Below are 288,358 nucleotides of genomic sequence, written 5' to 3'. Positions count from 1 at the left end.
TACCTCCGCACTGTGAGGTCGACGCGCTAACCACTGGACCACCGGGCCGCCCATGTTTTATTTTATTGTTATATAATACAGAGTTTGAATTCATTTCACCAGGGAACGTTTATTTCATGCTGACAGAACACGTTAAAAAGTAATTCCAGGTCCCACTGTAATGAAAAAAGTACTGTGGACTGACTTTGTTTTTCAAATTTCAAGTTGCACACAAAGATTTTTGGGGAGAAAAGCTGCCTCTACTAATGCGCATGTTTCATTAGGCGAAAAGTCAGCATGGCTGGGCAGACGGATCTGTCAGGCTTCTCACGCGATGTAACCATCAGTTCTTTTCGACCTCAGACACTGATGGTGTAGTGGTACACTTGCCTGACTTGTATCAGAGCAGCGTGGGATCGGTTCCCACTCACTGATGGTGTGGACGTGGGTTGGTTGTTCATCTCTGTGTATGCCCTGCGACTGACTGGCGACCAGTAGCCCGCCTTTCGTCCGAAGTCAGCTGGGATGGGCTCCAGCTCCCCGCGGCGCTATACAGGATAAGCGCTGTCGAAAATGAATGAATCAGACCTCAGAATGACGGGTCATTCTCGGCTGTCAACCCCCTCAAAAAAACCTTACAGTACTCCAAATTCATTTGTGAACCAAAACCGAAAAATATTTTTATTTGAAAAGAAAACTCTTGACGCATATCCACTCAATATGCAGTGAGCGGCTGATGAGTCAATGAAGTCTTCAGAACTGGTTTGTCAAAATATTAGTGCCATCAACCTTGGTGATGCTGTCAATATCGTTAGGGGGGGGGTGGAACACCAACAGTTTACAAACGGGCTCACGGAACAAATTGATTCTATAACTCGAGGTACCACGATGTAATCAATGAACAATTTGGATAATTTTATCTGCTCTGTGTCTGCAGATTTTGTTTACCGCGTGGATGTGGACTCCTTGACAGAGAAAGGGAATCCGGCAAAGCGAGACTGTGAAGAACACAACGCGTTCATTTTGGACTGATGTGGTCAGATTCTTCAGTTGGGACCAGTATGCAATCAACTCTCTTCCAGCACCACCCGCAATGAAACGTCTTGATGTAGCTGTTTGTTTTCCTCCTTCCGGGCCCGTTTGTTTTCTTTTTCATTGCGATGCAGCGAGTAGTAGCAGAGGTAAGCTAACCTACCTTTTATGGGATGACCCTTGTCCTGAGGTGGCTGCGTCACTTCTTTCCTCTGAACAGGCGTTGCTATCAGTTTCCCCACACGGTGCCTTAAACAGGGTCTACACTGAAAAATGTAGTCAAACCCATGAGTTTTCTTCACCCGGCCTTCCGACGTGGATCAAGGGGGGAATAGAGGGCAGGTGATTGAATGGAACCAAAAGCGCGTAGATTAGCGTACGAAGACTGCGGAGGATTTTCCAAACGATTTGGTTTGTTAACACAGGGAGCTTCTTTCTTCATTGCGTATCGGACCAAAGCATGATGTAGCATTTCATTTCAGTCATTCCGCACTCGTGGTGGACTTCGAGGTATCCCCCCCCCCGCCCCCATGTGGTGTGGAGCGACCTCATTAGCGACACGCTTTCCCTTTACACGCTCAGGTTCTTGGCGACCACTTCACTACTAAACAAGTGTGTGACTAGTTTTCTTGTGGAGTTTGGGCTTAGACATAAGTTAGCGCTCACCAACATTTTTCTTGCCCTCAACACTGTCACCCGGTGTAGTTCTTAGGAGGTGGTGTTATTGTACAGTTAACCCAATGTTAAGACAATCTCCAAAACGAAATGTAAATGTATGATGTTTTCTCTTTGCGACCGTTTTACAAATGTAGTTCACGCGCAGTTTGTAACGTGTGATCATGCTCCATTGCTTTACAATGGACTCAAAATCAATATCACCGAACTCATAAAACTCCTTTTTTTTCTTTTCCAAAATTTAAATCTTCCAAATCCACAGGGAAAAAAAATCCTTGAAATTCGCCTGTTGCTCTTTTTAATAAAAATGTAGATTGAGACTTTGGTTCTATCTAAAACGGTATAAAAAGTCAAAATATTACTCTTATTGCTGTACAGCAATGCTGAGAAATGTAGGGGTTTAAACTACAATACGTACCTGTTATGCCACCAGGCTTTTAGTTTGCTGTGGTGGATGCAGTGCTCAAGGGTCATCAAGGTTGCCATTATTTTTCTTTCAAATTCAACATTCAGACATCGTTCCACTTGAAAAACAAAAACAACTTCACGCTATGCAAAATGTTTCACTGAGAACAATTTAAAAACACAGTGTCGTGTGTAACAAATATGTTTTGAACTCTATGATTTTTTTTCCCACTTGTACTGAAATGTACTGTATGTTTATTTGATGTACATCAACAAATGTTTTTGTTACTGAAGTTGACAGGAGCCAGTAAAATATATATTTTTGGTGGGTTTTTTTTCCTGTAAATATATTTGACGACATTTCTTGAAATAAAAATTACAAATTGAGTCAAAGTCTATTTTATATTCCTATAAAATACTACTCCACCTTTGTAATGAATTGGACAGCAATAGTTGCGACTGGTTCAACTTCAAACCCTTCCAAAAAAATCCATCAAGCAGAAGACGGTTTGAGGAGCTTTTGAGCTAAACGCCAAACCTTTGGTAACTCCTGTTGAGCTACTCCAACGTGTACTGGACGAGTAATTCAACACACTGTCTGGCCTGGCCTCTTCCATTCACCATCATGGTGTTGAAGGTAGCATCGGTATACATAGACGAGACTAATCCTAATCCACAAGACTTTAATCCACTGTGAGAATATACTGTGGGAAGTAAGTGCGTCATTGTGACCTGTCCCGGATCATGAGCTCAGTCATGACGTTTACCAGTCTGAGCTCGTACATATTAGGACCATGACAAAGCACGGACTCGAGGTCAGGAGGTTTTGGCCCGAGGGCAGCGATGTCTGTCCTCACCACTGATTCTGAATCAGGCGACACAGATTTGAATTCAACAGAATTAATGCACAACTGTTTCACGTTGAAACATGCATTATAATTCCTTCTCTACTTCATAAACAGAAATTCAAGAAATCAATTTTTTTTTCTGACACAACAACACTACGATAGACATATAACTGCATGCACTCCTGAATAAAATCAATGATCAGCATCATTTTAATAAAAAGGTTAATAAGAAAACAATGTCCCAAGAATTTGCACGCTGGGAAACACTTACTTTTTAAAATGAGGCAAAACAAAAGGTTTTTCTATCGAGAAAATGCATACCTGCACAATAACAACATTGCCCTTATGTAACTGCTTTTACGCACTGAGCGACTCATGAATTTTTCAAATGTAGATCTTCCTAAAATTCACAAATCCAACCGTATTGTATTCTATGATATTGTTTCCAAAAGAGATTTCAACATAAAAGTGAAGAAAAGGACATGGGAAGTGAAAAATTTGCACTGCTGTGCCTGGTGCAGCACATGCACAACACTGGGAACATCATGTCCCATGCTGCCAGCTGTTTGCAGGTTGGCATGAAAGCTCAGTTTATTGGATGGAGCAGTGCTGCCCCCTACCGATCACATTAGCTTTGTTATTATTATCATCATCATCATCATCACCATTACCTTTACTGCACATCCGACCATTTTCTCTGATAATCAAGGCTGGGTCAGGACCCGGGGGTCGGCAAACCGCTGGTCCATAGCCGCATGCGCCTCTTTAGCGCCGCCCTAGTGGCTCCCTTAAAAACCTTACCAACCTTAAAAACAAAAACCGAAAATGTTTCAAAAACCTGATGTGCTCGAAAAAAGGTAAGACGTTTTGTGGACATCAGTGTCAACATACTTTTCGTGACACACTAATCCATTTCTAATTGAAAATTTCTGTTGACCAATTTCAAACAATGGACCCTTCATATGTGCAGATCAACAAGGCCGAAATGAAAGATAACGATACTTTCCTCCCTGAATCAACCACATATTAACCTTCATCTCTGAGCAATTGAAACAATATGTTAGATCCACCTGGAGAGATGGTGAGTCCTTTTGATTTAGGACGTAGCTAATCTCTGCAGCGCTCAAACAGTTCCCAGTGCAGCCTCTGCATTTCTTTTCGACTGAAGGGATAGATCACACAAACTGGAGTGAACATGTGGCTTTTGAATGGATTAGATCCAAATGGATGTTGTCATCCAGGAATCTCATTTCTGATCCTGCAGACCAAGCAAGTATCATATTTGGACTGGTGGAACAGCACTTAAATCATGGATGCTAAGCCTTTCTTTAGACCCTTCCGAGTACGAAGGAGCAGAGGTGGATGAAGACCGTAAAACCTCACTGGAGTTGTTGGCATTTGAGATCAAGACACAACACCACAAGCGATTGATGACTCCTCTGCATTGCTCATGAAATTGATTATTTGAATGATGCTGCTTAGAACAAACACTGGCTGGATCGATACCAAACTGGGTGTGGCGTTGCTGTGTGTTGTCCCGATGGTTTATACCAGTGGTTCTTAACCTTGTTGGAGATACCGAACCCAACCAGTTCATATGCACATTCACCGAACCCTTCATTAGTGAAAAACAAAAATCGGATTCAAGAAGTGTTCCTCCAGTTTTGCCGGTGCAAGACGAGAGTTGCTCAACTTGGCATGACAAATCATGCAGATAGGACGCTGAGTCCCATCACGTTCCATGATGCATGTGAATCCATGTTGTACATATTCGTCGGACCACTTTCTTTTTTTTTTGCTCAACGTAGTTAGCATGGATTAAAAAAAAATCAAAATAAATAAATAAAATCACACGTTGACGACTGAGCAAATTAAATTTCCCAGCACCAGTGGTTGGACAAGCAATGTAATGTGATCATCTGCAGCGGGCGTGTCATAATTAATTGGCATATTGAGTCGGGTGTGTCTTGACCTCCAAGGCAGAGGCTCCGTCGAACCCCCGAAACCGATTCACCAAACCCTTAGGGTTCGATCGAACCCAGGTTGAGAACCACTGGTTTATACATTTGTAACTCCACAAAGACGAGGGCACCTTGACAAACCGACGTCCTGCGGCGCGTGTGGCGCTCTTGATTGCAAACCACCAGAAGCAGAGCCTCATCAGAGGCAGACATAAGATGGACATTTGAAAACATCTGATAAGAAGACGTAATTGCAACACAAGCATTGAAAAGATGATTGCAGCTCAGATGATGAAATGAGACATCCAAGCTTATGAGTGATTGAGTGACTGATTACAGAAGCACATTTCAAGATGTTTAATCTATTCTGCGCTTTACAATGTGGGCACATGGGATTTGAATAACGAAGTGATCTCAGTAGCACCGGACATTTGGCTGATTGATGGTATTGATGGAGTCTGTGTCCTTGGGATGGACAGAGACTATTTGTGGTGATTGTGATGGACGTCCATCCATTCATTTTCTGATCCGCTTTATCCTCACAAGGGTCGCGGGGCGTGCTGGAGCTGATCCCAGCCGTCTTCGGGCAGTAGGCAGGGGACACCCTGAACCGGTCGCCAGACAATCGCAGGGCACACAGAGACGAACAACCAACCGCGCTCACACACACCTAGGGACAATTTTGAGTGTTCAATCAGCCTGCCATGCATGTTTTTGGAATGTGGGAGGAAACCGTAGTACCCGGAGAAAACCCACGCTGGCACAGGTGGAACATGCAAACTCCACACAGGAAGGCCGGAGCTGGAATCGAACCGGGTACGTCTGCACTGTGAGGTTGACGCACTACCCATTCGACCACCGGGCCACCCTGTGATGAACGTGTGATCCAAAATGACACACACCATCGAATACCATAAAAAAGACCTTTTAAAGATGACACCTACCTACTTCTTGCCTACTGATTAGTGCAAAGGGTCCGTTTGATACAGACTTCAGAAATGTAAAAAAAGCTCAAATTACAATTAATCACGTTATCATTGGTTAAAAACAAATAAATAAAGAAATCATATAACCTGCCTAAAAAGTGCACGGCACAAAAATTGGGGCCTCAAAAATGGAGGTCAAGGCCATCTAGCAAGCGGGAGTGATGTCATGCACATGCTTAATGGAGATTTCAATCTTGCCTCTCTGTCATCAACTTCCCAGAGCTTCCCACAACATCTGCAACAAGGGGGAATAAAACTCAGCACATTCTCTCTCCTAAGTGCCAATTTAAAGAGTGCGTGCACATTTTAATTTGAGAATACTTTATTTCATTATTTATGATTGCATTATTAATTATCATCTCATATGTTTTATGTCCGCCTCTTTGTTGCGGCTGCAGTTGTTGTGTACATGCTGCATAAAGAAAGTTGAGTTGAGAATATGAAATACTTTCATGAAATACTATAAATCTCTCCTTTGTTTACATTTTCAAATGGTAATTTATACGACGTTCCAAGAAAATCACATTGCTCCATCCCCCGGTGTGGTATTTTTTTTTTTTTGGAACAGGGCTGTGGGCTGCTCATGTGGTCTTTGTTGGTGACCCCTGCCATAAAAGATGTCATGCATGTAAGATGAAATATTTCACATTTCTTCAGTGAAGCTATGGCTATTTTCTTGTGTACGCTGGGTGAAGCATTCCTATCTCCTCCATTTTTTTCTTGTCCATTCATGTGAAATAGATGTCCTCAACAAAGCAGTCAAAGGCAAACATTTTGTGTAGGACTTTACAGTGGATATAAAAAGTCTGCACACCCCTCTTCAACTGACTGTTTTCGTGATAGAAAAAAATGACACCAAGAATTAAAAAAAAGAAAAACTGCAAAACTTTTTCCGTCATAAATATGATCTATAATCTGTACAACTCAAGTGAAAAGGAAAATCAAGGAGGAAGGAGAAGTAAAACTCGACCGTGGCAATAAAATGATTGCCAAAATGAGTGTGCACACCCAGCTCATGCAACTGCGTTCAGAATGAACAAATGATAATTAAACTCACGTAAAAATGGGAGTCAGCACAGACCCAAATGGACAAATAGGTCAAATGGAAAGCATGAAAATGCGAGCAGAATCTGCACAGCCCGCAGACATAAACATGAGCAGTTTAGACGCAAATAACTAGCCGGCAGCCACCGGATGAAAGCGACTATCGGTCGTGTCGTCTTTTGATCACATTTTCAAGTAGCAATGGTGCTAACACTATAGGTAAGATCGTAACTAAAATTATTATGTTTATATTTTAAGCCATATTTATTATTCCTGACTGGTCCATTTCTTTGTTGTTCACAGTGTTTTTTTTTTAATTCTACATTTGTTGTACGATAGAATAACACCATTTGAAATGAATGAAAAAAAATCAATGCGAGTAAAATGCTTATTCAGTCTATAATTATAATTTTTGGCAGTACCAGCGCTGATTATTATTTATTTTTTAATGGTTTCTGTGAGCAGCCTGTACAGTACTTGTCTCAACCGGTCCGTGACACAAAAAAGGTTAAGGACCACTGATTTAAATTTAAAGTACTGTACTCCTGATCAATCCCGAATAAATTTCTGATGTTCTAGTAGGCTTTTGTAAAAGTTAACACCAAACCTTAACACACGTTACTACAATAAAGCTTCTGTCACTGCCCAAATACTTCTGGATGTAACTGTAGTGTACATCAGTCAAGGGTGTCCTAATCCAAAAGTGAATCCCTTTGATAACTTCTAATCATCTCATTTGCTGCTTCTTCACAAGTGTGAATTCGTGTGCTGGTGCTGAGAACTCTTCTCCTTCCAATAGTCACTGTAATTGGACCATGCGCTTTGAATTGGGCTCATCAGTTCCGCATTACATGTGAAGAGAGAGGCAGGAGGGCGACATGGAGGTGAATTTAATCTGCTGTGAATCATTTGCTGATATGCACACAAACAATAACATGATAATCAGTGTTTTGACATTTCCACCGCTTGGTGGATGAATGGTCCAATCCCAGAGTGAATCGGGGTTATTCTTCAAATCAAAATCAGTCAAATGTCCGTCAGATCCATATACGGCATTATCGGTCCTTAAGGCAATTATCTTTTGTGCTCGATGCGGCTTTTAATCAGAACAAAGTATAACCTGCATATACATGAACATGTATTCTACTATTCATGTTTTTAATAGGATAGGATGTGATAAATAATCTCGTTTGTCTTGAATGAAATGAACAATTTGAAGTCAAAATGCTTTGAATTGGTCAAGAAAATATGGAAGGGGGGAGTAAATATGTAAAATATTTATATTGGAATTTTAATGTGAAAGATGTGCACATCGCAGAATATGGGAATTATCAGAAAATGAAAAATGCTCCCAAGACAGAATTTTGGTAATGTGGAAAACAGTCCTTGAATGTCGTCAGTATGGGGAAGTTGGAATGGTTTGAATTATGTGCAAGGAGTAGAAGGGTGAAAGTTGGCTGAATGTAATACTACTACTACTACTAATAATAATGATAACTTTCTGTGTTCGGTCAACACAATAAATAATAATAATAATAATAATACATTTTATTTATAAGCGCCTTTCAAGACACCCAAGGACACTTTACAAGAACAAAAAACACAAAACAATACGGGTTGAGCAGCGGCAGCCAAAACGCGCCAGCGTTCACTCAACCCGAAGGTCAGAAAGAAACCACAGGGGAGGGAGAGAGGGAGAAAAAAACCCACGCTCGAACTACCACAGGGGAGGGAGAGAGGGAGAAAAAAACCCACGCTCGAACTACCCTCATTTTGAGGATAATTAAGGTGGTTTCAGGAGCGCGGAACGGTGTTCGGGTGTACTCCGCCTAGTGACGGAAGACAGCTGGGATGGGCTCCAGCACTCCCGCGATCCTCATAATCTTGGATCACGATGCAAGGATATTGTTCACCGAATTATTTTTGAACAGTCAAAGCGGAAGTGATTTCCAGAACGTATCTACTTCCGTCCACTCCCGTGCCGGGCAAGCGAGCTAACGATGCTTCCGCAAGGGAGCATTTCCACGCAGACAAGCGATGTGGAAGAGGACGTCACCCCGACTCGCGCGGATATGGATGCCGCAGTTCTTCTGCTGGGAGCTGGGATGACGGCCGCCACACATCCGCTGCTTTATGTGAAGCTGCTCATACAGGTATCGTTAGCCCAAGGAGCTATGCTAGCGAGGCAGTCACGTGATGAGCTGGACTTCCAGCTGCCGGTTTATTCAAATGGCAACCCATTTTTAATTCCACACAGAATTTGACTTTCCTTGTGTTTCATGTGCTTTCAGTATCTTGCAATTGTACTTGAAGCATTCTTTGATTCATTCATGTTGTCTGTTTGTGTGCGCGTGTGCATTTTTAAATGTTATGTTACATTTTGTGTGGTTGCTGCTGATTGAATGTTGTGTTTTTTTATGTGGGGGGGGGGGCGTGTGCAATTTCATTGTGTTTTTATGCAATGACAAACGAAACGAACGATAATCAATTCATCCTTGCACCTCTCGTCCATACAGCATTACATACATTGAGGAGAGGACACTGTCGGGATTAACCTGTACTTGCTTCACATTAGCGCTACAACATTTTTAGGTTAAATAACTCGGTTGTGGTTATCTTATTAATATTGCCTACTGTTCGTAAAAATGAGGCTGAAGTGCAGAACAGATTTGCTCACTGACACATGTATCTATGTGTGTATGCATGTATGTCTGTACAGTATTTATGAAATGGTCAGATAACTAATGTTTTACTTGTTTGTTTGATTTGACACTGAAGGACCGAACGGAAATGTGCTACTTACGGGATTAACATCTACGCTGTTTCTGTTATGTACAATGCAATAGCAAACAGCTTTTACTCACACTTATCATCTGTATTGTTTCTTTTGTTTCTTTTCAGGTGGGACATGAACCTCTTCCACCAACTGTAGGCACAACTATGTTTGGAAGGAGAGTTTTATATCTCCCTGGATTCTTCTCCTATGGTGAGTGAATTTACTGTATCCATCAGTATGTACTATACAGTGATGCAAGTAACATTTTAGAAAGTAACACGTTACTCAACAATACCGATTTTTTTGTTTACAGTAATGACTAATTCAATCATGACAAAGAGACAACTCCCTCTCAACTCTCTCAACTCAAATGTATTTATAGAGCACTTTCAAACAGCCATCACTGTTTTTGATTCAACCTGATTCAAAATGGTGACTATGCCACCTGAGTGCAGCAGTGAGTGACAGTTTGCTTTCAAAACTTAGCTTGTAGCAGACGTGTGCACATTTTCAGCATGATGTCTCTGATCCACTGGTGAAAGGACACTTTGATCCTCTCCTCTTTCATCTATAACTGCTTCAGACAACAAAGTGTATGCAGAAAAGTGGTGAAGATTGCAGGACTGTCTGTGTCCTATGTGTTGTGTTGTGTTATTTTTGTTATTTTGACTTCAAAATGGCGCCGCGAGAGTGGCTGCCTTTCCAGCAGCTCCTATATTTTGTTGTTCTACTTCTTCCTTTCATAACTTTGCTGCTGTGAATTGGGAATTTCTCCACTGCGAGACTAATAAAGGTTTTCTTATCTTATCTTATTTGAATATGAATCACAAATTTTCCAATCAATTTTAACTCAAGCAAGCATGTGGAACAAAACTAACAATTAACAAAGAATAAAATAAAAGAGTAGACCCCAGTCCAAGATGAACTAACACAGCAAACTGTACATTATAGAACACATAAGAAAGGGGAACTATTGTCTTTATATGGCACTTCACAATTTACATTCCCATCTGTGTAAGTGACATCATGCATGTTTATATGTTATGTCAAGTGAAGCCTAGAAATACAAATTTTTATACGTTAAAAAAATTAAATCAAGTAGCTGTTTATGTTAAGTGAAATCCATATAGACTTGTTTTTTGTTTTGAGTAAAATGCTTTAATTATTTAGATGAAGCGTAAAAATGTCATCTTCATTTTGTTTTTACTTTAAGAAGAAACTATTCTTCGACATCACTGTTAAAATTGTACTTCCAATGAAGTATTGACAAAATTGGTTGTTGGGTTGTCCTCATCTGTTGAATTGAACTCTTAAAGTAACTTGTAATCAAACTTAATACTCAGTCACTTCACCACGTTTCTTTTAACGTCAAGTAATCAGTAAAAGATAAATGTGGCAACACTGGCGCTTTAAGTACATCGCGGCGTGGCGTGCAATGAATGCGTGATGTGTTTGCAGCACAGCACATTGTTAAGGTTGATGGAAAGAGGGGACTCTTTCGAGGCCTGTCACCTCGTATTGCGTCTGTTGTCATCTCCACTGTAATCCGGACCAAAGCTAAAAAGGTAAAGGAGAACCTAGATCCCCTCTTTTGTCAGCGCAGTCCCTAGAATATGCTCTGTTAAAGTGCACATTGTCTTTTTTTTTTCTTGTTCTTCTTGAGCAGACGGAGCGTGTATCCAAGAAGGACGACAACAAGCAAACCCCTCTTAGGAAATTAATGAAAGAGGTAAGGTCAGCTTTGGTGTGCTTTGACGTCTGCTTTGAGACAATGTGACAATAGGTTTCCAATTACTGAAGCCAATTAAGTACACAAAGTCAATCACTTGTATCAGTGGATTATTTATTAATTTGATCATTACCATATCTCAGCACTTCATTCTTGTGCAAATAAATTGGTTGTCATGTGACTGACTGTTTACCGTCCATTGTTTCTTTGCTGAGTATTTGACTGAACGTTTGGTTAACAAGTGCTCTCTTCCTGCTGTTTTTCTGTGATGAATTGGTTCAAATCTTACTTGCCAGAGAGGAACTACTTTTTCTCAATTGGTATTCATAAGTCTCAGCAAATGAAGATCAGATGTGGGGTTCCCCACGGTTCCATTCTTTGTCCACTTCTGTTTAATATCTGTTTAATGTGGCGCCCCTTGCTCAGGTTATGGCGCACCACAACATCTCATCATACTTGTGCAGCTTTACATTTTAGTGTCATCGTGTGACTTATAATCCCTTGCTTTCCTCAAGTAATAGTATTTATCAAATCAATGATTGGACGGGGCAGAATTTTTCTTCAGATAAATCTAGACAAGACAGAAGGGATTGTTTTTGGCCCCGAGATTGTTTTGGCCCAAGATCAGTGCTCACCTTGACTCTATGTCCCTGAAAGCTACAAATCAAGCAAGAAATCGGCGCGTAATTATTGATTCAGACCTGAATTTTGACAACCACTAAAAAGCTATTACTAAATCTGCCAAATGTCACCGGACGAAATATCCTTCGGATTATGTCTTCACAGATCTTGATTAAAAAATAAAATAAAAATCAGGTAGATGTATCTGATCCAAAATGCTTCCGCCAGAGTCCTTAAAAACACCAGGAAGCTGAACCACATCACACCTGTCCTCAAATCATTACACTGGCTTACTGTGCGTCAAAAAATTGATTAAAAAAATCTTAGTGTTGGTCTATAAGTCTCTAGATGTTCTTGGATCAAAATACATGCACAATGTATCCCTTATGACACATCCAGACCTCTAGTCATCTGGGACATATTAACTGTGTGTTTCCGGAACCATAATCAAACAGATTGAAGCCGTTGTTATAATTCTCCTCACCTATGGAACGAACTCCCCGAAAAACGGAGACCTGCTCAAATCGTCTGTTCATTTGAATTGGGCCTGAAAACATTGTTTACTGCGGCATTCTCATGCATCTGTCCTTTTTTGTCTTAGGTGAATTCATTTATACGCTATATTTTAGTCTAGACTGATGTTTGTTTTTAATAATTTCAATTGAATTATTGCAAATGATTTTATGATGATTTTTGATCTGTTATGATTCTAATGTTTGATGTAAAGCACATTTAATAGTATTTTGTCCATGAAGTGCGCTATAAAAATAAACTTGCCTTGCCATGTGTAGACCTCTCACGAGATGTTCATCCAGTGCCTGTCCAGAATAGCCGTGCATCCGTTTCACGGTAAGACAACATGTTGAGTGCTTATGCTATTTCTTAATGGTGAAACAAAGTATTTCAAGGCTCAAAGAGAATGCAAAGTATTCAAGTGACTTGACAGTCAGGTGTGAGTACAGTATTTTCCAAGTCTACTTTTCAAAGCAACCCCATTGGGTCTGTGAGCCGCATTGTGTTTCCGTGACATTATGGCAAAGGTATCTGCCCCCCACAATGCCTATACTGTGTTTCAACCATTCAAACATGTATAATTTTCTTTTTTTTTTTTTTGGTAAAAAGTCATATGATTAAAAATGCTATACAGTATCTCACAACTGGGTTCACCCCTCACATTTTTATTTCTAATTTTATGATATCTGCTTGGGACAACACTGAAGAAATGACATTTTGCTACAATGTTAAGTGGTCAATGTACAGCTTGTACAACTCTATAATTTAACTCCCTCAAAAAAAAAAATCAACACACAGCCATTAATGTCTAAACCGCTTGCAACAAAATTGTGTACACCCATAAGTGAAAATATTTCTTATATATGCATGTTCCTCTTAAGTATTGTGAAATGGCGAGCCTTATGTGGATGTGTTGCTTGAAGACTCTCTTTTCCTTTGCCAGTCATGTCAGTGCGTTGTATGGCCCAGTTTGTTGGCAGAGAGGTCAAGTACAGGTAGGCCTTTCTACAGTGTATCCACAAATTATCCTCTGGAATTTCAGTTCAACGTGCACGGCGTCCCATATGTCGGCTACAAGCTGAGCTTGAAAGTAAACAAGAAGCTGTAGCATCCATTGACGAAAAAAGACACTCCTCTTGTCCCATGTAAAAATCCGCTTCAATTCCAAGCGCCGACTCTCAGTCCCAAATATGCATCCGCGCTCCTCGTCGACTCTCCTCTCTCCTCATTCTCAGCTCCAGCAGCTGTCCATCCAGCTGCACCAACGCAAAAAAACAAAACACACGGGAAGAGGTCCTTGGAAAAAATAATTGCACAATAACTCACAATCGCAATGTTGAGGAAAACTAATATCAAAATGTTCAAAATCATTCAGCTACCATTTGGCTAACACATTAGTAGCTAGAGTAAGCTATAAGTAGCACTTAATTTCGAAGCCATTTGACTGATGAGTGTGAATTTTCTGTTGTGTTCACAGTGGAATTCTCAGTAGTATCAGCAGGATCTTTCAAGAAGAAGGAGTCGCCGGATTCTACGTGTAAGACATCCTTTGCAGATTTCCCTGCAAGAATGCGCGTGGCTTAGCTAGCGAGCGCCGTGAATTAACCGCTGTGCCGATTGTTCTATCTGCAGTGGTTTAATGCCTCACGTGCTGGGCGAGGTCCTCTTCTTGTGGTGTTGCAATCTGCTGGTGCACTTTATTAACACCTACGCTCTCGATGACACGGTAAATTCATCATCCACGAACAGCCGTCCTTCCGGATTGGCTTTCATTTAAATGGGAACAATGAATGTCCAAGTGTGTGTATATCGCAGCCCACGCAAGTGATCTTAAAGTGATTCTGGGGGCAAAAGTAAGAAGGCCACATGGGACAGTTTCTTGCTGTTTTATCACAATAAGAGTGGAGGATGACATGTTTTAGTAGTCTGTGCTGGGTTTTATAGCACCACTGAACCTGTAAATGTTTCAGTCTCATTTTCTGTCGGAGACACACAACACATGAAAATATCAAATTCCTCTTTAATACATTCTACAATATATTATATTTAAAAAAAGGGTACATATACTACTATTCCCTTGAGTTGTGGTTTTGTTGTCTGTCTGCAGTTAAGCCAGACCTCAGCAGTGAGAGGTTACACAAAGTTTGTGTTGGATGTAAGTTCGACATTCCCGCGCAGCACACCAAGTGTTTCCCTTGTGATGCAAAGTCAACAGCTTCTTTCTTTCCTCAAGTTTGCAGTGAGCATCCTAACGTATCCGTTTATGCTGGTGGCTGACGTTATGGCCGTCAACAACTGCGGGTGAGTCACTCAAGTCAGACGTGGATTTATTGAACTATCCACACAAACAAATGTGACGTCTACGAAATGAAGGCAGTCTGACTTTTGCTGTTAACGGTGTAATGGTAAAACACTATCGATAACACGGAGACTACACCCGTCCATCTATCTGTCCATTTTCTGATCCGCTTCTCCTCACAAGGGTCACGGGGCGTGCCGGAGTCTATCCCAGCCGTCTTTGAGCAGTAGGTGGGGTACACCCTGAACTGGTTGCCAGCCAATCACAGGGCACCAATAGACAAATAACCATCCGCGCTCAGACTCACACCGAGGGACAATTTAGAGCAGGGATGTCAAACTCATTTTTGTCACGGGCCACAATGTACCAGTAGTAAGTTTCCCTCGGAGGGCCATTATGATTGTGAAACCGTATCAGTGTTTAATCACCTCCTCGTATTATTACATATAGAGTACACAATTAATAGATAACTAATTTTGAAATCAAAAGTCAAGGAGACTTCCACTGTTGTTCAAGTTTCTGTAATGTGAAACAAAAAAATGCCTGCAGTAGCTCAACACGATGATTTATTGCATATGACAATTTGAAATTTGGTATAGATTTTAGCATACGTCATGGAAGTTGACCTGGTTGAATTGCTTTCGCGGGCCACATAAAATGATGTGGCGGGCCAGATCGGGCCCCGTGGCCTTGCGTTTGACACCAGTGATTTAGTGTTCCATTAAGCTTCCACTCGTTTTTCGAATGTGGGAGGAAACCGGAGTACCTGGAGAAACACCACACAGGCACGGGGAGACCAAACTCACACAGGAAGGCCGGAGCCGGAATCGAACCCTGCACCTCTGCACTGTGAGGCCGACGCTCTAATCGGAGACTTCACCCAACCTTAATATTTTCATCTGTAGCTGACACAAATGCAACACGGCTTGAAAATGCGAACAGCGTCTCTACTTACACGTGACCGGCATCAATGTGTGTAGACACGAAGGCGAAATGACGTTGCATCAAGCGGATGTCTGCCAATTGTACGCAGAGCGAAATGAATGAATGAAAGTATGTTATTTTGATGGCCGTTTTGTTGTCAGTTTGACTGCAGGTCTTCCTCCGCACTCGCCCATCTTCACGTCCTGGCTGCACTGCTGGAATTACCTCAGCCGCAGGGTATTCTGTTCTTGTCATCTTGAGGGGATCGATACTGTCCATAGTGAGTCGGTCGCATTTGAAGCCAAGCTCTTTGTCTTCAGGGTCTCCTGTTCAGAGGATCCAGCTACTTCTCTCGCCGCGCGCCCGTCACCTCGATCCACGACTGACGTCATCATCATCATCATCATCACCACCACCACCACAATGAAGTGGACCGTCGTGATTGTAACTACTCAAGTGACATTCAAAACATTTACTGGTTGTACATCAACAGAATGTGGAAATGTCGCAAAGAATAGAACAGGATGACACCATTGAATATGCATCGCTGCTTTGTCTTTCCTTTTTAAGGAAGGACGGACGAGTGGCTGGCACATGAGCCTTGCAGTTCTGAGCTTGGGAGGTTGAACACGGGTCTTGCCTTCCAGTGTTTGCATGTAGTCCCCGTGCTTGTGTGGGTTTTCTCCAGGTACTCGAGATTCCTCCCACATTCCCGAAACAGACATGCATTGTATTTCTTTTTTCAGTTTTGTCAGTTTCAACCAGTTTGTTAAGACAAGCATCCAATGAGCCCATCCAATTCCAATTGGGTGGAATGCTTAAGGCCACTCCCACCAGTCCTCAGGAAGTAGAAAGCCATCCCCCGAGAACCATTCTCCATTTCCATATTTTCTATAAGAACAGATATGAAATGTGATTTAATTTCGTGACTTTTGTACAAAATGTGCTTTATATGGCAAACAATAACGAAAACAAAAATATTTGGCAATTGTTTGAGAAGATGGACCCTTGTTAGCTCAAACCATCAAATCGAGCCTGTTGGACTGTTGTGTCTCATCTAACAACACTGATCAACAACAAATTTTAATCGGAGATGGCTTTGTGTGTCCCGAAACGTATTTTCATGCCGATTAAAAAAAATGTATTGACTTTCTTTCCATCAAGTTTTTGAGATTTTTTTTTTGTTTTTAGGTTTGACCCATAGACGCTTGCGCAATGTGGCTTACACCATGCGTTGTAATTGATAGCTATGACCTTGCGTTGAAAAAAAATTACCTGTTTCTGAACCTAACCCTTAAATCATAAGTCTTACGAAATATGTATACTGTATTCTTATAATGTTATTGTATTATATTTTTATGTTATTGTTTTTATTTTTGTGTTTTATCATTACCAAACCTGATTTGCTAGAGAAAATCTAGAAAAGGTCACATGTATCCGATTAAAAACCTTCGTAAAAATATGTTGACTACTGTCGTGAAGATTTGAACGGGTTGTGTGAGATTGTTGGTTTTGAATAAAGGCCAGACTTTGTCAGAATGTCGACGTAATTCTGACAGTTGAGTCAGAGATGTAATAAGGGCTCCTTGCCAAAAGTCCAACTTTCTCCTCCTCCACTCATCGACATGTTCTGACAATGAAAATGAAAAATGTTATTTCGCAATGCCCAACTGTGGCTTCTGCTGTGATACGCTACTGTCACCTAGCGGTAATTCAACTGGACTGCAGTTGTCGGTAGAACACGCCCTAATGTCATTTATTACTACGCAATGTGAATATGAAATGTTTGAATTAGGGTTTCAAATTGGGATTAATTAAACTAGGATTAGGATTCGAAGTAGTTTTTCAGAATAGGGTACAGATTTTAAATTGGGGTTTTGAAACTAGGCTTAGGGTTTCAAAGTACGGTGTTAGCCTACAGTGAAACCATAACCGGAGTGTTTCAAAATAGGGTTTTAAAGTTGGGTTTTAACCTCGCTGAGGTTCGGTTAGCGTTTCTCACTACAGTTTTGGCTTCAAACTAGGATCGGGGGTTCAAAGGAGGTTAAACTAGTGTTGGGGTTCAAACTAAGGGTAAATTTCAAGTAGGGTTAAGTTCTTAAATTGTGGTTTTTTTGGGGGGGGGGGGGTTGTCTTAATTTTGTTTCATATTCATTGAAATCTGTGTGCCCATTACTCTCAACATTTGAGGAGTGAATGCAGTTACGGAGACAACACAGTCAAGTGCAGAGTAATTCATTGTCACATAGCAAAGAAAATAAAACAGCACCGAGTGGTTTAAATAATTATAATGTACATCCACCTCCCCAAATCCCCTCACTCACACTTCCAGATGACTACAAAGCAAACACACAAGAGCATCATTTGCAACACACAGATCTTATCACATCAACATGGACTCTATTGCTCTGAAAAGCGAGTAAGCACAATTACTCCAGTAACACATCACCCCCCCCCCAAAAAAAAATACCCTGCCGAAAAGTAAAATGTCCACTGAAAGTTCTTCTAAAATACAATGTGCTCATTGTCTTCTTCATATATTACAGGCGCTAAACGTGGACACAACTTGATGTGGAAGCCAATTCGCTTTCATTAAAAACATTAAATGTCGCACGGATGATGTAATAAGGCAATACGATGATAGTCAGAAAAGACTTAGCAATGCTAAAAAGTCATACAAGCAAACTGGGCTCGGAAGTGTGACAATGTGCTGATGTCATAGGAATCAATGTAGAGGCTTTGGATAGCAGAATTTGCATACGGTGGAACCTGACTTGTGTGTGCATTCATCAAACAATTCTCATTTCCATTGGTAAAATTGATGACATCAGTTATTTGAAAGACAGAAGGCCGTGTTAAAAACCAAAGAAAACTTGTAGATGTCAATTCAACGGCTTTGGGTTTGATTGATTATAGTTACAATTCCTTCCATAGTCAATTATTGTAGATTCAAACAATGAGCATTTGGAATTATTGTCGGAAATCAAACCTTAAGACTTACATTCGTTTTGGAAGACAGCAGAATGGATATTGTGGACGTTGGAGCTGTTTAGCCCTCTTCATTACAGATCCAAAGTGAACATTATGCGTGTGCGCACGCCCTGGGCGTGAGCATGTTTCAAAATAAAACATGGCGCAGACTCCAGTTTTCAACTAAACATACAAAAGACTCGCGTATGTCAAGAGCAAAGGGGAGTAAGATTGGTTGAGTTTGGACAAGAAACCTTGATGGATGTGCTTCTGTCAACCTTACGGGGAACTTTGAGGAGACTTTTGAATTCGCTTCCATGGGAATGATTTTCATTTCACTAGGATTTTTTTTTTAGGGGGTGGGGGTGCAGCCCCCTCCCAAAAAGACATCAAATAAGGTGCTATCATGCTGGACTAAGTATGTAGCGTGTTAAATTCCCTCGTCATCATCAAGCAAATCGTGTATAAAAATGACTATTTGCAATTATTACGCAGGGACACGAAGAAGAGGTTCTTCATAGTCTTTGGTTGGACCTCATTCAGCACTCGCAGCCAACATATTTGGACAAAATCCCTGAAGAGAGCACTCGACGCCTGTCAAGTGTCTACTAAACACGTACAAAGCGGTGAGAAACAACAGAGCCTGATGGTTGGAAAGAGGAAGAACGATGCTGGCTTTGAAAGGAGGGAATGCGACGGAGCTGGTGTTGCGGTTCAAAACAAACATTCCACTGGCGGAAAAGTCAAGAGAAGAGAATCCTTGAAAAGCAGGAATGCGGCCCTGGAAGCATCAGATAGAGTCAATACGGAGAGACACGAAGGCAGCGGTTTCCACGGTGCAAAGCGATCGGCGGGAGCCCTTTTCCAAACAAATTGAAGCGTCTCCCGGTCCGGTGGTGCATGCCGGGACAAGTGTTAGGACAAGGACTTGTTTGCTGAGGCGGCTTCATCTCTTGGTGGACTTCATGTATGATGGGATGGCTCCTCGGGCGGTGAGGCCTTCGAAGCGCTTGTAGGTGTAGTTGATGAACACCCAATCTTTGTTCTTCAGGCCGGCATCCGAGTGGTTGGACACCTGAGTGGCTGCAGGAAGACACGCGCTTACGTCAAGCCAACACACGGCCAACACACGACTGCAATCATACCTGTTGGTGTGAGGATGTCTGAATCGGGGAATTCGTCAAAGTTTGAGGTGTCGTCGATGCTTTTGATCTCAATGGGGATGGCGGCAGGCCTTTCTCTGCAGAACCAAGCAGGTTGTCATGTTCGGTCATTTTGCGTCATCTCAAAACTCCCGGACTGTGTGATGTACAACTACACGAGACTCAAATCACAAGACAGTTGTGGGTCTTAGCTAGTTCCTGTGTCCATTCATCCATTTTCCGATCCACTTATCCTCACAAGGGCCTCAGGGGGTGCTGGAGCCTATCCCAGCTGTCTTCGGGCAGTAGGCGGGGGACACCCTGAACCGGTTGCCAGCCAATCGCAGGGCACACAGAGACAAACAACTATCCGCGCTCACGCTCACACCTAGGGACAATTTGAGTGTTCAATCAGCCTTGCCACGCATGTTTTTGGAATGTGGGAGGAAACCGGAGTACCCGGAGAAAACCCACGTAGGCCCGGGGAGAACATGCAAACTCCACACAGGGAGTCCGGAGCCGGGAGCCGGGATCGAACCCACGACCTCTGTACTGTGAGGTCGACGCGCTAACCACCTTTGTGGAGTCTTTGCTCCCAAATAGCAGGAAGTTGCTTTCCACCCTGCTCTGTGTCCAAGTCATCATTTGGGGCGCAGTCAGCCACTTTGCTGGCACATTCTCATCTTGACGAAGATAAAAAATCACTAACTTGTATTATATGAATGTGTATAAATGACGTGTGAATGCAAGATGCAAATTACTGCTCAAATTTGAAAAGAATCTGAAAAGAAGTCACACCTGATATGGTCGTAGTCCACGCCTTCAAAGAACGGATTGGACTTGATTTCCTCCACACCAGCAGCACCGGTTCTGTGCTCCTCTTCGCAGCAGAACCTGTGTGTGTGTGTGTGTGGGGTTGGAATAAAAAAATCACACACGCATACAAAAGAGTCAACCCATTATGTGTTCACTGAGGTGGCACCATGACAAAGGCAGAGCGGGTTGACGAAAAGTAAGCGAAGTGAAGATGTGATCCAAGCGGTCCTACCTGAGAATGAGGTCTTTGGCCTTTTCTGAAATAGGCACTTCTGGAGGAAAGGTGAGCGTCTCCCGCCAGTTCATCACTTTCCTGTACGTCTCCTGAGGCGTCTCCGAGCAGAATGGTGGATAACCTGAACACAGCGTAGTCCACACACAGCATGCAGCTTTGTCATCTTATCTGGCCTGGTCTCCAACTTGCCACCTGAATGTCAGCACTTACCTATAAGCATCTCATACATGATGACTCCAAGACTCCACCAGTCACAGAGTTTATTGTATCCATTTTGCATAAAAACCTCAGGAGCAATGTAGTCCGGTGTTCCCACAGTGGAGAAGGCCTGAACGACAAGCACAAGCACGGGTAAGTACAAAATAACGACAGGAGCTGTTGTTCAAGTTCTGTCTTCTACAATTAGGTTCCAATGTGGAGGACTAACAATGGAAGATGATGCTGTTTTTTTTTAAATCCCAATGACCGCTTTTCAATATGAGTAATACAATAAAGAATCACTTAAATGTCGTTATGATTCAAGGTGGCCAGTACTTGAAGAGTGAAGTTCAATCAGGTTAAGTTGTGACTGCTTCATGCCACAATTTTGCGCTATGGTGCAACTGCATCATATTTATACCTGAAAGCTTGAGAACACTTTCACCGGAAGTAATGGTTAAATTTGCCAGCGGTGCCTTCACAAAAGGTAAGCACATCTTAATCGCATTTTCAGGTTAGCATCGGATAGACAGCATACATTTGATTGCTTGGTAAAGTTGTTGGACGTGCAGGAGAGGTCACTGGCAATACGTCTATGTGCCACAAAAAAAGCTTGGATTGATTTGGGCGCTCCACACACTGGGCCCTTCGACGAGTAAAAGCCAAAACGCACACGCGTTCGCTTGGACAGAACCAGCCCCCTGGTCATCATTAAAAAAAAACCCAAAACAAACAAAAGCGAGACAATATAATTTGCCAGGCCATAAATGGGAAGGGACGCACAAGATGCAGGCCTGGCTTGATTTTGGCAAAGCAAGAAAAACGCTGAATAACAGCCAAAGTTATTCTTAATGTTTGGGGTTGGTTGACAAAAACATGTTTCCTTCAAGACTAACAGCACCCAAGGTTGGGTAAATTTACAGCCGTTTTGTGCCATTTACATTCAACGTCATTTTGCAGATTGAATAAAAAAATCAAGATATTGTGTGTGGTGTGCATGGAGTGAAAATGTGTTTCCTTGCTCCTACCAACTGCCTCCTATTTCTCTTCCAGGTCTCTGCTTTTCTCTTGGAGTTCATGTTCTGAAATGCTGTGAAGGGACAATCTGTCAGTTTTGCAATGCTTTCAACCAAACAAACAAACCATGCTGATATGGGTCCCTGACTAATTTGAGTACTTGAATAAAAAGAATACTCGGGGTATACGCACTTCTTTAGGTGTTCACTGTCAGGAAGAAAAAGTCAAGCTAACCGCAGCAAAAATTGTCCATACTATTCATGACAATAACACGCCGCCAACGTGCTAAGAAGGCCAACTTCAAAATAGCAGGAAACTTTACCTGACCATTTCATATATACAGTACATAATCTATGTACTTCAACATCTTTGGTACACTTTTACTTTGAAGTTGTTCACGGCAATGTGTCGCGTCTAGCAGCTGACTTGTTTCCGAGTGACGACAACAAAACGTTGCCCTGAAATAATGTTCAATAACTAATTAAGGGCACTAAAAAACAAAAAACAAACAAAAAAAACCTTAATTACGCTGATATTTTATTGTACATCGTCTATTGCCAGTGTTTAGCACTAGCAGCGCTCAAGTGAATAAACGTTAATGACGCTACATATTTTCATACTGACACCCTGACACATTTGCTGTTGCTACTGATCACTTTTTAACAAAGACTTACTCAAGTGTGTCGTTTTAGCCAGCGGAATTTTTATAGTTTTTGTGACGTCACTTTGGCTACCAGACCAAAATCTAAGGGAAGAGATTGATCTAAATTCTTACTTAGGAAAATAGTGTGCTGCTATTCAGTTTAAATTGATTGTGTAAAAAGTTGATTGCAGTATCTAAAAATGAAAAACAATTGTCCAGAGTGCATTTTTTTTGTCTTCTGTATCTTTAACCAAGAGCGCGTTCTCTCTCACTCTCTCGTTTTTTTAAAAAATCAGAAATCCCAATTATTCTCCAGAATTTTCAGTAGGACATCCGAATATCTAAAAATTTGATAGCTGCACCCCTATAGCAAACATTTGATAAACTATGTTCATTCAAACCTAGAGTGGAAACGTGTAGTAAAATGTTCATAAACTTCATCAAAACCTTATGAAAAAAAAATGGCATTACAAAATTGAAGTTACACTTATTGGTTTTGAGAATGGTTTCCAATACCTTACACACCATTTCAATCTATTTTGAATAAAACTGTCCTGAACAGCATCAAGAAAACGATGTCACTGATTATGGAAAGGGACGAGATTTCCCAACGTCACTTACTGAGGTCACTGGGCAAGCTATGATTCAGGTTCTTGTAGAAATCTGTACGATGTGCTCTCTTCAGGCCCGTGCACAGTCCAAAGTCGGACAGCTTTACATGACCCTGAAAAATCAACACAGAAAACCCTCAGCACATAAGAACCTTTCATGCATTCATGTTAGGGCTGATCCATGAATCAATTAATTTACGTTATTGCAAAGAATGATTTTTTTTTACATTAATTTCTAGCCGCTTCCATAGTTCCGACTGCATCCTCGCCGACATTCCTTGCTTGCACTAACAACCTGATTGCAAAGACTTTACAAAATCAAGCAATGTTGCCAAGTTAGTCACTATTCAGACCTCTCTCCGTCAACCTTTTTTTTAAAGCCACTAGGGAACTTATTCCAGCTAAGAAACTGAAACGTACATAATCATTGCCAATATAGCAAGAAAGCAGCTCCGTGAAAGGCAGTCACGGAATAACGTATGATGAACATTTCCCAAGACACGATGCTCACTTATTTGTTGTAAAAGCAGTGATTTATTGATGTGGTGGTTGACCCCAAGATATGTGCTTCCAAGGTGCAAATATTTTGCAGAGGTTACCTTGTCTCACCTATATAGCTCTACAGAGAAAATAATGTGAGGAGGTGCTGCATTAGTCTTCCGACAACAGATATGAATCGGCTAAACTATGCAATTTATGTTAAATTGATGAACATTTTCAAGTTAAGGACGGTGTTAAAGTACATTTATTTTGACAAAAAGGATCACCCCCCCCCCCGCCCCCCCATAAAAAGGAAGCATCTTCTTATTTTTGTGAAGTCGAGGCAAGTTGATGCCGGGGCAAAACATGCTGGTGAAAAAAACATTTCAAAGCTTGTTTGCTATCGTCAGAAATTAAGTAAATCCCAGAAGGTGGGAAAATAAAAGAAAAACAGAAATATTATCCAGCCCTAGAGCTCACGTTATGATATCTCACATGGTTGCAATATGTAGCAAAAATCACTATTCTGAATGTGGGTTTAAATGGGCGAATTATAAGCAGAACCGTCTCGTAACTTAACCTTGGAATCCAGCAAGAGGTTGTCTGGCTTAATGTCTCTGTGGATGAAGCCCAGCTGGTGGATGGAGTCGATGGCCAGGACAGTCTCTGCGATGTAGAACTGAGTGGCCTCCTCTGTCAGGGTGTCCTTCTTCATCAGCAGGGTCATCATGTCTCCTGAAAGGAAAACATCAACACCACACACGTCCACACTCTTACTTTCTTCCCATTTATTTGCGGTCATTGCTTCTGCGGCATTAGCGGAAACACGCATACCGCCAGGTAGGAACTCCATGATGAGGTAGAGGTTCATCTTATCCTGAAAGCTGTAGAACATCTTGACCACCCACAGGCTGTCTGCTTCCACCAGGATGTCCCGCTCAGCACGTATGTGACCCACCTAATCATCATCGAACCGACCATTAGAGTGACTAACACCAGATTAGGAGCAGCGCCGCTTCACCACCGGCACCGTGGCCTCACCTGTTCTTTCTCCAGCATGTCGGCTTTGCGAAGGATCTTCATGGCGTAGACGTGGCCAGTGTCCTTCTTCTGCACCAGACGCACCTGCAGGAAAGCGAGACAAAACACTGCTGATACAAGCCTGATGAACACTTGAGCTGATATCGTGTGGCCTCAGTGACTTTGACCGTGACGTGCTTGCACATGTCACTGACAATTTGTTTTCTTTGTCAATGCTTATCCAAATAGAGAAGGCCGAGGACGCATTAGTCACGATGTAGGCATCCAAAATTCAGTACTCATGAATGTTGGTTTTACCTCTCCAAATGCTCCACGGCCAATCACCTTCAGGGAATCAAAATCTTCCAAACCTAGGCGTGTACGCTTCAGACGAAGAAAGTCAGTCTCTTTCCTTGCATGCTCAGTACGCCGACGACTTTTCTGCAGACACAAGATTGTCATTATTATCAAGAAAACATGATCCCCCCCCCCATTACTTCCAAGTCTAACAATTCAAATTACTCACTTCTTCATCAGCCAAGCCTTCTTGATCCATGACCTTCTCCAGTTTCTTCTGCCTGAGCAACAATTTTAACAGTTTATGACAGTTTTTGACCTTAGTCATTTCTCGTGGATAAAATATTTGACACAGAATGCTTAGTCCATGCATTACAAAGAGACAGATTAATCTGTTGCTGTTACCTCATCTCTCTCTCCTCATGCTGGGCAATTAGGTTGCTGTAGAAATTCTCCAGGGTCACCTTGGCCATGGTGACACGTTCCTTGGTGTGGTTACTCATGGAAGAGCATGAGCTTTGGCCCGTCATTGCCATGCTTTACCTAAAGCAAGACAAGTGACACACACACAGACAAGGTGAAGGTGATCTGCATCCGGTGTTGTGAACGCCAAAGCCCAAGACTAGTTCAGTTCTAACCGCACTGGGTCTGAGAAAACTCAAGACGATGATATAATGCGCAGTCCAATGCATAAAAAGAGGAAGGAAAGAGTGTGGCATTGTGACAGCTGAGTTATGAAGAAACAAAAAGGAAATGTGCAAGAACAAGGTGGAGTCACTCTGTCTCCGTAATTAAAGAACACAAAAACACGTTCATGAAAATGTTTAAAAATATACAGTACATATACTGTACAGCCTTTAGTTATGTGATCAAAATTGATTCTTATTACTCCTGCTCAATATGGTCTGTTCACAATACATTTGTGGCGGGTGCAGTGTTTTTGAGCAATCGTATCCATCATTTTCGACACTGCTTATCCCGAGCAGGGTTGCAGCGGTGGGGGTGGGGGGTGTGCTGGAGCCGATCCGACCTGATTTTGGACAGAAGGCGGACTACATCCTGAAGTGGTCACCAATCAGTCACAGGGCACGTAAAGAGATCAACAATGATTCACACAGTCACTGAGTGGCAACCGATCCCATGTGCAAGCCAGACTAGTGTACCATCAGTGACTTTTGAGTGATTGTCCACATGAGAAATAAAAGGCCAGGTATATAGTCAAACAGGCTGCCTCAATAAGATTTTCACAAACGACGGCAGTCATTAACACGTAAGGCTAGATGAAATGCATATTATTTCCAGTGGAGAGTGCAGTATGTTATGTGACAATAGAATGGTTTACTCTTGCATGATGGTGTATTACTTCCTTTGTTGAAATAGATAACCTAGACTCTGTGTAAAATAGCTCTCTTCTGTTACTGGTTTATGACTGAATCAATTTATATTCTATTCAATGACGCGGGGAGCTGGAGCCTACCCCAGCCCACTTTGGGCAACGGGACAAACAATTATGCACGCCTACGGGCAATTTAAATGATCCAATTAACCTAGCAAGCATGTTTCTTGAATACTACAGGAAATGCCGGGAGCATTAGCTTTTCTGTAACATTGACGGCAGCAAAACAGTAAACGAATGAGTTTAAGACAAAACATAAAAACCAACTGCAAATAGATTTTGACATCGATTTTGTCCTTTTTGAAAATTTGATTAACAAGTCATCTCGCAGTCTGGATACAGTTGGACCACAAGAATAAATCTTTTGAAGTCTTAACCGGTTCATGTGAGAAACATTTCAAGTCATTCGAATTTATCTTTAGAATGACTAAGTAGTACGCATGTAAGCTTCTGTCACGTAAAAATAAGATGTGCTTGGGAGGCATTTGGATAGGGTCACGCATGACTAAAGCAACACGACCGAAATAAAGAGTACGTCGACACGTAGCGTCTGTAACTTCGAGGCTGTGGGTACTGGGAAGCAAAACGAGCATGTAAAACGCTCACGTAAACACATTTCAACTTGTAAGCAATCAGATATTTTGATCGAGTCGATGCCCTTGAGGTAACCGTTCCAGAGAGAAATGTTACCTGCTAGCCTTAGCTCTTAGCTTTCAAAGTTCCAGACTGAGTCAACTTTTGAAGAGTAACACACGACGGTCCATAAAATACAGTTCAGACATTTTATATCGTACTTGGTTTTACTTTCCCTTCAGCGACGGAGCATTTACTTTCGGAAAAGTTTCGGAAACACTTCATTTCCATGTTAAGAGAAAAAAAAAACACCTTGATGGCAGTTAGTTGGCTAACCCTCGTTAGCCACTTATTTGCTAAAGTAGATCCGAGGCGTTTGGCGCACGGAAACACTTAAAACAACTATCTTAATATGTCAGAGGGCAATAGTTTTGACGTATAATCAAAATACGAATGTTTGTCTTTGATCAAAAGTTGAAAGGTCGTTCTTTGAACGTCTATTACCTTTATCGAAGGTGTTGTGGTTGCCGCTTCTTCCTCTACTAAAGAGTCCCCAATGAAACGTCCAGTGTGGAGTCCGTGGGACACCTAGTGGTCAAAACCTGAAAGCGCTGCGCAGCCTTAAAAATACGTACATTTTTCTCTCAAACGTCATTTCGTTGCTACAGTATGCTGTCAATTTGAAATCCGTTCAAACACTCACAGATTCGTCTTTAGGTTTCAAATATAAATGAACTATTATCCCGGTTTCTTATTCTGACCAACATGATAGCGGTAGCTGGTTAGTGACATTGGCAAAATCTTTCATTTTATGGATTTTTAGGAGCTGTTTAAAAAAAAAAAAAAAAAATCTGATTTGGATGCGTTTTGGGTACATTTGATCAAAAAAACTCAACAGTCCGCCATTCCATCTTCTATTGAGCCAATTGTTTGACATAATCACATTATAGTATTTTGTTCCGTTTTTTTCACTTTAATTGACCCACTTTTCCAGTTTGTGGCCCATTCCAGAATTGGTACTGTATTTCAATTACAAAATAGCTGTTGAGCACTGCCTTAAAATTTTTCCCCCTTCTTGTTACTCACTCTTGATGACCAGCGTAAATATCAAAAACAGATTACCGGTAAATAAGTTTCAAGCCAACATTTAATTTTATGTGTTAATTATGCATTGAAAGTCTCTCAGCATATACACAGCACTGTGAATAAAACCGTTTTAGCATATAGAGGAAAAAATATATTGAGCTACGTGCTACATGATTCAGCGGAAATTACATCAAGCGAAAGGATGTCAGCGTTTCAAAGTCTGAAGCTCTTACAAACTCATGGATTCTACACCTAAATGTCAGAGAATTCAGTCGTACTTATTTATCTGCCAAATATGGAGTCTAAAATATGACATACAGTATTCCATCTTGCGCATGCAGAAATGTAATATTGAATATCGAGAGGCAGCGCATGCAAGAATTCAGCATCTGAGGGTCCCAGACTCAACTCCCCATGACCTTCACAGACGTGCAGGTGGTGGGAGAGAAAGAGCAGCAAGAATTGCTCGTGCTTGTTGTGCAACTGTGCATCAATGGCGGTGTTTCAGCCACATCCTGTGCACATGGTACAGTATTTATTTTTCAGATGTGTGGTTGCGTGCCTGCAAGTAGCACTGCTCTTGTTTCTCACGCCTGATGCTTTGTGCCTGTGCTCTCTGCTGTGTATTTGTAATGTTTTTCTTAACTGAGGCCCTGTCTTCACTTTGACATCATCTGGATGGGGTTGCATGATGAACCTCTCGTGTCACTCGTCACAGTCACTCAACCCCTAACTTGCTGGTTGAAAATGTAATCTGCCTCAGGCTTGTGGACATGTAGCGTTTTGTCATTCCATCAAATCCAAATTTAGGTTCTGACGAAAACATATTTGTTGAGAAAGTGAACAACAAAAGATAAAAGGAATGACAGACAAAAATGAAACATTGAAGGTTGCATACTAATAGATTACAATACAATACATCCAGATTTATATAGCGCTTTCACAACAGCTGCAGCTGTAACAAAGCGCTGAACAAAACAGTTAACATAAAGTAAAATAATAAACACAACACATAACATAAAACATGCAGATGGACTTGAAAAACTAGTCTTTATTTGATTGAAATGATTTCCTGCTCACCAGCAATAGACTGTAAACCAGTGTTTTGACAAAGTAGCAGCAATAAAATTTGTCACTTTGCAAAATAAAATATTTAACAGAAAATGACAAGTAAAAACAACAGTGCAACATTCGTGATCTAGGTATTCTATTACAGTACAGTATATACACTCAATGCAACAAACTAGTGTTTCTTGCTCTTTTCCTTTTTCTTCTTTTCCTGGTATTCCACAATCTTTTTGTGAAATATTCCTACAGGGGAAAAAACTGCAAGTTAACATAATACACACACACAGTTTTTCCTCACCAGGAAATGTACATTAATTGGATTAGAAGTTACCATCTGTAGTTTACTGGATCATTTATGAATTTATATGTAATTGGAATGAAGTAAATAGGAGAGTGCACGCTTTGTTAAGAGTCTCACCCTGCTGTGGTCCAGTCTGCTGTTGCTCCACCTCCTGGATGAAGAGATCAAACATCTGAGTCTGGATGAACTTTTTGACAAAGTGTCGTGTGGTTTTTGACTCGATGGCTTTGTAGAAGCTCCTTTTCTCAAACACCCTCTGCTCTCCGCTTTGACTGCAATTCACGTAGGACATATAATGACCGACTGTTTTCACAAAGAACAGCAGGAAGGCCTCCGACACGACACGGTTCAGATCTTCTGTCGCTGAAAGAGAAGACAGAAACGTTACGATGAATGAACGACGAGATCTATTTAACACTTGCAAACACAGCAGTTGACCTACATGAGGCTTTCTTTCTCTGACCGAGTGCCTCTCGGATTTCACTGAGCAGTTTTGGGGGAAGAATACAGCGCTCATCGCCGATCTGCAGCAGGGTCATTTTCAATTTTTAATTTCATTTTTTGGAAAGTTGAGCACAATAATTACATGCAACTGACAAAAAAAATCTTGTGTCTTACAGAAACAATGAAGGTTTCCTTTTTGTTCTCTGATAAATCCACAATCAGTAGCTGTGAAAAATAAGAGAAAAGTATAGAGAAATGTCACTGTGGTGTTATATTGCACTGATGCCATTTTACAACAAGAAAAGCATGTGTGTAAATGTGTTCTATCAGTCGAAGAAAACTTAACTCACATCGCTTTGGTCGGTGACAAGGTCAAGCAGGTGTTTCTGTACTCCGAGCAGGTATGGAGTGGGTGCCATCACCACGTCGATTAAAATCTCTGGAACGATGGAGATAAAAGTGTGCTGCCAGGTAAAAGGATAAAGAAGGGCTGCTACCGCATGTATGACCTGGGATAATGTGCTGCAGGGAAAAAAAGAGGAAAGAAAAATGTTTATCCACCCACCAATGTTAGGAGAACGGATGTCATACACATTTATAATGTCTTTTATTTATTTTAGTAATGAACACACCAAATTACAATAGAAAATGCAACAACGTGTCGTCATAAAATTTGTATGCGCACAGCTTCGATGTGGAGAAAATACATGAAATTCAAATAAGATTAAGCAAATGCTAATTTAAATTCTAACATAGCTATACAACCGTTGAGATATTGACCAATGAATTATCTGTTGCAGTATACACTGTGTATACCGGGAGCAAGCGTTTGCTTCGCACCACTTTAGTCGTTTATTTTATGAGTGCCCTTCATGAATGTTGGGGGCTGTTTCCTTATGTTTCCCCACTTGGTTTTTTTTCTGATGAACAGCAAGCAAAATTAGTTTTTCTGGTTTGTGTTACTCCAACACAACAAGGCAAAGTAGTGGTTTTGATATATCTATATATATACTGTATATATATATATATATATATATATATATATATATATATATATATATATACAGTATATATATATATCAGGCAGTTCAGTTAAAATATAAAACGTAGCTAACCTGACGGATGACATACTGTATCAGTGTTGAAATGACAATCTTCAACCTACAGCACTGAACACATTTATGACATCACCATGACATACAGTATTTGTCTGAGAGACCATCCAGCATCGTTAAGTGCTCTAATGCGGACTTTTTCATTTTTAGTATGCTTTCGACTTTTTACTATTTTTCACAGGAATGAGGAATTTCACATAGAATTCACTGTTTAGGACGCAAATCAAAGCCGATTCACTGGACTTCTTTGAAAGGTCAGAAATTAAGTAGGCATATTGACATCTACCAGCTCCGGCCTCCCTGTGTGGAGTTTGCATGTTCTCCCCGGGCCTGCGTGGGTTTTCTCCGGGTGCTCCGGTTTCCTCCCACATTCCAAAAACATGCATGTCAGGCTGATTGGACGCTCTAAAATTGTCCCTAGGTGTGAGTGTGGGCGTGGATGGTTGTTCGTCTCTGTGTGCCCTGCGATTGGCTGGCAACTGATTCAGGGTGTCCCCCGCCTACTGCCCGGAGATGGCTGGGATAGGCTCCAGCACCCCCCGCGACCCTAGTGAGGATCAAGCGGTTCGGAAAATGGATGGATGGATATTGACATCTATATCATTTTTCCAGTTGAAAAAAAAAACACAGAAATGCAATTTGAAAAGGTAATTATTTTGCACTAAAAATATTTGGATTAAAGCGCGACTACACACTGGTACTGGTGTAGTAAACATAATGTATGCATACAATTATTGAAGTAATTAGCACTTCTTTTAATTTAGGGCAGCTTTAAATTTTTGGCATTATTAAGCAATGCGGGTGTGAAAAATCTTAATACAAAAGACACAAGAACAAAGAATTCTATGCTATTGGGGTTATGGCTTTTATTAGTTAATTACTTGACAGACCAGATTTAAAGAAACCATTCATTTTTTGGTGTACATTACAACTTACAACTACTGCGACTTGTAATAAATTGCATTGTTTTGTCTGAGCAACAAACAACAAACAGGTTGTTATCCTGTTTATAATTATACTTGTAAAAATAACATGGCTTATTGAATGGGATGGGCTAATATCAAAGTTTGCTTGTAATATCTTAAGTATAATTTAAAGTCAGGTGAACACCAACGGTTTTACCAAATAAGCCACTATATTCAGTACCAGTACCAATTTCAAGAATGAGTTCGTGTATAGTTCTCTATATGAATGGTAGTGTGTGGTTGAGTACAGGGCGAGTGCGCATTACCCCAACTCATCGGCAATGAAAATGATCCGTCTCTCAAGGACTGCGGCCGCAAACACCAGTAGCACCTCGTCATCTGTTAGGCAGCGGAACAGCACTTCAAAGTTGACGTGTTCCAGCCAGGAATCTAATGGCCGCGTCAGTCTTATAATCTGGGAAGAAAGAGAGTTACCACTGTCACTAATATGGCGCACAGCGAATAGCAGGTCGTCACCCACTTGGCGTTTCAATTATCATGCGGCCACTGTGCGATTTCCAATAATTGTGTTTACTCTCAGGACAGTTGCAGGTTATTTCACTATTTTGATCACGTTATCAACAACACATGCAAGGTGCATAATTGAGTTGTTTTTAGGACTTCTACCGCTCAGTACTGACTGCAGTAATAATAGCACAGACATTGGCAAGCATCACTGAATAAGCGTAGTGAGTGAGAGCTGTTGAAACATGGTACGTGGCCTCATGCTCGGAGGTGTAAGTTGAGCAATGTGGGACAGGTTGAGACATACCTCCAAACAAACACACCCACCTTGAAGGATGAGTCTGTTCAAGCCATTACAACAACGTGGCCTCTCTTTTAATGTAGAAGTATGGCGTTGTCAGACTTACCACAAATTGCCATAAGACAGTAATTTTGAGACACCGTTTATTATTATTTTTTTTTTTGTGAGCCTAACTTCAAATACTTCAGGGGTAGGGTCGGCAGAATGTTCACTGAATAAGAAAATATAATATGGTATATACATATACACGGTACATAATTAATATATAAATATACACATCCCCGTTCAAACGCTCGGTTTTTGTGACAGGAATGAATTAATGATGACTCATTAAAAGAAAACCTTTTTCCTAACATGAATATAATCTGCACAAGTCAACTGAAAAAACATGAAAGCTTTTCGAGAGGGAAAGTAAAAACAAACAACGAAGATAATGTGATTGCAGCAGAGTCCAGACCCTCATGTAACCGGAGGTGTGGCTGTATTTAGAATGAATCAATCATATTCAAACACACTTAAACTGGAGTCATTCTATCCCTGTCAGAATTTTAAAGCCCAAATAGAGTTCAGATGTTTCAGTAGTCTTTTCTGCTATTTTTATAGTCCCATCTTAAAGCGCAAGTGCAAGAGTTTCCACAGCATCAGAAGCATGAAAGGGTTAAATAAATTGTTTGCGTGCCTGTGTGCTAACAATGATCTTTCATTGATCAAAGGTAGTAGTCAGGAGAAGAGTAATGCAGTAAATGTGGAACAACAGTGACGTGACTTAGTGTTAAAAGTTCCTCCAAAATTGATGAAAAGACGAGAAGAAAACTGATCAGGGAAGCGGGCCAAGAGGCTGACAGCTAGACTGAAGGAGTTGCAGGAATTTCTGGCAGCCTAGCTAAACATCTGAACTATATTTGGGGTTAATCAAAAGCACTTTAAAAGGCAGGTGAATGCTGACTCCCATTTAACAAGTTTAAATGTGAGTGGTTAATTCTGAACACTGCCACATTGCCAGTAATAAGAGGATGTGCACACTTGCGCAACCACATGATTGTTGTTGTACTTCCCCTCTTGAAAAGATTTTTTTTTTTCAATTGAATTGGATGGGTTGGAGGTCACATTAATGGTGGAAAAAGGTTGGAAAAGATTTTGATTGGTCTCACTGATGGCATCACTCATTCCGGCATTTGAACAGGGATGTGTTGACTTTTTATATCCACCATATAATAAATGGATTTTTAACATGAAGGAAAATTTCAGATTCACACTTCATATACGCAAGTCCACAGACTTCTGATAATGCTAAGTGGAGGTGTGGTATTGCTCTGACCTCAGTGCCCGACTCGGGAATGAAGCTTTTAATCTCCACAGTGTTTCCTGGAGCTGGGAATGGAGCCTCCCGCAATTTCTGCATGAATGGGTAAATCATAGCCATGGAGATCTGCCGCCTCTTCTCAACCTCATCAAATATCTGCCCGCAAAGAAAAAGACGAGTCATAAGACAATGCACCAATAGACATGAGAAGAAAAGTTGGAAAGACAGACGCTGTACTGGACTTGACATTTCATCATGAGGTCTGTGCTATAACTTTGGCTGAAGGCACACCAATATCCCGGTTTGGTCTCTAGTTCAAGTATTAAGTGGAGATTCAAGACACTTGCATGCCACTTGCAACAGAAAATTGAACTATGTTTGATAAAGAATTAGTAGTTTGTTTTTTTTATTTCCACTTACAAAAAAAAAAAAAAAAAGTCTTGACACACATTTGTATAAATCACCTTTGAAAACAGGCCAAAACAAGCCAAGCTGCTGATGATACAGTACGCCTCAGGTGGACGAGCCCCCTTCCCACCAGGCTGCAGGTTGGAGAGCAAAGTGGTTAGGATACATTACGACTATTTCCAGTTCACACAGTCGACATGCTAACCAGAAGACGCCTGCAGTATCCATTTCTTCGGCTGCCGTCAATCTCCGTCAACACAAAGGAGAAGGTCTCACTGTCAACACGAGGGGAATACGATGATTGAGAGATGTTACATCGCAACGAACCATGCGTTAAATGTGATCAAATTATTTCCAGAATGCATGTGTTTTTCAGTTGTACCTGTGGTATTCGGTCAAGGGGGCCCATTTGATACCTTCTGGGAAGCAGAAGAGCGTGATCGCCTTTAGTGTTCGCTCCTCTTCCTCCTTTTGAAATTTGGCCATTCCATCCCTCTGAATGTACGCACATACACAAAAGCACACAAGTCAACAAGGACGCACACAGGCATGCAAATAATTTATTTAAACCTTTCATGCACCTTGTAACCTGATAACATGATAAGCTGTCCACTGTAGTAACCATTGTCGCTGAAAGGGTTAACGTGGCCATCGTCAGTGTGGACCTCAGTATTAGGAATGGGGAAACAGAGCCCCACCACATTCAGCCGTCTGTGCTGTTTATTTGTCTCTCTAATACACATTTTATATGTAACAGATCATCTTGATTGGCCCGTGGCGTTTTATAATACAGCCCTAAGAATTCTGCTTGGCAACAGGTGGACGCGTGGCCACCATAAGAGTCAATGAAGAAAAAGGATACATTTTATTAAGTTACAGTACGTTGTAAGACAGCTAAAATTTGAGTTTCTAAATGGAAAGGTTTTTCTTTTTACAATGAATCACATGATTTGTTTGTAGTCGCTGTTAGACAGCAACAATGACGTTAACGCTACGGTATGTTAGGATAAACTGGAATGACTAAAGAAGGTCAGGCACCCTCAAAATGAGGAAACAAGGACATTACTTGTCCTTGCATGTCAATGTGTTATCCATATTTTTAATTTTTGATGAAATACAAAAGTTGTTAATGTTACCGCGCCGCCGACTCAAAATGAGCTTATCCATGTTTTCATCACAAAAAATATAATTACATGGACCAAGTTGACATGCATCAACATGCTTCTAATTTGATAAAATGGACACAGAATCGGTGAAAAATTAACATAATACGGAGAAGAGATTTCATTAGTCTATACTTCTTTGTACTCCTTTTTGAATATGAAATATGGAAAACAATATCTCATTTATGTTATTTTTAACATTGTTTTTCTGTTCAAAAGTTGAATCTATTTAATTAATTGAATCCAATGGTATGATATTGTACAAGCCAACCTTAGGGAACTGGTAGGTGATCTGAGGCTCATAGCTGTTGCCATCTTTGTTCTTCTTGAGGCTGACCACCACCAGGTACTCAAAAAAGTACTGGCCACTGACAAAACGTCGTTGCCTAGTAGATTTGTCTTCCCCTGTCGGGCCCAGTGGCTCTGGAGGATCTTGCTCTTTCACTCCTTCAAAGATATTTGAAAAAAATGACACGTTTTGTTCACTGTGGTGAACTGCTCGAGCAGTTATCATAGAGGCATCATAGTTTGAATCAAATCTATTTCAAATTCAATATCATCTGAAGATGAACAAGAGCATGGATTTGCACACCGTTTAAAAGGCATTCATCCAAAGTAAATTACAAAGGTCGCATTGCAAAATGAGCAGCAAGCCCCACCACCGCAATGACTAATAGCTCACAAACACCAACAGTCTTACATTCTTTTGAAAGTAAAAGTAAAAATCAGGCCCAGGGGTCAAATTGCTTGTGGGAAGGGACTACTGCAGATACAAATTTAGAATTGAAGTTTAGCCACTCATCGATATTGTCATCATCGACAAATTAAAAAGCAAAAAACAAACAAAAAAAAGTATTGCTTTTTTAAAACAATATGAAAGGCGTCTTAGCTGATGAAGAAGTATTATACTCCAGAAAATAAATGCTTTTTTTTTTTAAACCAGTTATAGTTAAATAGAACCGGTAAAGATTGAAGCATGTGCAAGAGTTTGTGTCTACATTTTACTGCTTGAACAAAGTTAAATTCCAACTGTGATTTCAAGACCAATGTCCATCGCAAATTACGGTATTCAATGTTAACTGTGTTATTATAGATTACATATAGATAAGAGGAAGACAAAAAAAAAAAGGAGACGGAATATGTTGTACAGGTGTGTTTACACATCAAGACCTTGTTTTTTGACAAAGTAGTTCCCACCGAGGTTCTTCATGCAAGATGGCAATGCCATATGACACATCGCTCATCGGGTAACACACCAACAAATTCAAAGGTGAATGTGTTAGAAGATGCAATAAAAGGAAGAAGCTCCAAAACAAAATATTTTTAGAGATGTGATTCTAGAAAGTAACACTTACTATCTCTTTTGCCTTTGCGGAAAGAAGACCACATAGCACTTAGCCTCTTGAGTGCTTTGGGTCGTCCACTCCCATCTTCACTTGGGATGGTGCCTGTTAGGGAAGTAATGGTAGTTTAATTCATAATAAAATATTTACACATCAGTATACATTTATTCAACCTTTTGACTGTGGAAATGCTATTGGTTTTGCAGTAGACACTGATGCATCAAGCAGAAGCCCATCCATCACAACAAGAACGTACGACGTACGATTTACAGCACCAAAGCCACAATAACCTAACAGGATTGCACCAGTGGCCACAATGCAACGCAGGATTCTAGTTAAAGTAAGCCCTTTTAAACTAAAAAGAATAACTTTCCTCTCAGTTTGAAGCGGGGATTTTGGGAACGGAGATTTTAGGTGCCAGTCTGAGCTCCACTGTTCTTGGTCTCATTTTTGGAAAATATATTTTCCAAAAATATGCAACGTATAGTCCAATGCAACTTCGATATTTAATGTTTTTTTTTTTTCTTATGATCTCGAGTCAAGCCTGTTTGTCTATACAGTATGGGGTCTGCGAATGGCTGACAACTAGTCGATGGTGCATCCCGCCTCTTGTCCAAAGTCAGTTGTAGTAGGTCACAATATATAAAATGGTTAAATGGATGATTGGCTTACCAGCAACATCCGAGATCAAGTTACTTTTGGGCTGTTCACCTAGAAAACACAGAAACTTTAGGTGAGTTTATAGATTTTAAAATAAGTTGTTTCATTCATTCATTCATTCATCTTCCGAACTGCTGTATCCTCACTAGGGTCGCAGGGGGTGCTGGAGCCTATCCCAGCTGTCTTCGGGCAGTAGGCGGGGGACACCCCGAATCAGTTGCCAGCCAATCGCAGGGCACAGAGAGACGAACAACCACGCACGCCCACACTCACACCTAGGGACAATTTAGAGTGTTCAATCAGCATGCCATGCATGTTTTTGGAATGTGGGAGGAAACCAGAGTACCCGGAGAAAACCCACGCAGGCCCGGGGAGAACATGCAAACTCCACACAGGGAGGAATTGAACCCGGTACCACTGCACTGTGGAGTCGACGTGCTAACCACTCAACTACCGGGTCGAACTAAGTTGTTTCAACGGACCCTTAATTGTCAGAGTACAGAAATGCATCAAATGGAATTACTAAGACACACATAAATTAGTGGACGACAGAGCAGTAGTTTGTCTCCAGGGAGACCTCTCCTAGCAAAAAGCTTCCACCTGTGTTCTTATTATTTTATCTACATGGCACCAAAAGCAGAACATTAGACTTTCAACACATAAATGAGATGCAATGGAACCAAAACTCACTGTGAGGTTGATTTGGCTTGATTCCAGCTACTTTTAACTGCTGACTGCGGGTCAGCCAACACCGTCCATAATATTGATAATGCCGAGCCAAAAAGTATGAGAAGTTTGTCCTGAGAGATTAATGGCATAAAAGCACAGGAGCTTTCTCAGAGGGGTTTTTTGTTTTGTTTTGGGTTTTTTTTTAGAACACCGTGACAAGACAGCAGCAGGAGGTGATTAATTTTCTCACTGACAATAAAATCTTCTGTTAGAATGTAGCATTGAATCAATCACAAATGCGCAGGATATTAACTTTACTGCCAGGCTTATTCAACCAAGATTTGCGGTGACTTTGAGGGGATCGAGCCTTTTCTGTTGCTGGTCCCTCTCTCTGGAATGACCTCCCACTAAACATTCGGCAAGCCTCCTCGCTGCCCATCTTCAAAACCCTCCTCAAAACTCACTTGTATTCTTTGGCATTCGACTCAGCATGACTTAGATTTGTTCTTGGTTTTACTGTTTGGTGCTTTCTACCGCCTTTATTACCGATTTGTCTTACTGTTTATTGTGCATGTTAAATTGCTCCATGTACAGCACTTTGTATGCAGCGATGGCTGTTTGAAAGTGCTCTATAAATACTGTTGACTTGACTTGACTTGACTTGACTTGTTGTATGTAGAATGTAGTAGTTCACTAGTCTGTCCGAATAATTCTTAGAGCGTGCTAAAGCGCTGGCAGGCTGCTGAAACATTTGTTTACTTCAGACTGCAGGGAAAGAATTTTCATACTTGTGCTGCTAGGATTACATCTCCTAGGATTACAAACAACCTCCAAAGAACTCTCAAACTCATCCTTTAAATGGCAAAAAGGCAACAGCCAATATTATTTGAAAGAAAAGAAAAACAATTCACTGAGCTTGAGAGCGAGCTACAACCTAAGAGTCTTCAATTACAGTACCCCAAGAAGCATATTTGTTTGAATTGTGGCAAGAAGCCAGAGTACCTCGAAAGAAACCACGCAAGCACGACAAGTACATACAAACCCCACACAGGACAAACGTGTTGGAATATATTACAAAAAAAAAAAAAAAAGTGGAGTAGTCGCCCCCCACTGGCAAGAATGTTTAAATCCTCCATTGGTACTGGGAACCTAAAGGTTGTCACATGCAGAAACATGAGCCTGTCCCACAAAACAAGATCAAGAGTATTAGAATATCCGCAAGTCAACCAGCAAGGACTCGTCATTTACAAATTGTTAATGTTGACAGTGTGCTGATTCAGTGCAGCCCTCTCTATTACATTAACGGTAAGTGAACCAGTTCGCATGAAGTGGGTCATGATGGCAAAAGATGACTCATTCCAAACAAGCGTCATCAAGAGAAAACTACCAAACTAAACAAATGTTTGCGCTAGGGAAAAAGTCTCGGTTGCCACAGCTAGAACCATAGTAGTTTGTTAATAATTAACCATTTTGAATCGATATATTGGCATACTAACCGTAATTTAATAAATGACCGTCTATAAACACACACACACACACAGACACACACACACACACACACGCACGCACAGACAAATACACAATTGTGTCAATCTTTTTTGAAAGTATAACAAAGTTAAAGAGTATGAAGCACTATAACTGGAAAACAGGGGTATTCCAATACAATGGTGATGTCTGATATTGGTCCTATATCAGCCCCCGTGTGTCCTCCATTTAAAAAAAACAAAAAAAAAACAAACAAACACAGTATCGGACTACACTATATAATACGATATATAATCATATATAATATTATATTGGCACTTATACACAAGCAGTCTATTCCAGATTCCGTTTCCAACGCATACTGAATGTAAAAAATTGATTCTGAAAGTACCAAAGTCAACTTAAATGATGCACTTCAAACAGTATAATTTATTTTCATTCCCTTGAATAGGGTTATCTCTCAGGGTCCTTTAATTAATTTGGGATTTACAGCATTTTATTCAAGTAAAGTACATTTTCATGTTTGGGGATGAATTTATGTAACACAAATTGTTTGGAATACGTGAGTCATATTTTCCTCAAACCTACTCTTGATGACTATTGTTCGTTGTTTGATTTGTATCACTCGATCAAAGCTTTTTTAATGTTAACTTTTCTTTTGATGGCAGCAGCGGCTCCTCTTGTTGCTTGTTGCAATAAATAAAAGCTTGTATTATTCTTGCCGATATCGGATCGGATCGATATCACACAGCACATTAGGCTGCAATATCGGTATCATACCGGGACACCCCGACTGGAAAATGACATGTTTACACTCTGAGGGGTCTTCATTATATCCAAGGGGCCCTTTTGTTTATTTTGTATCTTGTATCCAAAAAAAATAAATAAATCATATATATATATATATGAGAGAGAGAGAGAGAGAGAGAGAAAGAGAGAGAGAGAGAGAGAGAGAGAGAGAGATTCAGTTAGGACTGAACTAATGCATCGTTGTGTTATTTCTCTATACAGTGTTCCTTGCACAGTTGAGTGCCAATTGTTCTTCTATTTTTCTACAGTATACTCTGGAACTCACGTCCACCCAATATTCGTAATATAGACTCTCTTTCCACATTCGAAACCCAGCTCAAAACCCACCTATTCAGACTTGCATATCCACCTTTAATCTTTCTCATCCATCCATCCATCCATTGTCCGAACCGCTTAATCCTCACTAGGGTCGCGGGGGGAGCTGGAGCCTATCCCAGCCGTCTTCGGGCAGTAGGCGGGGGAAACCCTGAACCGGTTGCCAGCCAATTGCAGGGCATAATCTTTCTCTTCTTTGTTTATAATTTTATCTGTGGTTTTATTATTTGCTCTTGGTTGTAAAGTGTCCTTGAGTGTTGTGAAAGGCGCTTACAAATTAAATGTATTATTATTATTATTATACAGTATTTTTTTTCCATTGCATATTTATTTCCTGTTTATGTTTTTGACAATTTTTTTGTGCTCCACACCACAGAGTGAAAAGGAGTGTCGGGAATATTTATATCCTTTCTGAATTCTGATTGTAATTCCCCCATTGCAGGACAAATAAAGGATATCTTAATCTTAATTTTTACAGCGTGCCTTTCTAACTTTTCTACTTGCGCCGCTAAAATGTCACTGTGCTCTGAGTTAAAAAAAAAAATGTAAAAGTTAGTTTGAGGTCCTGATTGTGTTATGTTAACATATTACCACATACTGCATATAACATATATGAACTTGAAACTGGGTCATCTGTATTGTTATTAAAGAGGATGCACATTTCCAAGCAGCAGTGATGTCAACAAAACACTGTAAATAACATCATAAATTGAAAATCATAATGTTTGCATTTTAATCACTGAAACAAAGAAGCATTGTCAAGTCTGAACTAACTGGGTTACAGCCATTTTGGAAAAAAAAAGAAGTCCTGTTCAACAAGCCTAACACCCGGGGGCTCCTGAACAAGTCACAACAGCATACTGTCAATTCGAAAGGAAAGAGAATGGTATGATCCAGGGAAAATCTGTCATAAAGAGACCCAAGTACGTTGATAATGATATTACTTCATTACCAGTTAACCATGTAATCAATGCAAATATCAAAACTGCACTTGCAGCTTTTCATAATTTTGATTCGTCACATTCCCTTTTCTATGGCAACAACCACATTCCACAGTTTAGATGGAGTCAGACATTAAGAATTTTCACCGGGTTTTGCTGAGTTAAAAAAAAAAGCAACATAAAGAACTAATGAATAACTCAAGCCCAAGCCGAACTCACCCACACTCCGTTTAAAGCAGCAATGTTAGTGAAATGGAAACAAAAATGTACAAGTCCACTTAAAAACCCAAAAAGAAGTCCAGGTTTTCATATGAAGCTCTGCGTAATGACATTGTATTGTCGTACTGTAGGTCTATTGCTTTACAGTTCAACAATTTAAACAAAGACTACAACTGAGCGATTTATACAGTGACTATTTTCTAAACCCACTTTCTGATTCGGAAATATTAAAATAATTTTAAAAATGTGAAGCGAGATCATGAACAAAAAAGCAGTGACACGGCATTGTTTTCATTACATGACCTAAAAGATCTTAGCACTTACAAAGTGTCCAATTAGATTGCTGTGATGTCAAACCATTGCTGCTGATATTTGTGTTAGGTGTTCTAAGTACAATGTTTAGATCTTGAAGTCAGTGAGCCGCTAACCATGCGTATTTGCCCAGCTTGCAGAGGGCACAGAGCCGCTTTTAGCAACAGATGAGTATGAGGAGTGAAATGACTCAGTTGCCTTAATTGATTTGAATTGTCTTCTATTTCTCAATGCGCAGCTTTGGAAAGCACCACAAATTTCAACAATGTAGAACCCGCTGCTGTATCAGGGCCAAATTGAGGACAGGTTTCCTTGTTTGGCAAAGTTGTGCAAATATTTTTGGCTCTCCGTGTGACAACCACACCGAGCGAGAGGATTTTTTTTCTTTTACAGATGTTATTCATACAAATATTTACCTTAATTGTGACTTAAACGACTGCGTTTTGACGTTGCGAGTGACTCGGGCTCCCCCGCTTGCGTATGCGCCATTTAAAACAGAATTCCGTCGTAAAACGAGGAGCACTATGTCATGCGGTTTGTTAATTTACGGTTTCTGGTTTGATGGCACTCATCAATAATACACACATTGGAGACCATGGTTCAGAATTTAAATGGGTAAAAGATATCGGAAAACTCCAAAAGGAGTTTCGCTAAGACACCTGACGGCAACATAAATGGACACGGTGAACACGTCAACAGCTTTCTGTCGATGAACATAGTGGAGATCACCTCCATTACTAGCAATTTCTCTTTCTGTCAAACAAGAGCAGGTATAGCGACAGGATCAGTTGTCAACAACTTACTCCATCTACTTCTGAAGTCCATCGAGCGGCGTCCAGCGCGTCTTCTCTTTACCGTTTCACTCATCGCTGCCTTACTTACTCCTTTACGTCAACTTTTGAGTTGTATTTAGCAGGGAAGGGACTAAACCAACAGCGGTAGCGCATGTCGTCCATTCCGCTTCACGTCTAAGCCCACCATCATCGCGTGTGTGAATGTGTGACTGGCAGTCCGCCCCTCGTGCTGCACAGTCTCAAGCAGCGCTGCCTTCACGTCCAACCTGTTGCGGTGGGATTTCTCACCTTCAGACACCAAACGACCTCCGCGACATTAGTGCTGTTTGAAAGTGACTGCACCGCTAAAGTTGCTTACGTTTTTTTTTCAGTTCCCACACCCACAGCAAAACACTGAAGTGAAAGATGCTACACCGCAACTGCTGATTTCCAAAACGCTGTACTTTTTTCTGACTTTTTACTTAACTCTTTCCTTTTGAAACTAGATATCTACGTTCGACTCCTTTATTTGTGAACTCGTTCTACACCTTTATTTGCGAAAATACTTTTTGAACCTTGTGAATGACAGGGGCGAAGATACAGGGTGGCCCAGGAGGGCCACGGCCATCTCTTGTCACTCTTGAATCACCCCCTTGGCCAACTCCTTGCCTTATGGAATATTTTGATATATGCGTCTTTTCTGTTATGATCATATAAACACAGTATTTCTAGACCCCTTGATACTCTGCCACATTACAGAAAAAAATATTGACTGCATACTTAAGGAATACATGTCCAATTGATCTGAGTGAAAACTCAAACAACATTGCTCAGAAGTCATTGTTTACCACACCACCCATAGTCATGGTATAATTAAATAAAATGCACACTTTGTATACCAGCCTTGCACACACACTCATAATACAAGCAGGAACAAACTGGCATCAGCCGTCTGTGACAATTGATCACTCTGTTTAGATGTAAGCCAGTGAATAAGTGCATGAGATAGAAGTAAACTATGAGATAGTACTCAAAAACAAAGGACTGCAAAGAAAATAGCATCATCTAATAAATTAAGCGCAGCAAATTTTTGTTTTTTACTTAGATTTGTTCCTACGTGATTATGAGAGCGATGGGCATTGTACTGCACTTGCACATCATTGTATTGTGTTTTTATTGATGTTTAACACAACATCCCAGCTTCATTCTAATTGAGTTTGCAAAATACTGTATGTGCCTTTGCGCAATGCATGTTAGGGAACACTACTGTACCCAGTGTAATCCAAACCATGACCTTAAAACTCAGGTACATACCAAACAGTGATTTTTTTTTTGCATACCGTTACACTCTTAGTGATTACACATTCATGTGGTTTGAACCGTTATAATTGTTCCCCTGAGGGCAGTCATAACAATGTGACCAGCAATGAAAACAAGTTTGACACCCCTTCTCTAAATTGTCTGCATAGGTGTCAACGTGTGTGTCAGTGGTTGCCTGGGTATCTACCCTGAGATGGACTGGTTATCAGTCCGATGTGTACCCTACTTCTCACCCTAAATCAGCAACAGTAGTCTCCTCTTCCCAGTGAGAGTGAACAGGATTATCAATCCATCCATCCATTTTCTGATCCGCTTATCCTCATAAGGGTCGTGGGGAGTGCTGGAGCCTAGCTGCCTTTGGGCAGTAGGGGGGGTACACCCTGCACTGTTTGCCAGCCAATTGCAGGGCACACATACAAACAACGATCCACACTCACACTCACACCAATATAGAGTGTTCCATTAACCTGCCATGCATGTTGTTGGAATGTGGGAGGAAACCGGAGTATCCAGAGAAGACCCACGCAGGCAGGGTGAGAACATGCAAACTCCACACAGGAAGGCCAGAGCCGGAATCGAACCCTGCACCTCTGCACTGTGAGGCTGATGCGCTAACCAGTTGACCACCAGGCCAGCTGAACAGGATTCGTGGTGGATAATATGGATGGACATTGAATGTTCCATCCATCCATCCATTTTCCGAACCGCTTGATCCTCACTAGGGTCGCGGGGGGTGCTGGAGCCTATCCCAGCCGTCTCCGGGCAGTAGGCGGGGGGACACCCTGAATCAGTTGCCAGCCAATCGCAGGGCATACAGAGACGAACAACCATCCACGCCCACACACACACCTAGGGACAATTTAGAGCGTCCAATCAGCCTGCCATGCATGTTTTTGGAATGTGGGAGGAAACCGGAGCACCCGGAGAAAACCCACGCAGGCCCGGGGAGAACATGCAAACTCCACACAGGGAGGCCGGAGCTGGAATCGAACCCGGTACCTCTGCACTGTGAAGCCGACGTGCTAACCACTGGACTACCGGGCCGCCCATTGAATGTTCCATTGTGGGTCAATTGAAAGAAACTCTGACTCCAAATGTGTGTTTCATAAGATAGGATGATATCTTTTTTTGATACCCAAAGGGGATATTCAAGTGCTACAGAAGTAAAAATAAAATAAATAACATAATAAATCATTATTATCCTTGCAATACATTGTATTATTGTTTTTATCTCAGGTGTTCAACATGACTTTCCTTCTTCTAGAATGTTAGGTACACCCTGCACCAACAAGCATACACACTCACATTCACACCTATGGTCAGTTGAGATTATTCACTTAACCTAGCATGGATGTTTTGAGAATGTTGTAGGAAGTTGGAGTTCCTATGAAAAGCACCCGTTACAGTAAGGCCCAAGTCAAGATTTATGCTGGGACTCTTGATTGTGAGGAGACGCATAAACTCTCACTGTGCTGCTGTTTTCAGATATCAGACTGCATAAGACATGCGTAGAAACAAAACATGACTTCAGTTGTCTGTCTAAAACAGCAGCAGATGATTTTGGTTTACCTGTTTTATTCATTTGGACCGGAATGCTGTGCAACTGTGAGGCAGCAGCTCCATCTGAGAATTTCTCTGTTAAAAAAAAAAATAAAGTCATGCAGTGAATATTAATGTACTTGATGTTGACAGACCCGCGGCCCTCGTGAGGATAAGCAGCTCGGATAACAGGTGGATGGATGTTGATGGATGCAATTAATACTTCATCCTATTGGAGGTCATAATGAAGATCTTATTATTTTATGTTGTGGAAAAAAAGACAATTATGGCATTTACCTTTTCTTGAGAACTCTCTAGCTGATGAAAAGGACCATGCACCTCTCTGCTGTGAGACTCCACCTTCTTCGATACTGTTGTTCCTTTCTGTAGAAAGAGTGACCATCAGACGACAACATGTTTTCTAGATCCACTTTGTGTTCAATGGCCTTAAAAGCTCACTTTTAATGCGTAACGATGACATGCTGAAGCTCCTCCTCCAATTTCGGGACAGCGGCTGCACTGTGCTCTATTAGAACATGAAACAAAGAAAATAGTGTATATGTACTGTATACGTATATATGTACAGTATGTGTGTATTTTACACCCACACCCACAGATATATATTTTCTCCGGGTACTCCGGTTTCCTCCCACATTCCAAAAACATGCATGGTAGGCTGATTGAACACTCAAAATTGTCCCTAGGTGTGAATGGGAGAGCGGATGATTGTTCATCTCTGTGTGCCCTGCAATTGGTTGCCAACCGGTTCAGGGTGTCACCCGCCTACTGCCTGAAGACAGCTGGGATAGGCTCCAGCATGCGACCCTTGTCACACACATGCACAAACAGCATACTTAATATTTGTTTTCTTATTTTAAAACAAAAAAAACACCATATCGCCACTTGCGTTGATACCCCTAATGGGCCTTTTTTAAATACCGGTACATGATTTCATTTAATCTGTTGAGGGGATTTCTATGTATTTTCCAGGAGGACAAAAGCAGTTCATTTTCCTGACTTGATGTTGTCATAATGTTGTCTACATTAAACCCACTAGTGAAGATCAGTGAGCAGCAGCAACTGTGTTGCGCCCTGGGACCTAATTTGTTTTTGGCTGTGGAGGCAACTGTCTGGAGCTCCCGCTGAAAACCCACAGGGAGAACATTCAAACACCACACAGACTCAGGTGATAATTGTGGTCTTTCCACCATATCAAAAAGAGATGACGGAGGCAGGGGCTGTACTTAGTGCTGTTAGGGCTCAGTGCCAACCCCAATTTTATCCACAGTGGGTCATGAACTGGTAACCCTCTGCTACAAAAACTGCTGCCCTGTTCTTGCAAGCTTTTTTTTTTTTACAGGCTTGTATCGTGTGAAAGCTGGGTTGGAAGTAACAAGCATTTACATGGCTAATAAACCGTAACAACAAGAGTTGTTTTATATTGTGGTAATTTTCTTATAATCCAAGCACACATCCATCCACGCTTTTCAAATGTGGAAGTCAGAGTTGAACAAGAAACGACTTCACAGGGGTCACCACAGTGACTACATGATACAGTAATCTATGAACAAGTTACGCTTTTCAATGAATCTAACATGCCTGTTTTTGAAAGAGGAGAGCATGAAAACTCCACAGTGAATTAATTTTATTCAGTTTAATTTAACGATGCCTTGAGGAGAAATTCACCCACATTCTGTCACATATTTTTGTTGTTTTGCACACTACATCCCGTGGAAAAAAACATTCATTTGCAAAAGAAAATAAAGAACACAATGTAAAGCAACATCTTTTTTTTCTCTCACATTGTTGGTTTGGTATGGCACAGACCTTCCTCACAGTCGCAACACGGCAAATTTAATGTGTTCAAATGTTAATACCAAATCACTGCAATCGTAAAATTTGCCCCATAACAGTTTCAATTTATGACATCTGAGACAAAGATAAACTACAATCCAAAGATCAATATTTGTGAAGGATTAACACTTACCTCCTGTGCGTGCTGTGATGTTGCATCCATGTCTGAGCTGCTCAAAGTTATTATTCATCAAATGGATCCAAACGTACCGTAATGTCATCTGCTTGAATGTGTTCTTTGCTAAAACACAGATTACATTGTTCTTTCGCACGCAGTTTGGGCAACGGCGTGCCTGCTGTGAAACACACACATATGAGGAAGTGCACTTGTTAAAGTGTTGTCAGACTTCAGCCTCAAACTGGGATTTCCTCTTTCACTGTGAAGTCAAAGTACAGCGATACCATGATGTGGCTGTTTTCTGAGATGTGCTTGTTATGTATCATTTATGACTCCTGATAAACTTTCTTCAGAGGTCTGATAACTGACGCACAGCAGATTCGGAAAGTACGTTTTTATTTGAGTCATATACTGGGGAGAAAGTGGCGAGTCCGTTGAGGCAGGGCCAGTCACGGGAGGAACGGTATTGTCGTCCAACTGGTTTGACTGACTGAGGCGTCATCATGAACTGGCCACGTTGACATACAATACATAAAAGGTCTTAGACACAGTAGGTGGTTCCTTGCTACATTGGGCACACCTGTAGAGTTACACCTAAAGAATGGGAAGTTGTCTGTGTCTAGGACACCAACCACCGTTATTGTAGTGTGTTTTGCCTCTCTACTTTTGTTGCTAACTGCAGTTAAATCATCCATCTAAGAAGCCATAAGTACGCTTTGCAAGCGTCTGTGCGTGTCTCTTGGTGGTTCGTGCAAATGTCTTCTGTCACCACAATATCTGATCGGCTAGTTTTATCGCACCGTGACAATTTTTAAAAGAAAAAAAAACATTACATATAAAAGTATAATGCGGGGCAGAGAGGGATGATTTTTCAAAAGATGACTTAAATAATATTTTGTGTTTATGTCCTTGATGTATAGATTGTACAGTAGTTGCCACATCTACCATAGACAAATTGCTTGTGTTTTTAACATTCTGATGAAAATCCTTCTCCAGTTAAAAACAGCAACAACAACAAAAGTCACATGTTTGTTGTTGTGCTGATATCTCTTCAAAGCAAATTAAGTGGAGGGTTTTTGCATGTCAGTTTTGTCCAGCATAGGGCAGCATGGAGCTGCATTTTACAGCATTGGGCTTTCATCACTCTTCAACTTGAAGTAATGAACATCTGCAGCCTTTTAAGATCTGATTTATCCACCTGTCTGTCCGCAATTCATCCATCTACCCATCCATCCATCCATCCATCCAACCAGCCATAGTAATATATATATTCAGTAAAATTAATGAATGCATGCCTAGGTTCAGCAGCAGTTGGATTTTCATTTTCTCAAAAATCATGGCAATAAATTCCAAAGCATGGCAACGTTTTGTGCGAGCATTTACAGGGTAAACGTAAAAACAAAAAAAAAAAGGAAAACATCTCAAAAAAACGATGTGCTAGAAAAAAGAGTAAGGACTTATTTTTTATTCTGTCAAAAATACAAATAGGGACACACAAAGACTTCTTTAATTAAAATTTGCTCTTGACCAGTGTAATATAACAAAGATTACAAATAATATAACCAGAATCAAACACTACACATTTGTGATTTCCATAGTGTTCCCTTACACGGGATTGTACAGACAATCACTTGGGTTTGGAAGATATTTTAGACAATTCTATGCGTGTGAGAATAGTTTGGGGAAGGTCCTTTTCTGTTCTAGCATGACAACATGCCCTACAAAGTAAGGTCCCCAAAAGAGTGCTTAGGTGAGTTTGGTTCGACAATGCTTGCCTGACTCTGACCTCATCGCCATCAGACACATTTGCAACAAATGCTGTTGTCTGATGCTTAGTCTGTTTAATCATACGGCATCATGGTCAGACCTATTGAGTGGAGTCATCCGAGTGGGAGCCACATAATCTGGGCAGCCGAGAAACAGGTCGCAAACAACACGCAACAGAAACTGGCATCTAATCACAAAGTCCTTGCCCCACATGTTCAAATTTATCCATGACGTACAATTGTTGTTGTGATTTTAGACAGATAATGAAACACTGTTTGTTACATCATGTTAAAGTTCAAACATGGCAATGCAGATAGCTCATTGACAGACACATTCAGCTGCTAACACGATACGGGAAGAGTAACCCCGATGCAAACGTCTTAAGATGGCAAAATGTAGTTTGCACCTTTTGTCTGAAGTAAAGGAGGTTTAACTGGGCCTCAGCTATATCGGATGTTTCAAAAGGACGCAGCAACAAATGTTTAGAACAATTTAAACTTGCTTGAAGTCAGTCATGGTCCAATGGTGCAAAACCCACATGAACAAGCCTTACAATTTGGAGGTAGATCCTGGAGAGATGCAGTTTACTTCTTGAGCAAGGCAAGAAACCCTCAACCGCTGGCACGGTGTTCCTGACATACTCACTATTTTCATTTCATACATCAGTTATGTATTCGGAAGCATATTTGAGTCCCCTGGCAGGATGTAAATCTGAATTATTACTCCAGTATCCTGATGCTTATTATTATTATTATTATTAGGGTGCAACAAAGTTTGTCCCTCATTCTCCAACACTATTAGTATGTACCGGTAGTTTCCTTTATGGGTTAACATGCCAGCTTCACTCTGAAATGATTGAGTGAAGATTGAAACCTAGATTCATACGACTGTGATACGAGTGCACTGACAAAGTGCTCTGCTGTATTTTAATTTATGACTTGTTTGTTTTTAGGAAAACGACACACTCGGTGAAGTCAAATAAACGATCAACAGTGCTTTTATCGATTAGTGGTATTCACAAGTCATTGATAACCCTTTTAAAAAAAACAACCCCCCCCAAAAAAAAACAACAACAACAACAAAAATTGGTGTTCGTTCGGCGCCATGGCTGTGCACAGTTAGTGCTTAACATGTTATTACGAAGAACATGTTGCGTTTTCCACCTTGCAAAGAAGCGTCAAAACGTCACTGCTTACGTCGACGTTTAGCCAAGAGCGCCTGCGCTATTAATAATAATAATAATAATAATAGTAATAATAATAATAATGATAATAGTAATAATGCACTGTAAGCATCTGCTAGGCAATTTAGCATAGCGTCGATTATACTTATATGTAGTAGATAACGTCAGGGACATGCAATGAGCAAACGCTTATATCTTTCAAATAACACACACGCACACACACACGCACACACTCCCATTATATTCCAATGAGAAGCCTAGCAGGATTGACCCCCTTTTTTTTTTTTTTATCATGAAACAAGTTTTCCTCAACTGCTTCCTTCATTTGTGTGTGTGTGTGTGAGAACATGGACAAGATGAAAAGATTAGAAACTCACAAACTGACAAGAGGATACCCTGAAATGAAGATTTTATTAAGATTTTGTATAGGCTGGTCTCTTTTCATGGCTTAAGGAACCAACACAATGAAAACTCAAGCCACACAACAGGTGCAGTGAATCAGTTGAAACAAACACAAACTGTTCCCTGATATTACAGTGGCATGAAGACTCATAGACATCATGTCCCGCCGAACAAATTCCTCAGTGTCTTTTTGTGTTTGGTGGCTTCATCTCATCTGTTGTTACATTGTTGAACCAAACGTGAGCAGATGGTTGGAGGATGGTTTTTCCCACTGGCTGAATCATTTGTGTATCCTGCAGATAAGAAATTTCTGTGCTACACCACAGACACGACAGAACTGGACGAGTACACTCTTGTCTTACTGCGAGGGACGAAATGTGAACGCATGAATGTTAAATTGCTGGCTTTGTGAATGTTACTAACGCGCATCAGAATCTGTCCTTGAAGCTATGCTGATACTATAGACCGCCACAAGGCACCTGTTCTAAAATACAGAACTGCTCACTGTTATGGCTGATTTTATCAACTTTACTTTATCATATCCTTCTACAGTTCTGAGTCTCATGCGGATTGTGGATGCGGCGTTAACTGTATATCATTTAGTGCAAGGCATATAGTGTGCATACACTGTTTATTTATTATCAGCATCACTTAGTATACACTGAGTATACACAGGTGGCTACTCTGTTTGGTGGAATTCACACCTCGTAGGTCCAACGCATACAGCTGCATTTTCAATTAAAATACATGCAACCCAGAATCACTTCTTTTATCATCAGCCCAACATAATGCAAAAAAAAAAAACCAGTGAGAAACACCAACAAAAAATGCACTGCAGTGGTCATTGTAAGTGTTTTTATTAATGACAATTGACATACATCCAACAATAGTCACATGCCGATATTTTTCCTGTTCTGTAAAAAAAAAAAAAAAAAAAAGAACTGCTTTAGTTTGATGAATGTCTGCTGCTTTCAGACATCGTCAGTCATCTTAACTCATGTCACACTCCTGCCACCATCAAGGTTTGCAGAGCAGAAAGCAAAATCACAGCCTGTGTAAAAAACTTCACTTTGTGTGATTTATAAATGTGTGTGTTATCTTATGGCGGCCTGGTTAGCGCGTCAACCTCACAGTGCAGAGGTACCGGGTTCAATCCCAGCTCCAGACTCTCTAAGTGGAGTTTGCATGTTCCCCCCGTGACTGTGTGGGTTTTCTCCGGGTTTCCTCCCACATTTCAAAAACATGCATGACAGCCTGATTGAATGCTCTAAATTGTTCCGAGGTGTGAGTGTGAGCACGGATGGTTGTTCGTCTCTGAGTGTCCTGCGATTGGCTGGCAACCGGTTCAGGGTGTCCTCCGCCTATTGCCCGAAGACAGCTGGGAGATCGGCTCCAGCGCGCCCCATTCCCTTGTGAGGATAAAGCGGATCGGAAAATGGATAGATGGATGGATGTTATCTTATGATCTACGTAGCCTAGCTACATAAGTCCACAGAAGGCCCCCAAGTCAGGTCCAAGCTTGAATCTAATTGCTGTGAGGAAATATATTATTATATATTGATATAAAAATGATTTATTAGATATAAACACATAACGGGGTAGGACTAGATACGTTTTCTACTTCTTCCTACTCCCTTGAACATAATAACTGTGTTGAATGAAGACTGATTTCTTTCTTTTTACTATTTTATCTACCTTATTTTCTGTCAAATTATTACTGTATATGTTTTATGTTCAATAAACAACAACAACAAAAAAAAGGCAGCAGTGCTAACCACTGTATACCCACACTGCCGGATTCGTGATTATGTACAGCGAGATTTAAAAAAAACAACAACAACAACACGACACATTTTTGCAAGTAGATATGACATATCGTGTAGATGTTAATTGCACATATTTATTCAGAACATCATTTGGGAGCAATTTAATTGCTCAAGCAAGAGAATGAAATGGAGGAGCGGTATAAAGTTGAATACATTATCCATCCATCCATCCATCCATCTTCTACCGCTTATCCGGGGCCGGGTCGCGGGGGCAACAGCTTTAGCAGGGAAGCCCAGACTTCCCTCTCCCTAGCTACTTCTTCCAGCTCTCCCCGGGGGATCCCGAGGCGTTCCCAGGCCAGCTGGGTGACATAGTCACTCCAGCGTGTCCTGGGTCTTCCTCGGGGTCTCCTCCCGGTGGGACATGCCTGGAACACCTCACCAGGGAGGCGTTCAGGAGGCATCCGAATCAGATGCCCAAGCCACCTCATCTGGCTCCTCTCGATGTGGAGGAGAAGCGGCTCGACTCTGAGCCCCTCCCGGATGACCGAGCTTCTCACCTTATCTCTAAGGGAGAGCCCGGACACCCTGCGGAGAAAACTCATTTCGGCCGCTTGTATCCGGGATCTCGTTCTTTCGGTCACGACCCATAGCTCGTGACCATAGATGAGGGTTGGAACGTAGATCGACCGGTAAATTGAGAGCTTCGCCCTTTGGCTCAGCTCCTTCTTCACCACGACAGACCGATACAACGTCCGCATCACAGCAGACGCTGCACCGATCCGCCTGTCGATCTCTCGCTCCCTCCTGCCCTCACTCGTGAACAAGACCCCAAGATACTTAAACTCCTCCACTTGGGGCAAGATCTCTCCCCCGACCCGGAGGGGGCACTCCACCCTTTTCCGACTGAGGACCATGGTTTCAGATTTGGAGGTGCTGATTTTCATCCCAACCGCTTCACACTCAGCTGCGAAACGCTCCAGTGAGAGTTGGAGAGCCCCGTTTGAAGGAGCCAACAGCACCACATCATCTGCAAAAAGCAGGGATGCAATACTGAGGCCACCAAAACGGACGCCCTCAACGCTTCGGCTGCGCCTAGAAATTCTGTCCATAAAGATTATGAACAGAATCGGCGACAAAGGGCAGCCTTGGCGGAGTCCTACCCTCACTGGAAACGATTCCGACTTACTGCCGGCAATGCGAACCAAACTCTGACATCGGTGGTATAGTGACCGAATAGCCCGTATCAGGGGGTTCGGTACCCCATACCCACGAAGCACCCCCCACAGAACTCCCCGAGGGACACGGTCAAACGCCTTCTCCAAGTCCACAAAACACATGTAGACTGGTTGGGCGAATTCCCACATACCCTCGAGGACCCTGCTAAGGGTGTAGAGCTGGTCCACTGTTCCACGGCCGGGACGAAAACCACACTGCTCCTCCTCAATCTGAGGCTCGACTTCCTGACGGACCCTCCTCTCCAGCACCCCTGAATAGACCTTACCAGGGAGGCTGAGGAGTGTGATCCCTCTGTAGTTGGAACACACCCTCCGGTCCCCCTTTTTAAAAAGAGGGACTACCACCCCGGTCTGCCAATCCAGAGGCACTCTCCCCGTTGACCACGCGATGTTGCAGAGGCGTGTCAACCAGGACAGCCCCACAACATCCAGAGCCTTGAGGAACTCCGGGCGGATCTCATCCACCCCCGGGGCCTTGCCACCGAGGAGCTTTTTAACCACATCGGTGACTTCAACCACAGAGATAGGAGAGCCCACCTCAGAGTCCCCAGGCTCTGCTTCCTCCAAGGAAGGCGTGTTGGTGGAGTTGAGGAGGTCTTCGAAGTACTCTGCCCACCGATTCACAACGTCCCGAGTCGAAGTCAGCAGCGCCCCATCCCCACTGTACACAGTGTTAGTGGTGCACTGCTTCCCCCTCCTGAGACGTCGGATGGTGGACCAGAATTTCCTCGAAGCCGTCCGGAAGTCGGCTTCCATGGCCTCACCGAACTCTTCCCACGCTCGGGTTTTTGCCTCGGCGACCACCGAAGCTGCGTTCCGCTTGGCCAGTCGATACCCGTCAGCTGCCTCTGGGGTCCCACAGGCCATAAAGGCTCGATAGGACTCCTTCTTCAGCTTGACGGCATCCCTTACTGCTGGTGTCCACCAGCGAGTACGAGGGTTGCCGCCACGACAGGCACCAACCACCTTACGGCCACAACTCAGATTGGCCGCCTCAACAATAGAGGCACGGAACATGGTCCACTCGGACTCAATGTCCCCCGTCTCCCCCGGAACATGGGAAAAGCTCTGTCGGAGGTGGGAGTTGAAACTCCTTCTGACAGGGGATTCTGCCAGACGCTCCCAACAAACCCTCACAATACGTTTGGGTCTGCCAGGACGGACCGGCATCTTCCCCCACCATCGGAGCCTACTCACCACCAGGTGGTGATCAGTTGACAGCTCCGCCCCTCTCTTCACCCGAGTGTCCAAAACATGCGGCCGCAAATCCGATGATACAACCACAAGGTCGATCATCGAACTACGGCCTAGGGTGTCCTGGTGCCAAGTGCACATATGGACACCCTTATGTTTGAACAAGGTGTTCGTTATGGACAATCCGTGGCGAGCACAGAAGTCCAATAACAAAACACCACTCGAGTTCTGATCGGGGGGGCCGTTCCTCCCAATCACGCCCCTCCAGGTCTCACTGTCATTGCCCACGTGAGCATTGAAGTCCCCCAGCAGAACAAGGGAGTCCCCAGCAGGAGTACTCTCCAGCACACCCTCCAAGGACTCCAAAAAGGGTGGGTATGCTGAGCTGCCGTTTGGTGCATATGCACAAACAACAGTCAGGACCCGTCCCCCCACCCGAAGGCGGAGGGAAGCAACCCTCTCGTCTACCGGTGTGAACCCCAATGTACAGGCACTGAGCCGGGGGGCAATGAGTATGCCCACACCTGCTCTGCGCCTCTCACCATGAGCAACTCCAGAGTGGAAGAGAGTCCAACCCCTCTCGAGAGAACTAGTACCAGAACCCAGGCTGTGTGTGGAGGCAAGTCCGACTATATCCAGTCGGAGCTTCTCTACCTCACACACCAGCTCGGGCTCCTTCCCTGCCAGAGAGGTGACATTCCATGTCCCAAGAGCTAGCTTCTGCAGCCGAGGATCGGACCGCCAGGGTCCCCGCCTTTGGCTGCCGCCCAGCTCGCATTGCACCCGACCCCTTTGACCCCTCCCACGGGTGGTGAGACCATGAGAAGGGGGACCCACGTTGCCTCTTCGGGCTGAGCCCGGCCGGGCCCCATGGGTGTAGGCCCGGCCACCAGGCGCTCGCCAACGAGCCCCACCTCCAGGCCTGGCTCCAGAGGGGGGCCCCGGTGACCCGCGTCCGGGCAAGGGAAACTGAGATCCTTTAATTTTTTTTTCATCATAAGGGGTCTTGGAGCCGTGCTTTGTCTGGTCCCTCACCTAGAACCTGTTTGCCATGGGTGACCCTGCCAGGGGCATAAAGCCCCAGACAACTTAGCTCCTAGGATCATTGGGACACACAAACCCCTCCACCACGGTAAGGTGACGGCTCACGGAGAGGTGAATACATTATCTCACTGTGATAAATAAAAAATAAATAAAACCTCTCCTCTCACATGAACACTTTGAGATGGTAATTCATGCCTTTGTCACATCCCGGCTCGATTACTGCAATGCCCTTTACTTTGGAGTCAGCCAGTCCTCCATTAAGCGCCTTCAGCTGGTCCAGAATGCCGCCGCTCGCCTCTTGACTGGTACTCGTAAGAGGGAGCACATAACTCCTACTCTGGCATCCCTTCACTGGCTCCCCATTCATTTTAGAGTTATTTTCAAGATCCTCTTATTTGTTTTCAAATCTCTGAATAATCTCGCGCCACCTTACCTCTCTGAGCTCATCCGCCCCTACACACCTGCCCGGCGCCTCAGGTCTGTGGACCAGACTTTATTAGAAGTACCAAGAACTAAACTGAGGCTCAGAGGGGATCGAGCCTTTTCTGTTGCTGGTCCCTCTCTCTGGAATGACCTCCCACTAAACATTCGGCAAGCCTCCTCGCTGCCCATCTTCAAAACCCTCCTCAAAACTCACTTGTATTCTTTGGCATTCGACTCAGCATGACTTAGATTTGTTCTTGGTTTTACTGTTTGGTGCTTTCTACCGTCTTTATTACCGATTTGTCTTACTGTTTATTGTGCATGTTAAATTGCTCCATGTACAGCACTTTGTATGCAGCGATGGCTGTTTGAAAGTGCTCTATAAATACTGTTGACTTGACTTGACTTGACTTGATGAAAGCAACCTACAGGAGACAGAGCTCCCTTATGGTCTTATCAGACCAACAGTGAACATTTGTTACTTTGTTGTACACTCGTGGGGGCCAGAAATTGGATCTTGCTTGAATGGAGTCGCTTCTTATCCAACATTGAAATCTGACCACTCGTTTTATGATGCACACATTTATGTTATTTGCATGTATTGTATGTGAAGTGAAAATATCTTTATACGCATACAGTTTGTGGGAAAGATGTCGTTCCATCATGTTCTAAAACTCTGAACCAAGCAGTCAGATTAAAGATTTTAGGGGCAATTAAAGTTACATTATTAAATATTTGACACAAGTGCTGAGCATGAAGAAAACGATTTTGGATGTCTCTCGAGACAAGGCCAAGGACTGCAGAGAAGGCCGCCATGCCTGCTCAAGAATTGGCCTTAGGCAGCCTTGGTATGTCATTTTTCCCTGTTGCTAAAATGTGATTTTTTTTTTCACGGTATGTACAAGCTGGAAAACTGTACACGGTTGGAATGGCAGTACTTGGTTGAAATACAATAAAAGCTCCTCAGCTTTAAAAAAAAAAAAAATTCCCTCCGGCCTCTCCCCCATTGGCCTATGTGCTAGCTGCATAGGGTAATATGCTACAAGGTATGTATTATGTATAAATTGAATACGGAGAAGGGGATCACAATTACATAATTTTGATAATATCACCGCTTTCTAAACAATGCGAGCCCTGCTTGGTACTTTGCTACGATGGCCTTCTGAACTCTAGGAAAGGGACTAGATAACTTCAGTCTCGTTATAAAATGATCAGTTGTTTTCCATGTCACCGAGACTCAAAGTCAAAACATAAGGTCATGTTGTGGTAAACAACATATTGTTATGAATTGTCGGCCAAGTAAAAAACGTAACCCGTAACGCTTGAAGTTGCTCAGAAAGAAACCACTCAATCATGTTGTTTTCCTTCAGATATTCATTCTTTTGATGATAACAATTCGATCAATACATAAGCAACATCAACATCTTTTATGCTCAACAGTCATACCATGTTGTCTAAGAAAAATAAATATTTTTTAAAACATATATAACCCAGATATGCAATGTTTGATAAGGTATAAGAACAGAAAAAAGGCCTCCATACACATTAAAATAAGATAAAAACATTTGAGATAATGTACAAAAAAAATGTTATCAAAGTGCATGTCATAATAACTAACAAATGTTTGAGAGACAGAAATAAATGTGCCATAAATACAGGGATATGCCTACAGGGGATATGCATTGAAAAATTTGAACGTGCTTAAGATTTAAAGACATTTAAAAGCAAAGTAAAGAAATAAAAAAGTAGCTTTCTAAAATTACTGGACAGTGAAACTGAGTTTGAATGCTTAAAAGATCTTAATCAAAGCAATGGGGAGAAAAACATTGTATCAAATCTGGATCTTGATTTAATTTTGGTTGGCATTTTAGTCCACTAACATGCAGCATAACAGCTGAGTGCCCCTTCACCGTATTTGGTGTGAAACCTGGCCTCCACTAATTGACGCGATTCCCCAGACCTCAGAGCCCGACTGAGTTTATGCTCAATTAGCATTTCTTTAGTGTATTCAGGACACAAATCGTTCAGTGATTTATAGACCAATAGCCAAATTTTAAAATCTATTCTACAGCGGATTGGGAGCCAGTGTAAAGCCATTTGAACTGGATTAATGTGTTCTGATCTCTTTTAGTCAGGATTTGATTCAAACTTTTCCCCTTCAATAATTATCTTCCCTATTTTAAGTCAGCCTCAACGTTGAAAATTCCTGCTTTCTTCCCTTTTATTTCCACAAATTCCCCTCAGTTCCCCCAAATTCTCATTAATTCCCATGGAAAGTTTTCAACCCGAATGAGCGGAATATCTTTGATCGTAAAGCAACCTGAGCATGCCGCTTTGAAGTCACCCGTGTGGTTTACTGCAACGGTGACGTACGTCGATGTAACAACGACTAACTTAACCGAAGTACTGTATGCAAAGTATGAAACAAACAGCAGCATTTCCCCAAAGTACAAAACAGTCACATGACATAAACCACCCGATGGTGAGAGTCAGGCCAGTCCTACAAGGCGAGTCCATGAGACAGACTCGCTCAAATGGTGACAGAAGAGGTCAGCCGGTTAAAAGGATGTCTGTCCTTGTCGTGGCCATCAAGGGGGCCTCCCTTGTCGTCGTGTGCTGTCGGGTGATCTTCCTGCGTGATGAGGCGTTTATTCTGTTCCTATAAGTCTCTCGCTCTGGACTATCAGGTGGCCCCAGGTGCTGTAAAAGTCTTTTCTGAAAAACTGCTTGGAACTGATAGGCCTGCAAGAAAACGATAAGGAACAACAAAGCGTTTCAAGGCCTTGGAAAGCAGCGGCTTCTCGGCATCAGATGACCTTGGGCCTTTGTTTGACCTGAACTGGTTTGATGGGTTGGCACGGACTTGTTATGGTTCATGCTTAATTTGGCGCATGCGTTTATTTACATTCTCTTATCAGGTAAATGATTATTTTCCTTCAAAGTGATCATTTCAACATACAGACGTAATTAGCACATGTTTTCCTCACCTATTTAGGAGGACATTTTTGATCAGTGAGTGGAAACAATCACCATTTTTACTTTCTTTGTTACTACAATGTTGCTTAAGTGCTTCAACAAATGTGCTTAGCTGGTGAGTAAATCACATTTACAAAACTTATCAACTAATTCAACAGCTGAGGCATACCAACATTCTGATTTAAGACCAGGAAAGAAATCCCTCACAATAGTAGTTCAGTGTAAACTTAACTTCACTTTGGAGGTGCATTATTGGACGACTCTTGATATCAAATAAATTGAGGATTATTTTTCTCATCGATTAATAATTTAGAGACCTTTTTTTAATTGATTATTTTCTAAATCCGGGGGATTCCAGCCTCTCAGCAATAGACGATGATCAATATTTTGGCCTATTTTCTTACATGATATAAACCAAACCACGAACTGCATCATAATTAATTTTTGTTTGTGCCTTTGCTGTACTGTCCATTTCAATTAATGTCCTGTTTTCAAATGAAGGGATGGAAATGATGTTTTTTCGGGGAACCGGCCCCCGAGGGGGTTCGATCAGGCCCGCGGGATAATTTAAAAATGAAAAAAAAAGCATAAAAGACACAAAATGAATATTTTTATTAAGATGCAATTCATGTATTAACCGCTAGTCATTGTTTTCTCTTTCGTTTGTAAAGTGTAGGTGGGGGTTACATTTAGATTTCATATGCACATGTGTAAATGGTTTAAAAAAATCCTTTCTTTATAAATCTTGTTTAATCTTAAAATGCATGACTATATTTTTAAATACTAATTGTTCAAGTTTTGTGCCTTTGTACAATCAGTGGGATCAGTTGCACTGCATATATGTGAATGATAAAATGAAATTGCACATTTGTCGAAGGAAATCTAAGGTGTTTTATGAAATGTTAGGTAAATGAAATGTAGGTACATTTCAACATTTTCCTCATGTACTTGTGCGTCGCTATATCAAAACAAAGGAGAGACATATTTTGGTTATTTATAGCAGAGTATGGTATCATTTTAATGGTCTGGCCCACTTGACATCGACCGAGGCCGTATGCGGCCCACAATATGAAATGAGTTTGACACCCCTGCTTCACAGGCTTACACCACGCGACACTTAAATAAGGTTATTGATTGCACATTCGTCCACTCATTCTCAATGACAATATTGGTGGACATTGACAGGAATTGAAACCTTGAATTGTGCACATTCATACCGTCATAATCAGCTTTCACCGGTCTGTCATTAATGTCAGCCGATAGCATCAATACTCGTGGCGGTGAAATGAACATTCAGGCACAACGAATGTAAATGGTACTCTCCAATAGAAAAAATGAAGTTGCGTTAAAGAACGGCACGTAATAGAGTTGAATGTTATTTTGATTATTTTAATCATATTTATTTCTCACGTTTGATATGTCTCACTTGACAGGTGGACCAACTTCTGTACTCTGGTTTTGCATCAAGCGGCAACAAGCAATCGTTTCTAGTTTTATGGATTCACCCAGATTTGCGTTCATTTTCGATGGCACTCATTCGGATCGCGGGTGAGCTGGAGCCTATCACGACTGACTTTGGGCTTTGTATCGACTTGCTGATACATGGATCCTCACTCGCTAAGCAAGAAGCATGCTTATATAGTCAATAAATGCAGTTCTTACCACTTGCGTTTGCCGTGTGGTGAGGCTTTCAATACTTGTACTTGTACTTGGCCATGCCGTAGTCGGCTGTTGCTTCTTTGCCTTAGCACAATACATCTCCAAATGATGCAGGTCACAGCCATTTGAGCGGCAGCATTTGTCCACAATCCCCTTCCCTCTGGGCCGAGAACCATAACCAGACCATGTACCTTTCCCTGTCAAAAGACAAACACAATCCATTAGGGTCTGGTTTTAAAGTCGGCATACTATCAATATCGTGGCAGTCTTGGCTGCAAATGTTCTGGACAGCGCTTTGTGACTGCTGCAGCTCTTGTGAAAGCACGATATCAATAAAAATGCATTAGGTGATATTGTCTAAGGTGCAAGATAAGGACAAGGTTTACTGACATGCGCATTTTATTTTCTTATACTAATCCAATACAGAGACAATGACAATGCCAAGCAAAAAAATGGCCAATCCGAAATCAAGTAACGAGCAATAAAATGAGTTGAATGGGGTTAGATTATTGTATTGATTGATTATGCTTTCCGCACCAATACAATGTTGACTCTGAAGCAACCAATTCCAAACATGGTACTATTTAAAAAGGCAGTGTTAGTGTTAGCCGGCGCTGTTCTCTTTCTCTCTCTTTTTTTCCCCTCCTGTACCTTTGTCTGAAAACAAAGCTGCTCTCAGATAGCAAGTGCTGCAACAATCATACTATCACACTATGTGGCACGGTGTACTGGTGGGTTTGCTCCCATTTTGAAGTATTGCCACCACTTTGATACCAGATGGAGACCGCGGCCTCGGTCAGAAGAGGGGAAAGGTAATCGGGTGAAAGGGCCCGCGGGTGACGTTTGGTGTGCAAACGTGCAATGAATGAATCCTCATTGCGACATTTGGTAAGAATAAATATGTACTTGGGACTGACAATGCATGTGTGCCTTGTAACTTGCTGACCATATATATACAGTAGTGGACAACTGCCAAGTATACAATCAAAGAATGCTCGAACATGTTGTTATCCTCTTTACAATCATAATCATGAACACAATGTGTGGAAAGAAATTGACACCTCACTGCGGTGTCTCAAAAAATAAAATCGGAATTATGTAACACGGAGCACTTTTTGTCAAGTGTTTGTAGACGTGCATCAAAAATGTGCCACAAGACGAGTGGTTTTGTTTTTCGGTAGATGTAAATATGAAATATATTTGGGTCAGCATTAGTAAAACTCTTTGCGTCGTTTCAAAACAGACCCCCGGAAAGGATTAAATATCAAATTCCGCAACATAAATCATGAAGGCGCACGTACCTAAGTAGAGTCCACGATCACCACACACAAACAGGAGGTCATTGAGGAGTTCTGAGCCGCAACGAAGCGCGGCTCCCTCGCAGCAAAGAGGCCCGCCGACCAGGCACATGGTGGAGCAGAACATGCACAACACCTGAGGACAACAGGGGAAAAAGTGTTGAAATGACACCCCGTTTTCGCTATTTAAACATGTAGATGTTTGATTTCAGTACAAAGTTTGGGGCTTTTATTTTTTTGGATTTCGACAAAATAATTTAAAAGTGGCAATTCAAATAAAGTTACGTCGAAACGTTTGACTTTGAACTCTTTTCATTTCAACAAGATATTGTCACTTTAGATTCTAAGGTAAAACGGCACCAAAAAGATTTGATCCGAATGCAAAGCAACAACTACAAAATACTGTTTAGACATTGACGTTTATATTTCACAAACAAACAAAAATTCTTACCTTCAATGGCAGTGGTCTCCCTAAAGGACAACGTAAGGAGTTCATCCTGCCTGTGCAGAGTGACCTGAGCGCACGTTGAGTATTATAGTCTGACTGGAGGAGTGGAGGAAGGACCGCGGCACACAGAGAGATGGCCTTCCTCCGTTCCTTTGCACATTTGTTTTCAAATCTCATCTGATTCTCCTATCAGATGATTCAACATTCGGTTACAGGGACTGAACTTGTTCTAAAATGTTCTTTTTTTATCATTTGTCATAACATGATACAGTGGATTCAAAAAGTTAACAAGCCTCTGTTAAATTGGTTTTGAGACGTCGGCGAAACCAACACGAATCATGCTGAAGTTGTTTCGAAAATGGGATTTGTACAACTCGAGGGATTTTGGAGTGAAGACGTTTCACTCCAATATTGATCACATTGACTGAAACCCCTCACAGTGATTCTGACCTTCACCTTGGGTATGGTGTTGTTTAGGTGATGTGCTGTTATTCTTGTGCCAAACAAACTGAAGCATTTGGAATGTGCAGCTCTTCAATGTCACTTCAAGCCCTTTGGCAGCCTCCCTCACCTGTTACCTTCTTATTGTTCAACCATTTGTCGATGGACGTCATCCACTGTATCTGTCCATCCATTTTCTACATTGTTTACCCTGTTGAGGGTCGCACGGGAACGGAGCCTATTCCAGGAGTGTGAAAGGCAGACGATACCTCGAACTGGTTGCCTGTCCGTTGCTGGGCAAGTACAGTATCTCATTAACATGAACGCACTTCCGATTTTTGTAAATATATTCTTACATGTTTTTATGTGTTTTCTCTTTAGACATTTTCACTATGGGGTGTACTCGCTTTTGTTGCTCGTTAATGGCTGCGCGCTGACTTTTGTCGAGGGGAAAGTAAGTTTACGCAGCCTTGGAGCTGGACACAGACTACATTTTTGCAAAGTGTCATTCCTTCAAATTCAAGTCCAGTGTATGAACCGTTGCGCTGTAAGTGACCTGATGCAACTAGATAAATGTCATAATAAACATTATATCAGCTCAGGATTCGCAAGTTAAGTGTCTGTTTTTCAAGTGGCAAACAATTACATGTCATGTTTCGATGTTCTAATGTCTGCGGCCTTTTTCTATGTGGGGAAAGAATAAACATGTAGTGATTGTGAATTAATATCACACCAACCATTAAGCGACACTCGTTCCATAGCGAGTTCCAAAGGTTTCGGTACAAGTATGGACACAGTTTGAACACTCACAGGTGTGGAATGCACAAAGAACCCATGTTCGCCTATATGCAACACAACACATCCGCAACTGTACTGACCTCCAATCCTTCAAATCATCTCTTAAAACTCATCTGTTCCGCAATACTTTCAAAACCTTTGAATGTCTTTTACCCATTTTTGCTTTATTGTTCATCTAAATGTGCTTTTGTAAATTACGTATGCTTGTTTTAAGTGCACATTTTTATCCAGTGTTTTAAGCTCTTGTAAAATGTCTTTGAGTGTGATGAAAAGCGCTTTCAAATAAAATGTATTATTATTTATTATTATTATTATTATTATATGTTGACCGTAAGCCTAGCTTGAGGTTTGCTCTGGGTTTACACTATCGTGTTCATTCTAAAGCTTTGAAAAATAAAAATAAAAATCAAGCAGACTTGAAACAAAACTCCAGACAAAGAGTGACAGGCCATCACCGCTGCAGAGCGCAGAAGAGAAAATATTTAAATTAAATTAGATTAGAAGAAGAGGCTCGGTGCTTTTGTAAATTTGGAGAAAAGGGCACGCTCATATTGTATTGTTATTTGATTGTTTGGGTTCTTAGCAGCATGATATCTGCACTAGAATGTTGCTTAGATTTGATCAAATGTATTTTATCTAACTATAAAAACAGTCACAGCTAATGTGCGCACTTACATAAAAAAAAGTTTCACTGTTTTGAAAGCCATTAAAACAACGTGAAAGGTACTGCATTTTCCCCCAATTAAAATGAAGTTGGATGTATATGGAACAGTTTATTACGATAAAAGGAGGTCCCAGTGCCTCATAGTATGGAGGCTAATACTAAATGTTTATTATCTATATTATCGATAGCATTGTCACTTTCTCTGCCATTTAGCAAATACATTTTGAGTTGTAATGCAAAATTACGATTACAGTGAATTTAGACGACAGTACACGCTGAACGGACATACTGTATTTAAATCTTTGACTTTCGAGTACAAAGGATGTCAAATCTAAAACAGATTCTCGAGTACATCTTAACCAAGGAACAGTGCAGTGGGGAATGAAGTTGTTTCAAAACAAACCAATGAGCACTGAAGACTTGAACGCAGTATTGTCATTGTTGACGTTTTACAGCACAAACGCGGAGTTCACCCACTCCCCCACCCAACTAACTTTATCACCAACTATCAAGCGTTGTAGATTGGGTCAATTCCTTCCAGATTCCACCGACGAACAGTCTCGCTCTGTACTGTATTTGATTTATGCACTTGAGAATTTTTTTTTTTAAATTGAACTGCTCTGTGAGTAACCTTCACCAGCATGTGGAATATTTAGGTACTTCATCTGTTTCCAAGCCCTGGGCTTGCACTTGGAAGCTTTCATTAGTGTGGCCTTCAAATATTTATGCTTATCCCTTCACTGTACAAGCCCCACCGCCCTTAGATAATTTAGTTTCCCTATCAGACATAGGATAGGCCAAAAATACAAGAACATATTGTCACGGGCTGCGGATTACTCTACTTTATTATGATTCAGAAACTGTTTTTTTCCCCCCCCTGTGGAAATAACTCCATCTTGACACACAAATGTGTCAGTGAGAAACGAGTTACCACTCCGGTTCACAATGAATAACACAAAACAAAACCAGATCCGGAGCGTAAAACTTCATACGAGTGTCATGAAGGACACACATTGACATTATAGTGTCAGTCACCAAGCACTAAGCCTCAAGTAGCACGGTGGTATAGCGATGAACACATCTCTCCTGCAGTCGAGAGATTCAGGGTTCTAGTTTAACGTTTAAACAACGGCAACGATCATAATTCCATTTTTTATTTCAAACTGAAAGTTCATATAAGATCACAACATGAAATTTACAATAGCTATACATTGAACACAAATTGTGAAATAATTGCATTATAAAATGTAAACTTATCAATCTGAAGAATGTTCAGGAGACACCCATCCTTTTTCTAATCCGCTTATCCTCACCAGGCTCGCGGGTGTGCTGGAGCCTATCCGACCCAGCTGTCTTCGGGCAGAAGGAGGGGTACACCCTGAACTGGCTGCGAGTCAATCTGGTTTGACACTGGTCAACAGCAAATTTGTTCGTCTATGTGTGCCCAGCGTTATTTGCCGTTTGTAACTTTGAAACCTTGCATGTTAGGATGACAGGCGCCCTGTAATCAAAAAGGTGACAAAATTGTTTTATCATATCTTCACAATCCATCCATCCATCCATTTTCCGAACCGCTTGATCCTCACTAGGGTCGCGGGGGGTGCTGGAGCCTATCCCAGCCGTCTTCGGGCAGTAGGCGGGGGACACCCTGAATCAGTTGCCAGCCAATCGCAGGGCACACAGAGACGAACAACCATCCACGCCCACACTCACACCTAGGGACAATTTAGAGCGTCCAATCAACCTGCCATGCACGTTTTTGGAATGTGGGAGGAAACCGGAGCACCCGGAGAAAACCCACGCAGGCCCGGGGAGAACATGCAAACTCCACACAGGGAGGCCGGAGCTGGAATCGAACCCGGTACCTCTGCACTGTGAAGCCGACGTGCTAACCTTTCGTCAAAAGTTGTATCCAAGCATCTGGCGAGCAAATATGTTAACAGTAAACTTGTTGAAGAGTGAAAATATTTGTTTTGTTTCAGACATTATTTCGAGTTTGCTGTTGACTGCTTCATACCCAAACGCTTGCAGTTGTCATATACAACAACAACAAAAAAGAGCCATTGAAACAATGACAAAAAGGCATCTACAGTACATGAGCTATTGTCACAATTCTTGCTCAATGCAAAAAGGCAACAGTCATATTTGATATTCGTACATGTATTTCATTTAAGTAATTGTTCTGGTAGGCAATCCGAGATCCAATACATTTAATTAAATCAACCCACTGGAGGTTAATGTTAAACAATAACATAACATCTAAGTTATTGCATTGTCTTCAAATATAGAAACAAGTCAACACAATTTTCTTATGATAACAAAGTTATTTCATGAAAATGCTATCATCAAACTCAAGATGACAAAAACTTTCGAAAATACACTTTTATAAACATAGTCATAATGAAATCAAAATAGACCTTGGTGCAAATATTGAATGACATCCCTTTTGAGTAGCTGCATAAGAATGTCCCAATTGAAAATGATGGAAAAATGAGAAGGAGATTAAGGGCTATGCTCGAAGGTATTAAATCTGTATATTCAAAGAAAAATATTTTTATTGTGGTCCACTATTAGGACAACGACTACAACTCCTCCTAGGTCGGTTCTGTTTAACTGCCTGCTTAAATAAGCACCACCTTCGGTGCAAGTGCTGCTGCATTTTTGATCAACATCAAATGTTTTGTTATTAGCTCATAAACATTCGACTGGCTTGTTCTCTGCTGGCTCCTTTGTGTGCGTGCAGTCAGGTTGGTCCCGCTAAAGTCAAGTGTTTCTTTCTTTCATTTGACCTTTGGCCATCGTCTACTCCTTTTACTCGTGTGGTCTCTTGTCCATGTTAACCTCTGTGACTCTTCGACGCCGGTGCTTGTCTTCGCAGGGAGGCCCAGCGTACCAGGGACACAACATGAACACATCGTGCGCTTCCTTGCCCTTCCCAATCGACTTGTATTTGAATGAGCACCATTCGTGTTCTGGGCAGCTGAGTCCTGGGCTTCAGGCGTGTCATTTTCATCGGAGTTGGGGATATCGTCATCGATTGGCTCCACGTAGCCAACCATTACCCCTGTGTCCAAATCACAGAATATTGTTTTAGGAGAACTTCTGCCAGAATGACATTTTGCTTTCTTAGCTTTTCTCTTACAATTCAAAAGACAACACTTGAATGAGCGGTCACCTGCAGGGGGACTTGAAGCGACAATGTCTCCTGATAGTTTTGTTCTTCTGACATCAAGTGGACGACTGCTGCGGTGATGCTCTTTTAGATTGTAACGGTACTGCATGAAAAGGTCACTTTCTTTCAAGAGGTTTGTGGTTTCTTGAATGTCCTGTCTTGGCCCCTTCTGTGCAGGCTCGTTGAGTCCAAGACCAGATGACCCGAGATTAATTCTCTGCAGGCGAATTCTCACATCAGCTGTAACCCCAAACATTTGCCGTAGAAGGTGGTCAGATGATCTGCAAACTAGTAGTGCATTTGAGGAACCCTAGAAGTTAAAAAACAAACAAACAAAAACGCCCACACAATAATTATAACATGTCATCTTGGTTGCATATTCCATCATAAATAACTGACCAAAACCATCAATAGAAAAAGGAAAATAGAATCTTTTACCATTTAACTTAAACTGAATCTTTCATGGACAATACTTTTTGCACAGCTTTTGATATTTCCAGTAACAATTGAAACTCAACTTTATTTGTTATAGCACTTTACATCGCGCCCTCAACAAGCATTTTCTTTCGTCTCATCCAAACCAGGTCCTTGAGCGTGTTTTATACGCCTAACCTATTTCACACAACTGATTTAAGTGATCAGGATTGTGATCAGGCTTCTTCAGAGCTTGCTGATGAGTTGATCGTTTGAATCAGGTATGTTGGATTGGATTGGATCAACTTTATTGTCAAATGGACTGTATGTGTAACATACTGCACAGATGAAATTTCTTCTCTGTCAACATAAAACAAGAGGAGCCGCTGCGGGTGTCCGCGCCGCTATCAAAAGTTAACCAAAAAAAATGACAAAATAATACAAAACAACACATGAGACACAGACAATCATGCACTCTTAACCACTTTCCTGCATACACTTTGCTGTCTGAAGCAGTTATAGATGAAAGCGGAGCGAATCAAAGTGTCCTTTTCGCCAGTGGATCAAAGACGTCATGCTGCAATGTGCACACGTCTGCTACAAGCTAAGCTTGAAAGCAACAAGAAGCTGTAGCATCCATTAACGAAAAAGAGAGATTGGCTCTCTTCTCCTGTCCCATGTAAGTCCACTTCAATTCCAAGCCGCGACTCCCAGTTCCACATACGCATCGGCGCTCTGTGAGTGCTACTGTGGAGTAGGGAAACGTTAAACATGCTGCACAGTGGCCCTGGAGGACCGTAGCAGGACATGCTAGCTTTGAAACAACCATTGTTGCATCCAAAAAGCTGCACGCGGAGTAAAAATCAGTCATACAATAACAAGAACAGTGAAAACAGTAAATTAATAACACAAATCAAAAATGTGTGCAAAAATTGTGCATAAATCATTTGTGATTTGAAAATCCCTAACATATTTGTGGATCTGAAACCCACGTCTGTACTTGTGTGAATAATAAAAAAAAAAAATCCCTCCCCAATGTTTGTGGATGTTATACTGACTGCTTATGACGGAGTCCCGGTCATAATAAGCAAGTGTGCTTACCGTCTTGCTCTGATCGGGTTTCTGGCTTCGGCCAATGGAGCTTTCACATGTCAGTTGATCATGGGTTGTGTCAGAGCAAGTGAAGGTTGTCCTCTTATGTTCAGTGTCTTGGTCCAAGGTCCGTGTGCTTGTTTCCTTCTCCAGTGTTTTATCTACCAGCCTTTCAATTGGCACATTTTCAGACTTGGGTGGAATATATGATACAAATATGACATTATCTTCATCCAAACAAGTGTCTGACTGCAGTGTTTGACTCAAGTCATCTGGATGATCATCAGTGCAAAGATCAATCACTTCATTTGGCTCCTTTGGAGTGATAATACTCGAGTGTTGCAAGAGTGCAAATGAGGATGCCGGAACTACGGGATTTTTTAGCTGCCAACTTATTTCCTTGCTCTCCATTGGTGATGAAGGGTCGTCCTTTTTGGCTGCGAAAAACATCCTGCCATCGCACATGACCAGTGCTTGCTGCTGATGCCTTTCACTTGTAGTTAAGCCTGGCGGAGAAACGGGTGCCACTTGTTCAAGCACTCCAAACTTGTTGCTTCGTTTCATGGTTTGAAAGGTTTTTGATGGAATGGAAGGAGAAGGTGAAAGGTCAACAGCTGACTCATTAGAGTTGATTTCTTCAATTACCCACTTCATAGGGCTATCGGGCCTCTGGGAAACCTTAGGAATTAATTTCAAGTGTGATTTGGGTGATCCCAGTGAAAGTTCTGAAACATATGACGAAACATTGCTTTGACGGACAGTTTTCTTAGATGATACAGTGGGCACAATGGTCAAATCTGAACTTGAAAAGGAGTTTGATGAGGACAGCAGAAGCTGTTTCTTAATACCTGCGTGAACTTCAGAAGCGGAAACTGATCGCACCTGACTTTTGGGAGCTCTGAGGAATGTTTGTGGTTCTTCAGTCCGAAGCGGACATGTATTTAATGAAATACCAAGCTCCAGTGCTTGATCAGCTACACCAAGTTGACAAGGCAAGCCATTCGCAAGGGAAACCCGATTGCCCGGAGTTTGTTTCGTAGCTAATGGCGTCACGGCCGTCTTTATTCCAAAGGGGGCTGGTGCTGAAACATTTTCCCGTGTTTTATGTTTGATGACTTGTCTTTGGACACATTTCCCATTGACCATCTGAACTGGAATCAATGTCATGATATTTCTTCCATCAGCACCAATGGCAGGCAAGGCCTGGTAGAAAACACCAGTCCCTCTGAGAAAAGTAAAACGAGCAAAGAAAAAGTTGATCAGTTACAGTGACATGTTGTTGAAACATGTACGATGCAATATTGATGACTTTGGCATATGATTTGCATCGAACGCATGTGTTTTGAGTCAGTCAACACAAACGTAAAGAAATAAACGGAAGAAAATGCTTGTTAACAGCGCAGTCTTTTCGTGTCTCCCACGCAGCACACGTCATAATGCCTATCTTTCAAGTTGGTTACTTTACCTTTGCGCTACATTGTCTTGCTGAGGTGCGGAATACATGACTCGGTCAAATAAATGTGGAGAGCGGCATGCTAACTCCAGGAACAAGCTAACGATTGCAGGCAGGCAAAATAAATTAGTTCAGCATCCACGTTTGCCTATCGTTGTTCTGCCATTGGATCTGTAAAGCTCCTCCAGATTCAATGACAATTTGGATAAGCCAATAAATAAATACATCACTGCCTTCGTTCACAACATGAGCCACTCTGTCGTTGTTGTGTTTTTCTTCTAAATCTAGTTTTATTGGTGAGCAAACAACCTCTGGTGTGTATTAGCGCCACCTTCTGTCTTGGAGACCTGACTGCATCAATTTTGAGCAAAGGATGATTCCGGGGCCGCGCACAGCCGCCCGTTATTTTATTTGGCCACCCAGCATTTACAGTTACATATTTGTTACATGAATGCATCCGTTTCCCCCAGCCCCTAAAGTTGGTTCATTTTTAATTAATATATCTAATAGTAAATAACAAAACCACAATATAAATACAGTATAATGTTTTTTTCATAATTGGTAAAATATTTACAATTTAAATATTTGTGTAGCCACTCCATGATTTTATTTGATATTCTAAAATACATTTATAAATAATTTTCTCATCCTTCATTTTTGCGCATGTAGACATAGCACCGATGTGACCTGCACGCAACAATTTCCCATTGTGGCTCATCTGTCCAAAAGACAGTCTAACCGGTTTCAAGTTATGTCAGGGTCCATTCTGGTTTATTTTTTCTTCTTGACACAGTCGAGCATGTAGTCAGTTCAGTTCTACGCCTTTCTCTCTGTAAACTTGCTATTTTTTATTTAACATGCATGTTAGGATAATTAAATCCCAAATTGCACCCCGTCGTAAGTGTAAATAGTTTTCTGTCTCGATGTCCACTGCATTTAACTTGTGACCGTTGCAGGCTGTACCCTGCCTTTTGGCCGAAGTCAGCTGGGACAGGCTGCAGCTCGCAACAACCCCGAACAAGATATGCAAGGTAATCCAAGGTATCTAAAGTGGGTAGATGGACAGACTCGTCAGGGGAGTGTTTTATTTCTTAAGTCATTGCAGCTGAAGTTATGTGAAAATAAGTAACATTAAAAAAGCTTAATGCTTGAAAAATACATTCATTATATTTTGATTTGCAACAGTTTAAAAAGATGTGTCTTTCCCAATTAAACACAATGGAGAACACGTTCACGCCGAGTTATTCAAAAGATCATCCAGAATTCGCTCACACATATACAGGCAGCGTGGTACATGGAAGAACCCTGCAGAGAAAAAGCGATACAATTAACTCAAGGCATTTTATTTAATTGACAACAAATAGGAAAATCATACCACCATGGTGCAGGGCAAGGTTATTCTCACCTTTATAGGGGCCTCCTTTAAAATCCAGAACTACTTTTCCATCTTGTGACAGATAGCCAAACCATTCTCCATGTTGGGCATCAGAAAACTGCACACATACAACCACGCGCTAATAAAAGAAATGTAAATCTAAACAATTTTTGACAGTGTGTATAAAAACTCCACATTACCCCATTAAAATGCGACATCCCTATGATGTGACTGTGCTATTTTGCGAATTAGTCAACACGATTCTAGTCTAAACAAAGGTCAGCTTGGCAGTTTTCACACTTTGCTAACTGCATCGGTACTTAACACATTGATCACCCTTAGGGGAAAAAAAAGATGAATTGGTGTGGCGTGATGTGGAAAGTTTGAGATTTAGTGCAATTCTCACATGGGTAAATGTGTAGTCGTAAACTTGAGAAAACCTCTCCAGCAGTCCGGGCCTTTTGGTTTGGCTATAGGCCATGAGGAAGGCAATGAGAGCTTCACAGTGAGGCCACCAAAGTTTCATACTCCACTCCAACTGCTCAAACACACGAAAAGATCAGATGTATTACCACATAACAATATTTCAAGGTAGTGATGACTGAATTACCTGTGTGGGACAGTGGCCATCCACATCCAGAAAGTAGAAGAGGCCACCGTTCTCTTTATCCCAGCCATATTGAAAGGGTAACTCCACAAAGTTATTGATGGCTTTCTCCTGCAGGTCCTTATCCCCCCATTGAGTAGCGTATTGAAGAAGGAACCAGCCTGCTTCCAAGGCATGGCCTACATCGGCATTGTGAGCATGAAGAGGAATAAAACAGGAAACGTTCAGTTATTGGTAAGGAGGAAAAAAAAAAAAAAAAGAAGCGCCTTGCTGGAGATGCGCCAAAGAGCTAACAATGTTTAATCTGCGACTTGTATGACTGCTGAGCAAACAGCGGGTTATTCACCTGGATTCTGCAGTCGGCCTTGACAACCTGGCAGCTCCGCCCCCTCCAACGAGACATTCTCTAAGATAGCTGTGCCATTTCTCTGTACAAAGAGAAGAAATATGGGATTTATTTCGCAGATTGGAAACAAATTCTATACAGACATTTCTAAATCAATAATACTTTCGACTGCCCTCTTCTCAAATTCTTATTTTTGTGCATGGTTCTCCGACTTTGTTGAAAATGATTAAACAAATGCAACCCAAGCTAACATTGAACATTAAACAGTTTGATAACATTTGATTTTTTTTAGTTGTTGGACAATGACATGTTTATTCAGGAACGTGTAATGATTCGATTCCATTCTAAAGTCATTTGTAACAGTCAACACAACTAGCAAATTAGGATTTTAAAACAACTTGCATGATACGAGAGTATACGCGACACAACATGCAATTAAATGAGATCTTATTCAAACCTGCACATGCCGGAGAATCTGCTGCACACACCAGCTGCTCAACTTTTTGTATTTCAGGACTGCTTCCTGACCCCGGCCTTCAGTGAGTTGTTGCACGAGACACATCAGCATCATTGGAACTGCCATGCTGTTAGTGAGTTTGTCACCGGGGAGCACGGGTCGGCCCAAACCTGTTGGGTCGACCTGAACCCAGAATATGAGTTGCGCCATCATCTTTTCAGCCTCGAGCTGGGAACAAGAGAAGCAGTCAGATGTGAGGTCAGTTATCATTTACGACAATCTTAAAATATATTGTTTGAATGAAAACTGGGATAACATTATTAGTTTCCTAATATTCAGTTGCAAGTAAGCACGGCAATGTAAAATACACCTCTAAAGTTATTTTTCCACCGAGCTTAGTTCATAATGGAACGGTCAACACTGATGTTCATTTATATTTCCATGACATGATGTATAGGCTAATAGAATGGTAGACTCTATACACACCTCTGGCTAAAGCTTTGAGAAAGAAGGAATAATGATCTCAAACACAGAGAAAGTGATGTTATAACTGGTTTGCATGGCTTCTTAAGGGACATATTTATTCATCTTAATTGATGATGGCAGCAGCAAGATGTATGCAGAGGTACACACACATTTGGTCTTACAGTATCCCTGCTATAAAACACAGCAAAACAAAGCAACCCCCCCCCCCCCCAGCAAGACCAGCATGGTTTCACACAGTGAAATCCCTAGTTGAATTCATTCCATTAAAAAGACCGTTATTTGAACTCATGTTAAAGAAAAATGTTGCCAACGTTTATCAGCGGGGTGCATGAGCATGGAGAATACATGTGCACAGTATACAGAAAAATAGAAATGAATGAAAGATCAAAATAATTACAATATTATACTCTTCATGGTCATGTGCAATTTGTTGACTTTGTACCTGAGTGTCCTTGTCACCGGTGACTCTGCTCAGCTCATCCAAGGCCATGATATAGAAACACTCACTGAATATGGTCCTCTGTACTTTCACTGCTTTACCATCTCGTGTTAAACAGAATGCACACTTCATCTGACCATTGTCGTTGGAAACACGAGCAAACTTCCGAAGGAAAGTCCCTCCTGAAACGTAAGAGACAATAGGAATCGATGACTGAACACATCAGCTTAAATGGAGCTTCATCAGCCCAAACACTTGCATCCTAACTCGCTCTCATACTGTAACACGGTGGTGTGAGGTGAGGAGGTAACTAGCCCTTGGACATATGTTGTTGTTCTGGTAGGCTTTCCCTGACATTTTTTGTCGTCACATTTTACAACACAAGCTACGATCTGCTGCAGAGAACTTCAAAAGCATCAGCTAGATCTTACTGTTCAAAAGTAACGGTCGGGAGAAAGGTAAAAAACTATTTCCAAGGCATTAACCACAGTAACACATTGGAAGACAGGAAAGACAGTCATCAAATGTGGCACAACACTGACATTACCAAAGATTGGACATCCCTCCACAATATGAAAAGATTTATTTTGGGTTCATGTTTTTATAGGGGCGGCCCGGTAGTCCAGTGGTTAGCACGTCGGCTTCACAGTGCAGAGGTACCGGGTTCGATTCCAGCTCCGGCCTCCCTGTGTGGAGTTTGCATGTTCTCCCCGGGCCTGCGTGGGTTTTCTCCGGGTGCTCCGGTTTCCTCCCACATTCCAAAAACATGCATGGCAGGCTGATTGGACGCTCTAAATTGTCCCTAGGTGTGGGTGTGGGCGTGGATGGTTGTTTGTCTCTGTGTGCCCTGCGATTGGCTGGCAACTGATTCAGGGTGTCCCCCGCCTACTGCCCGGAGACGGCTGGGATAGGCTCCAGCACCCCCCGCGACCCTAGTGAGGATCAGGCGGTTCGGAAAATGGATGGATGGATGGCTGTTTTTATATCACAAAACCTGACATTATAACATGGGTGTAGAGATGTATTTTCTGTGTGTGTGTGTGTAAAAAGGCTGACTCGCTGATATGCTTTGTAACATTTTGTACTTAGGCCACACGAAATGCCAGGCAAACAAGTGACAGCTTTCTTTTGGGCTAAAAACAGTTTGAGTGCAGATATGGCAAGTGTAAATTGCGCAATCAGTATTCTGGACAGTACAAACGGAAGTGTGATTTTTACATTGTTCAAAAGGGATCTTGCAGCGATGTCGCATTGACAATTTGCTTGTTTCGATTCCAGCAAGCAACACTTGCACAATGCATCAGCAGATACTCAATTCAACTTTATTGATAGAACGCTTTCACAACAGCGGCAGCTAGAACAAAAAGCACTCGATACTGTACTGACAATCAGTAATCAGCAGCATGATGAGGCATGTTCCACAACATGAAGGGTAAATACGTGCCTAGTCTGCAAGGGCGACCTTTGCCAAGAATATTCACGACTTACTGCCTATATTGACCAAACGAGAACGTCAGATTGTAGATTCCCCTTTTGAGCATCTTCAGCAACCGTAACATTTTTTTTTCCAAACTATGTTGCAGGACCACTTCCACTGCACTGAGTGAATCACAACCAATCAATGGTACTCAAGACTATCAATAATTGCACCGTGACTATGCCAGATTGTGCAAGTGTAAGAAACAAACCTAAGTCACAAGATAGTGGAAGAATACATGTAGTTGTGAAGTTTTGCAATTCCAGATGATTACAAAACAAATGGTCAGACAATTTTTGTACGTCCATATAAGTGCACATACCAGCTTTGGCTGCTTCAAGTATTTCAGGCCGGTGGAATCTCTCCATTGTTCTGTACAAGCGGCAGTACATCCACACCTGGGTAAGAACAACATTATTCAAGGCGACAATGGAAATGTGTGGACTACATGCTTGACAAATCCACGACGAAGGCTTACCTGTCTTCCCTGCAACCAGACATATTTAAGCTCATCGTAAACCGTCCCGTTCTTTCCAATACAATTGAAAAAGCCTCTGAAATGGAAAGCGGGCTGCGATCAAAAGGACTGGGCATAGTTTCCTGATATTTATTTTTTCATCAATACTATTTTCAGGTTAATTCTTTTCAGTAGCAAGCAGGGGTGAGCACAGTACCCATAAACAGTGTCATGGGAGTATTTCAGCCAAAAGTCCACGACGTTGTTCAGCTCTTTGCGAATCTTCTCTCGACATTCGTCCAGTTTCACCACAGACATGGCGCTCTACTAAAGGGAATGGGAAAAATTATATATATATTATAAAAGAATAACCAATGACTGAACTGACTGTAATCCAAAAATGTATTACAAATTATCTGTAGCTACAATGAGTCTGAGTTTGCACCTTCCAATGAGCAGAATGTGTGACATAACCATGTAGTTTGGCGCTGCAAGCCTAAATATGTATTGTAAAAGTATACAACATCCTGCAAACATGAGGAATCTCTACTTAACAGTGAAGCAGAGATCGTACCCAAAAACTACTCAATTGTGAAGTTGAAAATATTCACAGATTTTCTTGTATGTTTTAAATAAAAGACAGGACGTTAACTGCGCCATTAAATTGAAGATAACTCGGCACACCACAATGCTAAAGCTTCGTCACATTTAGAGTTTATTGACATTTAATGCAGAACTGCTTAAGATTTCTTTAATAGTTGGTGGACCAGCATATGTTTTCACTTTTATTTGGGAAAGAAGAAGGCTGGGCAGAAAAATAATTTGTTTTTTATAAATCTATGAAATACGATACAGTATATGATCAAATTAGTACTTCCTGTATAGGAGGAAAAAAAGCTACTAAGCTTTTATAAGGGCTGGCCACAGAGTGGGAAGGAAGGAAGGAAGGAAGGAAGGAAGTGTAAATTTCGTGATTTTAAGTTCATAATGTGATTGAAGTGATGTATCGTTCCACAGTGGTACAATGACAATGTGTGTAGAGTACTGGGGACTCCACATTTGTTTGGGTTGTTGTGCCCCCTGTCGTTGTATTTAGGGGTTGCATTGGGTGGCGGGAGGTGCTTGCTTTCGATTGGGAGTTGCATCAGATAGTTTGAGGAAGGAGACACGGGCGTGAGGAGTGTACGTCAGGATCTTCGATTTGCTTTAGTTGCTCCTAAATTCCAGTTTGCAGGGCGAAACGACGTGTGGCCATTTCTGATGTGTGTTTTGTGATTTTGGGATGCATGTAGATGTGTTGTACGTTTTGTAATTGGACATTTTTGTCACAGGTTTTCACTAAAAATGGTGTGGATCAGCGATGGACGTCTGAAAAAAATACAGGCTGTTGAACATTGGTCGACTCATCAAGTCTTCTCGACTAGAAGAATACCTTTAGGAGCAGTTAAGGAATGAAAGAAGGAAGGAAGGAAGGAACACTCTCTCTCTCTGGAACAGTAACGGAATTTTAACATGGATTAAAAGTTACACCCCCCCCCCCCCCCCACACACTAAATGTAAATGTACATATGAACATTGCACTTGAAACACAACACTCTATCAAATATAAATTATTTTACAATAAAAAAACGGCATCATCCGATCGGCCACTGAAACAAGCCATCCACTATGACTGTGAAATTGTAATTACATTTTTGGCCATTAAACCAAAGTTCTCAAAATGAAACGAGTCCAACCCAACACATTTGGTAGAACCCCATGAGTGATGTCATACTATATTATCAAATATTCTCAACAATGTGGGCTTTTGATTGCAAATTAGATTTGTCAATATGCATCACACGTCAACGCAAAAAAATCGTTTACAATTGAATTTAGTGTTGCAAAAATAAGTAAGTGCTAATCATGCCAGTGAATGTATAGCAAACAGGTTGAAGCCCGGCCAATTGGCCCCGCCCCCTGCACGTCACATGTAATACGCTACCTTACTTTAAATTTATATTTCGACGATTTATGCACACATATTTTTGATGGGGTAAATGTTACTAAACCATCCCTGCACTTAAATCCCGCTGTAATCTGCCATTATTATGTCGTTGGCGTCTCTGCATTCAGAGTTGGCGAAGTTCCCGTGACTCGGCTGGATATCCGGATTTATTATTTTTTGTTTGTTTATAAACAATAACCACAGGTAAGCGATCTGCGTTTGAGCATGACGCGCACTCTTAAGAACTAGCGTGACAACTCGCTGCTCGACGCGTTATTTACCGCTAAACCGACGTGCTTCCGCTTGAGTTCGACCTTACGCTAGAATCAAACACAAAACGTACAATTGAGATCCGAATCTTTACCTGCTGCCGAGATCGCAGGAGTCAGTATGGAGTGGAGCTCAGCAGGGGGAACCAGCCTTCCCACTGTCACGTGATGACGCAAAACAACCAGAAGCTGAAGACGTCCCTGTAACATGAGGATCGAAACAAGGCGATTCAAAGCAGAAATGGACATACAGGAAAACAAGTAAAGGGAAGCATATCGTGGCTTTTTTCCCCCTGGCAGATGTGTGAAGTACAGAATCGAAGAATTGTATTTCACTCTTCTTAACAGCAGATACGCAGCATTCCATGGGCGCAGATGCCACCTCTTTTACGAGTAGGACACTACTGTACATTGTATCTCAAATGAGGTATGCAGCCATAGACTTGTGCCACGAGCACGATCACGACAGTAAACATTGAGCTCATTTGCAGTTCTGGTGAGTTAGAGCTTTACTTCAAGGAGACGAGCTGATCGTTTACTCACTTCAAACACAATACTGTATTTTATCATGGTGCTGAGTTAAACACTTCCAACAGTGAGTCAACAATATTTCGATGAACGGGGTGGATGGATACAAGTCTGCAACTACTGACAGGGAATAATGAACTTCTAACATGAATAATGCCAATCGTATTTCTCAAATTGGGACGGCCGGTGCCAGCCATTTTTGACTATTTGACAAATTTTGGAAGGCCTACAGAAAATTAAGTTCTGTAGCGAATTAAGCATGGAGCTTTAACCTCCTTTAATCAGGAAAAGAAAGTACTTTCTACCTTTTACCATTCGTTTGTAAACAGCAGCGGTTGGTACGTTTCTCGAAGATACTCGTTTGCAGGAAAAATTCTGAGAAAAACCTTTTGGTGAAAGGATGCATTTCAAGTTGAACTTTCACTTTGATGCTATTTATTTGTGGTACCTCAAATGTCTAAACAAAGCTTTCCTACTAAATAACAAACAACACAAAAATCGCACTTTGATTGCAAAATAACAGTTTATTGCAAAAAAAAACAAACAACGCACAGATGCATGAATTATGCATGTTGAATTTATATACAGTATATGTTCTCATTCGAACGGCACCTCGCCACAGGGGATCTCGTACTGTACAAAACACACACGCACACACGCGTGGCCCAAGGTCTGATCAAAGCCACTCCTGCCATCTAGTGGTGATTTATCATACTGAAATCATTTGAGGAGCTGCACGAAGCCCTTAATCAATATTAATAAAAAAAACCCACACTAAAAACGCATCTTTTAGCTGTAGTTCCTCAGGTACACAAGTCGGTGAGGTTGGAACTTCTCACGGCACAGGGGGCACTCGGCCTGAATGAAGTCATGCAAACACAGACATACACAAGGGAATAATTACAACAGTACACACACTGAAGCATCAATGGTGACTAGTTTTTGGTATCAGACTCACAATTGTGACTAATGACAGTATGAAGAACGAACATGCTTACATTGATTTCAGTCCGCAGGGAGAAGTATTTATTCATGCAAACTGCATAAATGTATCTTATCAATATTGAATTAAATAAAATGTTTTACTGTCAGCTAGTTTGACCTGATCAGTTAACAATATGGTATTGTGAAAACCTTAAAATGGCAGACACGAGGTGTATTTTTGCAGAGTATAAAATGACTGGCATTTATATTGGGAGATACATTTTTGTCCAGATCGCACACCTCTAATTGATGCCGCCCCAAAATTTGTTCTATCTGTCTCTATTGAACGTTTAAAATGGTGACATTACCACAAATTATGATCCCATTGCAGCAGTATGATTTCAAACTCATTGTAAAACATTTATTTCCCTTAAAATAAATGTGTTACAATAATGTGACTTTGACAAAATGAATGTGCATCTAATGTCCACTAACAATTTAGGCTAAATGTAACTATGTACTTCCGAAGCAGTTAATTATTCAGTTAGCTACATTTTTCGACGAAAAGCTGAGGATAGGTTCCAGAAAAACACCCCTGAATAGGCAACGTAACATCGGACGTAATTTGACCCCTAGATGGGTGGGCAGGCACTCCACAGACTCAAGTTATTTACAAAATTCAACATGTAAGTGATTGTCTTGATGGCTCTGACATGGCCCCTACCTTGGTGTTGCACCACTCTGTGATACACTCCCAGCAGAAGAGGTGTCCGCAGGGGGTAGAAGTTGAATGTCTGCGCTCCTCCAAGCAGAGGATGCAGCGGGTGGGCGAGGACCTTGACTTCTGGGTTTCCTGTGGACTGAAACAGAGTGATCATTTGCCATCTTATCAATGTACAGTCAGAGGAACACACCACTCCCCATCCATTGCCTTTGGATTATGACACACTTCTGTGGTTGGTAAATAAAATTGTATGACAGGTATTTACAGTTTTCACGTTGTAGTGTGTCACACAGTGAACTATAGCTGTACCGACCATATCTGGACCTTTCTGCAGATCCTCACCAAAATGTAATATGTACTCGTTGGCTCAAGCAGCTCCCCTCAGCAAAGTTTTGGGGGAGTGCATTTTGAATCTTATTTTCATGCTAAACACACTGCATTGTGAGAAGCAAAGCCATCTTCTCACCACATGCGTATTAGTTTACCCGTCGGTGAGGTTCCTGAAATGTTTCCACTCCTGCCTGGCTCGCTGTCTTTGTCTGAAGTTGTTGAGCTGCAGACACACTGTGATGAGCAGCTGGATGAGGGAGACGGCTCCCAGCAGCCTGTAGCTGTTCGTGATGGTCCCATCATCATCCTGAGGCCCTGAAACACGCAACTGCGCACGCATACGCGTATGCAAACACACACCATCAGTCCATCATGTCCTTTTAACTGCATTTCTGTCATTGCATCCGTCACCAAATTTCACTGGCCCGCCAGTCCGTCAGTGTCTCCCCCCCTGCCCCCAAACACACAGACACCCACACACAATTATTGATAAATGGTTCTAAGTAAGCAGTCAATGTACTTTTTATAACTATAAAGGAAAAACATTCCCTTCCTGTTGCCAGGGGTGTCATTTCTTCATTACAGGGATAATGAAAAGTGTTTTCCTGCCTATTTCTGAAAATGTCTGTGAGGGAAATGTGCACTTTGGAATATTATGAATCTAAATCACTTACATAGCGGATCGCAGAAGTCCTCTTGGACAGTTGATAGAAAATACCACTGACATAAAAAAGAGCCACGTGAAATCTGTGCAGGAGGGTGAGTGTCTGCTGGAGGACAAATACAGCAGGCAAACACTTTTTCCTTTGGGGCTCTGACAGCAGTCCCACTGCCTTTCGTATGCACCTCCTCAGCCACAATTCCAGGCTCCATGGCCCAGACGCAGCCTGCCGACGTCTGACACTGCAGCTAGGCTCCTGTGTGCCTTCGAGCTCGTTCTCCAAACAGATCAAGATCTTGTCCAAGATGTAGGGCAGGAATGTATGACAGAAAATAAAGAGGCCTCGTCTGGCTAGGGAAGGGATGCGTCTTTTACTTGGGTCAACCTGGATGATATTGACATATTCCTCACCCAGGGTCTGGTTACCTGAAGAGAATGGTAATCGATCAATTAGGCGTGGGTGATTGTGAGCATAAAATAAAACCTCCAATTGTTTTCGCACAAAAAAAAAAAGAATGTTGATTTGAACTGACTACTGTACATGCATCACACAAAGTTGGACTTCTGCATTGATCTCAGCACACTGAATAAAGCAGACACATAGCAGTGGTGACAGACATTTCACACCAGTTTGGTCAACCCACCTATGAGTGTTGTTAAACAAAAATAAGCGACGTCTGAAAGTAGCTCAACTTCTTTCCTCCAGTCCAGCCACCTTTTCGATCCTACAGAAAAGGGAAATATTTAACAAACTGATAATGACGGCTGGAACCGTTTCCAGTGTTGATACAGTTGATATCCCTGTGCCAAAGCATTATGTTGCATTGACCACGTTTCACTGTATAGTGTTCTTTTGATGGATAGCAGTGCTGCGCTTCTACTGTAGTTCGTTCGCCACGAAGGAGAGGCAAAATTGAATACAAGATTGCTTATAAAAGTTGGCATCCTCCTGAACTGTTTGGTCTTAGATGGCATACACCTCTTTCCTGAAACGTTTTATTCAAGCCAATAAACATGTAATGTAACCATGTAAATTTCCCCAGTGTGAGACAAATAAAGGATGTCTTATCTTATGTAAAGAACCCTAGTTTCCAAAAGATATCTTAACACAAACGACTCGGGTCTTGTGTTACCATTCGGAATGAACTCACCGGCAAGTGTTTGAAAAGTTTCATTAGCATTGTTCCTAAGGAAGGTCTGGTAGTATTCGTCCTTCTGACCAGCTCGAATTAGCTGCCACTGGTTGGCAGGAGAGAGAGGCATCGTGACTTAGAATGCCAGTGCACAAGTGTGTGCCGGAATCTTTCATGTAACAAATATACATTTACACGATAACTTTTCTGAACAGTCGTTAATGCTACTGTGCCACTCGGACATTGGGGGCAGGAAACTCGCCGGAAGTGGGAGAAATGTAAACAAATAGGAGACCAGACAATAAAAATCATGGTTCTACTTTTCACAGCGCTGTTCAGTGGTTATTCCAGGTATTGCAACCGCGCATGCCATTCTTCAGGTAAGGTGCTTTTAATATAAATACTGTGTACTGTAGTATAAAACATACAGAATGTGCACTTTACTTTAGTAAGCTGTTTCTGTATCCATGGTATGGCCTTTAATACCATCTGTAGGACATTTTATTATGACGGCTCTTCCTGGTGACAAACAAAAGTCGACGCTTCTGCGATGGCGCTGGTAGCAAACAAACATTTTTTTATCATTTGACGAAGGCAGAGTAATTGAGAAAACAGTCATTTCTTGAATGATTGACTATTGTATTGTGGGAGAGTGATCTATGGGAAGTCTGCTTTTAGTAGTTTGAAAGCGTGAAATTGTCATCTAAACAGAAAATGCCATCCTGCAAATTTCCTCATTGTGGAACGAAAAAAGGACTTATCTCGAGCAAAAACGTTATTATTAGGAGCACAATTTAGGCACTCACATTTAAAAAAATAACTGGACTCAGAGACCTGAAAAACAAACAAACAAACAAACAAACATAAATAAACACAGTCAAATAGAATTTGAATACTATTTTATTTTTGTATTTCTTGCTGTTATTGCAAGAAATACAATATTGGGATTATCATTTTAAGAGTACAATTGTTTTAGCTACCCTGCAACTGGTCAAGGACAAAAGTTTATAACGTAATAAAAAGAAAAAGGAACACTTTGAGAGAGCATGTCTGTTTTTGATGCAATGAGCAACTCAGCATTGCTTTGAGTGACATATTACCTTTTGCCTGAAAACATTTTTAAAAAGTACTTGTCACCTCTGATGAGTTTATAGTTCCCCTTTTTTCCTCTTTTTCAAGATGTCTAAAAATGTTCACATAATTCAATTTCAATTAATTAAACTTGCTAAAATATACAGTGCTATATTTTTTAGATGTAGTTCTTTTGATAAAATGTTACATCACACCTTTCTTTTGATGGTAATGAGGAAAATCGTTGATTTGTATTTTGAAACGTAAATTTCTTTAGATTAGACACAGCTGGACTACACCCGATGCACTCAATCATTTGAGGCTCTGGCAAGAGCATTCACACTGGCTCTAATTGATCACTGATCAATTTGCCAGTGCAGTTCAACATGGATAAAATATTTTCATCTCTGCAGGTGAAAAAAAAAGCTTCCTTTTACTCAAGTTCTTTATGTTTCGTCTACTTATAAAGAAAAGTTTAAGGTGGAAATAGAGTATGGTTCTTTCTACTTGAATACTTTGTCTGATATAAGATCTGAGTATCTTATGTCTCTTTCCAATGTGCCACAAGAAGCTCTCCCACCAGTGAAAGTAGGTTAAGAATATCCATTCATTCATTCATGAAAGCTCTTCAATGATCAGCCTGAAAAGTGGCTAAACCAGTTCCTTTCTCTCCTCTAGAGCCAGCAAGGTGTACTGTAGCTGCCTCATAATGCATCCCATTATAAGCCCACTCGTGCGCCTGAGCTGTATCAGTCTACGTCTACAGTACTCGTAGTAACCCTTGGACAGTCTGTTCGCCATCCTGCTTACCAGGAAGTTGAACTTTGCTTTCATGTGAGGAAGGAGGAGCTGGAGTGTGTATTTCCCACTTACCCTTAAGCGCGAGCAACTCAGTTAGTTGCAAGGTGTTTGGTGTGGGTGAGAAATGCGCTGCTTGGAACTAAACCGCAAGGTAAGATTCAAATGGATGCACAGTGTGTTATACACCACTGCAATTTTGTGTTTATTGAACTACAAAACCTCCACTTAAAAAGGCTTGGAGCATTGAATCTTTTGTTGTCAACGGATGTGTTTTTTTGCTGTTTATATTGGTACTGTCAAAACACGCCATTCACAAAATCATCACGTGGAGCAGATCTGATAACAATTGCAGAGAAAAAGCTCAGGTAACGACCATCATGGCTCACCTGTTTTCTGGTTTAGACATGTGATATACACATTCTCATTTGCAGTGCTGACCTGGCAGCAGACAGCAGAGGCAAAGGAAGCAAACTAAAAGCAAATGCAAATACAGAGACAATGAACTGTACAGACTGCATAGAGAACAGTTGTCAAAGTCAAGGCCCGGTGGCCAGACCTGGCCCGCCACATCATTTTATGTGGCCCCCGAAAGGAAATCAAGCATGTCAAGTTCCATGATGCTTGCTAAAGTCTGAACCAAAATTTCAAATTGTTATATGTAATCCACAATAGCAGTCATTATTCTTGACTTCTGATTTTAAATCTAGTTATTCATAAATGTGTTGTGCGCGGTGTATGTAATATGTGGAGGTGATTAAACATTTATATGGTTTCCCAAAATTCATAACGGCCCTCCAAGTCAAACCATAGCTACAATGTGGCCAGTGACAAAAATGACAAAAATGACACCCTTGGCATAGAATATACGTACAGAGTTACATAATACATTACATTAAATGACCGCAGTTGGTGAATAAAAGGTTCCAAACAGGTTAAAAACAGGTGCACACATTGTGTCCCTATGACCATTCGGTCCAATCCTTTTCTACTGTAGCAATAATGCACAGGAACATTTCAAATTAAAACGTGCAATGGTCAGTATGTGATGACATGATGCAGCTATTACATTGCTTGTAGGTGTGTGTGTGTTCTCATTTATAACCCCACTTGAAACAGTCTAAATGACAGTGCATTATTTAAGATAAAGAATAATAGTGGTTGTGCATGTTTATGTATTGAGTTGAGTAGTTCTCCTGTGAGGCTACACTTGAGCCCCTGTCAAGTCTTCAGGCGTCACAGCGTCTACGTTATTGTGTTTCGCATGACACAATGTGAAACCTTAGTCATGGCTGCAATTGTGCAAGGGAGGTGAAGTGACCGTGCTTGGGCTTGTCTCTCATTTACTGTTTGACACACAGGACAGGAGCTCTTGGTTTTACAGTGAATACTCATTTAAGTAGCCATGCTTAACATGCTGCACCAATGCAGATTGATATAACCAGTGCATTATGATTTAGTAGAGTTGCAACAAATTCTTTCCTCAGAGGATCATTGTGTTACGCGTTTACTGAATTTGGGTGGTGTTGTTCAGTCATTTTGAAGGGTGAACAACCGCCGAGACAATGTGACGCCGCTGATGTTATACTCCGAAATGTGTACTTTTTCCAGGAACAACTAATGCAATGCGTTTTTTTCAATCAAATAATCAGACTATAGTTATTTGTCAAATATCACAAACGGTTGCTCTGTAGAATATATTCGCTTTAGTTAATGAATAATAAAATACAGGAGGACACCATAGTACTCCGTAAAGGCACTAAGCAAATAAGCGTACATTATGGAGCATGTCAGAAATGGAAACTCTGGTATTTACAGGACTTCATTTCTCATTCCCATCCGAGGGCATGACACATTGTATCGTGTCTTGTTTTCAGCACATTGACGACTCATCACATGTCCATCCGACGTAAACAGAGAGATTCACGTTTTCAAGCTGGAAATACAGTCACTATTTTGGGTTTGTGTCAGCTAAAAATAAACTATAAAGGTTTGCGGCACACTCTGTGTTGTTGACATTTTTTTTTTTAACTTCAGAAACACTATGTCAAAAAATAGATCGATTGCAGCACACTCTGCATTCAAGCTTAATGAGAAAGTTACTAAAAGATTTTGTGATTGCAAGAGGTCCCCAAACGTAATTATTATTTTTATAAACAATGCAGATTGTAAATGTTCAGTTTGCATTAATTTCACATCAACACCAGGTTTTATTATTATGTATGTATTTAGTAGTATTTATTAATCAACGGTTAGCTTCAGCAACAGGTGATTTTTTTTTTCTTCTGAAATGTAGCATGGTAAACTCGCATTGTGTAAGATTCTATAGGTCAAACTTAACGGACAGTGCGTAGCGTTTAGTGTCATTTAGGGATGAACTAATAGAATTCAATAACCTACACTCGAAGCACGTGAATTTTGAAGTAGGCGCACTACGGTGCCCCAGAGAGACCATAATTCGCAAGCTGAACACCAATATCTTCCGCAGAGGTGCAAGCAAAATATCATCACAAACAACTTTGAATATTTTCTTAAGTGAAGATTTAAGTGTGTCATACTACAGCCCATTGAAACATTACATTTTTTTTAAACACGCTGTCCATTTAAAAACAAAAAATTAAAATGTCAACTAAAAAACTGATGTGCCAAAAAAAAGCAAAGACATAGTCAAACTAGCGTCAAACATATGTTTGGAGACACATAACGCCATCTCTGAGTTATTTGGGGATGAATCATCTCATTAGCATTTACCTGCTAGCTTGTCCTTGCGAATGGTTCTGGCCTTTGAACTATACTAGGTTTATAAAAATATTGTCATGACCAAATTTACATTAATATACTGTAAGTGTGATAAAAAGATATTAACATCAAAATGATACGTTTACCTCATAGTGGTCTATTTTTTTATAGTGACCCCCCCCCCCCCCCCCCCACCACATCATCGGTGATCTATTTGGGCTACCATATCAGGGGTCACCACTTCGGAGACCCCTGATATGGACACGTCTCAACTCAAAAGCACACTTAATTTCATAATTAATTCCCTACAAAACACGGAACATAATTTGATGTGAAATTTGTTTGAAAAATAATGAGTTTTAAAAATGTACCATGATGATGACGATGATGATGATTATTATGATTGTTATTAATATGAGTAGCATGGTGTGTTAGTGGTTTTGGATTAGAATCAGGCCCTCTGGTGTTTCATTTGGATGTTTTCTCTGTTCCTGGGTGGGGAGAGCTTCGGATTCCTCCCACATTCCAAAATCATGCATGTTGGCTTCATTGACAAATTGCCTGTGGGCGTGATTGTGACTCTTATGCGTTATTTGCCTACAATTACAGTATCTGCCTTGCAACTGGCTGGTGACCAGCCCAAGGAGTACCTCATCTCTCACCGAAAATTAGGTGTGGACCCCGAAGAAGAGGCTTAAATGTGTGCCAGTAATGTTTACAGAGAGCTACAAACGAAGGACTAGCAATGTATATCTTTGTCTGAAATTCGTGTTTACATTTGGGATACACTGTGGAGAGTGAATATGTGCATGATGGGAACAAGGACATGCCCTGACCTGCACCTTAAACTATCTGCCGACCAACCTCTGCCAAACAGTTCTCAACATGCTCTCCAGTCTGCCCACCACACCACGCAAACCCCACCTCCATCAGACGCACACATTCATTGTGTGGACTTGGTGTGCATGGTGGCGGATCTCACAAAGCCCACGAAAGCTTTCCAGCAGCGTATCTGACCTTTTCATGAGAGACACAAGGTGGAGGGTAAGTGAAGGAGCGTTAAAGTGAGTAGCCATGCTCCACATGAACTTTTTGTCTAGCATCCTAATGTCTTTTCAAACTTAACTTCTTCCTCCACATTTTTTCCACACACCTTAATATCTATCTCCACATTCTGTTTTCAACATTGTATCATTTTATTTCATCACCCTGTAGGTTAAAAAAAATGTATACACCTGTATGAATTTCACACCAAATTATGTTTGTGTTTTGTAGTGAATTCCTTTTGTGCAAGCAAATACTTTTGCTTTTCTACTTTCTCTTTTTATAATTTTTGCTGCTGTAAATTGCTAATTTCTCCATTGTGGGACAAAATAAAGGGGTTTCTTCTTCTTCTTTAATTCAAATCAGTTCTGTCTTGGTCCACGCATCACCCCTTAACAAAAGAAATTTGGGTAAAATGGTTGGGTAAGTTTTGCATTATCCTGCCCAATAACGATGCAAAAAATGGTGTTCAAAGCAAACACTGGAATATCAACGCACAGAACATGCTAAATACACAGGTAACAGCCACAGACGGAGAACCCCATCCAAATGCGAGACGATTTTAACACATTTAAGGTAAAGGACAAGAAATGTTACTGCCATTCGCCCGACCCACACACCTACTTAGTCCGTAAAACAAACACAATGCAGCTTCGTTTCTGGCTAGCAGACGTCATGACAAGCAAAATGCTTTTGACATAAAATCTAAACGTGAATCTAAAACACCAGTGCATTGTGAGTAAAAAAAAAAACACTATTGCACAACCTTCCATGGGCCTTTAATCTGCCTCTCCCTGGCTATTCACTTGGAACATAACTAAGTACATTAGATGTGTCATTATTGTAGATTCACACTCTTCAAGCTGTCACCGTCACACTTGTCTGCTTACCATATTTCCTCAAAAGAGTACAAACTATTTTTGGTGTCATATTTGTAAAAAGATTTTAAATCTCTTTGAATCTGGTCGTATTTAAGACCTCCTAAAATGTGTGAAATTGCCTACATTAAAATTTAAAGCTGTAAATGTACCACTAACTGCCACCCCAAAACTAAAAAATATTATTTCAACTCTACATTACACTTAAATGTCATGAATGCAAAACCTATGATTCAAGTGATCATTATTCCAGTGCGGCACGGTGGTCGACTGGTGAGCATGTCCGCTCAAAGTGCAGATGTGCAGGGTTGGATTCCGGCTCCAGCATTCTATGTGGAGTTTGCATGTTCTCCCCGTGCCTGCGTGGGTTTTCTCTGGGTACTCCAGTTTCCTCCCACATAACAAAAACATGCATGGCAGGCGGATTGAACACTCCAAATTGTCCCTCGGTATGAGTGTGACCGCGGATGGTTGTTCGTCTATGTGTGCCCTGCGATTGGCTGGCAACCTGTTCAGGGGGTCCCGGCTGTCTGCCCGGAGACAGCTGGGACAGACACCAGCACCCCCGCGACCCTCGTGAGGATAAGCGAATTAGAAAATGGATAGATGATTATTCAATGGATGCCATGTTTTTCTCATCATTTTTTTTCTTAACCGTTTCCCATTGAACTTTGTAAAAGAGTGTAACATACTGTAGCTGATAAAGATGTAGATTAAAGTATGTCATGTTATTTTCTTTCTATAGCCCACTGTTGGTTTCCAATTTGCTGCTGATAGAGCACACTTGGATTTTGTGTGATTATTTATCCTTTGACAAATGGCATATTTAGATTTGTTGATGTACTTGTTTTAATCATATTTTTTAATGTGCTCCTTTTGTATTGTTTCACTCTGGCTGTGTTGCAGGGAACTGGAGCAGTTTGATGAAGTGCCTTCTCTGGCTTCAGAGCAAAAAGTTGACTTTTAATATCACAAACGAAAGAGCCCTCATTTTTGTTTCCATTTTTTGAAGCGTCCTTTTTGTGATTCTTAACTTCTACAAGGATTACCATTCTCACCATCAGATACTTGACAAGTACAGTATATGGGAATGCGCTTTACTGCAGATGAACTTCAGTTTGGGGAACTAAGCATTTTCAGGCTCAGCCTTTTTAAATGTTTCCCCACCCAGTGAAGATAACTACAAAATAGCTCTATTCTTGTTTAACTTGCATCAACTGACTGGATTTTTTTCGGAAGTGAGGTTCGCTTCAACAACACAGTGTCACCATTGTTTTGACACCCACTTTTGTCACACAACCTTAACAACCATCTATTAATGGAGCCTGGAGCAGCAGGATTTTCGACAGTGAATGAATCACCAAACCTGTCGCTACGATCAGGGACAACCATGACCACGGATGGCGACTCCTTCCTGAGCGTGGCTACCCTACCCTGCAGGCACTTCTTGTCAGCCAATGTCATCAATGTTGGTAAGTTTTAAACTCTTTTTCTCCTTCAGCTACGAGCCGGATGCTGATTGGCTTTTTTTCGTTTATGAAGTGCGCCGCTCTTCACAAGTGTTCCTGTACATCCGGTAACTATCTTGTCATGTGGTGAGCTACATTCAAATAATGTCTGATGCGACTAACGTAACACTGTCTTTATGTTCTCCAACAATTTTGAACAACTCTGGCTCTAGCGTTATACTCCCCATAAACTGGATTGTGATGCCAATACCAAGAAGTTGCTCGATACTAAGTTGTGTGTTGTAGTTAGGTGTTGACTTGTTGTGAAACAAAGTAGACTCTTGCATTGGGCCAAGTACCTACAGCCCTGCCAAGTTGAAGCTAATCCTCCCAATGTAGCAACCAAGACACATCCTGTTTCAGTTAATGCGTGTGAAGGATGAATGAATAAATGACTAAAACTTCCAATTTAAACTCAGCATCAGACTGCCTTTGAATGTTATAGAAAGCCATCTGCTGAGTTTCAGCATGTTTAAAGACCGGTCAGTCAAACGTTCACATCTGCCCGTTTATGTACAGAGCGGATAATGCAAACAGGAGGGCCAATTAACTCATTCACTCCCAAAGACGTTTTTAAACGTCTTTTCAGACTTGGTCTAGAATTGGCTGGTACCGAATGAGTTAAGACCAGAGTAATATTTGTTCCAGTCACGACAGGACGAGGAACATTTGGGTTTTTCACGATTTAGAATTTATTTCAAACTAACCAGTAATGCTAACATTCCTATTCAGAGGAAGGTTTATGGGTAATGATTTAATGGTGATAACTCTCAGACAGAATATGTTGCTTCGTATTATATGGTATGGTGAAACCAAACCAAAACATCTTTCAGTTTGAAGCCAAGCAAGGACAACAGAATACATTTGAGCATAAAACGGTCCCCATCGGTACAGTTTAAAATAATTGTTTTCTTTGCATTGGGTTCCATCTTAAGGAAACATGGTATTCCCTTCCACTGCTATGCAGATGACTTCCAGATCTATGTCCCACTGAGCAAGAAAGACGCCTTCTCATTAAGGCCACTCCTATCCTGTCTGGAAGAAATCAAAACCTGGATGGCACAAAATCTCTTGAGATTCAATGAAAAGAAGACAGAGGTGATATTGTTTGGTCCCAGTGGCCCTTGTACATTCCATCCTGTAGACTTCGGCCCCCTGTCTCCTTATCTTAAGTCAACAGTCTCAAACTTGGGCCTTAAACTGGACAGTGATTTCAAACTCGATCGGCAAATTGGTGCCGTTGTTAAATCCAGCTTCTTTCACCTTAGACAGCTGGCCAAAATAAAACCTCTCCTCTCACATGAACACTTTGAGACAGTAATTCATGCCTTTGTCACATCCCGGCTCGATTACTGCAATGCCCTTTACTTTGGAGTCAGCCAGTCCTCCATTAAGCGCCTTCAGCTGGTCCAGAATGCCGCCGCTCGCCTCTTGACTGGTACTCGTAAGAGGGAGCACATAACTCCTACTCTGGCATCCCTTCACTGGCTCCCCATTCATTTTAGAGCTATTTTCAAGATCCTCTTATTTGTTTTCAAATCTCTGAATAATCTCGCGCCACCTTACCTCTCTGAGCTCATCCGCCCCTACACACCTGCCCGGCGCCTCAGGTCTGTGGACCAGACTTTATTAGAAGTACCAAGAACTAAACCGAGGCTCAGAGGGGATGGAGCCTTTTCTGTTGCTGGTCCCTCCCTCTGGAATGACCTCCCACTGAACATTCGGCAAGCCTCCTCGCTGCCCATCTTCAAAACCCTCCTCAAAACTCACTTGTATTCTTTGGCATTCGACTCAGCATGACTTAGATTTGTTCTTGGTTTTACTGTTTGGTGCTTTCTACCGCCTTTATTACCGATTTGTCTTACTGTTTATTGTGCATGTTAAATTGCTCCATGTACAGCACTTTGTATGCACCGATGGCTGTTTGAAAGTGCTCTATAAATACTGTTGACTTGACTTGACTTGACAACCACTTTATTTCATTTTTTTTCTCTTGATTGTGCATTGGTGACACCCTTGATTCCATCAGTCTCAAAGAGAACAAATGACTAAATTCCGGACATCTGGGACCACCATGCATGGGAGTATGTTGTAGAAATTATGTAGTGATATTCTGCACTTGGCTGTTATAACCAGACGGGGGCAGTGCAATGCTCTTCTTTCAATGAGAACCCGACTGGATCTGCCTTTAGGTCCAAGTAGGCAGCCTTTCTTCTGGGTGGCAGAGTATGACCAGAAGTTAATGAGCTTTTCATTCTGTCGTCCTGTAGAGGGAACACATCACATTTCAAAATTTGTAGTACCGGTACATTGCATTTCTGAATAAAAGGACAAAAAAGAGGAAGAATCAAAATATTCACTTTTTTGAGCATAGTTATTTGACTCTTTACAGCAACAGGTCAGAGTTTCGACACAATCCAAGCTATGATGTTGGTCAAGATGTGGAACAAACACCACCCCGCACCCTCACATTAGAAATAATAGAAACAGAAATAATTTGTTCCATGGTCATATTGTCACCACCAGTAAAACCTTTATTACCTGTACAACCAAATGCAAGTGAACTGGTCTCCGAACAAAGGTGACTAAAGCTGTGGAATAACAATTGCAACATTATTAGAGTATGCCAACAAATCGTAGTTGAGATGCTAGGAAACTGAAGTGTTTATCAGTTTCTGTGATTTTGATTGACACCACCAGTACAGCCAGCAGCAGTTCTTTTTTTGTCTTGTTTTGATTGTTTAAAGCTGTAGCTGAGTGTTTATTTCGTCAGATACACACAAATAGCGAAAGATATGGCTCAGTTGGGCGTCGGAAGACACGATGTTGACTGGATGGAATGGCCATTTATTTATTTATGCTGCAAGGAGGTGAGCACATGACAGGAGGAGGAGGAGAAGGAGCAGGAGAGCCTTCGACCCCACTGAGCTAAGACGCAGGAATGACAGGCAGTGCAAGCACATAACAAGCAACTGGAAAACAAGGAAAACATTTTTTCAGTCTTCTTGTAAAAATTAATTCACTGCTAATAAGCAGTGGCGGTTCTGGGGGGGGGGCAACGGGGGCCAGTACCCCTGTAGCACCGATTCTGGCCCCCCCTGTGGCCCCCCCTCCGAGCGCAGATTACGCAGTCGTGCCGAGTCGCCGACGCGAAAGGTGGAACCAAAGTGCGTGATTTAACATTCTAGTCGGACCCTTTAGTGCGCTGCGCCATTTAAAAATGAGCGGGAAAATGAGAAGCAGTCCGCAGAGAAGGAAATTACCACGACACGAGTGCTATTTGCGTGTGTGTGTGCGCGCGTGTGTGCGCGCGTGTGTGTGTGTGTGTGTGCGCGCGTGTGTTTGTGTGTGCGTGTGTGTGCGCGCGTGTGTGTGTGTGTAACTTTTTTAGTCTCCCTTTTTATTTTAATTTTTATTTAACAGGATCAATATATAAGACATTGCCTTTTAAAATTTGGATAATTATATGCATGTAAAACATCTAGCTTCAGTGTATTTGCAATTTCTGTCCCCGGCAGGCTGGTACCATATCATCCCCTGGCTTGAATATTCTCAACAGACGTATTGTTACGCTTGCAGACATTTTAGCTCTCCTAATACTGTTTTTTTCTCATCACTGTAATGTTATGACTACAATTTCAATGTCTGAAGAAATAAAATGTCAAATAAGATTTCGAATCTGTCTTTTTTGAAGTCGGAAAAAAGATGCTTGGTTGAAACTTACTTTCATATAAACAAAATCATTGTGGATCGATGTCAGCAGTTTGTCTTTTTAAGTAATGAACAATGCAGAGAAGAACAACATTTTGATCAGTTGCCATTGTTAGGATGGTTGTTGTTGTTGTTATTGTTGCTTTGGCTTGATCTGAAGAACGTGCTGCTGCTTCGCTGATAGTCACGTTCACATGATGCCTTTTCAAATGATTCAACAAGTTTGACGTACTGCCAAAAGCACGTCACTATTTATGACATCTGTTAGCCAGAGCAGAGGCTCTCTGTATTTGTTGAATGTTGTTTACTTTGTACCTGATACCCATCTGACTAGCGGACTCAAAGTTCAACACCAAAAAGTTACAGTAAAATAAAATGTTACATAACTTGGGTGCTATTCTCATGACCGGTGTAAATCCTGTTTGGCATGCGTCGTAAATCTGTGGGTTGGGTCCGATGTTGGTAATTTTGTCGATGAGGAAAAGATGGCAAATCTGCGTAAAGGAGGGCTGCGCTGCTGTCGAAGTGACCACAGCCGGCATCAATATAGGCAGTCAGAGTAGTTCCTTTGATTCCTTTTAAATTCTCCTCCCTAGTCACACAACTGAGTCTCAACATGACACATCTATAACAAGAAATGGGCACTTGGAGAATTACACCCCCCCCCCCCCCCCATCCCTTGCTGTGCCGACCAATGGGATGATTTAAAAATAAAATACAACAATTCCAAAGGTTTGTTTTCTACTGTTCACATATTAGTGAAAGAAATATGTCGCATGAGACTAGCTGTGGTGGTCCAGTGGTTAGCGCGTCTGCCTCACAGTGCAGAGGTGAAGGGTTCCATTCTGGCTTCACCCTTCTTGTGTGGAGTTTGCATGTTCTCCCCGTGGCCGCGTGGATGTTGTCCGCTTTCCTCCCACATTCTGAAAATATGCGTGGCAAATTAATGGACTACTCTAAATTGTCCGTAGGTGTGAGTGTAAGTGCCGATGCTTGTTTGTCTTGTGTGCCCTGCGATTGGCTGGCAACAAGTTCAGAGTGTCCCCCGCCTACTGCCTGATGACAGCTGGGATAGGCTCCAGTACTCCCGTGACCCTCGTAAGGATAAGCGGATCAGAAAATGGATGCATGGATAGATAGACCAGCTGTTTACCCTGTGCCGATGTTGACTTACACTTACAGGTGCCCTGAGCATCAATTAGCAGAAATCAATTATCAGTAGACGGACTTTCTGCCACCAAAATGTCACTCGGCCAGGAGATTCTCCAAGATCCTCATTCTGCTGTGCCAGCTCATCCAGCTTGGTGGAGACAGATTTGCCAAATTCACGAACATGCGCAGCGAGCGAGCCTTGTGCTGAAATGAAAATCAGAAGTTGCCGGCATTTGCGCCATGGCACAGATGCACTGTCGACACAACAGACCACTTTGTATTTACCCGTTGGGTGAGACTCAAATATCGTAATTAATTGTACTGTCATGTACAAAGTGTGAATGATGAGCATGCAGCTGCACATCAAATATTATCATAATTAATTGTCCTGTGTCATGTGGAGCAGTGACATGACGCAAGAGGAAGGAGCTGTGGGGTGGAAAGGAGCACTTAGATGTCATGGGTGAGCCATGTCTAATGGAGTAATGAAAGGTATAAAGTTAAATGAATTCCATGTTAATTGGCTTGATAAATGGCTTAATAACTGAGATGAATATTTGCAATTCTAAAAATTCAAACACCAGAGTTCGCCGTCCTTGATTTAGGCCCTTCCAGATTTAGGTTTAACCATGAAAGAGAGCCTGACTTAAGTTATACATTTTCATCCATCCGTCCATTTTCTAATCCGCTGATCTTCACAAAGGCAAAAATTTGAGCGAACAAACCCTAACCCCTAACCCTCACACAACCCCCTAACCCTAACCCTGACCCTAACCCCCTGGCTCTAACCCTAACCCCCAACCCCAACCCTAACCCTAATCCCCTGACCCTAACCCTAGCCCCCTAATCCTAGCTCCGAACCCCTAAACCCTAACCCAACCCTAAACCTGACTCTAAACCTAACGCCCAACCCTCATCCCTAACCCTAACCCTCACCCAACCCTAACACTGACCCTAACCCTAACCCCTAACCCTAACATTAACCCCCTGACCCTAACACTAACCCGAGCCCTCACCCTAACCCCAAACCCCTCACCCTAACCTCTAACCCTAACCCCTGCCCTAACCCTAACTACGAACCCCTAACCCAAACTCCAAACCACTAACCCAAACCCATAACCACTTAACCCTACCCCCCAAGCCTAACCCCCTAACCATCACCCTAACCCTACCCCCTAACACTAAACCTTTGTCCTCTACCTACTTTCAGGTTACTCTGGAGTACGGAAACACTGCGTTTTAACCCTTTGAAACAGAGAACGGGTCAGTGGATATTTTAGTCCCCGGGGCAAGCAAGATTTGACAACTGTCATGTACAAAGTATGAATGATGAGCATGCGGTTTCATGGGTCAGAGTGAAATTGCGTCTGTAGTATTGTCTGTTGCCTGGCATTGATGGGTGATCCGTCCAGAATAAGGGCACATCGATGATGGATGGATGTGTCTTTGGAATTGAGAATCACATTTGAGTGTCTGAAATATTTTGTGGTAATCATTATTAAATGGGACAGATTATGTGAAGCCCTTGTGGAAACAAAGGAGAATTAATTACATTTTAGCACATAATTAAATGATTGGTAATGAACATTCTGCTGTCATAGTATTGTTTGTGCGTGTGTGTATGTGTGTGTGGGTGTGTTATAGTCTTGCAACTAAAATATTTGGGCACATTTATGCCGATGTCGATTCTTTAAAATGTAACATTGTGTCTTGTTTGTTTGTGCACGCATGCGTACCCATTTACTTGCGCTTTAATTCTTCCGCAACCCCTCCTTCCCCTGAGGACACTCTCTTTACATTGACACTCATTATCAGCGATATCCAAGCCAATTAGCACCAATGGCGCATTCCATCTTGCTTTGGCTCCAGTGCTGCCATCTGCCAGCCGCCATATGTGAGAGCCTAATGAATAATATAGCGCGGCGCAATTGCAAAATATCCTTATGTACATAATATGCAGTGATTCTTGGGGTGGTGAGTTTTGTGTTGTACTGAGGCGATAGGGAGGGATAATGATCATGATATGCAATATTAAAGAGCATCTTGAAAATGCTGAATTCGCCCACATACAACAACCAACGCTCCGGGGACTTTTTTTTTTTTTTTTAGGTTATAAAGGAATGTTGTCGACTATTAGTGTAATGTGTGCATTAATTTGATGAATTTTAATGCAGTTCTAATGAAGAGGTGAGTTTAAAACCTACCCAACTAAACTTCGGTGTGTGTATAGAATATGAATTAGAAATACTATAGAAAAGGAAATAAAACAACTAATATCCGTGACTGATTGGCGACTGGTTTGGAGAAGGGGTGTCATGATATGTTTTTTTGACCAAGACGATTTGTATCAACATGAGGCCTAGCGATTCGACAAAAGCGATTTATTGCTTTTTTAGGTTGATACAATTTGATAAGATAAAGATGATTCTGAGATAAGAAATAAATAAGGCAGCATCACCTTTTTGTGTGTCCCACGCTCTTGGACAGCAGCCGCCGCTGTTGAATCATTCAGGTTTGCTGCCGTTTGTGATACCGGCTGAGCTGCATCAACAAATTCTCATGTTGCCCTTACATTTCACTCCGCATTTACCAAGACTATACATGGCAACCACCTTGTCAAAGTGTTTCCACACAAGCGAAGGTATCGTGTTGTCTTAAAATCCTACTCGTCCTCACTGGCAGGATTGTTCCGTGCTTGAAATAAATTCCTGGCGCAGTCCGGAAATGACATGTCCAAACGAAAAGCGAAAAAAAATAACATTCATTCGCAAAAAAAAAGATATTAATAATCTGGGGTTTAAAATTCTTTTGTTTTGTCAATCAATTGCTCAATAATTATGATATTGGGTCGATATGTGAACTAGTCCAGCTGGATCGCGAAGCAGGCACATCAATGCCTCGATGAAATAGATGATCGTATGTGGGTCATTCCAGCTTTGGAGGAAGTTTTGGCTTTAACTCTTTTGATTTTCTGCTACAAATTCTGCAATAATACAACGATCAAAGGCCTGATTAGCTCAGCTGAGATATTTGGTAATTTTTTTATTATGTTATTTTATTTGATGTTTACAATATCTGACACTGTAAAAACAGTATCAGGGTTTCAAGGTAACGGGGTTCCAAATCCGGACGAATGTTAGCTTTTGCTCAGGAGGAGAAGCTGTCTTTTTAGCTCGCTGCTCCTGCTAACAAAGAGGACAAATTTACTAAATATGTCAAGAAATAGTTCAAAAAGAATTGCCTTATTGTGTTCATATGCATAACAGGGTTGCATGAGGTAGAGTGAGACCTTCAATCAAGGGTAAAATGTGAAAAATAGAAAAGAGGAGATACCTTTGTTTTACCCGTTCTTTTGGAAAAATATTTTATTCGAGATTCAATTTGGTCATTTGGCTGGTGGGACAGGAGAAAAATAGCATTTTGGAGCATTTTATCCATCCTTGCCCCCTTTAAATGGGGTTTGCCTCAACTCTTTTGATGGTACATAAATTTTAGATGTCGGGCTCCTTTCCGCCGACAATGTGAGGTTGTAAAATTGAGTTCCTCAAATATTTTTTTTTCTTTTTCTGACACTTATTTGCCCAAAGATGACCAGTGTTAAAAGAGAAACGAGGAGCGAGGAACGCTGGGTTGGCCATGAAATATGAAACGGACAGAAAGGCAGAGGCAGAAAGTAAGAAAGTGAGGGAGAGGTCTCTGCATGGCTGGGGGGGGGGGGGATGGGATGCACAGCATCTGCAAGTGGAGCACAGAAAGAGAATTGTCCTCAGCTGCACCATTGCTTTTATGAGAGACGAGCGGCAGCAGGAGACAACAACCCTGATTCTTAATGGAGTGTGTGTGTGCAGATGTGTGGATGGTTGGGCACGCACGCACACACACACACACACGCACACACGGAAATGGAAGAGACTACATTTAATCGCGGCTTCCACATTTGAGTAGCTTTGTAGTCGTAAAAGATGAAGCAAGACACCATCACAGGAACAACAGCTTTTCATAGTTCACAGCCATACTATTCATAGATATTATTGGCTGCAATGTTGTGAATATACGATCGACAATAGTGTACCATGGTAATGTGAATAATTTCGACATCAAATGCATAAAAAAGGACAATGTATACAGCAAACGTGGTATACCTGTGCAGTCAAACAAGATGGATATGTCGTTACTGATGATGAACACAATGTATCCCAATATGCATCTTGAGGTTGTTTATGTGGATTGGTTGCCAACAAATTTTGCTCAAACATGCAGTGAAGTTAAAAAAAAAAAAAAAACCCCAACATTGTTCAGTACATATTGCGAATGCTTTATAAAAGGTGTTTTGTCTTTTTCTTTCCATATCAGAAAAGCACTTATGTCCAAATGTCAGCACCTGCCCAAACCTTATTGGAATTTAAGCCAGACAAACTCATAGCAATAACTGGGCAGAATTTTACACCGATTCCCTTTCTTACGATCAAATTAACCACAATGAAAATGACAAAAGAAAAGAGTCCGCCACGGCGATGTCATGAACAAATTAGCTCGCAGTGGCCGAGCTTCTTCTATTCAAATTTGCCCAGTGGCCCCATGCTGCCTCTCACAGGTCATTCCCGGTGCAATGATCGTCATCTGGTTTGGGCGAGGAGACTGGCGATTTTCCGTGGACATGCAGTTAGGTGTGTGGTGTTCTGTGTTCTCCAATACACCGCACACTGTGAGAGTAGAATTAACACGCAGCAACCCCCCCGGGCATGTGTGGGGTCTCTCACATTTCAAAGTTATTAAAAATGGTGATACTGTGTAATGGTTGAACTGTACTGTTAGAAATGACATTTTATCATGTTCCAAATGCAACCGTGACCTGTGTTGTGCACATACCAAATTGCGACAGTGGTAGATGAGTGGCCACGAGCTCAACGGACTGTACGTTCCTGTTGGTAATTACGATAATGCTCAGTTTTGATCACATTGCCATGTCAAGGTTTGCAGCTGAAGAAAGCGGGAATGGCAGGAGCAAGTACAAAGGAGAACAATCTCTAATGACTTTGTGCGAGGATAAAAACAAGAAAACAATCTACTGAATAATTATCCAAATTTACAAGTCCCACGAAGACACATTTTAAAGCCAACACACCCAAGGCTGGGCCACTTCTTGCACAGCTAGTGAGCCATGAAATACGATGATAATGATATTTTAACTACAGTATTGTAGTTTTAAGTGGTGTGTGACTGTACTGAGATTAATCTCGAACACGTTGGATTCCATATTTAGATACATGAGCGAAACATAAACACTTCTCAGAACAATGCAATAGCGATCTTTGTCATCGAAATAAAAGCCAGAGAATGTATTTGTTCTTAGTTTTGTCAAGTCAAGTCAACAGTATTTATAGAGCACTTTCAAACAGCCATCGCTGCCTACAAAGTGCTGTACATGGAGCAATTTAACATATACAATAAACAGTAAAACAAATCGGTAATAAAGACGGTAGAAAGCACCAAACCGTAAAACCAAGAACAAATCTAAGTCATGCTGAGTCGAATGCCAAAGAATACAAGTGAGTTTTGAGGAGGGTTTTGAAGATGGGCAGCGAGGAGGCTTGCCGAATGTTCAGTGGGAGGTCATTCCAGAGAGAGGGACCAGCAACAGAAAAGGCTCCATCCCCTCTGAGCCTCAGTTTAGTTCTTGGTACTTCTAATAATGTGTGGTCCGCGGACCTGAGGCGCCGGGCAGGTGCGTAGGGGCGGATGAGCTCAGAGAGGTAAGGTGGCGCGAGATTATTCAGAGATTTGAAAACAAATAAGAGGATCTTGAAAATAACTCTAAAATGTATGCGGAGCCAGTGAAGGGATGCCAGAGTAGGAGTTATGTGCTTCCTCTTACTAGTACTAGTCTTAGTTAGTTCGTTACTTAGTTAGTCTTACTCTTAGTTTTGTAAAGTTTCCTTTTCACTCATTGGTTTAGTTTGTGTGACATATTTTGCTCATTATTAGCAATGTGTCAGTCAGGCATATCCAGTTCTTCTGAGACATTTTTATTTTCCGGATAGTTTCAAAGAAATAACTGTCGTAGCAAAAATTTAAAGCATTGTTTTTATAATGCAGACGAATTAAAGCACGAGACAGTGTAACACATTAACGCGAAGAAGCGCATGAGCCTCCGTCTGCTCTTTGCAGATAAGCTCGTGCTTTACGCTTGTGTGTCATGTGTACTGTTCTGCGGTTGTACTTGTATTGTTCTAACCGGCAGCTTATCCAAATCCAACAAAAAGTTGATGTACAGTTTTGCTAGCCAATATAAAATAATGTTTGTTTCAGTTATTAAAAAGTGTGATTTGGGCCTCAAATGTTCCTTCCTGGAGAGAAACCGCTTCTCAGTGATTCAAGGTTAACTGTGATTGAATAGCGTGTTCATCAAATTGATCTAACACCTTTAGTCAAATGCACTCTGATCCATCTGATCTAAAGAAACGTCACCGACGAGCAGCCGTGATACCACAAATGAAATCTTTAGCACTTCAACTGAAGTCTAAGTGTCCATCTCAAAAGTAGTGTCAATGAGTTCTACCGAATGCCGGCACCCAACTTCAGTGAATCAATCAATGCTCTTAATGTTCTGCTCTCTCCTCTCTCTAGTTCCACCCCGCCATATTCAATCAGAGCAAGTGTTAATCTGAAGTGTTAAACCCACCCTGAAGCCAACAAGACATTCTGATGTAGTCATTTATTTAAACCGGTACTCTCACTGAGGGCAGAATCTCCTCTGTCAAAGACAGTTTAGTTCAGAAAAGTACCAAAAAAAAAAAAAGACCTGTACTTGATCACATATAAATGAGGGTATGAAAACAAGGAACAGAGTAATTTTGGACGACACGTCTTCGAAATGTCGGAGGAGCGTTCCCTCACATTGCCCTTGCAATGCGTTGCCTCGCCCACAAGACGCTTCAACTGAGTAGCGGAAATTTTACATCAGCTTTTTCGAGGCCTTCTCCATTTTTATGGTCTGGGCTATTTGCACTAATTTCTAGGGCATCGACAAGGCTGATGCTAAAGATGCATTGAGTCACATCAGTCCGCTAGAACACCAACAACTGGCAAGAAGTAAGACCGCATTGTTTGGCCTGCTTGATGGAAGTTTAAAAAAAAAAACTTGTTGAATGAAAGCGTGAGCAGACGATGTTTTTGTGCAAGTCGTGCAACAAAGACTTTTTTTATCACCAAAGCACCTCAAGCCGCACCGGCGCTTAAGTTTGCATCAACAGCTGCAATACAAGAAAGTAGTGTTGTGTGGGTCTTTGGCTCTGTAGTGCCCATACGGGCTGTTTTTGATTGCATTTTGTTTCATTTTGCATCAATTGATCATTTATAATTTGAATGAAATGGCTTGTTGTGTCCAATACCATTATTCACTGAAAATGTCATTAATTATGCGTCCGTGCTGAAAACTCCCCAAAAAGATAAACAGGTGCATGTAGATAAGGAGCAACACCTTGCAGACCATTTTATTTGTACACTGTTTCTTCATTTTGTGCAGGCACATTTTAACTGAGCTCGATTGCCCCACAGAGCGGATGGAGGAAGTACAAGGGAGCCGAAGAGACAACTATTAAAACAAAAAGATTAAGCATGTTTTTTTTTTAAATGCTTATCCTACCTCCAATCTCATGAATAAATTCAACATACTAACTCTAATCCTAACCCCATAATAGAAGAGGTTATATAAGGCATGGCTGCGCAGTTGAATTTTTAAACGGAAGAGCACCTTTGAGGCGACCTCAGTGATTTGTTGCTGTTCCAACTTCTTAACCAACATGATCGTAATGCTCAATTCGAATCTTTTTAAGGCCTCCCCTGAGGCCTTTGGTTTCATTCCTCTCCGATCTTCACGCTGCCTTTACCTTCCTTCTCGTAAAAAATAAAACCGGAGCGGCGCATGCCCAATGTAAAAAGTCCTCATCATGAAGAAGGCCAATTTTCGTAATGGCATGAATATCCACTTATTCATCACGGTGGAGTAGTTTCTCAGCATTTAATGAGCAGGACAGCGGTGGACTATTTTTGTGCAGCTGATGAGCGCATCAGGCTTCAGTGAGTCCAGCAGTGGAATGGATGGTTCACATTTACTTTGTGGTACCGGAGAGATGCGTCAGCCAAAGTAATAGCCTGTTACAATATCTTACAAAATGCCAGTTTGCACCGCTATTCTCCTCATGAAATTGTACACGACGGTCAAGCTTTGTTGAACGGAGAGGATGTGGTTCTGTTCCTAATTTACAATATTTCAAAAGTGAAATTAACTCAGTGCACGATACAAGAACTGTATTTAAATGTACAGTAACAATCAGTTCAGTTCCACCGGGAAACCATAAAACCTTGATAGCTATTTAAGAGTTTCCAAATAAAATGAGCTGTAATGCCTGCTGACTAGTAATAGAGAATCCTAGAATCGGTTTGCTTCCAATGCATAGAGTGGGACGCATTGATAAAGTAAATGTGGGAAGAGGAAAACAATAAATATGGCAATTGGAAAATATTAAAAAAAAAACATCAACAAAAGGCATCATTTTGACACTGCTATTTGATTTATATTGTGTCCATGTACTTATTGTTGTGGTCATACAATGTGATCTTCACATTAAGGAAGAAAAATCACTATTCCAATATACTGCGGTGAACGGAGTTCACAACATATTTTTGTATTGCTCTAAATGCTTTTTCGAGTGCATAAACTCAGACTGTGTGAATAACTGCCTCACAGATGCCCCTTCAGATCTTTCACCTCCTCCATCGTTCAGCGTGTGTTCATCATCGCGCAGCTCTTCAGCTCACTGGACCGACTTGTTTGCAACATTAACTCATCAAGCCACCTCCGATGCTCGCCGCGGTCAAGTGTTATTGACGCAAAATGGTGGTGAGCATAACCCACCTGTTACTGAACCTAACCCTGAATTTATAAATATTCATCCAAATATTGATAGGTTTCACATCATTATTATCCATCCATCCATTTTCCGATCTGCTTTATCCTCACAAGGGTTGCGGGGGTGCTGGAGCCTATCCCAGCTGTCTTCGGGCAGTCGGCAGGGGACACCCTGAACCGGTCGCCAGCCAATCGCAGGGCACACAGAGACGAACAACAATTCGCGCTCACAATCGCACACTAGGGACAATTTTGAGTGTTCAATCAGCCTGTCAAGCATGTTTGTGGAATGTGGGAGGAAACCGGAGTACCCGGAGAAAACCCACGCAGGCACGGGGAAAACTCCACATAGGAAGGCTGGAGCTGTAATCAAACCCGGTACCTCTGCATTGTGAGGTCAACGCGCTAACCACTTACCCACCGGGCCACCATTATTATTATTATTATTCATTTTTTTATTAATGTGATGATGATTGGTAGTCGTAGCAGTTCTGACTGAATTTTTTTTTTAACATTTGCTGACCAGAGTAATTATAGTGCAGTCAGCAACTGTCTACCCGGCCCAATGTACTGCACTGATTTTGTTACCATGACAACCAGGGCTGGAGCCTGAATATTGCAACTAGAGCCCAGCATGTGCGTGTGTGTGTGTGTGTGGGGGCGGGGGGGGGGGGGGGGTGTTGAGTGAGTGGAGGGGGTGGGGATGAGCACCATTAAGACTATAAGATTATTTTTACTCACTGAGGCAGCACTTCATAGACTACGTTGTGTGTATGTGGCACGTGGACACGTCACCTACAATGTATTACAAATACCGCCAACTACACTGAGACTATATGTGAAACCTATCAAACACTAACGCTAACCTTTTTGTAGCAAGAATAGGGGTCGCTTGGAAGAGTGTCGAAATTTAATTTAATAGGGACCGGGAGAAATACCTGCATTATGACTGCTTGCCTTTAGGGGCTCTATGTCAAATTTTGGATCGTTTATAGGGTGATTGGCAAAAAAAACTCATTAAATCAGTCTTGAAATATGCAAGAGGCTTCAATAAACTAAGTTGGCAGTTCTTATGTCAAAATAGAGGTTAATACTTTACCCAAACACACACACACACACACAGCTACTGAAACATACGAGACATACTACAAGATCCTATTCTATGCCAAGCCTAAATGGAGGAAGAAAAAAATGATCAGAAATGAATGGGACGTAATGCAGAAACGAGTCTCATAGAAAGTGGTAATAATGACTATAGTCACAGTGGCGCACTTTATGAATTACACAACATTGGCTAGCGTTCAGATCTTTCACCTCCTCCACTAGGACCGAGTGGGTGCAAATTCAGCACTTAGGTTTCATCAACGGAGTCTCACGTGATGAGCAGGTGAAAGGAACTTTGACTTTTTTGCAGAAGAAAATAAAAATAAAAATGGAAAATGAGGCAGCTGGAAGCAGGAAAACGAGAGCTTCGTAGCGTTCTTATGGCTGTGCGGTCACGGAGCTTCTTCAGAAAAACCTTGGATGGTTTTCCTGGCCTTCAAACAGGGAGCAGAGCCGGCTTAATGCTTCAGTTTGTGCTCCCGGCAGCCGGCTTGTCACACCTAACCTGCCATGTGTGTGATTGTTAAGGGATTAGAAACCAGGAATCAGGCTAGTTGAAAGCCAGAGATTTCGAGTGCAACCAAAAAAAACAGGCAAAAAAGGAAAAAAAAAAAGAATTGAAAATGTTGGAGTGGAGAGAGCAGAGAGGGCGAGAGGAAAAAAAGGGGAGGCCTTTGTGCATTTCATAATTCCTAAATTGCATCACTTTTCGTATCTCAGCTGGAAACATTTTGAACCCTTCCGAAAAGTTCAGACAACTAGGATACATGTTATCTCATAAACACGACCAGGAAAATAATTATTTCCATGGCCAAGCGGATTAATCAATGCAACGTTAGCGGGATAAGCAAAGTGAACTATGCGCAAGCATACATGCATATATTTTGGGTTTCAATAGAGATTTTGATCGCTACACTTGCATAGAAAGCTTGTAGCTGTAGTTCTCACATCCATCCCTTGGGGTTAGTCTGGGTCCAGCTATGCCAAGTTGGTTGGAGTTTATTTTGTTGTGTCACATTTTGATTTGATGAATCAACCTAAAAAGGAACCTTAGATATCTGGAGAACTTTTATTCTTTGTTCTTAAATGAGTGTCTAAAAGTAGTTCCGTATCTCCGTCTCATCCAGCTAGATGGAGGATTGTGTCTCTCACATTAGCAAACCTTTACATAATTCGCCCCACCACCCCATTTCCTACAAAGATGTCAAGACTTCAAAGCCATCTTATTATACCTTGCCTCACTTGCGCATCATCGATGCGATTTTATGAAACACCCCGTTGATACTTGTACAATCAAGCTTCTGCGTAAGGCGATGTAATGCAGTAGAGGTGCTGACTACTTGCAAATGAACGCTCATTAATCTAGAAAACCTTCAAAGAGAACTATAGCGTGCTGGAACATGATTGCGGCTATAAGCAGTAATGCGCTGTCCTCGCGAGTGAAGGAGTGCAGTTATCAGCTAACACTAATTCACCTCATTACAGCCTGTTAAAGAACCAAATTCCAGCAGAAACAATATAATGTGACGGGTCTCGAGGCCATCAAAATGAAATGATGGTTTGCGCGTTACTGGAGGGCACTGAATTTGATCCCCCAATTATATACACGTGTGGACAATGGTTGATACCCTTCTGGTGAAAGAAGAAATGTTCACAGAAATAACTGAAATTGACACAACTGACAATAGAACTAATGGAAATCAGGATTTGCTTTATATTCATGGTTAGACGACAAACAAATTTGACAAAGAAAGATGGTACCGTATTTTCCGCACTATAGGGCGCACCAAAAAGTCTTCCATTTTCTTAAAAGCTCACCGCGCGCCTTATGTGGCCTTGTGTATGGTCATTATGGTAATACGTCGACCCCAAAATGGCTCCTTGCTGGAGGCATGCTTACAATGTTGTAACTTGCTGTTGGTTCAGTGAACTGTGTCGCTGCTTTATTAAATACGTTTTTGTTGCAGCTCTGAAATAAGGAGAGCTGTGGTGTTATTTTTTATAAAACACACACTTTATTAATGGTTCTCACAGTCTCAACAAATACGGGTACGTCTTTGTCCGTCTCCGTGCCTTCTGTTCTTCCGTTCGACTCGAGAGGCGTTCATGACCGCCTCCGAAAACGTAAATGAATGATTCCTTCAATGAAACTACGAAAATTAAAAATAATGCATCAAAACAGACAATCAAGCGAGGAAATGAAAAAATAAATTCTCGAGCCCCCCTACAGAATTTATTTCGTGATTTCCTCGTTTGTGAATACACAACAAAGCAATAAATAACACTTCTGAGACAGTCCAGTCTCCAACATTTAACTAACATCTGATCGTTCTGTTGGAGCTTCGCTCAAGGAAATGCCAAAGGGGGTGAGGGTGGGTGGGGCTATAGAATTTATTTTGTGATTTTCTCGCTTGATTTTCTGTTTTTATGCACTGTACTGTAATCGTTAATTTATGTTTTTCGGAGGCGATCATGAACGTCTCTCAAGTCAAACGGAAGGCGTGTAGCTCCATCTAGTGGATGCATTTTAGATTGCGTCTTATAATCCAGTGCGTCCAATATATGAAAAAAAATGAAAAATTAGACCATTCATTGAAGGTGCACCTCATAACCCAGTGCGCCTTTTAGTGCGGAAAATACGGTACATTGAACTCCATATTTTGTTGCGCAGCCCTTTGAAGCAATCACTGCAATCAAACCATTTCTGTAACTCTCAAGAAGCCTCCTGTGCCGGATGACAGATATTTTGGTGTGCAAACTGCTCTGTCTCAGGTTGTCTCAGGTTCAAATGTGCTGCCTTCTCCAGACTGGATTTTTTTTTACCCTTCCACGATGTTCACTAGGATATACTGTAGAAAAGGGTTTAGAAAGGCCACTTCATAATGCTTGTATTCCATTTTCTTTTTATGTTTTGAGCCACCCCTGGGTGTTTTCAGCTCTGTGTGTGAGTCTTTATCCTGTGGAGGAGGCGCGACCCATGTGATCATGGCTTCATGTACCTCAAGCTTTTTGACAGCGGGCTGAGCATTTCATTTCAGAATGCCTTTATATGTCTTGGGTCTAGTATTGTATCCTGCACAGATTGAGTTCACCCAATGCCAGATATAGCAAAGCAGCCCCAGGATATCACTGAGCAGCTGTTTGTCCATGTTTTGGTGAAGTGTTCTCTTCTTTGTACGGTATGTTTAGTTTCTGTCCAAGGACATTCTCCTGGAATCTTTGTGCTGGTTTAGTTAATAATTTTCAGTGAGCGGAATGGGTTTTCTACCTTTACCAAACATTTTGTCAACGTGTTATGAATGATTAAAATTAATGTAATTTGCTCCATTTGACTGAAATTACATATTGAATTAATCTTAACAATCAATTGCAAAAATAATGAACCCTGCCGGTCTTACCATTCAGACATTTTCAGCAGAAGAAAACATTTTGTGTTCTTGCTTAATTCATGTATGCAATCATTGCATGACCATGTTGTTAAAAATAAATAATAATAAATAAAGGTTTTACTAATGTGTATAACGTGTATTTAAGGTACTTTGTACTGAATTTTACGATGCCCAAACGTTGGGTATTTCACATACACAACCAATATAATGGACGCTTCTCAAATAGTTCATATGAAGTAAGGAATGTTCCTGCTTTGTTCATTCCTTTCATCTATAAAAAGTAATTAGAACTTAATAAAATATGGATTTATGTATTGTTTATGATACAGGTTCGTGCGTGTATGTTCACCCCGGTGGATGAGTGGATAGCCTCCATTTGCATTCAGGTGTGAGGACGGTTTGTGTCTATGCACGAAACAGCATCTTCAAATGAATAGCAATCAACTGAAGAAAGGCTTCATATTTTCACCTGGAATCACCTTTCAGAATGTTTCCCCATCCGAAAGGGTTTGCACAAAAAGCAATTGTAATTTTTTGGTCACCCAGAGAGTGTGATTAGATATGACGGATACGCTTGAACGTGATCACAAGAGAAAGCAAATGTTAATCGTTGCGCTCTTTAGACGGACTCATAACAGTTTAATGGAAGAAAGACAAAGAAAAAAAATACAAATAATGAATTCGATGACTTACTGCAGAGCACTGGTGTCAAAGTCAAGGCCCGGGGGCCAGATCTAGCCCACCCCCTCATTTTATGCGGCCCGCGAAAGCAAATCAAACATGGCAACTTCCGTGATGCTTGCTAAAATATGGACCAAAATTTGAAATTCTCAAATGTAATAAATAAGAGACATATTGGAAGCATTTTGTTGTTGCCAAAAACTTCAAAGTGTCCTTGGGTGTCTTGAAAGGCGCTTATAAATAAAATGTATTATTATTATTATTATTATTAAACAATAGTTGGATAAATCGTTATTCTTGACTTTTTCCTTGATTTCACTCATAATGGCCCTCCAATGGAAACTGTAACTAAAATGTGGGCCGCGGCGAAAATGGGTTTGACACCCCTGCTGTAGATGGTGCCTGATTAAATAAGAACATCTGTATTGTTGCACCCAAAAGGCTGTCTAGTGTGTTAGTGTTGTTGCATAGCTTTTGACGTTCTCATGTTGGCATCACTTTTTTACATGTGAACAATTGACATTTGCACTACTTTTGCTACACGCAATACACACTTTACCCACATCTGGTATGCATGGCAACCAAGGCTGCTGGAATTGGGAATCAATGTGTGTGTGTGTGTGTGTGTGTGTGCTTAATTGAGGGAATAAGAGACAAAGGACAGAGATAGAGAGTGATGAATGGGTCCGATGATATGTAGGTAAAGGAATGAAAATAGGTTAACACCATCACGGCGGTGAGCCGCAGACAGATAGGAGAAAAAGAGAGACAGGAGAGGGGAGGTCGAGCGAGCTCTTCTTCCTCTGCCTCGCGCTCTCTTTGATGTCACTTGCTTTTGCAGCTAAAGCAGCAAGCAGCATGGAGCGGGAACCTCCAAGATTCAGTATGTAACGCGATTTTGATGTCACTTGTCTTTGTTTGCTTCAGCTACGACTTTGACGTGGTGTCACACTTTCTATTTCACTGACGACGTGGCTTGGTTGGGTTGCATTACTTTTTCGATTGAGTTGCTTCTATCAGTGGTGTGTGTTTAAAAGTTAGGTAATCATTGGAATCACCTTCTGATGTGATGCACGCGAGGCTTTTGGGTTGGTGATCTCATATTCATCTCATGTCGCTTTTATTTTAATTCCTCAGCGCATGTTTAAAATTCTTGTTTGGATGTTGAAGACGAGAACAAAGAAAAACTGAATTCGCCCTGTCAGGATAAGGCATTTTCATTTAAAATGTCAACTAATTTTCAACAAACTGTTGAATTAATCACCTCTCCAAGGCCTTTTTCTTTTAATGCTGCAGAGTTTTATTTCCATTTCCATCAAGCTTTGCTTGTTGATTTTTTTTTTTCTACACCTGATGGTTTCAATCTGCTCATCCTTTTGGGTGTGAGTATTTTTTTTCCCTTCCCATAACGTCACTGTTCCGGCAATGGGCCAGCCAACATTCTGACTCCACCAATGGTGATGCGTTGAAATTCTACATTCCATAACATTCAAAATTCTTCAAATCCCAATTGATGGGAACAACACAATTGCTACATGCTAAATGATAAATTGCACACATTGCAGTGTATTTCAGTTTCTCACGAGATTAAAATGTGTACGTATTTAAAAGTTGCCTTCATTTGGACACCGTCTAGCGTCAAGCAGAAATGCTTTTTGTCATTTTGATGCAGGTGATGCGGCTTTCACGTCAGATCTTTTGGCATCCCATGGATGTTTATCTGTACGGTTAAAGAACTCGCACAAACGTACGCAGCCTCAAATAGAGTAAATAGGGACTGCATAACTATAATTTATAGTATTCCTTGTGATACAGAACAGTGTCGTAATTCAGTCAAACAAAAACTCGAGAAGAATTGCACATCACAGGCCAGTGTCGGTTTTCCATGAGAGGTAAATAAGGGACAGTAAAGTCAGCTCTATGATTTGATGAAATTAATATTTTGGACTTGTTGTCAAGCCATTCTTGACATTTCAGCTCTTGTTATGTACAATGCCGAACTCTGAGAGGCAGTTTGTGTTTCTCAACGAGGTCAGCAATTTGTTGAAATGTCTTTTCGAGTGTGGTGACCTTTTCTAAGCAGAGTTGCTTTCCTTCAAAATGGTTTTCTCCTTTGTTGATATAGTTTCTTCCTTGCCGCCGCTGAGGTGCCTCTGAGCAAGGCATTGAGCATTGAACATTAAATGACCAGTGTTGTTGAAGCATGTACAAAACCAGACAAAATATGTTGATTTCTTGTGCGCGTGTCTCAAGTTTGGAAATTCTTGACTCGAAGCCATTGATCTTTCTTTATCTTGTGCAGTTCCATATACTGTATATGTCAAGAGATTTTCCAATCTCATCTTCAACAACTCTAATGTATTTTCAAAACCTTCTCAGTTGGAGTTTTTATTCGATGAATATGGCAATTACTCCCGGGGTTGATTCATAATGAGTTGTTTGTTTCAATTTTTATTAAAATCCTTTCTTCACTTTTACCAAGTCTCGTCTTTGCTCAGGTACAAACATGTCTGTGGTTTTAAATTTGTACATTTTCTTGTCCAACTATATCTGACTTTTGGTGGTTATATTTGACAGAAAAGTTCATTTTTACCTAATTTGGAATGAGACGACACAAACAAGGCAGCCACTTAAAAAAAAAGAAGCTTGGTAGGTAATTGGATAAAGGCCTTGGACCAAACTTGCAAACTGCAGTTGTGAAAGCATCCTTTGCCATCACAGTCGACGGCCAATTTGAAATGAGCCGTATCATGTGATAAGTATTTCAAATACTTAATCGGTTCTTTTTTTTTTTTTTTTCCCCCAAAAGTTGATGATACAACCTTTGTCATCTCATCGAAACGTTCTTCAGAACCACAGCAAATGTTAATCATCGTACCATTCCCATGATGAGTGATAACTTAATAATAACGTAATAGAGAAATGATGAGAGTAAATGAAGGGGAAACAAAACAATAGCAGAAACAGATAGCCAGTGAAGATGGAGAAACAAAAAGAACAAATTTTGTGGCGGATGCTTTCCTTCCAGAGAAAAAAGATCACAAAATGGCAGTGCGCTTCATCACAGGACCGCAGACACCGCTCAGTGTCAATTGAGGGACATTGTCTGGACCTCACAAAGTAGCTTGGAGCAAAAAGATTTTCTTTTCACTGCCGTCCCTTTTCATGGTGAACTTTGCACTACATTCCAAATTATTGGGCGTTTTTTTTTTTCCCACCCCCAACCACTCAATGCAATTCACAGAGATATTTTACACTTTAATATCATCTATATTTGCTTTGTATCTCTTATATACGTGTCGATAACAATTGGGAATTTATTGACACCAGTAAACCACTATGAGGACAGCAGTATTTATTTCCCTCAAACTGACTTCATGAAATGTCATGATTCTAATTGTTATGCACAACAGTTTAAATTTGGTGGAAAAATTTTGAAGATAATTTTGTGTGTGTGTGTGTGTGTTTAGTAAAAGGTCCATCAAAAGAAAAGCTTCATTAATTTCACATGCGGCTTGATTGGTAGAAATGAATTAGTTTAACTTGGAAAAACACATAAGAGTTGACAAATTGGCAACATTTTCAACACACGGGTACGTTTATGTTGGGCCCAACGAGACTATTGCTTGACGATAGACACGCATTGATTGGACAACGAGGAGAACACTAAGAAAAATAATGCCATAATGCTTTGCAAAAATTGGTAAGAAACAGAAAACAAGGTTCACATTGACATATTATTCTGCAGGTTTTTGCAAAAAGTGTACCGGTACTTGTGCAAGTTTTATTAAGCCCCTGCTGTGCACAAGTTCAAACAGACAGGTGTGCATATACAGTGAGCACTTCAGCAGATGAGGAATCGTATACAGATTGAGATGGGACATGCCATGCAGGTGACATTAAAAACCAATGCCGTGCCGAGTATTTTTAACGAGCCAACGGCGGGCTGAACTGCCGGAGGGAGCATCCGTACTTCCTCTCAAACCGTTCGCCATCCCCCGTGGAGGTGGCATCTTCTGGGTCGTTATGTCCGTAATGCCAGTGGAGTCTGCACTCATGTGTTGGAACAAAGCAGCACTCTGGCACTTGCTGCATTCCTTAAGTGTTACAAACATATTCTTAAGTTTTTGAGATGCGGAATAATAGTTAGCTCAGAGTTCAATATAACACCCGGGTTTTTCATCTGTGATGAGAGGTTTGGGCACTGCGTTTGTACTTTAGTTAAAAGTTTCTCTTTCTGGGACCCGGGACCGATGTGTAAAACTTCAGTCTTGTCCTGAAATGAGGGCCATCCATCAGTCTTTCAGAACCTCATCCGTCTGGACTGCCCAAAGTGGCCCGGTCTTTATCAATGAATAAAACGGTTCGTCTCTATGCATTTCAGAAGTCCTGGTACGTTTCCTCCTTGAGAGCGTTTTCCAGCAGTTGCCACAATACAGCTTTAGGCATGACTGCAAGCCTTTTGTCGGAGACCACATCGGGTGGTTCTTTGGACTCTCGAGACACCAGCGGCTCATCAGTGGCCTTTTAACAGCTGCTCTCTGATTACGATCGTTCAGGCAGCAACGTTCCTTTGCTCACCTTTATCATGACGCACACATAATTTTGTTGCATTATTTTAATGATCTAAAGTTCTTGAAATTGGATCCTTCTTTTCGAAAGGCCATACTGCATGAAAATTGTAACTTGATTTTCCTTTGAATTAGGCACACGTGGGAAGCTAATCAAACAGTGATATCGGTAACAGACTCGCAAAAGAACATGCAAAAACCTTCCCCGAAAATTGAGAGCACAAATGCGTCGTTCAGTTAAATCCTATACATTTGATATTTTCAAACAGTGTGATTAACTGACACGATTCTGAAGAATTCAGCAATATTGGTTTATAAATGTGTTTTTAAACAACATTCAAGTACTGTTATTGTTGCTGTTCCAAAAGTCCCCGAGGGAAGTGAAATGGGTCTCAGGAGTTTTTAGTGGGAGCAGATGATGGCCTTGCACAGTATGTGGAGCGTGAGCAATGATGTTCGGCTTATTCAATACTGTACATCCATAGAAGGCATATGTGGACATGTACAAGTGTTGCCCTTCAAAACTATTGTAGAAGTGTCAAAATCTCTTTTGTTGCAGTGCACATTTCGATGGAGAAGTTTTGAATTTCACATTTGTAAATCCTGTCATGAAGACAAAACATTTGATAAAACATATTAAATTAGGGGAATATACTGTATTTGTATTTTCGAGGGGTTCGAAATTGAAAATTGGTACCAGGTCTCAATGGTACCAATTTTGGGTGCTTTCGCGAGAGTTTATATAGTAAGGGTAATGGCAGTATGTTCAATATTAAAATCTCAATATCTTTCATTAAAATGTTTTTTTTCCCCAATAATTTTCCCTTGAAATTTAATGAAGAAATAATTGACTTCCTATTTTACCCGAAAGACAATTTTCTTCATGGAGTTTTCTCTATTGGCACTGCTTTTTGAACGCTCTTCTTCTTTGATGGCATAGACCCAGTGTAAGACATGTGCCATCTACTGGCGGACAGTGTCATTACAATTCAAAAGGGATCAGGTACTGTTGAGGAAACATTTTCATAATCTTCAAAATCATTCTGTGAGCCATTCCGCATGACATGCAGGATATACCCTGGTCTGGTCGCAAGCCAATCACACTCAAATTCACATGCATGGGCAATTTAGAGTCTTCAATGAACCTAATATGCATGCTTTGGGAATGTGGGAGGAAGCCAGGGTACCCAGAGGAAACCCAAGCAGGAAGAACATTCCAACTCCTCACAGGAAGGCCCTAGCCGGGATTCAAACGCTGAATCTAAAAATCTGTGAGGCAGATGTGCTAACCGCTACCGTGCTGCAAAGAGTGCTGTTTGTCCATCTAACTGGCAAGCTAAGAGCCCAGTGCATCGATTAAACAGTACACCATTGGAAAGCTGCCAGAGCCAAACAAGCTGCCGAGACATTCTTTATGTACTTCATGCGTTTACTGGCGGAATTAAATTACAGTACTGCACTTTGTTCACTGCGTCTGCTGTTCTTTGCTTTGGTCTATAACAGAAGCATGCTCTGGAACTACGCTGCCTGTCGGATGTGTAAATTATTTATTGGATTTCATTCTAATGTGTTGTTATTCATTTATCTTGTTACAGCTTTTTTAATTGGGATGACATTTAGCGAATATGTCAGTAGCAATGGCCAGAAAATTGAAATGATGCAAGTACATTTTTCGAAAAGTTTTTTTTTTTTTTTTTTGTGGGCGGCCCGGTAGTCCAGTGGTTAGCACGTCGACTTCACAGTGCTGAGGTGCCGGGTTAGATTCCAGCTCCGGCCTCCCTGTGTGGAGTTTGCATGTTCTCCCCGGGCCTGCGTGGGTTTTTTCCGGGTACTCCGGTTTCCTCCCGCGTTCCAAAAACATGCCTGGCAGGCTGATTGAACACACTTAATTGTCCCGAGGTGTGAGTGTGTGCGCGCATGGTTGTTCGTCTCTGTGTGCCCTGCGATTGGCTGGCAACCGATTCAGGGTGTCCCCCGCCTACTGCCCGAAGACGGCTGGGATGGGCTCCAGCACCCCACGCGACCCTAGTGAGGATTAAGCGGTTCGGAAGATGGATGGATGGATGGAATTTTTTTGGTGCTGATTCCAAATCTGCCCTCGTTTTTTTTCTGGCATATCATTTGAATCATAATAATAATAAAATATGACAAAGAATAATAGGTAATATTATATTGTGTTTATATACTGTTTGTATTAATATTTAGAATTTAAGGGTTTAGTTCAGTAACAGGTACAACTCCTTTCTGAAATGTCACAGCTATTAATTACACCGCATGATAACGTCTGTATTGCGCAAGCTTTTATAGGTCAAACTTAAAAACAAAAAATGAAAATATCTCAGAAACCTGACATGCGAGAAAAAAATTGACATTTTATAAATGACTGTAAAAACAACATTTCGAGAAAGAAATAAAATAAAATTTGCTGTTGACCAGTGTGCGCATTAAACCTCAACATGAGACTTGATGCACTCTAAAAACAGTTCAGTCAAAAATGATCCAAGTTGCGTTCAAGTGGAGTGAACCTATATTTTGGGGTGTTTATTCACCCCAAAATTTGGATCAAATGGATAAACCACAAAACAACCAATTTTATTTTATTTTATTTTTTGTACAAAAGTATCAATTTTTTTGGAAACTCCCTATTTTGGCAATATCATTCTCATTTCCAAGTGCTCCGCTGCAGATGTACCACAGTGAGATCACTTCATCCCTTCTGTCCCCACACGTGAACACATATTGCATGACGACGCATCCTGGCTTCTGCGTCAGTCGAATTCATCATTATGTTGCTCCAACTTTCCTCGTTCTGTGGATTATTCATTCCTTATTTCCGCTGTGCAAGATGGCGTTTAACATTAAAAAAATGTCAGGAAGAACAATTTCGTGAAGCAGCACATCTTCGTGGCAACTCTCTCTCTCTCTCTCTTTTAACTTAACTGACCTGTGCATCATTTTAAACATTACTGAAAGAAATTTTTAGATGAATTTTGAAAGCAGATAATTAAAAACATGTTTTTTTTTTCATTGAGTGCATGCACACATCCTCTGTGTGGAGCTCAACTGGTCTGTGTTATTGTGATTTTTGCAGCACATTTAATGGATATACCCCAAGGCAGGCAGATTGCACTGCAATCTTGGAGAAGTGGGTATAAACACACACACACACCAACACGTACACTCTCACACAGCCTACTTCTGTGGATTCACTTTCCCACATATCAGCAACCAAAAACTATTTGCGGGCAATCCAAACAATTACTGTACACCATTTCTCTTGCATAAAATTGGATTTTCCAATCTCTGGGAGTAATAAAGGGATTTCTACTTCCCTTCAATACTTCCTAAATCTCTGTAAACCAAGTGCTGTCACTAATTACTTTTTGCAGCAACGTGCTCAAGCGGCCACATGGAAAAAATATTCTCACACAGCCAAAGTAATTCCTATAGATAGATACTGTCAGAATAAAGCTACAATGGCACTAAGGCATAGACCTCTGCAAGGCTTGCAAAGCTTGAAATAACATTATTATTATTTTTATTTTTATTTTGGAGGAGCGGTTCTGCTAGTCTGTTTGGATTTTGGTAGCAAATTTCAAATTTGGAGGAGCAGTTTTTTTTGCAGATTACTCCAACTGTGACCCAAGACATGGGAGGGGTATATCAGGCGTTTTGTGGTTTCCAGGTTGGGCAGAGACCATTTTCCAGGCCTTTCGGCAATCTAAGCTTCTGTAGCGAGAACCTCTATGGAGAGGAAAACGCTACAGTCATAAAATTGTTCATATTACAGTGATCGTTATATTTTCAGTACGGCAAGTTAGGACGGACATATCACATCCGGGACTGTCAGTGGATGGTAGAGGACCAAAATAGCAGGGAGACAGGAGCAGGAGGGTGTACTGAACCAAATGTATTGACGGAAACACTTGCTGGGGTCCACTGGAAGAACTAAATCAATAACAAAGTTGTGAAAAACTCAATAACTCAAAGTCACAACAAAACATCAGGAAATAAAACACACCACACCGAGAAACAAAATAGCCTGCCAGCAACAGAAACAAAACAACACGACAGTCACAAAAACAAAGCGACGTGACAGTCACACAACGATCCGACAAAAGCGAGGGAACGAAGCAAACTGGTGAGGGAGCGAGGGACACCTGGACAAGACACAAAGGGTTGACACAAGGGACCCAGATGACAAGAACATGTGGAAACAAAACCAAACGAGGAAGACAAAAGCTCATGAGGAAACAAAAAAGAGAATCACGACAGGGACGGTAACCAAAGAGCCGTTTGAAACAAAACCACGGGGCCCAGAACCCCTTGGTCATCTAAAATGACAATCAATTGTCTTTTCTTTTTTTTTTTTTTTCTTCCTCTTTATGTCTGCTGCAGACACCCGTTGAACCGGGTGTCCCTTTTCGAAGCGATATGTCAGAGCAATCGCAATATTGGATGTGGCCACCGTATGAGCCAAAACATTGGCAAACAATATTTGGAAAAATGAGTTGGAATGACATCGTCAAAAGCAATTTTAATCCAATGTGTTCTGGCTTGACGATTCATCTCTAAGGATCAAGTGAATGCGACATCTTCACCAATCGCTTCACTTTGCCACATCCAATACGGCTGCGGTGTCGCCGTACTCAAGATGTCGCTTAAGTTTGAGGTTTTGCCCTGAGAGCCGTGAGACAGTTGTGCTCAACATGAGGCTACCAGACAATACGATTGTCGCATTCCTGTCTGGACTCATATCTTCATTTGACTTCTTGCTTAAGCTCATTTGATTAGAGGCGCGCTTTGTTTAATTTTTTGTTTTCTCGCTTCTGTATTGTTGTGGATTCATTTCCTGAGTCTGTGTGCAGGCCATGTTCATCCTTTGATCCCGTTCCTTTCTTGGCCCATTGTTGTTGCATTTGGGTCCTTCTACTTGTACCGTGCCATCATGTTGCCCGTTTCATACAAAAACACGCAAATATGAACGCATTCAAACTGCGCAGTACATACATAAATAAGTCATAAGTTAGATCTTCTTCGTGCCTCTCGTCTGCAGCTCATTCAATTGCTTGTCCTACATTCATCCGGCAGACAGAATTCACATTGTGTCCTCGTTTTTTTACATCCTACCCTGCAGAGTTGAGTGTGTTACACAAAATTATTTGACTGTTACATGACATCACAGGATATGTGGGCAATAGCGGTCGTGTTTTTAACCCTTTCAGAGACAACGGTTACTACAGGGTGCATAAAAGGGTTAAAACTGAAGTCGCTCACGTCTCAGTCTTTTCTGTTGGGCCTCATCCAAAGAATCCATTTGATCGATTACATTTAACAATGTTTTTATGGCGATATCAATAATTATGGTATCCATTATTTGTGATTTTTCGCAATCGTTCAGAAACAAATTTCAATATGCAATGCTTGTCTTCCATAAATCCCTACTAATGTTTATGTTCAAGTGATCACTTCTACAACAGTCCTAGGAAATCACAATGTGCCATCACGGGTGAGCTATTTTTCGAACCGGCCTACACGACGTTGGAGACCCCCGGCCGAGACATTAAACCCCGACTCAACCCTGATTTCATGAGCGGCGTTACGCTGTCCTGTTTTGTTGGATGACATTTAAAAGCATATTTTGTTGTGCTCATTTTACAACTGCTGACGTTCACACTTTTGCAGTCAAATGCACCACAACAAAAGGTGGCCTGAGTAATCAGTTGGCTGACTCACCTGTTTCCAAGTGACACCATTTGATTTAGCATACTCAAATGTGTCTCTCTCGGTGCAAACGTGTTATTCTTTAGTTATTCTTTTGAAAAGTGGAGCCTGACTTGTTTGGGCAGCTCCGTCATGCCAAGCAAATATTACCATTGACAGGTCAAATACTGCATACGCTCCAAGTGCTCAAGCATTTAAGTGACGAAAAAAAAAAAGAATTTCTCTAAAAAAAATCAAATGAAGATACGGGCCAAGGCACCAGTGTGATGGATGATTAGGAAAGAAATGTCGCCTCTTTTCCTCATCCCCTCACAGGCACCTACATGGTCTGAAAGCTGTGTGTTTCCTGGGGGAGACAGCAAGGACAAATGTGAAGCTGCAGTCGACATGCTTCATCAAATTCCACCAAGAACGACTTTTACACGTCACCGAGTGATTGATTGAACAACATTTTTAAAAGCTAAATAATCAGGTCCTGAGCAGTTGGTGATACGTTGTCATTATTATGGCTTACTTTCTGAACGAAACCACTTTTAACGTTTGACTCGTCAGCAATCAAATGACGCCAGCGATGTAGATTTGTCACTCAGTATTCAAATGCCCGCCCTGAGTCTTGTACAAAGCTAAAACTTTGCATCAGCTGCCAACCTGGGAGAAGTTAAGGAATAAACTGCAGAGCCAACACAATAGAAAGACGCAGTGGCCAAAAGATCAAGTCACGTCAAGCTTTATTGTCAAATATGCCCGATGTGCAACATACAGCACAGATACAATTACTTTCCTCACTCAACCACAGTGCAAACAGGCAGTGCATTTAAAACATTAGATGCCCACACATCGGCACTTGCCAAACAGAGGAAAGCTGTTTTCCATATAAGATATCCTTTATTTGTCCCGCAATGGGGAAATTTACAGTCAGAGTTCAGAAAGCAACACAATTCAACACAACACAACACAATATACAGTACAATTCAAGAAAACAGCACACCTATTGAAGCGGAGTATATTTCCATGTTGAATATTTTTCAATATTAATGAGAAAATGGCAGCTCTTCACAGGCATTTCTGACCAACAAAAATGGCTCGAAAAAGACCCAAAATCATGTTGCAAACCTGCTAAAAGGATATCAAAAAGGATCAAAACTTTATTCATGTATTTATTTTATAACATGGCACGTGTCATTAAAGATGATCCCACAACAGCACACCATTTAAAGCAGTGGTGTCAAACATACGTCCCGCGGGCCGGAACCGGCCCCCGAGGCGGTTCGATCAGGCCCGCGGGATAATTTAAAAATGAAAAAAAAAAGCATAAAAGACACAAAATGAATATTTTTATTAAGATGCAATTCATGTATTAACCGCTAGTCATTGTTTTCTCTTTCGTTTGTAAAGTGTAGGTGGGGGTTACATTTAGATTTCATATGCACATGTGTAAATGGTTTAAAAAAATCCTTTCTTTATAAATCTTGTTTAATCTTAAAATGCATGACTATATTTTTAAATACTAATTGTTCAAGTTTTGTGCCTTTGTACAATCAGTGGGATCAGTTGCACTGCATATATGTGAATGATTAAATTAAATTGCACATTTGTCGAAGGAAATCTAAGGTGTTTTATGAAATGTTAGGTAAATGAAATGTAGGTACATTTCAACATTTTCCTCATGTACTTGTGCTTCGCTATATCAAAACAAAGGAGAGACATATTTTGGTTATTTATAGCAGAGTATGGTATAATTTTATAGTCTGGCCCACTTGACATCGACCGAGGCCGTATGCGGCCCACAATATGAAATGAGTTTGACACCCCTGATTTAAAGGCTTGCACCATTTGCGGTACTGCACTTAGGGGATTCTCTGATTCGAAACCAAGTCTTACATGTGTAAGTTCCGTAACTTGGGAGCGTTCAGTAATTCTGTGCATAAAACCCGTGGCATGTGAATATTTCTTGTGAAGAGCTTTTGTGATGGCCCCCCTGCTGTTCGTTGTAGCGACAAATGAAAGCGTAGCAATCGCGCAGAGCGGCTCTAATGTGCTCACGCTGACACACACAAACAAAAACACAGTCAAGACTGACATGCAGCGATGCAGTCTGCCGCACAGCATGGAAAACATTTATATTCGTTTTCACAATGCAGCTTAGCAAAGAATCGCGGTCGGTACACGCACCACGAGGCCGTTTTAGCCAATCACCATCACCCAGGAAGCCACCTCATTTGGAGCCATAAGGCCACAATGTGGCATGCCTGGGGAATGACCCTGATAACGTAATTACAGGATTTTAAAAAAAGTTTTTTCCTGAAAATCCACATTTTGGATGCACTTACTCGGCAAAAGCGCCCTGTAATGAGCTTGAAATGTAAAATAGGGCAGCGGGCTTGGTAACAGGTTTTCCCAACACCCGCCCCTAAATTTTGATCCGGATGCTGCCTTGTGTGCAAGGACCCAAATGTGACTGTAAATTGACGAGGTACACTTCATGGTGGGCTCAGTCCGCACTGGGTTACAGCCCTAATTGGCCAAGTCCTTGGGGGTGTGGTGAACCTATGGAGTTGTGTTTGCAAGCGTGCGGTCCTCTCACCCCCCCCGCCAACCGTTCAGCAAGCTCCCAAATGAATTCATTCCGAAGAAGTCTGGTTCTCCCTGGGCGATGAGGAGGTAGACTTAATTGGAAGTCTATCTGCAAGCTCAGTCCACCATGTTCTGCGCCGATTCACATCCAATAGTGTCAAAAGCTCAGCACACAACTGATTTCTCAAAAATAGCGTCAATAGCGTGGCGTGTACAACCGAAATACATTTCCACGGGCGTTTTCATTGTCAGCTGATATGTAGCTACTTGTTCAAACTCAGAAGTGGCCTGTGTCCACCTGCTCCTTCCTTCCGCTCGCTATGTTCATGTCGCACAGTCTTCCTTTTCCTTCATGTTGTGTCATTTGAGAGCCTTCTGCTTCCGTGGAATTTGTCAACCCATACTGTGAGGAGAGCAGGTTGTGTTGTGGGAGTGAGAAATGTGTCGTACTGTACCTGCCTCAAATGTTACACTAATGTGGCATCTCGACACTCTCTCCGTACCACATAAAGATGGAAAGAGAAGTTAGACCACTTCGTCAAATATAAATATCAAAATCACCTCCCCAAGACCACCTTTATTGAGCACTGGGGGGACTTTTAAGGACTGAAATATGTGGCACCAGAAACTGATTTTGAAAAGTAATAGTTCAGTTTGAATAGTTAAACTTGAATAATAGCATTGAAAAAAAAAATCGATGACATCTGACATCATTTGAAATTGTATTTTTTTTACCAATGAAATGAATGAATTGTACAATTTGAATGTGAATTTATTAATTTGGAACTGAAGTCCAATCAACTTAAAGCTGAATTTAAAATGTTGAATGGCTGAATTTGTATTGAGAATAAATTTATTTGGATTTTGAAAACTGAATGTGAAAATATACACAATTCAATTTTCAATGCTGATCAAATATTGTTTCAGAGAGGCTGAAATACATCTCATAACATTAAATCTACCTTCGTGGTTATTGAAATTCAGCTCCAAACAAATTCAAATTCCTATGCGGATTCAGTAGAATTCAGATTCAATTTTTCAATGCAACAATTCAATTTCCACAAAATACAGATTCAATTTATGAAATTAAAATCCAAAATTTCAATGTAATTGTTCAAATTTGGCCTTTCAAATTCAAATAGAAAGGATTCAAATTCAACAATAAAAAGTAACAGAAGAAGTGAATAGGCAGGAGCAATAGAAGAATGTACGACTTGGGGTCTTACTGAAAATGTCAACTCCGTCCATTTTTTTTTTTCCCAACCTGCAGAGCATAAAGCCAGAGCAAATGAGCAAAGTCATTTTCCATTCATGTTCATATTCAAAGATGTGGATTTGATCTCGGATCAATTCTGATGCAGCAGACATTGGTGATTCATACGCACTGGCTGACTTGGGGGGCTGCCTGAGATCCGTTACGGCTCAATGGGCCATTTTGAGTCACCGTGTGGATGAGTGGTGATCAGTCCAGGCAGGCTATTGTCCGCCCTCTCCTTTACACCCTCTTCACCCATGACTGCACCTCCTCCCGGGATGCCACCGCCATCATCAAGTTTGCTGATGACACGGCAGTCATTGGCCTGCTCGGCGGTGGAGAATAGGTGGCTCACCTGGTGTTCTGGTGCCTTGAAAATAATCTCTTAATCATGAAAAGACTGAACAGATGATTGCCGACCTGAGGAGGAGGAAAGTGCAACTTGCACCACTTGTTATCAAGAGGACTCGGGTAGAGTGGGTGAAAACCTTCAAACTCCTTCGTACCCCGTTTAGCGATGACTTCGCGTGGACCCTCAACACAAAGCACATCGTGAGGAAGGCTGAACACAAGCCACCTTACGGGAGCTGAGAAAATTCCGAATATCCCCACCACAACCTCTCAGCAATTTCGAGGGGAGGACGGAACTGCACGGCAGCCTCACGTCACATCTACAGTATGAGAGCTGTACTAAAAAAAGAGGGCACATCATCACTTTTTTTTTCTACTTCTTCCATCCGGAAGACACTACAGGAGTGTCGCAGCCACAACAAACTGCTTCTACCCACAGGCCATGAAACTCCTGCGCAATGGCCACAGAATCTAGAGTGCGACGCGTGACATAATGCGGCAATCTGTACTTCAGCTACACTGGGCAATACATCTGCAACGTACAATAATACTTGAATAATGAAATGCCGATGTCATTTGATCTAATATATGAAATATTTGTTTTTTTTGTATTGGCTAAACTGCTAAAACACATTAATAGTCTAATCTTTTAAAATTGTTCCTATGTACTGTCACTGTAAAAGAACCAGTCCAACCAAGAACCAGTCCACTACTTGTGTCAACATTGTTTGCTAGTCTGTGCAAGAGAAGCCAAATCATTGGGTCGTTTTGTACCTTTGGGTTGTTTTGCACAAAATATCCCAGAAAGTTGGGTCAAAGTGACCCAAGTAGTGGCTCCACCCTTTTTTTTTTTTTTTTAAACCAAAAATGTCAAATTTTCGACCCAACTGTTTTTAGACTGTTGCGTAGCTCCACTTTATTTTATTATATAAGGGGTGCTATTTATCAATTATTTGACAACCTTCTCTAAATTGACATTTGTCCAAAGCCTTTGAATTTCAGCTTTCACTTAAAATCATTGGATATCTCCATGATAGCAGAAATAAAACATCTGCTCAACATTTTTCCCTATTTTCTGACACGTTATTGACCAAACAGACAAGCAAATCATAATTACTTTGCTTTCTGCACTGGTAATTTGAAATAATGTCCTGCTTTTTTAATAAAGCGATAGAAATTCAAATGTTGTTTTTTTTTTACACAGATTCACGGATCAATCAACAAAATATTTGATAGATAGTGACAAAAATAATTGCTATTTGCAGCCCTAATATTCATCTTTGTCAAAGAGAGTCTATAAGAGTACTATAAGAATTCTATTGCGCAGTGTTAGCATTTCTTGTTTTTTTTAAACCGCACACATGACAAATAAACGTCCTGAATCTCTCCCAAAGTCAGCTGGGATAAGCTCCAGCTCAGCCGTGATCCTAATGAGGACACGCACTACTATAGAAAAAGATGGAAGAATTGCTCTGGGTCGAGCATTTAAAGGGTCTCGCGGGTCAGTACTTGTGAAAAGTCAAGACGCGAGCAGGAGGGGATGAAACACTTTTAACAGTGAACTCCGATCAGAGCTTCAGTTTTTGTGACCGATTCTTATCTTTTGATTCATAAGTATTGGAAAACGTGAACTTAATTGCTTCGAACATGCTGTCAGTTTGAGATTATATGTCACGGGACATTTTTGCCTTCTTTAGTGTTGCGACAGTAAGTCGACAGGCCAGATTGTTTGGTGCTCACCAATCTATAAGTATCTGGCAAGCAGCTGGAAGGACTCGGTCTAGGGATACTAAAAGAAAGTGAAAGGACTGGTGTTTTGGTTGTCACATCCGTTAAACTTCTACCTGATCAGCAAGTAAATCATGATTCATTCCTAATGCTGTGTGACAATAAAAGCTCCTTTGTTCAGTTTTCCGTTTGCCTTTCCCAACATCTTGGTGGTGAGCTATGTTAGATATTTTAAACTGGTCATAAGGCTAACAAGCTCTTTGTTGTCACCGCATGTCTTGGTTCAGCGTAGTTGCAAGAGGGATTTGTGACATTTAAAAGTGTCTGGAGGGTGGGCTGGTTTTCAATTTATTCAAATTGAAGCCTTGTTCACAGTGATAACAAAAGATGAGTGTGTGGGGAGGGGGTGCACCAATAAATATTTTCCATTTAATCACGGCAAAAGAAATCAAAAGCACGTTAGTAACTAATATGACTAAAAATGTTCAAGCTCAATGTTAGGGTATTTAATAAAAAAAAAACCAACTACAGTGTTGACCCACCTATTAATTTGTTACTGGCAAATTCACCTTGTCAGTAATTTTTATTTTGGTGGTGGTGGTGGTGGTGGGGGGGGGGGGGGGGTGTTAAACCTCCGCTCCATTATTCATTGAAACCCTCATCTATTCACTGATTTCAGCTCTTTCTGAAATGATGGAAGATGCCCCCAAAACCCTGGCTAATATAAAATTAGTGCTTTGGCACCATCTTTTGGCGGACTGGTTCCAAGGAACTATGTCAAAGTGAGGTGAGGAGCTTCTTTTGGAAAGTCAAAGTAGAAAAGCATCGCTTACCCGACGTCTTGTGGTAGCTACAGTCAATTCAAAACTTTTTTTGGGTGATGTCAATTCCTCTGGATTTTTGCAGGGCTCAGTCCCAACATTTTCGTGAATTACTGTACAATTGTTTTTCCTAAATGCAACTTAAGAGCCATTACAGCTGATGTGGTCACAAGGAACCCATTATTGTCATTTTGTATCCATCCACCCTCTTTTTTGATACGATTCAGGGTTTACGGTGAACCGATATTATCTATCACAGAGCACATATCGACAAACATCCTTTCACACTTTCACCTGTGGGCAATTTAGAATCTTCGCTGAACCTAAAAAGCACCTTTTCGGAATGTGTGAGGAGGCCGGAGTACCTGGAGAAAACAAATACAAGTCCAAGGCGAACATGCAAACTCCACATAGAAAGGTCCGAGTTTCGAACACAGAACCTTTTAGCACGGGAGGCCTACATGCGCTCAAGCCGATGGGCCCATTTGAAAGGGAATGAGAGGAGCCACGTCTATTGGCGGGCTATCTGCCTACATGCCTGCCTGTCTATCTCCTTTTATTATTTGTTTACAAATGGTATAACAGTGAAGGCTGCGGCAAACGAAAGAAGACCATGTGACACGGCAGGCAAGAAAGAGTGAAGGTTGAAGATGGTCAAAGGTGGCCCACTTTCCGAGTTCTGATGAGAAAAAAGGTGGGAGAAGGACAAAAGATGTCAGACAGAGTTTACAGGATGGGGATTGTCTTCATAGTAGGCACGCTCATCAACATTTAATGAGGACCCTCGAGATGGAACATGGGCGGCAGTGCGTGCGCTTGTGCATGTGTGTACTATTGCTGTGTGTGTGTGTGTGCGCAGTGAAAGGGATCATGATTAATTATGCAGTAAATAATTGATCGCACCAAGCTCTTAATTAAGTTAAGGTGCGCAGCGTAGTCGGCCCTCCGTCACCCAGCATGACTGACACCTTTGAGACACAAAGGCCATACTCGTGGAAACGGAATATGGTTTGGTTCAGTATTTACTTATCGGGTAGTGTGTGCAACATTATGCATAAACCTTTGAACTAATTTCAGCAAAAGGGCCAAGTGGTCAGGGCAAATAAAACGCAAAAACAATCTTGCTTTAGTTCTTTTGCCTCACTTTGTTACTTTTTTTTGTCTGGGTGAGTTTTGACTTTATTCAGATTTATGACAAAATTACGACTCTATTCCCATGTTGCTTTATTGATTTCGTAATATAACAAAAACGCATCAATACTTTTTCTATTCAGTGTTGGACAGTTATGTCATTGTACTGATACTTCCAAGTGTGTGCTGAGTTGCAACATTTTGACACAATAGCACCGATGTTTGTGAATGAGAAATTATGGTTGCCGGTATTGGCGGCTCAGTGGTCGAGTGGTTACCACGCTGGCCTAAAAGCGCAGAGGTCAAAGGTTGGATTCTGGCTCCGGCCTTCCTGTGTGGAGTTTGCATGTTTTCCCCGTGCCTGCGTGGGTTTTCTCCAGGTACTCCGGTTTCCTCCCACATTCCAAAAACATGAATGGCAGGCTGATTGAACACTCCAGATTGTCCCTAGGCGTGAGTGTGAGCGCGCATGGTCGTTCGTCTCTGTGTGCCCTGCGATTGGCTGGCGACCGGTTCAGGGTGTCCCCTGCCGACTGCCCGAAGACAGCTGGGATAGGCTCCGGCAGGCCCTTTCTCTATTTCTGCCATTGTTAGCCATTGCTTAATGGTCGATGCGGCTCTGAGCTTCACGGTAGTAGTGTTAGCGGTTAGACGTGTGTGTGTATCTAATTGCTCTCAGCTTTTCCTGACATCCGACAAGGTATATCCCATTTGGCCACTTACGCGTTCGATATCTCGTTCTTGTTACATTTAATGATGCATATCCAAACATGTCCACTTGGGAGAAACCATTAAGCATGTCGTGAAATGCACCCAAAGCTTGTCCTTAATTTGATTTCGACCATCAGGAGGCTCGTTTCGGTGGTTCGTTTGAGATCAAAACCTCAATGCCGTGTCACCTTTTTATGAAATAACCAGCGGCAATTTAAACGCTCATTTTTGAGGTGCAGTGACATTTGTGGTAAAGATGATGCACGGGCTAGTTTAACACCCAAAGGAGAGCAGTCAGTGGCGCTGACATCTTGCTTGGAAGATTGATATGCCAAGTCAGAATCTATACAGTGCAACGCAAGAAAGAAACATTTGTCAATGTCACAGTTTCTCTGAAAACCACAACAGGGGCTAAAATCGAATCAAGGCGAGAGTTCGGCTCGTGCCACTAATTGAGCCGGACATAGAATGAATTGTTAAAAATAGGGTATATTTAATGGATATAAATAGAGGAATGGAGAGTCCGATAGTGTCATTAATTCTGTAGTTTGCACAGAAACTCAAGTTTAAGCATGAGCTTCTCCTGCATTTAGGTAGAAGCACATGATCATGGATGAGCACAATGTATCTCTTTTGCATTCTTGATCCAAATTAGCCGCATACTCCCATTGCAAATTGATCTTGGAATGTGAATATTAGGACAATAGTACAGAGTAATATTTTTAGAGTGATTGGGAATTGATCATTGGATGCACTTTTTCATTCAATATTATGATGGAAAAAAAAAAGAAAGAAAATACAGACTCCTGCAAATAAAAGGCACCTAGAATAAATGAAGCGTCTGTAACTGTCTCCGTAAAATGAAAATGACAAAAGCACACGCTGGATCAGACGGGCATTGTTTGACATTTAGAGCTTTGGACCCGACATATTCACTTCTAGAAAATGAATAGAGTGGCATCCTTTTCAAAAGAGATCCGACTTGATGTCCTTGCACCTTCTTTTTTCCTGTAATGATGTTTCATCAGTCCGCGATGCCGCTTCTGCCATATGAGGGCTGTTAAATGGGATCCCTTTGTGACTGCTGTATTAATGAGTTTATTGAAACGAGTGTAAAGGTAGAAGTTATAAATATAAAGGACTGTCAGCAAGGATGCCTCCGCTGGGTGCCTGTAGGCGTGACGGAGCAGCCATTAAGGCAAATGATGCCGTCTAGCGTGTAATAAGGGCGGCGGACGCGCCTGCTCTCATGTGTTGAAGCCTCGACCGAACGTGTGATTTAACAGTCTCGCAGAAGCGACGAGAGCGCGAAGGTATATCACACGCCGATGCAAACACTCTTCGCTTCACTGTTGCATCACCGCTCTGCGGTATTCCCGTTCAACGAACCGCGTGACTGAAGATTGAAGCAAATTACCTCTGAGCTTGCTGATATGTCTTTAATCAGTCCAAAGCCCAGGACAAATAAGGTAAATTAGCAGGTGCAAGCCCGTTTGCCATCGGAGATTCAAACTTTCGTCTGAGTAACAACATCAAAAACTTGATCAGATACGTGCCTGGTGCAGTTGGCAGCCAGTTCGACTGATTGCTTGTGTGTTCCCTGCTGTGGCAATTGAAATATGAGGCAAGGGACCCTCTCGCCTCATTCCTTTGTCGAAGAATAAGATGAGTGCGCAGCAACACAAGTGTTCAAGAGTTTACGCTGTGCTCACTGAATCATTTGGGATAGATGGAAAAAAATGGACGTTTTATTGCTCAGACGGAAAAAGGACGGAACTGATCGGACAGCATGTGAAGGATGACAAAAGTAAAGGCAGCAGTAGATTCAAAAGCCAATGGCAGAGGTTAAAGGGAGTGTTTAATTAGAGAGCCAGAGGGTCTGATGATCCGGCTCGGGAACACAATGGTGGCTCGCAAACGAGACGGCGAAGCTCCGGTTTAGGGTAGGAAAACTGAGGATGAGATTAAGGAATGGCACGAAGAAGAAGGGTGGAATCAAGTCGTCCGTGGAGGAAAAACGCAGAGCCAGACTGGATAGGGTGGCTCTGGGTAAAAGACAATCAAGATCAAAAGGTTATGCACCAAAGTTCAAAATGGGAAGCATTTGCACTTATAACGGCCGAAATACCACTCATAAAGCAGGAATCATCTGGCACCCGCTTGCACGTCAGGATGTTTGCTGATCAGCTGCAGGTTTGGGAACACCCTCCGGAAATTAAAGGAAAGAGCCAAACAGAAGGTCCCCGGAAGTGGACTCGCCAAAATAAATGAGCAAGTGATAATAAATACACAGAAAGAAGGGGGTCTGTGGCAACACATCACGCATGTCTCATTTTCTTGCCCGCAAAGGTCTTGCTAAGGTTCTGATTGAAATCAGTCAACCCGATAAGTCATCCTGTCTCACTTGACAGGTGCGAAGTGTAGAAATGACTTCAATCTGGCCCAAACCTCCTCCTTTATCCTCCATGGATATGTTTGCAGTATGAGTATTCTGTAAGTAAAACGAAAAAGCACTTCATGGCAAAATGTGAAATAGAAATGGGTTCGTCTTCAATAAGTCAGAAAATGTGAAATGCAGCCTGTGCTTGTCTGTAATTAGATTTTGACTCTCAAGACGCTCGTTTTAGAGGTGGATTTTTGTTGTTGTTTGTTTCCAGCTTTTGATTTTAAGATTTGAATATTGCATTTTTCTGCATTGCAATTCCAATTTGAATTAAACGGTTCAACAATCGGTTCAAATGCTCTGATCCAGAAATGCGTTCCTGTCACAGATGGGAATTTAACATGGAAAATCTCGATAACATCACAACATCGTTTGACAGCTCTAATATATATATATATATAAAAATTGTATTTTAAAAGTGATTTCAACAAAATGTCAGTATAATAAGCCTCTGAATGTATTATTTAAAATAATTTGTGATACTACTCACCATTAATGTGAATGGGTTTCTGTTCCTCACGATTGCTAATAATCCAGCAAAACTATCGGAATGAAAGTCATTTTGCGGGGTCCATACGCGAAGTTACTGCTGGCTAGCTTGCACACTGCTCAGTAGCTTGCACGCTTCCTTTCTGCCGTCCCTCGCACAGTATTTTAATGCGAACGTAGCATGGGGCGTGTCAAAGTGCCGCTCTGCATTCGGCCATTTCATCGATGGTATTTTGTCATTGCAAATCAGACACACCGCAAAACCTGTTCTTTCTACAAAGGCTAATCCTTCGGTCCATTCGTCCCGAAGTCGACCAAACCCGTCATCTTTTTTCTTTTCGCCATTTTATTCGCTTAGGATTAGCTTTGAGCTAATGGCCGAGCGGGTTGATTCAAAAGGGGGCGTGTACCTGTTCTCACTGCAACGGTGCCGTTGGCCAGTATCATCCAATCAAAATGGCTCCTGGAGCCAGCTGCAGCCCAAACGAGGAAATGAGCAGTGAAAAATCGTTCGATGGATGCATTAATAAACAAGAGAGAATCTTTTTTTTAATCTGCGAGCCAGATGCAATCATCAAAAGAGGTTCCTGACCCCTGCTATAAGGAATTGATTTATGTTACGCGCATGAAGTCATCGTGACAGAATTTATCACACTAGTACCAATAGTAAAGCAATAAGTTTTGGACATTTGTGACCGGTGCTTTTCTGTTGTAACAATGTCTTCTTTAGCCTGTGTCAAATGGCTTATTCCGTTCTATTCTGTGTACATACACCAGAAAGTTTCTTCAGGACTTGGACACTTTTCAAAATAATCCACAAAGTCAGGAGAGTTGCAGCACTTAGTGTTGTTTTATGAAGTGATGTTAATGGGCATGCAAACATCTGTCATCAAGTCTGATTGAGTTTGAGCATTGTGATTGTGGGCCTGCGGGGGACATGCAAGGGGGCCGTTAATCGTGTGTTTACAACAGAACCGGCCCAGTGTGAGAGCGAACTAAATGAAGGACCCACTGTTGTGTTTGCATCGGTCGTGTTGTTCGAACACAAATACGCTGAAATCAGAAAGAGTTGGAAGTTAATATGACTCGGCTAGCAATTTACTTGTATCGTTCTGTTGCATTTGACAGGAATTGACCACATTACCAGTTCAAAGGTCACCAAGCTCTTTCTGATGCATTATCAGCTATGATGAGAAACCCATTATCTGCGGACCATGTGGCCATTTCCCTTTCACAAAGCATCTCATTCAGTTTGACAGTTTTATCCGTTTAATCATCATTGCACTTTTCATTTACATATATTAGAGCTTTGAATATTTTGTGGTAATTCATCTGGAATGGAAGCACCGAATGACCAGTTTTCAGCTAAATGTGCTCAAGATTGATCTGTGTCTATACTTTCAAGTTAAGAGTTTGTTTGGTTATTGCTCAAGTCCCCACCCATGGCCAAAGTCATTTACGCACACACACACACACACACACACACACACACACACACACACACACAATAACATGCCTTGTTCTAACAACTGCAGTCAAAAATGAGCAATACAACGTGGACAGTCTGATGTAGTGCTAATTTGTTTTCTTGGACTGATCTTAAAGAAGAAACTTAAATACCTAATGAGCATGTGAAGTCATTTAAATGAATATCATCAGTTTGACTTTACCCCCACCCGCCCCAGGCCCCAAACAATTACAGTTAGATTGCATGCATGAGGTTTTCTCAGCATGTAGCCCAACTTTATTCATTGTCAGGTTTCTTATGTTGCAGCTTTATGTTACAACCATTTCTCTCACATAATCATAAGTCAGTAAGCCCTTAATATGAAGAAATGCAGAGCTTCTACCATTTTATTTCTCTTAATCATCATGAAAATGTTTGTACACTTTGATTGCAACCCACACGTGGTAACTCGAAGTGAATAGTTGCATTCTGGAAAGGCGCAGGTAGCACAGTGGAGAGCGGTTGGCATGTCTTGCCGCACTGCTCTGAGGGTCAGCGCTCAAAATCTTAACTCCACCCGCAGCATTTATTACAGTGCAATAGAGGGAGCACTTGATCAACCAAGCATCAGAGACAGCGACCACTGTCATCTCTCATTCTTTCCATGAGTTAAAAAGCAATGTGATAAATGGCTGGGTCGAAGCATTACAATTACATTTATGTTAAATGGGGTGTGAATAAGTCACTGACTGCCAGTGTTACAAACAGTACAGTAGCACAGAATATTATACTGTATACCAGGGCTTCTTAACCTGGGTTCGATCGAACCCCAGGGTTCAATGAATCGATCTCTGGCGTTTGACGAAGCCTCTGCCGTGGTGGTTAAGACGCACCCGACTCAACAGGTCAATTAGTTGTGACACGCCCGCTTGGCCATCACTGGCTGCAGATGATCACATGACATTTCTTGTCCAATCAGTGCTGCGGGAAATTTAGTTGGTTCAGTAGTCAATATGTGACTGTCATGATAGTACATCGTGTGTTTTTTTTTTGTTTAGAATTGTTTTTATTACATGCTAACTACATTTGAGCAAAAAAAAGAAAATGGTCAGACGAATATATACAACATGGATTCACATGCATCACGGAACGTGATGGGACTCGGCATCCTATCTGCATGATTTGTCATGCCAAGTTGAGCAACTCTCGTCTTGCACCGGCAAAACTGGAGGACCACTTCTTGAATCAGATTTTTGTTTTTCAGAAATGAAGGGTTCGATGAATGTGCATATGAACTGGTTGTGTTCGGTACCTCTAATAAGGTTAAGAACCACTGCTGTATACCGAACCTCCATTTATTATGATCAACGTAACATTAACAAGAACAGTTTTGTTGAATGATTGACCAATTCTCTCATTACAGCCGACTCTCTAAGACTAAAGATAAAAATGAGACTCGCTTCAACCAACTTTCATTTTTTTGTCAATCAACAGCTGAAAAATGTCACATTCATTATTTCGGGTATTCAGCGTTTTATTAAAACAAGTCATTTTGAGGGTGTTGTGAATTGTCACTTTGTCCAAACTAAATGCATGGCTACTTGGTTATCACAAAACTCTTGTGTTTAGCGTGATTCAATCACTAAAGGGAATATAAATAATGAGTGCATTTTTTTGCAACATTAATGACCATGGGGAGCCTCCAATGGTGTCTTTTTCATTTCACTGCGACTCATTTTGGCAAACTGATTGACTGGCGATTAATCCGGAATACAAGACAATGTGTCAAATTCCCAAAGTTGATTAATTAGACATACGCTAGCAGGAAAATAAAGATGCACCCGTTTTTACACCAAGCGCACGGGAACCTGGCTACCAAAATTGAGCCCCGTGTGTTAATTCAGCTCTCCCCACTACTGCAGTGGTCATCTTCCCAAATGAAAAGCCGTATATAACAACAGAATTTGGAGCAGTACTTCATGAATAGAAAAGCACTTACTTTATAAGAGCACTCCCGTGAGGGAAACATGTAGAATAGAGAACTAATAAATGAAATAAGGAAAGCTAAAGAAAAGTAGGGGGTGGGGGGGGGGGGATTACAGCTGCGGTATAGTAGCAGGAATTTCCATGCTGCATGAGAGGGAAATAAAACGATGACATCTATGATGAGCTGTGAGACGTATTGGTCAACCACAGGGAACAGATCCATCGACTTTGACTGCTTAACCGACAACAAAGATAAAGGAAGTGGATGGCTTTGACTTGCCAGACATTTGCATTCATTTTGCTCTTGCTATGTTATTTATTATCATGCCAATTCTGTCGTAAGTCCACTGTGTTCATCTCACAGTTGAAGTTTGGCTTCAACGCAGATACCGTCGTCAAGCGAGTCTTTTTTTTGTGGAAGCTCAACCCTTTTTTTCTGTTTGTAATACTATCTTCCGTGATTTGTAACAGTCTTTTCTTGCACTGTACAATACACAATTTGTTTTTTTTGCCCTGAGTACACATCTGTATTATTTGGATGCTTTCTAACCCATTAAAATAATAGAATAAAATGAGATGTAAATGAAAAAAACAAGATCAACACCCCTCCCCCCCCACCCCACCACGATTCCGATCAGCCGAAAATGAAGTGACCGTGGCTGATTTCCTGTCACCTGATTGGTATCGGGCCATCCCTAATTTGAGCCTCTTCACCTGAATACATGAAGTAGAAGCTCCTAAATCCTTTATAGCACTGGTGTCAAACTCAAGGCCCGGGGGCCAGATCCGGCCCGCCACATCATTTTATGTGGCCCGCAAAGGCAAAACATTATCAATGTGGACATTTTGCAATCATTTTGTTACCCTGTTTATGCTCATTTGAACACGAAATGAACAGAAAACAAAAAAAAAACTGGTCATCCGTTCATTTGTTGGGTACAAGTAATCATACAACGAGATAATTCAACATTTATTCTTTTTTTAATTTGTATTTTTTTTTCAACGTAATTTGAAAATTATACATGTTTCTCTCAGGGCAACTTAATTTTATACCGGGGTGCGTTATTCACGAAATTTATTTAAATATATACCCACACATTTGCATAACACTGTAACACAATGCTTCAGCATTAGAATATCTTATATAACTCTGTTGGCCTAAAAATTGGGGGGTGGGAGGGTGGGACTTGTATTTGAGGCACTAAGACACAGAGTTGCATGAGTTCTCAAATGCCAGGCAAACACAAGCGGGCAGAACCAATGTGTGATCTGAGGCCTTTATAGGGCACTCAAATAAAGCCTCTCGAAAAAGAGAACCTTTTCATTTCTTCCTCCACTTCCTTACCTTTGAGATTAAATCATATGCATGACTAAGATTCGTTGCTACACATTGTGTGTCCATGTGAGTAATGTCCCCGATGTAATGCTCTACATCTTGGGAGGGACTTAAGAAGGATATTTCATTTATATAATAAATGAAATTTTGTGGCATGTGGAACAGTATTCTTTGTATAATATACATTCATTCATTTTCCGAACCGCTTTATCCTCACAAGGGTTGCGGGGGATGGTGGAGCCTATCACAGCTGTCTTCGGGCAGTAGGCGGGGGACAGCCAATCGCAGGGCATACAGAGACGAACAACAATTCGCACTCGCACTCACACCTAAGGACAATTTATAGTGTTCAATCAGCCTGCCATGCATGTTTTTGGAATGTGGGAGGAAACCGGAGTACCCGGAGAAAACCCACGCAGGCCCGGGGAGAACATGCAAACTCCACACAGGGAGGCCGGAGCTGGAATCGATCCCGGTACCTCTGCACTGCGAAGTCGACGCGCTAACCACTGGACTACCGGGCCGCCGTATAATATACAAAGATATGCATTTATTTTTGCAAGCATAGTACATTTTCAATTCTCGGAATGTTAATGCCGTACAAAAAGTGCATGGAAGCCTTTGTTAAAAGCTCCCTTTCTTTTCTTTTCTGTCGTAATAATAATTGATGGATAATCCAGCACAGAAACAATAGGATGTAATTGACAGCTTGCTTTATTGTAGGACCTGTCAGCTGTAATGTTTCCCCTCACAGCACTTGTACGCATTCTTCGCCGCACCAAGAGTCTGTGAATGTTGAATGTAGAAGCATTGACTCAATAATCCTTTATCTCAGGCATGTGTAGCTCCGGTCCTCGCGGGCCGCTGTCCTGCCTGTTTTCCATCGCTCCCTGCCGCAACACACCCGATTTAAAGGATCAGCTCATCGGCAAGCTCCGAGGAAACATGAAAACGATCCTCATCATTTTGATTCAGCTGTGTTGAGAGTTTTGACACCCCTGGTATATCTTGAGGCTTGAGGTTTATGACACTGTCCATGGTGCTGACAGTTATTTTTGTTTGACACCATTTAACAGAATCTTAATTAAGCCTTGAGATACATGCCAAGATGACAACATGAGTCATTTTTAGGAGCATGTGTCTCTGCTTTGACTGGTCCACTGCAATATGTAAGTTACTGTTATCTGCCAGTCATTTGGAGTCAAATCAGACTGGACGCTAGAGAGAAGCAAATCATGATATGCATGCTCAGCAGATGGCAAAATGAAGATATTTTTACCAATCATGCATCACATGGTCTTTGGTTGCAAGGCATCGTGGTTGGACATGTTACAACGACCATGAAAGTGCAGCAATTTACTGGTGGAACCGTTTCTCAAAGTGTCATTTTCATCTGCAACGGCATGTAAATCACTGCATCTCCTTACTCGCATGAGTAGTTTCGGTAATAAACACAGCCAAGTAATCATCAGCACTCCCTCACCCCCCATACTTTGTGTTTTTTAATCCTATTTTTTCCACGATTGCATAATCATGATCTGCAACCAACAGCTGTGAGTACTCTCAGGATTTCATCACATGCAAATGAAGTTCTTGTTTCAACTCCTTCCTGTCTCCCTGGACACACACAAAAAATGAAGTAACAACACTAGGAAGCTGAGTTATGCAGTGCACATGCATATTCAAATCAAAAAGAAGAGGATCTCTTGAAATTGAAATAATCAATTCAGCTTTCAGCCTAAGCTTACAATGACGTTGAAATTCTGGGACACACAGTGTCACCACACAACCTCTGTAGGTGACCTTACTCTGTTTGACTGAGTGTATATACAGTAAGTATGATAATATGTGGATGAACCAAATCCTTCGGACTGCAGAAATCTTCCTCTTTTACTTTGCCTACTCTTCCTTACTCTGTTTTTTAGGCTAACAACAGTCAATCTGTCAGAGACCAGGAGCCTCAAGATTAACGTATTGTGCATAAACGGTGCATAACCTACGTACCCTGTACATACGTAGCTGTCCAATCATACAAACGCACACTCACACACACACGCAGACACACACTTTGAAAAAACTGTTCCGTCATTTCAGGTATGTGAACATAAACGATGTAATCTTTTCAGTGAACGTGAATGAACCCATCACCTCCTGAAGTGATTCGTTCTTTTCTGAGTGTATTTGAGCTCAGCCATGTGCATGTTGTCAATCACCGCGAACGTCCAATCAGCGGCCAGCATCAAATGAAGGAGGGACTTCACTGAACATACTGCCACGCTGTTGCCATTCATGAAGGAGTCGGGGAAGGAACTTCCCAATCGAGAACGATCCATTCCGCAAACATGCCGCCTGTCCCGTTAGAGAACGATTCAGTTAGTGAACATGCTGCCATTCTGGTTTTTATTTTTGAATGAGAACTACATATAGCATTTAAGTCGCTGAACAACTATTGCCTTGAGTAACTCACGATTTGCCAAGAGCTCAGCCGCGAGCGACTGTGTGTCGGCTGTGATCTGAAACTGAATTGCCAAATCTGTTGAACGCACTGCCATGCTACTGGCAAAAACCGAACGAACTTCCCGTTCGCGAACGATTCAGTGAATGAACGTGATCTTAGAGAAACATATTGAGACAGGTACATAAATAACATTTAAACACAGGAAATATCATACATTAGTTTTGGATTCTCCTCTTTAAGTGAAGGATCAGTTTCTCTTGATCCAGTTTAATCGGTGTCATATACTGTACTTGCCTACACTAATCCTAAAAAAGTGGGATGATGTTTCAACTAATTCCAGAAGGGATTCTCTGAGACGGCTTCTTTAAGTCTCTCAAGTCAGCTAATTTTGCCGCTATGACACATACTGTATGTATAAGCAGCATAACAAATGGATGGATTACAACTCGTAGGATGTTGTGTTTGCGTGCCCACGAAACTGTACCACACAGTGCCGACTGTATCTTTGTTGCGCTTTTGTCTTCCTGATGCAATCACTTAGCTTTACAGTATTTCATCAGTCAAATGGTGAGACCCTAATTTCAGACTGTATATGGTATCATTACACATTTTCTCTTCCTATTAACCTCAGGATACCAAGAACTTACAAGCACACACATTTAATTAGAAAGCTGGCCAACTTTAATATACTCCTCCGCTTTGTCTTATATGTAAGCGGCAGTTTGGAGAAGACTTCAAGAATTCTTTGAAAGAAAGTCTTGTGTGTGTGTGTGTGTTATTGTTTTTTTGTTTTTAGTCAGCAGCAGTTCTTGTTGGAGCGACGCAGTCATTTAAGAACTTTTTGCAATGTTTATGTATTTATTTATTCATTTTTTTCAGTAGCCTTTGTGCTAAATCTAATTAGAGGTTCTAGTGTGAGTGTTACATTTCTGCATCTCATGTTTACGTGGGATATTATTGTTCTCCTCACCAAAGCGTGGCCTTCTTCTGTGAGTCAGTCAGTCAATATGCTGCTTGCTTTCCCTGACAGAAGCTTTTTAAAAAGTCTCTTTCAAAAGAATGGGAAAAACATCTCTGATTTCTGAGACTTTTTTCGAGTTGCAATTGGTGGCACCAATTTTTCGCTCGTCAGTGCCAACAGTATAAAAAAAATGTTTTTGAAAACATTTTGTTTTCTGGTGTATAACATATGTCAGTGGCATGGTAAATGAGTGGTTGCCATATCTGCCTCACAGTTTTTGTGTTTGGGTTCCAATCTGGATTGCAGTTTCCTGAGTGTGTGTGTGTGTGTGTGTGTATATATATATATATATATATGTATACTGTAAAGCGAAATAGATTGCTAGACAGATAGATAGCCAGTTAGCTAGGTAGATAGAAAGATAGATAAAGTGCTTTATTACAGCTGCACCGGTTGTGAAAGTGCTATATAAATAAAGCCGTATTGTATTGTATTCCCTTAAGCGTAGCTCCATCTAGTGGGTGCATAACACAACCACATCCACTATTGTAGCTTCTATTCTATGCACCTTATAATGTCGTGCGCCCTATCTATGAAAACAGTTTTAAAATAGGCCATTCATTGAAGGTGCGCCTTATACTCCGAAGTGCCTTATAATGCGGAAAATATGGTAATTTCCTTTTTTCATAGAAATTAAAAAAAAAATCATCTGAGTGAGGAAGATAAATCCAGTGCATGTTGTAAACCATTGTAGAGAGAAGGTTGCAGGACTGCCTAGTGGCGTAGTAGCCACTTCTCAGGGTACTGAGTCCAAACCAAACCTTTCTGCTTGTAGAAGGCAATTGTCGGATAGGCACAGCATTTCGAAAAGTTTTGGTTGGGTTGTCTTTGAGGATTAAAGCAAAACGCAATGCTGATGGTAGACAACAGTTTGCTCCCATCAAGCGTGCCTGTGCAACTAATTCGTACAACTTGTCTTTTGTTTTTGCCCCCTAAATTCACTCATTTTGTTCAGTCCTGCCTCCCTTTATTTAACTTGTACTTTCCGGTTAATGCCATGGTCTTATTCTGGATTGTCTACTCATTGGCTTGTTTGTTAGTGGGAGGTTCATGCTTTGCTCTCTGGTCTCCATTATGTGTTTATAAGCCAGATAAGTGATCATCTCCACTGACCACTGCACACAGCCACTCGTGTCACTCTTGATCTGAGCTAACCTCTTGCTGTGTCGCAAATGCCATGAGGCCACATGTGTGTGAAACGGTTCCTGCTGGTCTTGTGACTCAGTGGACATGTAATGTTCCCAGAGCTCATTCAAGCAGCAGGAGGTTTTGCACGCCAACATACAGAGAAGACACTGTCATCTAAATGAAGTGTGACTTTTGGTGCGAGTGCAGGTTTTGCTGCATTTCCTGAGGTGCTGGAGCATTTGAAAATCTGTGTTTCTGCCTCATGAAACATACATGAGGTGAGACAATTCGCAAGGTGTATTATTCATGCATTAGTTCAAAGTTGCTGAATATATTGTAAATAGTGTTTGCTGTGTTCGCTGGTGATATAGCAGGACTTTAAATAGCTTGCTCCCAAACCTGCCAACTCTACAAAGATAATTGACTGACTTCATAAATGAGCTTGCAAAGCTCAGTTGCGGCGCATTTAAGAACGGAACCACGGGTCAGAGATTTAATAATGATAATCGTTTCAGGTTAAATGCATCAGTGACCACTAATGGATGAACTAGTTCACTGATGCATTAATATGGCTCACGTTTCATCAATGTTCCTGGAATGTGCAATGATTATTGTGATGTGACTATGTGACTTTATTCAGGCATATTTTGTGGAATTCTGCAAGCATGATTACACAAGCTCAATACGCGAGAGTCAAACACAATTTCACCACTGATCACACCTTAGTTATAATTGCCATCCTGGGACTGGTTATGAATGTGAAACTATACATTTAAAAAATTGGAGTCAAATAAAATGACGGTATCCAGACACATGCATTGTTTCAAGTCTTTCACGGGACACGAAAAATTATGAGGCAGGCCCGATATGTGAGTTTGACACTGTGTTGTGCTCAGAAAAGGCAAAAGATGGTGTTCCTGTGGTGGGTGCTCAACCAGTAAGTACAGGCCAATCGACAGGAACAGGAGTTTGAAACTTGTTTGCGGGGGTTCCTCTTCTTTGCCAGTTCAGAATTTATAGAGGTAGCCAAGGTGCAGAGAGCATCCGGTTTTATCTCTGCTCTTTACCAATGTGCTGAAGTTCTGATGGCCTCATCAACCCGAAGCATTACAAGGACAGTTTATGTGAAGAGAAACGGCACCTGCAAATCAGAAGTCCTTATTCTCAGTCAGAAGAGAAAACTCGAGTTGAAGATTCCATGTATGTCAGGGTCTTGTTCACTGTTCCACACAAATCTCAGAAATATTTCTAAAATACACCATTTTTGTATATGTGTTTGAGCTGTTCGTGTACACGACCATTTGAAGTCCTTGAAAGCAGACCTTTTGGGAAAAACGCCAGGCAAGGATAGTGATGATCCAAACTCAGTGTTGATGGGGACAGTTTTGTTATTATCGCAAAGAATGAACAACAGAAGATGGAATCATGATCTCCTCATATACACCAATACCACTGCTGAATTTATTCTTTTTGGCATGTGTAAATGTTCATCCTGGTCTCCCACAATACTGAGAAACGGAGGAGTGAGCAGAATGCGTGACAAAGGAGGCTGCCGCTGTCACTTTTTTTAGGCTTCAGATTTGCTAAAAGAGCCTCAGCCCCCGACGCGTTTTCATCTGGACAGATGTATTGTGAAAATCATTTAGTTTAGACTGCGGTGGGGAAACTATACAGTCTTATGTGTCACCTTCACCCTGCCTGAAACTCTGTAGCATATACATTTAATTCTTCGCGCTCCAGCATGACGAGCTTCCTCACAGAAGCAGAGTCCATCACCATGCCAGTCCTTCCTGCTGCCCCCCCCCCCCCCACCCCCGCCCAACACTCAACTGCCGGGACAAGCCCATCCATGCTTGGCTGCTCCTATCTCTCAGCATCTCTCCGTGCTGAATAAAACATGTATGCCACACACTGCTGCTCTTCCCTACTTGCAAATCACGGCCACCTTGGCTCCTTTGCGCCTCTCGCATCCCTCTCCTCCCTTTTATCTCAGCAGATGCATTTCGGTCCATTTCCTCTCCCCGCCTTGCTCCTGCTCCTCCTCCTTTGCCTCTATTCCTTGCCCCCAACACACACACCCTCCCTTGTCCATCTAATAGCGCTCGCTCTCCCAGGTGATCGCCGTTGAACCGAGCGCTTCCCCTTCACTACAAGAGCTGTGAGTGGTTGACTGTGCTCAGCGCGCGCCTCAAGCTCTCCAGGCAAACCCTCCCCACATACATGCACACGCACTGTCCATGCACTCAGTACTGTAGAGGAAGAAGAAGTGTGAGACCACACTATTATTGTCTTTGCTGCGAAATTAGCTCATAGAGAAAGGGAGGATGGGCTTGCATCAAGAGAGCATGCAAAAAGAGGAGAAAGACTGTGGGAGAGCGGTAGCGTAGACAGACGTGAGAACAAGTCCGTTTTCCCAAAAACATCTCCAACTCACACCCTGGATAATGACACCCATGGGGCGAGAAAGTACAAGTGACAGCAGCCCTCCACATGGTAGCTAGGGTGAAGCCAGCTCTTCCAGCCTTTTTACGCATCACATGGAGCTCTGGCTTACTGGGGGAATGCAACAATGGCCGGTTCCAGCAACATTCGCAGCCTGAGCCGTGAGCAAGGTAAGACAAGCAAGCAGCCCACCGTTGGCACTTTTCCTGCATGTGGCTTTCAAGAAGTAGGCCGGCTCAAGACTCTCAGCTTCTTGTGTTATTCCACCATGTGACTGGGGAGTGACAGGAAAGTAGCGTCGACTTATGACTTTAGCCTGTCCCTTTATTTTCACTTGTGATTTTGTCTTATGCTGTGCTGGCTGCTAAATCGAATCAAGGCATTCACTCTCAATGGTGATCACATCCTGTTGGGATTTCTAACAGGTTTCTCTCACCTCTTTGACACTTTGTGGCTCTTTTATTGGCAATTTGTTTTCATTTGTTGACCCAAGTTGATACTGAGATGAGGCCAAGCCCAGCAGCATTTTAGTGGCCACTTGAGTGGAGAGGGAGTGCTGACACACTACTCATAAAAGCCTCTTTCCAGAGTCCCATTTTGTCTGTCAACTGTTTCAGGAGAGGACCTTCAAACCCATCCAGCAGGAGAAAAAAAAAAGCGAGTAAAAATCAAGTGATTCATCTTTGACAACTCCATCAGGTTTTAGCACAGCTGCCACCCCCTCCACCTCCCCCCTCCGTGCTTTCCAGCATTCCCACAAGCCCCAGTAACCATAGAGCAAGTCATTAGCGCCGGATCATCGTGGCTCTCAGGAGCAGAGCAGCTACCGACAGCGAGAGTGGAGCTTCATAATCACACTTTCACAAATCTATACAATGGAGGTCTAATGCCTCCAACTCCTGTTCCTCTGAGGTGTGCAGGCTTGCAGCCGTGTCACTCATCCCTCCCAGCTTAAACTCGATGTACCTCCTATTGTCACTGAGGTGTTTCCTCGTCATACAAAGTAAAATTATGCAGTTACCGTAGAACTACAGCGCAACGAATTTTTGTCCTCAGAAAGCATTCTAATTTGGATGAAACCGAGAAAGCAGATTTTCAGCAGTATTATTTACTTGATTTTCCACAGGAAATAGAAGATAGATCTTATCTTGTATTTTTGTTGGCGTGACGCTGCGTAATGTGATTCCAATTCAACTTACAGTCTATTTCTATTTTTGAAAGTGTTCTAACTCATATCAATATGTTTTGCTCGTGTTCCGTCTGTGCCTCTTGGCGCCCAGCGAGTTTAAGCTCTTTTTATCAAAAGGCAAGGAACCAAATTTGGCCATTTATGTCAAAATATTATTTGATGTCAACCAATCAGTTCCCTCCAGCCACGAGTCTCATGTCGTCTTTGTCTCTTCAACCTGCTTGTATTTAGTTCCCAGGTTTTTTTTTTTTTTGTCTCTGTCAGTTCACTTGTTTTAGTTGCTGCTGCTCTGGCGAGTTGTTGTTTCTTTGATTCGTTTTGACGTTGTTTAGTTTGAACACTCTAAATTGTCCCTAGGTGTGAGTGGTTGTTCGTCTATGCGTGCCCTGCGTGAAGCTCTCCAAAAACTATGTTGTTTACTAATTCTTGCTAGCTTCTGGGCGTACTTTTTTTTCTTCTACAGTATCACATGACCGTGACAAGTGGTTTAACGTGTACAGAGGCAGAGGCAAACGCGCCCGATTTTCCAAATAAAACTTCTATCAAACTACGATGAGCAATAATATATTTTTGGTTCTTTCTCTGTAGGCGGTGTGTGCCCCATAGACCAATTTTGCTGCTTTAGGATATGTGATTAAAAGGATGCATTTTGGGATTTGTCTCCTCTCTGGTGTCGAGAGTAATTTATTTTTCCGAGATGCTGTTTGCTCTAAACATGGATCGATGATGAAAAGACACCATTGATGACACATCTGTTGAAATGATCAAATTGATGTGCCTTTCTGCAGCTGCCTCAAAAAGAAGCCATTCATGTCATTTATTCATCAGCGACTATCATCAGTATGATCACTGACACAATGAAAGTGCGGATCCCTGCTCCAGAGCTCGTCCTCCACGCCTATTGTAACAGGCCAGAATTTAACAGCTCGGATAACATTTGCGGTTGCGTTCTTGATATGAAATGAATATTTCAGGCTCGCAGGGGTTCGTGTAGAACTGCTCCCAGCTGTGATGCTGTGTTGTTGTAGACCAATTTGTCACAGTTCAGAGGAAAGACATGCACACAAAAGCAACTCGGAGGTACGAATAGAGCGGAACATTGAATTTACAAGCAACCAGGTAGAAAACCAAGGTGGCACAGACTGAAGTCTGACAAGCAACAGAGGCAATCCTGTAGAGGACGTGACTTCACAGTATGTGTTGCTGACAGACAACACGTGATTTTGGTGGAAGTTGTGTGACGGAGTCAAAGAATTCTTATAAGGTTAGGACCCAGGCGATGTTATCAGCTTGTTCAAGACAAATCAATCTTGGATTTGTTTCCGAAATATATTGTGTTTGAAGATATTTGCTGAAAATGTGCAAAGGCAGAACAATGTAATACTCATTGTAAAAATATATGGCAGATCCAATTGTATGCGCCGGGCTTCACTTTTTCCACATTTTGTTATTTCTATAGCCTCCTTCTGAAATAGGATAAACCCTTTCACGATAATGTAAAAAAATGAAATAATATTTGAAAATGTATTGAAAAAATAAAAACATGAAATCACATGCACATAAATTGCCTTTGTCACAAAGCTCAAGTGCATCATATTTCCACTAATAATACTTGAGAGGTTCTTACAGCTTAATTTGAGTCCACCTGTGGTGAATTCAGTTGAGTCGACATGATTTGGAAAGGCACACCCGTCTATTTGATGTCTCACAGGTGACAGTGCACAATGTACAAACCAAGCGTGAAGTTTAAGATATTTTTGCCTGAGTTTTCGAGGACATCCCTTGGAAATGAAGACGAAGCAAAAACATCCTTATTATTAAAAAAAAAAAAATCATAATAGGGGAACAATATGTAATTAAGAATGTCATAATATAAATCGGCCTGTGCCATTCCACAATAGAATGCCGGGTGTGTTAACCTGAAGCATCTGGTTTTATGAGAAATCCCTCCATGGGTCATTGAACAACCCGCCTATAGAAATATTGATCACATATAGGGTCCGTCTGTGAAATTTGCCATTTCCCTTACGTATTCCAAGCATAACCCTGAGCAGACTTAATGATGACATACAGTACTACGATGCAAATTGCAACAGGGGCACAGTGCTGAAGACAATGGTGAAGATATTCATCACTCTTTTGTATGGATAGACAAAGTGGGATATTGCTGCTGTTAAATGAAAGGTTTCATAGCCTTCCTCAGTCATAGGTTGTGTCCCCTGGTGTGAGCGTGGCTTCAGTTTAATAAGGTGGACATATTTGATGATCATGATAATGACTGAATGCACATCACAGGGATTTTACCAAGGCGTGATCCGCTGCCACTTTTAGAGAGAACTGCTGCAGTGGTGTCAGTAAGCACGGAACCATTTATGAACATTGAATTGTACAAAATGCATAGCAAGAAATCCACCCATGTAAGTTTAAGTATATGTGAACAATAAAGTGTCATCAAGCAGGTTCCACAGAGATATGGTGAAGTTGGAATATGAGATACTGCGGAGAGTCTTTTGTTTTCTTAGAGAGGGGGAGTTTTGTTTTTGTCTTTCCATTTTTCTTTCCTTGTACTTTTTGTCCTTAATCTGAGTTAAACCCAGAAATTGCTTTCAAAATAATCTTTTAAAACTGTCTTCTGACGATAACATCTTTTTGAAATACCAGTGGGTTAAGAAATGAGCAAAATGATGTAGACTGCGAATGATTTCCCACAGGGCATCAATATGTTCAAGTTTTTTCTTTTTTTTTTTATTGTATAATGTGGAGGTGTAGAGTGTGGAGCTAATGGTGGATGAATCGGTCAATAACTGACCCCCGCTTTTAATAGATGCTGGCAAAGGCTTGTGCCTGCAGCTGGTGAAGTCTCATGAAAAAAACCAAGTGACGGTGCGTATGGTCATGCAAGACGCTCGAATGTGATACTGCTTGCTTCACATGACTCATTTACTTCTGTCATTCTTTTGCCTAGATACATCGCTTGTTGAGGCTGTACCATATTTGACATAAATATCAGAGGATGGCCTCAAAAAGCAAAACACATCCACAGTTGATTGATTAAATACTTGTAATGCAATGCACCTTTATATATATATATATATTTCTTATTATTTATTATTTTTTTGGAAGTAGAAGATGTGCTATCTACAAGCGACAGTCACAATGTTAAGCGATAGTCACAATACTGTCCTTTGCTATAACAAAAATGTATCCAGCATGTGGCATTTTTATCAAATGATTAAAAGAATCTATTTTTAGGACTATCCACCCATTAATTGATGTCATTTGATTAGATTGATGATGGCACTATGTTTCAACCTCAGACTGAAATTACTGACACCGACATTCTAGATCCCACATTGAAATGTTGGAATGCAATATTACCTTTCTGTGGTCTGGCCTAATTTTTTTCTTCAGAGGGAGTTTTCATGCAACATACCAGGCACGTTCGCTGCATTGTGTATTCATTTGAACATTGCATTTAAGCATCCTTGGCAAGCACCTTTTTCTATGCTGCTTGTCCTGATTTGGGTAACGGGAGAGGCAGGCAGGGTATAACCTGGTCTTTGCCCTGGAGTGGCCCTTTATCACAAAAACATTTACATTCACATTGACACTCGTGGACCATTTAGCCTTCAATTATCATTCACGCATGCATGTGTTTGGAATGTGGGAGGAAGCTGGAGCACCTTCAGAATACTTACCAACCTTGAACGCAGAACCTCTGAACTGTGAGGCAGATGTGCGAACTGCTGGACCGCCAAGATATGAATCTTACTTCTTATTGCTGTCAATAGGAGAACACAAAGTATCCTGATTTTGAAATCAAGTTCGCTTCACTCCACCTAAATTTGACAGACGAATGGATTTCTTTGCATTCTGCATCTTTGAAGTCAAGATGGCGCCCGAGTAGGCAGCCGTCGGCAAGTGCTCTCATGAGCCTTGCTTTTTTTTGTTGTTTTTGTGTTTGTTTTGTCACTTTGTGTTGTTTACGTCGTGTGGACCTGATGTGGACTTTTTTCAGCATTTTTTGGCCACGACATTCATCAAGGAGGACACTCTGTGCTCGGTGGTTGCGCCTTCTCGGCAGCATGGGTATACCAGCACTGTTTTTGACTGGGAGGAATGTCGGCGCCATTTGACTGTCGTTGCTGGACAGTCCCGGGGCGCTTGTGTCTTGCGCCTGTTATGGGCAGCATTTTTCACAGCCCCGCTCTGTTCAGCGGAGAGATCGGTGCTGTTGAACGGTCTGCGGCTGGATGGATGTAAGTCTTGAGGAGCCGACGATGAGAAGAAAGGAGCGTTAGCGCGGAGCGCCGATGCGGATTTGGAACTGGGAGTCGCGGCTTGGAGTTTGAAGCGGATTACGTGGGACAGGAGAAGTGAACTCATCTCTTTTCGTCAATGGACGCTGCAGCTTCGTGTTTGCTTTCAAAACTTAGCTTGTAGCAGACGTGTGCACATTTTCAGCATGACGTCTCTGATCCACTGGTGAAAGGACACTTTGATCCTCTCCTCTTTCATCTAGAACTGCTTCAGACAACAAAGTGTATGCAGAAAAGTGGTGAAGATTGCACGACTGTCTGTGCCCTATGTGTTGTGTTGTGTTATTTTTGTTATTTTGACTTCAAAATGGCGCCGCGAGAGTGGCTGCCTTTCCAGCAGCTCCTATATTTTGTTGTTCTACTTCTTCCTTTCATAACTTTGCTGCTGTGAATTGGGAATTTCTCCATTGCGAGACGAATAAAGGTTTTCTTATCTTATCTTTATCTTATCTGGTCAGTCTCAACGGTTTGTTGTTGATGTCCTTGAGGCCTGCCTTATGTGGTTAAGGTATAAAAAGAAAAATAATAGACTTACCCAAATGCTCTGTTGTTTAGTTCATGTCTTTAGCATTGATCCTCTTCAGAATGTTGCGCTTTGAAGAGGCAACCTGTCTTCCTCAGAATAAAACAATGGTGAAAGCATGTTCAGTTGTGAGCCGCAACCTGAGGCCACCCTGACCCTCTGTTGAGATCCAATACAACGTATTGTTGTCTTCTCTTCAGGACAGTAATGCTTTCTGGTATGTGTGGTTAAAGAAAATTCAATTTCGAGGTGTTGTAGTGGTGAACACGTCAGTTAAGCAGTTCCGAAATTTGGTTTCTGAATCCCAGCTCTGGTTCCTTTGCGGAGTTTGCTTGTTCTCCGTGTGCTTGGACATGTTTTCTGCCAAGTATGATTTTGAAACTCATAAAGCGTGTTCACTAAATACTTCTCTTTTATGTATTTATCCCTGCGGTTTCTATGGTCTTCAACTTGTCTTCTACTTTCTTCGTCTTGTTCTTTTTGGATTTGTGTGACCATCTTAATTATTTTGATTTTACTTTGATTCCCCCCCAAAAAAAAGCAAAACTTAAAAAAAAAAGAGATAATTCGTTTCAAGAAAATGGTTAACGACAAGAGTCGCAACTATCTAGTTATACTGTACTGGGAAAAATTACTGTTTAAAATTGGAAATGTTCAAATGAGTAAAAAGCTTTCTCTCTCAAACTGCTATAGATCAGCTAGTAAATGTCATGATTTTGTTTCTCCTTCAGACACTTCTTGCTAACTAAATAAACTCAATAAAAGAGGCGTTATGAGATTTGATTTTGTTGTTCATTCTCATATTGCACAGTTTTTTCTCGTGATATTCCAACCTCTTGTCATTGTTACAGCTCTTTTCTCAGAATATTTACTCTCATATTTACAGTTTTGTTTTTTTAAGTTCTTTGGATCATTTAGTGCCCCCCAATACCTGTGTACCTAAAGATGTGATCCTTTTTAAAAATGGGAAATTTGCTTTTACTGTAAATCAGTTGAGCTTAATATGAAGGAGTTCCATGTGAGAATCCAGGTTCTCACGCCTCAACATATATGTCGTGATACCTGGAGCTCCATAAACCTCGACACATTCTGGCGTTTCATTAGCAGCTCTGTGACGGGAATGCATCGGTTGACTGTGAGGCATTTTTTTGTGACCTCGAGTGCAGCTCTGTGGAAAGGAATACTGACAAACAGCTTTCTGGGGGGAGTCCGGGCAACTTGGCGGGATCATCTACAGTTCAAGAAGAGACCTTTCATCTCTGACTGAGTTTTGCTGTTCTCCCGGCAAAGAAGAGTGACACCAAAAGCAAACCACAGGCTCACTTTGGAGTTTTTAAAATGTGAAAACTTGAGGGAGGTCACGATGGCAAAGGACTCTGGATCAGGTAAAGACCCAAATGACTTGTTGTGTGTGTGTGCATTATGCTCTATAGTGGCGGTGCTTTAATATGTAACACGGTCTCTTGCTGTGTTGTTGTTTTTCCCCTAAGTTTTCAGGTTCTTTCCAATTGATACTATACAGACAAATATTCAATATCGGTCATGTGTTCAACTTAATGACTAGATTGAAATTGTAGCTCTTAACAGATGTGGCAATCTTTAAAATCATCAAAAGCTTTGAGAAACTTCAAAAGTTCAACCGTTCTTACCAGTGTGTTTTCGCAATATAGGGCCAGGGTGTGCATTAGTATCGCAGACTGTTGGGAGCTCGAGTTGTTGAATAAACTGAAGAGCCTCAAGGACAGATGGGATCATCTACCGTATCCATGTACTATGTAGGATGTTACTGCTGGCAATTGTTTGTCGTGATAATCGATTAATCCAAGTTCCTCAATTCTTGCTTGTATATGCACTTCATTTTGTGAGTACTTTGTAGAAATACGTGTGCCAGGTTGTCTTGATCAATATGTAATGGTATTCGCCTGATTCTACTTCATGGCTTTCTTTTATTGATAGAAGTTGTGGAGCATGAGTCGGAGTTTATTGTCCTATTCTTTCCTTTTTGGCATGAAAAGTGTGAAAATGACGTAAAACGCCAAGTCTTGGTCCTTTAACCAGACTCCGCAAAACAACAACAAAAATAGAGTCATCAAATTGAATTTGTGAAACCAAGGAATCACATTAGTTAGAAACAATACTGTGGAATGAACAAAAGGTCAATGGGAAACAACGATCAAAAACTAAAAACTAACTCAAAGTGGTGGACTGAGCCAGAGCCGACGACGGTGGCCTGATCCAGAAATAAGCACAGAGAATCTAACTATGCAAGATAGAACCACTCGAGAAACAAAATTATAGAAATACAAATGACGAACAAAAGTTCAATACGAACGGGTTAAAACAACGTCATACGAAGAATGAGAAATACTACGGAACTAATGTTCACAATGACAGAGTTAGATACGCAACATAATTGTTTGCCGTCTTCCTTGACCTTCCATCCGATGGTACGTGATTGACAGTCGCTGTGACACAGCAGGCTCCGCCCACCGGCGATCCCCAAGAAGACAGGCAGGCAGAGACATAGGAACATGACAAAAAGATTATGTTCGTCCTATGTTCAAATGCAAAGACTCATGTCCGAGTGCCATGAACACATACTGCATGAGAGCATGCAGGCTGCCGTACGGGAGTTTAAATGTCAAACGAGCAAAGAAATGCCAAATGGTTCTTTTACTCATTTTGATTTTGATTAAAGGAAACATTTTCACTTCCCTCTCATCCTTGAGCAAGACATCACGAGGCCTCTATATGGAAGCTAATGTCAAAACATTCTTTTTGTCATTGGAGATGTGCCTGCAGGGAAGGAAGCGACATTCGCTTTGCAAAGACTTGTCAAATGATTGATGCGCGGGTCAATAGAATTTGCCACGGCACGCAATTAGTCGTATGTGTGAATGAAAACTATCAGAGCAGTGGGACACTGCTCACACATGGCCGACTGTCCTTGTTCCTCACACGACTCAGTGGCCTTCCACTGCACAGCTTTCTCGTCTTGGGCAACATCCAGTTGACTTTGCAATGGTGACAAGGTTACTAATGTGCGTGTCAAATAAGAAATGCAAAACATAATTACAGCGACCTTGTATGCATCCTCGACCAATTAAAAGTACATCTCGCCCTGGCTTGTCAAAAGTTGCATTCATTTTTCAAGGCATTTTTTCAGTTGATTTTCATTACCTTCTTGATCACATCTCACTAAAAAACAATTTATAATATACAGGTACGTCTTCCATCCAGTTACCTGCACAAAATGCGTGCACATACCATCCATCCATCTTCGAGGGCTTATCCTGTACAGCCGGGGTCACCAACCAGGTAGCCCTCGAGGCCCACATGAGTAGCCCGCAGGCCTGTTCTAAAAATAACTCCCTCGTGACGGGACATTGAGATTTTCAAGTGATGTTGTAAAAGTAAGGATAAACGGAGTAGAATGGATGGATGGATGGAGGCACAAATTGAAGGCGGAATTCCCACCACACTATTTGACCAATAATCAAATACCTTGGCGGACTTCCGGGGTGCTCGTTGATGGGCTCGGGAATGATCAGATGCACACGTCTTTTGAGTCAGTAACACAGAAAAGTATTTAATCCCTACCAAATAGTCTAATACAGCATAGATCAAGCCAATTATTCTAAACAGAGCTCTGGGTCATCAACTTCTCCTAACCGCGAAGGTAGCGAGGCAGAGTGACCAAGACGCCTTTCCCTTGACCCACCTTTAATACAATTCCCCAAAAAGGTGTGTGTGTGTGTGCGTGTGTGTTTGTGTGTGTGTGTGTGTTGTCCTATTGTGAATCTTCCTTTGATGTGTATATGGTCTCCAACATTTGGCCATCTTTTGTTGTTGGAGTCGGTCATCCTGCTGTGGGGCCTTTTCTAGTGCCGATTGCGATCTCCACTCCAGGGATCCAACCGGCCTCTCCCCTTTGCTCGTGGCACCTTGGCACCCCCTGTTCCTCAATCACACTCAAATGCAAACAGTCTCTCATTTATACTCAGAAAAACATCATTATTTGCAGTCACTCATTCCAAACCTTCACCCGAATCATCTGTAACCATGAAAGGCCGCACTGAAACAAAAGCAAGTATTTTGTCACTGTATGAAAAACCGCAATATAGCAATATGAAAGCCTATACTGTGAATGAAAATCCCTCCAAAATACAAATCTGCTTGTCCCTTATCGTCTGGCGGAGTGGACTTGTCACATCACTGCAATGTGCCAGGCGTCTTGGGCTACTATTTTCCTGTCGTGTATCATCACTACAAACTTCACTCAAAACCAAGATATGTTGATCTTTCTGAATTTACATCTCAATGACGTGTCTAAATATTATGTCTAGGTAGTTGAGAAGTGGGACAGCATTGTTTAGAGTAGAACATTCTGTCTTAGCAACATTGACATTTTGACAAATCTTAGCAGCTGTCGACTAAATAAATCACACGTCATTAAATATTGATTTGTTTAAGAGGATTGCATCTGTTCCATCATCCATCCATTTTTATTGCGCTTGTCCTCATTAGGGTCATGGACTAATTGCCAACCAATTGCAGGTATAGACAGAACACCTTTTACACCGACGTGGACTAATTAGAATCTTCGAGCCTTCGAGCAACCTAAGAAAATGAAGAGTTTTGGTGGTGTGGGAGAAAGCCGGTGTACCTACAGAAAATTCAAACGACCATTGGGAGAACATGCACACTCTTTCCAGGATATGGATGGATGGATATATACTGTACACTCTTTTGGTTTCAAATCTCATGTCATAATATATTATGACCATCAAACAGCAAAACTTCAAATGTGTGTTCTCTTTAAATGCTTATTCAACGGAGGATAAAAATCACAGCGGTTCCAATTATCATTGCAGCTGTCTTTCAACACGATGATTTATTCAGTGGTTTGGAGAGCAGCTGTAATTGGGCATTATTGAATCCTGCGTTCTCGTTTCATCTCATCTGGATTTGTTTTGAATATAATGATGTTTGAGGGGCTGGAACAGTAGGATATTGGTGTGTGAATGAAATAATATATCTTTATTCATCCCTTGAAATAAGCATTACATGAGTTTTGAAAGTACATTGCCATCCATCCATTAATTTTTCCTTCTTCATTTTCTCATCTGTCCTTCATTTGTACTATTACAATTTCAGCCCAGATAAGGAGTGATTGCTTGTTGATGACAGCAAGTTGGAAATAAAAAGTTTGGATTCACTTGCAGCAACTGAATTCTGTTCTTCATGGTCATAACAGTTGGCGAGAGTTAAATTGGCCAAACAGCTTTTGAAAACCTCTTGGTGAGACGTCTTATGTCGGCTTCACAAGCCATTCCATTTGTTAAATGGAGACTTATCACAAACATCATGAGTATGGATTTTCCACAAGGTGAAACAAGTCAGTGCAGAAAAAGAGCATGCAGTTTTATCTTGCAGCAGAGAAGTTTTATTTCTGCATGTTTACGTGTGGTGAGCAACCGCCAACCCTCTTTAAGAAAACCTTTATTCGTCTCGCAATGGAGAAATTCCCAATTCACAGCAGCAAAGTTATGAAAGGAAGAAGTAGAACAACAAAATATAGGAGCTGCTGGAAAGGCAGCCACTCTCGCGGCGCCATTTTGAAGTCAAAATAACAAAGATAACACAACACAACACATAGGACACAGACAGTCGTGCAATCTTCACCACTTTTCTGCATACACTTTGTTGTCTGAAGCAGTTATCGATGAAAGAGGAGAGGATCAAAGTGTCCTTTCACCAGTGGATCAGAGACGTCATGCTGAAAATGTGCACACGTCTGCTACAAGCTAAGTTTTGAAAGCAAACACGAAGCTGTAGCGTCCATTGACGAAAGGAGATGAGTTCACTTCTCCTGTCCCACGTAATCCGCTTCAAACTCCAAGCCGCGACTCCCAGTTCCACATCCGCATCGGCGCTCTACGCTGACGCTCCTTTCTTCTCATCGTCGGCTCCTCAAGACTTACATCCATCCAGCCGCAGACCGTTCAACAGCACCGATCTCTCCGCTGAACAAAGCGGGGCTGTGAAAAATGCTGCTGCCCATAACAGGCGCAAGACACAAGCGCCCCGGGACTGTCCAGCAACGACAGTCAATTGGCGCCGACATTCCTCCCAGTCAAAAACAGTGCTGGTATACCCATGCTGCCGAGAAGGAGCAACCACCGAGCACAGAGTCTCCTCCTTGATGAATGTCGTGGCCAAAAAATGCTGAAAAAAGTCCACATCAGGTCCACACGACGTAACAACAAACACAAAGTGACAAAACAAACACAAAGACAACAAAAAAAGCAAGGCTCATGAGAGCACTTGCCGACGGCTGCCTACTCGGGCGCCATCTTGGACTTTAACCCACCTCTTCCTACCCCCAAGACAAAGAAAAAGCTTTATATTTTTGATCATTTGGAGCTGAAATCTCAAGCTAACTGTATATTACGTAATCAAACAAGAGGAGACAAATAAAGGCAGATAAACAGCCAGATAAACATTTATATTGGTACACTACTTTATACATCCCAAATCAAGGGAGCACTCAGTCCCATACATAAAGCAGTTGTGATCATAAATGCTGCGGCAGCACCCATTTTGGGTCCGACCAAAACTAATTATTGGGTCCCAATGGTTGCTCGCGTATTGGGTTAGGATCATGCAGAATCAGTTTAGTAACAACCCTAATGAGGACAAGTGCTACAGTCGATCAAACAAATGGATAGTTACTGTTATGAAAACTGTCGGATGCTGTCTGGTGTGACAAAGGCGAGCTCACACTACTATGTAAATATGAATTCCTTGTGAACATCATCTGTCAAAGGTCATTATGCGAATATGTGGATGATTCAGATTCAGATAAACCCTATAAATGGAGACATACCTGTACATGCACAATTAAATGTCAAATCTCTGATTAGCTTTTTCAGATGTGTAGCTAGACACCATTTGTCCTTTGTCTAATTTTCTATTTTGGTGTTTGAAGAGGTGTGCTCTGAGGCAAAGTACTAACAGAACACCAGATAGTCTTTATGCTGTGTTTTTAGACAAAGCGTCAACAGCAGTTAGAGAGCAGATTTACACAGCAGAACCTTCTGTCCCTACCTCCAATTGGCCACGTAACGTGCGTCTCCGAAAACATCAGACCGTTTTAGGGGATTCTGCAGAAGCTAATCCTCTGCACTGAAACCACCAAACTCACTCACACACACAAGCTGGCATCATTCCCCTGCAGAGATAACCAGCAGGCCTCTGCCTTCTCTGTGACACTATACCATCTGGCACTGTTACGCGTTTTGGTAACTGCACACACGTTTACACTCATTCAGTGCCTAGAACAATGGAAACAAGTTGTTCAGCGGCTGTTCAAAAACCCCAGTGGAAATAGTGTTGTTGTCAACAGAGAGGAGGTAAATCTCATCTCCAACCCTTTTTTCATGCATTACAAAGTGATTGATTGTTACATTTATTACATTATCATGATCGTGGTTATACATTAGTCTGCTAGTCTGGTATTTAAAATGATTATAGGACATTACATTGCTGCAGACTGAGCTGGCCTGGCCCTGATATGTCCTGTGTTCATGCAGAGGTTGATGTAATGTCCCGCGCTGTTTTATTTATAGCTGCTAAGAGGGAGTAAGGGAGTTTGTTTCTCTCTCTCTCTCTCTCTCTCTCTCTCTCTGTCTCTCTCATGTGTTGTGTGTGTATGGGTCAATTTATTAAAATTGGACAAATAACAGTAAAGTCACTTGTAAAATAAGTAAATAATCACATGCGCAATATTTGCTGCCATGGTTTTGTATGTGTAAATGCCTCCCATGTGGAAATAGCCATCCTTAAAGTCCTATTTTCAATTGGGTTTTCAGTTTTTGGTTATTTTAAATTTTGGACTCAAAGCAGTCCTTATTGACAGAGCCAATCATGGGGGCCCAAAGGTGCAAAATGGTAAAGACCTAAAAAGATTCAGCGTGGCTTGAACAATTTCAATGTGTTCTCCTTCAAACTCTGCTGATAAATGTGCATATATTGGTCTGCCTACTTATTAAACCCACTCAGCTCTTGTCTTTATACAACTGTAATAACAGTGAAGAAATGCAATAGGTATAAGAGTTTCACAAATTCATACATATCTAGGAAGTAACATCATGTATTTTGCTGTCTGCTATTGTATGAATCCACAATGGTTGCCTCATCCTGACACTTCAACTCACAGTTCCATCTTGTATATTGTAACAAGCTAATGCTGCTCTCTCCACTGGCATTAAAAGTCAACAGAGCTTAAGTGACAAAGATGGACTATTTTCAAAGGAACCCAAAACAAGAACATTTGGCACTAAGATGCATTTGTGTTAGTTTTAATGGAAAAAGACACGTTAAAGGTGAAGTCAACCCACAAAATTCTTAAATGTGTTCTTTGTGTCTAAACACGGCATTTTGATTAATATTGGGTTTGTGGAATATGAGTTAAGAAGTAAAATCCACCTGTTTTTAATCCATCTAAAGGGGCGGCCATTTTGCCACTTGGTGTCGACTGAAAATGACATCATGCCTCAGTGCTCAAATCAAGACCATTGGTGGGGTCACCTATTTACTGTGTTTGGTATATATATGGTATATAAGTATATAAGTAAAAATGCTGTGGAATAGGTGCAAACTTGTGACTACGTTTGACTGTACAGTCAATGTAAAAAAATGTATGTAAAAAAATGAACGTTATTTTGCAGTCTTAATGCTCCGGTTTTCCGTGCGTACGTGAATGGCACGTTCGTGGGCTAGGTCATGACGTCATGGACACTGCGTCACGCAAGTCAACGTGAGCAGAAGTCCGCCTGGTTGTTGTCATTCAATATGCTCCACATTCATAATTTGTATAAATCAACGCATCATTGGTTTCACAACGACAAGCCGTCGAAAATCCATGCATACGTCACTTGGCCAAAAGTCAGAAAACTGCGCAGTAAATTGGATTTTGGCCAACTTTTTGCAAACAGCGTTTCAAAATGTCGAACTGGAAAAAGCAAAAAAGACAAACGTCTTGGTCATGGTGAGTTGTCTATGAATTCTTTGCCCAAGTTTTTTTTCTCTATTATTTTTTTAATCCCCTCGAACACCTGAATGCAGATGAGCCTTCAATCTGCAGCGGGAATTCGCGTCGCTGCATTCAAAGGGCTATCGATTACTAAAACACGTGAAGTTTTTGAATGAAAAGCTTAACAGTGAGCACGTATGGCGGTGATAACTTAAAATCAGTGATTTTTGGCTAGCGTGTTTTCAAAAAGTGACTTAAGTGACAGCTGAATGGATTACAGCCAGCTCTACACTCCAGGAAGTCTCTGCTGATCCGGATCATTCCACACGTTTCCAGGTCAGTCCCGACCTCTCTTTAATTATAGATAACACAGTGGGGAAGGTAAAATCTCGTTTAGCACTCGTTGGTAACATAGTCCTTAATAGTACAGAGGTGATCTCATGCTGTCCCACTTCTCAACTACATGTACTTTGAGCATTGCTGATAAAGCAGTGTGCTTGAAATGAATCCTGTGATCATGCAGCCCTGATGACGCCTACTTTCTGATTTTAGTGTAGTGTATTTGTGTGCAGAATTTTCCTTTGAGTCATCACTCTGCCTCTGTCAGTTTAATTGATGACAGGGGTTGTTTAATAAGATCACATCTGAGAGGGTCCAATACTTAGTCTTCATCTTGTCTCGTATGCTCAGGGTTTGGATGAATATTATGTACAATATTTTTCTTATTTGATGGGCAAGCCCAAAGCCTAGATGAAGGTGTGAAGGCACAGGTGAAAGCCTTTGTTGAATGCAGCACGCGGACTTCCATGTATGTATGGATCTCAAAACTAACTTTACCTTTCAAGTTGACACCACCTGAAAAGTGTGGAAAATCTCCTCTGGCAACTCGTTTGTACCAGTTAAGAGGAGTCCTCAGAGAAATTAAGAGTTAATATTGCAAAACTTGCTGATATTGTACCCTAAGAACAGCAAGAAGGCAGTTTGGCTTTTGATATTGTCTGTATTGTTAGCCCTTCACTTTGGTGTTAAAAACTGTAACCTCCGTTTTTCATGGAAAACACAAACTGGATGTTTTAGTGATTTTTGAAAAAAAAAGTTTTAAAAAATTATTATTTATTTTTCTTCCGATGTATTTCATCAGTTGTATGTGGATTTCCGCTGTTTGCGGGCCGGCCCAGTCCCTGTCCGCCTCTTTGTTGGGGTCCACTGTACTGCAGTTACATTGGCAGATGTCTGAAAGATTTCATACTTAGTGATGTATCCAGCATAATACTTCGTTATTCCGCAAAATGGTCTGTGTATGGTGTGTGCCTCAGCTCCCCAAATTTAAAGCTCTAGTCATTGGAAAGCATCGTTTGGCAATGTTTTTGTAATGGTGATTTTACTACTATGTACAGGTGCTTTTACTGGAATGTTTAGAACGCTAAAATATAAGTACAATACTGTTCATTTGAATGATGTCCGAAATGTAACAACAAAAGTAAAAAAAAAAGTGTATTTATTTATTGAGGTTTAAATTGATAGTTTTTAATCCCGTTGCATTACAGAGTAATTAGATGGATTTTAAGATTGTGATCAAACTGCGTTCCAGTCAGTGTAATTCATTTTGGAATTCCTCATTCCCTTTCAGAATGTTACATTTTTTAGTTTAAAAGAAAATACCATTTGTTCTAATGTTTTCCTTATATATTTATGTATTTATTTATTTATTTATTTATTATTTTCTTCAAGTTCACCATGTCATATGCAAACTGCCTCATGGGAGAAAATAAATCAGAAATGGGTCACTTAAACCGTGTAGGGTAGTTTAAATTCAGCCCAATTATGTTCTGCAAGCAGGTCATAGGTTTTACGCGTGTGTGTGTGTGTGTGTGTGTGTGTGTGTGTGCGTGTACGCGTGCGTGTGTGGGTTTTACATAAACCTCTCAACAAAAAAAACTTGGCCAATTTCCATGAAACTTTGTGGAATGGAGGAGCACCACCGGCCCAGAAACCTACAAAGTACTCAAGTAACTCAAATGGTGTGAAATAAGAAACTGTCATATTGGATTTTTCCAGGAGTTGGCTGGAAGATTGAAACATTCTGACAAATTGATAGAATGCATTGGAAATTGTCTGACTACTGCTGGGTCTTTTTTCAGACAGTACACAGTGATGTGCTGGATGATTTATTTTCCATTATTGTTTTTGAGGTTGTGTCTGTGAACAGCCTTCTACCTACTTACTTTGTTTGAAACCATCCTTTTCCAATTGCAACTGTGTCCGTACCTTTTTTTGTGGTACTCTTCCTCCAGATTTCTAATATATTTTGACACCATTCAACGTGCTCCGACTACCATATCACACCCTGACCTGTTTCAGTCAACAAGTGATGCTTGTGACAGTGTGTGTTGTGGTGGTATGAGCTGCAAAGGAAAATATCCTGAAAGTAGCGAACTTGAATAACATTACTTATTGATTCAGACACCTGTCACTTTGATTTGTGTCCTTCCTCTTCTAAAAAGTGGGAACCCTTCAATGTTAAACAATTATCGCCCCGTTTCCAAACTGTTTGGGCTTGGCTAAATTGAGTCTCTCAGAAATGAACAACTAAAACCACTCTTACTTTATAACTCAATTTTAAACCCCAGTCAGTCTGCCGCCCGACAAGGACATAGTACAATTACAGCTCTAATGTCAGTTACCATCGACATCATACAAGCTTTAGATAACAAGAAGTCTTGTGCTGCTTTAGTTATTGATTTATCTAAATCATTTGATGCTGTGGATCATCACCGACTCCCGCAAAAATTGCAAAGCATACCTTTTAGTAGCAGTGCGCTAAGATGGTTTATTAACAACCTGAGTGGTAAAACTCAGTGTGTGGCATTGGATAGTGGTGCCTTATTCTTACTGTAAGTAAAAATGGGTGTCCCACAAAGGTCAGTTTTGGACCCCGTTTTATTCTCCATCTATATAAGCAATTGAGGCAGGCACTTAGGGCAAAAAAAGGTTCATCTTTACCCAGATGATACTACTTTATTCCATAAACCTCTGTTACTTTCATTTTGTTTGTTTTGTTTATTGTTTATTGAACAGAAAAACATACAGTAATAAATTGACAGAAAGTAAAAGGAAGTAAAATAGTTTAAAAAAAAAAGAAACGAAAACAGTCATCATACAACACAATTGTATGTTCAAAGGAGTAGGAAGAAGTAAAAAATTTATCTGGTACTACCCCAAGGTCATTGAGTGTGGCAACTGTCTGCTTTTGTTCGAGTACAAGACTCTCTTCTAAAAATACTTTAAAATCAATCATGGCGGCTCAAACAACTGTTTCCAACCTTTGATGCCTTTTGACTTGATTCTTCTGTGATGTATTTTTCACCTGATGTCTGCCGTGTGGATGGAATGTGTCAATTGTAGAATAGTTGTTTGTGTGTAGCTTTGTTTTGTCTTATGTCTGTCGTGCTGTCTGTCTTAGGCAGGACACGCTGTGAGAAGAGTTATTGTAACTCAATGGGACCCTTTCCTGGTTAAATAAAGGTTAAATACAAGAAATAATACAAACCCTTTTACTGACAACATATGATTTCCTAGATCTGAAAAATGCTGCTAATGACTATGAAGCTGCATTGGAAATGAGAAGGCTGGCGTTTCAGATCAATGAAAAGACTTATTGTCTTTCCAAGTCTATTCAAACAGTGGATTATACAGCAGGCAGAAATGCAGAGTTTCTAGCGGAGTTGTGTCTTGACTCGCATGCTCTTTATGTTCACAATCCTTTAAGCACATACTTGGTGATCCTGAAATTAAGCTTTTATTTCTGTAATCAGCAGTCATTTATTTCTGAGCTAGCCTCTTTGCCATCTTTTTCTGTGGGTCATTCTGTTTCAATCCACACCATTGTAAATCTCCTAGACTGGGATTAGGGCTCCGAAGGGATTTAGGATTTCCACCCACCGCACACATGTTGCAGTTGCAATTTGTGTTGTGCTTCCATGTCTCTTGTACCTGCCTGACACTGCTGACACTTTCAGAAGACCTCAGCAATTTCAGCTCTCCTGATGCGGCTAAAAAGAAATAATGGCACCGAATGGAGATAAATTGCAGATTTGAAAACAAACTGCTGCAGCAGATTTTTTTTTCTTCTGGTGGCTCTTTGGGATGGAGGAATATTAAGGAGATGGCAGTGCAATAAGCAGGGTTGCTGAAGCAATAACATTACAGGATTATTGACCAACTGTTGCTTTCAAACAGTCAGTGAGAGGGAGTCTTCTGTGATCTTTTTTTCCTCTTTGGATTGTTGAAAACGGGACCCATCCAATGACGCTGCGGATGACAAATGAGATGTCGATTGAACAGTCCCAATAAAACAGTCCTTTTAGAAGACGGACGACAGACCGAATATTTCAACTAGGTTAACGTTTCCGTTATTTTCAATGAGTGTCCACAAGAAGAGCAACTTCTTGTCCATTGGCCCAGTGTCTTCGGGCCTGATGTGCTCAGCTGCTGTGGCCACTATTGACATGCCCGGACCTCCGGCTAAAGAAGCCTTCTCTATCAAAGGCAAAGAGGTGGCGGAATCGAAATCATCACATGTGGTGGACGAGTTCTTCTGGATAGGCTGCAGCATTGTAGCCTTCTCAAAGTGGAGGCTTGGATACATGGGTAAGACAAGTATGATTGATGATATACTGTTTGTGCACATCAGTCCCAAACCCGAGCTTGTCATACCCAAATCGAGCAGTCTCCAGACTTTCTTTTATGCAGCGCTTGCAAGTTCCTTATTGTTGGAATAAATTCTATTATCCGCAACACAAATTCAAATTCTTGATGATCATCAAAGGGGCTGTCAATGCTCACGTTCAGCTACCATTGTTCATTTCTGAAGTTACCTTTTCCACTCTTACATTCCTGAACTTTTAGCCACCCAATATGTAAAAATATGAACCCATTGATGATTTTTTTGTTTTGTTTTTGCTATCATACTGTAAGTGTGGTGTATATTGCCATGGAATCGGTGGTGCTTGTGGAATTTTATGTTTTATGCGACCCTCTGTGGCACTGTAACATTCCGCAGAGTGAATTTCATTACCGTCCTATGATAATGCAGGTTTGTTTAAATCTCCATGCGTATTCATATAAAAATACTTCTGTGATGTAAATATCAAATTCAAATGGAAACATTGAGGAAGGCGGTAACGGAGTATGTCTTCTTGTCTCAATGACAGATTGTTATGTTGCTGTGCCTGGTTCACAACCTTGAAAATTGATCGTTGGAACTCGTCTGCCTCTGTGATTGTTATTCTGTGGACGCTTTTTAATGGGAAGTGTAACTTGTGCATTAGACCTATAGAATTCACTTTGCATTTCTTTACCAAGGTATGACTAACAGTTTTATTTGTCTCTCAGATGTCTTCCAATATTCCAAGCGATGGCAAAAGATAACAAATAAATCCTCAAATTTCACCAAGTAAAGCAGTGGCGGAACTAAATGTAAGAATTGTGATACAGCAGATTGCTTGCAGCTCCTCTGTTGGCTACAGACATACAGTACATCGTGATCCAACGTTCCATGTTTGGCAAACCATTCAGACTGTACAGGAATTCACCATGTTAACAATCCAGGTCACAAGCTGCCTGCTGGTCTGTCTGTCTGGCAAGATTACTCAAAAGAGGTCAACACTCACCCAACTTTGTCATTTAAGACTATTTTTGGGTCGTAAATGCTAGCATTGCCCGGGCCTCGATGTAGGTCATTACCCTGCTGTTACCTCTCTTTTAGCCTTTTCTATATATTGTAGAACTGCATATTATGCCTGGCATCAGGCTTGCTGCTTTTACGTCAGCCCTGAACCTCAAGATCACCTGCGTGTGCATTGGGTCAGCGCCATATGGCATGCAGGCAATCCCTCAAGCTTAACCTGCTGCCATGATGTTGTCTAGTAATTTAACGAGGCACGGTTTGGTCCATCCTGTCACTTTGGCGTGAGAACTCAACTTATGGCATTCTTTGTATCAACTTCTAACCTGACTTTAGCCTCAGCAAATTACATCGTGTCTGCTTCCTGGTTCGAAGTCCTCGTAGACACGACAGCTGTGGCTTCAAGCAGCGCTGCTGTCATGTCATTCAAATACTTAAGTGTAGATATAGGTCATTTCTTTATATGGAAACTGTGTCTTCTCAAGAAGCTGGCCAGGAGATGAATCCTGTCTGTTAGTCTTAATGGCATATGCTGGCCCTTACAGTCGGTCTACAGGTGTTTAACGGCATTAAAGCGTGTGACCGGACGAACCAAATATATTCGGTATTGATCTCTGAAATTGATCTAGAGAAAAGTTGATTTTTCTCTGCTACATTTATTAGGGTGCACTTATATAAGGCAATCAAGCCAATTGGCCTCTAAAATCGAGACCATTTGACAAGTGCTTAATCATGGTTCACTTCCCCGACCTGAACGCGGTTGGAAGAGACCGCCCGACGGTCACTGCATTTGTTTTTTTCTCCTACACAAGCACATAACACGGCAAGGCAACAAAGGTGTCATGTCGCCATGATGATTCCTCCCTCAGGTTTATAATAGTAGTTGATGATGACTTAGTCAAAATAAGCTGCGAAGAAGGTTGCACTAATGTAGTGTCATCGCATCATAGGCGAATCAAGGGAATTTGGGGAACTGCCATTGAATATTTTCTCAAATTTAAAGGAACATTTCCTGATCGTATTATTAATACACACCTTGAGATGTTAAGCTGCAATGTTTTGTACTGTCAATGTTGTGATGACAAGCATTCCCTGGCCTACAATTAAGCACACTACAATTATTTGTTTGATGTTTAATATACAGTAGGTTTAAGGATTTTTTTCAGGCCATGGTCTTTCATTAGTAAAAAGAAAAACTCTTACCTAGCTCCGACAAAGGCTGGAGTGACAGCCGAAACTGTCAGCTAGGTAAGAGTTTTCCTCTTCACCAAAAAAAGAAAACAGAAACTTGAAACCTATTTCAACTAATAAGAAGACAAGATGAACGTCATAGCACGACTTCATGTTTGTTATTTACAGTAAAACCCCCAAAACCCTGGGCACGTGAGTATACGCTAGAGCAGTGGTTCTTAACCTGGGTTCGATCGAACCCTAGGGGTTCGGTGAATCAGTCTAAGGGATTAGACGAATCAGTCTAAGGGGTTCGACAGAGCCTATGCCATGGAGGTTAAGACACGGCCGACTCAACATGTCAATTCGTTATGACACGCAGCATCTTCATTTCTGGTGAGAGGCCAAGATGAATGTTCAGTGTAGGCACATGCACTGTACGTCAATGTCAAAAGAGAGTGGCATAGTCTGACTCGAAACTATGCCATCCCATCTTCTTTTCCCAACCAAATCGACAGCAACTAATTTCATGGATTACTGCCCAAAAGATAAAACATGCAACATGAGATGCAGTCAGCCTGCATCTACAACACAGAGGCAAGTCAATATTAAGAACCCTGTATTATTGTGACCGAAAGGATCACAGTTATTGGTAATATCCATCCATCCATCCATTTTCCGAACCGCTTGATCCTCACTAGGGTCGCGGGGGGTGCTGGAGCCTATCCCAGCTGTCTTCGGGCAGTAGGCGGGGACACCCTGAATCAGTTGCCAGCCAATCGCAGGGCACACAGAGACGAACAACCATTCACGCCCACACTCACACCTAGGGACAATTTAGAGCGTCCAATCAGCCTGCCATGCATGTTTTTTCGGAATGTGGGAGGAAACCGGAGCACCCGGAGAAAACCCACGCAGGCCCGGGGAGAACATGCAAACTCCACACAGGGAGGCCGGAGTTGGAATTGAACCCGGTACCTCTGCACTGTGAAGCCGACGTGCTAACCACTGGGCTACCGGGCCGCCCTATTGGTAATATCTTTGATAAATTGGAAAACAATCTTGTAATCAAAGTTACAATTTTGGACGGTCAAACCTTTCGCCATCATAAAAGCAACACTCCATAAAACTCACTTCAAGTTATGAATGTGACAGTGATACAGGCATACTCTCTCCATTTAATTCAATTGTAGTTGGTCTCCATTAAACAATTTAATTTTGTGCTCTGTAATTAATTATATCTGATCAAAGGCAACTATGGGATCTTTTCATTTTCAAATTTTGTTGAAAAATATTTCATAAAAAAAAATGTTTTTCCCCCCATCAGGCAACTACATACAAAAACAGGTTAATGCAATTTAAAACAGTTATTGAAATCTGATGCCGTTTAACTTGACAATATTGTCGATGATTTAAATTGCCGATCATGCTTTTGAAGGACTTTTCGTCACTTCATCCAAGCTTTAGCTGTTCCTGCTTGAGGCTCATGATCGAGCTTGGTCTGCTACACTCAAGTCAGATATTTGGACGTCAGGGCTAATCCTCAATTTTCACTCGACTGCAGGGAGACTGTGGTAGACTCTTTTCCCTTTGTGGATCCAACTTTTTTGTTTACATGGAATATGACACACAGACATTGAGCCACACACTCCCTCTCTCTTACAATTTTGTTATGGAACATACCTCTTCATCCTTCAACACTACCGGTACTTTGAACCCAGTCAATGTCCAATGACTCTTTTCCTCATTATTTTTGTTTTGCGACTCCTGCTCTTTTGATTTATTATTGAAATAACTTAAATCGTTGATCAGTCATTGTAGAGTTGTCACTGCCATAATTTTTCCCCCCTTATCTTTTCTTTGCTGGCGCAGGATTGTTTGCAAATGTGGATGTTTTTCCTAATTGGGTCTGGGTGCAAAACATGCAATGTTTCTGCATTTTTATTTATTATTATTATTATTATTTTTACATCACGGGAGATCTTTGTTAATGGCACGCATTGGCCAGCAAACTTGTTGGGAAAATAGAATCAACTGGTTTCTGCCATTATGATGAAGAGAAGTAAAGTGAGTGGGACATCACACGCAGGAGCAAACTTTAATGTCAGTCTTCTCTTTTGCTGTTGAGCTCACAGATGGTTGAACAGTCAAATGCAGGTCATGGCCAAAATTGGCCAACATTTCCCCCGTGGATAGGCTTCTGGTCGCAATTTTGTCCTGGTCGCAGATTTTTCTGTTATTTATTTATTTATTTATTTATTATTTGTGTGAATAACGGAGCCTGCTTGTTTGGCTCGCTTGGCACCCTATAATGAATTGGCCTAGGGCGTTGTGTTAGCTTCAGTATTAATTCTCTCAACAGGCTGTGGTTGTGCCAGGCAATGTAAGAGGGATATCTGAGGTCACGTCAGTGTCACTCTCCCAGGCTTTTACTCTCCCTAATGGCAGATGATTCACCAAACTGATTTGGGATGATGTTCGTCATTGTTAGATTCATGTTAGAGAGAGTTTCCTTGTCTTATTTTCTCTGCCTGTATTGTGTAGTCAGCGGTGTTGTGAATAAATGTAGGAATAATAGTACAGCATTCAATACATTGTACTCATTTAAGACCAAATAATTTGCTGCCAAAACAAGCTGTTGTCAAATGCGCCATCCAATTCCTCACAATATTGGTACCTTGAAGCAGGTGTGTTATCATCTGCTGCCCGTCATCTGAATATGACATGTTGACGTTCTCACATAGCTCAGGAAGAACGTGGAGGATTTTTTTTATTTTTATGTTGTTATAACTGGCTTGTGCAGTTAGTTGCAGTAGTTTCGCTTCAGGCTGCGCTTTATTCTTTTTATTTTTATTTTTTAAAACATGTCAATAGAGTTGTCATTGAAATTTCACTTCTTCTTGGAAGTATGTCATTATAGATGTTTTTGGTAATATTTCTGCCAGGGGAAATGTCATTGTCCTGTGCATTAGCCTTGTTACTGTGGCCGCGACGTGCCGAGAAGGCACAGGAGGCTACAGCATTATTTGCAAATATGATAAGGTTGACTACAACAAACCTGCAATTGCTTCCTTAAATTGTCACTCACTCAAACACTTCTAGGAGTGATTAATGCAATTGCAACAAATTCATGATGATGGATTTATTTGCCAAATTACTGATTAAAAGCCAATCCATCCATAGTTTAGTTTAGTCTGAAACTACAACACACACTCTTGTCAAACTACATTGTCTTTGATTGAGACACGAGCTCGGACCTGTTCAAGGTCATGTGGACTAGCGGTCTGTTGTCCTTATTTATTTAGAATGAGGCATTTTCTGAGGCCGCCAAAATTGCTGTATGCTTGCTGGAATGTGACAGTTATTTGGAAGGCCGCATGACTGCAGCCATTGGGGCTTGTAGCTATCCTACTCACTGCTGAATACGACCCCATTAGCTTCCTGTCGAGTTAGTGACCTTTTCACCCGCAAATGATGTCAAGGACATACCCTCTATTCTCAGTGTGTTTGATTTTTATTGCTGATGGATTCCACCCCTCCACTTTGCTGGATTTTTTTTTTTTTGTTTAAACTGTTTTAAATATCATATTGTAACAATGGTGTTGTTTATCCAATCCTTTTATTTGTTCTTGCAATGAGCCACGCCTGAATCTTGTAACATCATATAGGCTAATGCATTTACTTAGCACCACCTTTTCAAATTGTACTACACACAATGCACTCCCTTATTTGAAAAAAAAAACATGACGCATGCTTGGAGGTGATTGTTTATCTAATTGTCAACTTTCCATCTTTTCTGACGCTTTGTTTTGTCTGTTTGGTTTTCTCCCCAGTGGAGAAATGTATGAGCTCCATGCAGATGGGTACCCAGATGGTGAAGCTTCGTGGCAGCTCCAAGGGACTGGTGCGGTTCTTCTATCTGGACGAACACAAATCTTGCATCCGCTGGAGGCCGTCACGCAAGAATGAAAAAGCCAAGAGTGAGTGTTGTTTTCCTTGAGATCACAATGTATTCACACCTGCATTCACGCTGCAAATATATGGAGGAAACGTGCAACATTTAATGGGGCAGGCTTGGTTGATTTCCATTCTTTTTCGACCCTTTTCTAAACTTTGACATTTCATTTAGTCTGGATAAAATATACTGGGTAGCTGCATCAACTACTGCAAATAATGGAATTTCACAGTCAATTTCATAACCCCTCTGGGCGTTGAAGTATTGTTTTATTTTATGACGCAAAAAATTATTAACCCATTTTGCAAGACTTTCTCTTATATCTGAATTAATGGCTTGTGTGAGTGAGCGAGGGAGAGGGAGGGGGGCGAGAGAGGGTGAGATGCGGGCGAGAAAGGGTGAGGCATGATGGTTAAGTTTGTGTCCGATTTTTTAAAGTTAGAACAGTTAGTTGAATATCTGTATAGCTGTACGTAGGTGCTTTGCTGGTTTGCTTCAACTACATTCCCCTCCTAAGGTATTGGAACAAAGAGACCAATTTTTTTATTTTTGCTGCAGGCTGAAAACTTGCACATGAAAGAATGAAAATGAGACAACGGTCAACCGATGAGTTTTTCTTCACAGATACTATATTTACTGGTGATCTGAATATGTTGTCACTTTGGCGTTTATATAGTGGAGATCATTATTTGTAACAAAGATGGTGCAATAGGATGAAGTGACTAAAAGCCTCCGAGCCTGATTTACTGGCATCTCAAATTGAGCTTCCATGCTAATATATTGCATGCACCATTTGGCGGGCATGTTGTGGGATATTTAAGATTGCAGTCTTTTACAAAGATCCCTAAAAGTGGCTGCAAAATTGCGTGTTCACGCATTCTAAAAGTTTGCATACGTGTGCATCTGATCAATCACTCTAGTGGACGATTGTTCTTCATTTCACATTTTATTACATACGACGACGATGTCACATTCAATTAAATGTTACGATCGTTTTTAAATAACATTTTAAATGTTAAGTGTTTTAATTTATGCAGTCGGCTAATACGTTGAATCAAAACAAGGAATTGACACTGTTAAATGCAAACACATATATTGTAACCCAATGTGTATGGATCAGAGTCAGGCTGGACCAGAGGACTCCCGGGACACGTGAGACTGCTACAGAAAATCTTGCAGGTGCCCAATCTGGTGGAGCTGGCTTGCGCGCTCCTGGTTCACGTTACTGTTTCTGAAGCCGGACTAGTTTTCAAGGCTTATTAGTTTTGACATTTGACATGATATTAAATTTTTTTTTTACATTTTTTATTAATGGAAACATCCATCCATCCATCCATTTTCCGAACCGCTTGATCCTCACTAGGGTCGCGGGGGGTGCTGGAGCCTATCCCAGCCGTCTTCGGGCAGTAGGCGGGGGACACCCTGAATCAGTTGCCAGCCAATCGCAGGGCACACAGAGACAAACAACCATCCACGCCCACACCCACACCTAGGGACAATTTAGAGCGTCCAATCAACCTGCCATGCATGTTTTTGGAATGTGGGAGGAAACCGGAGCACCCGGAGAAAACCCACGCAGGCCCGGGGAGAACATGCAAACTCCACACAGGGAGGCCGGAGCTGGAATCGAACCCGGTACCTCTGCACTGTGAAGCCGACGTGCTAACCACTGGACTACCGGGTCGCCCTTAATGGAAACATCCAAGATAAATAAACCGTTTAACTAATTCAGATGAATACCAGTAGATAAACAATTTGTGAACGGGATCGAGTCAGGTACAGTCTGTTCGGTCACTACAGACACACACTAGTGTCAGTGTTCGGTAAGTCAGGTTTCACCCTGTGGTGTCTAAAGCTGTAAAATCATCCCCCCGCTGCAGCTTATGAAAATCATCTTACCCTCGCAGTAAACTGGTGTATTTCATTCTATGATTCATGAGCTACAGTGAGGAAAAAACATTCTATCCATAGTGAAAACCACATGGGAGGATGTAGTATACAGGAGCAGCATCTCAAGTGTCTCATTGAAGATATTATGCACCGGTAAGGTTAGTTTACGTTTTCATCTCGTATATGGTGCAGACTTGAACGTTCAGCTAGACCGATGCATTATGTATGGAAGATTATGTCAGCAGTGTTTCATTCATGTCATGTTGTAGGAATGAATGTTGTGGTTATCCACAACACATGCCTGGATGCTTCTTTTTTTTTTTTTTTTTAATACGGCACATAGAGAACAAAAATCAGATGCTTTTCATATCTTTGCGCTCTTTCGGTAAAATGCCTTTACATTACTCTCAGTATTAATAAAAGTTTGCCAAGATTCTCATTCTTCTCTTTTTCCTGCACCAGTCTCAATAGATTCCATTCGGGAAGTGTGTGAGGGTAAGCAGTCCGAGATCTTCCAACGTTATGCAGAGGGCAGCTTTGACCCCAACTGTTGCTTCACCTTGTACTACGGCGAGCACATGGAGTCCCTTGATCTCGTGTCTGGCACCGGCGAGGAAGCGCGAACTTGGATCACAGGCCTCAAATACCTGATGGCTGGTATCAGTGATGAGGACAGCTTGGCAAAGAGGCAGCGTACACGAGACCAATATCCTTTGATGGTATTGCTTGCTGTGGCTGCTTGTTGTTGCATGTAACTTTAACCATGTACCGTACTCTATATTGCACATAAATGGACATTTTAACCCTCGCAGGGACGGCGGCGGCTACAGTGAACAGCTTATCAGGTTATCAGGGTACAGGTTATCCTTATTTCTGCATGAAAGGGTTACAGTAATGATCTTGGCTTATATTAGCATTAATAAATGGCAATATCCATTTCCCTATATCTTTATGCAAACTTTCTTTAACTCCCTTTGATATCACGTGGCTAAAACAGACCTTCACGGAGGCTGATAAGAATGGTGACGGAAGCTTAAGCATCAGTGAGGTCCTCCAGCTCCTGCATAAACTCAACGTCAACCTACCCCGGCAAAAGGTCAAACAGATGTTCAAGGTACAGTAGGGGATATCAGATGTCTTCACTTTGTGTTATTATTGAGTCCATAAAAATACTTCCACAATTTCCCCAATTACGCAAATAAACCTTTTTTATTTTTTAATTATTAATGATATTTGGCCAAAACCTTACTTTTGAAGACTAGACTACAATCCTAATGACTGTGAGAGTGTTTTTCAGCTTCATACTCACTGTCATTCCACCTTGTCTAATTGTGGTTTGTACCCCATTAGATGGGCGCTAACTGTTCACGGCACAGCTTATTTTGGTACCCTTTACAGCTTTTAACAATTGGAAATGAACACGATGAGAAGTATCTGTGATTTCAGGCCACCTATTGTCAGTTTTGTTTCAGTCCAATCCGAAAAGTTGTCGAATTCCTAAATGCGTTTTAGCACACTTAGCCAATTTGCAACTTCAAACACACACTTGAAACGGAAGTTGTATCGACTTGTTCAGAAATAAATTGTCAATAAGCACAAATGAGGTAAATAGATAACATCTGTAGAGCCGTAGTAGCACATGACCTGGTCACTAGCTCTCATCTTCAGGAGGATTAGCACACATTGCCACGTTAAGCTAGCCTTCCGCTCACACTGCAATGAGCCTGCTTACTGGATTTAGTCCATTGCTCTGAAGACGGGCATCCATATGGTGCCTTTTGTGCTCCAGATGGCTTCTAACGTAACGCAAGGTTAACACACAAGAGACCAATCTGGCCCGGTGTGTTTCGATGAAGATTTGTGTGTTGACAATCTCAATTTCTGGGCTTAACCTACTTACCGCGAATCACCTGTGGAGTTGATCCCTTGGCCACTTTGAAGACAAGAAAGGGCAGTTCCCTTGATAATCTACTCACAGTGTGTCGAAGAACACTGCATGTTTTATTTACTTATCTGCACCATCATTTTGATTTGAAATCAAACAGTCACACCATATTTATTGTCTTGTTGAAATTAGCCGGTTTTGAGGAAGTGGCCCGACCGAATGCAAGTTAGCTGCTGGGACCAGAGGTGATTGAGAATGTTACGCAACACATGCTACAACACGTTTGTGTCACAGACAGTGTGCATATTGAACGTTTGAGTATGTTTATGGAATCAATTACAAAATCTATATCCTATTGAATATGTTGTTGGAATTGTAGTAAATGATTTTCTTTCCCAACATGCAACCTGTTTAACTCAGTTTGCCAAAGACATGTACTTAGATACATTTTTGGGAAACCCTGAATAAGGATACTATTTTGTGAAATCTCAACTGCATATATGCTGCATAAGGTGGCTGTGCTATTTACAATGGGTGAATGGGGGGGGTGAGTCCAGGTACGCTATTCACATGTTTATTCAGAAGCCTGACATCAGTCGGCAGGAACGAGCGGCGGCACCTCTCTCTCTTGCAGCGCGGGTGTAACAGTCTCTGGCTGATGGAGCTACCCAGTGCTGTCAGGGTGGCCTGTCCATCATAGCTGTTAGTTTAGCTAGCATCCTCCTGTTGCCCACCACCTCCAGAGTGTCCAGGGAGCAGCCCGGGACAGAACTGTCCTGGTCGTTTAAAGTCATTTAAATTACACTTTGATTCATTTATAGTTTCAATTCACATTCATCGTGATGGTCTATAAAGCCAAAGTCTGTCAAATTTAGTCATTGTCCAAATACGGCTATACCTATAACTGTGCTGTAAATGCAATCTGTACTATCTTAAACCTGTCAACCTGCTCTTCCTGTGTCCATAAACAATGCACCTAACGGCCTCAACTGCTCCCCAGACACTGCAGCAATTGAATGCATATCACTCACTGAGAACTTTGGACGACAGAACTCGTAAGAATTCACAATATCCCATCGCTGGTGAGCTATTTGTAGAACAGGCATTCGGGCTACTCATGTGGTCCTTGGTGGCCTCTGTTGTAAAGTGTGTGTACTCTGCGCTGGTGTTGGACATGGCCTGAGCAAGTGTAAGGTTTAGACGTTCTGCCACAGAAGTGTGACTCCACCAGGCGTGTCTCCAAGCCACTTCTGCTTCGTGGGGCCGCGCAGCTTGGCAGAGACCGACCTGCCAAATTGGCAAATGTGCACCGTGCCTTGCAGTGATACAAAAATCAGGATCTGCTGGCATTTGTGCCAAGGCGCAGATGCGCTATTTACAAAAATAGAGCCCTCACAGTGAAAGAGGTGCGCACCACTGGGGTGGTGGGCACTATGCCTTGCCCAAAGGCACCTCGGCGGTAGCCAGCAAGCATGCAAGTATCTCACCAACAACTATTAGTAGTTCATGTTTTAAAAAATAATGTATGCAGTTGGTGACAATTTTCAAACGTTAATAAAAACGGTATACCGGTAACATATATTTGTATTCTACAATACAAATTCCACTGAGACCGTAGGTTCTATTCTCGTAGACGGCGCAAGTACGCGCGGCGTGAACCCATTTTCATGTCAGGGCAAATCTTGTTTACTGTGTTTGGGGATTTGGCAGACCGTGCTGCACCATGCTGTGCGTTCCAGTTGAGCGAGGGCGTTTTACGCGATCCTGGTTACAAAAAGTAGGCTAGACTTTAGGCCAGCTCGGAGCAAGTCTAAGTTGTGGCGTCATGTAATTTCGGTGAATTTGGTTGAGGCGCAGGCAGAAAAATTCTGCGCTCTGCCTGTATGGGCAGTAGATTGTATTTCATTCATAGACATGACACTGTGCATCGTACCCCATGAATCATTGTCGACATAAATTCATGCATCGTTATTATTATCATCATCTTTATTATACTGATTCAAACATTCTTTGCGTTAGACTTGTGCTTCGCACAAACGTAGGGCCTTGAACATAGTGAAATAGATTTAGACAAACATGCTCAAATAATTAGGAAAAAGATGAAAAGCCATTCCAACATTACCCAGTAAGATTCTGAGAGGGGAAACTTTGGATTCCCAGCTTAGCTCGTGTCAAACACCAAAACAAAACACAAACTCAAAATAAGGAGACCGCTGTGTGCTGCTCAAACTGTGTTCTACTTTGTTTCCAGCCAGACACATTTTAAATTTGGGATTATTTTTATGACACACACGAGCTAGACTGATATAGTTATTTTTGGACAGATTATTTTGCTGTTTTTGGTACTGAAGTAGGCTGAATCCTTAGCCTGTGGCATTGCTGTATTCTAAACGGACCAACACAAAAAAAAGGAGGCTTCACTACTGTTGCTTTGCTAAATGATTTATCACAGCGGACTTGTGGATGTAGCTGTGAAGGGAAAGCTCTGTTGGAAGAGGCAGCTACAGCAATTCTTACTAATGAAATAATCCATATTAGCTGCTGAACTAAAATGCTGAGCGGAAGCCTGCTAACAAGTTAAGTGCCCGCTTCATACATAATGAATTGGAAAGAGCAAAGCGAGATTGATGTTTGGTGTTCAATGAACGTAGTTCTCCAACTGAGCATTTGCTACGGTGATATCTGCGGAAGTTATGTTCACACTAATAAGATTGCTTCTGAAAAAAGTTCATCCTGTGCTCTGACTTGAAAATAATGTATGCTGACTATGGTTTGTTTTCAGAACAGGTTTGTGGTCAGTAAGAGAGGGTCTCTTTGAACAATAATATCAGGAATCTGCACAATATGCCAAAGTACTATGCATGAAGTTGACTCATTTGCCTGCACCGATTTTGCAGGAGGCCGACACTGATGACAACCAAGGAACACTGGGATTTGAAGAGTTCTGCTCCTTCTACAAGATGATGTCGACTCGCCGAGACCTGTACCTGCTCATGCTCACCTATAGCAACCACAAAGACCACCTTGATGCAGATGACCTGACCCGGTTCTTAGAACTAGAGCAGAAGGTACTCACATTGTTTAAAATAACACAAGTGCGATTACAAATAGGTCTGTTTCATGTGACAAAGACTGACTTGGAACTTTGGAGGTTTCTTTGGTTTTGGTTTTGGTTTTTCCAGGTGCATGTTTTTGGCATGTTGCATATGAAGCTGTTTTGCTTTACTCTGCAAGTTAGCATCCCACAGTATCAACGAGATTTAATGTGCCGTTTTGGCGGAAGATTGATGCGATATACCAGTGGTCCCCAACCTTTTTTGTGTCACGGACCGGTTGAGACAAGTACATGCTTGTTCACAGACCGGCAACCATTTTTTTAAAATTGCCACTTTTAAAACACTGCAACTGACAACAACGATAATTCTAGAAAAATTCAACATTTTATTAACCGTCATTCCTTTCAAACCGTGTTGGTCCACTGCACAACAAATGTAGAATAAAATAAAATATCACAGCGAACTACTAAGAAATGAACCAATTAGGAATGATAAATACACCTTATAATGTAAACATAAGCATTTTGAAGTTACGATCCTACCTACGGCATTAGCATCATTGCTACTTGCAAGTGTGACAGATCAAAAGATGACACGATTGATTGCTGCTTTCATCCGGTGGCTGCCGGCTCGTTATTAGCGACTAAACTGCTTATGTTTACATGGTCCGGCTGTGCAATCTCTGCTTTCAGTTTTTTCATGCTTTCCACTTGATCACTTGGGTGCTACTTGTTCAAATGATTCAACAGATTTCTTGTATTGTCTTGTTTTTGACGGCATAGCACGCACAACAGTTCCTCCTCTCCGGCACACTCTAGATGCCGCTCGGGAAGTCATGTTTGGTCAATTTGTTATTATTACTTTCTTCGAACTGCTTCTTTCATTTTTTGGTGTATTCTGTTTATTTCAACTTGCAAACCAATTTTAGAAGGACTCAGATTGGTCAGAGTCGCGCACATTTCCGCCTCGTCTGATGGACTACGTTTGCTCACAGCACAGCTTACAAGTCTGTCTCTGTGTGGCCCGGTCCCAAACGGTCCGAGGTCCAGCACTGGCCCGCGGACCCCTGCTGTATACCATTCTGTAATGTTTGTCAACAATAGGTCTCAGAGTACATCCGGGTGGCAGAATGTGACAGTATGCTATCCATTCCACATCAAAACGTCATGACTGTGCCATTGATCCAGGCGACCGAAACTGACAAAGTTTTAGGTCCTTTGGCTACATATGAGCAAATGGGTGAACTCTATACATTTCAGAATTCATATAACCACTGTGTCAGCAGTCACATCCTGATGGTGACCCAATTCCATTATCAGCAAAAAAATGCCTATGTTACAAAACTGCCTTCACCGCACTTGACAAGTGATGGGAGCTGATTTGGAGCCGTTCCTTTCCTTCTCCACACTCATTCTCATTTCCACCTATTTTAGAGTGAAGAGCGACTTAACTTTGTGGAGATTTTTATCTTGGACTTGCGGCAGGATGACATATGTAACCAACTTTAGTTGGCGCTGCTGAAGTGGCGCTTAGTGTGAGAAAATGTAGACAGCATGAGGTTCTACATACGGGAAATTTCCAGTGCCCTTGCCACACTTGAGTTGAATCCATAAAGCTTTTTCTCTTCTCGAATAACACCCCTGCACTGCACAAGAAAAAAAATGAATTAATAAGCGTGACGGCAAGTTGTTCATTAAACAACCAGACTGTGCTCCTTGCTCCAATTAGCACCCTTGCAGGGCTTCTTAAAGACGCAGAGTCATTTTTTAAGGGAGAATGCTCTGTCAGCAAGTAGTCAGCTCTCCTATGGCTGGTGATATCTTATTCTCAGCATCTAATCATGAAATTGCATTTGGTTTTTGTGAATAATTGATGCCATTTGGTGACGTGATTATGTGCTAGCTACAGACCTTTGTCCAACATTTCCTGGATATGACTTTTGTTTGTTTTAGGATCCCACTCAAATAGCTCTGAACCAATCAGAGGATGAATAATGTTGACGTCGCCCTGAGCCTTCTAACTGGCTCTGTTTGTTGAATCTAAAATATAATTGTTTCAAGTTGGTTTAAAAAAAAAATACAAAATAGAACAGCCATTTGTATTTGGCATCGGCCGGTTCTGAAGTCCCTGGGAAATCTTCATTCTTATGACAATACACAGAAGCTGAAATCTGATTGGACAAAAAGAACTAACTAACTAACTAACCGGTGAGCTGTGCAACCAAGACAAACGCAATGGAATGAAAATAAAAGACTGTTGGAAATAAATTAATACAATTTCATGTATAGAATTGAATTGAATACAACTTTATTGTCAAATGTGCTGTACGTGTAAATATGGGTCAGTGCTTTTGATAGTGTTTAGGACACCGGTGAAGGCTTTCTAAAGTGTTCAGTGTACGCCACTTGCTCTGCAGAACCTGATTATGTACTTGTGTTCGATTATACTGCATGTCCTGAACACAGACTACCCAGTGGAACTAATATCCTACCAGGCTACAATCCTGTGCACTTGCATGGCATAGCCTGTCACAGCGAAGGCAGTGACTGACCCAGAATTGTCCAACCCCATTTAAAACAATCAATACCTGTGGCCATTTCACACCCCACAGCAGTTACCACAGAGAAATTTAGATCACTGGGAGGAAGACACTCATGCATGCAGCCTGTTCTCCGAACTAATAACAACATTTTATTTTATTTTATTTTATTTTTTCCAATAAGATGTCACTACAACATATATGCAGTTGCATTTATTTGTATGAATTTTCATACTTTATAGATGACCAAAGTGAGCAAGGACCATTGTTTGGAGATTATCAACAAATTTGAGCCGTGTTCAGAGAACCAGAAGCAAGCCGTTTTGGGAATTGATGGTAAGAATACTGCACTTTTGTTCTTATATTTAAGCTTTCTTTTTCAGATTTTCCAGTCAGCTCTCACTGTCTTTTCATAAAATCCACCAGGACTGTTACCTTTTCAAGCATACTCTCCTTACTGTTTTTTTTTTTTTTTAGAGGTTTATGGTTCATACTGAATTTTTTTTTTCCAAAAAGACATACGAATAATTCATGTCATCTTAGCAGCCCAAAAAGACGATATACAGTAAATCAAAATAGATCCATGTACCCCTCCCCTCACTTCCTAACCTTAAAGCTTCAAGTCATTGGCACGATCACGATGTACTTGGACAACCAAAACGGGGACATTAGAAATCTGATAACAAGGATTAGCACTACAGTACATGAATCTTTTCTTCATTCTTATCCGGTTATCAGCAAACAAACACACAAATAAATAAATAACTACACATTTGATCTGGCTAACCAGCTGTGTCTGAGACAGAAAAATGTGTAAATTATCCAGAGGTGAGGGATCGTGTTGTACGGCCGCTCTCTCACATACTGCAGGGTATATCAGTCTTAAAACAGTGTTATTTGATTGTGGGATGATTTTTTTTTTATGTCTGCGAACCCATACATACATAAAACAAATTCACTCATTATTTTCAAAATCATTTGGATACATGTTCACGAGAACAAATCCATAACTCGACCCTCGGGCATACTCTGTGTTGGATTACCTGACTGTATGTCAGAAAAGGAGCACGAAAACAAAACCTCGATCATCTTGGTTCTTAACAGCGCTTTAATCTTCTTTCAGGGTTTACTAATTACATGCGCAGCCCTGCTGGCGATATCTTCAACCCAGATCACTACAGTGTTAACCAGGACATGAGCCAGCCGCTGTGCAACTACTTCATCGCTTCCTCACACAACACCTACCTGATGGGAGACCAGCTCATGTCCCAGTCCAGAGTGGACATGTACGCCTGGGTGCTGCAGGCCGGCTGTCGCTGTGTTGAGGGTACTTTATTCCCCCCCGCCACACTTGTACTGTTCAAGGACAGTCAACGCAACGATACAGTCATTAACGATCTTATGTATAAGATATGTATTCATATTGAAATTATTAAATGACATTTGACTCTGAAGGTAAGACTTTCAAAGTAGTACTCCAAAGGGTTAAGTCCATTCTGAAAAAATGCTATTTTCAGCAAGCTTGCTCAATGTAAATGGTAATTGGGCTGTCACTTATTCAGCACATTTCTACCTTTGGTACTCAAAGCGCTTTACACTCATTTACCTACTGATGACGGAGCATCAGGAGCAACTCGGGGTTCTGTATCTTGCTCAAGGACACTTCGATAAGGTCACTATAGCCGGAGATTGAACCCCCAACCTCTGGGTTGGGAGATGACCACTCAATCGCTGAGCCATGTTGCCCCCCATTATGCCCCCATTATACAAAATGGGGATGCAGGGGGCATGTTGCCCCATGTTGCATTTGTTTTTGATATTACAAAACTGTGCTTAAAAACAATAAGACACTAACGATAAGCTTTGCTCATTCTCCTATTTACTACCAAAGTTACAATTTTCAAATTTAGAAACTCACCATTTCAATTTACGATAAAGAGGATGATAAAAATGTGGTGGTGGGAATCTTGCCTAACCTATTATAAAACCGGTCATCACCCACTCCATTAAAAGACCAGCACCAATAGCAGTGCACAAGAATGTTCACAGATGAAACAACGGTAATAGAAAATGCTATATTGGGATATACAGGAGCCCAAAAGAGAAGTTATTTTATGCATTATATATTTTTGAAATTAATTGTCTGATTAATCGGGCATCAGCATTTTTTCTGCCTTACGTGGTAATCAGCCTCATAAATCTTTATCAGTTGGGCCCTCGGGAAAAAAAAAAGCTACCAACAGACCCTCCTGCTAGCAGACAGGACATGTTACCCACATTATCATCAAGGCCTTTAAGGTGTCCAAATTGGCATACAGTAGATGTGTTGTTTGTATCCTGCATATTCCTTGAGTACATTGTGTTACAATTGATGGGGTGCACTGTGGAAAAATGCCCAAAACAGTTGACATGTTATTAAATTGGAGTTATATCAATAATGCTAAGGAAATGAAGCTGTGGTCAGACAAGGTCAGGTGAAGCAAGGGATAGTTGAGACTGTATAAGGTCTGACCACTAGTCCAATTAATGCAATATTGCCTCATGCCTTGGTTTTGAAATGGCCTGTTCTTGCATTTGAAAGAGAAACGCTGCTGATTGTCACGTCTCTCCTGTGCGCAGTGGATTGCTGGGATGGTCAGGATGGCGAGCCGATTGTTCATCACGGCTACACTCTTACCTCAAAGATCCTCTTCAAAGACGTTATTGAAACCATCAACAAATATGCCTTTGTCAAGAATGAGTATGTTATAACACACACAGCTGCTCCACTGTCATGACTGTTAATTTGCCATAGTGTAGAATCCAGAGGTGGGCAATTTACAACATTTTGCCAGTCCCATCATTTGTAATTTGTCAACAGCCTGGGCACCCATCTGTCATCGTCTGTCCTTTTTTTTCAAGCCGAATCAAAGTCAGTACTTCATGTTATTTGACCACGCTTCCGTTATTGCTTCTGTCAGTAAACCCGTCCATCTAAAAAACACGCCCATTTTATGAATAAGGATGGAGGATAGACAGGCAAAATAGGGTAAAGTGCCCATCTCTGACCACTACGACTTCTACTATTACTATTAATACTTATACGAATAGTAAGTGTCGGACAGTCGACAATAAAACATTTTAAAATAATAAAATACATATGCGTATTTCAACAAAGCAGTAAAATCAGCAATTAACTAAAAGCCAGGTGACAACAGTGAGTTTTCCGAAGCAATTTACAGACAGATAATGATGCTGTCTGTCTGAGGTCTCAAGGCAGAGAGTTCCACAGACGCTGAGTTCAAATGGCAAACACTCTCCCAACCTTGGAGACCAGATGAGGTTTATGAACCTACTAAAATCCCAAATGACGTTCTTAAAATCTCTTCTAAATGTCACAGGTAGTCAGTCAGGGAAGGGCAGTAAGGACTGATGTGATGTGCTCATGTCATTTTGTGGAGGTTAAAAGTCTCGCAGCAGCATTGTAGGTGCAAAATGTTCTCTTTTTTTTTTTTTTTTTTTGCACACTCAGATTCACACAGACACCGTGTGTGGAGTGAAACCAGGTTGCCGGCATACAAGTAGTAGTCAGGCGAACGAACCACTACTCTGTTATCTTAATAATTAAAAAAATTCATAATTAAAATAGTAATTCTCTGTTAGCATTAAAAATATTTGTTTGTCAGAGAGTCTACATGCGAGTGTATGAACATTACAGATACATAAAATGTGGTTTCGGTAATGACCGACACCAGGGACGGTGGCTAACAGTAGCCATAGCAACCCTTTGTCTCTCTCTGGGGAAAATCGGATTTTTTCTGCCAATTTCACATGGATGCAGTATTCTGAGACCCCTTGATACTTTGCCACACATATTTTATAGTAACTGCATATTTGAAGAAGAAATGTTTCTCAAACTCAATGCAAAATGTAAAATAATCTCTCTTAAGTAAAGAACATTAAATTCTTACAGTCAGTGTCAATCAAAACTTACTTTCCCATCATCGTAAGCCAACAACATGGCTGAGAAGTTATTGTTTATTATACCATCCGCAGTCATGGTTCCATGAAATAAAATGAGCATTTATGCCAATCTTGCACAACACACTTATAACACAAGCAGAAACAAGTCTAAGTAACATTTAGAATTCGTGAAGAATTATGAGATTTTTGTGTCATCTTCCTGTATGGAGTTTGCATGTTCTGCACGTGCTTACATGTGTTTTCTCCGGGCACTCTGCTTTCCAAAACCATGTATGATCGGTTAATGGTACACTTGTAAGTATAAGGTGGTTCAGCTAACGGATGGCTGGATAGATGTGTATAATCACTCTTAATCAATGTTAGTGAGCGAATCGGTGCGTGAGATCGATGTAGACCGTGAGACAATTCACAAAAGCAAAGCCACTACAAAGAAAATTATCGACTAAATGAAGCTCAGTAAATTATTGCTTTTCAGTACTACTAGTTTTTGCTTGATTATGAGTGTGATGGGGATTGTTCTGGATATGGGTGAATTTTATTTCTTGAAACCAAGGCTGGATGTTATGATAAAGGATGACGTACGCACGGCCACCCCTCATTGAGATGTTGTCTCACTCTGACCACCCCACTGAAAAATTTCAGGCTATGCCCCTGACCAACATTGTTAATGTAGGGCCGCTGTATGTTAAACTTTGTATACAGTATTCATAAGGTCAGCACAAATGCAGCCAGCAGAGTCATAGAAGTGTCATACAAAGTAGATTCTCCAAACGTGTAACTAGAGGAGGCAGAGTATCATTTCAGATGGCGATCTGTCTTCTGGTACGTGTTGTGGTGGTGATGTGTGATTTTTAACACATTAACGTCATTCGTCTCTCATGGGTGTTTCGTTTGTTAGGTTGTTGTGACTGCGACGGCCGTGGCTCTCGCATGACACAACTTTCACACTTTAACCCGTCGTGCCACGGAAGTGTCCACGTTTTGCGTCAGTTTGTTACCATCTGTATGCACGGAGGATTTAGGACATATCCAAACATTGCAGATGCAGTCATGTCTACTCACACGTCAACAAGTATGCGTGCAAGGAGAGACTCCTCCCCCACCTTCTCTTTTGAGATAGCCGCCTCAGAAGGTGATATTCCCATTGACACGCGCACAGTCTGGAGGATGTGCAGAACTCTATTTTTAGAGCGAAAGGCGGAGAAATTTTCCATTTGCCGGGCTCGTCATCCTTTTGTCTTTTTGAAAGCATTATCGTGGGCACTCTAGTCCACCTGAAATCGGTCAAAATAAGTCAAATCAAAGGATTTCTTTCATATCAAAGGACAATCAGATATCCTAGTAACCAGACGAACAGCTCTTCAGAGGACACACACGGGGAAAAATTGGAACTTAAAGCTGCCAGCGGCCCATTCTAGGCAGCAAGGAATCTATTGTGTGGAATATCGCATCGATCATACATTAAAAAAAGAACAGATGTTTGTCCACATTTTACCATAAGGTGCTTTTGCTATTCATTTCCCGTTGTGGAACGATAGTACTTGTCACTTCCTATTCATATTTCGGCGATCAGTTCATATCAAACCCCCAAAGTGAATTGCTTTCGACATCATATCAACCTGGTGGACCCAGGTGCATGACATTCCAAACAAATGACACCATATTGTGTGTGTGCTCTCCAGCGTTTCAGCCCCATAATGCCAATCTCCTGTGTGTCATTTTCTGCCGACTACCAGTTTCCCAGTCATCCTCTCCATAGAGAACCACTGCAGTGTCCCTCAACAAAAAAAGATGGCCCAGTACCTCATTGATATTCTAGGGGACAAGCTCGATGTTTCCAACATCAAAGCGGAAGAGTCTGGATGGCTACCATCACCAGAAAACCTTAAGGGAAAGATCCTTGTTAAAGTAAGTTGAGTCTGTTTTAACACATTTCAATCTGAAAGTAAAAGAAGTTGTCGTTTCAAACGGCACTTCAAAGGTAGCGGATTCTGAGTATTGAAGTAGTCCAAATCGGTCGAATTTGTGAAGTCAATGGCAGTAACTTGAGTTGATGCTGAACAAATAAAAAAGAAAATCTGTGCGTATGATTAATGGAAGTATTAATCGATAATTTGACTGAGAGTGTTTTCAGGTATCTGTTCTTTTTTTTCCAACAACCTTTTAGGTTTACACCCGACATATGAAAACATTTAAATCTCCCTGGATGAAAACATGACTTGAAAAGTCAGTCGTATTTGCACTCTTGATTTATTGCAATCTTAGTTCTGACTGTATATGGTGTTGAAAAAAAATGGGGACAGTTGCGCCATTCAGGAATATAAATCGGGGACAAAGAACAAAGGTGGAAATAGTTTCAGGGAAGCAAGATATTCCCTAATTGTTTGGTGTTGTCGGCTCCAAGATGTAGTTCATGGCAAACGTGTGGTCTTGCGCCTGCCCAAAAACCTTGAGCTGCTGATGTCCAATAAAATCTCATAGTCAAACACAGACAAGTAAGCTGTATGCTTTTTCAGTCGGTGTCGTCAGCTAATTTAGGATTCTTTTTCTTCTTCCTTAGATCACCCCATCGGCAAAGCTTTGTTGTACAGTGTAAATCCAAAATAATGCATGAAACCCATGCTCTTGAAAGAGCACGATCGGAGGTAACGGCCCTCTATTTGACGGAGCACAGATGTTCACGTGTGGAAGTGAATGAGGTTGCACTGCCACCGTATGCTCACGGTGAAGAGAAGACCGAGTGCCATTACCTGGCATGAGATAAACATTTCAGCCCACTGCTGCACCAAAACCACTACTTGTGTGTCCGGTCAGCAGTTTTTATACAGTAGCAATCGCATCAGTGTGAGAGCACGCTGGAAAATTCCCCAAACTTCGCGATGAGGCTGCAGTACTGAAGCTATCTTCAGCATGCAGTTTTTCCCAAGACATGCTGCAGGCTACTACATTCAGGACATACTTTATGTCATTAAACAGAACTGAGCATGTAATGCACTCTAAATGGAAGGTCCATTTTTGACCCTTGGGAAGAAGCAGCTGCTTGGGCTTGTATTCATCAAGTGAAACTTTAGATTACAAGGTTCCATCATGACCCGAACACTGAGAATGACCAAAAAAAAAAGTCCAAAGCGGAACGTGAGGATGCTACGGATGAACATGGTGGGCTAGTAAACGCATCCAACGAATTGATTTTGTTATTGACGTGTTCTGAATGTTACCTCATACGTCTCTTTATAGTCACCAAACGCTTGTTTCCTCATTTGACCTCATTTTCTTGCAGGAACACAAATGCAAATTCCACTTGGCAAGGACACTATTACTTACTCAATCTTCGGGAAGTTTCTTCCTACCCCTTCTAAATGTCACAAATTTTCTCGGTCAGGGTAAGAAGTTGCCTCCAAACATCGACGAAAATGCAGAGGAGGGCGATGTGTCGGATGAAGACAGTGCAGATGAGATGGAGGATGACTGCAAGCTGATGAACGGAGATGTAAGCAACAACCTTTTTTAATGTCTTTGTTGAAGAATCTGATGCCGGAATGTCAACTTTACTGTGTGTTTCCTCTTTAATGGTCCTTGGTTTTATTAAAATGGAAGGTGTAAACCTTTCCATTTAATGTGTATGTGCATTAATCTGAATGTTGTACCCCAATTGCTCAGTCACCTGTTAATGCTAATATCATATTTATTAGCTGACAATGAATTGAATACATGGGTGGATGATAAAAACAGAGGCCATCCCCTTTACTTTTAGTACAGTATGGCTCAACGCTTGATTGTCTTGGTTTATTGCTATACTCTGCCATCATGTGGCTGCACTCAACATACGCCTATTTTTGGTAGGGTTATTAATCTTAGTTGTATTCACATTATAAGACATTTTCGACTCCGTCATCTATAATCTGTATATATTTTCCTATAGTGCACATTAAGAATCATGTGTTATCCACTTGAAATGTAGGAATCTGTCACGGTTCATCTGCGCATGTTTTTATGCACCTTCATCTATATTGAATTTAGGCTCACGTCTGTCAGAATTTCTAAGACACATAAAGTGCAAGCTACCCTATAAAGCACTCAAACAGTACTTTTCCGTTTTTCATTAATGCTTTAACAATTTCATGATATGGTTTCTTTCCTCCTGTGCAGATGTCTGCCAACAGGAAGCAAATAGAGAACATGGCGAAGAAAAAGCTAGACAACCTGATGAAGGAGTCCAAGATTCGAGACAGAGAAGACCCAGACAGTTTCACCATCGCTGCACTTCCACCTGCTGGGCCTTTGGATGTAACTGGCTCAAAGGCATGCTCAAATAACATCTTGTTCTACACACTAGTGGATGAGAAAATCGAGGCTAAATTGCAATTACTGTACACATTCGGGAAAAAATCCAACCACAAAAGTATTGAAGGAGTGTTTTTCATAATGAATATTAAAGTTGTGTTCAAAAATATGTCATATGCTTCTGTCAACAGGCTAAAGGGCAGGATGGATCGGTGACATCGGAAGAGGCTAACACCAGCAGCAATAAGCGCACTGGCCACTCATTCATGGGGAGCTTCTCAAAACGCAAGGTTTGCTTTTTGTTTACTCTTGTAGTGTTTGGTCTTCCCACACAAAGGAACCAAACGTGGACATGAATGAAGCATTTTGGAAGATTTATAATGACACCCGCCTGGTCTTTGTCATGGGAAATCCTTTTCAAACATAATGCATGAAAATAAATATGAGAAGGAATCAACAACATTCGATGCAGTCTCTCAAGTCAATTACGTGCCTGTTTGAAACTCTTTGATACGTAAAAAATAGATGTCTGATATTTACACTAAATAATCTTCTCTGCACCAATAGACAATGCTTTGGCCCGACTAAATTAAGCTCCTCCCCTCAGTTCTACATAGTTCCTTGGCATAAAGATGCCACCAGATGGAGCAAAAGCGACATTTTCATTTTAGATTTGACTTTGGCCTGAGCATAAGAACAGCAAATAGTTGAGTTTTTCAGTAAATAACAGAGGCCAGGTCCTCTCCCCTCAAAAAAATATTCGACTAGGCAAATGCCAAACAGTTGCAAATATTTCTGGTGAGGAGTTGTTATCTAGGAAGACCATCCATATTCTGTGCTTTTACTGTTCCCAACAACAGAAAAAAATAACAAAGTTGAAGAAGACCTCAAGCTTGGAAGACACAGATACAGACCAAGAAAGCTCCAGCAGTGCATCACGAGCACCCTTACATCACAACAAGTAAGACACGCACGCACGCACGCACACACACACACACACGTACACATGACTGTTATTCTTTAGTTTCTCAATGTCCCTGGAGAATTTTGGGGGGAGTGAAAAATCGTACTTTTTCCAAAACGATTACATCATACTTTGTTGTTATTAATAGTCCCTGGTTCACTCTTTGTTTTATAAATCCACCAATTCTCAAATCAGCCAATCAATCAAAGATCTCAAACACGCAGGCCTCTAATTCAATAGGCGTGCTGTACATTATTTAAACAGGTCAGATTTATCATTTGGTGCGGCCCGGTGCTCGACCGATTACTGTGTCGTACTCACGGTGCAGAGGTGCAAGGTTCGTTTCCGGCTCCGAAATGGATGGATGGCGGATTTATCATTTCTGTCCAATTTCTAACCCTCCAGAAAGAAGAAAACCATGAAGTTGTCCAGAGCACTGTCGGACCTGGTCAAATACACATGCTCCGTGGGCCTCTATGATGTTGAAGCACAAGGTGTGTTCACTACACTTACCCACATTCTCAGATTATACAATTGTATAATTAGACAATTGTTTGACAAACATGTGTTGAACCATCCAAGAACACATCAGAAGGTAGAAGTGCCGAATGGATTAAAAAAAAAAATTGGCACTTCAGGATTTTAAGAAAATATATACTACAGGGATTTGCTCACCAGGCATTCACATTATGACAATGTTTTTTTATTCCAGTGATGAACTGTAGTAGCTTCAAACTAGTGAAATATCAAATCTGATATTTTTTTCAGATTATTTAGACAGATTTCGATGACTGGTGCATACTTTACTAGGGTGAAGACCGGTACAAGTCCTCCCCTCATTTTCGTCAGTGCTTTTTAGAAATCATGCAGTGGTTGTGGGTTCGATCCCGGCTCCGGCCTTCCTGTGTGGAGTTTGCATGTTCTCCCCATGCCCGCGTGGGTTTTCTCCGGGTATTCTGGTTTCCTCCCACATTCCAAAAACATGCCCGGCAGGCTGATTGAACACTGAAAAATTTCCCTCGGTGTGAGTGTGAGCGCGGATGGTTGTTTGTCTCTGTGTGCCCTGCGATTGGCTGGCAAACGATTCAGGGTGTCCCCCGCCTACTGCCCGAAGACAGCTGGGATAGGCTCTAGTACCCCCCGCGACCCTTGTGATCGGAAAATGGATGGATGGAAAATATAATTACCGGTACCTCTTCAACTGTTTAGCTGATTTTAATAGAGGTAGCCAGCACCATTAGGAGATGATTAAGGCAAAAAACGAAAATGTTGATGAGATGATTCTGCAAACAGTTGCATTAAGTTAATCACTGCTTATAATTGTACAGTCGTACTAAATTGTTTCTTTTTTTAAAAATGTATTTGTTGTGTGCCATCAATGGTAGCCAACTGCAGCTGGCAGGTTTCATCCCTGAGTGAAACCAAAGCCCATCAGGTGATGCAGCAGAAAGCCAGCTCCTTCAACCATTTTAACCAGCGACAGCTCTCACGCATCTACCCCTCTTCTTATCGTGTGGACTCTTCAAATTTCAACCCCCAGCCCTTCTGGAACGCAGGTTGCCAACTTGGTATGCTCTTGCACACTTTGACTCTCTCTTCTCTCTGGCTAAATAGTTCATATAGGTTTGCTGCCGTTGCTTGTGACTCCCGCAGCACTCATTACATTTTTGAGCGCTTTTTTTTTTTTCCACACATCCACTGAATCCATTTGTTTGGCATCGGTGAAAACACGTACACTCAGGCTTATAGCGCCTGACTTAAAAAAAGGAGAAAAGGTACACAATAGAGTGCCAGACAATATAATTTGATTTTGAGTGAGGCTACGCATGGCACTGGGGAAGAAAACTTTTCAAGCTTTTCTGCAAAATGAAAAATGCAGAATTTATTAGAATGGAAATATTTGTTCTTGGGAAGAACAAAAATGCTTGCAGCGGAATGGCCTCTCGCGTAATTTACAATACTTATGGCCCGAAACAAAGTCCTGCCCTGGTGTTCTGTGTGGCATTTATTTCTGGTAGTTTGGTGCCGGTTGTCGGAGCACCAAGCAATTTCTGATCCTTTGCAGTCAAGCTACCATATCACACAATGATTGGGCCAATGTGTATCCCGCTAAGAGTAGTATGGAATAACTTTCTTGACAGTTGCACTCAACTACCAGTCTGAGGGTCGGGTACTTCAACTCAACAGAGCCAAGTTCTACAGCAATGGCAACTGTGGCTTCATCCTCAAACCCAGCTGCATGTGTGAAGGTGAGCATGCGTACTTTGAAATATTATGTTATTTCAAAGTACTTATTATTTTATGTCAGTAATTTGTTTATCCTGAGAGGAGGGGGGGGGGGGTGGCATTAAAACTGGCTAAAATGCAATTGTCAGGAGGTGTCGTGAGACAGGGCAATAGACTAGCTACTGTACGGACATGCGTTGTGTTTTCATGTGCACAACATTTTTCTTTTTTTCTTTTTTTTTTTGCATACGTAGGTGCCTTCAATCCCAACTCGGAAGATCCACTGCCAGGTCAAATGAAGAAACAACTGGTGTTGAAGATTATCAGTGGACAGCAGCTGCCCAAACCCAAAGACTCTATGCTGGGGGACAGAGGAGAGGTAGAACACACTCAAACTTAGTTTCCTAGGAGTATAAATATCTTAATGGTAAATGAGTCAGTAGCATGGTGACATCCCGTGAAACTTGGTCATACACTCAAATGACATCAACGTTATCCTCTCTCCGTGTCAGATCATTGATCCCTTCGTGGAAGTGGAGATCATCGGCCTTCCAGTGGACTGCTCCAAGGAGCAAACTCGAGTAGTGGATGATAATGGTGAGCCTGTGGAAAGTACAAAACTGTAACTCACTTTTTTCTCACTTTAACACTCCTTTTTATCGTTTCTAAGATAGGTGGGTTTGTGGAGGTTTAGCTCACATTTTTAATTCATCATTTGAAATATAGTTTAATTGTGGAAGTTTTATTCATAAAGCAGGGCTGTACCATGAATGTATGACAAATTGATTAATTAAAATACAATGTACATTCAAACCATTTTGTTGTATAGTTCCTTCGACTGTATCTAAGGTGCAATACAAATGACAGTGACAATTGTAAAAACCTCAGAGAATCCTGCTCAATGGATTAGCAAATTAGGTCAATCAGATTAGAAATTAGATAACATTTTGCTGTTATTGGTTACTTGTCATAAAGCAGTGCCAACAAATAGATAAAGCAGTCTGTCAGCCACCTTCCAACAAAGTTCACTCTTGGCTAAGTAAGATGTTGCATTTTTGTTCGGATATTTTCCTCAATCCTTAGAGACAATTTGAACGAAGGAGAAATCATGATTGATATTATTTTCCAGAATCATGCAGCCCGAGTTAAAAGCACATCATTGGGCTGCTTGTATGGGTTGTGATGTATTATTGATGAGTAAAGTCCAAGGAGACCTGCACATGCAACATCCCTGTCTGCACACAAAAACACACGCCTTGAATAATTTATGACCGCTAAACTGTGTTCCACCACACGACATTCTCCTGACTCTATTTTCTCTGCCCTCTCCCTCTATCACTTGTCTCAACTTTTTGTATAAACTTTTCATTTCTTTTACTCTCCTGTTGTGTACTTCCAATACAACCCTTGTGGGGACCTTTCCATTTTTAACACCTCAAATCTCACTCGGGATGCACCTGTAGGCTTCAACCCGATGTGGGAAGAAACTCTGGTCTTTACCGTCCACATGCCAGAGCTGACCCTCGTACGTTTCCTCGTGTGGGACCACGACCCCATTGGACAAGATTTCATTGGCCAGCGTACCATCGCCTTCAACAGCATGATGCCAGGTAAGACTTACTCATCACCTGCTTGTGGATGTGTTATTGTTTAGGGTGATATATGTTTTGTCTTGCTGCACGCTGACTTCCGCGGTAAATATAATCCGTGTATTTGCATCGAGAATCTTTTTTTAAATGACTTTTTTTCCCCACCTTTTGTGTTTGTGTGCAGGTTATCGCCATGTGTACTTAGAAGGTATGGAGGAGGCTTCCATCTTTGTTCATGTAGCTGTACATGACATCACTGGTAAGGTAGGTATTGCAGTCAAAGCCACTCAGATAGCTAATACTCCCTCCCCGTGCCCAATTTAACATTTGAAAACTGTGAAATAAAAAATGTAAATTTCTCTACCAGATGATTTGTAAATTGACATAGGGACAAGTGGATTGGATCTGATTTCCCACCTGAGTTGCAGACCCGATTACAAGTCTACTTTTTTTTTTTTTAAACTACACAAAGAAGTAAAAGTACATGCATCGTTATTTTGCTTACTCTGTTTATTGTCGGTGATGTGCATATCTCACTATTTTGGATTTATGTTCAAGGAGGTTCCAAATAGGGTTAGTCTGTGTTGTTGCTGATATTTCAACTTTGAGAAAGAATGCAGCTGTCGCTATAAACAATTGTGCTGCTTCCTCTGTCTCAGGGCACTCAGCCGTTTCCAGTCACTTGTAAATCTGTTCTCCACATTGTCCTTGTTTTGAACTTTGTCTTTCGTTGAAGCTCTGTACTTCTTGTTGTGCTTTGTATCTTACTTCCCACCGCACCGGTTTTTTATGTCTTTTTCATCTGTTCCCCTCTGATTCTCTCTCACTCTGCTTCTGTCTGTTTGTAATTCCAGTGGACCCCTCTTTTACCAAATGATTCATTTCAAAGCAGGACATTTTTAGGAACGTTGAAGCTGCCACTCAAAGCTCAGGTGTAGTGACACCCAGTCGGCACCTTGCATGAGCCCAGTTGACACATTCCCCCTTGCACATATCCCACTCGTCCGCTTTACATGCAAGAGCAACTCATGCCTCGCATGAGTTATTGAAGGCTTGGCCTATCTCCACTTTCCGTGATCCATCAAGTAGATCCAATGTCTTTAACGGCAGAGCTTTTTGAAAACAGAAATGTTCATTTAGGAATCTGCCCAGCATCCTTCTCTTTTTTTCTGCATTCAATTGGATTATTCCATCATTTTAAATCTGTCCAGTATATTAAAACAAACATTACTACTTGAAAGGAATGGTTGCACGATTGACTTGACTCCTAGTTCGACTCACTGCTGGTGCTGACAATTTAAACTTTAAATGTGTATTTAAGCTTGCATATATAAATGTAGTCCCTTAAATTTCCAAGTTGGGTATAACCTCTAATCATATTTAATATGTTTCCACTTCCACAGATTAATACATTTATTTTCGTGCCGAGTGCCAAATGACCACGACTTGACCTTGTTGCCATTTTAAGGCTGTCAATGCCAGGCTTGGACATAGGAAACGGTTGCAGGGTTCAGAGTAAAAATAGAGATTTATTGGAGGGCTGGTCAATCTGTGGCGAGAGGCTAATGAGGCTAATATATGAAAAACATGACAAAATAGGCCATTCATTGAAGGTGCGCCTCATAATCCAGTGCGCCTTTTAGTGTGGAACATACGGTAGTCAATACACTCACCAGATTCTCAAATCTCCTCATTCCCCATTCTTCAAGCCTGCTTCTCTTTGGTCCGGTCCCGATCAGTGTAGGAAGCTGGCCATGTTGTATACAGTACCTGTTGTTACTCACAGACCGCAATGACGTTGTCCCGAACTGATGTTATTTCCCCACACTGTGCGTCTGTTTGTGCTTGTGCTGCGTGTGATGTACGTGTAGTAAAGCCACCGGGTGACTACAGACTGCGATGATCATTTTTTTCCTCCATTGTTCTCGAGTCTCCAGTTAAAACTCACCAGTACAGGATGTTGTTTGTGACCTAATACATTCTCCGAACCAATCGGCTGTCGAGAGGCGATTTGGGGAAAAAAGTAAAAATGTTTCCAACTTGAGTGAATATACGGATTTTTGGTGAAAACGCGTCAGCGGCGCTGCCCCGCATGCCTTTGTGCTCGACCACGTAAACTGTATTCCCAATGTATGGAATCGCCCTGCCAGAAACACTCACATTGCATTCAGTGTGACGTTCGCGTGATAACGTCAACGCAAGAACAACACCAGATAATTAGGATTATTTCCGTGGTTGCTGGTGTTATTTTCTTGTGAAAGTGGAGGAATTAAGTAAAACAAAATGGGGTGGACCAAGTGAGAGGAGTGCAATTTGCATGGATCCTTTGAAAGATTCTGACTTGGAGGACACAGTGTTTTGGTCGAGTTTGGAATGAAATGGCTTACTTTAACCAGGACGGATGACTGTCGTCCTCTGGAGCAATGGCTTCTTTTCTGCATCGATTACAGTGCTGATTTTAACATCTATGCAGCTCCTTGGGCTCAGCTATTGGACACCTCCTTCCACAGAGATCATTGCTTTTGTACAAGTGCTATGGACTCCACACGGCCAACGAGAGAAAATTAAAATTAGCTGCTCTTTTCTTCATTTCGTCATTCTTTTAGCAGTGAGCTTATTGTTTTTCCGTGATATTTTCAGTAGTTGAAGTGGGCAAAAGTAAAGATACCCAGATAACATTTGGTAACAACTGATGACAGTTTTTGAACATTTTAAACAACGTACAGTACGTTGTTTTGGAATCAACTGATTATCTACACTTACTTTGCTGATGTCACACCAATCAATTTGGCTGAGAAAAAGGGGGCATTCCAGAGACAATGATTTTTTTTTTCATGCATTGCTCCAAAATGAATTGATTTAATTAAATTGAATGTCAATTTTATTTTGATGAGCAAAGAAGTAAATTGAGTTTTGAGTGAAAAATGGACCATCTGGCATCCATCGTCCCTTTAAGATCACCTTCATAAATACTTGAGTCATTGGCATAGGTGTAGGGGTGTCCAAGTAAACATTCAATATTTAAAACAGGCTTACTTTTTAGATTCTGAATATTTAGGACACTGACCTCTTTTTGAGAAGACTTTCTTTATTTCATGTTGTCTGTACCTCACTGTTTCTGTTACTTCAGTACCAATACTTGGACTACTTGGATCTACTTCCGACATTATTTTAAAGTTCATTTCCATTTGTGTTTACTTGGAGGTCATTCCAATGCCAAATCACCCAATAAAAATCTGAAAAATCTGACCAAGCGGATTTTAGTTTTAATGAAACTTGTTGTTGATCAATTGGAGCAGAGGTTCAGAGCTACTGCCCACCGAATTTTAATTAGTTCGGCAAAAAGGGGGGTGGCTGTCCTCACTTGAACCCTTCAATCTCAGGAACTACAGGGTCAATTTTCGCAAAACAAGATGTAAAATGTGGATGTCTTGTTGAATTCCCTTTCCAACAATACCTGATTTGTGAAGATTGACCCGGTATTTCTTCAGATATAAGGGTTCAAAGGAAGCTGGACACGCCCTTTTTTGACAAACTAAAAGTCGGTGCAACGTAGGTCGACCCCCTGCTCCTGTCGACCTAAAATTTGAGATTTTGTGTTGTGCCATCACTATCAACAAGTACATCAGGTTCCATTAAAATCAAAATCCACTTGGTTAATACTCACTCTGTGATTTGGCCTGGAATGAACCTTTGGAATGATATTGGACACAAGCAGACCTTCACAGTCATCGCATTGTCTGGATGTTATTGACAGTCAGACGTTCTCATTGTCATAACAGCCATTGTTCTTTTGATAGCCTGACTGTGCATTTACCAAGCACAGAAAAACATTCACACTTTTGAATGTCAATGACATTGTACTGACTTGTTGTGTAGTGTTAGCAATTGCAGTATTATTTTTGAAAAAGTGTTCAGTCCCCTTGGCTTGATATACAAACTTTGTCAAACTCTTTAACTGTACATAGGCTTGCAGTAAGATTGGCACCAAATACGGTGGACCGTGTTTTCTATAACGCATGCATTGCTTCAGCATATATTGCTCATTCTTGGCTCATTAGAAGTCTGAGAATCTGAAAATGAATCCCACAGAGCTGTTATACACAAAATGTAGAATTCTACTCTGAGGCGGCTGTTAAATACAACTGTGTGTATCGTTGTTCTACACATGTGAAGTAATAACTGACATGCGAATAATTTCGTTACACTTTGAGGGAACGTGGCGTACAACTGAAAGGTCTTTGTTAACACTGAGCCACCCATTTTGTGTCACAGGAAAGTACATGTGGATGTGTTATGTTTTTAGTTCCTCCTTCAATAAGCATGCTCGCTCCTCGAAAACTGTGCGTTACGACGATAATGCAGTGCCCCCGATGTTATCTGCATTATGGCGGCGTTTATTTTTGCTTCATCCTCAGTGACTTTTCAACTTTTTAATTGGTCATTCACCAAGTGTTTGACAGTTTTGTTTTGTTGTGCTTTCATCAGGCCAAAGCAGCCAGCGGCATAAAAGGCCTGTTTCACAGAAATCCAAAGCAGGCCTCCCTCGACAGCCATGCTGCTGCACAGCACAGCCGTAAGCAGCCGTTTGGCGCCCACCTCCTGCGGCGCACTGCCAGCGCACCGACCAAAGGTCAGCCCAAAGTCAAGAAGGGCCTCCCCGAGATCACCATGAACACCAAAGACTGCAACTCGGAGGGCACAAGTGAGGACCGAGAGTCTGAGGGCAAGGCCTCTGCTTCCTCCTCTCACCAGCCAACACCACCACAACTGCGCAACGGCGATTCACTGGCATCCTGCCAGGCCAAGGGACAATGGGAACACCCTGACACCAATGGGACTTTTCACGCTGAGGGTAAAGGTAAGAGCCCTCGTTTTGCTCATCGCCGTCCTCTGAGTGAGCCTTTGAAACGGGCCGGCCGACTGCGCTTTCACGATGCGGATAGCAAGGCGGGAGTTTTTGCCCGAGTCTCACTTCACAGCTCCAGCAGGGTGGGAATGTCTTCTAACTGTATCACGTGCGTGATCGACTCCGGGGAGAGTCCAGACGCGGAAAGAAAGGGTGGTGTTGAGGAAAGGCAGGGATCAAAGTCAAAACCGGCAGACGACCAGGACAGACATAACGCTTCAACCGAAAAGACGGCTAAGCCACAATGTACGGCTCATCGCCGCCCCCGAACTTCTGCGTCAATCTCACAGTCGCTTCCTCACTCGAAGGAGGCCCGGTTTCAGTCCTCATCCCAGGCTTTCCTACGACCCAAGCCTTTCCCCAGATCCAAAGCCAGGCAAACGCTGGCTGCCCCGCACATGCAGTCTCTGCCTGATGCTTCACAGAGGAACGCTCTGTCTTGCAACATTCCCCGTCGACGCTTTCCTAACACTGTCACACCAGTGCAGAGCCTGACGCCAGATTGTAGGACCGACCTGCGTTGGCGTCAAACGTCGGTGCCGAAATACGGCACTGTGTGCGGCCCCGCCTTCATCCCCTTCGCAAACGCCGATGACAATCGGAGACTCTCGCTCAGCGATGACAGCAGCAGCTGTGACAGCTTTGGCAGCCTGAGCAGCTTTGACTCCCTCCCAGTGCTGCCTCAAAGTTCTGTCCTTGACAGCCGCAAGAGGGCGGTAGGCACTCTTCAACGGGAGATGAATGCCCTGTTCGCCCAGAAAATGGAGGAGTTGCGTCATAAATCACCCCTGTTCTTCGCCGGTAAGATGACGAAGCGTAGTGTACGTGTTGTGTAGTTGCCCCCGTGTACTGTAGAAGATCATTTGTAGTTCACCATAAAATCCTCCCAGAGCACCTCCTGTCTGTTTGACAATAATAATCCTCCTGTTTGCTCTCCCAGTAAGCGCAAACCTCCAGTGTCCAAAACACTTGACTTGAAATCCTCTTCCTTTAACCAGGAGCTTATTTAGAAGCTTTCTCCAAAAATACACGTACGAACAAAAAGTGATGAAATCGCTCCTCAAATATTTGATTCAAATTCTGTTTGTCTTTGCCCAAAATACGCCTTCTGATACAGATAACACAAATGGTAAGTTTGGAGTGCATAATGAATGGAGGTCACCTCAGTGCATCCATCCAAACATGATGACCTTTTTCTTCTAGCTTGCAATTTTACTTAAGAACAATGAGGCTAAAGTTTCTGTCACCGTCACATTTGAGGTCTTTTTGATATGCTTTAGGGTGATATTTTTGCACCCATCTACCTGGTTTTAATTTGAGATAATTGTTCATGACATATCCATGTTAGGAAGTGCATTACCTTTACAGTGTTAATCAATTCTTTTCTCCGGAAGCTGTTCCCTTGCCCCCCCCCCCCCATCTCCTTTTCTTTCCAGTTTTTGCTGAACTCCTTTTTCCTGTTTTTCCCCTTTGCACGCTCTCTCTGTTCCTAGTGCAGAATTGAGGGGATGACCAGAGCCAGGTAAACCTGCTGAAAGCACACAACCAAATGCTCCACTCAAATACACCGTGTCTATGATTTTTATGTGCATCTCCACTTCACCCATATTTTTCTCCATCTTACCCGCGTTTTTCCTTCTGCTCACCATTCACTTTTGGGTGCTTTCTTTCTCAGGGGTTGATTTGGGTTTGACATAAACAATGAAAACACTTGCTCGATGCTGCCACGGCAAGTTTGGTCTTGCTACTGGCCCAGAAGGGACGCCATTGTGAGAAGAAATAGTTCAGATGGGAAGAAACTAGTAACAAAACCAAACTTCGGTTAAACTGACATCATTCTCGGTCATTTGAAGACCTTGAAATCAATACAGCAAACGCAACACAATGCCTCCTGTAAGGATTGCTTGTGATGCTTTATGGTGTTGCAGTATCTCATTGTCCGTCTAAACAATTTCATTGTATGTCAGGGGAATTTCGTTTTTAGAATTGAATTTGAGTGGACAGAAATTGGACAGTTCTGCGTGCACGATGCATGAGGGGTTACACTGTCGCACTAACAAGGAGTTAATCAGGGGAAAGAAGAAGAATGTTGATGTAGCTCCAAACACTAGAGAGAAGGGGTGCCCAAAATCTTTTGAGCGAAGAGCTATTTTTCAAGCAACCGACCTCCCGCGGTTGACCTCTTGCCGCGCGTACGCATACGCACGCAAGAGCATACTGTATGCGCACGCACGCATGCATGCCACGATGATCAACTGCCATAACCACCCCGATGATGAACGAAACATCAAAATGAACTAGATACCGTACAAGAGTTTGTGAAAAGGATATCACTGCCTACCTTAGCATAGACCCGACGCAGAGGCATGGGACGCATTTTTTTGCTGCGTGTAAAGTACTATCGTAGCTCACGCGCACCGCGTTAAACTGCGTTCTCCTGGCGCTCCATATTCCCATTCTTTGCCAGTGCCATCGGTGAATGGCAGATGAAACCAACTTTGAATGAGAATTAGAATTCAAAAAACAAAAACAAAATTGACATATCGCAATAGCTCTGATCGCAAGCTGCAATTGCAGACTGCTGAACTTCTGGCGATGCTTGTCACGCGCCACGCGTGCTTTTTTTATTTGATTTTATTCATGCTTTTTTTGTGAACGTGAAACTGATGGGATTTTTTTTTTTTTTGGGCCATTTCCCCCTATACCCTCTGCGACCAATTTGGGACCAGTCCGCGGATCGATCGACTGGCTGGACACCCACGCTATAGTGAATGCGTTTTGCCCGCAGAAGAGCACACTTGAGGGTGTTACCCCTCCCCTCTCCTGTCCCCTCAAAAAACAATCTATAAAATAAAATAATAGGACCGCAACAAGTGAAAGAGACTTTGGACTTAGGGGAAAGCTTAGCCAGAACTCAAAAAAGGAGCACGTAAAAGTTGATTTTAGGCTGTCAAATTGCAGCAAAATATTTAGGCCTTTTATTTCTGTTCTAGTACTTTTTCACCTAATTGGGGGGGGGGGGGTGTTCCAAAGAATAATAGTTTTTCAAGTTGTGTTCCAATACTTTTATAGTGGAGTGTATGAAGCATATTTGACAAACAGAGTTATTTATTTATCCCATGCAGTATCCATACTGGTAATGCAACTACTTACTTAAATCCGATGCAAAGAATATTCAAATAATCAAATTCATAATTTTGTTTGGGGTTTTTTTTCCTCCACAGACTGCTCCACAGTGCAGAGCCCAACGACTCCACTTCCATTACCTGCGCTAAATTCCGGAGATGCTAAGAAGACACATTTCATCTGCTCTGTCACCATTCCGGAGGACGGCTTTTCTCCACAGCATTCCTCATCATTGCTGCGGTCGTCCCCCGCTCCGATGAATGCCGAATCCCATTTGACAGTTCATTCAAATGGCTTACCCAGCAGTCCTAGTCCAATGAATCTAGAAAACAAAAAAACCCAAACATTTACTCGGACAGCGTTTCTCCCAGGGACATCTGCTGAAGGAAATGTCCAGATGGAGTGCGCCCAAGGTTCCCAACCGGTCACGAGTACTCGAGCATCCTTGGAGCACACCAAAAGCCAGAGAGAAACCCTGCGAGCTCCTACACACGACACAAACGATGTAGCAGTGGCGAAGTCTGAGCCCAGATTAGATATTTCTGCTGCACCGGTGCATGCCGAATCTCCTTCAAGCGTATCCCAAACAGCCCAGGCTGGCAGAACACACGGCACCCTGCCATCATACACACCAATAAGAAGAACAAAAAGCGAGAGCCACGTTCGAGCAATGGCCGACTCGGTTGTACCCGAAGTATGCACAGATGCGACTCTGAACGACCACCTTTGGAGCAAGATCGAGCCCGGTAGCCATCGAGACAGCATGTCCTCGTCCTCCAGCGTGTCTTCCAGCGACACGGTCATTGACTCGTCTCTAACCAACGTGCCCAGGAAGAGTCTTGCCAAAACGATCGTCCCTTGCGACTCCCACTGCGCCAGCCGCCACCATTCAGGAATCCTCTCCTTTGATCGCCCGCACATCAACAGAAGCAAGTCAAACCCTAATCTTCCGCAGATTGAGTGTTCCACGCCGCCCCATCCGCAACAGCGCCCGGTATCGCCTGTTGACCCGACGCACAGACTCACTCAAAGACGGCATACCTGGAGCCGGCTCTTCATGGAAGGACTCAAGCGGTCATCGGCCAGGACTTCATCAGCGGCTCCAACCTCGACGCCCGTGTCCCTATCCAAAAGCCTCGGTGATCTTACATCGGATGATATTTCTTGTCACTTCGACAGCAAGTACCGTAGCATCAGTCGCAGCTTTGTCGTCGGATCAACTCGGGACCATCAGCGCAAGGGCAGCCCGCCAAAAGCCCCACAAAGCAGCGACCTGACGGAGCAGCTCCGGAAGCTGACTGATGTGGAGCCCCTTACGGCCAGTGACTTTGCCCCTCAAAACAGACCTAGTGATTATCGGGAGGAATCCGTTGACGAGCCCCAATCGATTCGGAGGTCATCTTCCAGGAGCCAAAGCAGGGTGCGTTACATTGCGAATCGAGCCAAGAAGGCGCAGGAAAGGCAAAGGCTCCAAAGCTTGAATCAGGGCAATCCAAGCTTTGGCTATTCTGACAACATCAATGGACGTATCGCTTGCCCCATTGAGGAGAGGGGGAATCCTGAAGGGGCCTGTTGCATTGCAAGGAGTCCCTGTGCCAGCCCAAACATGCTCGGTCCGGCCACGTCCTTAGGCTCGCCCTCTTCAAGACAGTTCCCAGAGCCTGAAAACGGTGAGGTCCTTTTCAAGCTTCGTAACTGGATCCCTTGAAATGAACAGGTGTCACACACTCGCAGCGATCTACTTTTTTAAAAGGTTCCTAAAAAGGATTGGGGGTTTTAAAATGTATTTTAGGTCACATAAAGGTAGCTCCGACAAATCTGGATTCACAAACATTGTCCTGACATATGGAAATACATTTCGCCTCTCGAGCAAACGATTAGAAAGCCCTGTAAGTCTGCACTCAACGATGGAGTGAACATTTTTGATTTTGATTCTGATTTTACGGCTCTTTACGATGATGACTTTGATCTAATCTTATGTTTGCGTATGGAGGTAAAACATCCAGTAGCAATATGTAAAGTCAAGGTCATCTCTTGTAATCTTTAACCCCAGACATATATAATCTGAATTTTAGAAACATCCTGGTGAGATTCTTATCCGCATTATTATTTGTAGCCCACCCGTCAAGCAATATTAGCAGAGGGATGGATTGTTGTCATGTGAAACATAATGTGCAGTTTTCTGCTAAACGCTGAGCTGTCTTACCTGCTGAGAAAAATGAACACTGTTCATAAATTTGCAATGCAAGATCCAAGTTTTCCTTTATGCAATAGTTTGTGTCGTGCTTTCTTGTAATGCAACCAGGCTGCCATTTTTCAGCGAATGATTTTGACTTGTAGCATGTCACAGCACCGAGAGAACGCCTCCTTTTTAGTAGCCCCTTTTAGGTGACTGCATGCGGGATATGCATTGTATTATTTATCCCATGGCTGGGCTTTATTTTACTACGTTTTTTTTTTAAATCAAGTTGTTTAATGTCCCGAACGTTATGTAGGACACTTTTATTGGTGTTCCCAAGAGAATCACATCGTAATTCGTTCTCCTGCATAGTCCATGCTACTAAAACAAAGCACGTTTATTTGTTGGCCTGCTGTATTGTTTGTACTGACATGCCAGTTCTGTGTGCAAACATTTTAGGGACGATATTAAATTTAGCAGTGTGTAATTAAATGAATAAATTCCTAAAAATAATTTAAAGTGCCATTCATTTTTTTTTTCCTCCTTCAGAGTGCTTCTGATCGATGACCAAAAAAAACCCAACCAAAAAAAACCCTCTGAGATTGAACACATTCTGACTCAGGATAATTGTTGACGCCCAATTTTATTATTTGAAATTCAAAATGATCACATTTCAGAACATTGCACATCCTAATGGCTGTCATCATCAAACCTTTATGAACTGTCCTGAAAAGAATAGTTTAATTTGTTTACCTTGTAAAACAAAAAAAACTGATTTGCTGTTGTGCACTTCGATATCAGGCACAGAGGGCGAGGGGAGTCACTTCACAGAAGAATTTCAATTGTTTAGTTGCTTTTGTGGAATTTGAGTTATTGTTGAGCGAGCATATTTTACTGAACAGCCAGTGACCGCTTTCCCAAGTCTCCACTTTCATTCATGGTAAAGTTACCCTCTGTGGTGACATTCGAAAAGTGCTCAACACACATGTGCTGGTACAGAGCAGAAGCGTCTTGAAAATAAAACTCGCTTTTTTTTTTTTTTTGTGACTTCAAAGTGACTGAAAGTTTTGGTCGAATCGTGGACCTGCTCTGGGCATTCCGCTTGAGAGGTTCCACTGTAATTGAGCCTTACCAAAGCTGACATGTGGAAGGATTTGACCTTGGATTTGGTGACTGTGCTTTCTGCTCTAATTATCAACTCTGCTTTGGTGTGTTTACCAGTAGTGACCTTTGGCTAAAACCCAGCAGACCCCCCTGCAGGAGGCGTGATGAGGGGGGGGGGGGGGGGGGGGGTTCTTTTCGGTTTTTTTTTCTTTTTGCACAGTGGATGTCAACCTCAATCACTAAACTGTCAACCATTGCCTCATGATTACTAAATTACTAAAAGTGAATTTGTTAAGAGAGCTCCTCAGTTGGAAATCTTTTGAAAATGCAGATCAACGGAGGCGGTTGTATGTTTACGAATCAATTTAAACGCCGCTCTTTGACAAGCCCTTTCAATTCTCTTTTTGTCATGAGTGTGATCGCAATCTGCATTGCATGTCAAAGCAATTTACACCCAAGTTGAACCTTTCAGTCTTCACATCCAGAAAGGCACGGAGCCACTTCATGCTTTCTCACGACACTGGTTCTTCAAAGCCTCGTCTATTGTCACTTTGTGCTTTCCAAAAACTGACGGCCTCCTCTGGTTCGCTGTCACATTCTGCTGGGCCCTCTTCTTCAGCTCTGAGAGACTTTGTGAAGCGCAACATGCTCGTTTTAGCGCCGCAGACTCCATTCCAGCCGGCAAAGAAATACAAAAGACGGGCTTCATTAGGATTCCCAGACAATCCCAGGCACTCTTTTAAGGATGTATTTATCTAGACCGCTTGGCGCGACTTTTTCGCTCAATTGAAGCCGCCTTTACTGTTCACTTCAGTTCAGGCTTAACAGAATGTTTTGTCTCAAAAAGTGAATGCGACCCCTCCTCCATGATGAACTCACCACTTATTTTTAAAGTTCCATGAACTTGTTGCACGATGCCAAAACCCACAGCAAAAACAAGATCGCTTTCATGGGGACATGAAAAAAATAAATAACTGAAACTAAACACAACAGGATTTAAAAAGTCACTTCAACATCATTACTCGTTTTGTCTCTCACTGCCAATTTTGTTTCAGAACAATGGAGGCCACTAAACATTTCAGTATACAACTATTTTTCAATTTATGTTAAGAAGGGATTTGTTTAAAAAAAAAAAAAAAGCACCAATCAATTTAGTCAGAAAATATGAAGTGCAGGCTCTCAGCGTGGCATCAGAGGAACCGGGTTCAATTCCAGCTCCGGCCTCCCTGTGTGGAATTTGCATGTTCTCCTCGAGCCTGCGTGGGGTTTCTCCGGGTACTTCGGTTTCCGCCCACATTCCAAAAACATGCATTGCAGGTTGATTGAACACTCAAAATTGTCCCGAAATGTGAGTGTGAGCGTGGATTGTTGTTTGTCTCTGTGTGCCCTGCGATTGGCTGGCAACCGGTTCAGGGTGTCCCCCGCCTACTGCCCGAAGACGGCTGGGATAGGCTCCGGCACCCCCCAGCCCCCACGACCCTTGTGAGGATAAGCGGATTGGAAAATGAAAGAATGAATTAATATGAAGTGCTTTATTTTCTAAGCGGGCCATACAAAATGATGTGGTGAGCTGTAGCTGGACTTGAGTTTTCAACGTCAGTCTGAAATATATCTCTTATTTTTATTTACATTTGGTGGGACTTAAATCCTTCAAAACATTTTTTAAATAAAACAAAGCAATTTCCTTAATTATACATTTTAGAAACCAATAAATATATCACAGTTAAGCTCGGAGATGGATCAGTGGTTAGCAGCATTGGTGTGACATTTTTTTGAAAAAGTATTCTTTTATTATTTCCATTGTCAATCCTTTCGTCAGTTGACACTGTTAAAAACATTAAACATTAGATCAGGGCCCAAGTATTCATAAGGACAGAAAATGAGTTTGTTTTGTTTAAACTAGGGGTCTCGCAAAAACTGTGACCATTTCCACCAAATCCCATTTCCATACCAGACAGCGACATTTATCTTGAGACTTTTTTTTTTCAGCCTCTGTCTCAACAAACAAGTTTGAGATTTCCCCCATTCAGGCCCTCCCTCTGTCCCTCACATTTAAACTCGCCCACTACCGTCTGCTGTGCACAACCACTTACCCCTTGCGGCATTTGTTGACCATTCTTACACTTTTTGTCGGTGTCTTTTTTTTTCGTCATTGTGAAATCCACACTTCCTAGGTGAGTACAAAATTAATTACACAGCCCAAAAAGGAAAAAAAAAAAATCTTTCAGACAGCCATGTTATCCTTCAACTTGAGATGTATGCAAATGTCATTTTCAGGCTTTTGGCAAGATGAAAGTCTGCATCGCTGTTATCTTCAGCGTGGCAGCTCTGAGTAGATGGGCATTCGCTGCAGGTAAGATCAAGACTACGCTGAAAATAAGCTGTCGACAGCAATATATATATGTGTGTGTGTGTGTGTATGTGCAATTGTATCTTTGGTTGTCATAGTGGCACATTTAATTGTACAAAATCTTTTTTTTTGAAAACTTAGCTCCAAGAATCTTTTTTTTTTTTACTTGTTTGGGGAAAATACTATATGTGGTCTATGCACTGACCAGTCTATTCATTAGGTACCCCTTTGTAAGAAAATAACACAAGAGGTGTGGCTGTTGGTAGGACGATAGCTGTTTACATAATGCAGAGCAGTTCTACGCCGCTTTCAAAAAACGGTAAAAAAAAAAATCTCTGTGTCTGTCAAAACTGCATTGTTGCCTTGGACAAGACAGGATTTTGGATTCAGTTCAGGTGTACCAAAAGGCACAAAAATACTCAACACATTGCTTTCAAAAAGTCAGGGATTTGGGGCTTTCGAGTGAAATTTTAGCATGAGCCTAAAATGCACGCTGATTGTTATAGGTGGACTCAATTTGAGCTCCTCTGAACTTTTAAATGCACTTTTCCAAGTGTTTAAACTTTCATGACTTTTTGCGAAACTTCTCTAACAAGGAAATGAATGTCAGAATTCACAACAATTTGCTCCATGAGCACAGCAATGCATTTCCAAGGACATCCGCTTCACTGCTTTTCCGCTACACTTGCGATCTCCGTTTCTCTTTCTTGCAACCTGCTGATGACACTTTGTGACATTCGAAGCTCAGTGGCCGCTTGCTCCCTTCTGAGAACCTTCAGCTTGAGGCGCATTGTTAGAGGTTTCCTTACTCTCATCATTTCAAAATGCGATATGATTGTTAAAACAACAATTGGAATTGAACCAGTAAATGTATTTGTCCACTCATCGTTGATCAAACTGTGAATTTTGCCATTCAGCTTCTTGTTGGCGAACAGCAAGTTGTGCGACCTGTTGTACATCTGAATTAAAAAAATAAAAGACTTATTTTGCTGAAATGCTGGAAAGCCAGTTTTCACAACAGCAAAACTTACAATATTCAGTTGAATTGCCTAACTTAAACTATTAACGAAATTTGCCAACTTGGAATGTTCAGTTCACCCCACTTTTTTTTTTTTTTTTTTTTTTTTGCTTTTAAGCTAAACTGCAAATGTAGTCGTGCATTGTGGGTTTGTCCTGAAATTTCCACTCCAAAGCCAAATATCCAAATACAACTTTTTATGAGTACATATGTACGCTCGATTCCAAACTGCATGTCTCGAGCTAAGCTCACGATTGCAGACGTTGGGCTCTGGCTGACCTTTTGAAAAAATGTCTCGATGCCAGCCGTTTTTCTTCAATGCAACTCTGACCCTGCCAGACTGTCGGGGTCCTGTCACAGCACAATCCAATTGCGCGGCCTCGCGTTTCTCACCAGTGGAGGGGCTGGCGTCGTGCTGTGTTTTTGAAAGCACTGTGATAAATCAATTACCGTAACCGACACTCCGCAGGCAGGCAGACGACGAAAATGACAAGGCATCTCCGCTGCTCGTAGCTCTTGCCATCCTCTCTGGAGGAGGCTGACCGGGTGTCTTGAGCCTCGTTTGACCCATCGGCGACGACTTTTGTCGTTGCATGAAATTATGATGAACATGCGCCCCTGGCACCTCCTGATCCCCGCTGCCCTCCTCTGATGTAAGGTCCCACAGACGTGCTGGGAACACCACTGGTCACAGTTCAGGGTGATGCCGTGGGGGTTTGGGGGACGGGACTCCTTGTACTGCTCTTGTTTACATGTTGAAATGAAGGGTTGGAAAAGGATCTTTTATTTCTTTACAGAGCGTCCCCCGACTTTGATTCTCACATAGCCAAGTGCCGTGCTTTATTGTACACAAGGCCTCTCTTGTCCTTTCGTGGCTCCTGATCTTATTTACCGCTGCAGTTAGAGAAAAACCAATGAGACACAATGCAGCAATAGAATCCATCGGGCCTTTTGAAGCCGCTCCAAACCGAAGTTTGAAAACATCAAAACAAAGTCAATTTGAGCTTGCTTTGTTGACTTTGTTTTCTTCTTAAGAGAAATTCTCCTTCTCCCCCGCCCCCTCTCACATTCCAGGCATCAAGGAGTTATCCATCACCACTATAAAGGTATTCATTTTTCTTCCCTCAAAGTGAAGTCCTAACTCATTGTTCGAAACTTTTCACATTCAAAGTGTCCAGTCTTTGTTGTTAAAAACGATTTCAATGAAAAAAAAAATATTTTGAATGCCCTTTTGCTAAGTTTTTGCTCATCATCTCATCTCCAATCCCCATTCAAATAAAATACTTGTGTTTCTCAGCAAGACCCGTACACAATGACCAAAGGCTCAGGAGGAGAGCTGGAGGGCTACTGCATCGACCTGCTCTCTGAGCTCAGCCAAATGCTCAACTTCGGATACAAAGTGCAACTGGTGAAGGACAACCGCTACGGAGTCATGGATTCCAGCGGCAACTGGAATGGAATGATTGGTGAAGTCATTAGAGGAGTAAGTCACCTCACCGGCGCTGGATTGTCAACCCATGCACGTACGCTGTAGGGACAATAGTATTGGGACACCTGGCAAGGTGCAAAATATAGTGTCTTTTGCACATGATATGGCGGAATGTCTGCTCATTGATCCAGAAGCACTTTGCTGAGGCCAAAGGTCACTGTTAGCCAAGTGCCGTTTAACCCCAATTTCTGTTTGCTCATCCAAAAGGCATTTGATGGGTTTGAGATCAGGGCTCACACCGGCCCTTTCTTTTCAGGGGATATTCTTTTCCCCTACATTGTGAATGTACATGTAACAATAGGGGATTTTCAGAATCTGAACAGGTGGTCTTCCAACACCGTCCTTTAGGATGCTGACCTGGCGGTGGCACCGCTGACCCTCACTGCCATCAGAGAGCAATATGTTGACATGACAACCCCCTTCATGCAAACAGGCATCGGTTTCATTGTGCACAAAGACGCGGCCGGCGACGAGAGCTCATTCAGCCTTCTGGCACCCTTCTCCACGGAGATGTGGGTGGGCATCCTCATTGCGTTCGTGCTCACCGGCCTTTGCATATTCCTTGTGGGCAGGTATGTGTCACCTTTTGCATTTTGCCATCAACCCACCCATTGTACAACCTGGCATAGAGCAGAAGTATTGTAGTCTGTGTTATGATTTCTGTTGGGGCCACACTGCTGTTTTCACACTCACTCTCACTTTCCAAAACCAACTTTAGTCAAAGACATTAAATTGCCCTTCTTTCTTTAATTTGACTTATAAACCAAATTGAACAACCGCGGAGCATTCCGAGGTTTCACGCTGCATATTTGATTCTAGCATATTTATTTTTAACTAATTCTGGAATGGAGGCCAGGCGTTCGTCTGGTTAGAACGTCGGCCTCACCGTGCAGAGGGGCACGGGTTCGATTCTGGCTCCGGCCTTCCTGTGTGGAGTTTGCATGTTCTCCCCGTGCCTGCGTGGGTTTTCTCCGGGTACTCCGGTTCCTTCCCGCATTCCAAAAACATGCATGGCAGGTTAATGGAACACACTAAATTCTCCCTAGGTGTGAGTGTGAGCGCGGGTGGTTGTTCGTCGCTGTGTGCCCTGCTATTGGCTGGCAACCAGTTCAAGGTGTATCTCGCCTACTGTGCGAAGACATTTTTTTTTTGGGGGGGGGGTGCTTTATTGCCTTTTATTTGACACAATTGTTTTAATATTTTTGCGAGACATATTAAGTACAATTACATTTTAGACTGACATGAATCTTGCCCCCCCACAGGATCAGTCCCACAGAATGGGCCGAGCCCGACACGGACGAGCCCCGATTCACTTTACTGCACAGCTACTGGTACATCACAGGAGCGCTCACTCTTCAAGGTATCCCAGCAACCAGTTAAACGTAACCACACCACTCTACATTCTGTTGTAAATTTCCTCTTTCTCTTTTCTGCCTGACATTCCACGCATTCAGCAATGGAGAAGTTATATTCAGCTGCAGCTTTAACGTATTCGTGCATTTGGACTCATTTGCAGGGTTACGAATTCCAACTTGCTGAGACAGTACAATTCAAAAATTTACACACAGTATAGTTTATACATAAAAAGTGGAACCTTTACGGTGACACACAAAAAGATAAACACTAAACAAATTCTGATTTCTTTTTTCTTTTAAAGAAATAAAAATGAATGAATCGCTTCCAGGGGTGTGGCCATCTTGAACCCTGAACTAACTAAGCAAACAGGCACTGTTTTAAGTAATATTTTTCACCGTCATGTAAGTCTGTATGGAGTTTGCATTTTCTCCCTGGGGTTATATTGTACTTTTGTTTTTAACTCATTCACTCCCAAAGACGTTTTTAAACGTCTTTTCAGACTTGGTCTAGAATTGGCTGGTACTGAATGAGTTAATTGTCTGCCTGCCTGTGAACTTAGGCGCCGGTCCCCATCCTAAAGCGGTGTCTGGAAAACTAGTCAGCGCCATCTGGTGGGTGTTTGCGATACTGCTGCTTGCTTGCTACTTAGCCAACTTAAACTCGGCACTGCACTCCAACAACAAGCACATCTCCATGAAGACCTTTGAAGACCTCGTCAACCAGGACGAGATTGAATTTGGCACAGTGGACGGCGGATCCACTACGCTTTTCTTTAAGGTGTTCAGTGTTCATGAGCAACAGCGTTGTGATGATGTGATCTTGAGGGTACTGAAAGACTGCACGGGGATGCTGTTTCTCCTTCTTTGCTTTTGAAGAATTCAAAGAGTGCTGTGTACCGGCGCATCTACCAGCACATGGAGCGTAAGAAGAGCTACGTGGCAAGCATGGAGGAAGGCATTCGTCGTGCGCAGGATGGAAATTTCGCTTTCATTGGCGAAGCGGTGTCCTTGGATTTGGCTGTGGCTCGCCACTGCAAACTGACCCGTTCACAGGAAGTCATTGCCATGAGAGCGTATAGCGTCGCCGCACGTCAGGGTGAGTCCCAGCTATTGATCAGCTTTAGGGAGCCACTAACTCCCGGATTCAAAGGCCTCAAACCACTTCTCCAGGGTCCCCATTGGTGAAAAACCTCACCATGGCCATTCTTCAGTTGAGCGAATCTGGCGAGCTGACCTACTTGCGGGACAAGTGGTGGGCCAGCAGTTGCTTGGGAGAGGACGGGGCCCGCACCTCAGACAGCCTGCAGCCTTATGACCTGCGGGGTCTCTTTCTCCTTCTCGGTCTTGGCCTGGGTGTGGGCCTCCTTTTTGGCCTGCTGGAGCTCCTCGCCACGGCTCGCAGTCGAGCCAAAGAACAGAAGGTAGGAATGGAAACATTTTGTTCCGAATATGCTGCTTTTATTTCAGTCTGGAATCTGTGATGTCAAATGCAGTCTTGTTTTTTTTTTTTTTGTTCTTACCATGAAACAGATTAGGAAGTAAAGAAAATAGAAAAATGTTCAATCACCGTTTTGATTCTTCCTCCTTGCTACAGAAATCATGTTGCTCGATGTTGACCTCTGAGCTTCATCGACGCTTTGGCGGAGGAGAGGTGGCAGAGCAAAACGCATCTGACAAAAGCAAAGCCTAATGCAAACACACCACAGACGGAGACAAACTGTGGCTGCCGCCCCCCCCCCCCCCCCTCAGTACATACAAACGCACTTGCCTCTTAGTGTTTCCATAGTAACACTTACATGTTAGGCGATTATTACAATCTGTCCAGATTTCGTGAGTTTCACAATAAAACACACCATTAAGTAACTTTATGATATCAAGGCAAAAAAAAGAAGCATGACTAACATTTTAATTGGGAAAATGCTAATCATTACTAATAATGTATGATGTCCTCAATTATAATGATGGCTTTACAGTGTAGCTATCTTGCTTGGTTCATTTTCCACTCTTCAAAGTTCGGTTTTCTTTCGCTGTGCACAGTCATGAGCAATCTCAGAGATTTTACAGGTTGTTCATCATCATTGGCAATAGGAATATCTGAGTCATGACATCATGACGACAAAATAAATGGGCTTTATGATGAAAAAGCAACAATTCAATCATCAGTATTCCCAGAACGAATTCCAACCAATTTCACCAAGCTTCAATGTTCGAGATGCACAAGGCCCACACATGTTTTGCTTTTTGCATGCCTGCCTTTTTGATTTTCATGCCGTGTCCAAACCTGCTTTCCAGTTAGTGTTGCTTTGCACACTCATGTTTGACTGTGTTGTAATATATTATAACAAATGACATGCCTTGTCATTGCTAGTGAATTTCATTATTCAGCCTGGGAAATAAAGTTAAAGCTTAAATAAACATTTAAGCTTGCCTTTTTATTTTAAATACACACCTCTGGGAAAACCAATTATTTGAGCCAGAATTGGCTATTTTGTTAGGCTATGAAATGAACACCTAGTATTATTCATTTCACGCAAATTCGGAATTTCCGTACATTTAAAAAAAACATTTAAAAAAACAGTGGCATGCCAAACATGCAACCTGTGGATGAAGTAAATAAAAATCCTTCTGAGAAGCGAGGTGCAAGAAAGGTCTACACTCTTCAAGGACAGTATCAATGGGAAAGAATGCATGAGCGACCAACAACAGCTTCTATAGAAATGTGAGCGTGGATGAGAAAATACAACTACACTTTTAGGGACTTCACACCCACATAGGAAGGAAGCGATGTGGTTGAATGAGCCAAAAGCAACCTTCAGGTCAGACAAATGGGATTGAAGGCCAGGTTGAAGACCACAGTGTCAGCGGGCCCAGAGTTGCAAAGGCTGAGCAAGAGAAGATGAGGGAGCAAGGAGAAAGGAACGTCGGAAACCCTCAAGAGAAAGGCCCATCCGCATCCCCAAATGACCCTTGACAAGAGTCGAAAGTGCAGGAGTCTCAGTATCCCAGGTTGGAAGCCACACATCCAAGTTTCCTGCAGAAATGCTATTCACCGACTTTGACAATAAGGATGTGATGCTTAAACAAATAAAAGGAGTACGACTGAGTTGACGTCCCCACTTTGAGACCACTTGCGCTACAAGTGATGTCTTTCTTCCAAAGCACGCGTGGGTCAACATTTTCAACCATGAACACATCAAGAGGAAACAGAGCAACCGATTGGCACGTGTTCATCACGAATGCCTCGCTGTGACATGGCCGCCACCTTCCGTTCACCCCATAGATGGTGAATTTAAAATGTTTCTCTTTTTGCCGGATATCCAACTTATACTGTAGAAATGAAGATTTGCAAAGGTGACCTGATAGATTTTCATTAAAATGGCTCTCCCGTCAATTTAGTTCCGCCAATGAGAAAAAAAAATGACCGTGAGCGTCACTGCTGTAAGTTTATCCAACTAGCGAAAAAACCTTTGGTACTTCTTTGAGAACCACACCAACATTGTTATGTGCAACCCTGGCTATAGAAAATGAATGAATGGATGGATTACCTGGTACCCTTTCTGTTGACTGCATGTTATTCCTCTCTTTCTCCACTTGAGTATGCTGTTGTATTTCTACTGACGAGCAACAGTCCTCGTTCTCTTCAGACACTCCTGGAAAGCCTCCCGACATGTCTCTGCCTTTATTGGTGAAACCTTGACTGCACATTGGAAATATTCGATGATGTGCCGTCATGGCCGTTACCCTCATCCATCCACTGCTGTAGTGTTTTTTCCACATTTGGGTCACACGGCTGATACCGATGCACAATTTATGCTACAGTGAAATTTAGATGTTTGTGTCTGGAACCAGCTAACTCTACATCGAGGGGTTTGAACCGAGATTTAAAGCCGGGACATCTTGACTCGACTGTGAGGCTAAGATGCTAACCATCACTTCACCATGCGGACATGCAGGGTGGTAATAGTTTTGGGATTTTTCTCTTGTAGTAAGTTTTAATTTAATTTAGATTTTTGTTGTCTTATTTCGTTTTTTAGAGCATTTCTGTTTGTTTTATTTTGTTGAAAATGCTTAATTTTAGTTTTTATTAGCTTTAGTCGTATGTATGAAAGCAAACTACCATTCTCCAACTTCTGTTTGACCTTTCCTTTTTCTACATAGATGTACAGCAATACCGAAAGAAAATGAACCCTGAAAGTTCACATACAGTGGCGTTCCGTCAGGGCCAGCAAGGCCTTCTCTGCTGGCCTACACATTCTAAGAAAAGTAAATTTAATAAATTTACTTTTCTGAGAATAACATAAATTTAATTTGTTATTTTATTTTCATAAATATGTCAACAAAATTATTCTCTGTATTCTTTACGTCATATTATTTCCACTTAGTCGAGTGGCGTTCAATGTTATTTAAAATAACATTGAAAGCCACTCGATAAATAACTTATTTTTTATGGTAGAGTTTTTAACCAATCATATTTCAGATAGCTTGTGTTGCCAGGTAAACTAAACTTGCTCGGGGCCTTCAGATTAAACAGAGCAGGCTCCTGTGCTGCGCTGTAAATGAACGGGCACAGTCAGTTTGCAATAGCCAATCAGATCACGAGTCTGCGTACCAGGGCCAGCTAGAAGGGTTTACGTCGACACTGGATGTGCGCGTTCGGTGATTGGATTAGCGCCTGCTAGAGGGAGCTGTTGCTGCATTTTGACCCAAAATGGCCGAAGGAGAAGACGTTGATCTGCTTGCAGGACCACTTTCCACACAATTTTCAAGACGGACCTTCCACTGGATTTACCAATTTAAGTTGTTTTACCAAGGCAGCAAGGAAACATCAGAGCACGGCTGGGCACTTACAAGCTACGGTGCGTTTAAAAACGTTTGGGGACACTCGCGTAGATCTGCAGCTCAGTGAACAGGCACTACATTGGTGAGTAAATGAATTTTTTATTTTACATTTCTTCTTGTTATTTTATTTCGTTAGTATTAATGGTCACGAAATAAAATGACAAAGATACAAAAATGTATCAATCAGCTCACCTGCAATTTATAATGGTGCATTGTAGTCAGCTTCGTGCACTAAAATTCGTTCAATCTCAGCTGCTCAACATTTTCAGTAATTTGCTGTTGTATAGCCTATTCTCAAAATGCAAATGATCTGTTAATTTTCAAAGAATAGTTTGTTTTGTTATTGTGTGGTTGGTGTCCTACATGAAACTGTGACATTGTGCAATTTATTGGACAGACTTGTTTATGATCACATAGTGTAATTTGGGTGGCATTTTATTTAGTATTTTTAAAATATTTTTCTTTTTGACAATATCTGTAAATTTAGTTTCCTGCTTTTAATTGTGAATGCATACTTGATGGTTTTGAATGCTCCTGAAATTAAGTGCTCCCTGACGAGCCTATATTGTGTTAATGTATGTGACGTCACTGAAGGCATGCAAGGCATGAAATGCCCGGCCCGCCACTGCTCACATATGATATTAATTGACAAAGATGAACATGACTGACACCTTTGCTTTAATTTCAGAAATGTAAGATTTACTTTAAATTACTTTTCATTTTTTTAAAAGCATTTTCATTTTATTTTCTGAACAAAAACCTTTGGGGGTTTTTTTTCTTCCAATTTTAATTTGTTATTTTGCTAGTTTTGTTTACTACAATAACCTTGCTGCCACTTTTCCCCCAATAGTGTGGTTTAAAAAAAAATGCCAGTGTAGTATCCAGTCATCCATCTTCTATCCCCACTAGTTGCAGGCGTGCTGCAGCCTATCCCAGCTAATTTTGGAGAAAAGGCAGGGTACACTGGTCACCAGTAAATCGCAGACAACTGTGATCCACCACTAACAAAGACAATCAGAAGTAGAGGTCAAGCCTCGAAATGATCATGCTGAACACGAACAAAATCTGACACAGACAAATTGTGCATTACACTCAAGTGTCAACAGTAATAATGACTCTCGTGCTTTCTACAGAAAAAAAGTTGCTTTGGCTCGTTCAAATAAAATGTCATTCCACTGAGAAGCCATGTCATTATTTATGGTAATGCAAGTACTATTCTGTATACACGGTATTCATTCGTCTCCAACAGTCGGGTGAATAGCTGCCAGCATGTTCATTCGAGTAAGTGTCCTCTGGCTGTGTGAAACGACCCGCATGTGAACCTGCTAATCAGCTTCAGGATGCATTGATTTAGTCCCGGCAGGAGAGGCTGACAGGATGAGGCTGAGAAGGCAGGGATGGAACATGATACGCTGCATCCATGAGAAAGAGTATGTACGTGAGAGGTAGAGTGGAAAAAGACAAGTATTGATTTGGTGGCAGGCGGCTCCTGACAGCTGTGCTAAGATAGCGCACCCTCCCTCTGCCACAGTCTGCAGCTCAGCTGACAGGGAAGTGCCTAAGAAGATTAAGCTGTAAATCCCACTGATTTCCTGTCGCCCCCTCGTTGCCTTATACCGGCGCCATCCCATCCCCCATCAGCCAACAAACTGTCCCTGCTCTCACAATTATAAGACTCCTTATTAATGCCTATGACATTGATTTGAATGATTTCAGGTCTTAATGGCAAACGGTATGAAAGGATCTCCACTGGATCAAAAAGCCGTCCTTCAGGTGGAGGATGCTTTCGGCAATGACTTTAGCGTTCATTTCATACTTGGCATTTCTTTCCTTCCTGTTGAGTCATAACTACGGCACCACCAGCGGAGCAGAGACCAAAACACCCGACAGTGTTGGGCGATACTATTCCACCAAAGGCCTGTGGGTGTATGAAGAGCGCGTTCCAAAAAGGGTGCCAACTGCTCTTGACACAACAAGCGTTATCTCATCTCGTTGATCTGGTGGGTCACTGCCTCACTTGGCACCAAAGCAAGCAAAATGTGAAAATACATTTGATGGACTTTATGTCACAAACCTATACATCATTGATAAGCGATAATATAAATTTGGACCCCTTTCAGAACTCTGACAGGCTTGTGAGCGTGGCACCCGTTATGTACCAAAAATTAAAAGCTATGACCTTGACACATTCATGTCTCTTCTCCAAAGTATTCGAAATTGTTTCTTTTTCTTTCATAATCCTAATATAAAACTGACTATCTACATGGGTCGCAAAGACACTCAATACTGTTGTCATGATGTGATAGCAATTTTTGCAACATCATAGAATGTAAAGTCCCTGACGTAATTATTGTATTGAACCTTATGGTTTAATTACAATATACATAACACACAGCGGCCTCGGCTCTTCTTGAGTAAGACACAACACACTTGACACACTATTGCAAGACGCTTTCTCCCATTCTTTACGGATCATCTCTACCTACATTAGCTTGAATGGGAGGTGGCCACAACACAAGAAATGTTTCTCTGCCGAACGAATGAATGAATGATGGACATTTCTGAACACATTTAAGAACTAGCAGGTGGATGTTTTAAATAGCGATGCAATAAAATAGTATGCGGGAATGTCCCAGTCTTATTCCTGATTCCTCTGTTCACTGCTTCTCCTGCCGCCCTGCGCCTGTCAATGAGCTCAGAATTAGAAATTCTAACTGGCATGTCACCACTTTGAACTGAAGGCTTGAAGTGCTTTGAGTCTGCTGCTCCCTTGGATGCGCCAGGCAAAGTCTGCACATTGATCTCTCTGACTTTGACACTCTCCCTCCTTTCTCACTCATTCCTTCTCTCGCCGCTGGCCTACTGCTCTGTTTTCAGGCTTCTGCTCTTCTCTCCTCTGCACTCCATTTATGAAATAGATCAGAAAAGTTCTGAGACGGGTGTTGCAAAAAAATGGATTTCAAACAGACCACTACAAGTTTGGCCCATGTTGGCCAGACTGTCAACTAGCAATCCCCCCCCCCCCCCCCCCCAAAAAAAATCCTGTAAAATGTGCTTTGTTCATGCATGAGCAGAGGCGAAATTTGTGGTCGGACAGCTAGTGGCTGCTTTACCATGACAACACAGCTGTTCACAATGCTCTGAGTTAGTGTTGTAACACGTACGATTCTTGTTGGTCTTGAGAACATTTGGAGCGGCAGGAGAGGTCTCCCAAAAGGAAGTGGATTTTGTCATCTACAATTTTTTTCTCTGCTAAAGGGAACTTTACGGCCTTGAAATATGCATTGACGTGTAATTTGCCAAATACACTTGTTTCATAATCACACCCGGGCCGTTTTATGTGGATCGAAAGCACAGTGAAAGGCTGCTTTACGTACACACACAATATTTGAAGATACAGCGTAAAAGATATCCTAAAAAAGTATTTGAATGAGCCATGGTAGGAATAACCATTTGTGAAATGGCAACTTTATCCATAGCGTTGTTAATGTACATGGACAGAAGTAAAACCTTCATACAGTTTGTGAAAAACCCTCGCGAAGAACTCCATCCTTGCAGAATGTCAAAGCAAACAGACGACTGAATTATGTAACAGTGGTCTTCACTTTTTCTAAGAAAAAAAAAACGGAATGGAAAACATAAATCCGCATTTGAGTAAGCGCATTTTTTGGTCTTGCTCTAGGTTTGAGTTACTCCTTTGGCCTCTCCCGTGTTAATACACATGTCTTGGGAGGCCTTTTGCTCTTTGTACTTCATCAAACCTACCAACAACAGACAGTCAGTGTGGAGAAATGAGGAGGTGCCATTTGTTGTTGCCCCTTTTGAAAAGACGGCGACAGTGAGAGAGGGATCGCGCTGACACCAAAAGCACCCCATGGCGGTGACCTTGGGACCCCCCTCGACCCCCTGCCTCCTTCATTGAAGTCTGCAGATGTGCCAGCCTGCATGATAATGGCTTTCACAGGAGGAGCCCCTTACAGTGCCGATCTATAAATCACACAGGGGACACAGAGCTGACTGAGCCTTCCGCGTTAAGCATTTTCAACTCGGCGCATTTATGACTGTGTGTGCATGCGTGCTTGCGTGCGTGTGTGGGCGCGTGCGCATGCACGCGCTGCTCATGGAGATCCGTGTTGCATTATTGATAATTCTCAGGAGAGGGCTGAATGTGCGAATAGTAGCAGTGGCAGGGGAGAGGAGAGGAGCAGGTCGGAATGGTTGCAGACAGATATCAGAATGCTTGGGTGCATTTGGCTGACCTGCCATGCATTGACACTCACATCCAGCGAGACATCTCCAACTTCTAATGCTGACAGGTGAGGTCTCTGGAGAACAGCAGGGAAGGAGGCGAAGAAGCAGGAGGACGGCACACGGCTTTGTGAAGGACATTGATGTGACATCTGTTTGGCGGCATGTGGAGCTACTGGAACTGATGGAATTGGAAGGTCGAGAGAAGGCAATACTGGCTTTTGGTTTTTAGGGCTGACATGATTCATGCTTGTATGACCTGCACAATTTACACATCGGTGACAAATTAAGACCTCCATAAATCAGAAAGGAAGCTACAAAAGAACAAAGGAACGCAGTAGTTCAGTTGTTGGCTGTGGCGCCTCAAAGTGAGGTCTCATCTGTTAAATTGTGGAGTTTGTACATTGGGGCTGCAACTAATGATTATTTTAGTTATTGCCTAATCTGTCAATTATTTTGTCGATTAATCAATGAATGGGATTTAAAAAAAAAGTCTTGATTCCCATCCCTTTATTTATATTATTTAAAAATGGCTGTGTAGAAAATGCAGGAATTATTTATTATTCAGTTACTCGTTTGTACTCCAACATGTCAGAAAATAGGCACAAAAAAATTTAATTGTATTTTAAAGTAAAAAGTTAATTTGATTCAACACAAAGGTGATCAATCTGCGTTCATGCAGAAAGACAAAAACCGGACAATATTTACTGTTGAGAAGCAGATATTCTTTGGATTTTGACAAATTTTAATTAATAAAGCGATATAAATGATTCACAATCAAGAAATGGTTTGTGTGTACCTAAATATATTTTTGACGCTGATTTCAAAAGTCTTTACTTTTTTTTTCTTACAAAGCACATCAGTTTCTTGAGATTCTTGCATTTTTGGAAGCTGTTGCTGAACCTTACCCTTATTTTATAAATATTGCTAAATATATCGATGGCTAGATTTTACGATATCACATTATTTTGTTATTATATTTGTAATAGTATTAAGAAAACCTGATCACCTAGAGAAAAAACTAGGGCAGATTCATAATTGGCACACAAAAAATAATCGAGAAATGATTATTTGCATGTCTGATCAAACATTTTGTAAAAATATTTGACTAGTATTAGCGCTTAAATCCACAATCGATTAATTGTCGATTCAGTGCACCTCGACTCTACATCATAGGCCAAAAGCAGTTTAGGTCAGCTAAAAAAAAAAAGAAAAATCTCACTTTTCACCACATGTATGGATGCCTACAAACTCCAAAGAAAAGAAACAGCCTTCATCATGTGTAAGCATACTGGATGTAGTGCACATACATAAAGATAATTTTCTGATATGCATCATGTTTTTTGTATCACACAGGATTGGGCTAGATACAAATTAAGCAGAGTATTGGGTTGGTGAATGATCAGGAGGCACTACGAACCGTTCACAGTCACTTTTAATAACAACAACAACAACAACAGTATTTATAGAGCACTTTCAAACAGCCATCGCTGCCTACAAAGTGCTGTACATGGAGCAATTTAACATGCACAATAAACAGTAAGACAAATCGGTAATAAAGGCGGTAGAAAGCACCAAACAGTAAAACCAAGAACAAATCTAAGTCATACTGAGTCGAATGCCAAACAATACAAGTGAGTTTTGAGGAGGGTTTTGAAGATGGGCAGCGAGGAGGCTTGCCGAATGTTCAGTGGGAGGTCATTCCAGAGAGAGGGACCAGCAACAGAAAAGGCTCCATCCCCTCTGAGCCTCAGTTTAGTTCTTGGTACTTCTAATAAAGTCTGGTCCACAGACCTGAGGCGCCGGGCAGGTGTGTAGGGGCGGATGAGCTCAGAGAGGTAAGATAAAGGTAATAAGAGCATTGTAACTCAGGTTTTCATATTCAGCACTCTCCTACATCTGTGTAGCGGACTGTACCCTTCCTTCGTTCGTTTTCTCTTCTGCCGACTCGCAGGTCACGCTCTCAGATTCTTCGTAGTTTGCTCCCAGTCCTTCGCACGCTGGTGCTATCTACTGGTAGGGAGTGGTACTGCCAGTAATGCTCAACACAACACAGAGGTGTGCGGGTGTTTCTACCTGAATCGCGCGAACTCATAAAGAACTGACAGGATTGCAAATGGTCGTAATTGGCTTCTGTCAGCAGTGGAACCTCTTGTGGTAATGATTGCAGTCAGAGAGACAGCCCGTCCTCCCTCAGACACCGCTTATTGATCGCCACTCTTTTTCCATCATCATCTGCCTGCTACCATTCTGGGCTAATATACATATCTGTATATATTTATACCCCATCCCCCCACCTACCAGTAGATAAGAATTTAATATGCTCGAAAGGAGTAACGCAGATTCAGACTGCTACATTTCTTTAGTTGGAAATCAGGTCCTTGAAGCAGATGAAACCAAGGTCATTGAGGATTTGTGGTGTGTAATCCAATTCAAACAAATTCAATATATTTCAATGATCAAATACATTAACTGATCACAAGCCAAGAGAGCATGCATTCCATTCAATATAGTGTAGGTCCCTGCCATAAGATCCACAACAAGCAGCAGAAGAAGGTACAGTTCGTGCATTGAGGGCCATCTCCAGTGGAGAAACTCAAAACGTGGTAATGTCCATGGTCTCCCGATGTCATTAAATGCAAATGATTTCAATCCTAAAATTCTGGTTTCATTTACAGTTATGCCCATTGTCCCCTGACAGTTAAGGGACCATACTCTCGTGTTGATGTAGTTATATTTAAATTCTATTTTAGTGGTTATAACAGTAGCCTAAAAACCTCTGGATCTAACTGTTACATCTGTTCCATGTTCTCAAATTTAGAGTGGCGTTACGCTGTCAGATTGTCGTTTACAAGTGTATAACGAAGGAATACTTTCATAATGTAGGATGTAGCGACATGATTTGACATGACATGGCCCATTTTAACGGGCAGATGGTGTATCTGTCATGCATGCTAATAGCGCTTGTGCAACATATGCATGAGATGGGACCTGAACAGCCTCCTGACTGCTTGTGAATACCCACATCTGATGTTGTATGTTAATCTGCTAACCTTCAGGGCACCAGGAACAGAAACCAGCTTGGGAGAACCAGAAGAAGCTTCTCTACACACACACAAAAAAAGCTTTGAAGCAATCTTCTTTTCCTCCCTGTACTCAAGGGCTCTTAATGAGTGTGTTACTTGATACTTAGTATAGAAAAGGGAGGTTGGAACTACAGTTTTGGTGTGTGTGTGTGTGTGGGGGGGGGGGCAGGGGGGTGAATGGTCTTGATTAGTCATTGAAATAGCTTTGCATAAGACAGGTGGAAGAGAAAGAATAGAAGCAATGTCTTGGAGGTTGTCCAGAACTAATTTTGTACTGAAGACAGCGGAAGAATATGGGAAGCTGAAAATGGAAGCACACAAGCTCTTTTGCTGAAGTCACAAACGACCGGCCTTGGCATAGCATTAGGAAAAAAAAAAAATCAATGATGATAATACAAGAAAATAATGTGTGGGGTTTGTATGTTGTCCATATGCTAGCTTGGCTTTTGTTCGGGTACAAAGGCTTGTTTGGTTGAGTGAAGACTGTCCATATGTGCGAATGTGAGTGCGAAGGATAGGTGCAATGCGATCGATAGGTGAGCATACCCCGTCGCTCATTCAGCTGGGATAGACTACAGCTCACCGACATTGCATTGATGGATAGCAAGAAAAATGTTGACATTCACTTATTTTTTTGTGCACTGCCATGAATCAGGCTAATTTGCTACTTCTATCTAAGCCCTGTTATTTGATATTAAGTGAAAATGAAGCATTTTGAGGATTTTTTTTTCTTCTCAAATGAAAACAAAACAAAGCATCAGTGAATGCAACATATGGGGGCTGCCTGGCTAAAAGTACCATCTTCAAAAAAAACAAAAAACAAAAACAGGAAAAAATAAAATCAATCAAAAGCAAAGTACGGCAACATCGAGCTTTGAGGTATTACTTAACTGAAGTGGCATTTACCACGCGGCAAATTGAAACAAGCTGATGGTTCTCTTGGATGGTTGATTTTGAACAATGAACAGATTTTTTTTTTTCTTTCAATCCAGGCTTCCTTGGTCATATTACCTGAAAGTTGAGGGGAAAACAAGCAAAGTAATTGCAACCTGTAGAGTGCCAAGACGCAGACCAGTGCTAAATGACAATGTCATCCTTTTTGCATCGAGTGGACAAATAGGATCAGCTGGCATGGAAGCGGCATGTCTCTGCCGACCCGCTGGCGATAGCCGAGTATAACCGAAAAGATATCATCCAGACGCCGTCATCCATTATGCCAAGCCTTGCCAGCCACAGATTTGCATATGGAAATGACACAAGTGTTTGAATAGGATTCACGCTTTACCATAATTGCCTTCTTTATGCATTCACAGATCACCGGATTGGTTCATTTCCGCATGCCCACACTAACACTGAGTCAATGCTTCAGAATCTTTGATAAGTACGAAGAAAATTTTTATGTCGGGAGCAACTGGAACCTGTTTTGATTGGCTGTCAACGTGGGCGTGCCTACGCTTTTGTCATGACTGTCGGTGACAAAAAGGCAGTGACAATATCATTTTGCGAAACACTACTCATGCCAGTTTGTTTGTGTTCCTGTTTTCTTTTGGCTTTTCAGACATGGCGGCTGACTAAAATTTAATCCTGTTATTGGCCCCATTCCGCTCTTAAGACATCTGCGGGATGGAGCAGGATGTACTCAGGAATTGCCTGTGCATCTCTTGTCAAGTCTGCGAGAGGGATTTGGACAGAATGCAAACAAAAATAGCCCATTCATGTGTCAGAGTTAAAAGGAAAACATCCAAGCCTACACTGAGGCCATTTTGCCTCACCTCCCGAAAGAGCACAACAATAGCGCCGACCCATCTGTGAACATATTTGGTTTTTTTTTTTGTTGAGGTCCATGTTCTTTATCAGTCCATAAAACCTACACTATTTCCTGTACTTATACGAATTACCACTAACGGTATTCCCGGTGTTTAACAGACACCATTTTATTGCCCTGTTCTGACAAACCCCCATTTCCAATGCAGTTGGGATGTTGTTTAGAACATAAATGAAAACATTCTTGGCCAGATATTCATCCTGAACAGTATTTTGGTGAAAGTTACGAAAGTAGGTTCATAAGATTAGGACTGAATGCAACAAAATATCTGAGCCCTTATGACCTCACCTACTGCTTTCCAACTCCATCATTTTCTTGCACTTCCAAAATACATGTGAATAATCCACATCCATTTCCACCTTTTTTTTTAAGAACACCTTTTTGTGAAAGCACTGATTTCAAACTGAGTGAATATGGCTAAAGATAAAGTTTAACAAAACAGAAAATACAATGCGACAAGCATATCCTCGTGGCAGTATCACTATGCTGACGCCTCACGACTGGAGAATTTTTCTATCCCCATGACAAGAGCTTTAAGTCGGAAGTGGCTTGCCAAGCAATGCATTGTGGGGAGGCAACTTGAACTGAACCAAACTTTGATTGTTGACTCTTGTCTTAGTTGTGATGGGGAAGGTGTCTCGGAGAATATTAACGTTCGATTGCCTTCCTCGAGGTTATCTCCTGCTCCCTGAATTCATTTTATGTATTTACTTTCGGAAAAGATGACCGTTCTTTTGACCGCATCAATTATTAGATCATGCTTATTGCCCTTCGTTCTCTTTTCCTTCACATTCATAATCGCCTTCTGCAACAACCGTCACATTGCCTTTACTAAATGGCTTTTAGGTTGTCGCCCGGCCTTTCATGCCAAAAGCTTTAAAAGCTCTGGAGGGCCATCATCTCCCCCGTCACATGAGCATTTGCGGAGTCTAAATCAAGCAAGTGTTTCAGAGGCTGACTCACTCCTCCTGCAGGCTGTGTGGGAGTCTGGAAGCTGATCAGTCGGCCTGAAGCTTGCAGGTGGACGGGTTGCCACCTCCAGCTATCTGGACGCTGGAATGAGATTACGATGCACATGGAAGCAAGTCCATCAGTCACACTTGCATGCATCAATTTACTACAGAGGTTCAATTCCATTTGTATCTCGATATTTAACCACAGTTCAAAACACAATTCTTTTTTATTTTTTTAAAAATGACATGAGCGAATTATTATGTATACATTTTTTAAGTCCGACATACATTATTTGATTTTTAATAATATTATATTTCTATTGTTTGTAATTGATCAACATGATAAATACATTTGTCAGAGTAAGTTGTCCTGGCCCACTTCAATTCATAATTGTCATGGCTAATCGGCTTTGTTTATGAACGTGCACGTTCACGTTCCTGTCAATTCCAATAGATCCTCATAAAAGTGGAATTTGGAACACATGAAATTTTATACTTACGGATAATAACTGTACTTTGTGTAAATGTACAGATAATGAGTTCTGCAAACATTCGCCTCATGATTTACACTTTGATTTTGATAACGTATAAGATAAGAAAACCTTTATTTGTCTCACAACGGAGTAATTCCCAATTTACAGCAGCAAAATTATGAAAAGGAGAAAGTAGAAGACAAAAAGTATATCATTAAAAATAAATATAAAATTTAAATATAAATATAAAATTATATATATATATATATATATATATATATAAGCATATTAAAAATGGGTGAGTGGGGGTGAGTCCAGGTTTTCAGGTCTGTCTATTCAATAGCCTGACAGCAGTCAGCAGGAACGAGGAACGTGTGTCAGTCTCTGGCTGAAGGAGCTGCCCAGTGCTGTCAGGGTGGCCTGGAGGAGGTGGGAGGGTCTGTCCATCATAGCTGTTAGCCTGGCTAGCATCCTCCTGTTGCCCACCTCCTCCAGAGTATCCACGGAGCAGCCCAGGACAGAGCTGGCCCTCCTGACCAGTCGGTCCAGTCTCTCCCTGTCCCGGGCTGAGATGCTGCCTGACCAGCAGATTATGCCATAATGAATGGCTGAGGCCACCACAGAGTCATACAATATCTTAAGGAGTGACCCCTGAACTCCAAAAGACCTCGGTTTTCTGAGCAGGAGCGTCCGTGTTGTTAGACCAGTCTAGTTTATTGTTGATAAGAACACCCAGGTACTTGTCGGAGGTCTCCCTCTCTATGTCCGTACCCAGGATGTTCATCGGTGCAGGTGAAGACTGCAGAAATCCACAACCAGCTCCTTAGTTTTCCTGAGGTTGATCTGGAGGTGGTTCTGCAGGCACCAGTCCACGAAGTCCTCCGTCAGTCCCCTGTACTCCCGATCATCTCCGTCCATAATGAGGCCGACGATCGTGGAGTCATCACAGTATGACGATAGACAAGAACATCTCATGTGATAAAGCCTCTGATGACAAAGGAGCTGTACATAGTCGAATTGAAGGCTGTTAAATTAGCATCATTAATATTGCTTTAAAACCCGCGCTGGCAGGTTAATGATCATCTCAGACTGACTCAGACAGCTACGGGCGGAGGATAAGCGGCTGATTCATGTTTCATCTCGAAGTCTATCAAAGAGATAAGGAGGGAGCGCCGTGCTTCTTCTTCTTATTATTATTATTTTAGCCACTTACTGTTACGACCACTAACAACAATTACAAATAAATTTGTGGCAGTCGTTTCTGTAAATGTTTGTTTTAAAGACTTTTAGATATGCTGGAGTCAGATATCCAAGAAAATATTTCACCATTAATGTAATAATTTGATGAGATGATCTGTATTGTGAATGTGAATATTTACATGTTAATATCACTGATTTACAGTCATTAATAAAATAAACTAAACATGACCATCTGTTCTCTCCTGGTCCAACACTCAAAACTCCCTCAGTCAAACATCTTAACTTTTTTGTTTGTTTGTTTGTTTCTGATTGATTATTTCGCTAGCAGGCCACTTTTTGCTTTAACTCACAAGTATCCGTATTGTTTACTTGGCACATTTTAAAGAAAGGGTTGCTATTCCACTTTTTTCACTGATTGATTATGTGGTAAGGTGAAACATTGGGAAATACGGACAGTGACAATTCTCTCGTTCTCCACGGAAATTGCCCTCCTTGCAGCTTGACCTCTGGATACGTCTAAGCCACTTACAGTCCGATATGAACAGCTTGGGAGTTAGAAGAAAAGCGTCCTGCTCGCTACAAAGTGGAACCCCCCAGGAGGTTTATTTCTTGCCGTTTTAGTCATGACTGAAAGAGACAGGCCAGATGAAGGCAAACAGAACCAGCAGAAGACTTCAAATTGACCAGACAGGAAGAAGATAAACATCGGCGTCGTCACAATCAATTAGTGGAAACAAAGAAGAGCACCTTTCCAAAACCTTACGGATCCATCTCTTGTTTTCAATATTCATCTTAATAACATTAATGTAATCACGTTAGCACAATAAAATAGCATTTGACTATTCAATGTTGATTAAAAGAAGTGTGAAACCTGAGTACTTTTGCATAGTCTGCTAACTGTGTCAGTGCCATGTTGCTTTAAATATGGTTGCTGTCAAGAATTATGGGGAACATCCTTTCAAAAAGGTTGGTCAGCAGTAACCTTTGCTAAAGGTTGCATCCACACACCTTTCCTAAACAATTTTAGAATTCAAACGACCTATCCTCCAAGTATTTCTGGGTCATCTCGCAGCGGATAGGTTTGGAAAGAAAACTCCAAAAACGAGAATCCAAAGAGTCCCATCCATAGTTTGGGCGAGAGGAGTGTAAAAAAACAACTCTGTCAGTCAGACACTTAATTTGTTCTTGTAAACGGCCCCGCATGAACTGCCACCCTGTTGTTATTCAGTTATGAAATTGATGGGAATTGACGCACATCCGTTTTCTACATCATTAGATTTGCGGGTGAACTGGATGACTGACTGGGCGGGAAGCATGGTGGCACACTGAACTGGTTGCCAGTCATGCGCAGCAACCATGAACTCATAATTCTTTTTGTGTATTTTGTGTGTGATTGCCTTGAGTGCTTAATTTGGTGCCCTGTACACAATGTGAGCAGCCTCTGCTTTGTCAGTGCAACACCCAAGAGTGTGCGCATAAATACTGTGAGACATTTATTTAGTTCTGGCCTCTGGGCATATTATGACTGAGGATTCCTTCGGCCTAGGGACAAGGACGCCCCAGTTGTTTATTCTGTAGCCGGAAATCACAGTGCATTGCTGTCACAATGTTTAACATATTTTCCATCTCATCCCGGTAACAATCGAGTCACCAATCGTTAAATTTGGGAACACAGACAGCTAAACGTATGGACTGAACGCTTTCTGTGATTGGATTTCGGTCTTGTTTTCCCCTTTTGCTCCTTCAATGGGTTAATAGTGGCGTACGCCGCATGCACTTGCACGTCCTCTATCTGCATGTGTCATCTTCACAGCCGGGGCCAATCCCGCAGGAGTGCTGCTTCATCAAGTCTGCTTGCTAGTGGGTAGCAAAGGGCATCATCATCAGATTAGCCTCTGATCACTCATCCTAAGTAGTTATCCCTGCACAGGCTTCTGCAGCTCACAGACATAATTGATTTAATGGAGTGTGTGCACTCACTCACTCTGTCTACATCTTTGTCTCTCTACTTCAAGTTCGCTCCAGAGGAGTAATGTTGGAATGCAGGAATAGGCAACTTAAATGCTGGGACGGGCAACAGTTTTTCGTCAGTGCTACTGGGACCATATAGGATAGGACAAAACATCTGCTCTGAGTATATTTCATTTCTCCTGATAGATTTCTCATTCCACAATCCGCTATTCAAAATCAAAATGATTTAAAGCAAACAACAAAATAACCACGTGATTACCTCCCACCCCCACCCCCGAGCGTAAAGGGCTCTCTTGCATAAAAATTACCATTCAAGGACAGCACCAAACTGCTGAACAGCAAACCAACGTGGTAAAAATTAAGTATGTGCATTTTTTGTTTTGTTATTAATTCACTAAAAACTGTTATATTACTGAGCTGTCCGTGCTTCATGTTATTCTAAAACTGCAAAAAAATTATTAGGCCTACTCATGTATTAGTATTGGGCATTATAAGATCTGGTACAAGCGCAACTATGCCGTGTCTGCCATCTAGTGGTGAATGGTGAAATAAAAACATTCTTGGTATGTTCGAATCTAACTCTTTAACACTAACCCTAGGCTACAAGTTCTGTACATTGAGACATGGTTAATGGAAAATTACTGACCAAAATTACTTTTCAAGGTAACTGTGTGGCAACACCGAGAATATATCACGGCTTCCTGCAAATAACAAGATGATCATGATATCAGTCATTTATTTCACAAAACCGGAATAAGATGTGATGTATATGATGTCACAGCGTCATGAGCCAAGAGCCCACTGGGTGCCTTGGCTCAATGATGGGTGGGAAACACCGCTTTACCTACAGTACCATTGTGGTTGATACAGCAGGGTAGAAACAAGAGATTTGGAATACCCGGTAGATGAGTTCTCTGGCTACCCTTCACAACATTTCCCGGTGAAAAAAGTTGACTACCATGCGGGGCAGACATGTACTATTCTTACTGCTTGGGGGTGGGGGGGGGGGTCTTTCTGTATTTAAGGATGACATAACAGAATCATTGACATTGTCATGATGTCACGCTCAGGTAGCATTTGACCTTATTGTTGCTGAGTGAACCACTGAGAGACAGTCAAGGCCATTTGCACACTTCTCTGAGCAGCGACTATTCTTTATCACTTAGTTTGTACCACAGCAGAAAATCCATCGTTTCACTGCTCTGAAAAAGGTTTTGGTTGAATTTGATCAATTTCATGTCGTCAATTGGTTGTATAAAATTAGATCATGTGGAGCCAGATAGTCACAAGCCAGACATTTGAAGTGCCAGACATCTGCCGATACTTTAAAAATGTATCTGGATGCAGCCACTTCTATCTATCCATTTTTTAAATCCGCTTATCCTCACAAGGGTCGCGGGCATGCTGGAGCCTATCACTGCTGTCTTCAGGCAGCAGACGCGGTACACCCCGAATTGGTTCACAGCCAATCGCAGTGTGCAACCACTTGACGAAATGAAATCGACTCAATGCGGCACACCATTTTTTTTTTCTCAGTATGGACGGGGGATTTCAGTTCGACCACGTGCAGAGCACAGCAGCGACTTTACCTGTAATTAAATGTATAACACGAGCATAAACAAGCCTGAAAATTGCCGCGCTCGCACACATGAATCCTCATGGCCTTTTGCTCACACACTTGCTCAGCTAGATCAGATAATGAGGCCACAGTGCAATTACTGAAATCAGGTAGGCAGGTTTGGGCAAATTAAGCCCAGCATGGCGTCTGCTTGCTAACGTGACATGATAATTGGTTGGCGCGCCATGATACACAGAGACAAGGACATCCTGAGGGAGTAGACGGAGATAACCCCTGGAAAGGATAGTCACATAAAGACTGGCGCAATAACCTCTGCGCCAATATGTTTATGACTAAGGACAGAACGGGCGATAGCAGGCAACACTTTATTTGAAAATTAATAGACTGTGGGGTTTCTTTGCCACTTAAGACACTGAACCCCCGGTGTCGTTCCGTCTGCCTCGCCCTCCACCCCAACTTGCTTTTTACAACTCTTCCAATGGTGGAGCCATGCACAGGCCTTGGATACGCTTCGCTAAGTGCAAGGGCCATTTGATTATCTGCTGGCCCGTCCTTGGTCAGACAGGGATGTGCTCAAAATCAAGAGGTTTATGACTGGATGGTGCTAGACAGTGTTTGCCTCAGATACATTTAATTGAAGTGCAATGAAGCCGATGTTCACTCGCAAAAAATGCTAACTCTGCAACTAAATACACACATTAAATGTTACCTTAGTGTGGAGGAAAAACATTTGGCTGTCGGCATGCTGAGACATCGGCGTACTCCAAGAGCTCAATTCAGCAAGCATCAAGGAAGTAACTGTGCCTTTGTTTTGATTTTTAAGCTAGACCGCATATGAGAACCAGCGTCTCCATCGAAAAAGAATATTGAATGGGAAGAATACTGGACCGAGGAGGAAGGTAAATGGGCGATCGTCATTGCCAGCTGGACATTGGAGTCAGAGGACATAATGATCCCAAGTGTTTTTGGTGTTGCCAGATGCTCCAAAGAATAAGTATAGATCGTGACATATTAATCCTTCTGACTTTTGCCGCTTGTTTAATTATTATTGACAATCGTTGACTGATTGTACAGCTTGGGGAAGTAACTGGACAGATATACAATTGCATTGTGAATGTTTGGAAGTGAAGGGACTGTCAAAGGTTGACAGCACTGTACGCGTGTAATGATAAGTGTCTGATGGGGCAGGTAAAATGATGTGAGGCTGCTGGACAGTTTTGATGGTGTTACACAGCGTGAACCTTATTTTGCCCACTTTGAATTTAGTGTTGTTTCTCTCGCAGAGTGCAATAAAAGAGAAGAACAAAAAGTGGTAGTGAGGAGTTTTCACCGGCATACACAGGCCTACTGGGTTTATGTACTCAGAAATGAAACCATCCGGTGATTTATAGACCAGTAACAGACTTCTGAAATCTTAATTGGGAGCCACTGTAAAGCCTTTAGGACTGAAGTAATATATTCTGTTCTCTTTGCTCTGGTCACACCCGAGCTGCAGCGTTCTGAATGAGCTGCAGCTGTTTGATGCTCTTTTGAGGGAGTCCAGTCACAAAACCATGACAACAGTCAAGTCTATTGGAGTTAAGCATGGATAAACTTTCCCTGCGCCGCTTGGAGCATGCGGCCCTTCACTTTGGATATATCTTTCAACTGGTAAAAGGCTGTGTTAGTGATTAATTACACATGACTACAAAGAATATATACCTTATGACCCACACAAATCTGAGGTTGTGTCTCAGACCCTGAATAAAATTCAATAAATGAGCCATGTATGTATTCCTAGACCAGAAAGTCAACTTTTATGCTAACTGTACTTACTAAACAAATACAATTCATCTATTGGATCCCAAATCCCTCATCATGAAGTGAAATTCAATATAAGAGTGCTAGATAATAAGATACCACCAGCTGTGATGAGGCATCCTGCCCTCTTCCAACATGTTACATCATTTTCAAATTGCATGCATCTGTGACCCTTTTACACCTTGCTCCCAGTGTAGACTGACAATGCAATGATTGCAAATGCTGACGAGAGTAATCATGTTTTCCAGCGATGTGCATGAAGTTAATGTGGTGCTCAGTGCTGTAAAAGAGCCCCGTGTGCTTGGCCACCTTCACCTTCTCAGCACTCAACGAGACCTTGTGCTTGGAAATGATACGGCAATAATCGGGTGCCGTGTGAGTGGACTACAAGTCATGTGGATTCTGTGAATTTGCCATCTGTGTGCCTGGCACCGCCACACTGTAGTTTGACATCACGGGAGCGCCTATTCGCCACCATTTCATCAAGGATGCTATGGGGTTCGTTCGAGCGCAATGGTCTTCCAATGGCGTATTCATTCATTCACACAATGAATGGGTCGTTCATTCAAACACCATTTGCTTCATGCTTACAAACGAATTGTATGTGGACAACTATTACATCAGTCCGGTTTATTCACATTCGACCCCGGCCCAATCAAATAGTCAAGGCAGGAATGACACCAGAAATGCACATTTATTTTGTACAAAGCTTTGCAAACATTATTGTTTGATAATTATGGCCTGATCCTAGTTACAATGCATTTTGTACGAATGCAACAACCGCGCAGATTGTCATGAACCTTTGGGAACGTGGCCAATTAGGTAGAAAGGTTAAGTAAATCCAAACTGAACAAAAGACATGCATAATTACAATGTGGAATAGCTACCGCCCTCCTACAGTGTAAGACCATTTTCGAAACTGCATGGCACAGCCCACTGTTTCACCCACTAGAGAATGGTGCATAGAGCTGCCAGGTGTGCACGACAAAAAAAATAAAATAAAATGACATCACTTCAATAAGCTCTTTTCATTTAAAGAGCCCTACCAGGAGGCAGACCTATAAAAAAAAAAAGGGTTGAGTTACTTGTATCGAGCTGGAAACTTTTATTTGACACTAGTTAATTAGACACGTTCATCTCTTTCATCGAGGCCACCTTTCTCTGCAAAGGTTCCATAACTCGATCTGGCATTATGGCAGCACGCAGGAGTTTTGGCTCCTGTGTCAATCAATGACACTGCTCTGTGTTCACTTTCTCCTTTTGTTGTGCATTTTTATTCAGTGGCCTTCGCGCTTGTAGAGAGGCACAGAAAGGTTCCCTAAATTAATTGGATCACCGATTAAGTGACAGTCGTGCTGCCCTACTGAGCAGAGACAATGGCAGAAGAAAGGGTCAACGCAGGCGTTGGCTTAAAATTGACACTTGAATTAGATAATGAAGAATGGAAGGCAGAAGGAAAGGAGGGAGGCCAATCGGTGTGAGGTCTTCTTGGAGGTTCGCAATGAAAAACTTGTGTGGCCAGAGAAAGACTCTTGGTTAACTGCAGTTGCTTGGCAACATAAATTTACCCGGCAAATATGAAATCCAACAAAAAAATCACCACATACTGTAAGTGAAAAACGTTAAGGTTTATGTTTAAAAAAACAACATATGCTCATTTTATGAGGGGGTGGGGGGGTTAAACAGCATATACTAACTGTTTGTTATGAAGATATTTTATCAAGACGAAATGAATGCTTACTGAATTTTACCATTTTATTCCATTAAACACCAGCAATCAAATGAAATGATGATGAGCTGTTCTCCCATGATGGTATTCAACTTTCGTGTGACATTGCAAAGAACTAGGTGTCCCTCACCGCAATAATTTCAACATTCAGCCCAACAACCAGAAGTACAGATAGAGTACGAAGCAATTTTTTGATTTCAAATTATTGGCTGTAATTGTGGAAAACATAATAAAAACTTAGTTGAGGAAATGACCAGAAGCACAGATGATTGCCGCTCGAAACTGACAGTGCCCGCAATTATAATCCATCAGTGCACAGCGACATGTAAAAATGTAATGGGCCAAATGGTCGGCTTGGGGTTTTAGCTCAGCGGTTAGTGCTCTGCGCTTACAAGAAAGGCAAAGGCGTACTTGGGTTTGCACTCCGACCACCCATTTTCAACTGTTATGAATGTAAAAGATCAAATCTGACTCCCTTGTTCGAGAGGGTTGAATCACCATGTGATGTGGAGTGTTGCATGATCACAGAAAAATATTGCACCAGAAAAGAGTGAACGGAAAAAAAGGTAGAAATCTATCATTAATGAAGAAAAAAAAATCGATTTGAGAAAAGGAACTCTGTAGAGAAGAGAAGAAAGGAGGTTGTTTGTCATTGGGTTTGAATAGGTGGACTGATCCCTGACGGTGTCAATGACTCCAGGTGATTTTGACGGGTAGGGGGCTCTAATAGAAGAGCAGGCTGAGGACCGGTCAAGGCAGCGCTGGAAATCCCCCCCAGGAATAAGGTGACTCGTGTTTAAGTTAAGAATGGGGGGGGAAACAATGTTTTGAAAACGTCTTTCTTATGCCGGTTAGACCCTACATGTGTGCCAGAATCAAATTGTTCCCTACTGCGTGTGAGAGCGACATATTGTCAGTCCCTCTTGCACTACTCGAGGATGTGGAGTGGTCAAATTGGTTTACCCAAGCCGTTTGAAGCCTTGTTTGGTCTGATGGTAGATGGAAGTGACCCTCTTAAAATTTCCTTTGACAAACCTTGCCTGATTGCATTGGATTGTCAGAACTGGCAGTGAAGAGGTAACATACAGTAGCAAGTGTTTTCCAGTCTAGCAACTGAAGCTGGCATCCACGCATATCTTCACAATGGCTTAGTAATCTTACACCAAAACATTCAATGAAGCCCACAGTCTTGTACAGTAATTTAAAAAAAAATGTGTAATGAAAAAGGAAAATGTAAATCCTTTCCCTCCGTGCAATATTCATCTTATACCGTCACGCAGCTGCCAGGAAGCAAACTACACCACTCGCTACAGAATCCAACATATTCATTACTTCCTACATCACCTTTCACCTTGCGCAGCTGCAACTCTGTAGAGAGCAATTTTAAAAAGCCCGAACCAAACCCGCTGAAGAAGTAAACATCTGTAATGGACATGCAGCACATGGACACGCGTTCACTTTGGCGATAAACCCATCCACTTGTAATAGAAATGTTCCCCAAATGTTCTGCATGCAATGTGACTCAGAAGGACATCGGAGTATCTGTCATGTTCTTTAGCAGGTGTTTCATTTATGGTTTCAATACACCGCAAATGCTTATTCCTTCAAATATAAGCTCAGCTGGGCAATATGGACAACAATGATAAATAATACCAATCTAAGTGCTGTATTTGTAGGACAAGATGACATTCCTGCTACAGTAACAGAGTGTTCTGTTTGGATCTATCAGCCTCCACGGTCTACCGGAGCCCACTTGTTGTGCCCATTGGGCCTGGTGAAGTGATGCTTAGAGCAGAGCCAGCTAGCATCCTTCTTCGAATATTTTATTAGTCTCTAAACCAAAAATTTGTGTGATGAAGATGATTAAGTGACATTCGGTGTCCAGTGACGCTGACACTGCTCATGACCAAAATGGTCTCTATTCTCTTCAAAAAAACCTTGTGGTCATTCTCTCTTCATTTAAATGTTTTACCCAAGTCGAAGAAGTCGCTGCCTATCCCCCTTGCCCCCCTCAAAACCATAACTCTGGATTTGCCAATAGAACCTACAGAGACGACAACGTCATCTTAGCCCTCCAGGGGTTGCTTGAGATGGAGAGGCCATCCCTGTCATTCTGGCTCTTTATTGAAAAGAGCAGCGCCAGCAGGGGATGGCTATATCTCCCGGGCCTCATCATGTATGTGTACACAAATAAACCCTCATTCTACCATCCACCCTGCTTGGCTTTCATGATCTCCGTTATGTGCCCAAAGAGTGTAGGAACTTAAGGTGACTGGCTCGGGTGCGCCAAATCCCTCTTTGGTTCCTCTTTATTTTTTCTGTCCCATTTTGTTTTCCTTTTTAGGAAGGCTTTTCTTCATGGAGCAATCTGGGCTGCACTGTATAATTCATGGAATGACCTTGTCCCTCTTGCATGTTTTGAAAGACGGCGCAGGTTGAAACCCTTTGTCTTCCCTCTACTTTGCATGGTTTTCCTGAAAAGGACTCGCCAGCAGTGCCGTGGCGCTCTTTGAAAAGATGGCGAGAGGGACAGAGAGAAATGTGAGACGGTGAAAAGCAGAGTTTGGTGTATAGGACGTAGTCCCAGAGAACATTGGGGGAGAGTCAAATTAATGGCATCAGACAGCCTTGTGACAGGAGAGGCCATTATGTGATAGTAGCACAAAGCCTTAAAGACTGGACTCCAACAGCGAAAAAAAATACAATAAAATGACACATAAAGAAAGAAACACCCCCACTCTTACCAATCCTGTATAAAGCTCCTCACAAAAGAAGGCCTCTCCGTGGTACTTTGAGGAACCCACGTAATCCATGATTTTTGAGCCAGGTTTTAATATTTTCTGTTTATCTTTGGCTTTCATGGGAGCTTGGCTAATATAAATGTGAACAAAGCATGCGTTAATAGAGATAAGAGTGTGTTCGTAATCGTAGCTGTGAGGGCACTCACGCATGCTACACCTCCACAATCATCAACGGCACGTGCGATGGATATGAAGCACGCAACCCAATAAGAAAAAATAATGTGCAAAAATTCTGTCGTCTAAATATAGGATTATAAATTAAGAAATGATCGGAAACCTAACGCCAAACGAACCATACTGCACCCAAATGAACCTGTGAATTATTCTAGTTTGGTTTAGTAGCTTTGTCGTGGCGAGTGAGCATGTTTGTTTGTTGATACATGATTGATTCCTCTTTGCAGCAATAGTTCTAGCACGATGAAAGTTGAAATTGTTACTCAATGCGGTTGTTTTTCTCTTGAAACTGTACGTGTCTGGTGTGAAAAGGACGGACACTTCTTTTCACCTCAAATAAAATTAGGAGACGTCAACAGATGAAATTGCAATAGATTTCATAGCTCCAATCCTGTCTGATGGCAGACTCAAGATCTTTCGTTCATCTCTGAATACATACTAATGAAATTGCATTTGTATGAAATGGGTCATGCCCAGAAGATTAGCTTTCCATGTAGCCCATTCGACCGAACAACAGTTGTATTGATCTGTGACACGGAAGAAGAAATGTCTTTATTTGTCATGTCCACACATGGACACAAAGTCTGACCTCTGCATTTGACCCATCACAGTCGTGGGCACAGTGGGAACACACACTGGAGCAGGTGGCTACTTGAGCGGCTGGGGAGCAGTTTGTGTCTGTGTCTTGCCCAAGGACAGCTCAGCCGGGTGCCCGTGTGATGTTGGGGGTGAACGGTCTGTTGCCGCATCCTCTCAAATTCTTGTCAAGATGACAGGTGTTTTTCATTCATTCTGCCGCTTGGTGAGCTGAACCGGGGTCCCCATAGTGACGGGTAAGAATGTTAACCACGTGGCCACGGCGGCCCTGGCGGTATGCAAATACGGACAGCAGCGTGGAAACGCCACATTTACAAATGTTCAAATAATACGGATATGTGGATGTTCAAAAAAAGATTATCATTCACTAAACATTCCATCGTTACATGTTAAATACCACAATACCGACATTGCCGTATGCGACACCCTTTTTGCACATTGCATGTTGATCCGCTATCGTGCAGCCTTATTTTAAAATGATGAGAGTTATAATGTATGGCATACATACTGTATGGTGCGCACTGACAGACGCGGCTCTCAAGGTGAGATGGACAAAACGCCCCCAAGTCTCACAGAGACATTTAAACCTGTCGGCCAGAAGAGGGCATTCGGCAACTAACGAGACCAATCGGATGAAAGTGTACACACATACATCGATCAATTTCACAGGATCAGAAGTTCTGCTAGGATAGACATGGCGAGGTGGCAGCGTAACAAATGCAAGGGCAGAAAAGAATAAAGTCAACCAACTCGTAAAGGATCTGAACAGGACATGGCAGCCAAAACACGTACCCATCAAGAATTGCCAAGAAGAAGTTCTGCAAACTCATGCAGATGTACTTGGTACTTGAGTCCTGAACTCAAGATTGTAGTCAGTCTGTAACGCAAAGGAGAGTGCATTCAGGACAGGGGCGAGACCAAAGTCCAATGAATGAATTAAATAGCATTATTGTCCAACAAACATGGTCAGGACAAGACGTGCCACAATATCCTGCCTGAAGAGGTACTCGAGTGATTAAGAGTCTCCAACACAACAAGAGTCCTGGACCTGATGGAATCTTCGGGGAGGCCGTACAGGCTGGAGTTGAGGAGTTCATAGAGGAACTCAAACAAGAGGTATTTTTTTTTCTTCTTTACAGGGAACTCAACGAAAATTGCTCAGGAGGGTAAGGGCATGAGACCAGTTCCTGTTTTCTTCATAATATTCATCCTACCACACACACAGCCATTCTTTCTTCCTCTTGGGAGTAAGGTATCACATCCAACAAAAATTAGCATAGTGTGTGCTAAGTTAAAAGCGAGAGTATCGCGTAATCGCATCCACCTCTCTCCTGGTGGACCTTGGAGTGCAACAACAGAGCTAGCAGGAATAACAGACTCAACTCCCCGACAACAATTCATTCTCAGTATTTCCTTCCTGCTCTCTTCAGAACATAATCATCCCGTAAACGACACGGTATGTAATGCGCATCTGCGGACTGACCATGAGGTCGAAAGAACTGCGGTGAGACCCCCCAAAGTGTCCCTGGACTGAATGTTGATATTGCGTGGAATTCCTTCCACACCGTCATGTAGCGCTTTCTTTCTGAATATTTTCCCTCTCCCACAGTGCACAAAGACAAGAATATTTGGCAGCGAGTGTTTTCTCTGTAATTCAACAGGCTAGCGCTATGGAAGCGGAGACAAACTATGGTGGGAAAATTTTGACTTCTCTGCTTTCTGCCATGGAAACGTTCCAGTGGTTCCCAGCTGTTGTAATGCTGCATGACCTCATATATTGGCTATCAAAACAGTGTAAGGGTCTTTAAATAATTCCAATTAGCATGTATATTGTCTTACAATGACTTGGGACAAACTATGGTTATTGTATCATATCAATATTTCTTAAGCCTGATACATACCAAGATAATAGGGATGACTTTGAGCCCTATTCCCCTTTCTGACCATAGCCAGCAAAAGTCAGATTATTTGTAGACTCAAAAGATTATCCTGGCCAAGTTGTCCTGTGCGGTTACGTGTTTGAGAAGTGACTTTTTTTTCTGACCCAATTTGCTCAGAAAGCGGTCAAGGCTAACAATGTAAATGTTACAAGACTCCTGACTGGCTTTTTTTTTAGTACATTTTGGGGCAGCGCACACTCTAAGTGCATTTACAACGTAAATGTTAAGACCACTCATTTTCATTATGTTACTGATACATAGGCTGAAGTGTGGAGTAGAAGTTTGTCAGCAACCCAAAAAATAGTATTTAAAAAAAAAAATCAGATCGTTTACTGGTCACCATAGGAGATATTAAATGTCCTATCACTGTCTCAGGGCAATTCTGGAGCCCTGTTAGTTATGTTCAATTTTTGCAATGAAAAAAAACCCAGTTTGATGTGGTCAACACCAAAGACGTGATGCAAGGACTCCATCGTTGCAACAGTGCTACACTCAAAGCGAAATTGACATCAGAAAAGAAAGGCCAAGTCATACTGTCATCGTCCCTCAACTCTTACCACAATGGAAAAAGAGAAGGAAGGAGAAGAGTTGGTAGGAAATTTCCATCGGAGTAGAGTTACCAGGTGAAGAAACAGCGAATGACTCAATAAAAGAAAAATGCGACATTTGGTTCTCTATTTGCAGTATGCGGTACTTCAAGCTGCCGCAAGCCAAACCCAATGGCATTGGGGAGAAAGCTTACATAAGCTGGCAAAAGTGGATGCTGAAGCCGGTGGTGTCCGTCAAGCAACGCGTCATCCAGCAAGCCACTGAAAGTCATTATAGGGTCCAATTTTAAATAGTGCTTTAAAACACCTAACGTGGACCTTCGGGTGACTTTGCGCATCATCATCCACATGGATTGAAATATTCTCAGGGGTGGAGGGGTTAGGGGTGTTTTTTCATGGAAAATGCATTCTGGATGTTTGTCGGCAATTTTGGGGAAGAATTTGGTGCGTTAAAAAAATTAAAATTTCCCCACCAATCCATTACAATGGCTGTCAATACTGCGGATGTTTGCGATTCGGAGGCCAGCCCGCTCCCTCTCCCCAGTGAATAGTGGGTGGACACTGTATATAAATACAGAAAGTCACCTTATTTTATTGCAGTCTCAGTCAATCAAAAATCTCCTGGTTGCAAAGGGGATGAGTGGGGAAGACATTTTGAATAAACACAAACAGTCCAGTGGTCCACTGGGATAAACAATGCCAACAATTACTGGTACAGTTTCTAACATAACAGTCCTCAAGTTGTAATACAATATCCCTAATGTGAGAGTCATGTACCAGCTAGCAATGTGTAAGCCCAGAGAAGACAGCTGAAGAGGACAGTCTGTGTCTGCAGTGCGGTTATGCATGAGGTTGTGTGTGTGTGTGTGTGTGTGTGTGTGTCTGGAGTCTTGGGAGATATATTCTCAAACTTCCAGCTGTGATCATTTTTCTACATGTCAGGCTCTCTGGCGATGTATCATTCATCCATTATCTGAACTGCTTTAGCCTCACGAGCGTCACAGGTGTGCTGAAGCCTATCCCAGCCGTCTTCGGGCAGTAGGCGGGGTACACCCTGAATTGGTTGCCAGCCAATCGCAGAGCACACAGAGACGAACAACCAATCACAATCACACTTTAGGGCAATTTAGAGTGTTCACTTAACCTCCAGTGCATGTTTTTGGGGAATGTGGGAAGAAACCGGAGTACCCGGAGAAAACCCACGCAGGCACAGGGAGAAAATGCAAAGTCTGCACAGGAAGGCCGGAGCCGGAATCGAACCCTGCCCCTCTGCACTGTGAGGTGGACGTGCAAACCACTTTAACACTGTGCCGCCCCCGATATATCATGCATGAAAGTGGTTCAATTAAACATGTCAAAGTGATCAAAATTTCTCGTGTGTTGCAAATGCAATCTCATCTGCATCCTGCGGATTCATCTTTAAATGGATTGTATGTGGCACAGATGTTATTGTGAGTTTTTTGTAATTTTTATTTTCACTATTTTTCAGAGATATTTGTAATATTGGGACAAGAGTGCAGGACTTATAGTGCAACACTTCTTCCTGTTCCTCCATGCTCATTAATGAGTGTATACAGTATTTTCAATTTTTTTAATATTTCATATTTAACCTTGATAAAGGTACTTATTCTTGAGATCTGGGCTGTTTTGGCAAAATAATGTTTCACACATGTTATGAATACTCCTGAGATCTGCTCTAGCAGAAAATAGAGCCCTCAAGGTTGCTCAGAAGTATTTATAACTTCCATATGCATCTATGCACTCGCTACGATTTGTGGGTGTGCTCCTGATGAGACAAACAGATGGTCTCCTGGGAGAGCTTCTCTCAGACCTGGATTAGAGCATCAGTCTTGCCGCCTGTGGTGTAAAATGGTGGCAGTGGATGTGGTGATACATCAGGTGCTTGATTGGTTTCATCCTTGGCAACAGCAGACAGCCATGTGAATAGCTTAACAAAGACGGATGGCAGCTCGGAGCCCAATTATACTCTGACTGTGGCTGCCTGATAATTTTTTGATTTTTTTTTTGTAACTCCAAAAAATCTTCTCATAAAACTGATAGAGTCAAATTTTCCACAAAAAAAGCAGGAAAATGGGGTGGAAAAAATCCTGGAAAAATCTGAAAAAATATTGGCAAGAAAGTAAAAATAAATAAATAATAAAATCCACCAATATGTGAATCAGTGGGGGCCAAACCGTGAATATGCGAGGGTCGACCTACTGCCCGAAGACAGCTGGGATAGGCTCCAGCACCCCCCGCGACCCTAGTGAGGATAAAGCGGTTCGGAAGATGAATGAATGAATGACTGTCGTTGGAAGTTGCAATATGACCAATGACCACTAGAAGGCAGACATGTGTTAGCTGCGCTTCCACTTGGTCGTATCACAAGGGCCCCCTTCATCCACCACATCATTCCAGTCTTACAGCAACTCCACTGTCTCCCTGTCCAGTACTGCATTCAATATAAAATACTGATTTGCACCTTCAAAGCCATAAATAACCTTTCCCCGCCACATCTCTCATTGCTCATTCACATTGCGACACCCTCCCGTTCCCTCAGATCTTCATCCTCCCCCAACCGCTCCGTTCCTTCTGCATGTCTGACCGCCGCCTTGCTCCTCATCTTTGGAATTCATTCCCACTTGACCTCCGTAACACAGACTCATTATCCCCCAGAAAAAAAATTAAAATAGTCTCGCAACACACCTATTGCGGATTACTTATTTACTTGAATGGTGTTCATATCATTTGCCATTTTAATTGATGTTTCATGTTGTGTTATTTTATTATACTCATTTTTATTTATGTTGTATGGTGACCTTGAGTGCCCGAAAGCTGCCTATAAATAAAATGTGTTCTTCTTATTCTTATTATTATTGGTATTATTATTATACTTTCCCTATACTACAATGTGAGTAGACCATTTTTTGGTAGATTTGGAATGATATGCATGACAAACATAGTACCTCAAGAATATTCCAATTTTCAGTGAGTTGATTTTTGTGAAAAAAAAGTATCCAAAATAAGTTCTTGCACTAAATCGGGGTTTCTTGTTCAGCAGTTTTGTGCCACCCTTGAATGGAATTCTTTATGCAAGAGAGCCCTTTGCACTGGAAAAAAGTGGTTATTTTCTTGTTGTCGTTGTGGATCTTTTATACATGCATTGAAAAATGTATTATCCAAAATTAAATATATTAAGAGCACGTATTTTGCATGTGTTATGGTATTTTGTCCATGCTTTAAAGAAGCTTTTTTGTCATCCATCTAGTTACGGAGTGTGTGGTCTAATGTGGCACTGATGAAAAATTGTGGCCCCATCCAACATTTAAATTGCCCATTCCTGGTTTATCAATAATGGGGTGATTATGTGTTCCCCTTATGAATGTATATATTTTTAATTTTAAAATTAATAAAGTTTAATACAGTACACTATGCCATAGAGACATTTGTTCTTTCCTTTACCTGTAGTTTTGTTTTTAAAAAAGGCATTAACGTGAGGTCATTTAGAATATTAGACAAAGTTAAAAGAGCTTTTGTTTGCAAAATATGCATACATAGTATAATTATTGCAAGTCTGACCATCCAAGGATCCATTCTCTCAATCTTACTGCACTGGAGAAACTGGTGGGGGGGCTAATGTGCCTCCTGGGCTGAAGATGATGTCAGTCTGGACCGCAGTTAGATTTCGTCACTCTTTTGGAGAACAAAATGACTCTTTCGAATGACAAACTCTTCCATCTCTCAGAGAATTGGACCAGTATACTCGTGATCTCTGTCTCAATCCTGTCACGTCAACTGGCGAAAGAGACGGGACCAGCTGAGCTTCTATTAGCAATGACCCGATCACAGCAGCCAAAAGACATTTTTAACATGACATGTTATTTTCCATCTACGAAGCCGCCATTGGAGCAGATGTACAGTTCACTGCTGCCTTTAAGAAGCCATTTTGAAAAGTTGATGAACCACTGACAATTCGCTGACAATACTCCATCCATCCATTTTCTAACCCGCTTATTCTCACAAGGGTGGCGGGCAAGCTGGAGCCAATCCCAGCTGTCTTCGGGCAGTCGGCGGGGTACACCCTGAGCTGATTGCCAGCCAATCGCAGGGCACACATAGACCATTCGTGCTAACAATCACCCATAGGCATAATTTAGTGTGTTCCAATAACTTACCATGCATGTTTTTGGAATGTGGGAGGAAACCGAAGTACCCGGAGAAAACCCACGCAAAACGGTATGAGCGCGGATGCTTGTTCGTCTCTGTGTGCCCTGCGATTAGCTGGCAACCGATTCGGGGTGTCCCCTGCCTACTGCCTGAAGACAGCTGGGATAGGCTCCAGAAAATGGATGGATGGATGTTTTTAAACATTGAAATAAAACGTATTGGTTGATTTGTCTTCTGCACATTCATGGTTTGCACTGAATTCACAATGATATTCAACATTGTGCACGAGAACAGATTTACTTCTCCAAAAAAAGCCAAAAATGCAATTTACCAACTGTTCAAATAACTACGTGTGCAGTTGATATTTAATTGTATGGTACATTTGTACTGAGCAGCCGGAACAAAAACACATGACATTCCACTTTTCTATGTCATAATAAGCTCCAATTCTGTTGTCATTCTTCATACGTTGGCATCATTGCTACTCTTTTATTGGGGCACCACAAAAAAAAAAAAAGCTGTGCCATTGCCATTATTTCCCGACAGCTTTGAAAAGAATGGCACATTCACCTCCTCAGATGTTTCGTACGATGATTCACTTGCTTCCCTCATGGAGCTCGTAAGTGAGCAGCCCAGTCAAACATCACAAATATGGAGCTTAGATTCACACGAGAAAAATCTGCAGGAAGCAACACACGTCATCACGGCGACTCCCAAAGGATTTGCATAAATCAATTCTCAGGCCTCTGATTGCTGTCATTCAAACAACATGAAGCTACGGGACCAGCAGTCTTTTCTTCATTTCACCGAGCTAAAATAACACAGTGAGCGAATTGTTGTTCCCGAACCTCCGGGTCACACAAATATGACATTTTAATTTAACCAACTCAAACTCGTTCCTGTCGCCTGTTTTTGTCTGTTTTTCAATTTCGTATTTTGAGCTGAGCCTAATTGTCTTTTTTTTTTTTTTTTTTTTTGTGGTGTGTGTTAGAGGAAAAAGTGTTAGACTAAAAAACAAATACAAACAAAATAATCAGTCACTTTTGAATTTGAAAATGAAAGAAACAAGTGATACTCTACATGGATTCTGTACACACTGAATAATGCACTGTGCGCCTGAAATGTTCTTGTAAACACAAAGATGATTAAGATCGTTGCATGTGTGAAGTCCAGGCGGGCCCGTTTGTAGCCCGTATGTTTATTTTTTTTCTCTATTTTCAAATGAGCCTATGGCGTGCTACATCGAAAAAAACGCATTCATCGTTCAACAAGCATTAAGCTTGGTTTTATCTCCACTGAATGCACTACTTTCAACACGGGGTGGTGCTGCTCTAAAAATAAAATGTATTCATTGAAAGACGGATACTGGGCATGGCGCCAACATTTGGTCAACCCTAGTTGAGATGATCATTGGATTAGTGATTGTGTGATGCGACGCTATGCGTTATGATGCGACGCTCTGACAAACGGCGGGGGGGAACACAAGTCATGTTTGTGATTTTAAAAAGAGCCCCATTCACGTGGGGTACATGAAAATACCGCATTGTCAAACCGTGCTCATTGGGCAAACATCAACTGGTTGTCCTCATAATCTGGTCACAATTTTATGGCGACGTGTTATCAAACTTCTTGTCTTTTACAGAGAACACGCCCGGCACGACACGCCCGTGTTCTGACAATCATGACCTCTGTGCCTTCGATTGAGCGTTCCCTTTTTACTCTCCCAAACAGCCCAGTTCTTATCCGTAGTAATTTCAAAAGATCCCATGAATCTCACACGCACTAAAATCCTCATCATCCCATCCCGCCGGCTGGGCGCAGCCCCTAATTTAATTATCTCGCAGTGTCTGAGAGGACCGCTGCATGCGCTGGCTGCTCTCCGCGCAAGACATTAAAAATATACGCTCACGCAGAACTCACACTCGCAGATCCAAAGGGGGGGAAATTCATAAGCCGTAGGGGATAGCCATACAGATGCGACAAAGGCTTCTAAGAATGTGATCACACGCACGAACAGCAGCAAATCCCTTCTGTGCAGGTGAGAGTTATGCGGATGCTCATTCCGTCTGCAGGAAAAATAAGCCCCTAATTACCATCCAATCTGTCTGTGCCTTCCTATGTTCCCTCCCCCGTCTTCCACTTCTTTTTCACACTGCACTGCGGTTGTGGTGTTTGCCTGGAGGCTGGTGATTGCGGCGTGGGGCTCCTTCTCTAGAGCCTTCCCTTGTTATTATCCTTAAACAAGCAATTACAGCCGAGCCCCTGAGTGGAGCAAAATAGAGAAGGCACACCCACGAGAAAGCTTCTGAGCTCCATACACGGATGAATACCGAAGGTCTACCCAGCCATTTTGTCTCACTTTGGTAACGCCAACCAATTCTATGATGAGCAGCGAAATGCGCGCGTGACAAAACACAAATGCCAATGGCAGAACTCCAAACAGCGCAAGCAGAGTTGATGGTTATGAAACACATTTGACTATTTTTGCAATGGCATAGCAGTAATTTTGTTCCTTTGGCTTTCGCGGTTGAGTAAATAAGCAAGCAGACAAGACCGCAGGAGGGGCAGCTCCAACTGTGATGTTCTCCTAAATATTTCTAATCAAAATAGCATGTACAGTATGCATTACAAAAGTCAGACAATGTTTTCTTACGCTTCAAAAGCTTCACCGTTTGAGCTTTTGCGGCTTCTTCTCCATCCCAACTAAATCTCTTCTTTTCAGTTGCCAGAGCAAAATGTGGATCGACATTTCTCTATCTTCTGGTCATAATTCTTTTTCCGTGGCAGAAGCTCTGTAGACTAAGTTGATCGCTCATGCATAACTTCTCTGAAATTGCCCCTCCCCCACCCCCAGAACAAAAAAATCCGGATTGCAAACAAGCCACTCTGCATAGCAGCGTTGGTGGAAATAGCCTCATAAAGTCCCGTTTTAATTGAAAAGTACACGTTGAAAGTGGATTTTTCAATCATATTGCGCCCCATCAAAAATCAAGTTTCGGCCGCACGCAGAGCTGAACCAATCAGTAGCGTTAGGAGCTAAAGAAATGAGAGGACAGATAAAGTCACTCACCACAGAGCCTGCGGGATGGCTTTCCGCAGGTGAATCTACAATCTGATCGGCTCAAAGAAGAAGCGGCGATTTCAGTGGTGTGTGTGTGCGTGTGTGTGTGGTTGACGCCTGCACTCGAAGTCCTGAAAGTGTTGGATGAAATGATATGGGTGTGACAGCACATCGCGGCCGTAAATGTAGGTCTGTGTTTCTGCTAGTGTTTGTGCCTGCCGAGAAGGCCTTGAAGACTCCGACGGAACGTCAATCTCATTGGGAGCCTCCTGACCTCATCATCCTTCCTCAACATGACGGCTACCAAACGGGTGATAAAACTGCTTCCAAAAACGACTACGGTTATACGTGCAGGCGTCCGGATTAATATCCCGATTCAATCCTTCAACGTTTGATTAACCTTATTTAAAATAGCGGCACGAATGCAATCTAGATCTATTCAGTGAGGATTTACGTGACGACTGTTTTTAGAGACGCAATATAAACACTGTTGACTGTTCAACGCAATAATTTCCCCTCAAGGGAGTAAGCATTTTTGTTTCGGGGAATGGTTTTAACACTCCACTTCAAGCCTTCAAGGCCTTCTCTGCTGGCTGTCAGAAGTGCGGGCCGACATTTACGACTTACAGTACTTCAAATGGTAATTTATTTCCAACTTTTCCGACTCTTTTGTCTTCGTTTCGTTGCGTGTGTCTTGCCTGTGCAAGCTTCCACTCATTTGTGGGGAGATCTTATCAGATTTCAGCTTTGGTGTGTTGCCATGCAATTATTACTTGCCCAACGCCTTCACAATCTTGGGTGCGTGCGGGGGTCGACCACACACGCGCAACACAGTTGAAATTGCTGTTCTTGTACAATGTGTTGTGACGTGATGGTGTTACCGCATCAGGGTTAAGAGTTGGATGAGGTCACTTAAGTGCCTGCCGCTGAAACTCACCACCACTGACTTTAAGACATCACACAAAACTCTTTCTGCCTGAAACCGTTGCCAGTATCTGCAACTCGCCTGTATGGGTGGGCCAGAAAATTTGCCCTAGGGTCCCTGAAATACATTGAGTGATTGCAGCCCCGCTGAGGAGAAAGGAAAATTGTATGAAAAGTCAATTTACTCGATTTGATTTTTCTTATCTTACGTTAAACAGGGATGGCAATTTTTTCGCGGATACGCGGAAATCCGCCGTTTTATTTCTTAAATTGATCATTTTTGTGCATCGTCTAAATCCGTTGAGAAAATTTTAGGGGGGGTCGGGTACCTTATCGTCGAGTTTTCGCGAGCTCTCCCCATCAGTCTTTCCATCTTCCGATTGTAAACAGCCCTGCGATTGGACGTGTATGATGTCTTACTTTTCTGATTGGTCGCCCCGTCCAGGCCACGCCCCTTTCCGCTTTTTTCATCACTAGCCATTGCCATCCCTGGTTAAAGCCATAATGTTACAAAAATAAATTAAGGTTGACTGTCGAGAATCTTGACAACTTACAGTTTATTATCAGATAAAATTTGCTCTTTAAAACCCCTTAAGCCGAGGGCAACTTTGCCAAAAACACCTATGGAAAGGTGCACCCAAAGTAAATTTGTAGCTTTTCTTGAACCATTTTGAGTATCGGCATAGTTTTGGTCTCTTTTTGAAATATTCAAAATGTTATCATTATGAATATTTCTCCCATACAGTAAGAATCTGTGTAAGTGCTCCTGTCACTGAACTATGGATGTTCGAAAACTGAAGAAAAAGATAAATCTTCAGAAAGAAAGAAAAGGCAGTATATTTCAAAAGAAAATCTAAGCTCAAAATAACTGAACAGGGGAGAAAAAAAACGGGAGGGAACGGCGATTACATCAGATACAAAAAAAAAAAGAGCACATCAAGTGTGTTTAGTAACGTAATGTGAATGTAACTTAATGTCAATTTAACTTGATGTCAACGTTAACCGCTCCAACTACCAAAAGAGATGATTGAAATATATTGTTGGGATGCAGTGAAAAGCATGTAGTCCATAGACATACGGTCAAATATATACCTCGTTCTTTTGCATGAGCAACAGTGTCTCAACCTTTGAGTGGCGGTCAACATAAATATGCATCCAGCAAATGCCGATGACTCTTGGAGAAAGAAGAATTCACAAAAAACAACTTTCGAGATCTGAAGGTGAGCTGGAGCCGACAAACATGAAACTCCACACGGGAGAACGAGAGCCGAGACGCGACGGGAACCTCTCACTGCGATGCGATCTGCCAAACACAAGCTTCACCGCGCTGCCTCCGTACAAAACCGCTATTTCAAAAGATGTTCTTTTCGTGATAAATAGCGGTACCATGTGTTGGGGCTATACTGTAAATGGGGCGTATAAATTACAGACATGCTATTATCGTCTTAGCTCATTATCGGAGCGAATGCAAGATGACAAATACATTTTTGTAGAAGGAACGGGGTCAAGGCCGTTTGTGTGCGCGCGTCTGTTCAATGTCGGTGTCGGTAATGAATAAACATCAAGAAGGAAATCTTGGATTTGCTTTGTTTGATTGGTTGATGGACTGCAAGCCCACTGCTCTGTTTACTCTGCTTTGGTCAATGAGCTCGAGTTGAATGGAAGATGTAAAAAGAGGTGCCAGCCAGTCTGCGGAAGATATGAAAGAGTGACGTTTTTTGACACTGAGCTACGAACGGGCTGTCAGAGTTGCGGCCAGTGAAGATGATTGATGGTTGCAGGGTCAGCAACGTTCTGGTACTGAGGAATTAACGGATAAACAGACGGAATTTAAACAAAGGAATAAAGAGACGCAAGGGGACCTGAAATGATGCTTACTCTATTTTCCGTGGGACTGGATCGATGAACGTGATGGGCCGTGATTGCTGTGGGTACCCGGCGACATTGTATTAAAAAAAAAAAAAGTCAATCGATGAAGCAAAACTAATCAGGCTTAGCAAAACTGGGAGTATGCAACTAAATCTGTCAATGCATAATGGGGTTTATGCCACAGTTGTCCAGTTTGAAGGCAAAAGGAGTACATTCTTCACAAGATCATTTAGGGCGTATTGTCGAGTCACTTCCGTGAACTTCGTGACGCTAACATGACAGCAATTTCATCAATGTGACGGCTTGTGGCGTTTTCTCCAAAGAAGGTGCGATATAATATACAGGGTGTTCCAAAAGTCATTTGAAGTCCCCATATCTCCTTAACTATGAATGCTAGTAAGATAAAAGCTAATTACATTAAGTTTTTTGTAAGGCTATTGATTTTTTTTATTTCTTTTCAGACCCATTAATGGCGTTCACTTAACCAGAAAAGGCGTTTTGTGTGTTTGAATTTGCAAAAACGGAATCATGGACTGTTGTTCAACAGAAAGGAGCCACCAGAGAGGAAGTCCATAGTGAGATGGCATGGTCAATTCAGAACGGATGGGTGCTTATGCCCAGCTAAAAGAACCGGGACGCCCCTCAACTTCAGAAGATGTGATTGAACAAGTTCGAACCGCGTTCCAGCGGAGCCCGCGTAAATCGATCAGAAGAGCCAGGAGGGAACACACCATGCGATTTCTTTTTGTGGGGATTTGTGAAAGGATGGGTCTATGTGCCCCCTTTTCCAAGAGACGTGGATGAGCTGAATAACAGAAGCTGTTGCAACCATTGACAATGCAATGCTGGGACGCATTTGGCAAGAATTTGACTATCGGCTTGATGTGTGTCGCGTGACCAATGGTGCTCACATTGAACATCTTTGAACATTCCATGTAAAAATTGAGATTACAAGCTTTCCGAATTTACCAGATGCGCTTTCATATCCTTAATAGTTTCCAAGATATTCAATGTCAAAATGTGCCCAAGACTTTTGGAACACCCTGTACTTTAGAAGCCTATATCACTGCTCAAAGAAAATCAGGGGAACACTTAAACAACACAATGTAACTCCAAGTGTTCCTTTGATCTCTCTCTCTCTCTGTTTCTCTCACATTTGTTTGCGTCTTCTACTCCCACTTCCAATTCGATTACTCAGACCCAAATTGTTTGCTTCCTGTGCTCGCCTAAATTTTCAACAATCACAGCTGTCAAAGATGCAAACCTCCTTAATAAATATGGCCGTGTCCTTTGCATGCAGTCTGGCGGAGATGCAATTGGGCGCTCCTTATTTGGAATCTTAGTAAATGCCAGCCAGTCTTAGTAAATGCCAGCCAGTCTGCGGAAGATAGTTCTTCAACAGAAAATATTGTGTCAATTGTCACCCCTGTTTGAATATTTCTTGCATTTTCAGGTCGATTTGTTATTTTCAGTCAACTTTTAAGAACCGGGGAAATAAATGTTTGATCAACTCCTGTTTGTTCTTTTATGTCACGCTCTCAGCTTATCTGTTGAAAATAGATATTTTCTGACCCCCCCCCCCCCTCCCCCATCCCCTTTGAATACCTGAGCTATTTTGTTTGCTCTTTGTCATCGTACTATTATGAAGAAGGTAATTGGTCTTTCAATTTGGTGATGGCATGAGTCAGAAAAGAGTGTCGGCTCTAAGGAGTCACCGTTAATTCTTTTTCACGGGCTCCCCATACACGTGTTAAAGCATCGACAAAATGAAGGAAAATGAGTGTAACGTTAGATGTTACTGTTGAATCAAACCTGTGTTTGTGTGGCCAACTATGACCCACTTATGCACCAAATAATTGTGAAAACTCACTAATAGTGGTCTCCTCCTGTTACAGTATGTTCTAGTTGAATGTACTGTTTAAAAACAAAACAAAACTGTAAAATGAGTTTTCTTTTAATTGAGTTTTTTTCTTCAGCTTGAATAGTAATAGTACCCTGGGAAAACACACTGATGCGGGCAATTGGGAGCTCAAAAATGAAGTGGTTGTAGAGGCATAGGTGAACACACTGAGGATGTGGTTGCTTTCGCAAATAATTACCAACTTCATCTGCCCAGCAAAGCACTGAGTAGAGCACAGACCTCTGTAAAGGCCCAAAATCCATACCTGTCTAACTGAATAGTTACATTGAAAAATCATGGCGTGCTGCTGAAACATTTCCACTCCAGTCCTCTAGGTGACAGTATTTCACATTACAATGCCGGGGCCAACCGCCACACGGCTCCTGTCCCAATGCAAGTAAAACATTTTGCCGACCAAGTATTAGAACATTTTATTTCTTTTATTGAGTGCTCATGTTTTTTTTTTGGGTGGGGAGGGGGGGGTATTGTCAGTTTTACACTTCAAACATACAAGAGTATGCAAATTAATATCGCTTTGAGTTTCAGAAGTCTCCTCTCAATTTAAGCATGAGGTTTTACAAGAAAAATAACCACACAAACAATAAAAGGATGATGTTCAAACTCTGGAGTCAAGTTTCAAATACACAAATGCATCCCTGCTAATTAATATCTACAATGCTCTGAGTCCGATGAGTTAGGCTCAAATGAGGGCCGCTGCCTCTGCATGGCCAATGAAGGGTTAAGCTCGGAGCGGCGGGTATGCTCGCATCAGGAAGGCAAAGGCCGGGACTGGGCCAGTTTCCAAACAGATGTTGGTTTGTTTCAGGGCTGTGGTTAAATAGTTGGAAGGGGTTCCAGCACACAGGGGAAAGAGGAGGGAATTAGAACCGAGAGGATTCCAGCTGCACAGACAGGAAGAGAGCATGCGGAGGAGGGAGCGAGTCAAAGACTCAAGATCGAGACAAACTGAGAGCCATTGATGCAGCGCTAAATAAAATGGATGCCAAGCTGCGTGACCTCCAGTGCTTCATCACCATAATGCAAAGCACCACGTTAGACACATAAATTAATTATACTTTCAGAAGATGAAAATTCATGGGATTATTTTCCTTCCAGCGCAAGGCAGTAGTAGGTTTTGTCCCGTTTGAATACACTGCACAGGCACATCCCGTTCAATATATCTGATGCTTCGATTTGGTTGTGAGGAATTCAAGCAGTTATGAAATTGTTCTGCCATGCTGTCTAAACGTTTCCTATCCCTTGACTGAAATTTTGCTCTTCAAATCATCTTTGGGCTCGAGCCACCAGCACATCACATTTGGCATTAACTCTCTGTGTGTTTTGATTTTAATTATTTTGTTTCGAGTTTCTTCTGAAAGGTTGAAGACTGGTATGTTAATCATAAGAAGAAGAAGACAGTAAGAGGAGAAGGAAAATATAAGTATCCCGCATTTGAGCCTCATCTGTTTGTGAGGAAAAACACACAGTCAGAAATGTAGACTGCCGCTAGCTAGCCATGACTGGTCAGCTGCGATATACATATCACTTCTGAATAAAATTTGGGGAATTAATGTGGGGGTTTTTTGTTATTGTTTTACATTTTATTAAACCGGTGGTCAATTTTAATGTTCTCATATCAAATATTTAGCTCTCAACCTGGGCAACATGGGTTGTCTGAATTAAGCCCCAAATGAGAGAAGGGATGATGTTACAGTAAAAAGTTGTTTTCAATTATGTCTTAATTTCCTATTTTCAGTTTTTTTTAGAATTATAGATGTATATATTCCCTAAAATGAACATGTGCCCTCGGAGGCAGGATATCACCGGTGTTAGCATAAATATCACTTTGAAGTCAGGAATGGCGGGAGGGAACGGAAGGAGGAGTAAAAAAAAAATAATAATAATGATAACAAGTGGAAGAAGGCACAAAATAGGAAGTCAGAGTGCATGGCTCAGAGAGAAGACCTGAAACCAAACTTTTTCCATGTGCAGCTCTTGCTGAATATGATTCCTTGGCCCTCAGGGGCCCCAGATGTACTCGCAAGGCCTCTATTCTCATATTAGCTTCTCGCTGATGCCTGGACTCCATTGAAACTAATGATAGTGACATAGCTGTCGTTTACACATAATCCCCCGTGACAGCAAGTATCAAACTCACTTTTAGAATTGCAATACCTGATCCGCTTCGACCAACATGCCGCTCTACTTTTAGAATTATGGTTTTTGGTTTGTTTGTTTTTTTTGTGTGTGTGTTTTTTTAACTTAAGAATGTCCACGTTTCAGGGCTGCTTTATATGGTTTTAGGCTTGTTGGTGGACTTTGGGTGAGACTGTGCTGATGACTGAACATGAGGTATGTTTCACTGGGAAATGTGTAAAGCTTCCCTGATGAGGGTTAAAATTAGAAGCTAAAATTCAGGACTTAGTAATACAGTATATTTGTCTGCATGAACTGTCTGCATTCTATCAGCAGACAAATGCATTTTTCATTTAATTCCGGGGGGCTAGATATGTCCAAACACCTGTGTACAGGTCTATGTATTCCTCGGACATGAAGGGTGTGATTTAATAAGATCCCAGCAACCTGACAGACTGTACATGCTGTTGGTGGACGTGTTGTATGTGAGCTGCAAAGAGTGCGTTTCTTTACTAAGGTCTACTAAATTGTTTGTTTTCACCATGGAACATGTGTAGGTCACTACAAATACAAAATGAAGATCAAAGTGATGGAATTGAATTTGTGAGTGACAGCGGCAAACAAACATTACTGAGATAGAAAAATAATCAATCCCTCCAATAATCTTTAGGAAACCAGCAACTGCATAAAAATCAGGTTTTGGATGATTTTACTTGCTTAGCGCATGACATCTGAATATATCTGCTAATCCTGTGCAACTTTGCATTTAAAATTTGGGACAACACACCTGAAAAACTGCTGTGGGACAGACCAGCACTTGTTGAAGTGCACTGAAATGCTTTAGATGCACACGTATGCTGAGTTGGAGGGAGTTTTGTCATTGGTGATATCTAACATGGCTTCTTGGGACTGACTCAAAATCAGTCCTGAGATCATTGACAAACTCCAAAATTGCATTTGCTGAACACTTGATATGTCTCCCTAATTTTTGTTCTGGCATTTCAAAAATGTTTACACTCGTGCCTTCTCCCCATCACCCCTCCATTTGCCTTCCTCCTCATGGTTAGCCACAGAGGTACAGCTTGCACCTGCCTTTCAGGTGTTGTTTTTAAAGATGCAAAATTGCTCATCGTACTTCATTAACATATTTAGTCAATCTATTTACAGCCAGGATTCATGAAAAACGACCCAAAAACATTGTTTCAATGCTGCGCAGAGCATTAAATCATCACTGCCAGATGTTGACACCCGTTTAGTCGTCTGCATGTTATTTGTTTCAAGTGTACAGTAAATGTAAACACAGACACTGGGAACGCAGGGCAAGTTTTGTGTCATTGTTTTCAAACAAAGACAACAAGTGATTTCATCCCCTACATACCATTTGTCTGCCTTTGCCTAGCATCTGGCAGATGTGAACAAATGTAGAATCCGTCTCATGAAGGGATGAGGTGTTTAATAGGGGTCTGGAGGAAGGTGTTGGGGATTAGTGTGAGGGCTCCCTTATCCAGCTGCGTTGTCTGGAGTGCAGCTGGGACTTGGCTGTGGGGGGCGGGGGGCCTGCACCTACAAATATATATATTTAAAAGATTAAATGGATGTTGCAGATGCATGTCGATGTGGATAAGAAATAGACACATGGAAAAGCGGAGAAATTGGCACATCATGCTGATTGATATACAACGGAGCCATGAATGTAGCTAGCAGATGTTGTCGTTGAACTGTATGGCTGAGAAACCGCAGCTGTGATCAGCTGTTTCACAACCATTTTATGAACCAGCACAAACAACTGTTATTCCTCTTATTTCACAGTCAGTATTTCATGTAGAAAGAGGAACATTTGAAAGAGTGGTCATGCAATCATGTCACTGTCAGAAGATATGCGTTTTTGTTGTCTTCCAATGAAGCCCGATCAACAAATTTCCACATTGTTCATGATGATTACTTTGAAGTGATTATATCTTCAAAGTCAATTTTTACATTATTATTTATGATTGTCTGTCCATTCACATTTTTCATGCGTGATACATTTGCTGCCACGTAGAAGCTGCATTTTACATTCATTATCCGAGCAGCCATGTTACAATCACGTCGAAGTGTGTTTGTGCATAGAGAAGTTTGAGTGTTTGGGATTTAACGCTTAGTCGGGGAGTTGCCATCTACATTGGAATTAGGTGTTGAACAAACGGTTGGCGGACAAGGTCAATAAATTCATTACTGTCTGCATGAATAATTTTGTTCATTGGTTTTTGGAGAGGTCACTCTCTTTCAGGCAAAGTCATTTGAAACAGACTACAAAATATAACGCAGTCATCGGGCACCATTCTTATACCTCACATTTTGGGAGACCCCAAAAACGACACGTTTGTTCAACCATTAACATTGCATCATCAAAGGTAGAAAGCCACATTCAATACTTTGGATTGATCAAAAAAACCAAGCAACCAACCAAACAAACAAAAACACCCACATGTGTGTAGTGGCCATTATATATTCATTCATTAATTTTCCGAACCGCTTTATCCTCACTAGGGTCGCGGGGGGTGCGCAGCCTATCCCAGCTGTCTTCGGACAGTAGGCGGGGGACACCCTGAACCGGTTGCCAGCCAATCGCAGGGCTCATACGGACAAACAACCATCCGCGCTCACACTCGCACCTTGGGACAATTGAGAGTGTTCAATCAGCAGTTTTTGGAACGTGGGAGGAAACCAGAGTACCCGGAGAAAACCCACGCAGGCACGGGGAGAACATGCAAACTCCACACAGGAAGGCTGGACCCGGGATTGAATCCAAGACCTCTACACTGTGATGATGACGTGCTAACCACTGGACCACCGGGCCACCACAATTACATAGATTTATCAGAAAATAAGACAATTACCAAATTGTGTCATCGTCGTTTTCAGACGGATGCAGCAACATCGGCAATTTATGTAGTGTGTTTTTATTTATTTTCCCCTCATTGGACAGGGTACATCCCGGATGGGTTGCCAGTCAGTCACAATGTTCAAAACTCAGTATTGAACTCATTTTTTGTATCTTTTTTTGTCAGTGCATCATGCAAGACAGTGCTGTTATTCCCTAGTTTTGTGTGCTCATACCGTATGTGTGTGTGTCGCTCATTACCCTTCCAGCAAACGTCCCCACGAATACATGTATGTTTGTGTACATGTGTGTGTGAGTGTAAGTCATGCAAAAGCATGTGAACCTCCCTCCCAGTCAGCACTGCATTGTAGAATCATGAGAAGCACACGGGCCTGAGAGTGAAGAATCTTTAGTAGAGAGCAGTCAAGTTACTTGCCATGTGTGCTCTAGTAACAACTGTTGTAGTCATACCAGGAAATAAAAACAACATGCTGAAGTACTCCCCTTCATGGCTGTGCTTGTTTCTTACAATTGTGGTGACGGCAAGACAAAGCCAAAGATTATACTCCCTGTCATATGATGACCAGCCAAGTCAGACACATTGAGTCCCTCTTCAAAACAAAAGTGTTTCATCGCCAAATGTTTCTTGTGAAATCATTGTTGTCAGTAGACCTGATGCCAACAGCAAGAGGTTTTTGGGTGCGATACAGGAGAGAAAATGTTGAACGTTTGATGAAGGATAACAGTCAGTCCGATGTGCAGGTTCGGTTAATTGCAGAGTCCTTCAGAACAATGTTGCACGGAGCTAACAGTGCTTACCGGTACTTTAATTTCTTACACTCATTTTCCATTGAGCAAAGTCTTACAGTAAATGTGTTGCCACTGGCTAGGCATAGTTTGGTTTTAGAAGATGTCTACGTTTCTCTTGATCTATGATCTATGCCAAAGATACTATGGCTACAAAAAGAAGGATGTGTGGTCCACATAAGCTATACTTTACTCATCACCTTGTTCACATTTGAACACAATGTCTTCATAACATGACATGACTTCATCAGAATACCCAAAGAATTACTGTTTACAATTACAAGGGGTCTTCAATCCTGCCGCTGTCTTGCCTCTTTCTCATCCAATCTGTGACTCAAACCGTGATCCGATGCGAACCGTGAGTTTTTTGATCCGCTGCACCACTCCCTGGTCTGCGCCACACGCCCGTAACTCGTGGGGCGGTCTCATGAGTCGAGTGTGTGGCAGGAAAAAAGCTGAAAAGAAGTTGAGGTCATCAATTTTGGCATGGCTCCAAAAGGGCCCAAAGAGAACAATGACACAGTTCTACACGTTCATCTCACAAATGAAGCCCAGCCAGCTAACAGTAACGTTAGCACTTTAGCGCTTCTGATTCACTTGTTGCTAGCTCAACAAGAGTGGCCAGACTGCTGGTCAAAATACCAAATACGGTAATTAATGAAGTAACCTACTGTTACCTACAGCCTAATTTACCTGACAGCAGTCAAATAAGGGGAGGACCGGCACTTATTTTTTTCCACTTAAAGCACTGTATAAACATATTTTACCAACGTGTTGCTGGCCATGGTAAAATCAACCTTCTTTGGGGACGATTATGTCTTATACCGTTTGGCAGCCTTCATCAGGCCCGACATACTCCTGAGCCAATTGCGAGGCTGACTTTTCGCTAGAAGTTGCCAGTGCGCTTCTGTCAGCTATTGGTCTTCTTATTTTCGGTCTCGCTCGGCGGGGAGTGTTCTCGGCGGCTTCTGTTTTTGTGGCTCACCGACGCATCACCCTGCTGCCTGCTTTACAGAGCAATCAAGTAAATGTTGTTAATTTTTTTTAATTTAAAGATGCTATTACACTAATTTAACCAGCAGTCTTACATATACACACAGTTTAAGGCAGCATTTCATTACCAAGCCACCGATATACCCTTGTTACACTGCATGACATCGTTGACAACTTTGTACAAACTGCTAATAACATTTTAATATCAACATCAAAATATTTATTTCATAAGAATAATAAAAAAGACTGACAATGTGACACTTGGGCTTGTGCTTCACTGCAGATCTTTGTCATTTTTGGGGGCAGGAAGGCAACTGCTGTAATCAAGCCCCTTTTTTTCGCCCTTCACGCTACTTTTTAAAATGCTACTTTACCATCTCACATTGCCACTGAAGTGCCCTCACACACCCCCGAGGTACGTGTACCGCCATTTGAGAACCACTGCATTAACCAACAAAAATGTATTTGCATTGAAAGTCTGTTTGAATGAGCGTAGCGTGAGGAGTGATCTATCAAAAGACTTTTGAAAGTTGCCCTCCTGCTATTCCTTCCTTTCAGATCACGTTCTTACTTCTTGAGGGGCCTTAACGTGAGCCAAGGAAGCAAGAGCTAATTAAGCTGGTAAGGCTGGCATAGGCGTCGCCACTGCAGAGATGAAAGCTTGATTAATGAATCACAATACTGTGACTGCACTAATTATTACCTCTATGGGTAAAGAGCTAAAAGGGATTATGGAGACCTTACGCAGCTGAAGAATACAAAACATTGCCATCAATGTCATGTGACTGTATTGTCTGAAATCCAGAACATGACATTGATTCTTATTTGAGCTCGGACGCATTAATTGCTACCCATTAATAACGAAGAAAAAGACAAAGAAATGATGGCCCTATGGAAAGCAAATCTTTTTGATTGCCATGTGCTGTTTAAGTTCACATATACAGGATGTCTATTCAGCAAAAAAAAGAAAGATTGGTTTTCAAAATCCAAAAACAAAAAAAACAGCGCAGTGAAATTGTGCAACGTTTACATAGGAAGGCCAGAACCTGGATTCAACCCCCTCCCCCAACCCCCCATCCTGAGAACTGTGAGGCGGTTGTGCGAACCACACTATCCCTGTGTCGCCTATGGTTATTGTTCTGTCAATATTTCCAAAGTAAACACGACCGTAGATTTTCCCACCAAATTTGAGCCGGCTTGGTTGAATTCATAGAGCTGAATTATATATATTATATATAAAAAATAGCAGCGATTGTGAAATCAGCCTTTGATTGCTTAGACATAACATATGGCTCTGTTTACATTCTTGCTGCGCAGTCTGGATACACTGGTGTCACAGCCCACACCACTATCTCTTCAGGGAGCGGAGGCAAGAGAGACGTCAAGCCAGCAAGGGAAGGAATCGGAATATGCCAAATACAGCAAGCATTCTTTCATTATTCTGGTGCCATCAACAATAGAGTCTTCATTTTTTTTCCTTACTTAGGGGTCAAGAATTTCAGAATAGGGTCCAAGATTTCTTCCACGTTAAGTCGATTGCTTATGTGTGTCTGGAAGATAGCTCGGTGTGAGTTGAGATGTATTTTGTCATGACGCACGACGCGTGTGTTGATACAGGTTGGCCTTGATACAATATAACGCATTAGTGGATTTTAACTTTTATACAGGGAAAATTGTGGCCGCAAAACCCTCAGCAGTGCTCGGAATAAAGACTGGCATCTTTCCAAGTGCTCTCAGTTTCTGTCCTCCCATCACCGGGTCTTATAGATGGCGCTTCCTCCCACCCTAAACATTCCAGCGGACTGCATCTGTTCTGGCATATCAATTTCTTGTTGCTGTTTGGTTTTCCTTCAGTTGTCTCTTTAATTTCCGGGTTTCAAAAGCGTGGTCGTATTTGTCATGAACTGAATGTGTATTTTATTCCTAAGAACCAAAAAAAAAAAGTATTGAATGACTTTTCATCATTTACTTGAATGCTTGTTTAACAGTTTACATTTTGTAAGCTATTGAAAGACTTTGGGAAATGAAAGTTCAGTGTGTGTGTGTGTGTGCTATGGTTTTATTTATTTTGTTGATATTTTACAGTACAGTCGTATTTTTGCTTATTAAAAGCATGGGGTGTTTTGCGGGGGATGGAATGTATTAAATGGCATTCCCATTCGTTTCAAAGGGGGAAGTTGGTTAAGATGCGAGTGATTTGAGTTACGATCATGTTCACAAATTCGACTTTGTAAAAGTCTAAAAGGCTTATCTCTGTGTGTACGATTAAAGTCATGTTCGAATAATAACGTGAAAATGTTTACGGTTTATTGAACGATTCCAATGTTTGGCCCATGTTGAGACTCAAGACTGTTATCTGTCCATGCACATGCACACGGTACATTCACGTGTTGAAGTGCTTTTGAGTGGCGTGTCCGGGTGACAAAAAGCTTCGCCTTAGCTTCGCTTGCACAAGGTGCGTTTGACTTTCTTTGTCAGAGGTTCCATTCCAAAAACGCACCATTTTTTCACGTAACTTGAGCAGCAGTGAACATTGAGCTTGCTTATGCCTCAAATTTGGGCGGAGTTAGAACACTCACAATTCTGGCTACACACACACACACACACCAACTTTTCAACTTAAATACAACGTATCCCACTTTTTCAGGCAAACGTAGACACGCAGATATGCATAAGCCTCTGCAATGACAGATGTTGTCAAATATAGCAGTAGCTGGAGATTCTTGGCTCTCGCCAAACAGAAATACTGAGGCTTTGTCATTTTACGCCTTTATCCACCAGACACCAGATATTGTTGTCTATGTTGCGGTACACCACCAAGTCCAGCGTGATGGGACATTCACTTCAGATGCCGGCAAGCTCCCTGATCCCAAATCAGTGGCTCGTTTTGGCCCGACACGCCTCCCATAAAAATGAGTTCCTTCTGTGCGCATGTATCCAGCCACAAGACACAAATAACTAGATGCAGGTCCCTGTAATGACATGTAGTGGCCGAAAAAGGCTACCATTATAGAGGGGGGGGGGAGAAAAATCACTACTTTTATCTTGCCTTCTGGAGATGTGCTCTTACAAGGCCTCTGGAATTTGAAATTGTAGATACATCTGCGAGTGGGGGATGGGAACATATAAGAACCAAAAACATAAATACACACTCACAAGTCTTGTCCTGTGGATATCTCACAGGGGGTTGTTCTTTTTTTAAACCTTCAATTTGGAGTGTTTATGGCGGTGTAACGACAACTGCATGACTTAGCTCAACAAATGAGTAGGAATGCGAGTCATGATGCTAATTGAGACAGACTCCTTCCCCTGACTGGCGGTACTTCCTTTTTTGTGTTGTCGTCATAGTTAATAATCAATACTAATTGTAATTGAGGAAGTGAAGAAAGCATTGCGGCTTTATGGACAGTGCCTTGTGGCACTTTTAAATCGATCCATCCTTTTTCTTTTTTTTAACCCTCATAGTCGACCGTTTACGTTAAATGCAATATTTCTTTGAAGTGTCATAGCACAGTACTGCTTTTATTGTCCATAAAGGGCAAAAAATCCCAAGGAATTAATATAAACTATATATGTATGGATAGCACAGATGCCGCTGAACATTTTGAGTGATTGAGAAAAAAAAACACATACTGGAATAATGCAACATACACAATTTTCAAAAATTGTAAAACGCGTAGGTTCGGTATTTTTATTTTTTTTCGAAGGGCAAAAGGGTTTTTAAATACCTTATTCTGTTTACATGGCGGTTAGCACGTCGGCTTCACAGTGCAGAGGTACCGGGTTCGATTCCAGCTCCGGCCTCCCTGTGTGGAGTTTGCATGTTCTCCCCGGGCCTGCGTGGGTTTTCTCCGGGTGCTCCGGTTTCCTCCCACATTCCAAAAACATGCATGGCAGGCTGATTGGACGCTCTAAATTGTCCCGAGGTGTGAGTGTGAGCGCGGATGGTTGTTCGTCTCTGTGTGCCCTGCGATTGGCTGGCAACCGATTCAGGGTGTCCCCCGCCTACTGCCCGGAGACGGCTGGGATAGGCTCCAGCACCCCCCGCGACCCTAGTGAGGATCAAGCGGTTCGGAAAATGGATGGATGGATGCTTACATGGCCAAGTGCAGATGGGCCGCTGACGATGCGGCAAGGTCTTCGGGAGCATCTCGGTCTCGCCTTCACAGTGGCAGGCCGAGGAGGAACGCGCTGCTGGGCTCCCATTGATTACAAGAACTAAATTCAGAGTAATGGTTAGTTGTACCTGTATATTTGATCATTTCTTTTACTCGTTTCCAAACCGGTTCACAAAAAGAGGTCTTTGCGTGACACCAGTCCGTGGTGCACAAAAGGTTGGGTACTGATGAGAAACTGCGCCAAATAAGCTGTGCGATCGCACAGTCCCATTTCTAACTCTTTAAGATCATCCAGTGAAATAGAAAGACGTTCAGGTGCGTCTTTGAGTGCCAAATGAAAACTCTCTGCGCACACCTGTTTATTTTCTACTTGGCCGCATTTTTCCCGAGCCCTCGGAACAGAGACATCATTCCTGGCAGTTCATATGCCAATTCCATGGTTATCATTTCACGACAAAACTCAAAAGTGTTTTATTTCTCATTGTAAAATGATCATAGAAATCCTAAGATCTTATTGGTGATCGCCACCATCCAGTCCAACACATATATCATGCAACGGCATCAACATCGATGGAACAGTGGCTCTCTCTCTTTTCGATATATGGTTGAAGTGAAATGGAGGCCAAGTGAAACAAGTGCTGCCAGACATGGCAGGTAATGTAGAGTTCAACAGGAAATGGGCCTCAGGGAAGTGGAAGGGCTTATTTGCCATGTCTGCACAAGGGTGTCTGTGTTTGGTCTTAGTCAACCACTTGAGAAAAAAGTCCAGTCAGTCATGTGTGTGCATTGTGTAAAATGACTGCCTTCATTAAAAAGGTGAGAAAGAAACACTGCAAGAATGCTGTAGCATGCTCCCTGCGTATGCGTGTGTGTGTGTGCTGGGGTTAAGTTAAGTTTAATTTGATATTTTCGTACTGTTGTATTATTTGCAAGAGACTCAATAAAAGTGAAAACCAACCTAGAAGGCTATCTGTTTCTCCCAATCGGCACTCACCCACCACTACTAATCTTTGGAGTAATTGCTCCAGCTTTGTTGCATACAAGAAGAGCTCAGATTCTGCGAGAAACACAAAAGTTTGCTGCCCTATACTGCAAATCGTTATAATTGACGTTCACAGTTGACATTTCTGTTACTGAACATCTTTGGACTTGATAGGAAGAGGTCGATTCAAGTTTGCAAGCTTTTTGCGCAATAAGACCCACACTATTCTCCAAAATAGAAAAAGGTCCAAAGGTTTGCCATAATTCCTTAAGACTTAGCAGCGTTCAGTATTGCCAACTTAACAACTGTATCACTTTCCTTACTGGAGAGTTTAACATTCTCCGACAGGGTTTTTTTTTTTTTTTTCAACTAAGGATTATGGACCTGAAATGAGTCATCAATTTGTATTGGGTCCATTCAATTTCTGGATGTCAATCTATTGTTTCTTCGAAGGTGGCTTTTAAATATTTGTAGTAGTAAATAAGTAGTAAGTCTGATGCGGACATCGCATGTTGAGGTTATGGCAAAACATTTTTTATTTTATCGGACGAGGGTGTAATTTGGCTCTTGAGGAGCTGAAAAGGTTCGGGGGAAACTACAACTAAGTCTTTGTCACTTTGTTAGTGTTTGCATTTGACTTGCAGATGTCGCTTTCACCAAATTGCAATTATTTCTACGTAGGGCATGATGAATCTATCTGCAGAAGTTCCCAAGTGTGCCAAGCGATGCAAAATGTAACTTTTCCTTCACATCTACCTTGCTTTCAGAATACATAGTAGAATTGCCGCAGGGCACCTCGCTGCAGCATATATTATAGTCACGAATTAGTTGTAGTAATCGTATGACCTTGGCAACAGAGAGAGTTTCTAATGAGCCTCTCACAGGAGTCTCCCATCACAGGCAGAACATCCGCAAACATACATAATGGGTCGTTTTAAAGTAAGGCCAGAAGAAAACCTTCAATGTGAGACAAGCGATATACCCGTTGCTAGTTGAAATGTCCCGCGTCTTCCATGGATAACAATTTGGCAACATTAAATGAATGAATAAATAAATGCATAACTAAATAAATATGCTGCTTGTTGGGACTTTCACAAGCTTCAATACAGCCGAAAAACAAACACAGCAAACAAGTGAGTGTTTATTGTATTTCTTGCTCTTTAATATCGACGTATTAGAATCATTTTTATGATAGCTCTTTAAAGGGCAGGTAACCATAGTTGTGCATTTTCACTCATGTAAGCCACATTATGCACGGCGTAGGTAGAACTGTTCTATGTAAAATGCAACACGTTTTATCTGCTAGGACTGTTTCAGGTTCTCTGTTAAAAAAAAAAAAACAACAACAACAACTTTGGGAAGTTCGTTCACGTGACTGTAGCAAAATGTTTGGATTGGCTTGTGTGTTGTAGTCTGTGCTAGTTTTGTTATGTTTAACCGAAAGATCTTTGCCAAAAGCCGCTTACCTTTTGCACCACAGTGTGATGCAGTATTATTCTGAACCTACTGACCAGAGGGTTAGTCAACCCCCTAATTAATACCATGTACACACACACACACACACACACACACACACACACACACACAAAACTATTCCAATGTCATTGGCAAACTTTACTTGCAGCGCTTCCAAATCAGCAATCGAATGAAAGACATTAATACAACAGGAATACAAATGCCCTGAGAACCAGAAGTGTTGCTGAGTTGACTTGACTCCCTGTGGTGCTTAAGCATAAAGCTGTCAGCTTGGGGGGGGGGGGGGGGGGGGGGGCTTCGGCCTTTCTTCTCCTCGAGTCTCACTGCTCATTTGCTTTAATCTGTCCTCCTGAACAAACCCGGGTCAGAACGCCTTCCTTGGAGAACAGAAATAATACCTTCTCTGACAACTGGGATTTCTAGTCAGCAATACTCTGACATCACCTTGAGAGAGAGAGGGGGGGGGGGGGGGGGAGAGAGAAATGAGCCAACTCCCTGGCCAACGTGCACTGAGGAACATGATGAGGTTAATGAGGAAGGTGGGCCCCTGCAGCACTCTGACATCCACCAAGAGTTCAATTCTCCAGAGGTAGCATCAAGGCTAAACTAAGAACTCGTTAAATCTCAACTATAATGACCTTTAAAAGTGTCTGTTTCTCAGCTGGACCAATACGTCTGTGTTTGATGTTCCAAGGCCAAAATGTCAGACATCATCTGAGTGTTGTTGTTGTTTATTTATTTTTTTTTGTTTGTTTTTGTTTTTTTCCCTCGGTGCCCAGATGGGGACACCATTAATGTGAACAGAGGAGAGTGGTGGAAGCTGTTGTAGCGTGCCCTGTCAGTTAGCAGTTTAGTACGTCCAGTGTACGTTGTTTCTGAATTTCCATATGTGTGCGTAGTCGTACGTGTGTTCGGGGCGTGGGTAATTTGTGAGTTTGTGGCGGGCTGGATGAAAGGTTCCCTGCGGAAATAATTATGCCCACTTTAACTCATGTGATTGGGAGTGAGGCAGGGGCGGATGAGGGCTGGTAGGATGCTGCGTCTGAGAACAGCGGGCGAATTAATTACACATCAGCTTGTGGGAATATTCAGCCTAAATGCCAGTCATGTCCCAGCGAGTCGACATACTTAACAACTCAGAGATGCGCATGCAGCAAAGCATTTAAACTGACAATGGCAAAAGGGAAGAAAGTCAATCGAATTAATTTCCTCGACATAAAAATGCTAATTAATGATATGAATAATTGTATTCACTCTAACATCATCCGCAAGTGGGGATCTTCTTGTAGTTCCTTATAAAGATCGTTCTCAGAAAGTGTGGTCCACCTGGATGAGGATATAAGAGTCAATATTTTCTTCCCTTTACAAACGGTCATCAAATTTCTCTACTTCGAATATTGCAGAAATACTACAAAGATAAAATAAACAACGATCGAGATTCGTGCTGTTGTTTGTGTGCGAATGTATTTTGAGGGGTGAAAAATAACCGGGCGCCACGGTGAACGAATGGTTAGCATGTCTGACCACTGCTTAGCACGTCTGCCTCACAATACAGAGGCTCAGGGTTCGAATCCGGGCTTCAGCCTTCCTGTACGGATGTTGCATGTTCTCCCCGTGTCATGCGGAGTAGGTTAATTGAACATTCTAAATTGTCCCTAGGTGTGATTGTGAGCGTTCGTCTTTGTGTGCCCGGCAATTGGCTGGCAACCAGTTCAGGGTGTCCCCCGCCTACTGCCCGAGGACAGCTGGGATAGGCTACAGCAAGCCCGCGACGCTCATGAGGTAATAGCAGTTCAGGTAGTGGATGGAACGATGGATGGATAAAAAGTAGCCGTCGAAACCACTTTTTTCTTAGACACGCATAAGAGCCCTTGAAACCCTTAAGAAGCATCAAAAACAGTTGTTACCAATAAACTGGCAGACTATCAAAGCAACACAATACCATTGAATCCAGTCCCACGCTGTCCATAATGTGATAATACATCACAAGATTTTTTTTTTTCCGTTCAGATTTGTTTCCTCGTGTGTGCACAAGGTGTCCCCGATGATCTATTACTGCAATGTACTGCATGCTTCTACAGGAACGACTTTTGTAAATTGAACCGCAAATTCACTGGATTTGCTGCAAGATGCGACGTCAACATTTTTGAAATTTAGAATTTTTTAAAATTCTGCAACAACCGCATAAGGTACATATCAAGCGCGGGGTCCAGTTTTGTTCAATAAAATAGATTGCTAAATTATTGCACGCGCAATTTCTTAAGCGTATTATTGCACCTGAGTCAGCAGGTTTTTGAAAGCCGCACAGTTCAGCTGCAGGCATTCCGTATTTTGGAAGCGAACGTTTATCATTTGTTGACGACTGTGCCTCCAAGTATTAGGCTATGTAGATTAAATTTGGGGGCGTTGTTCAATAGTCAGAGTTAATTTCCTACGTACAATTGGACATTTATACCAGTATCTCAATATTGTACCAGTATTTCAATTAAATATTTGTTTGAATGTAGTGAAGCTCTTGATGTGTAAGAATAATTAACTTATAAATATTTTTTGGGACTTTAGTGTACAGTGCTTGGTGCCCAGGTACCGAGTGCTCCAATATAAACGTAATGGAGTTGACCACAACATTCAACAATCTCTTGCAAACAACGGGCTGAATGAACTATTCATATTTATTCAGAACACACTTCAAGAACATTTGATTTAAAGCATGGATAATTTTGACCTGGTTTTGAACTTTATTTTTGGGCTCTTATGTCACACGGCCGGACCATACTTTCTTAGAACCACCCAGAAACGTTCTTTGCAAACGCTAATCTCCCGCACGGACTGCAGCGAGTCCATTATGCTTCCGCTTTGATTGGCTGTAAATCAAGTCACCTGCGTTCACACACACAATGGCGCAAACGCCCCTTTCTAACTGCGCACATCTACGAAAATACCAAAAAGGGAGAAAACGTTACCCATGCACACACTTAGACTGTCCTTTGAGCCAGTCTCACGCTGGGCACGAAAATGGGGCCGCAGCTCTCTATAACCTTGAGAAGAGCAACCGCTATACAAATGAATGGATGCATGATATTTTGGAGGAAGAAAAATAGTGAAACACTGTAGCGAACGAAATATATCCAATTAATGAAATACCGTCAATGTGGAAACCTGTTAATCAATTTTCATTGGTAATTATCTTATGTTACTCTTTAATAGTGAAATAAATCCAAAATGAACCTTTTACCGTATTATGTACAGGATGATGGCTGGATGGCCTTATTGTTGCAGATTCAGAAGTCTCACTGCTGATTCTTTTTTGTTGTTGTTGTTGTTCTTGATGAGTTTTTGATGAGTCCCTACGATGAGATCCAAACTAATTATAACAATAATTCAAAAATATGAAGTGTTGATTGCCGCCTCACACCTCCTGGTCCTCCACCCACATCATTGCCGACAACAAACTGTCCTGAAGAAATCCTTTGTGTGTGTGTGTGTGTGTGTGTGTGTGTGTGTGTGTGTGTGTGTGTGTGTGTGTGTGTGTGTGTGTGTGTGTGTGTGTGTGTGTGTGTGTGTGTGTGTGTGTGTGTGTGTGTGTGTGTGTGTGTGTGTGTGTTTAACCTCTTTTGGTAGCCCAGCCAAAATCTGGAGGGTCCCCCTGAATGACCTCCCCTCTACTAAAATGCTGATTCTCTGTCTCTTTTCACATTGCACCGAGCAGGCGTCGTCAAACCAATTGTGCTCGTGGTCAGAGCGGTGACCACAGAATGGAACTTTGCTGGGTAGCGCGATGCCGCAAGGGGACATCTGCCGTGATGGCAAGGTGCCTCAAAGTAGATAATGTTCTACACTAGTGTTCCCTCACTTTTTGCGGGCGATACATTCTTTGACCCACTGCATTTCTGGGTCAAACCTGAGCGGAATGAACCAATCAGGGAAAAGCGGGCGTGACGTCTGAGGAAAAACACACCTTTGGAAATAAATTCTTCAAGTGCTGTCACCTGCGGAGGACTTCACGACTATCGTGTTTGTGGTCATTGAAACCTGAGTTGAATACTTGCACGTCATTCTAAATGTTACGATGATGGACTTCCGCCATCGAGGAGTGACGCTGCTCACGAACAATACGTCACGGCAAATGCTGTCAACAAATTAGATTGCACGGTTCATTTTAAACTGAGCAGAGTGGCGGTTGAGGGCAGGTGTCCAGACCGCTTTTCTTCATGCTTAAAGAAAGTAGGTTTGGATTCCCACGATAGCACGCATTAGCTATCATGGCATCTCGATAAATAAGTTCCGCGAGCTATTGATTTAATGTTTTGTTATGTGTTGTGTTTATTATTTTACTTTACTTTAGCTGTTTTGTAAAGCGCTTAGTTACAGCTGCAGCTGTTGTGAAAGCGCGACATAAATCAGGATGTATTGTATTGTATTATTCCAACCAGTGTAACCAAAAAACCCGTTTGGATGCAGTTTTTCATGATAACTCATACGTATTTTCATTCTGACCACCACAGGCACACTTTAAGATGTGCGTAACCAGAGCTTTGTTTTGCAGCAATGAAATCTACATCTTCATGACTTCTCCTCTAAACTAGCAGCAAAAGTCTCCGCGCTTACCAAATCTTTCCGCCCTGCCGTCCTGACCTGTCACGTTGATCGAGTGCAATGTGAAACGGGCTTTCGTCTCTGCAAACTGACGAGTGCTCAATCAGTGCTCATACCAATTGGACTCTCCTCCAATCGTCAGAAAGGTTTTCTGCCGTTCTGAGCCACAACAGGCAGCCAAATCCAATGGCTGCATTGTGTTTAAATGTGTCTTCATTTGGTCAATTACAAAGTGGTGTCATGTCTGAGCATGCGCGTTAGTTCAGAGCTGTGCTTCAAATTGTCCAAGATTTTGGTTATATACGTATATATGAACGTGCACTTGTGTGTCTCGCAGGTACATGGACAGTAACTGTGCCCATACACAGGTGAGACCACTACTTCAGAGAGAGAAAAATCTCATTTAAGTCTTTGAGGAGTGGGAAGGACAAAACTGGCAGGAAGAAGCTGGAGTGGGCACAGACGCACACCATATGCTGCTTCAGTGCTTGTTTGGTTAAACTGAGGCAACGGTGCTCACATGGTTGTTCATATTTCCTGTCTCGCATGAAAGATACCTGTACAAATGTGCGTTCGAGACATACTTTTTAAACCCGTTCAAACAACAAAGATTAAAGACGGTAAAGATCTAGTTATCCTTCATAGTCTCAAGACGCTGCAACAAAGCCATTCATTTTAATCCAAGACGCGCATTAGACACTGGCATTATACAGTCGTAACATCACATTAAAGATAACATGGCAATTCCTTTGTTAGCCCAAATACAAAAACTGTAATATTCACTTGTGAATTGAGCTATACAGTGGTACGTCAGGTGTGCACAAACATAAATCTAAACTGTCAGATCGTCTTCCAATCCTGCCCAGAGAAACTTGTTTGCAAAGGGGGGGGGGGGGGGGGCAGCTCGTCACACTTTGATATAACTGTGAGACTGTTGAAGTGCGTTGACTCATCTTTGACCAGCAATCACCAGAGCTGCTTGATTGAAAGTCAACAACAACTTCAGTGACTTTTCCTGAGTCTGTGAAAGTGACTGAAAGCTTTTTACTTCATTGCACGCTGTTGCCGTGGCAATGCGCCTTTTACCAAGAATGCCCCCAAACTGAGTGATTTCAAATGCAGCAAGAACACAAGCAAAACAGATAGAACATGACAAGGGAAAGCATCTGTCATTTTTTTGGGGAGCTCAAATTGACCCAGGTCCTTTTTCAACACAGAAATTGGGTCAAATTTAACCCCAAATTGAAGTGTTTTTACAGTGTGCTGTGATTTTCATCTTCCAAACAAATACTAAATATTCAAGGAGTAGAGAGAGGTAAATGTTCTTTATTTACACTTGATCTCTCTGAAATTGGACGTCTACCATCAAAAGTCTTTGATATCCCACAACAAGATGCCTGAGGGGAAACCTTTAATGATTCGCCAAGTCATCGCTCTCACCTCCTGAGAGTCGTGCATGGAACTGCAGAGCCAATAATATGCCAGAGAACATATAATTGTAAATATATGGGTTGTAATATTATATAGACACACACACGTATACTGTACATATATATAAAAATGGTAATATATTTTGGAGGATTGAATTCTCCTTTCAGGTAAAAAAATAAAATAAACTCAAAATTAAAAAATCAATCAGTCCATGTGCATGCACACAACAGTGGAGCAACTCATGATAGGTGATTGACACTTCTCCAGTGCCTTGTGACGATAGGATCCCTTTCGGGCTTGTTTGGTCGTGTGGCTTTTCGGTTGGCCTGGTTCACATCAGATGAAGATGGCTCGTAGCAAACTACAGAAGAATACCAGCAATGACATCAAGACTTAGAGCTCCGGGTGCGCTGTCGGTCATTTGCACAAATGAGATGAGCTCAGGAGAATGGACGGAGCATTGAATGAAGAAATAAGAAAGCAACTCATTGTAAATCTTCGTAAAATGTATCTCACAAGCCGTTCAAGAAGGAAAATGACCAGGAGAAGAGTTTGTAATTAAAATGTTGTCACTAGTGAAGCTAATCGTCTCGCACCTTCTATTTGTTCTAGTATGACTCATCCTTATACTTTGTATTTATTTCCCACCAATCTGTGTGGCCTTTGGCACCAGGCAGCCTTTCACAAGTCGGTCAAATTTCTGGTCGGGGGGGGGATTGTTGCTGGAGATAGTGTCATGTTTATGCTTGTAGTTGTTGAATGTTGAATACACCATGCAGTAAGAAGGCACATTTTTGTTCTTTTTCCTCATGGTGTACCGGACCTCTGAAACCTCTGACGCTTTTTAAATTGGTTAAGAATTCAAATTAAAGTATTAACCTAAAGCCGCCTTTGAAAGGACGTAGAAATGTTACATTCTTCTCCAATTGTGTTGAACCAGCTGACAAAAAAAGTAGTGAGTCAATATGTTCTTTGATTTTGGTATTCTGTAAATGCATAACATAAATAGCGTGGATTTAGGCTATGTATATAATATACTGTATGTCAATGCAAGACAAATGAAAAAAAATCAATCCTGGTTATTTTACATTACACACTAAAATAAATCACACCAATTTATACATGTAAAAAAGAAGGAATGCATTATTGAGCTCATAAATTTAATTTCGTTTAACTGCCATTTGCTGCAGTGTATCATTATTGTGGAGAAATGAATTTCTCTCTTCTACAAATAAATAAATAAATAGAAATGCATGACAAAAATGTTTGTACCTTTTACTTTGTGTAGTATTAGCCCGGATCAGCAAGTTTTGGTGTATTTTACTTGAAATCATTTTTGTCACGCTGCGTGGTGGTGGTGGTGGACCCCAAAAAGCAGGCAGGAGAGAGGAGCAGGTTGTACTTGAAGAATTGTATTGATAAAAACACAGAAAACTAAATCCAAAACAAAGTCCCAAAAATAAAACGAATCCAAAGTATCAAACAAAAACCATGACTGAAGCTCAAAACTAATAGTAACAGAAACATGACCTAAACATCATTACAGAACAAACATGACAGGAACCAACAAACAAACAATGACAGGACCCTTAGTGGTCACGCCGGGAGTCCTTTTAAAGCAATAATAACATAACAACCAACAGGTGTGCAGCTGCAGGGAGAGCCTACAGTGCCACCTGTTGGTCACAAACCAAAACATGACAATTTTTGTTCGGCAAATCAGTTTTTATCAAGTGAAGTCATATGCAGATTAATATATATATATATATTTTATTTTTTTTTAATTACACACTGGAATATAAAGTGCTCATCCTCATTTTGCACCGTTTCAAGACAGACAAAAAGGAAGAAAAACATTTAATAACTTACCAAATATTGAAGTAATATCTTTTCTTTAAATAAGCGTGTCCAACGTGTGTCCTTTGGACACCTGGTTTGCTCAGATAAGATTGTAGTGTGAGATTTGGAAGAGTGGGATCTTCAATTCAGTGGAGCAAATCATTTTGGAAATTGAAATACAGACGGAGATAGTGAAGAGCAGGTCGCTGTATGCGATAAGTAATCTGTGAGTCAGCTGATCAAGTGCTACCGGACAAATTGTTGTACCATAATGCACACTTGTAATGTTTTGTTAATGTTACAGTAACTTTACAAGACTGATTCTAATACATGAATGTGAAATGACAAACATCAGAGCTCAACAATTTGCATTCAAAATTCATGGCAATTCTTAACGTCTTCAATCAACTTAACATGTATGTTTTGGGAATATCTGACGAAAGTGGAGTACTATTAAAAAGAAAAGAAAAACATTTCATTGTACACACTCCAATGAATTCGAATAGTGATACCCGGTTTCTTTATTTTTCCTGTCGACTTTGTAGAGGCTGTAATCTGACTGGACATTTTAATAGCCATAGACATGACAGGAATCAGCACAGCCAAGAGAAATGATGAAAATAAGTTAAAACAATTTATGGAATAAATAGACGACCGATTGTAACATCGTTTGAGACGAACTGAATGGTGATTGGATCCCACAAATGTAGACAAAAAAAAAATCCGTGACCATTTTTTTATTTATTAACAAAAGCACACTGACAATGTATAAACAAAAAACGCCGGTCACGAAGAGCCATGAAAAAATATGTATCAACAAAAAGCGCTGTAAAGGCAAGGTAATAGTTAATCTGAGAATATAAACGAAATGACAAGAGTCCAATTTGACAAAACAAAACAAGAGCAAGATCAAAAGGCAAAATAATATACTTAAAAGCGAGAGACTGGAGAACGAAAACGACAATGACAAGATCGAGAGGTCGAGAAAACAACAACACTTGATCATGAGCGGCAAATAAGGTAAATAATCCGACAGAGACTTGGCCGTTAGCCATGTATTTAAGGACTTCCTAACTTGACGAACAAGGGAAAGCCCTCCTCTGCTACCTGCCGGAGACACACAAGAACTGGATCATGACACTAGGTGGCATGGTGCATGAGTAGTAAATACATCTGCTCCACCATTCTGAAGTTTGGGGTACTCCGGCCTTCTTGTTTTCTTCTATAATCTAAAATAATAATAATAATAATAATATAAAATGTAGGTTGGGTTCATCGAAGATGCAAATTTCTTCAAAAAGGCGTGAATGTGTGGATACTACTTTTCCACTTAGCAGGTGAAATTCATGGTCTGTCGTGGTTGTTGAGAGATTGACTTGGTCCTTCCAAAACTTTTTACGTCTTGCCCTTGATGAACTCCGTCTGGTTTGAGTAACGATGGAGGACCTCCCAATCAGTTTGGTTGTATCTTGCGCCAAACAAAATGTTTCTGCTGACCTTTGAGTGTATTTGGCTGATTCAGTCATGTGACATCAACAGAAAAGATGCACTTTGTGCACTGCTACTACGTAGGTTAAAATTTTTTTTATAAATATGTACATTTGGATCTGGACATGGAGACTTTCCATGCTGACGCAGTGTGTCCATCTGTCGCCTGTGAGCATGGCAGGACTGTGACTGTCGAGCCATCTGATGGCACTGGGCCTTGCCCAGCAGGACTTTATAACAGACGTGGCCCAGTCTTGCAGTGTCTGACCCACAATTCACCGATAGCGATACCCCTTGCTCGGGGCGATGATTGCCAAAACAAGCATATAGAGAAGAAGTGCTGTGTCAAGAATAAAAACAGTAATTGGAGTGCCAAAGTGTAACACCAAATCTTTCTCCTGATGGGTGACTTTTAAAGCAGCTGGTATCTCACTGTCGCCTGCTCAAAAGCAGTTGTAGTTTCATCGATTTACCAAAATGTGTGCGGTGTGCCTTCTTTTGTGGCGTAGCAGCTTGGAAAAGGTTTTTCGAAGCAAAATGGATCCATTTTTGTGCCAGCACTGAGGGAGCTCAATGTGACAGGACGGTACAATTAAATTTGTTGAGTTATGTTAAGGAAAGTATTAGCGGGACTGGAGACTTTCAAGACTAAGTCTCAGCGGGACATGATAAAGACACCCCATCCGTCTATCCATTTACTTCTTTGTCATTGGAGGAGCACCAGGGGAGGTGGTTTCCAGCTCCAAGTACCTTAGGGTCCACCTTTTTCAGGAGCGAGAGCCAAAACACTTTCTGTCTGCTCAAAAAGTCTCACACCACCAGGAAAATAAACAAATAGCTTGTGAATAAATAGACAAGAAAACCCAAAATGCGTATAACACAACCCATGACTACTAACTACTGCACAAAACTACTTACAAAAGGTATGTGCAAAATCACGGCGAGATCAAAAATGAAACAAGAAACATGGGATGCCAAGAAGATTCAAATACTTGGTGACAGAGTCGAGAGCAAAGGCGAATAAGCCGACAGAGGCCACTTGGAAGTCCTTAAATACTCGGCTGATTATCTTTGGCAGCAGGTGTGCAAGCTGGAGGGAAGCCCCCCCTTCTGTCAGCTGCTGGGTGGAGACACACAAAAAACAGAATTATGACAGCCAGGCAAAAACTGCGAATGGCTCAATGAATAAGAAATGGGTGCTTTGATCGATTCACTGATAATTGGATGACTGCAGCAATTAGAAAGGTGAAACGTCAAACCTGACGGAATTCTGACGAACGGCGAGTTTACTTTGAAGAACTTGATACTGTCGTTCTTATCATGACTCGCAGCCTAGCAACCGAAGGTTTCTGTGTGCGTGGGGGCATGTGTGGGGGTGTGATGGAGGGGGGACAAATGTTAATAAAAATATTGAGCAGAATTAGCTTGCTAATATATTTTACTGGTGTTTGAGGTTAGTGGATTTACTTACATGGGTGCAAATAGTTCTGTGTAAGAACTTTTCCCGAAATTGAAGTGAATGAAAGCATTTTGTGGGTGATGATTTCATTGAAAAATCCCATAATATGCAAGAGGATTCCGGAATACACAAATTGCTCAACAATGGCAGACTCCAATATGCTTATGGACGATTTACCATTTAGAGGACATCGAATGCCGTATTTTTGTTATACTGCTTAAGTTGGACAAATTTGGTCAACATTACTTAGTCAAATGTGCTGAATGGGAAACATTTTGACACAAATTCTGTCGGTTTTATCTTCAAGTAGTTGGACTGTGTCTGAAGTCATGGTTCTAATCCTGCTACAGTGAGAAAAAAAATGCCGGGTGCAATCTCAGGTTTGGGTAAAATGACAGACCCAAATGTGTCGCGAGGGCATTTTCTGTCTGACACGACTATCCTAGGTGTCAGTTACGCCACCTACATACTGTAAAACACCTTTTGGTCACGGCCCAGGAACACTGTCTGCACATTTTCGGTTCTATCAGACACTGCAATTGTGTCAGTGTGTCATTTGCATCCACAGGAAGCAGTGTGCACCCTTGCATGCTTCAAATCTGGAAAGGTACTGCAATGCATGAATAAGGAACATGAGTTGGTATTTCCAACCACAATCATTTCCCCTTCCAAAAAAAAATAAATAAATAAGTATGATTGGGGAGCCAACACGGGAAATAAGAGGCCCTTGAGTAATTCATATTTTGGAAGATCAAATTAAAGTTCTACTTTTAGCTGGCCCCATATGTTTGACTCAATCTCTTTCTAAGGAAAATGAAAGTAAATATCATCCACTGGAGAACACGCGCATCATCAGGCACACAGCAATTCCATATGCTGCGCAGCTCCAGCTAATTACACCACTACACCGAGGAGCACTTCAATTCTACCAAAGACGAGCACAAAATAAGTGTAGCGAGAAACTGCACATTTTCAGAGCAGTCTTTTATCTTAGCGTGACACTAACTAGATGTGCTTTCCCCAGCAAATACTGTCAAGTTATTGGGATGCACCACTTGATCATCTCATGATTGAGTCGGGTCTTTTGTCATCGAATCTGAGGGTACACTCGCATAAAGTGATCAGTAGCGCTTATGTGTATGCTTTGTTTGATTAGTGTAGAAGACAGTACTTGGATATGCAAAAAGGTGGGGAATAGGCCGCTAACAGCCAAAGCATGGGCGTCACAGGTGAGAGCATTCTTCCAAGAGGCTGGCTTGGCTCATATCGATCGCATTTTTTTTTTTTAAATTAACTTCCACAGTGAAGGGGGGAGGTGTTATAATCTCATATTTTAAAATTACAACATTTGGGCGCTCAAGATGGAGCTCAATGATGGATATGGAGTGCTTACGGTCCGCTATTTAAGTAAACATTTGGCGTGAATATCGAAACTACAAATTGAGTTTCCATGAGGAGACACAAGATGTCCGGTTCTGTCTTGAAAGAGATCAATGTGCGGAGGTTGGCAGTAGGCCATCTGTGAGGACTTGGGTCTTTGGAATTGCAGATAAAATGTATATACGACTACAACCACCAATAATAAAAATAATAGGCCACTGTTACAATAAATGTAGAGTCATTCAATTTAAAAGCAAGCACCTGTCAAGCTCCAGTTTGTGCATACGCAACCTTTAAAATAAAGCCCATGACATTCTATCCTTCCCGTTAGTATCGTGCGGAGTCTCATTTGAAGTGGTAAAAGTATCAGAATATCCCAGAAGCAGCACTTTCAGATGTCAAATTGACACAGTAAACTTGCTGGATGTGAACAATCGGAAGCGTTTTGTTTTGTGACCGCATGGCTTCTGGTTATTTACCCGACAGAAGCAGTTGAACCGGAGGTGACTTTTTTTTTTTTTTTTTTTGAGAAAGGAAATGAATATGCAGCTCACATAAGCAGTGAGGGCTTACGAGACAAATGGAAGGAACGAAAGGGATGCAAAGATGGAGAGCCTGAAGTCAAAGATAAAGAGAGCTTGACAGACGGGGGGGGGGGGGGGGGAGAGAGGAGGAGGACACGATGAGGGTAAGAGGGAGGGAGAAACTTTTGAACTTCACAAGGTCAACCGCTTTCATCTTTACACGAAACCACTACTGTAGCTACGCGCAGCTTCCAAAACACCCTCAAGTACTGCGGTCAAGCATGCAGAGCTGAGGCCACGTCCCACTTTGGGAAGCGGGTCTGTTGATGCCCTGAGGCTCAGAGTCTCCTTCAGCGCTTCCAGCAGACAAGGGCCCCGCATTAATCATGTGCAACACGATAGTCCCGAGCCTCCCCGGGGATGTTGGCCCCTAAACACACGATGACAGCGGGGGTCTCGGCGCACCTGCGCTCTTTTGTACGCCGCCTACCAAAAAGGGACGAGTGCAGAGCTGCGTCCCGAACATGCTGACATTGTCTGAAAATGCGGCGCAGAGTCGTCATCCCTGCTTCCTTGTCAATCTGATGCAATGCTCTTGCATTATTCAACGAAAATATTTGTAGGAGCTGCCAAACAGTGACTATTATCGCAAAGAAGGTAAAAAGTATGATTTAACAGCATCTAGCGAGTAGCGGCTGCTCGAACAAACACTGAAACTATGAAACACTGAAACAAACTTTACGACAACTACATTTTCTTTAGCAGAATATTTAGTTAAACCTGGAGAACACTGTTAGAAAGTCATCTCACTCAATAAATTGCAAAAAGCACCAATCTCAACCAGCGAAATGAAATAGCTACATTGATCGACACATTTATATGTTTCGACAGAAAGAGAGACTATATACAAATCACCGCTGGACTTTTAGACCCGCAAACTCACAATTAACGTGCCAATTTATTTCTAGTGGCGTGGGTGTGACTGCATCTCTCTTTTTTTCAGTGGTAGAACATTTGATTCCAACGCCTTTGACTCAGCTTCACTCTCTGTGTGGGTGGATGAGTGGAATGATGCTCCTGTCCATAACTTTTAGTCATTCGCTCATCAAGAGTCTTTTAAAAGGCACCAGAGGGCCAGCGAGTGGGTGAACCAACACGTGTCCAACTCTCTTTCGAGCCGCTGCACTTACCACTCACTAGCCTACTTACTGACTCGCTCTCTCAACCACTGATACCGCACTGCGTCGCCTACTCATGGCCACATAGAGAATGACACGCAATGACCCAAACAACAATACATGGCTAATTGTCCGCATAACGAATGCCATTCCAGATCTTTGATGGAGTCTGGTCGGTGTTCATGTACACATTTGTCAGATCTTTTTTTTTTTGGGGGGGGGGTGGGGGCAATCGGTAACATAAAACAGACCATCTTAAAACCACGTGAAAATTTTGGGCCCATCCTGTAAATGCTAATGGGTGTTCAGCATCAATTATGTGCACTTGTTTGTATCCCTTCATTATACATTTAACACAGTTCATTGAGGGTGATTGGATTCCACAAATGTAGGCCTAAACAAAATCCGGAACAAAAATATTCACAAGAAAGCGCACCAACAAAGTATAAACAGAAATCACTGGTCACAAAGAGCAAGGAAAAACAAGGCCGTAACCAAAAAAGCGCTTGCAAAGGCAAGGTAATAATGACTCTGAGAATATAAACGAAAGAGTCCAAATTCACAAAACAAGAGCAGGGTCAAAAGACAAAATATTATTTCAATATTTCACTTACAAGTTAGGGACTCGAGGGCAAAAGCAACAATGACGGGCTCAAGAGCGCTTTAAATCAACACTTGGGCACGAGCGGCAAACAAGTCAATAATCCAACAGAGACTTGGCGTTCGGGAAGTCCTTAAATAGCTGGCTAACTTGATGAACACATTGGCAGCATAAAGTGATCAGTAGCGCTTATGTATGCTTTGTTTGATGAGTGTAGAAGACAGTGTGCATGCCCCTGCCCCCGCCTTACCTATAGGGGTAAAATGGAAAAAAGAAAAAAACAAAACGACGGAACACGACAGTTTCAAAGATATGATCATGTCATTGAGGAAAGGAGATTGTCAGTTGACTGTTCTTTCTGACCAGTACGAGGGCCAAAGAAGGTCATCCTTGTGATTTACGTGTTGAAAGCTGTCATTTGTCTTACTTGCATTATTCAAAGACCAAAAGGATTGTGTTACCATGTGTATCTCAAATTGAGTAAAGAGGCACTATCCACTCACCTTTCGAGTCGCCAACCTAGTCTTCGGAAGACACCCTTGGTGAAACCACTTAGTTATGAGAATCATAAAGGTTTTCTGAAAATATTGAGATACCAGCTCGGATTTTCTTTCTCCCCCCGAGACAGGATTGAAATCAAAGCTAATGTTGCTTGATGGTGGCTTGATTTGTGAATTCTATCTCAGATAAGCACCTCCTGGGGCAAGAATTGCCGACAACTTTATATTCTAATATTACTCAGTTGCTTCCCTTACAGATTGCTTAACAACCGCGGAAGACCCCCCACTCTATGGAGTTATGCTCCAGCTGTCCAAAATTAACAGCATTGGTAAAATCATTTGTTTCTGCCATTATTCAATTATGTTCCGAAACCAAAATGATATATGTGATGCTAAAATATATGTACCTATTGTTATTGAGAGAGTAATAGAAATAAAAGACTTGCGTACAGTATCTTGTAGATTAGATGATAACATCGTTTTTCATGTATTTTATTTATTGGGTATATTTGGCTCTCGCAAGACACGTCCAAGTACGGAGGCTGGATCTTCCAAAGGCCAAGTTTGTCAGCCACATGATGTAACTTCCGGCGAGACTCGAGCGCGACCTTCAAACGCAGTCTTGAAATCTTACTTTCATTTCCATGGAGACAGGCCCCGTGCGAAGGCTGCTTTGGAGCACACTTTTGTGGTCTACCTCGATTTGCTCTTCCTCAACACTTAAAACATGGAGGCGCCCGAAGGCACCCTCGCGTTCAGACTCGGCAGAGTGTACTTTTAAATATGAGCCTAAGTTTGAGTATTTAAGCTTAAAACGTCACTTAGAACATGAAACACATTCGGCGTGTCCAAGTTCGCCACATAAGAAACAATTACAGTGTTCCCTTGCTACTTCACGGTTTGGTTATTGCGGATTCAATCCATCTCGCATTTTCATTTGTGACCATATTGCAGATTCACCTCACGATTTTGCGGTTTTTATTGCTATTTTCCTTCCTTCTAAGTTGGATCAGTCAAGATATGTGATTTATGTTTTACAAAACCGAGACCATGAACATTAGGGTCACTCTGATGCCCGTTCAGAGAGTGTGTGTTGTGCTCAAACTGTTTCCATGAGTACTGCCTGGTGCACTGGCGCACCGTCTGCCCAGTTGAAGCTCTGTTTTTTTTTTGGAGCACTCTGAATAGCTGAACAGCACATTTCAACAATGCTCTTTTTCCAAAATGATTGGAGTGAAGGCTGAGAACCGCATGGCGGCTTAAAAAAAAAAAGCATAAATCCTCCCCAAAAATAAAAATCTAAAATAAATACAGTACGTAAAACCAACCTCTACTTCATGGAAATGTACTAGTCGTCTTGGAACGTATCACCCATGAAATGTGAGTTGCCATCCTCCATCTCCACAGAACTGACTACTTTACCGAAGCTGCTCCAACTCATGATGGTGTTTGTCAGAGACATATTGATTTTTCCTTCAGCTGGCTCAGAGGTTGCTGGTCCCTGTCCTTCAAATACGCAATGATAGGCCTGGGCCACCGTGCAGCCTGGAGATGTCCGCTGTCACAGCCGGTGTTCAGGGACAGTCTGATGAATTCTCCTGTCACTTTAATTATGCAGCCATTCACTCATTGACTCCTTCCTTGTGTATGTGTGTGTGTGTGTGTGTGTGTGTGTGTGTGTGTGTGTGTGTGTGTGTGTGTGTGTGTGTGTGTGTGTGTGTGTGTGTGTGTGTGTGTGTGTGTGTGTGTGTGTGTGTGTGTGTGTGTGTGTGTGTGTGTCCGCACGCACGTGTCCATCCACAATTAACAATTAAAGGGCAGCAGTGGGCAGAGATAAGCATGAAGGCAATGACGGTTACGATGCAGAACGGACTGAGTTACTATAGCTGACCAAAACACTTAAAGTAGTTGTGAAACGCCTCTACAACGAAACGTACATGAGCGAAAATATCCCCTTGTGTGAAAAAATCTTCATGCATTAACACCATTCCCACTCTCCTGCCCCCCCCCCCCCATACAACGAAAAAACACCCTGTTGCGTTCGTTATACGAAATCTTTTTCTCTGCTCTTGCCTCACAATGAGATTCACTACAACGAAGTCTAATCCAACAGCGACCTCTACTGCTTTGTTCGGAAACGGCAACAGCAACCACCACACTGGTTTACACATGCGCAGTAGTCCAGCAAGTATTTGTTATTGTTAGTTTCAGAAGCAGCAAGAACCTTACATTGCTAAAATTGCTACAAAACGGACCTTTGGATGTCAAGCAGCTAAGACAAGAAGAGCGCTGACGCTGGAAGAGAGGGTAAAAGTGATCAAAATGAAAGACGGACAAAGCAAAATAAAAGACATGATCCAAGAAATTGATGTAAGTGAAAGTGAATGCTGATCGTAAATTTCGCAATTTTTCCTTTTTTTTCTTTCTACACTGACTATACTAAGTGTCAAATAATTGTATGCTCATGCTTATGCACTATTGGAATAAAAATAAAGAGTACACAAATGTATGTACACATACTTTTGTGTGTGTGTGTTTACATCTGGGATCAAATTTGCTACAGTGAAAACCCCCCTGTTGTGAAAAAAATCTTGCTGCAAACATGATTTCATTGTAGAGGGGTTTCACTGTAGTTGTGAAACTCTTCTTCGTTTGTGTCTGCATGACCGTGTGATACTGCCGCCAAGAGGCCAGGTCACAAACACCAGAAAGAGCGGCAAGGAACACTCGTGAAGAACAAGCGGTTTAAATTCTCTATGTTCTGTTTATTTATGTTATGACTATATGTGTTTGGAAAGTGCAATATTAGAGAATGCCATTTTCCATATCGGTCACAACAGAGCGCGTGGGGGTGGGTGCTGGAACACAACTTTGATGAGGTTGGATCTGACAAGGCGAGACCGCCGCTCGTACCGCACGCAGTGGGCCGCCGTCACATATGCATGCAGCGCACATCCTTTAAGTTACCTTTTTATCGTGCAGTGGGTTTCGTGCAACTATGACAGCATGGAGCTTTGCAGCGGGAGACGGCGCACGACTGGTGTAGGCGTAAGACTGAGAGGAAAAAGCACAGGGATAAAGGGAGAGGGCGATGAAAAGAGAAGTAGGACGCGAGCGGGACGAGATGAACTGGCTGCCTTCCTCCTCCTCCTCCTACCGTCTCTGACTGTCTCAGAGGAGATGGAGGAACATGAGTGCAGGCCAGCATATCCACAAACGAAGCTATTGCTGCATCCCCAACTACTTCTGCAAATGCTCTCTCGTCATTAACATCCAACGACTCCTGCAGGGGCAGCAAGCTCTGCGCAGGAGCAAGACAAATGAAAATTAAGCATCCCATATAGCAAAGCAATGCCCGGCTACCATATTGCATGTGTTGGTTTAGGAGCAGTAACAAGGGAGAGGAAAGGTGTGGTAGATCTATTTGACTTTTTCAATGAGAGGAGGAAAAGGCGAGGGGGGGGGGGGGGACATAAAAAGGCAGAGGATGGTGCTTGTGCTTCAGGGGTCTATTAAAAAATGAATCAAAGGCCTACTGGCATTCCGATTGAAAAACATAAAACTCAGCAGCCTTCTCTTTGACTGAGGAGAAACATGGAAGAAGCCAGAGTGACGAGGGTGACTGCAGGTGTCAATCACAGAAAGAAAGTACACTTTATGCCATGTGGAAGCCTCCGAACACATGCTAATTTGCCTTCCATTCATTGCCTGCGTTCTCTCTGACGTGAGTCGCAGTTGTTCGGTGTACTTGAAGAATTGAAGTAAGCATAGACATAATAATAATAATAATCTCTTTTTTTTTTTAAAAAGCATTTTCTTGAACTCAACGCAGTTGAGGTGGGGGCTGTCGACATTTTTTTTTCAAGGTCAGTGTTTCACAACTTTTCTTGAGCCAAGGAACATATTTTATATTCGATAAATGACAGAAATGGCACAAAAAAGGTGAAGTGAAGAAGCCATCCAGTGGAGAAGCATCTCATTGTTCTGTCTGTCACAATACATCACTACCATAGATAGCTGAACAAAGATACATTATCTCTAGCTAATTCATGATCATTTATGACTGTGAAAAGTGAAATTAGATCATTTCCCGCAGCACAACAGTTCATCGAGGATGGTCTCGATTAGAGTTTGCCGCTACAATATAGGCTACTACTTAACCTAGCTTGTTCTTCTTCGACAACTATTACGGCAGTCTGGATGCCCTGCGGCATGATGAGGTGCTATCTCACTGAGCGGCGAAGGCTTGCGGGTGTTAGGGTTTGGTTAGGATCGCAAAAGGTCTCAAAGACGTTCGCAAACAGTTTCTCTTGTGGCAAAAGACATTTGGAACATGTTCAACATTTGATGGCGACAGTTAGAACTGTTTGCAAACACGTTGTGAACAATTTAGAACAATAACATTTGTATTTATGATGACTTTTATCAGTGTGTTTTTGTTTCCTTTTCATTAACAAAGGGGCACCAACAATTTTGTCCATCTGTGTACGAGAGTGTGCTCCCCCTCTGCCTGTGCCTTGGCCTGACGGCAGTGTGACCCAGGTAGCGTTGATTAATTATTTTTCGAAAAATATGTAGACTCAAGCCAATGCGGAACTCCAGCGGTTGTAATTGTTTCCACAAAGCCAATTGAATTTATACATAATAACAGAAAGGAAACAAATACTCCCAACCATAGGAAATTAACCCAAAGGGTTCCAGCATTCAGTAATAAATCAGAAAAACATAATCCTGGGGGCACATAAAATATTATACACAATAAAAATATGGTTCCCAATCTGAAGATTTGTCAGCTCGATTTCCTCCAATTCTGTTCATCGAAGGCGAGTGCTTGAGCAGCTCTCAGTATTGAAGCAAATGCCCCAGCGTGTGCCGATTTGATCGAAAAATGAAGTTCAGGGACGGTGAACGTGAATGTAAAAGATAAATGAATAAATCTGCAACCAACATTCATCATTCTTTAAGGCGCAGAGTTTCAAGCTGGGGCGCAAAGTCACCTCCTAAGCTTCCACAGTTGGCATGAGAACAACTGACCTATGAACAGAGGGCTCGCATCCAGGCTGACGCTAAATCTTTGAATGACTTTATAAGAATGACGTGTGCGATGACGTTCCTGAAGAGTTTCTGCTTGATGTAACCTGACTGAGTGAGAATCCTAAAGGGAGGTGGCCTGCGTTGATCATGTCGGAAGGCGGCCCCTCAATCAAAGCGTCTTCACGTTAAACGGTACAGCCGCGCGGCTTTATACACCAACAGAACTTTCACACCTTTAGCGCGTGAATTGTCCAAGGGGCTTGCGGGTGCTTCAGCTCTCCCAATCAATATTTCAGCGCGCCGAGGCGTCGCTCGGCCTCCTTCGAAGCTGGAGCGCTGCCAACATTTAGTTTCATTCCTACCGACGGCCAACCTACGCGCGCATCCACCGGAGCATTAGCAATCAGAACACAGCATTTCGCAAAGCTTTGTTCTGCCTTGCCAGGTGCAATCATAAATAATGCGAATGCGCTGCCTCTGGCCTGATATAGTTTGAAAAGTGGTTGTATAATAAGAATACGAAATGACTTTTTTTTTTTCTTGACTCGTGGCCGTCTGAAGACAGGACACCTCAGCTGACCACATGTTGTACCATAAAAGTACATTAGATTAATTTAGGTTTGCAGAGTGTTTTGCTCTGACAATATTATGCTGTCTCCCTCTTCAGTAGGCGAGTTAATGTTTCAGTCTCTTTAATGGACACAACAAAATTAAACATGACACGGTTCACCAAAATTCTATCCAGTGAGTTTAGCCCCCTTTCTACTTCCATTTTGTTCACTTGTGCTGATTTTTATAAGGATGTGATCCTGCGCTACCCAAAACATGCATGTGATCCTAATGTGTGTCTTACAACTGCCTTTTGACATGAATGTCATACTGGATTTATTTATTGACTTCTGTATTGATTTTGTTGACTTATTTATTTTTGTCTGTGACTGCTCAGCCTATCCGGGCCTCTTTTACGCTTCTGGCTGGGATAGGTTCCAGTTTGCCTTTTGACTCCTGAAGATGCTTAGGATTGATGTAAAAATGAATCAAACGAACGGATAAATGAATTATTCAAGAAATAAACTCTGACATGAATCTAAACTGATTGGCAACCTTAAATGTAAGGATCATTATTTCATCGCCTCCAGCAGAGTGTTTTGAGGAATGTCTGTTGTGCTGCATGAATACAAAAGAAATATCATCACGGTATGCCATGTAAGTTAGATTTAAGTACTTTATGAATAAATATGGACTGTATTGTTACTTGATTTTTTTGTTGTTGTTATTTTACTTAAAATGTTGGACAAAAGCAGTGGCAACAACCTTACACTTTTGAAAAAGTGTATCAGCTTTAGAGTCTAAAATCTAAACATTCTTTCGTATGATCTTTGTGTAGCTCATGCTGGAGATTGCAGTAAGTAAATATTTGAAAATCTTACGAGATCAACAGAATTTGACTTGGGCTCATTAAAAATATAATAATAGAAGCACGGACTACCATGTTAGTTACTGTCTGTGGCCATGGTTAGTTCTTAATTGCAAATGCAGCTTCATACATTAAGCACACATAAAAGGGATGGGCTCTCATTTTAGTTTCTAGAGGCTGCATCATTTACTTTGCTTCTGGCTGTTTGTTGAAGCTACTTTACCATCACGCTACCATATTGTTCAACTTATCTGATGATGAGGCAGTTTTTCAAGCGAGGGCAGCTGGCAAAGGCCACCCAGCAGCGGATAACTCATAAGCTACATCGCTGTTGAAGGAACACTATATGATGGCTTTTCACACTTGTTTGATTGCTCTGGGGGTCTGGTGATACTTGCTTAAGTGGGCTTAGCTACTTAGTGCAAAAGGATTTAACCCGCTGGGCTCTCTGCTGCCCATTTGTTTGCCCATTTGCTTCCTTCTTTTCTTTTTTGAACCATCCTACAGTTTCAAATGTTGGAAGCTTTCCAAGGGAGGGTTTTTTTTCATCCGCTAATGCGATTTCCAACTTGAGCTCCTGGAATACCTGTATTTATAAAAAAATATATATATATATATGCTGTATACATCAAATCGGAACTTTAAACAAATTGAGCTAAATCCAGTCGAAATTCAATTAATATACATTTTTAATTCTTCTGGTAAAGCCTGGATCACACAGCAGGATAATTAGCCCGATTTTAGCACCGATTCGTACCTCCCGACAATCGTAAGGACTCTCCGACCATTGCAATGGCTCCAGGGATAATCTTATCAGATAGTCAGACTGATCTTGACCGCTCGGAAAAACGTTCTTGTCCCGCTCCAATCTAAAACCAGGGATAGTCAACCTGTTGGATTGTTTAATTTTTATTTTCTTTGCCGGTTCCGCTACGGCAAGCGGCATTCACCTTGGAGGTATCAAGAGCCAGCTTGCCAAGCATCATAGAAGAATTGACAGCCAACCACTTGGCTAAAGTGCAAACTGGTCTGCAAGAGTAGGCTCGGTTATGCATACACTTACTGGTGAGAACATGAAATGCAGCCTTGCTTGTCGCAAAGCTCAGGCTGCACCCCTGACCATCATGGTCACATGATCAGCGAGGGAGGAAGTTTGTGTAAAGTTTCTTTTAATTGTTAATCCTGAGGGTATTTTAACAAAAGCATGTCACGGATGCTATCAAAACTCATGGGAACTGTTTCAAATGGTGAAAGCAAGCAAAGTATATCTCCTTTACGTTAATGATATCCCGTACTAAAATTGTGTGGTTGCTCCCCATAAACCATCATTTTTACGACTCGCACTAAGGTTGGTTTCATTTTTTAATTTGGCGGTACAGGGTTCAGTTCATCATTGCATCCAGCGAACATCTTTGGATGGGAAAAGCTGCTTGATGGCCAAGAGGCAGACGCATCCTGCAGCGCCGACAGTGACAGCCCCTGACATAAGGATGTACGCTGCAGCCGCTTTGACAGGCAGCACGCTGAGATGCTGATCACTTTTGTCAAGCTGAGATGGCAAAATGTGGCAGCGACCCATAAATATTGAACCTGCCTTGTGGGTGGTGGGGCCAATGACCTGCATTGGATGATGCAGTGAGGCTCTC

The 288,358-nt window shown here is 41.8% G+C and overlaps 10 protein-coding genes across 24 annotated transcripts in view; 4 read left to right on the top strand and 6 right to left on the bottom strand.

Moving 5' to 3' along the window:
* Window positions 1–2,478, top strand: part of stk35 (serine/threonine kinase 35) — a 13,345-nt gene extending 10,867 nt beyond the window's left edge. For both annotated transcript variants that reach the window (XM_086137272.1, XM_086137192.1), the window contains exon 3: window positions 917–2,478. The gene's annotated coding sequence lies outside the window, so the exon portion shown is untranslated. The remainder of the gene's footprint in view (window positions 1–916) is intronic.
* Window positions 2,479–8,703: 6,225 nt separating this feature from the next.
* LOC147210017 (mitochondrial carrier homolog 1-like) lies at window positions 8,704–17,254 on the top strand. Of its 2 annotated transcripts, XR_015103764.1 has the most exons (13): window positions 8,705–9,083; window positions 9,832–9,916; window positions 11,165–11,271; window positions 11,373–11,435; window positions 12,848–12,905; window positions 13,513–13,564; window positions 14,047–14,106; window positions 14,202–14,295; window positions 14,677–14,724; window positions 14,803–14,870; window positions 15,954–16,029; window positions 16,113–16,236; window positions 16,363–17,254. XR_015103764.1 is itself a non-coding variant. In XM_086137061.1 (12 exons), exons 1-12 carry the CDS (start codon window positions 8,931–8,933, stop codon window positions 16,176–16,178), a joined length of 930 nt encoding a protein of 309 aa, XP_085993187.1. In that variant the 5' UTR covers window positions 8,704–8,930; the 3' UTR covers window positions 16,179–17,254. The 2 variants fall into 2 exon arrangements, 1 of the variants encoding a protein (XP_085993187.1); XM_086137061.1 differs by having other exon boundaries at window positions 8,704–9,083; window positions 16,113–17,254.
* A 757-nt stretch (window positions 17,255–18,011) lies between these two features.
* On the bottom strand, window positions 18,012–27,772 carry LOC147210016 (serine/threonine-protein kinase 38). The gene is made up of 14 exons (XM_086136893.1): window positions 27,695–27,772; window positions 25,627–25,764; window positions 25,451–25,502; window positions 25,243–25,365; window positions 24,946–25,029; window positions 24,739–24,862; window positions 24,485–24,639; window positions 23,435–23,537; window positions 22,182–22,243; window positions 21,166–21,283; window positions 20,953–21,076; window positions 20,703–20,798; window positions 19,908–20,002; window positions 18,012–19,845 (listed from the first exon to the last, which is right to left on the bottom strand). Exons 2-14 carry the CDS (start codon window positions 25,755–25,757, stop codon window positions 19,709–19,711), a joined length of 1,404 nt encoding a protein of 467 aa, XP_085993019.1. The 5' UTR covers window positions 25,758–25,764; window positions 27,695–27,772; the 3' UTR covers window positions 18,012–19,708.
* A 1,535-nt stretch (window positions 27,773–29,307) lies between these two features.
* Window positions 29,308–48,507, bottom strand: dennd2da (DENN/MADD domain containing 2Da). Its single transcript, XM_086136776.1, has 17 exons — window positions 48,183–48,507; window positions 46,655–46,721; window positions 46,493–46,579; window positions 46,226–46,291; window positions 37,825–37,863; window positions 37,165–37,257; window positions 36,081–36,256; window positions 35,029–35,141; window positions 34,852–34,921; window positions 34,703–34,780; window positions 34,254–34,394; window positions 32,436–32,584; window positions 30,440–30,611; window positions 30,264–30,314; window positions 30,088–30,169; window positions 29,763–30,008; window positions 29,308–29,587 (listed from the first exon to the last, which is right to left on the bottom strand). The coding sequence occupies exons 1-17, from the start codon at window positions 48,210–48,212 to the stop codon at window positions 29,520–29,522; spliced, it is 1,728 nt and encodes a 575-aa protein (XP_085992902.1). The 5' UTR covers window positions 48,213–48,507; the 3' UTR covers window positions 29,308–29,519.
* A 10,295-nt stretch (window positions 48,508–58,802) lies between these two features.
* LOC147210014 (uncharacterized) lies at window positions 58,803–63,613 on the bottom strand. Its single transcript, XM_086129792.1, has 4 exons — window positions 63,569–63,613; window positions 63,121–63,253; window positions 61,823–62,016; window positions 58,803–59,926 (listed from the first exon to the last, which is right to left on the bottom strand). Exons 1-4 carry the CDS (start codon window positions 63,611–63,613, stop codon window positions 59,735–59,737), a joined length of 564 nt encoding a protein of 187 aa, XP_085985918.1. The 3' UTR covers window positions 58,803–59,734.
* Window positions 63,614–66,608: 2,995 nt separating this feature from the next.
* On the bottom strand, window positions 66,609–71,875 carry lrif1 (ligand dependent nuclear receptor interacting factor 1). Of its 2 annotated transcripts, XM_086136665.1 has the most exons (5): window positions 71,612–71,875; window positions 70,995–71,371; window positions 70,156–70,871; window positions 68,644–68,950; window positions 66,609–68,532 (listed from the first exon to the last, which is right to left on the bottom strand). In XM_086136665.1, the coding sequence occupies exons 1-5, from the start codon at window positions 71,647–71,649 to the stop codon at window positions 68,249–68,251; spliced, it is 1,722 nt and encodes a 573-aa protein (XP_085992791.1). In that variant the 5' UTR covers window positions 71,650–71,875; the 3' UTR covers window positions 66,609–68,248. The 2 variants fall into 2 exon arrangements, with proteins under 2 accessions (XP_085992791.1, XP_085992707.1); XM_086136581.1 differs by having other exon boundaries at window positions 70,156–71,371.
* Window positions 71,876–72,654: 779 nt separating this feature from the next.
* renbp (renin binding protein) lies at window positions 72,655–79,863 on the bottom strand. 2 transcript variants are annotated; one of them, XM_086136456.1, is made up of 11 exons: window positions 79,595–79,863; window positions 77,461–77,567; window positions 77,265–77,340; window positions 77,109–77,184; window positions 75,313–75,491; window positions 74,385–74,612; window positions 73,928–74,009; window positions 73,585–73,760; window positions 73,381–73,512; window positions 73,005–73,092; window positions 72,655–72,904 (listed from the first exon to the last, which is right to left on the bottom strand). In XM_086136456.1, the coding sequence occupies exons 2-11, from the start codon at window positions 77,559–77,561 to the stop codon at window positions 72,831–72,833; spliced, it is 1,212 nt and encodes a 403-aa protein (XP_085992582.1). In that variant the 5' UTR covers window positions 77,562–77,567; window positions 79,595–79,863; the 3' UTR covers window positions 72,655–72,830. The 2 variants fall into 2 exon arrangements, with proteins under 2 accessions (XP_085992582.1, XP_085992501.1); XM_086136375.1 differs by having other exon boundaries at window positions 77,461–77,570; window positions 79,595–79,862.
* A 668-nt stretch (window positions 79,864–80,531) lies between these two features.
* On the bottom strand, window positions 80,532–84,056 carry pex10 (peroxisomal biogenesis factor 10). 2 transcript variants are annotated; one of them, XM_086136163.1, is made up of 6 exons: window positions 83,818–84,056; window positions 83,311–83,391; window positions 82,680–83,092; window positions 82,161–82,333; window positions 81,676–81,811; window positions 80,532–80,885 (listed from the first exon to the last, which is right to left on the bottom strand). In XM_086136163.1, exons 1-6 carry the CDS (start codon window positions 83,927–83,929, stop codon window positions 80,817–80,819), a joined length of 984 nt encoding a protein of 327 aa, XP_085992289.1. In that variant the 5' UTR covers window positions 83,930–84,056; the 3' UTR covers window positions 80,532–80,816. The 2 variants fall into 2 exon arrangements, with proteins under 2 accessions (XP_085992289.1, XP_085992377.1); XM_086136251.1 differs by having other exon boundaries at window positions 81,676–81,804.
* Window positions 84,057–89,346: 5,290 nt separating this feature from the next.
* Window positions 89,347–203,403, top strand: plch2a (phospholipase C, eta 2a). 9 transcript variants are annotated; one of them, XM_086135580.1, is made up of 23 exons: window positions 89,347–89,451; window positions 91,236–91,801; window positions 170,159–170,305; window positions 172,633–172,876; window positions 173,155–173,284; window positions 176,953–177,123; window positions 179,893–179,986; window positions 180,774–180,977; window positions 182,270–182,390; window positions 185,350–185,521; window positions 186,996–187,103; window positions 187,763–187,915; window positions 188,089–188,187; window positions 188,758–188,858; window positions 189,267–189,355; window positions 190,247–190,429; window positions 191,003–191,110; window positions 191,342–191,466; window positions 191,600–191,684; window positions 192,551–192,697; window positions 192,861–192,940; window positions 197,165–197,537; window positions 200,810–203,403. In XM_086135580.1, the coding sequence occupies exons 2-23, from the start codon at window positions 91,648–91,650 to the stop codon at window positions 202,417–202,419; spliced, it is 4,698 nt and encodes a 1,565-aa protein (XP_085991706.1). In that variant the 5' UTR covers window positions 89,347–89,451; window positions 91,236–91,647; the 3' UTR covers window positions 202,420–203,403. The 9 variants fall into 9 exon arrangements, 7 of the variants coding, with proteins under 7 accessions (XP_085991706.1, XP_085991767.1, XP_085991848.1 ...); XR_015103578.1 differs by lacking the exons at window positions 89,347–89,451; window positions 91,236–91,801 and adding exons at window positions 163,439–164,119; window positions 199,084–199,107 and having other exon boundaries at window positions 197,165–198,714; window positions 200,810–200,931; XR_015103586.1 differs by lacking the exons at window positions 89,347–89,451; window positions 91,236–91,801 and adding exons at window positions 163,439–164,119; window positions 199,079–199,107 and having other exon boundaries at window positions 197,165–198,714; window positions 200,810–200,928.
* A 2,628-nt stretch (window positions 203,404–206,031) lies between these two features.
* LOC147210009 (putative glutamate receptor) lies at window positions 206,032–212,621 on the top strand. 2 transcript variants are annotated; one of them, XM_086135282.1, is made up of 10 exons: window positions 206,032–206,168; window positions 206,272–206,347; window positions 208,398–208,468; window positions 208,660–208,845; window positions 209,200–209,423; window positions 210,114–210,211; window positions 210,767–210,984; window positions 211,083–211,302; window positions 211,377–211,627; window positions 211,801–212,621. In XM_086135282.1, the coding sequence occupies exons 2-10, from the start codon at window positions 206,284–206,286 to the stop codon at window positions 211,894–211,896; spliced, it is 1,428 nt and encodes a 475-aa protein (XP_085991408.1). In that variant the 5' UTR covers window positions 206,032–206,168; window positions 206,272–206,283; the 3' UTR covers window positions 211,897–212,621. The 2 variants fall into 2 exon arrangements, with proteins under 2 accessions (XP_085991408.1, XP_085991493.1); XM_086135367.1 differs by having other exon boundaries at window positions 206,033–206,168; window positions 208,437–208,468.
* The last annotated feature ends 75,737 nt before the right edge of the window (window positions 212,622–288,358 follow it).

The sequence above is a fragment of the Hippocampus guttulatus genome, chromosome 1 (genome assembly GCF_054856545.1).
Source record: "Hippocampus guttulatus isolate MCC_2025c chromosome 1, RoL_Hgut_1.0, whole genome shotgun sequence".
Classification (NCBI taxonomy): Eukaryota; Metazoa; Chordata; class Actinopteri; order Syngnathiformes; family Syngnathidae; genus Hippocampus; species Hippocampus guttulatus.
This window is presented reverse-complemented; position numbering and strand designations above follow the sequence as displayed.

Excerpts from the sequence above, each read along its gene's own strand:
- LOC147210017 (XM_086137061.1), top strand. The coding sequence starts at position 8,931 with ATGCTTCCGCAAGGGAGCATTTCCACGCAGACAAGCGATGTGGAAGAG. Across the intron at positions 11,436-12,847 it reads TTAGGAAATTAATGAAAGAG|ACCTCTCACGAGATGTTCAT; the intron begins GTAAGGTCAGCT and ends TGCCATGTGTAG. Across the intron at positions 14,725-14,802 it reads ACACAAAGTTTGTGTTGGAT|TTTGCAGTGAGCATCCTAAC; the intron begins GTAAGTTCGACA and ends TCTTTCCTCAAG.
- LOC147210016 (XM_086136893.1), bottom strand. The coding sequence starts at position 25,757 with ATGGCAATGACGGGCCAAAGCTCATGCTCTTCCATGAGTAACCACACC. Across the intron at positions 20,799-20,952 it reads GCCAAAGACCTCATTCTCAG|GTTCTGCTGCGAAGAGGAGC; the intron begins GTAGGACCGCTT and ends ACACACACACAG. Across the intron at positions 19,846-19,907 it reads AGACATCCTCACACCAACAG|CCACTCAGGTGTCCAACCAC; the intron begins GTATGATTGCAG and ends GTCTTCCTGCAG.
- dennd2da (XM_086136776.1), bottom strand. The coding sequence starts at position 48,212 with ATGGATGCAACATCACAGCACGCACAGGAG. Across the intron at positions 30,612-32,435 it reads TTCATTGCCGATGAGTTGGG|CACATTATCCCAGGTCATAC; the intron begins GTAATGCGCACT and ends TTTTCCCTGCAG. Across the intron at positions 30,315-30,439 it reads TTGTCACCGACCAAAGCGAT|CTACTGATTGTGGATTTATC; the intron begins GTGAGTTAAGTT and ends TATTTTTCACAG.
- LOC147210014 (XM_086129792.1), bottom strand. The coding sequence starts at position 63,613 with ATGAACTCCTTACGTTGTCCTTTAGGGAGACCACTGCCATTGAAG. Across the intron at positions 63,254-63,568 it reads GGAGACCACTGCCATTGAAG|GTGTTGTGCATGTTCTGCTC; the intron begins GTAAGAATTTTT and ends TGTTGTCCTCAG. Across the intron at positions 62,017-63,120 it reads TGATCGTGGACTCTACTTAG|GGAAAGGTACATGGTCTGGT; the intron begins GTACGTGCGCCT and ends GTCTTTTGACAG.
- lrif1 (XM_086136581.1), bottom strand. The coding sequence starts at position 71,649 with ATGTATTCCGCACCTCAGCAAGACAATGTAGCGCAAAG. Across the intron at positions 71,372-71,611 it reads CAAGACAATGTAGCGCAAAG|AGGGACTGGTGTTTTCTACC; the intron begins GTAAAGTAACCA and ends TACTTTTCTCAG. Across the intron at positions 68,533-68,643 it reads CGCTTCAAGTCCCCCTGCAG|GGGTAATGGTTGGCTACGTG; the intron begins GTGACCGCTCAT and ends ATTTGGACACAG.
- renbp (XM_086136456.1), bottom strand. The coding sequence starts at position 77,561 with ATGTCTGTGGTGAAACTGGACGAATGTCGAGAGAAGATTCGCAAAGAG. Across the intron at positions 77,341-77,460 it reads TCCCATGACACTGTTTATGG|AGGCTTTTTCAATTGTATTG; the intron begins GTACTGTGCTCA and ends TTTCCATTTCAG. Across the intron at positions 77,185-77,264 it reads TCTGGTTGCAGGGAAGACAG|GTGTGGATGTACTGCCGCTT; the intron begins GTAAGCCTTCGT and ends GTTCTTACCCAG.
- pex10 (XM_086136163.1), bottom strand. The coding sequence starts at position 83,929 with ATGCCTCTCTCTCCTGCCAACCAGTGGCAGCTAATTCGAGCTGGTCAG. Across the intron at positions 83,392-83,817 it reads AACTTTTCAAACACTTGCCG|GATCGAAAAGGTGGCTGGAC; the intron begins GTGAGTTCATTC and ends CCTTTTCTGTAG. Across the intron at positions 80,886-81,675 it reads CAGAGTGGTGCAACACCAAG|GCCGAGTGCCCCCTGTGCCG; the intron begins GTAGGGGCCATG and ends GACTTCATTCAG.
- plch2a (XM_086136037.1), top strand. The coding sequence starts at position 163,891 with ATGAGTGTCCACAAGAAGAGCAACTTCTTGTCCATTGGCCCAGTGTCT. Across the intron at positions 164,120-170,158 it reads GTGGAGGCTTGGATACATGG|TGGAGAAATGTATGAGCTCC; the intron begins GTAAGACAAGTA and ends TTTTCTCCCCAG. Across the intron at positions 191,111-191,341 it reads ACCCAGCTGCATGTGTGAAG|GTGCCTTCAATCCCAACTCG; the intron begins GTGAGCATGCGT and ends TTGCATACGTAG.
- LOC147210009 (XM_086135282.1), top strand. The coding sequence starts at position 206,284 with ATGAAAGTCTGCATCGCTGTTATCTTCAGCGTGGCAGCTCTGAGTAGA. Across the intron at positions 206,348-208,397 it reads TAGATGGGCATTCGCTGCAG|AGAAATTCTCCTTCTCCCCC; the intron begins GTAAGATCAAGA and ends TTTCTTCTTAAG. Across the intron at positions 208,469-208,659 it reads TATCCATCACCACTATAAAG|CAAGACCCGTACACAATGAC; the intron begins GTATTCATTTTT and ends TGTGTTTCTCAG.